General features: G+C 33.3%; 15 protein-coding genes, 2 long non-coding RNA genes, 1 other non-coding gene and 1 pseudogene across 23 annotated transcripts; 12 read left to right on the top strand and 7 right to left on the bottom strand.

Moving 5' to 3' along the window:
• Window positions 1-4,625: 4,625 nt before the first annotated feature.
• Window positions 4,626-6,067, bottom strand: LOC146944662 (uncharacterized). The gene has a single exon (XM_085743018.1). It carries the CDS (start codon window positions 5,814-5,816, stop codon window positions 4,776-4,778), a length of 1,041 nt encoding a protein of 346 aa, XP_085599144.1. The 5' UTR covers window positions 5,817-6,067; the 3' UTR covers window positions 4,626-4,775.
• Window positions 6,068-22,401: 16,334 nt separating this feature from the next.
• On the bottom strand, window positions 22,402-28,908 carry LOC146944663 (pyrophosphate--fructose 6-phosphate 1-phosphotransferase subunit beta-like). The gene is made up of 16 exons (XM_085743019.1): window positions 28,609-28,908; window positions 28,372-28,533; window positions 27,985-28,106; window positions 27,091-27,144; window positions 26,893-26,999; window positions 26,557-26,662; window positions 25,666-25,729; window positions 24,603-24,691; window positions 24,363-24,494; window positions 24,057-24,227; window positions 23,844-23,959; window positions 23,524-23,635; window positions 23,310-23,394; window positions 22,970-23,014; window positions 22,791-22,859; window positions 22,402-22,707 (listed from the first exon to the last, which is right to left on the bottom strand). Exons 1-16 carry the CDS (start codon window positions 28,790-28,792, stop codon window positions 22,631-22,633), a joined length of 1,695 nt encoding a protein of 564 aa, XP_085599145.1. The 5' UTR covers window positions 28,793-28,908; the 3' UTR covers window positions 22,402-22,630.
• Window positions 28,909-32,755: 3,847 nt separating this feature from the next.
• On the bottom strand, window positions 32,756-42,276 carry LOC146944664 (plastid-lipid-associated protein, chloroplastic-like; the record flags this gene model as incomplete). Its single annotated transcript, XM_085747976.1, has 5 exons — window positions 32,756-32,913; window positions 34,918-35,274; window positions 35,779-35,866; window positions 41,531-41,665; window positions 41,780-42,276. Coding segments are annotated over 4 exons (1,032 nt in total), but the record flags the coding sequence as incomplete, so codon positions are not given.
• A 4,263-nt stretch (window positions 42,277-46,539) lies between these two features.
• Window positions 46,540-47,940, top strand: LOC146944665 (uncharacterized). Its single transcript, XM_085743025.1, has 2 exons — window positions 46,540-47,031; window positions 47,323-47,940. The coding sequence occupies exon 2, from the start codon at window positions 47,342-47,344 to the stop codon at window positions 47,918-47,920; it is 579 nt and encodes a 192-aa protein (XP_085599151.1). The 5' UTR covers window positions 46,540-47,031; window positions 47,323-47,341; the 3' UTR covers window positions 47,921-47,940.
• LOC146944666 (uncharacterized) lies at window positions 47,903-79,113 on the top strand. Its single transcript, XM_085743026.1, has 2 exons — window positions 47,903-48,253; window positions 78,713-79,113. The coding sequence occupies exons 1-2, from the start codon at window positions 48,070-48,072 to the stop codon at window positions 79,111-79,113; spliced, it is 585 nt and encodes a 194-aa protein (XP_085599152.1). The 5' UTR covers window positions 47,903-48,069.
• Window positions 79,114-79,128: 15 nt separating this feature from the next.
• On the top strand, window positions 79,129-81,925 carry LOC146944667 (uncharacterized). The gene is made up of 4 exons (XM_085743024.1): window positions 79,129-79,917; window positions 80,006-80,487; window positions 80,755-81,450; window positions 81,502-81,925. The coding sequence occupies exons 1-2, from the start codon at window positions 79,129-79,131 to the stop codon at window positions 80,456-80,458; spliced, it is 1,242 nt and encodes a 413-aa protein (XP_085599150.1). The 3' UTR covers window positions 80,459-80,487; window positions 80,755-81,450; window positions 81,502-81,925.
• Window positions 81,926-84,143: 2,218 nt separating this feature from the next.
• Window positions 84,144-84,737, top strand: LOC146944668 (uncharacterized). Its single transcript, XM_085747977.1, has 2 exons — window positions 84,144-84,344; window positions 84,444-84,737. The coding sequence occupies exons 1-2, from the start codon at window positions 84,144-84,146 to the stop codon at window positions 84,735-84,737; spliced, it is 495 nt and encodes a 164-aa protein (XP_085604103.1).
• A 578-nt stretch (window positions 84,738-85,315) lies between these two features.
• Window positions 85,316-87,840, bottom strand: LOC146944669 (light-induced protein, chloroplastic-like). The gene is made up of 3 exons (XM_085743027.1): window positions 87,367-87,840; window positions 86,555-86,750; window positions 85,316-85,996 (listed from the first exon to the last, which is right to left on the bottom strand). Exons 1-3 carry the CDS (start codon window positions 87,807-87,809, stop codon window positions 85,682-85,684), a joined length of 954 nt encoding a protein of 317 aa, XP_085599153.1. The 5' UTR covers window positions 87,810-87,840; the 3' UTR covers window positions 85,316-85,681.
• On the top strand, window positions 87,084-87,156 carry TRNAA-AGC (transfer RNA alanine (anticodon AGC)). The gene has a single exon. It is a non-coding gene; the product is annotated as a tRNA-Ala (tRNA).
• Window positions 87,841-89,299: 1,459 nt separating the features above from the next.
• On the top strand, window positions 89,300-105,364 carry LOC146944671 (uncharacterized). 3 transcript variants are annotated; one of them, XR_015026040.1, is made up of 5 exons: window positions 89,625-89,865; window positions 90,131-90,217; window positions 90,339-90,602; window positions 104,552-104,599; window positions 104,759-105,364. It is a non-coding gene; the product is annotated as an uncharacterized LOC146944671 (long non-coding RNA). The 3 variants fall into 3 exon arrangements; XR_015026041.1 differs by lacking the exon at window positions 104,552-104,599 and adding an exon at window positions 90,937-91,076 and having other exon boundaries at window positions 89,727-89,865; XR_015026039.1 differs by lacking the exon at window positions 104,552-104,599 and having other exon boundaries at window positions 89,300-89,865.
• A 7,076-nt stretch (window positions 105,365-112,440) lies between these two features.
• LOC146944672 (uncharacterized) lies at window positions 112,441-115,021 on the bottom strand. The gene is made up of 3 exons (XM_085747978.1): window positions 114,954-115,021; window positions 114,778-114,868; window positions 112,441-113,339 (listed from the first exon to the last, which is right to left on the bottom strand). Exons 1-3 carry the CDS (start codon window positions 115,019-115,021, stop codon window positions 112,491-112,493), a joined length of 1,008 nt encoding a protein of 335 aa, XP_085604104.1. The 3' UTR covers window positions 112,441-112,490.
• A 224-nt stretch (window positions 115,022-115,245) lies between these two features.
• LOC146944673 (uncharacterized) lies at window positions 115,246-115,698 on the top strand. Its single transcript, XM_085747979.1, has one exon. It carries the CDS (start codon window positions 115,246-115,248, stop codon window positions 115,696-115,698), a length of 453 nt encoding a protein of 150 aa, XP_085604105.1.
• Window positions 115,699-121,350: 5,652 nt separating this feature from the next.
• Window positions 121,351-122,576, top strand: LOC146944674 (uncharacterized). The gene has a single exon (XM_085743020.1). The coding sequence runs from the start codon at window positions 121,760-121,762 to the stop codon at window positions 122,405-122,407; it is 648 nt and encodes a 215-aa protein (XP_085599146.1). The 5' UTR covers window positions 121,351-121,759; the 3' UTR covers window positions 122,408-122,576.
• A 22,525-nt stretch (window positions 122,577-145,101) lies between these two features.
• On the top strand, window positions 145,102-147,768 carry LOC146944675 (1-aminocyclopropane-1-carboxylate oxidase). Its single transcript, XM_085743028.1, has 4 exons — window positions 145,102-145,295; window positions 145,482-145,708; window positions 145,866-146,199; window positions 147,212-147,768. Exons 1-4 carry the CDS (start codon window positions 145,191-145,193, stop codon window positions 147,497-147,499), a joined length of 954 nt encoding a protein of 317 aa, XP_085599154.1. The 5' UTR covers window positions 145,102-145,190; the 3' UTR covers window positions 147,500-147,768.
• A 5,008-nt stretch (window positions 147,769-152,776) lies between these two features.
• On the bottom strand, window positions 152,777-154,819 carry LOC146944676 (protein CLMP1 pseudogene; annotated as a pseudogene).
• Window positions 154,820-156,099: 1,280 nt separating this feature from the next.
• IM (Alternative oxidase family protein) lies at window positions 156,100-160,960 on the bottom strand. The gene is made up of 8 exons (XM_085743021.1): window positions 160,384-160,960; window positions 160,205-160,298; window positions 158,488-158,603; window positions 158,024-158,132; window positions 157,651-157,719; window positions 157,099-157,170; window positions 156,965-157,012; window positions 156,100-156,596 (listed from the first exon to the last, which is right to left on the bottom strand). The coding sequence occupies exons 1-8, from the start codon at window positions 160,684-160,686 to the stop codon at window positions 156,379-156,381; spliced, it is 1,029 nt and encodes a 342-aa protein (XP_085599147.1). The 5' UTR covers window positions 160,687-160,960; the 3' UTR covers window positions 156,100-156,378.
• A 3,392-nt stretch (window positions 160,961-164,352) lies between these two features.
• On the top strand, window positions 164,353-181,729 carry LOC146944678 (uncharacterized). 3 transcript variants are annotated; one of them, XR_015026044.1, is made up of 8 exons: window positions 164,353-164,683; window positions 164,784-164,810; window positions 165,213-165,290; window positions 165,619-165,715; window positions 165,961-165,985; window positions 166,728-166,816; window positions 167,286-167,400; window positions 181,399-181,729. It is a non-coding gene; the product is annotated as an uncharacterized LOC146944678 (long non-coding RNA). The 3 variants fall into 3 exon arrangements; XR_015026043.1 differs by lacking the exon at window positions 181,399-181,729 and adding an exon at window positions 168,423-171,499 and having other exon boundaries at window positions 164,354-164,683; window positions 166,728-166,784; XR_015026042.1 differs by having other exon boundaries at window positions 164,363-164,683; window positions 166,728-166,784.
• A 3,369-nt stretch (window positions 181,730-185,098) lies between these two features.
• LOC146944679 (uncharacterized) lies at window positions 185,099-188,240 on the top strand. The gene is made up of 4 exons (XM_085743030.1): window positions 185,099-185,719; window positions 186,457-186,906; window positions 187,335-187,641; window positions 187,720-188,240. Exons 1-4 carry the CDS (start codon window positions 185,315-185,317, stop codon window positions 187,851-187,853), a joined length of 1,296 nt encoding a protein of 431 aa, XP_085599156.1. The 5' UTR covers window positions 185,099-185,314; the 3' UTR covers window positions 187,854-188,240.
• Window positions 188,241-189,133: 893 nt separating this feature from the next.
• Window positions 189,134-191,684, top strand: LOC146944680 (RPM1-interacting protein 4-like). 2 transcript variants are annotated; one of them, XM_085743031.1, is made up of 4 exons: window positions 189,134-189,442; window positions 190,287-190,748; window positions 191,042-191,248; window positions 191,350-191,684. In XM_085743031.1, the coding sequence occupies exons 1-4, from the start codon at window positions 189,437-189,439 to the stop codon at window positions 191,383-191,385; spliced, it is 711 nt and encodes a 236-aa protein (XP_085599157.1). In that variant the 5' UTR covers window positions 189,134-189,436; the 3' UTR covers window positions 191,386-191,684. The 2 variants fall into 2 exon arrangements, with proteins under 2 accessions (XP_085599157.1, XP_085599158.1); XM_085743032.1 differs by having other exon boundaries at window positions 189,143-189,442; window positions 190,290-190,748.
• Window positions 191,685-207,803: the final 16,119 nt, after the last annotated feature.

Here is a 207,803-nt window from a genome sequence, read left to right on the forward strand (position 1 = left end):
AAATTAAAAATAGTACATAACGTACAATACAACAACATAATCTTTGAGCTCTATCTCCGACTGAATTTGGACTGAATTAAAAACTATTGTGAATAAATATAAAAATAAAAAACTTTTCTATACATAAACACACACATCATTATTTGATTGATATCATAAATTGACAAAAGTAAGTTGTGTACAATACAAAGAATACAATCATGAGTTATCCCTATTGTGTCTTAGCCGGGTTGGGTTGATTAAAATGAAAATTAAATTTAGCCGGCTATCCAACCCAACCCAGTATTTGTGGGTAGGATTGAGCGGATTAAGTGAGTTGACCCAATTCATATACACACCCTCAGGTTTGGCCTAGTAGGAGAAAAATTAGTTTTCTCACATTCCAACCTTCTCGCACGCTCTATTTTAGATTCTAAAATCTAAAACATTGAGGATTTTTGAACTATTTTATGCTTTCGAAATGTATAATCTGAAATTCATCAGAGACGCGAAAAGCCAGCAAGATAAGATAAAAACAAATTCTCTTAGGAGAATTTGAACGGATTGGGCCTTGGCCTTTTGACGGGTTTTACCAAGTCCAGTCTAGAAAAATATTCTAAGGCCTTAGTTTAGTGATAAATCTGCTTATATGACATGTCTTCTTTTTAGGCATGGCAACAAAACCCATATCCGTGGTTACCCATCCGAACCAAACCTAATTTGACGGGTTTTCCCCGTTTTGACTGGGTTTGGATATGAGTTTGGGTTTTTCCCGATTTCAAAACACGGGTATGGGACGGGTAACAGGTATATAAGTACCCACCCCGAACCCATACCCAAACACGTCCAAAATGCAGAAAAGTATTTTATGTTGATATGTCATGTTATTTTGTTTGATAATTGCCGTGTTATAAAAACTACCATTGATATTTAAAGGAGCAACTAAATCAACCGGTTTAACAAATGTTAAAGTGAGCATATTGATGGATAATGTATTACAATATTTCTCTAGGGGTTGCAAAAAAACTTCAATTTTTTATTAAAAAAACATTCAATGCGGGGACGAGGATGGGGAGGGGATACCCGAATCCGTCGGAGATGAGGATGAGGTTCAAGTTCTCATCCCCGTTGGGTATGGATAGGGTAACGGGTAAGTATATGAGAATCGGGTATGGGGACGGGGAATGTAAAACCCGTCCCCACCCCGCCTCATTGCCATGCCTACTTCTTTTATATTGTGGTTTCTCTTAAATTATTCATCCCATGTTGCCAATTGGTATAAGAAAATCATCCCATAAATAAATGTCGTGGAGGAAATCAATTGATTTGTTCCCCATCTTAACTCATCAATGCGCCATTGAGCTATTCAGGGAACTTGTCCAAGTATGTTGACTCACAAGAAGGGTCAAATTGCTTGACCATAGAACTCGATCTTGACCCTGGAGGGTGCGTAACTCCTCAAGTTTCGGGTGTAATTGGTGAAAGTGCTCAAAAATAGAAATTGTATAATAGGAAAAAATAATCAAATTTCACATTACTTTATTTACAAGTCTGGAAATAAAATAATGTAAAATTTGATATTTTTTCCCATATAATAATAATATTAAATGATAAAATAGATTTTCCTTCAATGGTTGAGTTTGAAAAGGATCAAGGTGCTCCAACTTAAAACTCCTCTACAAACGTATAAGAGGGATGCTCAAAGCATAGAACTCGGTTAGGAGAGTAAAAAAAAGGCCCTTTTTCTTCATAAATCAATTTATCAGAAGTTACCATGTTCTATGCTGACATAAACAATCTAAGCATATGTCCTCGTGAACTTAGCTCAGTTGGTATGAACAATGTATAATATATGTAAGGTCCGGAGTTCGAACCGCGGCCACCACCAAAAAACAATCTAAGCATATATTTAGTTTAAATTTTGGAGTCAAAAGAGATTATAGAGGTTGTAGATTTGATTTTATCATGTTTGGGATGATTTTAAAGATAATTGATTTTGCTTGTAGAGTTGATTCCACTTGCAACTAGAATTTATAGTTTTTGCCTTCTATAATTGATTTTAGCCTTAAATTTACAACAAACTCCATTTTTACATAAATTCATCCAAACATAAACCACTTTACATTCAACTCAGTTTTACCCAAAATCAATTGTACAAAATCAATTCACATAAAACCCAATTTCTATCACATGAGAACCAAACATACACAAAAATGAAAGGCGTATTCTTGAAAATTAATTGATCCCTTCTTTATCTTAACTTATTTTAACTACTTAAATAATGTCCAAAGATACTTGTTAGCATTTTCTTTAGATTATTCATCTCATAAGTAAATGTCTTAGAGAGAAAATTAGAATATACTAATAACTAATAAAATAGGCATAATCCTTCAAGGGTTGAGTCTAAAAAGAATCAAGGTCCTCCAGCTTAAAAGCTCCTCTACAAACGTAAGCAGGATGCTAAAACCACACCAAAGGTTAGTACATTTCGCAATCCAATTTAAGCCACACCATGCATGACAGCACAGAAGCTAAAGTAGCCTCAGCAAAGAGCATTCATTTCTATCAGAAATCAACAACAACAATTATGGCCTTTAGTAAAAGCTTTCACAAGTCTGATCAAAGCTAACATTAAACTATCTTTTCTAAACAAAAAACAGTTTCCTTTCCTTGCAATACAATTAAAGGTTACAATGAATTGGAAGAGCACAAAAGTTTGATTGCCCGAGGAAGCATGTTAACAAACACCCCTTTTACACTTTTCACTCCCCCAATTCCCAAAAGTAAAACCTCTGTCCCTTACCCACGTCTCAAATAATTTAATAAGTACGTTCTGATAAAGCATTTCTTATTACTCGAGAGGTGCACAACATAAAGGGGAGTAACTACTACCTCCGTCCCGGTATAACTGACCTACTTTGGTTTTTCACACAGATTAAGAAAAGTGTATAAATAAAGGGGAAAGTGGAATATATTGTATTGGGAATGATAAAAGCAGTATTATTTAGTGTTATATTGTATTGGGAATGATGAAAGTTGTATTGAAAATTGAAATGAGTCAGTTTTTTTGGGACACTTTTTTTTAGAAAATGGGTCAGTTATTCCGGGACGGAGGGAGTAGTAACTACCATTCCAACAACCAGCTAGGACAATTCCCACTAAAGAGAATCTGTCAAGTTCCAACTCCTAAATCTTAACCGAAAGTCAGAAAGTATATACTTTCTATGTGCTATCCTCACCTCACATTAAATCATTTAAATGCATAGGAAAATGCTAATATGTGCCTACAACACACACGAAATACATGTTAATAAACCACATATAAGATCTCTAAAAAAAGAACTACGTATAAGAATTCTGTTTAAAAGCGTATATTAAATTCTTTAATATACACTAATTATTTTTTAATGTAAAATTTCTACCTTTGAGTTCTTTAACATGTGTTTTGGGGGATCTGGATTTGGTGCTGTACAAAAACACAAAATTTCACGTTGTAATTAATCTCAGTCGTTGATATTATATCAAGCGATCCAAATTATAACACAGTTGAACGATCTTTGCTATTGATCAAGATCGGACGGTCCTTAACTGATACAACGTCCTGCTGTGACAACATGAAATCCAAGTCCTAGCTTGGGGGTATAAGCTAGCAACATCCTAACTGTATATTTGGTATCAGAGTGACTTGAACAAAATCAAGGTAGTTACATTGCACATGTTTGTTAAGGCAGTCTTTCATTGCCACCGCGGTGTGGTAAGAAGCTAGAACATGTAGCATCTACTCAAAATGAATGCTCTTTAAGCCTTTAAAACAACGTTCAAGATATATCTTCCAAAGGGTTTATAACCACAAAAAAAAGTCATTCGAGAATCAAACTGTTTTGAGGGACCAAAAAGCAAAATTCACTACTCAAGAGTCACGAGGACACAAGAGTTTCAATATTTACCGTGCAACCAAACATTGATAGTGCAATTTTTGTAAAATGACGGTCATTCATCATGATTTTACCAAACTCATCGCGATATCAAACAAACACCAAGTCCGTTTAAAGGCATATACGCTTACAACATTTAAAGAAAATTATTGAACATTACAATGTATTAGAATGAAATGAATTTCATTTATAAATTTTCCATCTTAGATAGACTAAGATATACAACAAATAAAGATATTATAGAATAATATAATATAATCCATACATATTACTCCCTCCGTGTCCCGGAATATCTGACCCATTTTCTAAAAAAAAGTGTCCCAAAATAACTGAGTCATTTCAATTTTCAATACAACTTTCATCATTCCCAATACAATATAACTCTAATTAATACTACTTTCATCGTTCCCAATACACCGGTCACTAATATAAGCAAAAATCTACTTTCTAGGTTCATTCAATTAATGATGTATTTAGTCTTTATTATAGACTACATACATCATTAATTGAATGAACCTAAAAAGTGGATTTTTGCTTATATTAGCGACCGGAGGGTGTATATTCCACTTTCCCCTTTATTTATACATTTTTCTTAATCTGTGTGAAAAACCAAACTGACTCAGATAAAACGGGACGGAGGGAATAGTATTCTAAAATGATAAACAATGTGAGACAAACAAATAAGACTAACTTACAATACCAGGTGTATAACATTAAAAAGATAGATTAAAACCTTTCTATATAACAAAATAAAAAAGAACCCCAAAAAGGTTAATTTAAGGGAGCAAAAAAAGAAAAAAGAAAAAAGAAAAAGTGATAGTAAATAATTACATAACATGTAACATGGTTAAAAAAAGTAACCTAATGAGAAGTTACTATGTTTTTCTTGGTAAAAAGACTACGTAGATTAAAAAGGTTACCCCCACTTCCTTCATCATGATGATGACACTCACTACCACCGTCACCACCACCGCGGTTAACAGCGGCGCCACCACTCACACCAATAGCACTGTTCTCATCACTTCTACAACTCAAATGATGTCTATACCCAATACACATCGGAACATTCAAGCTCAAAACTTTAGCTTTTCCACCACCACCACCACCACCGGAAACCATCTTGCTCCGGCGACTCACGGTGGCTTCTTTCTTCAACTCTTTCTCTATGTTAGAACCTTGTTGCGTTTGTTGCTCTGAGTTTTTTCCACCACCACGACGAACCTGCCATACTGGGCTATTCCGACCGACATGAACACCGGCACGACCCGGACTACTTGGCCATTTTCTCGACTTTGACTCTCCGGCGGAGTTGCTACGAGAACAAGGTGCACTGTTAACTTTCCGGGTAACCGGAGCTCCGGTGAAAAATTTGGGTCGGGTTGTCGTGTTTCCGGCAGACCTGCTTCGTGAAAATGGCCATATATTGATATTCAACTCTGCAGCAGAATTTGCACCGTTACCGTTTTTTCTCTCTTTCTTCTTCTCCTTGTTCTTCTTTTCTTTCTCTTTCTCTTTATCTTCTGTGTTGTTGTTTTTCTCTCCTTTTCTGAAAATATCTTTCCAACGTTTTGAAGCTGAGAAAGTTGTTGAAGAAGAAGATTCTGTTATAGCAGGTGAAGATTCGGGTTGAGAAGAATCGGGTTCTGGGACTGATTCAGGAACCGGGTTATGAGGTGATGGGTTTGAGTTTAGCGTTTGGGGTGGTGGGTCGGTTTTATTAGTGGTGGGGAGGAGGTGGAGGGGAAGAATAACACCGTCGACGAAAAGTTCGTCGGCGGTGTGAAGATTTGGTTGTGGAAAAGATGGATTTCGGAGCATCCAAAATTCAAATTCGGGTGAATTACAATTAGAATTAGTTCTATTTGGTGATAAAGTTTGAGGCTTTTTTTGATTTGTGTCCATTGAGATTGGAGTGTTTGAGATAGAGAGAAGGGAAATGAGGGGGTTTAATGGATTTTCGGAAGTTGGGTGAGTGAAGAGAGAAAATGAAATGAAAATGAAAGGGACTTCACAATCACAAAGCAATAAATAAAAGGAGAATGAATAAAAAAGAAGAAAGGGATGGTATTGATTTTAAGAGAGGAAGTTGGGTAAGGATTGGGGGTCCATTAAGGCTCCACGAAGATGGAATAGGAAGGAGACCATGTGCCTTACAAATTGGGTAGTACTAGTACTAGACAAAAGATTATTTGTGGAGTTTTATTAGGAAAAAATAGTTGGGTGTTTTTTTTATTAAAAAAGTTTAATTGAGTTGTATTTTGAAGCATTGTCAAAATAGATAATTTGGATCCTCTCGTTTCAAATATATTTTTCCATATAGTCATATTCTCTATTTTTGCAATTTGTTTTTATCTTTAAAAGATTAAAGAGATAAACATAAATCATGGAATGAGAGATAATGAGAATATGAGTTGGTTAAGATACTAAAATAGATCATGTGTGATTTTTACATTTTCACATGAGAATGTAATGTCTAGAGAAATTATAATGGTATAATCATTTTGGAATAATATTTGAAACAATTTTATTTATGGCAGGCAAAAACAATAGAGAATACAATGAAAGTATAAGAGATAGTTGTTCTAAAGAGAATGTATAAATATCATTTCTCTAAAATTTAATACATTGTCATTGAAATTATTTCATCAAAGTTTCTTATATATTTTTTTTCATATTAAATGGTGAAAAATTATACTTTAAACAATTTATGTGAAAACTATGGAAATCGTTCCTCTCAATTTTTTTTCCTTTAATGTTTTCTAATTTTTTTTTCTTTTCAAATTTCAATGACATCTTTCCTTTATATTCACACATTATTTCCTTAGTTTTTGTCACTTGAAAGGATCCTAATTCAAATATTACATATGAAACATTCATTTTGAATTGACACAAACATTAGAAAATGAATCCTCTTATATAGCACGATGATATATTAAAATCTCCACCATTTCAAATGAGAATGATTTTTTTTTTCTTTCAAAAAGTGAATATTAATGATTGAGATCACACATGAGGAAACATGAGAAAAAATTGAGACAATCGTCTCCCCCAGACATCAAGCTTAGATAACCATAAAATCGGTTGTACCTGCAAAAAACACAATAGAGGATACTAGGGTTTAGTATTGTATTCTAGGGTTTAGACTGATTATTGGATGCCTTGAGAATGCTCTAAAGGGTTATATTTATAGTCTTCTATGGGTCTGATTTGTGGTTACTTAGGCAGCAAGTAACAAGGGTGTTTTGGGTATTTAGGCGCTCTGGGAGGGTTTAAAAGCCTTTTTGAAAGTCCTTTAAGCCTTTAGGAATATTATGACGGTTCATCGACCAATAAGATAAGAAGTGTTAGAAGTACTTTTTTTTTCAAGATATTTTCCAACATTCACTTTTTTATTGATAGAAATATGTATAAGCTTCATATCACTTCTTCGAATTAGATTCATACAAATCAAATTCACATTTTTTTTTTATAGAATACAAATCAACTACTCCCTCCGTCCCAATTTATCTGACCCCTTGACTCATTTCACACAGATTAAGAAAAATGTATAAATAAAGGGGAAAGTGGAATATATTGTATTGGGAATGATAAAAGTAGTATTATTTAGTGTTATATTGTATTGGGAATGATGAAAGTTGTATTGAAAATTGAAATGACTCAGTTATTTTGGGACACTTTTTTTTAGAAAATGGGTCAGATATTCCGGGACGGAGGGAGTAGTACTTATCAATTGCATCATCTTCCTTGATTAAAGTGGGCTATTTAATCTGTGTGTATAAGTATAAGTGTATGTCTGTATGACATGCATGATGTATAATCACCAAACTATGCAGCTTTATGTGTGGTACTATTCACCAATCACATCGTTAAAAACAAAAGATAATGGTGGATATGTGTGGGGTGCACATGCTGTAGGAGAGTTTCATCTGCTTGTTGTTATGAATTAATTAGGATTAGGTACTGTACTACAGATTTAAAAGCTAATTGTACGTGCAATAAAATATTCAGAAAAGCTCTGATCAAGAATTGGAGTGGCATCAGACAAAAGTTAATTACAATAGGAATGAATTAGTACTTTTTTGAGGCAAAATATTTTATACCACCTGGCATATACTAGTAGTATTTTTTATTTTTTTTAGGGAATATACCAGTAGTATTTGTGTATGTATGGAATCATGGTATGTATTATAGCGCTGACCCTACGGAAAAATGTCAATTGTGACTACTTCAAGTCTTCAACAACATCACCGTCTTCTTAGGCTGCCACTACAAAAACATTAATTTAGTGTGAACTTCAAAGGTTGACATTGACACATATCATTGCCCGCCTAGGATTGGTAATTGGGTGTTGGGTCATGCAAGGAGTTGAGCGACCGTCCACATCGAGGCATGAACAACGGCTGTCACGGTTGTACCCTTCGTTGAACCGAGGCTCTGATATCATTGTTGGGTCATGAGGGGAGCTCGGAGGACCGTCCACATCGAAGCTAGAACAACCACACTAGTGAGAGAGACGCCACACTCTTACCCAAAATATTAAGGCAATGAGTTTAAGGGTCCTCTCACTTATAAGGTGTTTAACCTTCACTTTTCTATCCGATGTGAGACATATTAGTCACACTTGCACACAACAATTAGTGTAGTGTATGTTATAATGAACGATTAATACTACTTTTTAAAGTTTACACATGCATTCAAGGATAAATTACAAATGATTATATTTAAGTATATCCAATAATTCCTTAAAATAATGAAATTTGTCAAAAAAAGAAGTATCGACCAACAACCAAACCTTACCTCACTCATAGGTTGATCTAAAACTAATTTTTTGATGTGATTATCCTTATAAACTTCTTTCATAGAATTTTTTTGGTGTGGCTATGCCATGAGTTGGATCCACCCATGATCCCACTAAATAGAGTTGGTAAAAAAAAATAAGAAGTGCAAATAGAGAATTTATTTATTTTAAAAGTTACTATACTCCTTTTCATTATATATTTTTTAAAAATGAATAAATTTCATCTATACAATTCTCTATCTTTTTTATTAATTAATTAATAGTAGATAAAAGTATAATTGATAAATTATTAATTACAATTATTTTAAAATGTTAAGATGACATATAGATAAATATCTTAAAAGTTGGCAGTTAAAAATGGGGTATGGTAATATAATTGATGATTCTTATGTTCAATATAATTTACATGACGATAGTCTAACTTTTAGGTGACAAAATCTTTTTTTTCCTCGAAAAAAAATAAAATCTTTTTTACACGTATTCTATGAAGTTTAAACTTTGATATCTATCATTTTTGAAACTTGGCGTTCTCTAGACTAAGTTTGACAATTAAATCAAATTGTGATCGACTTACATGTAACCTCAACCGAAAAACCTTTAGACTTGAATATTGGTCAAATTCGTCTGTGGTTATCTAATCGGATATTATTTAATATTATTGTACGTCATTCGGATACGCCTCTTTCTCCTCCTATTTATTAAATGACGTTAGTAAAGATAAATACTAATAAATATCTTCTAGATACTTTTTTCGGTATAAGTTTAAGAGTACATGTTAAAGAATCAAAACACTCTCTTACAAGTAGTATATTTAATTCATTTAAACTAAAAAAAAAAAACATCCATTGGGAAAAGTTTATGATTTCATCTTCATCATCTAAGAAGACTCTAGTTTCACATAATAATTCACCATACTAACAACCACTTTCTAATCCATTTCAAAAATGACAATGTAACATTATTGTCCCATTTTAGCACACATTGTATATGACTCAAAAGTTCCATCGGTCGAATTACAACCAACAAGGTTGCACAAAAACTTGTCATATATTTTCTAATCACGTCCTCCATAAGCTATCATCCCTTTCCCATCCTAAACGATATATCTAGTATCTAACCTTTACACAATTGATACGTGGAGGTTGCTCCTTCACATTAATATATCAGGTTTCAACTCCTCCAAGTATATACTCCCTCCGGTCACTATTATAAGTAAAAGTTGACATTTTAGGTTCACTCAATAAATGATGTATGTGGTCTACATATAGTGATATAGACTACATACATTATTTATTGAATGAATCTAAAAAGTGAATTTTTGCTTATAATAGTGACCGGATGAAGTATATAATTAGATGCAGGGACGATGCTTTATAAATGATCAAATTCACTTGACCACTCACATCACACTGTCGATAAAATTCAATAAATCTCAGATTTTATAACGAAAACTCATTGGTTCCTATAGTTCCACATATAGTGATGAATCATAAGAGCAAACCAGATAGGTCGTTGTTGTATACCTGTCTCAATTTAATTGATGATCGATAAATTAAAATTGAGCCACTCATGGCAAATCAAATTATATAGGTATAATTGTTTTATGACTATCAAGGAATGATGTGATGAGTCAAGTCCCAATTGAGTGAGAGTATAAATGAAAACTCAATGTAGTATTAATTAAGTTATAAAGATCTTCCACCTAATAATAGACTAAAATTTTGGGTTGAGCTCTTCTTAGGAGCTTAAGTCATAATATTAAAAACATATGCAAAACATATTAAAGCTGTTCATCACATTGAGGACATATGTTAACAAAAATGTAAAGACAATTTAACATGTATCTATTTCAGACCAACACATTGGAAGCCAAGTGGTTGGAGGTAATGAACTTAAGTTGAAGTTAAATTGAGCCACACTTTTCTAAGTTTGATTATTTATTTATGGGTCATGCTAACCAATGTTTTTGTGGTACTGATTAAGGAAGCCAAAAAAGACAATTTTAAGTTAAAAATGACATTTTTTAAACCGTTGAAACATTGACTACAAAACTTTTAATCTAATACTACTATATTTGATTTCTTAACCGGTATCATGGTTAACATTATCCTATATTTACAAAGCAACATATATTTATTTACCTCGGCCCAACTTTGGATTATCACAAAACATTTCCCCTAAAAACCAAAAAATCAAAAGAAAAAACCAACACCTTGCAAGTTGCGATACCAAATGAAATCTATTGTCGCTTTACCTAGGAACCTTGAAATAGACAATGATACGAATATGAATATTTTTTCCTTAGTTATAGGGATTTTGTTGATTTCATTTTTGCAATTATATTGAATCGATTATTTTCAAGAAAATAGAGAACGGGAAGAGCTGATTAACACTAATGAATTGCAAGTAGTATCTTATCTTATATAATCATTTCAGATCATCAATGGTCAATACCATGAATCCATATCATCGTACAATGAAAATTTGAAAATGAGGCTACATACATAATTGTTAATGTTGACATTCACCTCTATTATTACACATGATGCTCTGCTCAAAAGCTCTATTTCCATTTCCAATCTTAATCACATGGCATCAAGACTTTTGGCTTGTTGCTCTTTTTATGTCCCTCATTACTACCTTTTAAAAATGTCTCAATTACATAATAATCATCAACCACTAGCTAGCTAAATTTCCCCCTTTCCTACATGGAAAACAGATAACTTGTAGCTCAATAAGCCCTTAAGATAGGGTTTTCAAGTCTCACAGTAGTTTATTTTTTTTAAGGGAAATGCTAACTAGTGCTTTGGGACACTGGTTAAGGACCTTAAATAGTAACTTTTTATAAAAGATTGTGTAATTAGTGCATTGGAAATTGAAAACTTTTAAGTTTTGAAAGTATAATTAATTTATTTAGCATGCTTAAAGAGTGCCCCGGGGGCACTCGTTAACAACACCCTTATTTTTATTTGGGTTTGATTCCAAACATAAGCTTATTGTGTTATTTACGAGTTTTTTCTTATTTTTTTTAAGGGTTGTTAAGAAAAATAAATAAAATTTGTTATTTATAAGATTTCTAATTTATCACTTTTTTAATAGTAGTTTTTTGGCAAAATTATATTTTTAGTCCCTTAACTTAATTTCAGGCAACAATTTGGTCTTTTATCTTTTTTTAATTTCAATTTTATCCTTTTGATCTATTTTGATATGAATTTTCAACTTTCAAATCTAATATTCTTATGCAAAAATAGATGAAGAATATAGATTTGATGATTGACAAACCATAAGAATACAAGTCTTGTATACAAGTCTTTGATGATTTACAAGTCTTTTTAACTCCAAATGTTTTATATAGTTGTAAAAATACAAGTCTTGTATATAAAGATTTTGGGTTCGAGCTCTGTTAATGCTCTTGAAGAAAAGTAAATTAAATCTATTTGTAAACGTTTTGAGTTCTAAAGTCATCTATGTTGGACCGGGTATCATCCATCACCCTAAATTTAATTTATAAAAAGAAACTATATATATCCCAGTTAATTACGAACCACATAAAATAAGATTTGCACGCCCTCTCTTTTCTCCTTCTCAAACTCTAGCGGTCGTCATTTTTTCCCTTCCTTCTTCTAGATCTATCGAAGAGAGATGATTTATACTCAATTTTTGCTTAAAATCACCCTTACAAATTGTTTTTTTCTCGGTTTCTGTTATGTTAAATAAGTGATTATTATATATTTTTAGCCTCATTTTGTATGTTTTTATGATTGGCTTAATAGCAGTTTTGGCCCCCTATGTTTACAGAAGTTGCGATTTTGGCCCCCTATGTTTTGCCCCTTTGCACTTTTGGCCCCCTAGGCCAATTTTGACCAAGTCAATGTTGACGTGGCGCCACATGTGTAATTTTTTTATTTTTTATTTATATTTTTTTAATTAATTTTTTTTTAAAAAAGTATTTTTTTTAATTACAAAAATTTTAAAAAGTAATTTTTTTATTTTTTTAATAATTATAAAAAAATATAAAAAATTACACACGTGGCGCCACGTCAGCATTGACTTGGTCAAAATTGGCCTAGGGGGCCAAAAGTGCAAGGGGGCAAAACATCGGGGGCCAAAATCGAATTACTTTAGTAAGGGGGCCAAAATCGCAACTTCTTGAAACATAGGAGGCAAAAACTGCTATTAAGCCTTTATGATTTCATCATCTTAGCACAACATTATTTGTTTTGATTTTCCGTCTTGGTGTATAACAACTTTGATTCAATGTAGATTAAATCAATAACTATGGTGTCTTCAATGTTATAGATCTAGTGACATGTGTATTTCAAACTCTTGAATATAATCATATTTGTAGATTTATATACTTTGTCGTTTTATGATATTAATATAGACGTTGTGCGTTTGTTCGTTTATTTATTTTTTTATTTTTAGCGACTATGAGTTTATGTTGTGTCCATATACTCTATCAACTTAAATGATATTTATCATTTAATGACAGCTCTCAAAAAAAAATTATCATTTAATGACAAAAAAGTCATTATAGTTGGGGTATGATGAGAGAGTGGAACACAGTTGAAAGGAAAACACCAATTTCTGACGGGTATTACTGTTGTGTTTGAAGGTGAGAACAAGAGCCCAAGGGTAAGTGGGCTGAACCTGAGGCCCAGCAACCGGGAGGGCCCGGGCTAGTTGACAACGGAGGTGGGTCCCAAGGAAAGGACGTTACGTGCTAATGGCTATAGGGTATTGTGGCGTGTTCCTTGTGGGGACCTTGTAGCCTTAAAATTGAACATACAAAAATGAAATGAACGGAGTTAAGAATTGTTAATGGGGTTTGTTTGGAGGCAAACTGTTACATGCATGTGGGTCCAAATGAGACATTATTTTCATCAATGAATATGGCCCCACTTCATATCTACCCAATCTATTTATTTTTGTGCTCTTCCTCATTTTTTTAACCGAGTATCCTTCCCGTGTAACTGGGAAGATTAAGTTTTATACGACTCAAATAGACGGTAAGCTCTTCCTAAAAGTTCTAATCTTATTATATGTTTAAAACTGAATTTAAACCCAAAAGTTTGGTTAAGCTGAAAGAGCCCTATAACGTCTCATTTAAACGTTCATAGTATTCATCACTTGTTTGATTTTAGATGAAAAGTGATAATGGATAATTCATAAAGATTGTTAAGAAAAAACCAAGTTAGTTTTCGTTGTGTTATCCGAATATCCTTTTGTACGTAATTTTAAATATTAATCTTTTAAAAATTGCAATAAATAACAAAATTAACCCTAAATAGAATTTAACTCAAGGCTAGATTCACCTATAATTAGCTTAGCTAGTTGTTGCTAAAATTTAGCAAATATGTCCACACACCTAGCCTAATCGACCAATAATTGTTGCTCTTCTTTGACAATTTTAAAAATAAAATAAAATTATTATCACCATTAGAGTGTGGCCTATCTAGTTACTTACTAGTTAGTAGCAACAAAAAAGTCTAGCGACTTAGTTGGAGTGTGTCTGGTGTTGCCTATCACTCTTATAAGAAATTACTATATTTCCATAAAGTTATGAATAATGTGTAAACTCTTTTTTTTTGGTGGTGGCTATAATGTGTAAACTCTAACCTTACAAAAGTGGGTCATTAATCGGGGACGGAGAGAATATTTATTTATTTATTAATTATATGTTATAAATTTATCAGTTATATAATTTTTCACTATAATTTTAAAACAATGAAATAAAACAGTATAGGTATAGGTATATATATATATATATATATATATATATATATATATATAACAGTATAGGCATTTTTACTCCATTATATTTTATACAACTAATGTCACTCTACTTTATGAAGTTGTGCAATGTTGTCTTGAGTCCATAATTTTAGCAGCACAATAATAGTTTTGCATTCTTTTATTGACGTTAACCCGCTTATTCATAAGGGGAGAGTGTCCTTATAATCTAGAGTTCAGTTCTAAATAAATACAGTATGAAAAAATTATTTCGCATAAAAATTGAATTCAATTATATTTTATCATTAAGAATTTAATTAGGTATCTCATAATTTACAACACTTATAAATTATCCCAACCTAGGTGCGCTAGACCCGATGGTATGGGGGATCCCATTTTAAACATCTGGCCTAGCATGTTTTTCTCTCTCTCAATGGCATGTGAAATCCAGTTTTAAAAGGGAGGAAGATCCACCAAACCTTGTACTGACAACAAGCTTCACTCACGATAACTTGTTTGTTTCCTACAAATGCATTTTTATGAAAGAATAATTAATTGAAACTAATATGAGTATCTACATAAAAGGAAAGAAAAAGGAACTTAGAATTAAACAATGAGGGAAAAAGACAAGCTTCAAGTATGACACTTGTTGCCTATTTCCGTATAAACAAAAACAAGGGAAGAAGAATGAATATGGATGGTTTTGGGAGAGTTGGTAATATAATTCTTTTTGAAAAAGAATATGAGTTAATTTTTGAAGTTGATCCTTTGAAAGGTGGTTCACCTCCATGTAAAAAATTCATGGATGTTTTGATGCTGACATGTTAATTAGTACCTTAACGGGTCTAAATGACTTGAGACGAGAGGATACTTCAGACGTTTATTAGAGTCAAAACCCTTATTATCGTGGATTTGAAGGGGAAAAAAAATAGAGAAGAGGAGAATAGCGAAGATTGACATAAAATGGAGAAATACAAACAAAATGGAGAAAAATCAAGCAAAAGATAATGAGATAAGAGAGAAAACTATTGATATATAAAATCTAGATCTTAAGAACATTTTGTAAACTATTGATAGTCGATTTTTTGTGTGAGTCGAAGAGTTTAATGATAAAGTTCACACATGAAGTCAAAATAATTAAGGTATTACGAGTTCAAATTTGCATCGTGTAGTATGTCAAATGTCCTTGTAATATTTATCATTTGTGCTGCACTTACATGACAGTCTACTTTTTTTTTTTTGTGGTGGCCGGGATTCGAACCCCGGACCTTGCATATATTATGTATTGTTCTTACCAACTGAGCTAAACTCACGAGGACACATGACAGTCTACTTTATATTTACTCCTAATGGCGCTACATTTGGAAATAATTTTTCTCCCATAATTTTGCTTTTTCAATAAACACGGCACTTCAATTTCTCATTTATTAAAAGCTAAGTTTTTTTTAAAAGACCAAAATATGATATATTAAATGATTGAAAATGTAAAAGATTAAAAAAAAGCATCAAAATAAAAACGCTACCAAAAGATAATCAAGTAGACGGTAAAACCACCCCTAAACATTTTAGCGGTTGAATGCTCCATCGATAGAAATCATAAAAAAAACCCTTAATTTTAGATTTAATACATGATCATATCAATAGTTGAACCTTGTCAAGAAGGGAACCTCATATGTGTTCCTGACTACCGAAAACCACATGGTTACGTGGCATCCAAATTGTCGACATGCATGCCCACTAAATTAAATGAAGACATTTCTTTACTTGTTGTCCACGAGACATCAAACCTAAAAATTGCACCACATGACAAAAGCTTACAATTGATATCTAACCAAGATAGAACTACCGACCATAACGTACCAACAACAGGATATTAAAAAAAAATGTTTGAATGTTTTATTTAAATTACATTCTTCCACACACAAAGGTGATGCTATATTTTGCACCCCTCGGCGAATTCAATTAATATTTGTTGAAATCCGACCATTTAGTAATATCTACACAAACAACAAAATCTTCCATGAAAAATAGAAGATATCAACGCATAAGCTTTTTTTTTATGGAAAATAGATTATCGGTATTAAGGTTCCAGTTCCTTACATCTTTTGTGTTATCCTTCAACAGATAATGTTTTGTTTAATAAATATGATCCAATGTTATTAACAAAATAGGAAATGGGTAATAACATATTGTTTTGCTATGAACCATGGTTGGGTGAGGTTGTTTTAAAGAGTTGATTCAACGGGTTGTTTAATTTAGCATTAAATAAAAATGTGTCTGTCCTCGTGAGCTTAGCTCAGCTGGTTGGACAATGCATAAAATATGCAAGGTTCGGGGTTCAAACCCCGACCACTACAAAAAAAAAAGTGTCTGTAAAGGATATGGTGTCCAGTCTAGTTATAATTTTGAGGGAGGATGTTGAAGTTAAAGAAAAAACTTGTTTGTTTGGGAGATAGAGTTAGTGGAGGAATGTATGACTTTATTTTCTATCGTTAACTGAGTTTTGTTTTGAGGGAGGATGTTGAAGTTAAAGAAAAAACTTGTTTGTTTGGGAGATAGAGTTAGTGGAGGAATGTATGACTTTATTTTCTATCGTTAACTGAGTTTTGTGTTGACAAAGTCATTTTTTCAGTTAAGTGCACAAATTCATTTATGAAAGAAGAAAAACAAAAGACTGTGGTACATAAACCAAACCAAGTAGAATAATAAAGACAAGAAAAAAAAAGCAATTAAAAATCCTCACATAAAGATGTCATTCCTAATCGTCGACAATATAGTCATTCTCTGTCAAAGTATCACTCAAATCGTGACAATACACATGTCAGAAAATAGAAAATGTATTACCATGATACTCTATTAAAAACAATATACCTGACAAATGAAATTGATGAAGTTGGAATTCATTTTAAAACATTCTACTTGTAAATAAATTTTATACATATATTCAAATATTATTTTAGTAATATCTTTTTTTTAGAGGTAGTAATATCTTATTATAAGATAAATATATTTCAAAAAATGATATTTTTATAATACTCCCTCCGTTTCAAAATACATGTCCAAGTCAACTACTTCACATATGCCAATGCACAATTTTGACCGTTAATATCTTTAATTATCTAAAGTAAAAAATTATAAAAATTTAATATTTTGAAAATATTTGTCGAGAGAAATCAAACAACATCTTACATGCTAATATTTGTATTTATACATTAATTAAAAAGTATGGTCAAAGTAAGTCAAGTGAATAGTGCACATTACAAAAATTGGACATGTATTTTGAAACGGAGGGAGTATAAGACAACTAGATACCAGCGTAAAACTTATTTACTCCCTCCGTCCTATAATAACTGAGCCATTTGCAAAAAAATATTGTCTTAGAAAAATTGATCCATTTCACTTTTCAATACAATATTAATTACTTTTTTCCAATTATAACACTAATTAATACTACTTTCACCACTCTCAATTCAATATACTCCCTCCGTCGCATAATATAAGCAAAAAAAACTCATTTTCTTTGTCCCAAAATATAAGCAAAAAAGACAAACTTTTATCCTATTTAACCTTGTTTTTTAAAAAAATCTCTTTTTCAAGAAAAACTTTTGTTTATTCTCATAAAATTAAATGCAAATTACATTCAATTTTCTCTCTTTCATTTTTTCCATAACCAATAGCCAATGAAAATTGTTTTTACATCTTCCTATAAAACTTTTTCCAAAAAAAACACAAAAAACTATACTATAAATTCTTACACCCTCCAGTCACTATTATAAGCAAAAATCTACACCCTCCGGTCACTAATATAAGCAAAAATCCACTTTTTAGATATATTCAATTAATGATCTATGTGACATATAATAAAGACCACATACATCATTAATTGAATGTATCTAAAAAGTGGATTTTTGCTTATATTAGTGACCGGAGGGTGTACTTCTTAGGTTCATTTAATAAATGATGTATGTGGTCCATTAAATAGACCACATACATCATTTATTGAATGAATCTAAAAAGTGAAATTTTGCTTATAATAGTGACCGGAGAATGTATGTTTTAGTTTTCTTAATAAGGGTGATTTTTTTTTTTCTTATAATTTAAGACGGAAGGAGTATTCTACTTTGTATTTATGATAAAGAAGAATGCACCAAATAGTTTTTCTTAACAAGTGTGAGTGTAAAACTTGTTTAATAAAAAATAAAAGAGAGAGTTCTCCTTTTGGTAAAAGTAGTGTAAAATCATATTGGCCATGATTACACCTACTCCAGACAAGAAAAAAGGACAAGAAGAATTGGAATTTAGCTCCTGATACAAAGTAATTAAACATATCTTTCAGATTATTTCTTTTTCATAAAAAACATCATAACTAAACGAATAATCAAAGAAAATAAACAAATTGAATTTTAAATTGCTATTAGGCAGCCTGTCAGTCCGTGAGCAACACCTTTAATTTAAATAGATTTCATGTATGCAATCATATGATTCATATGTGGCTGAAGTTCTAATCACTTTCCTGTGTCCCCTTCCCTCCACACAATTAGGTACAGTGTAAGGAAAAAGAGAACAATGAAATAATTTATCACTTATCAAAATCACAACATGGATATTCTTGCAAGAGATTAGGATAATCCTATACTTTTGAGTGAAGTTTGTAGAGGTCTAAGGTGAGCAAATTAAGATAATCTAGTTCTAAGCTTTCGGGTTTTTAGTTGTTAAACCAAAATTAATAAATAATTCCACACGGTTATTTCCAAGAAGTTTGACCCCTTTGGAAATGAGTGTCTCTAAACCCTTTAGATGAATTTGGATTCTCAGCAAGAAGATTTTCTACAACCACACAATCACTCACATCCGTAGTAGTTGTTAGATCGAGATCGAACAATGTAGATTTTATACTTGATTTTTCAGTTTTATTATAAGGAAATAAAAATTTGCTTTAAATATACACTATTAGATATCATACCGTAGTCGCTCACATCGGTAGTTGTTAGATCGAGATGGGACGTTATAGATTTCAAACTCAGTTTTTTAGTTTTAAAAAGAAATAAAAAAATTTCTTGAAATATGCACTGATCGATCTCAATCCAAATACCAATCAGTTTTATTATAAGGAAATAAAAATTTGCTTTAAATATACACTATTAGATATCATACCGTAGTCGCTCACATCGGTAGTTGTTAGATCGAGATGGGACGTTATAGATTTCAAACTCAGTTTTTTAGTTTTAAAAAGAAATAAAAAAATTTCTTGAAATATGCACTAATCGATCTCAATCCAAATACCAATATTGTGGCTAATTGTGAGAAACCTCGTTTGTGCAAAATGAATAAGTAAGTCTAATAAGTAACGTATAGATAGCTTGGTTGTTGAGTTAAAGGACGTTGAAGAAGTTTGAATCTATTCTCCGGTAAACACGTTGATATTCCTAATTTTCCGCGAGACATTCCTTCGCACAAAATAGCAATGCTCATATATATACATGAGAAAAATATAATTCATCCAAGACATTGTGACCCTAAAGTATCTAATTAATTTTTTATAAAGACTCCTTTGTTGTAACTAAAATTTGGTTCAAAGGTATAGTGGTAAACTCTGCATCCTACCATTTCTCAGTTCAAAATTTGATTTTTGTGCGTCATTTACAAATTTATAGGTATGACAAGAACAAAGTGGTGGTGGTTAAGAAACAGATTATTACTGCATGGAGTTGTCATTGATGTTCCATAACGTGGTAAGTGGAACAGTCCAAAAAGGGCTTAAAAGCGTTGCATGTGAAGGAACAAGCTATGCATATCAAAAAGCAGATAAACCAATGCATGCTGTTTCTTCCACAGAAAAAAAGTGATTGTCCTTTTTGGTTCAGTATATTCAAAGCAAGAGTGGCAAAATTCACATCACTATTATGTCAATTTCGTGCAAAAGGAAAGAAAAATAAGTTAAGCAGAGAGATGAATTGAATGCTTGTGTATATTTTATTAGCTTCCAAAGTATCACGGCTAAGGTATCGTGTAGGACATAAACTATTCCCCCACGGAAATTTACAGTATTACATGGACACAGTTTAACACCATATTGGTGAGACATATAAATTTGGTCATGTTCATGGTTCAATAAATTCCACAACACATTTATTTGAGTCACAACCAAACCAAACTTCATTTACCTCTCGGTCGAACATCGAATTATCATGACTCCTTCCCTTGAAAATCGGAAGATTAATTTTTTTTTAAGGATGTCCTTATAAACGTGTGACAATTGTAATTGCAATTGCATTAGCCGCTTGTGATTGTAATTTTTCGCAAATGTTAAAAATTGTGACCTTTGCGACTTTGATTTAGAACCTTGATTTAAACTCACAAATCTTTCAAGTAACAACTTACAAACAAGACTTGATACATGCTTTCCATGTCATGCTATATGTCATATGCATTCTTTATAAGACCTCTGTTTGTATCTGTATGGAATTATGAATGAATGTTTATATTAGAGAAGGAAAGTGAAAGATGTGTTTTCATGTACTTGTAATCACGAACAAAATTTATAAAGTGTCTGGTTTATTTGTAACATACAAAGCAAGCAGCGAAAAATCCATAATCTTGATCTGACTCCAAGCCCCACCATGTATGACCATCAACGTCTCACAAGCAATAGTCACCTTAGGAAGCAGAAACCCAAGTATGACTGATCAACCATTGTTAAATGTAGAATTGAATGTATATAATTTGATTTTTTGGTGAAATAATGTATATAGTTTGATAACGGTCATAGTTTGTTGAATCTTATGGCTTCTCCATAAGTATGGCACTGACTTAGGCATATCGTTTAACTTCGATAAATGCAAATGTAGTAGCCAGAATATATCTCGATTTTTAGAGGAGAAATGAAAAGGGGGGAATTAGACAATTCATCTTAGAGTGAATTACATCGTCAAAATTGGAAGGGACATACAATTTAGCAATTTCAATACGGTGATGTTGGTTCGGACTTTGAAGCGTACTCCTCACAAACAACGGGGAACTCAAAGCAATGTAAAAAGAATATTTTGATTAAGAAATTAAATTGATTGACATTTTTTAAATTGAGAAAATAAAACTAAAAATTAAATTGATTGACATTTTTTAAATTGAGAAAATAAAACTAAATTATCATACTCAAGCAATTTTATTTATTTATTTATTTATTTTGGTCGTAGAAGAAGGAACAAATACTGAATAAAACTCACCAACAAATAAAAAAATCTCAATTCAAACCTATAACATATTTTGACATTTTGTTAGTTGAACTACGATTTATGGATGGCTATAGGTGGACTTAGTTAGGTTTCAATGTTTAATAAGTCCATAAGATCGGAAGAATGTTGTTTACACTTCATTCAAAGCTAGAAAACACCAGTAATTTACCAATATAACCTCATCGGCAGTTAACTGTCGATGGATTTTAACAGCAGCAGTCAACTGTCAATGAACATTTATGTCTTTTTTTGGTGTTTCAGCCTTGATTGAAGTGTAAACAACAATTTTCTATAGATAGAGAACCTCTAAAGCAAATTCCAATATGAAAAGAGAAAGATCCCATATCTCAGGGACGACAAAATTTAAAAATTTTAACGACTTACCTTCACCGATAATCATTACTGAAAAGGCCATTCATCTTTTTTTTTTTTTTTGGTGAATTGCATGGTTGGAATCTTCAAAATCCAGCAAGGGAATCAAAACCCTTTGTACTTTCTCCATAGCGTGGGATATGGAATTTTCTGAATTATTTTTTTACTTAAATTGGTATTTTAACCAGACATCTTTTTCCATGCCCACATTTCTTAAAAGAAAACCGCACTTAAAAAAACCACAATACAATGGCGAAAAACAGTTCTTTTAGAGGTATATATGTTTGAAGTGACTTTGGATGGTGGGAAAATTAGCTCCCGTTTAACCTAGTGTAAATCACCTCAGTAAACATTATCAAGCAAATAGGAACACATTACCTTAAACTACGAAATTATTGACAAGAACATAATTGCCGATATAAAATGCAACATCAGAGTTTTATTTCAAAACATCAACCCACTCATGAACCAGCTGGAAAATTTCAAAAGTAAACAGGAAAAAAAAAACCTAGCTAGTATCAGATAAAATAGATTCGCAAGATCCCACAAAAATGAATTGCCACCGTTAAATACGAGGACGACTAAACTTGAAATCCAGATTCCAAGAGTAGAGTGTGACTAACTGCATCAGATCCCGGTCCAGTAAATTGAATTGGACCTACAATGAAAACACCGTGACAAGTTGACAGCTGAACTTAATACATAATGTGGATGAAAGGTGAAAAACAAGCTAGTACAAACCTGGACTGGTGTAGCAATTCTTCAGGGCCCATTCATCCCGCAATGACGCAAACTTTTTGAAGGGTGCCCCTGAACAATCCAACATGTAATATAATTAGCATGAGAGAAAATTATAACTCACTACTTTAGTGGAGCTGGAGTACTATGCCTGAATCATTAAAGATTTAGAGAATATATACCTTCAAGCTCCACCATTGCCTTCTTGATCACAGGCTTGAATTTACCTGAAGAGAAAATTACATATTCATATACAGCCAAACAATGAAAAAAGCATTCACATAAAATTATAAATGCAACATACTAAAACTTTAAGCTTTTTAAAACAAGAACAATGTGAACATTGATTGTCTAAAAATATATAAAAGAAAATATTTATATAACCTAAAGGTGTATGATTAAGAATCAGTGTTATATAACCATAGATCCAAGTGTTTACAAAATCGTAGAAAAATATTATTGCATGGATTCTAATTCAGTGAATAACTAACAAAGCAAAGCTCATGTAGATAAAATGAGTACCATGTCTCCTCTCCACGTCCATCAGTGAGGTGAGTGCAGTTCCACCAACTGTCCACTCTTCTACTGGAGCACACAAATTCCCAACCTGATCAAAGTATCATAGCAAAATCAATAATATTGATGACTTCAGTATTTGAAACTAACATTTTGAGATCACAATTATATATATATCAATCTAGAAGAGAAAATTAAGTTGATAATGAAAAGCACAAACCGATGATATTAGTCCAGTCTTGCCGCTATGAAGGAGGGCTCCAGCACCATAACCAAGAGCATAGCAATAGTTAGCATCAAAATTTGTTGGCAAACCGCATCTCCCTTCATAACTGCAAACAAATCAAGGGTAACTACAAGCTCTGACAAAGGAAGTCAAACTGGCAAAGAACATACATACAATGCATATGAATAAAATAATTTTAAATCTAAGTTAATGGTGTTATAAAAAAACCCAAGTCTCTATAACCTCTTTTAGCATCGTATAAATGTTCAATGGAGTTTACAGCATATAGAATAATAATATAATAGATAGATTACCCGAAAAAGTGAGACTGCCCTTTAAATTCTCCATTATATTTTCCTTCTTGCTTTCTCTTCCCCAACTCAGTTTCAACCATTTCGATAAGCATTTTCTCTGTTTCTATTTTGGCAACCTGGATGTAAATATACCAATGTTAACAATGATATTGATTCTAACTTTATAAAGGAGACAAATAAACACAGATTATAGTGTTTTGAAACATTAGGTACCTGAACATTTCCATGTGGATCTCTTTCAAGCATCAATTGTTCTTGAATGGCTTGAGGTAAAAATTCAAAAAGCTCCAATGACTGATCAGTGAGTTTCTTCTTCCACAAACCACCCTCATCTACGGTTTCATGAGCCAGAATTTCATTGAGTTCTGCAATAAGATGCTGGACCTGCAAATAGAACAATGGCATGTACAAATGAGTATATAAATAAGTTTCATGTGACTGTAAAATGACAGAACCAACAATACATAATTGCAAGTCCATAAAGAGTAAACATTGTTAAGAAGAGAGTGATAGACGCACCTCGGGAATGAAATCAATTAGACCTTCAGGGATAAGAATGACCCCGTAGTTATAATTATCTTCAGCTCTTTTACAGATAACATCTACAATATAGTCTGTGACATTTTTCAATGTCAGCTTCTTTGCAGCAACCTGTAATGCATATTTACAGATCAAATTTTGATAAAGGGCTCTTGACCAATTAGCAAACTTCAATTAAAACATACACATCAAAGCATTTTGAATAGATTTATAACAAACCTCTTCTCCAATAATAGTTATGTTTGGATGGGTTTGTAGAGCACATTCCAGTGTAATGTGTGAAGCTGCACGCCCCATAAGCCGCACAACTGCAGACAGATGATCACATGTCATATTTTAAAATCCCAACCGCATACTCATGAACTCACAAAAATATGTGACTGTATATGAAAGACAGGCACAGAGAGGGAGAGGGGGCAATTAGATGGTGACAAATATGATGCCTGATGTCCGCCATATGAATTGAAAATCTGAAGCATCGTTTCTCTTGGCGTAAGTTACACATTATGAAGGAATTGAAATAGAAAGCTCTGACAATCACAACACCTTTTTCTATCAATCTAATTTAATCTAATTTTAAGGTGAGAGCATAGTAGATATTCATTTAAAGACTAGATAAAGTGCCAATAAATTAGATAAACCATTCAACAGCACAAACCATGAGTATTATTACAACTCAGAAGAGTAAATTCAGAAGTAGAAAAATAGCCTCCCAAGAGAAATAGTGTATGTACTACATTCATTAACAAATCATGAGGGACAGGATGATGTATGAGCAAGGCATTTCTCGCTGAACAGTAAAATGGCTGATATCATACAAGTCAAGGAGTGAACCGGTTAAGATGATGATATCCATAATAAGCATGTTGTCAATGTTTTGCTTTAACATAAGCAAAGGGGTAAAGAAAACGATAAATATTAGTAATTAGTAAATTGTTAAAAAAGGAGATAGCATGATCCTCATTTAGATATTGGAGTATGGTTCTGTTATCTCTGGCTGTATTGGCAATCTTAGACTAAAGAATAGAAAAGATGACCCCGGGCAGTCAGATGATACAATTAGAACACATTATAGCAGTAGTTCTGAGGGGTAAAATGTGTAAAAAGTAAAGCATTCCATGATGCAAGAAGCAACAAGCCAACAGAAGCCGTATAGATTATTGGATATTAACAGCAAGCAATGTCCATGGAGAAAAAGATGCATTAAGCATCAATATGTGCAACCTTGCAAAGTCTTAAACTTTTAATTGACAAAAAAAGCATCTCAAATTCCTGAACTCACAATGGTAATATTTTCCGGTTGATCGGGCATCTATCATAACATTTCCAATCATTTCTGCATATATCTGAATCAAATAAACATAAAAACAGGAAAATACGTCAGGTCATGATTTCATGTCAATATGCAACATTTAGCAGTTGGGAAAAATGCATTGGTAAATTAATATTTTGGAGTATTTCAGGGAGAACAAGTTTATTAATATCACAATGACACCGCAATAACTTATAAACCAAGCACAAGAAGAGTTGAAAAAGTCATGCCAATTGAGGTTTTTTTTGGTTGGAAAACTACATATTTGAAATAGATGATGATAGTGGAAGAACGAAATATTTCATGAAACTAGAATACACCCACCCCCAGTGCTCTCAAGAATCCTGATAATCTACTAGATAATCCATTTACCACGTGTAAAAGTGAAAAGCTGATTCTTACATTTATTCCTTTGGGGTGTGTTTGTTTCAAGTTATTTTTGTAGATTCCTGGGAATAAATTGATAGAAATACATATTCCTATGTTTGTTAAAGGATTAGTAAATTTTATTCCAGGGTAGAAAATGTTCCTGGGATAGGAATATTTCCCAAAGAAAAGGGTGGGAATAAAGTTCCCATGAAGATGGGAATAAATTTATGAATAACTACCTATTAACCTCCCTGTTATAAAGGTTCCCGGGAATATTAAATAAATATTATAATATTAACTAAGCATCTTTTTTAAAAATAGCTTGGAAAGTTATTCCTAGGAATAAATTTAGTAAACTTGAAACAAACAGCCCCTTGCAAATTACAGGTGATTAAAAGACAAAAATGAATATTTGAAATGTTTTAAGTATGGACAAGACTGATAAGAAGTTAAGCGTGCACTATGAAGTCTGCAATGTGGATCTCCATTCACCTTGCAAGCAGTATCAAACCCAAAGCTTGTGGGAACTTCTTTGCTTTTCAAATCACCATCAATGGTTTTAGGGCATCCAAGCACCTGTGTTTTCAAATTTTTGCTCCTGCACAAATTCAAATTAAAGTATGAACAAAAATAATAGAAACATAGGAAGAAACACATTACCTATTCATAAATAGAAAAAAACTCCATTCATATTATACCAACTAATTACATGATAGACAGAGTGGTCAAAACGTCAAAAGAACATAAATTAAAAATCAACATGAAAACATAATTTAATTAACAAAGCTTCCCGGCTTATGCCAAAAATAAAACTCTGATAAGACAAACCTGAAGTTCTCAGCAAGGAGGCATGCATTGGTGTTTGAGTCATCTCCACCAATAACAACAAGCCCATCCAAGTCTAGCTTTGTTGCTGTTTCTTCAGCTTGTTTAAACTATATCATGTAAATTAAAATTACATTTCAGGTAAAAAGTATATATGAGAGCTCAAATAATAAATATGTAGCCTCATGACATGACCCGTACCTGCTCTGGAGTTTCAATCTTGTCCCTCCCACTGCAAATCATGTCAAAACCACCCTGAAAGAAATCATTATCTTTATTATTAAATTAAATGTCAACATGTGGTGATCATTTTGCAAGGCCAAGATTTAAACACAAACACATCAAGAGTAAGAGAGAGCAATAACCGTTGAACGTGTTAAAATCTTGACAAGTATGAGCCAAGTTTAGAAACATGTAAATTCTCATAAGCGTCTCGCTTGCGCTTATTAATTATCAAAAGTCACAATATAAAGAAAACGTGGGGCTCAGTTGACTCCAAAATTATCTTCAAGATGAGTTGCTCCGCTTAATAACTCATTATAAGTAATGAATTTCACTAATCCAGCAGTTGATTATTGTCATAATATATTAATGATCAAACACATAAAGTTTTATATCAATTCGAAATTCGTAGCAATGTAGTCTAACCATAAATATTTACTCGTGTTTTTTAGAAGCTCATTAAAAGTTCATTTGAATTTACTTAATGAAGTATCAAATAGTTATAAAATTTAATAAAAAATTGTGCAGTTGATCTACTCAATAAGAACTTTCAATTTGACGTTTTTTGTCAAAAAAAAATAAATAATTGACGGTTGAATTGGTGAAATTCATTGTATATAATGAGTTATTATTTAGCAGACAAATATCAGATATCAAAGTTACTTCGGGAGTCAACAGATCCACCCTCATAAATAAAATATACAATTACCGCAACAGGTCAAATCTATTTGAAATATCCTCTTGCAAAAACAAAAGTTGATTTCACAAGTGCCAATGTTCAATCAAGTGAAGATACGAATGAAATTAAACAATAAAAGTCACCTAAATTTCAAAAAATTCAGCTAATCAAATACAATTACATTCCAAAAATACCTGATTTCTGTAAGGATAAATATAATCAGAGTTAAGTTCAACGTATTTGCCCTTCATAATACCAGCAGGACCACCTTTGAAACCATACAATGTGCTTCCACTTGCACTTTGTTGAAGGTAATCTAAAACACAAAAATCAAAACCAAATCAAAACCTACTAAAACAATACGTATTAATATCCATATCTATATATGATCTCCGTAGCATAGACACTTCTAATTGAAGGTGTATCCGGTGTTATACACATTTAATTATGTTATTTTCTAAATTATTATAGGTGTTGCCGTGTCAGTATCTTTATCGTGTCGGTGTAATGTCCGGAGTCTATAGTCTATATGTATAGATTGATTCACTATTTGATTGATTTGGATTGAAACTCCGCGTTACCGTAAATTCCAGAGATGACATTGTGTCCACCAGGAGCCTGACCACCGGATAAAACAACACCGATCTTCAACTTCCGATGAGGAAGTGCGGTGTTCTCACCAGCAGGCACTAAAGCAGCAGAAGGTTGTCCAAACAAATACGGAAACAGCTTCGCGATCTCATCTACATGCAAACATCAAGTTAGAAAACCAGATCAAGTACAGATCGAAGTGAATGAAATGAACGGCGAAGATTTACCTGGATTTCCAGCGGCGGAGGATTTAGGACCATCGACAATGGCGAACGGTGATTGGAGAACGGAGGGAAGACGGAGTTTGTGATCGACACGGCTGTTTTGGACTTCGCTGTAGACGGAGGCGAAGCGTGTTGTGACGGTGGGTGTGGCGGTTGTGCCGTTAGTTACGATTGCAGCTGGTGCCATTTTTTTGAGAGAGAGGGTGTAGTAGTTGAGTAGTGTTGAAAAGCGTGAATCTCTAGATTTGTTTTTGAAAGAAAGAGGGTGGTGAGTGAGAAAGTAGGTTTGAAAAGGGTACGACTAACTCTAATTAGATTGAGAAACAAGAAATATACTTTCCGAACCCGATTGAATATCCCCGACCCGCCGATTTCTTAGCCTTGCAGTCACTTTCAATATAAAAAAGACTCTGTTTTAGAATAAAAAAATTAATTGATGTTGATTGTATGAGAATAAAATCATTTTTATATGGAATTTACTTTTTACTTTTATATTGAGAATTGTTTTAAAAAATGCTTGCAAAATGGATAGTATTATATTGATGGTAATTTATATCCTTGATAATTTCTATAATTATTATATAAAGAAAAAAATAACTACAAATATTTATTTTCAATACATAAAATTACCTTTGTATTTATTAATGATTTTTTCTATCATAAATTTACTATTTATTAGTCTTTTCAATTCATTATATTCTTTTACGGTCATGTTAATATATGTTCTTATGACACATCTTAATGATTTCACAGCCAGGATTATGATAAAGCTTGGGCAAAAAAAATTACAACACATTTTTTTTCTCTGCAATTTTTGAGATGTAGGCCTCTTTCACTCTTTAGGTTTAGGATAAATTGTATTTGCAGCAAATAATCAATGGTCTGAGGGGTTTACATAAGAAATTGCAAGCAAATAATCAAAAATTCTAAAGAAATTGCGCAACAAAAAATATAGATAAGAAATTTATATGCATTTATATAAGAAATTTAGAGGGATTTACATAAAAAATTGCACAAGTTTTGGGCTAGATCCACCCATGCTAGCTGGGCTTTAGATCCACCCATTTCCACAACTAGTGTGTACTTATTGAGAAAAAATGATTTTCAAAATTTTGATAAATAAATAGGTACAATTTTTAATACATTAACACAGTTACTTGCTTAACAAATAACAAGTGAATTTTAACCAATCAAAAAGAATGTGTTGAAAAATGTATGTTAAAATGTGTGTTGCTAACTTTTCTTTTTTCAAAAATAATCTTAAGACAAAGTGATCATGTGTTTCAAGTTCATAGGGTAGGCAGCACCCTTTTACAGTTGGGTTAATTATGTTTTTGGTCCCTACAAAATTGCGACCTTGTAAGTTTAGTCCTTACTTAATTTTAATAGCATTTTTAATCCCTACGAAAAATTTCTGCACTCAATATTAGTTCTTACTCAATCCAAATTTGTTTAATTTATGCTTAAACTCTTAAGTTTTTCAATAATTTTTTACAGGCGTGTTAAGAGCGTTATTAAAAGGTCCTCCGAAAAAAATATCTCAAAAATTTGATTTCTACGTCCATATTTTTGTTACTTATATCTTTAACTTTTGTCGTTTTAAAAAATTCATATTTAATTTATTTCATGTTAAAAAATTATAGATTTTAGTAAATGAACATTTCATAGTGTTCTAAACTTGTATAAAAAGAATCGTTAAAAAATTTAAGAGTTTAAGGATAATTAAACAAAATTTATTTTAGCAGGGACTAAAATTATAAGTAAATTTTTTTTTGTAGGGATTAAAAATGCTATTAAAATTAAGTAAGGACTAAACTTACAAGGTCGCAATTTTGTAGGGACCAAAAACATAATTAACCTTTACGGTTTTACCAATTTCCAGAGCTCTCATAGAGCTTGATCAATTGGTAGGTGAAGCCATTTATCTTTCACCAAACACCAAGAAGCACAAGAAGTGTTAGGTGCACTTGTCATTTGTTAAACAAGTAACCGTGTCGATGAAATGTAAATGTTTTGGGTTTGTTGATGGATTTTAAAGTTTTTCGATCCAAATGATGTGAAAGCATCTTGATTAACACATTTCATTTTGTTTAATCACTTTTTTTAACGCGGTTTTGAGGGTTGTCGGTCTTTCGATCCCCAATCCTATAAGACCATCCACAATGGTAGGGTCTTAACTATTTAAGACCCGGTATCTAATAGGTACTTCCATTGTGGAGAAATTTTTTGGGGGTCTTCTAAGACCCAGGGTCTCACTTAAGACCTCAATGCTTAAGTGGGTCCCACATTACTTTTGCTTAAAATAATCAATGTCATTGTACTATTGCTTTTCAATTGCAATTTACCTTGATTTTTTAATGTTATTGGTGGGTCCTATTTAGACCTTTTGTTGGAGGATCTCCATTGTAGTGGTTGAGTACCTATTAGGTACTATTATTAAAAAATAATAAAAAAGTGATGTGTCAATGTGGGACCCATTTAAGACCTCAAAGTTGAGGGTCTCCATTGTGGATGCTCTAAGAAAAAGATGTGGATAATGATAAAGACACTGTTTCACACAAAAAAACAAGTTATATACATCCCATTTAATTTAATATGTAACAATAGTGATCGGTCACACTCGGATTTCTACTTTCTAAGACCATCTCCATTGGGAGAGTCTTAACTATTTAAGACCCGGTACTTATTGTGTATCTCCAATGGGGAGAATCTTTTTCAGGGTCTTATAAGACTCAGGGTCTTACTTAAGACCCCCACTTTTAAGCGGAACCCACACTCTTTTAATATTAAAAAATTGAAATATAATGATCTAAAGTTATGGGAAATGTTAACTTGTGCCCTCAAGGCACAAGTTAATGATTCAAATATAGAAAAAACTTATTGGAATGTGTGCATTGCATTTAATATTTAACTTTTTAATTATTTAAATGCACAAAATTTTATAGGAAGTTTCTTTTTTTAGGTTTCTTAACATGTGCCCTAAGAGCACAAGTTAACACTACCCTAAAGTTATTGATAGTTGATTTGTGAGTCTCATTTAAGAACTTTGTGTGAGATCTGGGTTGGAGTGATTGAATGCTTATTAGGTACTACTGTTAAAAAAATTATAAATGAGTGATGTGTACACGTGAGATCTATTTAAGAACAAAAAAAATGAGTGTCTCCATTGTGGATGCTCAAGGTGACTACAGCTCGTAAAACAGTGATGACCAGACGTGGTGGGGCTTGGAGTTACGTCAAGATGATAGATTTTTCGCTGCTAGCTTTGTATATATGTGACAAATAAACCAAACACTTGATAATTTTGTTCGTGATTACGTGTGCATGAAAACACATATTTCACTTTCCTTCTCTAATATAAAAACATTCATACATAATTCCATAGTCCATACACATACAGACAGAGGGCTTATAAGGAATGAATATGACACATAGCATGACTTGGGCAACATGCATAAGTCTTGTTGGATTGAGAGGTAAATAAAGTTTAATTAATAATTGTTTTAATTATGATTCAAATTCAAGATCTCCAAACAAAATTTATTAATCATTTGAGTCTAATAACTTGGTCAAGACATGAAAAACCTCTATGATGATGTGTCCATTAAAGTCACAATTTCTAATGTTTTTGGTTTGGTTGTGGCTGCAATAAATGTGTTGTAGAATTTATTGAACCATGCACATGACCTAATTTATATGTCTCAATATGGTATTAAATTGGGACCATGTAACACTGTAAGTTTCTGGGAGTGAATGGTTTATGTCCTACACGATGCCTTAGCCACTCTTGCTTTGAATATGCTGAACGAAAAATGGTTTATCCGCTTTTAAGCCCTTTTTGGACTGTTCCACTTACCACGTTATGGAACATCAATGACAATTGCATGCAGTAATGTATGTCTTTAATTTGCAATAAAGGACAAAAACCAAATTTTAGGCCTACAAATACATTGGACCGATCCTGATTTATAAAAAAATTATGTACCTCTACAAACCTTACTTTTCTTCTTATTTTCCTTTTTATTTGATTGATCATAACAATAATCAAACGCTCACACATCCTCAAGACATAATTCAAGTGGTTGAGCTGAACACCTAAAATAATTTGAAAATGAGGACCATAGTTCAAATGATGGTTACGAAACTAACATTTCATAAATTTAAAATGGTGACAATTATTTTGTATATAAATGCTCAAATGCAGAAATATACAGCTGATGATACATATATAAAATTGAGTCCCTATCCCAAACAGACAACAAATCATTTGCACAATTTGAACCTAATCCAGTCTTGCTTATTCATGAATATAACTTAGGCTTAATAGCACTTTTGGCCCCCTATGTTTGTCAAAATTGCGATTTCGGCCCCCTATCTTTGAAAACTACAAAACCGCCCCTTATGTTTCGGTTTCGTTGCACTTTTGGCCCCCATGGTCAATTTTGACCTGGTCCACGCTGACATGGCATCCACATCACTTATGTGGGGGGCCAAAATTGCAACTTTTGCAAACATAGGGGGCCAAAAGTGCTATTAAGAATATTTTTTATTTTTTTAATTCATTTTCTCCTTTTTTTCCATTTTTTTGTTTTGAAAAAATTTAAAAAAAGAGGGAAAATTAATAAAAATCGAAAATAATGAAAAAAATACTGAAAAAATTTTAAAAAATTTGGAAAAAATTAATAAGAATGAAAAAAAAATCTGGAAAAAAAATTTCGCATTTTTTTCATTTTTTTGTTTTGAAAAAATAAAAAAAAGAGGGAAAATTAATAAAAATCGAAAATAATGAAAAAAATACTGAAAAAATTTTAAAAAAATTGAAAAAATTAATAAGAATGAAAACAAAAATCTGGAAAAAAAATTTCGCATCACATGTGTGTATATACATACCAATTCATTAAATCATTTTAATAATAAAAAAAACATTAAAAACTGAAAATCTTTTAAAAATAACAAAAAATCCGATTATCTTTTTACAAAATAAAAGATTTATTTTTTTTAAAATTTTAAAAATAACAAAAAATCAGATTATTTTTTTCGAAAAATAAAAGAAAAAAGCAGAAAAGACATTTAGATTTTTTTTCGAAATTTAAAAAATTAGAAAAAAGTTCGGATTTTTTACAAAATTTAGAAGATATTTAAAAATACTGGAATTTAATTTTCAAATTAAAAAAAGTTTAGATTTTTTTGCGAAATAAAAAACTGGAAATCTGGATATATATTTTTTTTAAAATCCAATTACAATAGAAAAATTAAATTTTAAAAATCATATATTCTGAAGAAAAAAATTGATTTTAGTTTAATTAAAAATTCAGGAAACAAATCTGTGAAGCTTGAATTACATAGGAATATTTTTGTAAAAAGAATTATTAATGCGTGTAAAATTTTAAAAAGTGTCTTATTTAGGAGACATTAAAATTTAAAAAGTGAGTACCTCAAGTTGCTCTTCCAATCTCTTTTGAACTAAAATTGATTTTTTTTCTTCAGATTATATGATTTTTAAAATTTAATTTTCATATTGTAATTGGATTTTAAAAAATATATATCTAGATTTTTAAAATTTTAAATATTTTCCAGTTTTTTTATTCGCAAAAAATCTAAACTTTTATTTTTTATCCAGTTTTTTTATTCGCAAAAAAATCTAAACTTTTATTTTTTAAAAAGATAATCTGATTTTTTGTTATTTTTAAAAGATTTTCAGTTTTTAATGTTTTTTATTATTAAAATGATTTAATGATGTGGTATGTATATACACACATGTGATGCGAATTTTTTTTTCCAGATTTTTGTTTTCATTCTTATTAATTTTTCCAATTTTTTTAAATTTTTTCAGTATTTTTTACATTATTTTCGATTTTTATTAATTTTCCCCGTTTTTTTTAATTTTTTCAAAACAAAAAAATGAAAAAAATGCGAAATTTTTTTTACAGATTTTTTTTTATTCTTATTAATTTTTCCAATTTTTTTAAAAAATTTTCAGTATTTTTTTCATTATTTTCGATTTTTATTAATTTTCCCTCTTTTTTAAAATTTTTTCAAAACAAAAAAATGAAAAAAAAAGAGAAAATGAATTAAAAAAATAAAAAATATTCTTAATAGCACTTTTGGCCCCCTATGTTTGCAAAAGTTGCGATTTTGGCCCACCACATAAGTGATGTGGATGCCATGTCAACGTGGACCAGGTCAAAATTGACCATGGGGGCCAAAAGTGCAACGAAACCGAAACATAAGGGGCGGTTTTGTAGTTTTCAAAGATAGAGGGCCTTAATCGCAATTTTGGCAAACATAGGGGGCGAAAAGTGCTATTAAGCCTATAACTTATATAAGAACCATTGAAAGTAAACCAATGTAATTTCTTTAGTTTGTCAAGAGAGAACTTCCTTCCTTAATAAGAACAAACACACTGCCACCATCACCCCTTGCGACGCGTAGTTCTTCATCAAGGTATGTAGTATGCAACCATGATTGAGCATAGCTGTTGGAGATTGGGATCTTCAATGGAGGCTGATCGGAAATTGTTTCCACAACCGATGAGGCAGTGTTTTGGACAGAAGTAAATATGCCTTTGAAAGGTGATAGGTCAATCTCTTTCCCTAAAAATTCCACATTTTCTAGTATCTCTAATGAGTCTCTCAGCTGTGGAGTGCCTATGACACCTTCAAACTTGATCTGAATAGCATAACATAAAAGATGAGACCAATAGCTTGAATCATGATATGAATAAATTCACTTGTTTGTCTTAATCGAATTCTACACGATTAAGCCTTTAAAGTGAACAACTACTAACTTAATCTTCAAAAAATTTAAATGTCAGTTGATTAGTGTCTATAATACTAGTTTAACTGAAAATTAAAAATTCTTAAAAACAAATTAGTACATTTGATTTTGAAAATGCCAAATAAGTGTCGATCTTTTTTCTCAAGGATCAACTTGAATAATTTATTTAATAGAGCGTCTAATACCAACAATGACTTATTGCTAAACTCGAAAAGAAAAATAGGTGGTAAGCGCCATTGATTAATACACTTCAGTTAAGCTCAAATTATTTGGTAGAATGAGCTTGATCCTTGATTGGAATAATTTGTCGGACTTTCCTTACGTTTATATATCGATTTTTCACATAACTAGAGCGTCAAGGAAAAAAATAAGCGAAAAGGAGAACCACGGACAAACCTGCAAACGATTTGGACTTCGAACTTCAAATTTGGCATTGGTACTAATGGAGGAGGTAGTCAATGGATGTTGTTTTTGGATTTCCAAACTGTTAAATTTGAATTTCCAAATTCTATAATCTACCGAAGTTGTTACTAGGTTGAGTCACGACCAGGTCGCTCTCTTTAAGACGTTTCGTGGCACTACCCAAAGTTGTGCAAGGTAGACTATCAACCACGCCGCCTCCAGGATAAAACAAGCCCAGCTACAACTGTTCGATTAACTACTGCACAGTAGAAAAATCGTTCGAGAATTACACCCTCACAATATGGCTCAATCGTTTGATCGAAGCCACTCGATACGGTACGTAACCGCTCTATTCGAAACCGTTCAAATTAATATGGTATTATTACCATTCTATTATGGTGCTGAGACCACTCAAATATGGTGTTACCACCATTCTAACTTCTCCAAAACATGAATATGGCACTACGACCACTCAAATATGGTGATACCACCATTTCTCCTTAAAAAATAATATATATACTGTTAAGATCATTCTTTAATATGATCTTAATAGTACTCTATATTCCGAAGAATCATATATTATCGAAGGGAATATGAACTTAAGACCAAGGGACTATGGTCTTAAGAACACTCTTAATACCGAAGGGACAGAAAGGAGTAGAAGCAGAAGAACGATTTGTTAAAATCGAAAGGGAGAAGAGAGAAAACCGCACAGGAAGCATCAACTGTGAGATTTTGGTGTGTAGAATCAAATGGGGCGAGCTCTCCTTTTATAGGGAGAGTTTGTAACAAAAAACGAGTGACTTGGGGATTAAGTCTGCTTAATCCTTAAGCAAACGCGTTTTGTTTCTTAATTGGATATATCCGGAAGTTTCTGGATATGCTTTTGGATTGGGTCGGATCGTAACAAATTTATTTGTTACGCGTAGCGCTTACGGATAATGATTAATTAATTAATTAATTAATTTAACATTTTCAAGTGACAAAAAAAAAATATATAATTTTTTTTTAATTCACGACCCATATATAAACACTTACTAGTTGGGGTGACCCTCCAATGTGGGACATTTTTAAGTCACACCCACACACTAGTTCTTTCATAGTGTTTTTCTATCCAATTTTCTTCACTAGAATTAACTAGTGTTCCAACAATCCCCCACTTGACTTCAAAATGGTTTCGTAAACTTTTCAATAAGATTTGCTAATTTACAAAGGTGTCGCCAACAACTTGAACCTTTGCATAGTGGAAGGTATTCTGATTTAACAAGAGTTGCTTACAGCATTGAACTCTATCTCAGACATAGAATCCACACACAAACCTTTTCATAGGTGTATTCTAAAAGCCCGTGCGTTTTAAGGCCCTGCACGTGTATCCCGGTTTTAACGAATGCTCTAGGAATTCTGCCTCGAAATTCCATAGGACCGGCCTAAGTTCCACATTCGTATAGGTGAGTCTATCAAGGGTACTCCTGTAGCTGTGTACCCCACTCAACATAGAGTATAGATCTCATTAAGAGTTACTATTACCTCATCCTTCTTTCGCTGCAGGATCATGCTTTCTATATTCTTTATCTCATAGCATGTTCTACCACTTCATGACTTGTTATTACCCATTGAACCTATTTCTTGGGATCTCCAGTCATCTAGGTCGGGTTACCATCACTTGTGGGCTATAGGCATTAGTCCCATCCTACTGGATGTTTCTTGGTCTTTCTCTCTATTAAGTCCTTTCGTCAAAGGATCAGCTAAGTTTTCATTCGTACGTACAAAATCAACTCTAACCGCTCCATTTAGAGATACACTCTCTAATCGTGCTATGTTTTCGCCTTATCTGTCGTCTCTTACCATTGTAATAACGATTCTTAATCTTTGCAATAGCCGCGGTACTATCGCAATGAATTAACACAGCTGGCAACGGTTTATCCCATAAAGGGATTTCAGCTAGCAAGAATCTTAGCCAACTTGCTTCTTCACTAGTTTTCTCTAGTGTTCTCATCTCAGATTCATTCCATAGTGGACTGAGTCAAAATCATTTGTTTTAACAAACAACTCCTCTAGTGATGCTTAATGTGCAAACACTAGTCGCTAAATATTCATCTGATAGATGTTCTGTTTTATATCTTGTACCATTTAAGTACAATATGTTACTCCTAGTGAAGTAATCTTAGAGTCATAGTCTTCTTAAGACACCTCATGACTCTTTCTATAGCATGGCAATGCTTCTCATCCGTAAACTTGCACAAGAGTTTCACGACATCGACAATGTCGGATGTAATACATTCAGTGGCATACCTAAGTGCTGCCAATGATGCTCGTATATTCTGTTTTTCTAATTCCATCTCAAGGGTTCTTTCACTTGGATCATAATATGTGATTGCAAGTTTACATTTCTTTAAGATCTTCTCAACTTTGTGAGAATTATCAAAAAAGTTATCTTTTCTGATCTAGTAATCTTGAAACCAAGAATTACTTCAATTTTTTTTGTTTAGGTCTTTCTTATCAATGTTGTTGATAAACAATGATTTCACATAATTCATAACATGAATCTTTCAATATGAGCAAGTCGTCTTCATAGAGATATATGATCGTGCAAATATTATTTGTCACTTTCATTCACTTTATACTCATTCGATAACATTAGAATGTCAAATTTTTCATGCCATTCCTCAGGAGTTTATTTTAGACCATTCAAATAATTATCTAACTTACAGACCTTGTTTTCTTGTCCATGAATTGCAAAAATTTTCAGGTTGTTCCATATAGACTTGTTCTTCTAGTTCACCATAAAAAGACAACTTTCACATCCATTTGGAGTACTATCGAGTTATAAATGGCGGCTAAAGGGACTAGTACTCTTATGGATATGATTTTCGTGACTGGTGAATGAATGTCGAAGAAGTCTATATTTTTCTCTTTGTCTAAAACCTTTGACTACAAGGAAAGCCTTGTATTCATCAACCGTACCATCAGGTTTTAGTTCCTTTTTTTCAAAAATCCAAATACAACCGATTGGTTTTGCAACTATGAGACAAGTCAACTAAGTTTCATGTTTTGTTAGACTCTAGAAAATCCATTTCATCGTTTATTGTTTCTTGCCATAATTCAACATCCAATGAGGATATAGCTTCTTTAAGGCTTAATGGATCTTCTTCCAATGTATAAACCATAAGTTCATACTCTTTAGCAATTATAGCTTTCTTACCTCCTTGAGGTTCTATAACATCTCGTATGATGTTTTCCATAACTATTTCTGATAACTGAATGTGATCAGATTTAGTGCCCCCACTAGTTCTTAATTTTTTTTTTTTTAAAGGGAATTTATTTTGCCCCCACTAATGTCGTGCTCCCATTAGAGCCCCCACTAGTGCCCCCACTATTCTTTGGTTAAAGGGGTAAATATTTACATAGAATTCGACATCTTTTAAATTCTATGATCACTTTAACATTTAGGTCATAAAACCTATATGTTTCGTTATTTATCGCATACCCGATGAATACATATTCATAGGCTCTACTAGTGAGTTCAACTCTCTTGGGGTCTAGGATCTAAATATAGTCCAGATAATCCCAAGTTCAAAAATAAGACAAGTTGGATTGTCTTTTCTTCAAAAATTTCTTAATTAGAATTTTTGTTCTTAGACTTGGGTACTCTATAAATTTCAATTTCGTTATAAAAAATTGAACATTCAAGCATATCAATTTTATTTTCCAAAATTCACAGTCATCAATAAATATGATAAAAATATCATTTTATCATTTCTAATTTATGTGTCATCAAATTAACACATATCATAATTTATTATGTTTAGAGATTCAATTCTCTAAATTCTGATTTATATGAACTTTTGGTTCATATTTCTTGACTGCAATAAATAAAATTGTCTAATCATATAACGTTGGAATTAAGTCCAAGTTACTCAAGTTTAAAATTAAATGCTTGTTCACACAATAAATTTTGATATGTCAAATACAACTAATAAAATAGAAGGAGAGTTTAATTTTGAACATACCATCAAAGACGTAGTCTTTTTCACAAGAGTGCATGGAATACAAGTCATTAGACATGTTCTTATAGGATCAAAATCCTAACATAATTGAGTGTTCTAGTTTATATATATGTCTACCAAAAATTGGTGCTCAAGCTAATAGTTATAATCAAAACGTAAATATATGTTCAATAATGAAATTTACCAAAAGTAAATTAGTTAGTTTGATGTGCTGAGCAGAAGCAAATTTTGGTAGAGTAGGCACACAATGCTATGTTACACTCAATTTTCAATTAGAACCTTAACGTCCTTGTCATTGCACTGTACAAAAATTTCCAATACTTGACAGTTAATTATATCATGCCGATCAGTTATTTGTTACGCTAAATACTTGTCTTTTGTCAAGTGGAAATTAAAGCACGATGCATCAACCAAAGCAACACACGAGGTTCTATTCTTCAACTATTCACAGTCCGATTCTTATTTCGAAATTAAATTTCAAAGTCGTATATGTGAATTTCTTAGTGTTGTTGTTATAACAACAAACACTTCTTCGTTTCAATCGAAAGATGTATTTTTATAGCTTGATTTATCCTTAATTTATTTAGGGACAACTGAACCTCAATAAGTAACTTCTTCGGTAGACATAGCAAATCGAAACGTCTTAAAATTGTTGTTTTTGGATTTCCAAACTGTTAAATTTGAATTTCCAAATTCTATAATCTACCGAAGTTGTTACTAGGTTGAGTCACGACCAGGTCGCTCTCTTTAAGACGTTTCGTGGCACTACCCAAAGTTGTGCAAGGTAGACTATCAACCACGCCGCCTCCAGGATAAAACAAGCCCAGCTACAACTGTTCGATTAACTACTGCACAGTAGAAAAATCGTTCGAGAATTACACCCTCACAATATGGCTCAATCGTTTGATCGAAGCCACTCGATACGGTACGTAACCGCTCTATTCGAAACCGTTCAAATTAATATGGTATTATTACCATTCTATTATGGTGCTGAGACCACTCAAATATGGTGTTACCACCATTCTAACTTCTCCAAAACATGAATATGGCACTACGACCACTCAAATATGGTGATACCACCATTTCTCCTTAAAAAATAATATATATACTGTTAAGATCATTCTTTAATATGATCTTAATAGTACTCTATATTCCGAAGAATCATATATTATCGAAGGGAATATGAACTTAAGACCAAGGGACTATGGTCTTAAGAACACTCTTAATACCGAAGGGACAGAAAGGAGTAGAAGCAGAAGAACGATTTGTTAAAATCGAAAGGGAGAAGAGAGAAAACCGCACAGGAAGCATCAACTGTGAGATTTTGGTGTGTAGAATCAAATGGGGCGAGCTCTCCTTTTATAGGGAGAGTTTGTAACAAAAAACGAGTGACTTGGGGATTAAGTCTGCTTAATCCTTAAGCAAACGCGTTTTGTTTCTTAATTGGATATATCCGGAAGTTTCTGGATATGCTTTTGGATTGGGTCGGATCGTAACAAATTTATTTGTTACGCGTAGCGCTTACGGATAATGATTAATTAATTAATTAATTAATTTAACATTTTCAAGTGACAAAAAAAAAATATATAATTTTTTTTTAATTCACGACCCATATATAAACACTTACTAGTTGGGGTGACCCTCCAATGTGGGACATTTTTAAGTCACACCCACACACTAGTTCTTTCATAGTGTTTTTCTATCCAATTTTCTTCACTAGAATTAACTAGTGTTCCAACAATGGACCAGCAAACAGAACGGAGTTTTGGACACTTAAATTTTCGGAATCAATAGTCTGAGATAATTCTTCAACCTCGAGTAATGGCAGTAGCCCGCTTGACAGCAATGGAAATAAACCTGCATAGGATGTATACCTGCGGAATAAATCCAACCATGAGTTTGTTAGCTGCTGAACATAATAGAATCAAATCAAATAGTAAAACAACTTATTAACAAAAAATAAAAGATAGTAAAATGAATTTGCTTACGCGAGAATCCATTTTCCATCGAGCAAACTCAAAGCATCAGTGGAAGCAGGGGTAGGATTCTGAGACTCAAGCTGAGTAATAAGCTCATCAATCTCCGCTCTTGTTTCACTAGTTGCTTTCAATCCACGATCAATCCCGTAAAACCGACCAATCAAAACCTTCTTCAGCTTCTCCGTCTCACTTTCTGTCACTATCACCTCCGCAACTGCCACATCGGCAGAAGGCTCTGAACCCCACTCATCATCATTCGTATTATCTTGAACATACGCCATCCGCCTAAAACCATCGGCCAACACAATCGGTCTTCTGGCATGTTTGTTCAGAAAACCGAATGTGATGGTCGATGGAGAAATTGAAGGTGTGGAGTTGAGAGAGGTTACTGGAACTGGAAGTGTGTTTATGTGGAGAAGTTGGTTGAGGTTTGAGAGAGGCCATTTTCTTTGTTGAATTAAGAGAGAATGAAGATTGAAGAGAGGAAAAGAGAGCTTTATTGAGAATTATGAAGGAGTGAAACATGGATGTTGTGGATTTATTGAGATTTGATTGTGTCATAAGAAACAAAACGGTAGATATCTCTTTTGAGAATTAAGGATGTATACCTGCCGAACCATAAATCCAACCACGAATTTGTTAGCTGCGGACCATAGTTTTGTTAACTAGCATTGTCACAAGCTATATTCTTATGGAATTATTGTACGTGCTATTCCTATCACATGTGTTGCAATTAAAGTTAACATCTATAATAAGCGGTTTTTTCTAGATTACCCTCTCTTGTTTAGAGGGTATTTACCCCCTCATGATATCAACCAATCAAAATGTAATATACATTGACAACATTAAATGTCAATAAATGAGTAATTTTTTTTTTTTTATAAAAAAAAATCAATTTTAGGCAACTTTTAATACTTTTAATTTTTATTTAATTATAGACAAGATTACATTATAGGTCCTTTATCTTATTTATTTGTAACACTTTGGTCCTTTATCTTTATTTTTTTCCGTTTAGGTCTTTTATCTCTCATAAAAGCACATATACATCCTTTTTCTCATTTTTTTATTAAAAAAATACATAATTTTATTTTTTAAAATATTTTTATGAAAAATGAAAAAAAAAAATCCAGAAATATGATGAAGATGTACATCATCTCCATCTTCTTTCTTTGAATCTTCATCATCTTCATTGAATCAGAAAAAATTATACACAAATATATTTCCAAATATCATGAATTAATGTTATGTTCACCTCAAATCTTCTTTTAAACACAAAAATCAAAACCCTATAGAAAAGAGATTTAGTTTCATCACAAAAAAAAAATTAGTTATATAAATTGTCACACCGTATATTATTATTATTTTCTAACTCAATATTCAAACCCGACATAAAAATAACCTCAAAATTGAGAGCAGCTTTGCACATCAATTTTGTTGTTTCCAGAACAATCTTAACTTTTGTAAAGCCTAACCCTTCCGTCAGTGACTAAGCCTCCACTATCCTCCTTGCAACATTTGTGAAATTAAGGTTTTGATTTTTGTATTTAAAAGAAGATTTGAGGTGAATATAACATTAATTCACGATATTTGGAGATATATTTTAGTAGAATTTTTTTTATTTAAAGAAGATGATGAAGATTCAAAGGAAGAAGATGAAGATGATGAACATCTTCATCATATTTCTGGATTTTTTTTTTTCATTTTTAATGAAAATATATTTTTAAAAATAAAATTATGTATTTTTTAATAAAAAATGAGAAAAAAGATGTATATGTGCTTTTAAGAGAGATAAAGGACCTAAACGGGAAAAATAAAGATAAATTACCAAATTGTTACAAAAAAAAAAGATAAAGGACCCCTAATGTAATCTTGCCTTAATTATATTTAGGTGTTCAATCTTAATTAATTTACACTACAAGACTGGCTTAGAACAATTAAAATTTCACATCAAATTTCTTTCATTTGAATGTCCTTAAATTTATCGGTTACATTCATAAAATTTCTTCTTCCCATTTTGATTGTTCAATTTTGTTCTAAACTGCCGCATTTTTCAATTTTCGTGAGAATCGTCGTCGTTCGTTTGATTCCAAATATCGTGAGAATTACCGTTATTTCCAGAACCATGTCAGGTATGGTGAGTTGATTTTTCTTTTTGATTTGATTTTTCTTGGTTGTGAGGTAGTTAATTATAACAATTGAGTAAGTCATCTGTTATACTTTAAGGATTGCTAGCAGGTGTTGCCGCTGTGATGTTTTGGGAGTTTGCTAGCATCTTTTTCGGTTGCTGCTGAAATGGTTATGTCATGAGGCTTTTGTTCTTTTGTTTGGACTTAAAGGCTTTGGTTGATAGGCAGGTCTATGCGTGTTAGCATATTTTATTAGGTTGGCTGCTTAAATAAAAAAGTCACGATACCTGACGCGGTTCTAGAAACAACGACAATTCTCACTATAATTTGAAACTGCAGCAGTTTGGAATGACAAAATTGAACAATCAAAATGGGAAGATAATGGAAAAGAAACAAGAATTGATCAATAGGGAAGAATAAAGAAGAAATTTGAATGAAGGAGATGTTTTTGTTCTCACGTTCGGGGTTGTGGAATGGAAGAAATTTTATGAATGTAAGTGATGAATTTAAGGACATCCAGATGAAAGAAATTTGATGTAAAAATTTTATTTGTTATAAGTCTTGTAGTTTAAATTAATTAAGATTGAACACCTTAATATAATTAATAAAAGAGTAAATTACACTCTTCTCCCCTCAAAGATTCTTGAATTACACTCCCCTCCCCTCTTATGTTAAAATATACATTCCTCTCCCCCCTTATTCCAAACATATTAGAAAACATTTCATTCCTCTCCCTTAAGAGAAGCTTGAATTACATTTCTCTCTCTTCTTATGTTAAAATCTACACTTTACTTCCTCAATATTTTTTTTTAATAATCTAGCAAAAAAAATAAAATAATCTAACACACTTAAATAAAATAAAAAAGTACTGGGGGTCTATTTTAACATAATCAAAATTTGAATACATATTTTTCGCTATTTTTTATTCACAATTACATTAACATATAGTTTTAAACCCTATTATAAAATATGAAACAACCAAAAAATAAAATTACAATAATTACTAAATACAGTAAAATATGGTTATTTAAAAATTAGTTTTATACTATAAATTATAAACTTAATAGCAAAATATTTAAGTTTAATTACCATTGATATTTAAATTATAAAGAAATGAATTTATTTTTCTTAAATGGTGGTTCAAAATTAGTATATATCATAAAAATATTTATTTATGTTAAAATAGATTAAAGTGTAGTACATATTTAATTATTAAGGGAGAGGGTTGTAATTCAAGCATCTTATAGGGAGAGGAGTGTAGATTTTATTTTTAAAGGGAGGGAAGTGTATATTTTAACATAAGAGTGGAGGGGAGTGTAATTTACTCTAAATAAAAATTAAAAGTATTAAAAGTTACCTTATGATTAAGATTAACTTTTTTATTTTTAGAAAAAATTGATTTATTTATTTGACATTTAATGTTGTCTATGCATATTACATTTTGATTGGTTGATATCATGAGAGGGTAAATTACCCCTTAAACAAGAGAGGGTAACGTAGTTCTCACCATAATAAGCAGAACATCATAAGTTTCCATCGAAACACAAATCATTGTCAACAATAAATAGTTAATATTAATAATTAAATGAAAAAACCCATATTTATTACAAAATGGGAGGTATCTAACATCATAAGTTTCCATCGAAACACAAATCATTGTCAACAATAAATAGTTAATATTAATAATTAAATGAAAAAACCCATATTTATTACAAAATGGGAGGTATCTAACTCGTGAACAATTTCTATGTACTAAAGTACTAAACATGGGAAGTGGGAACTATTTACCAAATTAACCTACTTGTAAGATTTATGTAATAAGAGAAATGCTAAGGTCACACTCTCTTGGCCCCCCGGTGTATAGATATGTCACGGGATTTACGAGCTTGTGTTTATCGTTTCCAAGCTCCAATGGCTAACCAATTTCAAAGCGATCTTAACCGTTTTTGAGATATGTTAGAAATTAGTAATTCATGTAGTGAAGGTAAGGTAATAATAGATAGTATTCACAACGTTGAGTTTAGAAGGTTTTTACCAAAAATTAGTTAGTTGTAACTGTTTGTTATAAGAGCTAACTTGTAGCTCAAGCAACAATGTATTTAAAGTATAGCTCTCTTGATCACATCTTTCTTGTTCAGTTGTAATTTGAGACTTCCTAAAGTAAAAAATTGTCCTGGAACATGTTTTCAACTTCCATAAAGTTTTTCTTTGAGACTCTTGCAATTTGTTTTTACTGGTTTGACGTTGAATGCTGAAATGCGAAAACAGTTTTGGTGGAGTTTAAAGTTATAGAAGAAGAAAAGACAAATTCCACCAAATAATAATAAAAAAAAATGGTTACTCTCTATCATGAAACCGGTAACAAGTTAAGAGAAAATAGAAAGTTGGATAACTTAATTATTATTTCAGCGATGCTATACATCGCGGAGGAATTCCTCACGAGGCACTCACGAAATGTGTTTCTTAGTTATAATGGTTCAATGGAATAAAATGCAGAATTAGTGGAAATCAGGTGGCATTGATGCTATGTAATAGAAATATATACATTGGGATAAATTCGTGAATTTTAATTCGCTGTACGTAGCATTTTTCTTATTGTTGGGGTGTGTTAGTGGAGAGTGTTAGAGTGTGACTATAGTATTTCTCTATGTACCAAAATACCCTAGTTTGATTTTTTTTTTTTTTTTTACCTAACTATGCTATTTTTGAGTTCTCATTGGAGTACTCCAAATGAGATTTATTAACTATTTTTTTAGGCTTAATTGCATTTTTAGTCCTCTAACTATTTATTTAGTATCATTTTGGTCCTCTAACTAAAAAATGAATTATTTTGGTCCTCTAACTTTGTCACCGTTACCATATTTCGTCCTCTCCGTCAATTTAATTCAACTTCTGTTAGGGTTGGGCTTAGATGGCAATTAAGGGCTGATTTGGGAGATAATCTTATGATGACATGGCATATTATACATTGTAGAGAGATATATGGGATAACTTTAGAGAGAGAAACATAAAACCAGAAGTTGGAAAGGAAACGAACTCTTTCTGTTTCTGGGAGAAGAGGAAAACGAAGAAGAAAACGAAGGAAGAGGAAAATGAAGGACGTGTTCTTCACTGCGATTCACCGATCGAAACCAGGTTTAATCTCTATCTCTTTGTTTTGATTTCGTATTGCTGTTTGGGTTAAACGAAAATTTGGATTTTAGTGTTACTTTTTTTGGGTTAGGGTTTTTGAATCTGGTTTCTGGTTTTAGGGATTTTTGTTTCTGGTATCTGGTTTAGGGTTTTATGTTCGGTTTAGGGTTTTAAAAAGTGCAATTTTTTAACCTTTGTTGTATGCGGTTGGTGGTTTAGCGTTTTTCTTTTATACATAATATTAAATAGTGGTGGTCCTGTTGTGTTGATATTTGTGTATATTTGTTTTATTAGGATTTGTGGGTGAGTTGTGATGGAGGATAAGTTTGAGGTGGTGGTTCACCACCAGGGGTACTTTAAAGTGCTGAAGCATGATGAATACGAAGGTGATGAGATTACATGGTTATGTGATCCAGATTGCTGGTCCTATTTTGAAATAATGGGTAATCTTGAAGTTTTAGGTTATAAGGATGTGGACTCTATTTTGTATTATGACCCTTACATGGCTGAAGAGATGGTGTTGTTGAAGGAAGATGATACATGTTCTAGGAGGGTTCAAGCTATAGCACAATCTGAAGGAAAGGCACATATTTATGTGATTCACCCAGTCTCACAACCAGAAATTATTGAGGTATTGGAGTATAATGTAGGGCCCTCTATTGTTGAAGAACCAAATGATGTGGCAGGGGATAATGTTGGTGTGGGCCCCACTGAAGCTGGAGTGGAGACAGAAACATTTGGTCCCACTGAAAAAGTTGGGCAAACTATTGGTGAAGATAATGGGCCACATGTGGGTGAACAAGAAGCTGGGCCAACTGTCGGGCTAGATGACATTGACATTGGGCTGGATGAAAATGGTGCAAGTGACTTCATACAGCAAAAAAGAATTTAGAAGGGTGTAGTAAGGAAGTTCCTGGTGTTAGTAAGGTAAAAGACAAGGGCAAGGAGGCTGTTGTAGAAGAAGATGATTTTTGTGTTGAGTTGAATGAAGATAGTGATGACAGTGCTTATGACATTCATTTTGAAGGTGAGGATGAATTTATGCTCAATGACAACTTTGATGGTATTGATGAGGAGGGAGTTAATGGTAATAATGGTGATGAAGGAGTTGAGATTGGTGGTATTGGTGAAGAGGGAGTTAATGATGATAGAGGTGATGAAGGACATGAGGTTGGTGAGACAAATGTTGCAGACCCACCTTCTGCAGAGGCTTCTGTTACTAAAGGTATTAATTGCTGACTTTTCCACTTTACATACTTCTATGTGTATTAATATTTGTCCTTTTTTGTTTTAGATGTATTCATGATTGTACTTGAATCTTGTATGTGTATTAATAACTGTCTTTTTTTGGTTTATTGATAAGTGTTTAAAAGTGATATATTTCATATAGGAGTTTAGGCATTTTAGTGACTTGTTTTGCAAGATTCTCTATGGAAAACTCCAATTATTGTGTAAATATGTCATTTATGCTTTTGAGCCTTATTCTACCCTTTTTGTGCAGGAAAATACAAGCAAGGAGCAAGAAACGTCAAAGTTCAATGTCCTACGCTATTAGCGTGTCCTACGCTATTAGCGTGATGAAGAAATGGCCAAGGTCAGAGAGATACGCCATTAGCGTACCTGGGGCGTAGGTTTTGGAGAACTCTTGAAGAGTACGCTAATAGCGTATTCTGAGTTATTAGCGTACAAGCTCCGGAGAGCTACGCTATTGGCGCACCTGGAGCGTAGCTAGTCAAGAAGAACTACGCTATTGGCGTAATATACGCTATTAGCGTAAATACTCCAGAGAGCTACGCTATTGGCGTGGCTGGAGCGTAGCAGCAGGGCAAGGCCAACGTGGCACTCTCCTATTGGCCAGAAAATAGGCCGCCTTACCACGCTATTAGCGTGAGTTGCGCTATTAGCGCAGGTGTAAAAATGCAGGCCCATTTAAATAGCATTCTTCCCTCTCTCTACTATTATTCACTATTCCATTGAAACATTTTATACATTTCTAGAGAGAGGTTAGAGCTATTTCAAAGAGAGAAACACAAAGCAAGTGATTAAGGAGTAGATTCAACCCTAGATTCATTGAGACATCAAGGATCTTGGCATGGAATCTTCATCTTTCCTTCCTTCCTTGCATTAGTTTACATGTCTATATGTAACTATCACCTTCTATGTAGTATTGAGGTAACAATCAAGCTATCATGTAATCTTTTGATCTTTTAATATATAAGGTTCTAGCTTAATGATTCAATATTGTTGTTATTCTTGCTTTTAAAGCTTTCAAAGAGATTCAAGATGATTTGGACACAAACCCTTGAATCTAGAACTAGAATAACAATCTATCTTATGTTATATCACTCTTGACAAGTTTGTAAACCTTTGATAATTACTTTTAATCAAGCTTTTAATGCTTTCGGATACTTAATCAGGTTGGACACGGTCGATTAAGTTATCCGATCGACTTTGTTAGCGTTTAAGGAATTTGGACACGAATGTTTAAACGCTAACTTAGAAATAACGATGTCGCTTTGGACACGAAGGATGTTGTAGAAATGATTGTAATAATATTGGTTATAAAGCTAGAGTCTGTTAATCGATCGAGAGATTGCTGCTGTTATGCTTGCTCGTTATCTTATACCGCAAGCGAAATAGTTCGATCCCCTCTCGTTTTTACTTTAGTGTCAAATATGGATATAGTGTTACAAACAAACAAATTATATCCAAACCCTTAATGTGAACGATTGTGTAAATGCTTATGATGAAACGTAACTCCCTGTGGAAACGATCCTATATATACTCACGTGTACATAGTTATATGACGTGTAGGAAAAATCTTACATCAAAATGGCGCCGTTGCCGGGGAGTAACGGAAATTTTATTATAAGTATGGAAACAATTTTGTCATGTTAAGTCAATTTTGCACAAAATTCTTTCATGCATATACTTATACACATATATCATTCATTATTTTTATGCTAACCACTTGGTATAGTCTTGGTGAACTTTGTTTATGCGAGGTACCGTTGCTCACGAAGACCTACAATTTGATCCAGAGATTGAGAAAACTGCTAGGTTACTTAGAAAGCAAGCAAAGGAAGCTAGGAGATTAGCCAGGCTGGCTCAGCCGGAATCTTTACTTTTTATTCCTTCTCCGTCAGGTTCGGTGCATACTATTTCACTTGGTGATTCTTCACATTCTTCACCACATTCATCTCCGAAGAGTGAACCAGAAGTAGTCATGGCTCAGGAAAATGATAATGATGCTCTACCTATGTGGATTAGTCCTAGGAGGCTAGCAAATCTTGGCAATCGTAATGCCAAATCAATTGAGCTGAAGTCGGGGTTGATAAACTTGATAACTCATAACCAGTTTACCGGTATGGATCATGAGGATCCATATAAACACCTTACCAACTTCTATGTTACCGCCGGTACACTTGGTATGAAGGAAGATGAGGAAGAGGGTGTGTTTGTGCAATTGTTTCCTCATTCTTTGATCGGGAAGGCTAAGGAGTGGTATCTTGATCAACCAACTTCTTTGATGGAAAATTGGGGTGAGCTAGAGAAAGCATTTCAAGAAAGGTTCTTTCCGGAGGATAGGCATCTTGAGGCTAAAACTTCAATTACAACTTTTGCTCAAGGCCAAAGTGAGACTCTTTGTGAAGCTTGGGAGCGCTATAAATCATTGCTAAGGAATTGTCCAAAGCATGGTTTTGATAGCCAAATGCAACTATATCTTTTTCGTCAAGGGCTACAAGACATGTCCAAGACGATGCTAGATGCAAGTGCTGGAGGTTCTATTGCTTTGAAAAACCCAGCTGAAGCTGTCAAAATCATTAACCAAATGGCTCTCAACACAAGAAAATCCTCTCACAACCGGAATCCTAATCAAAGGAAAGTCAGTATTCTGGAACTAGAAGCAAATGATGCGGTCTTAGCTCAAAATAAGCTTCTCACTCAACAAATAGAAGCTATGCAAAAGGAGATGAGAGCTATGCCTAAACAAATTCTTGAATCTCTCAAGCAAGAAGGAGGAACCGCTCAAGTCAATACTTGTGGACTTTGTACGGGGGATCATCCAACCGGCTATTGTCCCGAACCCGGTTCTTTTGAAGAGGAAGAGGTCAACTATGTGGGAAACCAACAAAGGCCTAACCAACCACAACATGCCGGAACCTCACAACAATCCCAAAATCCGGGTACTTCCAATTCTCAAGGAAGATATCCGGCCAATCAAAACTTTCAGAGACCGTGGAGAGCACCTTACAACAATAACTACCAATATCCTCAATCAAATTTCTACCAACAACCTTTTCCCCAATTCCAACAACCCTTCAATAATCAATACCAATTCCCACCACCAAATAACCCCCAACAACCTAACAATTCCCAAAGCACCGAGGAGGTCTTGAAACAATTCATGCAAGTGTCCATGGCTAACCAGAAAAACACCGACGCGTCGATCAAAGGCCTTGAGACACAAGTTGGTCAGTTAGCACAACAAATGGCTCAAGGTCCTCCGCAATTGGGAGCTTTCACCGCTAACACTCAACCAAATCCTAAGGAGCACCACAAGGCATAGCAGTCAAAAGCTATAGCTACAAGGAGTGGGAGAGTAGTAGGTAAAGGGGTAGGTGATGATATTGTTGTTGAAGAGAAGGAAGATGAAGTTGTTAACGAGGAGGATATAGAGAAGTTCGAGGAGGATAGTGTAGAGATAGAGGAGGAAGTGTATATAAAGAATAAAGAAGCATTAGTTGAAAAAGAAAAAAATCAAAAAAGAGATCTTGAGGTACAAGTGGAGATGGAGAGGAAGAATAAAGATGTGGGGGAAGATAAAGGGAAGAAACAAGTAGTTGAGAAGCAAGTGGTGGCTCAACGCTTACCATACCCACATGCTCCATCGAAGAAAGACAAAGAGCGGCAATACGCAAGGTTTCTTGAACTCTTCAAGAAGTTGCAAATTGATATACCATTCTCAGAAGCCTTGGAGCAAATGCCGGTCTATGCGAAGTTCATGAAAGATATCCTTTCCAAGAAAAGAAGAATCAACGATGAAGAGACGATCCAAATCGATGCCAATTGTAGTGCTATTATTCAAAGAACAATGCCAAAGAAAGAGCAAGATCCGGGAAGAGTCACTCTACCGGTAGCTATTGGCACAACACATGTGGGTAAAGCACTACTTGATCTTGGATCAAGCATCAATCTCATGCCTTTGTCCGTTGCCAAAAGAGTTGGTGACCTTTGTATAAAGCGGACTAGGATGATGTTGCAATTGGCCGACAAATCCTTTGCAAAACCATTAGGTATGGCCGAAGATGTTCTTGTAAAAGTGGACAAATTTATTTTTCCGGCTGATTTTGTGGTTATGGATGTCGAAGAAGATGAGGATGTGCCTATCTTAATGGGAAGGAATTTCATGCAAACGGCTCGGATGATGATTGATCTTGATGATAATATCATGAAGATCAAGGTAAATGATGAAGAGGTTACCTTCAACATCCGAGAAGCTTTGAAGTACTCGAAAGACAAGGGTGCGTGTTTCAAAATGGATGCAACCGAAGAAGTCATCTTGACTACTCGGAAGCAAATGCACAATAGAACACCCCTTGAGAGTGCTTTGGTGGACGCACTCAATGCTATTGATGAAGACGAAGCAAGTGCCATTGAAGAGTGTTTGAAGGAGCTAGATTCCTTGAAGGAGGTTCTTCCTAATCAAGCCATACTTGAAGATTTGAAAGAAGAATCCAAGGAAGAAGCCAAAGTTGATGACACCAAGGTAGAATTAAATGTTTTACCATCTAATTTGAAATATGTTTTTCTTGAGAAAGATGGTACAAAACCGGTGATCATTAGTAGCTCCTTGTCCATCGATGAAGAAACAAAGTTGGTCGAGGTTCTCAAGGCCAACAAAGAAGCAATAGGGTGGAAGTTATCCGACTTGAAAGGGATAAGTCCATCTTATTGTATGCACAAGATTATGATGGAAGAAAACTTCAAGCCGGTAGCACAACCGCAACGCCGCTTGAATCCAAACATGAAAGAGGTGGTGCGAAAGGAAGTAGTGAAGTTGCTTGAAGCCGGCATGATCTATCCTATCTCGGATAGTGCTTGGGTAAGCCCGGTTCAAGTAGTTCCTAAGAAAGGAGGAATGACGGTGATCACTAATGATAAAGATGAGTTGATCCCAACTAGAACCGTCACCGGATGGAGGATGTGTATAGATTATAGAAGACTCAATCAAGCAACAAGGAAGGATCACTTTCCCTTGCCCTTCATGGATCAAATGCTTGAAAGACTCTCCGGTCAATCCTTTTATTGCTTCCTAGATGGTTACTCCGGTTACAATCAAATCGCCATGAATCCAGATGATCACGAGAAGACGGCTTTCACTTGCCCCTTTGGTATTTTTGCTTATCGAAGAATGCCATTTGGCTTGTGTAATGCACCCGCAACTTTTCAATGGTGTGTTCAAGCAATCTTCTCCAAACTTATTGGAAAATGCATGGAGGTGTTCATGGATGATTTCTCGGTTTTTGGTTCATCATTTGATACGTGTTTGAAGAGCTTGGATACCGTGCTGAAGCGGTGTATTGAAACTAGCTTGGTGCTCAATTGGGAGAAATGTCACTTCATGGTTACCGAGGGTATTGTCCTTGGTCATAAGATTTCTGCTAAGGGTATTGATGTAGACCAAGCAAAGGTCGATGTCATAGGAAAGCTTCCTCCACCGGTAAATGTCAAAGGTGTGCGGAGTTTTCTTGGTCATGCCGGTTTCTACCGGAGGTTCATCAAAGACTTCTCAAAGATTGCAAAGCCTATGAGCAACTTGCTCAACAAAGATAAGTCTTTTGTTTTTGATAATGAATGTCTTGATGCATTTGAATCTTTAAAAGAAAAGTTGACCACCGCACCAATAATCATTGCTCCTAATTGGGATTTAAATTTTGAATTAATGTGTGATGCAAGTGATTATGCTGTTGGTGCGGTCTTGGGTCAACGTAAGGATAAAATTTTTCATGCTAATCACTATGCAAGTAAGGTTTTGAATGAGGCACAAATCAATTATGCCACAACTGAAAAAGAGTTACTTGCAATAGTTTATGCAATGGAGAAATTTCGTTCTTACTTTGTGGGTTCCAAAATTGTTGTTTATACTGACCATGCAGCTATCAAGTATCTCCTTACTAAGTCCGACTCAAAGCCAAGGCTCATCCGTTGGATGTTGTTGCTTCAAGAGTTTGACTTAGAGATCAAGGATAAGAAAGGCACGGAGAATCTTGTAGCTGATCACCTTTCAAGGTTGACAAACAATGAGGTAACCAAGAATGAACCGGAGGTTCGTGAAGAATTTCCAGATGAACGGTTGCTAGCAATCAATGTGAGACCGTGGTTTGCCGACATGGTGAACTACAAAGCAACCGGGTTCATTCCGGAAGATTTTGAATGGCAACAACGCAAGAAGTTCCTCCATGATGCTAACTGATAGAATTCTGGCAAGTGCACCAAATACTATCGAAGTAGTAAAAATATCGATCCCACGAGGACTGTTTTTAACTTCAATAATTCAATTGCGTTATAAAAATAGGATGTATAAAGGTTTATTTTAGTTTGCCACTAGGCAGTAGATTTGGTTTGATTTTAAGAAATCAAATAAAAGAAATAGGTTTGATTAAGAAAATATGGAGAGAGATGAGATCAGGTCTTCGAATCCTCTATGTTTCCCCTAATTGGTTACTGCACCTATTATTACTAATGATTCTCTAGTTTTACGATAGTTAACAAATTAGCCCTAATCAATCCCTTGAGTTAGGACCCTCTTTTTAAACTACAGCCCCTAATTCCTTAGGTGGTCTAATAATCATCAAAGGTTTAAGCACGTTAACCTAATATCACTAACAAACGATTATCCATTCCTAGACTAACCATGTTTATTAGAACAATTCAATTAGGTCTAAGTCGAAAGCTATGGTCAGTAGTCATTCGATCTCACAAAATCATGTTTATATTTGATCAGGATATAAAAAGCAGTAAGAACAATTGAATTGAATGAAAACTAGAATATCATTAATAAGTAATAGAGTTTCACAGCAACATATGATCAATTAGGGTTACATAGGTTCATCTCCGACCTAATCTCTAAGAGATTTAGCTACTCATAATTGAGTTTACAAATAGCATAATCAATGAAAGAATTAAAACATACATAAACTGGGTTAGAGATGATGAAATCCTCTCCGCTGCAGCCTTCTGGGTGTTAAAATCGCACTTTCGTTCTCCAAAATCGTAACCCCTGTTCTTCAGATTGAGTGCAGTATTTATAGAAGTCATGGGCCTGACCCATCAAAATCGCGCCGCGCCTTGTTAATTGGCGTGCCGCGATTTCCCCTTTACAGGAAGTGTGTATTTTTGCTTCAAAAATCGCAGCACGGCTTGAAATTGGCGTGGCGCGATTTCCTTCGAACAGACTTCAAATTTTAAGCTTTTTGCACTCCAGAACAGTATAAATTGCATGAGAACTCTATCAAAATGTCACAATAAGTCCCTAATATTACGTAATGACAGAATGTCATCACAACCCCAAACTTAAACCATTCCTTGTCCTCAAGGAATTTGCTTGCAACAGTGACAAACGACAGTAAAATAACAGTTACCTGACAAAACGATAGTACCCAAAAGTTCATTCTCCTTCTAGCTAAAGATGAGCTAGTTTGACTTGTTCGCATCCACCAATTCACAACTCCACGCAACAATATGAAATAGGGTTCTACCAGTCGACATGCAGGTCTACATATTACCATACGCTTGAAAAATTTCTAGATATCAATCAAAGTCAATATCATTACACACTTTTGAGGTCTTTAGGGTTATAACGGGGCTTAGGTGAAAGGTGGGATATATTTGGATAAGTAGGCTACACAAAATTTGAGTTAGGCATTCCTACGTAAATTAAAGCACAAAATTCAATCCTTCGATCATTCACCTTTTGAAATAACAATCAATGCAAAGGTACTAGAGAATATTTTTAACATTTAGGGACAATCGAGTTTGAAGTTACTCGGATTTTCAATGTTTTGTCCCTTTTTCATCATTCAATTTCTTTTTTTTTTAATACACCATTTTTGTGTATATTTTGCATAACAATTTCATATTTCTTTTAATTTTTGTTCTCTTATTCTCTAGTACCCCCACCCCAAACTTAGTTGGTTGCAAATTCCAATAGCAACCCCAAACTTAATCTTTAGCAACATTCTACAATGCCTTAACTCAGAAAATACATTAAGGGACAAGTCCTAAAAGTCTCTAGGCTTGTAATGTAGTTTGTCACCGAACAAAAAGTTTTAATCCTACCGGCTCACAATTGGTTAAGAAAGGATAAATTCAACAAATTAAAACAGGGTAGGCTTCAAAAAGGCTCACAGGACCAAGCACTTTTGCCTCAGTGTGTAATTAACAAAGACCAATCAATAATAGAGAAACAATGCAAGTTCTAGAAATGTAGTTGCATGGAAAACTAATCTAAATATAAGTAAATTGAAAAACAAAATTTGGCAATGAACCTTATGGCTGAGATTTCTGGGAGTATGTGACTACCTAGCAACGCCGTACACTTCGCCTTTGAATCAAGTCACCCCTCCTTTAGAACTTTTGGAATACCGTTTCGTCAAACAACTGTTACTAAACTGGAATAGGTCACATGAAACAAAACAAATTCATTAATAAAACAAGTGCAGGAGCAATTACAATAGGGAAATAAGTTCAATGGACTTCGACATTAAAAAGAAAATAAAAAAAAAATACATCAAAAGAAAAATGACTGAAAATAAAATACAAAGCAGAAAATGCTAATCCATCAGTAGATCAGCCCATGTTCACATCATCATGGTAACATCTCAGCATAGGTAAGCATCCGGGACTTTTTCCAAGTCGATCCAGGCCTACACATCGTGGTAATGATGTCATCAAATGTATCCTCTGTCATACCAAATCTCTCCCTCCTCAGTTTCTCAACCCAACACTCCTCCGGTGGTTGAACATTCAGCCATTCATTAAGCGCTTCAGGGCTGAAATCAATGGTCTTGCCCCAAACAAAAGATTGAAAGGGTGTATCGGAAACCCGTGCATTTGCAAAGAATTCAACGATCACGGTTTTGTTGTTCGCTTCTTCGATCACCTCATTCAACTTCGTCCACCCTCTCCTTCGTAATTCAGCCTCAAAGAACGGATACTTAACAAGCCTTGTGAAGTCAAACTTTCTCTCCCCCACAACTTCAAAACTTTTCATGGATTGGTGGAACTCTTGGGCTTGGTCATTGCTGAAATGAATGGCGTTTTCGGGTGGTTCGGATGTGGCACGAGGGCGTTTGAATTTGCTTGTGGATGGTTTTGGGTTGGTGGTTTTCTTTGAGCGGGTGTTTCTTTGGTTGGAGGCCATTTGTGGTTTAGGAAGATGGTGAAAGGGAAGTTTTGTGAAGTTTGGGAAAGTTGGGAATGATGGTGGTTTGGTGGTGGTTTGGATTGATGAATTGATGATAGGATTGTGGGTAGATGATGTTTAGGAAGTGAAAAAGGAGATGAAGATTAGAAAAATTCGTGAATGGAATTTTAGGGAAGTTTTGGTAGAGAAAGGTAGGAAGAATGGAATGGGAAAAATGGTGGAAAAGCTGGGTTTTTATAGACTGGTAGGCAAAATCGCGGCACGCCATATAACAAGGCGCGGTGCGATTTTGATCAAACAGGGAGCATGCTTTGCTTCCTCAGGCCAAAAATTTTGTTTTCTTGAAAAATGCCTAAGTTCATTGAATTTTTGAAAAACTTTTGAGGAAAGAATCATGCAAGACATCAGTACCTTGCATGATTTTCTTTGCAGGAGGTATACTTGAACAAATTTTTTAAAACTTTCCTGCCTCGTATTTAAAAGAAAAGAAAAATATTTTTGTATTTTTGTATTTGAAAGCAATAAAATCATACCTGAAAAATAAATAGTGGGTTGCCTCCCACCAAGCGCTTTCTTTTACGTCATTGAGCTTGACGCTTCAACCACTGTTAGGGTGGCAAATATGTCAGAAAGAACACATCATCCTTCTTCTTCCTCTTGTTTGGTAGGAATTCCATGAATTTGTAACAAAGAAGTAGATGCTCCCATGCACTCACAGTTAAACCTTTGGAATTTAAGCTCTCCCACCTTAGAGAAGGACGTGCATCCATCTGCACACGAGTGATTTCCTCAACCTCCGTTGGTTCAGACTTCGGGAAAATGTCAACACTCCTTACTTTGGGATTTTCTTCCACAACAACCTTGTGACATTCAGTCTCCATCTGAACTAGCTTCCTCTGAGACTCATGTGCTTTCTCAACAAGATCACCACACTGAACATCAAACTTCTCAAATGAAACTTGATTTGACACCAAGAAATCATCTAAAATATTCTGAAGTTGAGTATTGTAATCGATGTTGATCACCTCTTTCTTCCCTTCACCATCACTACCTGGTTGATTCGCCTCATAACGACCACAATTCGAGATTTTGTTGTCCAAAATTTTGATCTTAAAAGATAGCATATATTTTTCATACTGCAACTTAGCAATCTCTTCTGTGTCATAGAGGAGTAACCTGTCTATCATAGCTGCAAACTTGGATAAACTTTTCAGTAGCACAGTACAATGAGAAGAAAACAAAGAGCATAATAATTTTTTTTTTTATAAATATATATACAAAAATATAAAAGACAGAAATCCTAAATAATAACGTAATTGCCAAATTGAAATGACTTAACAGTCCCCGGCAACGGCGCCAAAAACTTGATAGAATTCTGGCAAGTGCACCAAATACTATCGAAGTAGTAAAAATATCGATCCCACGAGGACTGTTTTTAACTTCAATAATTCAATTGCGTTATAAAAATAGGATGTATAAAGGTTTATTTTAGTTTGCCACTAGGCAGTAGATTTGGTTTGATTTTAAGAAATCAAATAAAAGAAATAGGTTTGATTAAGAAAATATGGAGAGAGATGAGATCAGGTCTTCGAATCCTCTATGTTTCCCCTAATTGGTTACTGCACCTATTATTACTAATGATTCTCTAGTTTTACGATAGTTAACAAATTAGCCCTAATCAATCCCTTGAGTTAGGACCCTCTTTTTAAACTACAGCCCCTAATTCCTTAGGTGGTCTAATAATCATCAAAGGTTTAAGCACGTTAACCTAATATCACTAACAAACGATTATCCATTCCTAGACTAACCATGTTTATTAGAACAATTCAATTAGGTCTAAGTCGAAAGCTATGGTCAGTAGTCATTCGATCTCACAAAATCATGTTTATATTTGATCAGGATATAAAAAGCAGTAAGAACAATTGAATTGAATGAAAACTAGAATATCATTAATAAGTAATAGAGTTTCACAGCAACATATGATCAATTAGGGTTACATAGGTTCATCTCCGACCTAATCTCTAAGAGATTTAGCTACTCATAATTGAGTTTACAAATAGCATAATCAATGAAAGAATTAAAACATACATAAACTGGGTTAGAGATGATGAAATCCTCTCCGCTGCAGCCTTCTGGGTGTTAAAATCGCACTTTCGTTCTCCAAAATCGTAACCCCTGTTCTTCAGATTGAGTGCAGTATTTATAGAAGTCATGGGCCTGACCCATCAAAATCGCGCCGCGCCTTGTTAATTGGCGTGCCGCGATTTCCCCTTTACAGGAAGTGTGTATTTTTGCTTCAAAAATCGCAGCACGGCTTGAAATTGGCGTGGCGCGATTTCCTTCGAACAGACTTCAAATTTTAAGCTTTTTGCACTCCAGAACAGTATAAATTGCATGAGAACTCTATCAAAATGTCACAATAAGTCCCTAATATTACGTAATGACAGAATGTCATCACTAACCACTTTGTGTGGGATGAGCCTTATTTGTTCAAAATTGGAGCGGACTGAAGGTGAGAAAAACACAAGAAGGGGGGTTGAATTGTGTTTTAGAAAAATTCTTCGTTTCTCCTAAAAACTGAACACACTGATCAGAAGCTAAGTGAGACAGCTTCTGAAGTGATAATCAGAATCTAAATGCAGCGGAATAAAACAGAGAGAGAGAGAGAAGAAGAACGACACAAAGCAATTATACTGGTTCCTTCCACAATCCGGAAGTAGTCCAGTCCCCCTTGCACTTCCAAGGAGATTTCACTATGAGTAATATCTGATTACAAATGCTCAAGCACACAAGCAAGAGACTTCCAATGCTCAAGCACACAAGCAAGAGACTTCCTTTGCTCAAGAACACAATCAAGAGACTTCCTGCTCAAGCACAACTGCAAGAGACTTCTTAACTAAACAAAATTACACAGAAAATTGTTTAAGGTTGAACACTTGATATACAATCAGAGGTGCTCACAATACAAATCAGATACAGACTCAATGGACTTAAGAATTTCTAAGATATGACTTGAGACACAGAAATTCTAAGTGAATGCAGAACAATTTCAGCAGAGGTTTGGTACTTGTGAAAATCTTGTGAGTCTTTCGTTCAGCGTTCTTGCATTACCAAATCTCTAGGTCTTCACTCCTTTATATAGAGGTGTGAGAGAGACGTTGTGAAATTGCCAGCGCACCAAAGAGTCGTTGTTGAAGCTTGATCTTTCACCAATGATATATTGCCTGATTTGGTTGTTGTCCTATGAAGAACAAATTTGAAATCCATTCCTTATCCAAAGGAACATCTATGCAGGCGAAACCGTATTCTGGAGCTGTTTTCTTGTCCTGTAGCGTGGACACAAAACAGAGTAGTGGAGAACGTGGTTGTACAATTCGTACAAAGTACAATGTCAACGCTTTCGTCCAAATTGCAAACACACGCCTTCAAACACCTTTGAAATGACCGTTGCAAACTCCACTAATCCTTTGTTTGTGTTTTCGAATCCAATAGACAGCTTTTGCATTGATAATTCTTCAATTCTTGATTCTTTGCAAATCCAGTTGATATTCAGCTTCTGGTGAAATGGCTTCTGATGAGGCAGCTTCTGATGATATGACTTCTGCAGCTTCTGATGACGCAGCTTCTGATGATGTGGCTTCTGGACCTCTTGTCTTCAGAAGCACTATTCTTCAGGAGCAGCTTACTTCAGGAGCGCTATTTCTTCAGGAGCAGCTTGACTTCAGGAGCGCTTTTTCTCTTCAGTAGCAAGTTGCCTTCAGGAGCGTCCAAGCTTCAAATTTTTGTTGTTTCCATAGCTCTTTATTTGCTCATTCAGAACCAATGATGATGTAACTTTATAATTATGGTCCTGTACACTTGAACAAATATTAGCTAGTCCAATTTACAATTTTTAATACCTTGTTATCATCAAAACCCTTTAAGGTTCATTGTTAAACACATTTTGTTCCAACAATCTCCCCCTTTTTGATGATGACAAACAAAAGTATTTAAAATTGATCAATTGTTGTTAATCTAATTAACAAGTTGACTTTGGGGTTCTGAGGTTTGTAAGCTCAGAATCTGAGGTTTGTAAGCTCAAACTCCCCCTGAGTCTGATAGTCTTTAAGGTGAGGTTTGTAAGCTCCCCCTAAGTTCTATCCAGGTTAATTAAATTCATTTTTCGCGCAATAAAATTATCAGAGCTTAAAAACAAAATTGAATCATTGAAAGAATTAACTTATAGATAAGAAGAATGGTTCAATTAATTTTACTTGAATTTTGATACTCCTTCATTCGTTCATAGCTTATACCAATAAGGTAAGAAAAAATGATAGAATTTTTTCAAAAATTTCAAATGCCATTAATGGGGCTCAGAGCCTTTAAATACTTGTCACATATACTCCCCCTTTTGTCATTATCAAAAAAAATAAAAAGATTTAAGCATAAAAGACAAAAAGATATGAGAAAAACTCAAACAGGAGAGAGTATAAAAGAAAGTGAACTAAATAAGTCAGAGCAAAATATATGAACATGTATATCAATTGTCAGAAGCAGCTAAACAGTCAGAATCAGTAAGCATTCAGAAGCAAAGAGAATTAAAACAGAATGGTTTCAGAAGCAAGGACTAGGAATTTAAAACAAACAACAAACAAAAAGAAAAACACAAGGGTGTGCAACTAAGGGTTGGTTTGATGTTGTTTCTTCATCTCCTCCATTTCTTCAATCTTCTTCTGCAACAGTTCTTCAAGCTGTTGTTGCCTCTGGAGAAGAGCCTGTTCCCTTTCCTTAGCTTCTTGCTGCTGCTGTGCCATCTGTTTCTTCAGAAGCTTACACAACCTGGCTTCTCTGGTCAAGTAGTCCGTTTCTGAGAAGAAAGGCTGGTTTGCCAGGAGCAGTGTAGAACTTCTTACTCTGAGACTCTGATTCAGATGCTCCATTAACTTCCTGACAGAAGCTTCCTTGCTTCTGATGCACTTAGCCCTTATGCTTTCAATTAGCTCAGTTGCCCGGTTCTGAAGAGATGCCCAGGAGTCATCATATGCACTTGTGAGATCAATTGTCCTTCGTTGATCCACAAGATTATGCAACTGACTCAGGATTGAGAGAAGCTCAGAATTAATATATCTAGATTCCAGGATGTTTGAGGGTGGTTGTTCAAGGATTTCAAGATCAGAATCACTGATTTCCAAATCTTGAACAGGGTTAGGAACTGGAATGGTAAAGTGTGTTTGTGTGTTTGAAGATGAAGGCTGGTCAGAGGCAATGTGAGTGGTAGAGGTTGAGGCTTGAACATTGACTAGAGAGATGTCAACATCCATGGGAGTTGGTTCTGGGGAGTGTTCAGGTAAAGGTTGAAATTCAGTTTCAGTTGGTGGTTGTTGTGGTGAAGATGATGTTTGAGTGTTGAGTTGGGGGTCAATGGTAGCTGTTGGTGATTGTGGAGGTGTTGTGGGTTTATGTGGTTCAGGTGTTTGTTGATGGGGGTTTTCTGAAACAACATTTTCAGAAGCAGCTGCTTCTGGAGTTGCTTCAGAGGCCTTTTCTGAAGTAAATTTGTCTATGGGTAACTCACCTGAGTAGTGGAGAGCAAGATTGTCTAAGACAGAAGTGTCTTCTATTGGTTCAGGTGCTGATGGTGAAAAGGGTGAAATGGGGAGAGAGGTGACTGGAATCTGAATTACCTGATCTGCAGGGCCAGCTTCAGAAGTGATCTTTTGTGGATCAGCAGCTTGAGGAACTACTTCTGAAGTTCCCTCTTCTGGAGCATTTTCAAAAATGAGCATCATATCGTCTTCCTCATTGTCTTCAGTAGGCTTACCAGCAATGGCTCTTACTTCAGCCAATTTATCTTTGTAGAACCTATCACAATCTTCCAATCCCAAGGCCTTGAGCTTTTCATCTCTTTGATGAATGTATTGTGCTTTTTGTTCCTTTCTGTCTGATATAAGATCAGAAGCACGTTCATCTGCCATCCTTTTCCTTATTGGAGTCATCTCAACCATAGGACTCACAAGTTGAAGGGGAGCCTTCTTCTTCTTCAGCTTGGGATCAGCCTCTTCTTTCTCCATTTCTTCAAGAGCTTCCTCCAGCTGCTCTTGGGTGATTACCAAATCTGCCTTACCTTTTCTTCTTTTCTGAGGAATAGAGGCAGCACCAACCTTCTGCATCTTTCCTTTTTCCTTGATAGAAACAGGTTTAACAGCTTCTGACTCAGTACTAGTTCTGGCCTTCTTTCCTTTAGTAGGAGCAGCATCAGATTCAGAACTAGTTCTGGCCCTTTTCCCTTTAGGTGCATCAGAAACAGCAGCTTCTGACACAGCAACTGCTTTGGCCTTCTTGCCTTTCCCTTTAGCAAGAGCAGCTTCCTCCTGAGACCTCGCATCTTCCTCCAAGACGTACTCAGCTACTAATCTAGCTAAGTGTTCAGGATTACTTTCCTTAACTATGGAAGGAAAGTCCCTGATAATCTCAGATTCTTCTGTGGTCAACTCCAACCATTTCTCATCTTTAGGAGCTGTCTTGAAAAAGTGCATTGAATGCAAAGTCTTGCTACTGATAGTCTTCTCTGCAGTAGAAACTTCGAAGCATTTATCAGAAGCATCCCTTGTTCTTCTCAACAAATCCAGCACCTTCCCTTGATAAAAGATCTCAGAGAGCAATCTTCCATAGGGCACTTGTTTCCTTCCTTTGACTGTGCTTTCATTAATAGCCCAGCAGAGATGATCCAATACATATCTTGGAAAGTTTATCTTTTCCAGATTGGTCATGAAGTAGATTGCTAGCTTCTGTTGGTTGTTGGGTTGATCAGACCCACCTGCTCTTTGAAAGAAGCAATCGTTGCTGAATTTCACCAACATTCTATTGTGAATCTCCATTTCAGAAGGCTTAGCATCTTTGTTACCACCCAGAAGAGTGTTGTAGTAGTTTTGCAGCAGGACATCATCCTTCTTAACAATTTCTTGAAACCTCCCTTCTGCATCCATTCTACAAGCTTTAGCAACAATCTCCTCTGTGATGATTACGGGAATACCCATCACTTCAGACCTTATCTCAAGGCTACTGAAGGAAGTGGGATTCAACTCAATCTCCTTCTTTCCTTTCTTCGACCCAGCTGGTTTATCTGCTGCCTTCACAGACTTTCTATTGACAATTTCAGCCCTTAACCAGAAATCTTTGACCAAGTTCACATATGTTGGCCCATTTAGCATGTTGAAGTAGCCAGACAGTTTCTGAGTTTCTACGTAGCCTTCCATGTCCACTTCGTACTTCTTGAGTGAAGTGAAGTCCACTGGTGATTCTACTTGGACGATTAAGGATTTCCATGGAATATCCATAGTCTTCTCTTTGTAGATGGACCCAGATTCTGATACGCTTTGCTTGTTTGATGTAGATTCTGAAACTTTTGAGCTTGATGATGCCATTTGATGATTGACGAAGATTTGAAGAAGATGAAGATTTTAGGGTTCTAAGGTTGAGAGAATGCGCTTACTTCGCAAGAGGTTTGAGAGCAAATGTGTTTGTTGTGAGTGAGTAGTGTGTGAATTGACAAAGTGTTAAAAGTAAAACGATTGCAATTCAAAAGAGACAAACAAACATAACATTAATGACAAAATTGGGGGCGCGTGAAAAGTACTTTCAAAGCTTTTAAATCATCATTGCCCTTTTAGTTATACACCAACACATACAGGCCACGTAAGAAGTTCACAGAGTAACTACCAAGTTAGTGGGCCAGAAGTTACTTTTTAAAAGGCAACTTCCAACGTTTCCACTAATTCAACTATTCAGAAGCAACAAATCCAGCTTCTGGACTTCAGATGCTGACGTCATCATCAGAAGCGAGTTTTCCTCAGAACCTCAATAAAGAGCTTCTGATGGACTACCGCTTCTGAACTAACTTCAGAACCTAAAATCCTATTCAGGAGCAAGCAAGCATTTAATCAGATACAAAGTGCATGTTCAAATTTTTCTTTATAAAATCAAATCTTTCAACAGTTAAAGGCTTAGTAAATATATCAGCCCATTAATTTTCAGTATCAATGAATTGTATATCTAAAATTCCTTTTTGAACATAATCTCTGATAAAATGGTGTTTGATTTCAATGTGCTTCGCTCTTGAATGCAAAATTGGATTTTTAGACAAACAAATAGCAGCAGTATTATCACAATAAATGGGAATACTGTTAGCAGTTATCTGATAATCTTCCAACTGATGTTTCATCCAAAGTAGTTGTGTACAACAACTTGCAGCTGAAATGTATTCTGCTTCTGCTGTAGACATAGCAATAGTTGTTTGTCTTTTGCTAGCCCAGGATATAAGATTATCACCCAGAAATTGACAATTGCCACTGGTTGACTTTCTTTCAATCCTATCACCAGCATAATCAGCATCACAGAATCCAATTAGCTTATAATCTAAGGATTTCCTATAAAGGAGTCCAAGATTGGTCGTTCCGTTCAAATACCTGAAGATTCTCTTGACAGCAGTCATATGAGATTCTCTAGGATCTTATTGGAATCTTGCACACAAGCATACACTGAATAAAATATCTGGCCTAGATGCAGTGAGGTATAACAAAGAACCAATCATACCTCTATACAGCTTCTGATCTACTTTAGCTCCTTCATCTTCTTTGCTTAAGGTGCACGTAGGGTGCATTGGAGTGTTCATCACTTTACAATCTTCAAGTTTGAACTTCTTCAGAAGCTCCTTTGTGTACTTTGATTGATGAACATAGACTCCATCTTTGCATTGATTGATTTGAATGCCCAGGAAGAACTTCAGCTCTCCCATCATGCTCATTTCAAATTCATCCTGCATTAACTTAGAAAATTCCTTGCAAAGAGATGCATTAGTAGAACCAAATATTATATCATCAACATATGTTTGCACAACAAGAATATCTTTCTCAAGGGTCCTTCTGAAGAGTGTAGTATCAACCTGTCCTCTTTTAAAATCATTTTTGATTAAGAAATTACTTAGTCTATCATACCAAGCTCTGGGAGCTTGTTTCAAGCCATATAGTGATTTCTTCAGTTTAAAAACATGGTCAGGATATTTAATATCCTCAAATCCAGGAGGTTGCTTGACATACACTTCTTCTTCTATGACACCATTTAGAAATGCACTCTTGACATCCATTTGATATAATATTATGCCATGATTAACTGCATAGGAAAGAAGTAACCTGATTGCTTCCAATCTTGCAACTGGAGCAAACGTTTCAGTGTAATCAATGCCTTCTTGTTGACTATACCCTTGTGCAACAAGTCTGGCTTTGTTTCTTGTTACTTCACCTTGCTCATTCAGCTTGTTTCTGAATACCCATTTTGTTCCAATAATGTTCTTGTGCTAAGGTTTGGGTACCAGATCCCACACATCATTTCTTTGAAATTGATTCAACTCTTCTTGCATAGCTAGGATCCATCCATCATCTGATAGTGCTTCATCAACTGTTGTAGGTTCAATCATTGAGATTAGTCCAATCATTGACTCTTCTTGTCTGAAATGTGATCTTGTTCTTCTTGGACTATCTTTGTTTCCAATGATTAGCTCTTCAGGATGTGAAGACTTGTGTTTGAATGTGTTTCTGGGAGGATCTGCTTGATGTGAGCCATCTTGTGCTTCATCAGAAGCAGCTTCATCTTGTGCTTCTGATGTGGGTTCAGCTTCTGAACTATCTTCAGATTCAGCTATCTGATCAGGTTCTGGAGTAGCTTTAGGAACCTGTATCTCTGCAGAACTTTCACCTTGCTTTGAAGTTTTATCTTCAAGCTCCTTGTCATCAAATTTAACGTGCATAGATTCTTCAACACAAAGTGTTTCTGAATTATACACTCTGTATGCTTTTGACCTTTCAGAGTAACCTAAAAAGATTCCTCTTTGGGCCTTGGCATCAAATTTCTTTAGGTAGAGCTTGTTGTTCAGAATGTAACATGTACATCCAAATTGATGAAAGTAAGAGATATTGGGTTTTCTTCCTTTAAAGAGTTCATATGCTGTTTTCTCCAAAATAGGTCTAATATAGATCCTGTTTTGAACATAGCATGCTGTATTCACTGCTTCTGCCCAAAAATGTTTTGGTAAATTGTTTTCATGAATCATGGTTCTGGCCATTTCTTGTAAGGTTCTATTCTTTCTCTCTACAACCCCATTTTGTTGTGGTGTTCTAGGAGAAGAGAACTCATGGAAAATTCCATGTTTTTCACAAAAAGCTTCAAATGGCTCATTTTCAAATTCTCCACCATGATCACTTCTGACTTTCAAAATTTTTGATTCTTTTTCAGATTGAATTTGAGTGCAGAAGCTACTGAATACATCACACGCAACATCTTTACTCTTTATGAATTTCACCCAAGTCCATCTGCTGTAATCATCAACAATGACTAATCCATATCTACTTCCATATAGGGATGCAGTACTCACTGGTCCAAATAAATCAATATGGAGTAATTCTAAAGGTCTTGAGGTTGAAACAATGTCTTTGGTTTTAAAAGATGATTTCACAATTTTCCCTCTCTGACATGCACCACAGAGTGCATCTGAATGATAGTCAATGTCTGGTAGCCCTTTCACAAGTTGTAACTTACTAAGCTTAGAGATTAACCTCCAGTTAGCATGTCCCAACCTTCTGTGCCACATCCATTTCTTATCATTCACTGATAGTAGGCACATCACCTTCTGATCAGCCAGTTCAGAAAAATTGATTATATAGACATTGTCAACTCTCTTTCCTTTGAACACAATGGATTTGTCTTCCTTGTTGATTACTGTACAGTTGGGTTTTTCAAAAAGCACATCATAACCATTATCACAAAATTGACTAATGCTCAAAAGGTTATGTTCAAGACCATCTACCAACCATACATTATTAATTGAGGTAGAGGAGTTACCAATAGTTCCTGTACCTATGATCTTGCCTGACTGGTTGCCTCCAAATTTCACATTTCCTCCCTCTTTCATTGTTAGGCTGAGGAACATGGACTTGTCTCCTGTCATGTGTCTTGAGCAACCACTGTCTAGGTACCATGATCTTTGCTTTGGCACTGCTCTTAGACATACCTGCATCATTGACATTTTTAGATTTAGGTACCCATTGTTCTATGGGTCCTGGAAGGTTAGTACTTAAGGCTTTACTCTTCACTTCTTGTACCTTGTGCTGTGAGTTGGGTTGCTTCTGATTAACCATCACCTTAGGTTTTGGTACTTCAGAAGCAGTAACTGTCTTCTTCTGAAACTTAGACTTCAGAACCCCAGATTTTGGTTTCACCAGACTCTGAGGAATAGGTTCTGATCTTTTCAGGATCCTAACCTTTAAAGTTTTGGAATCAGATTTGATCATAGCCTTTGACTTAGAGTTCTTTGGCTTTGAAGTAATCTTAGCCTTAGAACTAGAAGCTTCAGGTTCTGATTGAACAACAGTTTCCAACTCAGCCCCTTCTGGTACAAAGAATGTTTTCAGACCTTCCTTGATGCATTCACAACAAGACTTTAGATTGGTTTTCTCCAGTTTCACTTCTGGAAAGCCAATTCCTCTGCCATTGTTCTTGTAAATGCTATAAATCATAGAAGCCACTCTGCTTCTGTCAATGCCAGATATAATAAAATCTTCAAGAGCAATTTCATGGTTACTTAAAGGTTTTTCATTACACTTTTCTTGTAGCTTCTGACATAAGAACCTGAGCTGATCTTCATATGTTTTACACATGAAGTCAAAGCCCCTAAGTCCTTGTTCAGAAGCTTTCAGATCCAATAAAGTTGATTTTTGCTGTTGTACCAAATCAGCATATTTTTCTTTTAAATCCTTCAACTCATTGGTTCTTACTTCAAAATGTGTAAGAAGTTCTTTAAGTGACTCAACAAGTTCATCTCTGGGAATTTTGGAATATACCTCGTTTTCATCTTCTGAGTCTGAATCTGACCCAGCTTCTGAAGTTGCTGTTGCTACCAACCCAACAGCTACCTTTGCATCTTCATCAGCTTCCTCTTTATCAGATCCAGATTCACTACCCAAATCATCCCAGGTTGCCATTAAACTCTGCTTAATCTGCTTCTTGAATTTGCTTGGTTTGAATGTAGACCTCTTTGACTTGTCCTTTGACTTTTCTCTTTGAAGATCAGGGCATTCAGCAATGAAGTGACCTGGCTTCTTACAGTTGAAGCATCCCTTCTGATCTTCTTTCCTTGAGCTTCTGGAGTTACCCCTTCTGGAGAGAAACTTTCTGTTCTTCTTGGCCAGATATTGAAGTCTGTTTGAGAGCATGGCCATTTCTGCAGCATCTGGTTCAGAATCTGAACTTGACTGTTCTTCCTCTTCAGATTCAACCACTTTGAGAGCTTTTGATGACTTGCCTTTGGATGGAAGAGCTATTGATTTACTCTTCTTAGTAGACTCATGTTCATTAAGACTTAACTCATGAACTTTGAGAGAACTAACAAGATCTTCGACACTTAAAGTGTTTAAATCTTTAGCTTCCTCAATGGCAGTCACCTTCGGTCTCCATCTGGCAGGTAAGCTTCTGAGAATCTTTCTTACATGATCAGAAGCAACATAGCTCTTCTTTAGAATCTGTAGACCAGAAACTAAGGTTTGAAACCTTGAGTACATCTCCTCAATAGTTTCATCATCCTTCATTTTGAATAACTCATACTGATGTACAAGCAGGAGAGCCTTTGCTTCTTTGACCTTCTTGCTCCCTTCATAATTTGAACAGAGAGAAGCAAACATAGCTTTAGCAGTGGATTTGTCACTCATCTTCATGTATTCTGCTTTGGGTATGGCAGTGACAAGAGCTCCTCTGATAATATGATGCTTCTTGTAAAGTTTCCTCAGTTCTGGAGTATGTTTCTTTCTATCCACAGCAGCTCCTTCTTCATCAAGGACTAAATCACCAACACCATCTTCCAGAATATCCCATAATTCTTCATCTAGGCTCATGATGTAACTGTAAAAGTTGGTCTTCCACCAAGAGAACTCTTCAGCATCTCCATTGAACTTTGGAACTTTTCCAATACTGGTTTTCTTACTATCACTATAATCATGTGAAACATTTTTATAGCTAGTATCACTAGAACCAGAACCATTAGGAGGAGGAGTAGTCATGTTTTTCTCAGATCTTTGACTGTTGCATGGTTAAGTGTTACACAACAGACCAAGGCTCTAGATACCAATTGAAGGTGAGAAAAACACAAGAAGGGGGGTTGAATTGTGTTTTAGAAAAATTCTTCGTTTCTCCTAAAAACTGAACACACTGATCAGAAGCTAAGTGAGACAGCTTCTGAAGTGATAATCAGAATCTAAATGCAGCGGAATAAAACAGAGAGAGAGAAGAAGAACGACACAAAGCAATTATACTGGTTCCTTCCACAATCCGGAAGTAGTCCAGTCCCCCTTGCACTTCCAAGGAGATTTCACTATGAGTAATATCTGATTACAAATGCTCAAGCACACAAGCAAGAGACTTCCAATGCTCAAGCACACAAGCAAGAGACTTCCTTTGCTCAAGAACACAATCAAGAGACTTCCTGCTCAAGCACAACTGCAAGAGACTTCTTAACTAAACAAAATTACACAGAAAATTGTTTAAGGTTGAACACTTGATATACAATCAGAGGTGCTCACAATACAAATCAGATACAGACTCAATGGACTTAAGAATTTCTAAGATATGACTTGAGACACAGAAATTCTAAGTGAATGCAGAACAATTTCAGCAGAGGTTTGGTACTTGTGAAAATCTTGTGAGTCTTTCGTTCAGCGTTCTTGCATTACCAAATCTCTAGGTCTTCACTCCTTTATATAGAGGTGTGAGAGAGACGTTGTGAAATTGCCAGCGCACCAAAGAGTCGTTGTTGAAGCTTGATCTTTCACCAATGATATATTGCCTGATTTGGTTGTTGTCCTATGAAGAACAAATTTGAAATCCATTCCTTATCCAAAGGAACATCTATGCAGGCGAAACCGTATTCTGGAGCTGTTTTCTTGTCCTGTAGCGTGGACACAAAACAGAGTAGTGGAGAACGTGGTTGTACAATTCGTACAAAGTACAATGTCAACGCTTTCGTCCAAATTGCAAACACACGCCTTCAAACACCTTTGAAATGACCGTTGCAAACTCCACTAATCCTTTGTTTGTGTTTTCGAATCCAATAGACAGCTTTTGCATTGATAATTCTTCAATTCTTGATTCTTTGCAAATCCAGTTGATATTCAGCTTCTGGTGAAATGGCTTCTGATGAGGCAGCTTCTGATGATGCAGCTTCTGATGATATGACTTCTGCAGCTTCTGATGACGCAGCTTCTGATGATGTGGCTTCTGGACCTCTTGTCTTCAGAAGCACTATTCTTCAGGAGCAGCTTACTTCAGGAGCGCTATTTCTTCAGGAGCAGCTTGATTTCAGGAGCGCTTTTTCTCTTCAGTAGCAAGTTGCCTTCAGGAGCGTCCAAGCTTCAAATTTTTGTTGTTTCCATAGCTCTTTATTTGCTCATTCAGAACCAATGATGATGTAACTTTATAATTATGGTCCTGTACACTTGAACAAATATTAGCTAGTCCAATTTACAATTTTTAATACCTTGTTATCATCAAAACCCTTTAAGGTTCATTGTTAAACACATTTTGTTCCAACACGGACAATCTCTTGCGTAGGTGTGTGGATGATGAAGAGGCAAAGAAGATCCTATGGCAATGTCATAATTCGCCCTATGGAGGTCACTTCAACGGGGAGAGAACAGCCGCAAAGGTACTTCAATCCGGGTTCTATTGGCCAACTCTTTTCAAAGATGCCAATTTACATTGCAAGTATTGTGATGAATGCCAAAGAACCGGATCAATGTCAAAAAGAAATGAGATGCCTCTACAACTCATCCTTGAAGTGGAAGTGTTTGATTGTTGGGGTATAGATTTTGTTGGCCCTTTTCCTTCATCATATTCAAATGAGTACATCTTGGTAGCTGTTGATTATGTTTCAAAGTGGGTGGAAGCCGTAGCATCGCCTAAAGCCGATAGCAAGACGGTAGTGAAGTTCCTAAAAAAGAATATTTTCACCCGGTTTGGTACACCAAGAGTTCTCATTAGTGATGGAGGGTCACACTTTTGCAACACACAACTTGCCAAGGCCCTAGATCATTATGGAGTCAAGCACAAAGTAGCATCACCGTATCATCCACAAACGAATGGACAAGCTGAAGTTTCTAACCGGGAGGTCAAACGCATACTTGAGAAGACGGTCTCTACATCTCGGAAGGATTGGTCGGCTAAACTTGATGAAGCTTTGTGGGCATATAGGATTGCATACAAGTCTCCTATAGGCCTCACTCCTTTCCAAATGGTCTATGGCAAATCTTGTCACTTACCGGTCGAGCTCGAACATAAAGCCTTTTGGGCGTTGAAGTTCCTAAACTTTGATCAAGAGAAGGCCGGTGAAAGAAGAAAAGTTCAAATGCATGAGCTTGAAGAATTGCGAAATCAAGCTTATGAATCTTCAAAGCTCTACAAAGAAAGGACCAAGAAGTATCATGACAAGAAGATCATTCTGAGACAATTCATGCCGGGACAAATGGTATTACTTTTCAATTCAAGACTGAGGTTGTTTCCGGGCAAATTGAAGTCTAAGTGGTCCGGACCTTTCATGGTTAAAGAGGTCAAACCGTATGGAGCTGTTGAACTTGAGGACCCAGTCACCAAAGCCAACTGGACTGTTAATGGGCAAAGGCTTAAGCCCTACTTCGGTGGTGAAATTGATCGGTGTTTGACGACGATTTCACTAATCGAGCCATGATTTCTTCAAAATGCGTCAAGCTAAGGACGTAAAACAAGCTCTTGCTGGGAGGCACACCCAGTTTTGTAAGTATTTTTATGTTTATTGCATATAGTAGTAGTACATATACATTTACAAGCAGAAATGAAAGACTTTGAAAAACTGATCCTGAAGCCTCACGCCAATAGCGAAATTTGCGCTATTAGCGTGAGAGCTCCAGAGAGCCACGCTATTAGCGTGAGTTTGGCGTGAGGGAAAAATTTTTGTGGGCCCAAGGGGAGTAACTCCCCTTAACTGCCCACAACCCACTCCCCTTATTCCTTTTACGGTTTCATTCTTCCCTTTTTCACTCTCACACACAAAAACTTCTCTCACTCACACACTAACCCTAAAAATCAAAACCCTTTTCTTTTGGGTTGATTGGTTCCAAGCATTCATCTTTGCATCATTCATTCTATTGCTTGCATTCAATCACTGCACTAACAGGTTTGATTCTCTTTCCTTTCCTTGTCTTGAATTGAAAAATACATGTTTTGACATGATTAGCAATGGTTAGGGTTAGGGTTAGAATTTTGATTTGTGAATAGAGATTGTTCTTCATTGATAATAGTTGGAAAAGGAACAATAATCATAACCCACATGCAACAAACATTCATCTTTTGATTTTGACCCATTTTGTAAATTTGAAAAATAAGGGTTTTGAATGATTTGTGTACCAATGTTGTGATTCTGATTCCTTTTCATGATTCTATTGTGTTTTAGAGACATAGGATGAAACCTAGGGTTGAAATTTGCTGGTTGGTGTTGTGAAATTGCAGGAACAAAGATTTTGAAAATTTGAAAATTGCAGGTACGAAGAGCTACGCTAATAGCGAAATATACGCTAATAGCGCAACTTTTCCAGAAAAATTTCGCTAATAGCGTACCCTACGCTAATAGCGAAAGTTTCCCAGAAAAATTTCGCTATTAGCGTGGCAGGCGCTAATAGCGTAGATCTCCCTACTTGCCCAGATTTTCAAAATTTTTGATGTTTTTAATAACCAATTCTGCTTTGTGCTAATATTTTCTATGCAATATGTTGGTGTTTACTGGTTTTGTTGCAGATGGCACCGAAAAATGTTGAAAAAACTACCGGGACCAAACGTCCAAGAGGCAAAGGTGCCTCTACCTCTGCTGCACCTGCAATCCCAAACCGTTTCCCCACCCCTGCCCACTCTGCCAGGTTTAAGAAGATGGCACAGTACAAAACCTGGCACGAGAAAACCTTTGACATTCACCCTAGTGGTGAGCATGCTGATATGCTCCACATTTTCACTGGTCGCAAATGGACCAAACTCCTTGTGCCCGCAACTGAGATTAACACCGACCTAATTAGGGAGTTCTATTGTAACGCTGTCCCTGATGCCTCACCCGCTACCTTTGCTGAGACTTTCTCTTGGACTTCTTATGTCCGAGGAAAGCAAATCCCATTTGATAGGGATGCAATCAATGATTTCCTTGAAAATGCCCTAAACCTTGAGCCATCTGAGGACCCCACAATGCCCACCTTGTGTACCTATGCTAAGAGAAACGCTCAAGGCAATTGGAAATTTCAGCAAATTGAGCGTGATATCATGAACAAGGGTAGGTGCTTTGTAAAGAATGACAAGGGAGAAATTAGGCATGCACTTACCAAGGAGATGACCGCTACTGCCCGCTTAGTTTTCCAATTCCTTGTCCACAATGCCCTTCCTAGAGCCCATACATCCGATGCCCCAAAAGCCGTTCTACCACTCATCTGGTGTATATTGAAAGAAGTGCCTGTTGATATTGCTCGCATCATAGCCAATGAGATGAAGGCTGTGGCTTTGAAAGTTGCCACGGGTGCTAAGAAGGTGGCATTGTTCTACCCGGGTTTGATTATGGGATTGCTTAAGGCTTATGGAGTGCCCATTTCTGGACCCTATGATGAAGATATTGAAGGGGCCATTACTGACACTCATATTCGCACATGGGAGAAATCAGAGCAGAGGGCAGCCCAATACCATTTCTCTGATGATGAAGGTGGCCCATCTGAGGGTGCTGGTTCTTTTGACTTTTCAGGTTTGCAGACCTTTATGCTGGAGCAGCAGATGCATAACCAGTACGTGAGGGACCAGAACAGCTTTTTAATGGATCAGAATGAGGCAATTTGGAGGAGCAACATGGGCATACACCAGGACCTCTACAATGCTCACATGCATCCGGGAAATGCTGAGTACCCGGTTATGACTCCTGAGCAGTACCAGGCTTATGTTCATTGGCCTGAGGGCAGGCCAAGTCCTTATGTGGGGGTGGCTGATGCTGTTGATGATGAGGCGACACCTGATGATGCTGGAGTTGTGGGTGATGATGATGTGTACCAGGATCTTGATATGGATGATGCTGGAGAGGATGATCAGTGATCTGGGTTTTTAGTGATGTTTTTTCTTTCTGCTTTCTAACTCTATGTTTTTATTTCATGTTGGAACAGTTGTTTATTTGGTTGTATTTTGTACTCTTCAAGCACTGTGGTTTTAGTGCTTGATTTGTTACTTTGTTACTTTATATTTGGTTTAATAACTTAGCTTTTTGGTTTAATAATTTATGCTTTGGATGAAATTTTTGTTTACATCTTGCTTGTGTCTCTCAAAAGAAAATTGCTCATGAACAATAAATTTTAAAGTGCTCCATGGAGCCATGTTTGAGCAAAAGCAGGTGAGTGATAATGATATTACTTGTGATAAAGCGTAAGGCCAAGGTATTGGTTTCCTGTTATTCTAGGTTTTTAATAAGAATTTGAAACTTGTACTTTGCACAAAATATATATCATGTAAGTCTTTTCGTAAACATAAATATCTTTGAACCACTTAGTACTTAACCTAAATGTGAGGTAGCTTCAATCTGTTGTATATATGCTGGAGACCGATAATCATCGTCTAACTTGTTTTAGTTATGTTAAATCTGATAATTATTTTGAATTGTTTGAAAGCATGGAAAGGATCAAGGCATTTTTTGAATTGAGAGTAACCTACTTGACCACATAAAGCCTACCTGTGAGAAGAGCGAGTATCCGATACCCCAATCTGAGCCAAATGAATCAAGTCCTCAAACATGAACTGTCAATATTCATAAGCACAATGCTTGTTGAATTTGCCTGAAATTTTTCAAAAATCCAGTTCATGGTTGAATCTTATAGGACTTTGATAATTTTACTTTGTTGAACCCTTAACCTTTTTGTACTTTGTCCCTTGCCTTAGGATAGGGGAACATTCAATTAGAGTTTTGTTGTATTCAAGTTGGGGAGGAAAAGGAGGCATTATATGTTAAGTTATGGTGAAGTTGTAAAATAACCTGACAACATTGAATCAAAGAAAAAATTGTACATTTGAAAAAGAAAAGAAAAGAAAAGAAAAAGAAAGAGAAAAATCAAAAAGAGAATAAGTTGTCAAGGTTATAAGTTTGATTGTTAATCACCAAAGGTTTTAATTCTTGGTAGGGAAGTATATGGATTTCAAGTTGTGATACAAAAAAATGTTCCTCTTTGATAGGCTTTCTGATCAATTGTCCCACATATGACATTTCTTTTGTAGCCCGGCCAAGTTATAACCCTTGCAAGACCTTTTGATCCATGCTTTTATGCTTTTTGAGACGATATTTGGATGGACACCTAACTTAAATAGGATGTTAGCATGATTGTTGGATGTGTGTTCATTACCTCATTCATTGTTATCATTATATTGCATTTACTTTCAAAGAAGTGTGTTAGGTGTGGTTCATAGATAGATATGTTTATGTTTTGAAGTTTATGATGTATAGTTTGTGCTTAGGACATTTTTCGCATTCTTAGTTTGAACCTAGAGTAGCGGAGGACTTCATGCTTGTCCACGCGATCATATTTGAATCACCATTTGTTTATTTTTGTTTTGAATTGTTTGACACCATGTTGAAAACCTTGTCCAAAGCCTTGTTAGTTTCCTTTTCAATTGATTTGTTTGAGGACAAACAAAAAGCCAAGTTGGGGAGAGTTTGATAAGTGTTTAAAAGTGATATATTTCATATAGGAGTTTAGGCATTTTAGTGACTTGTTTTGCAAGATTCTCTATGGAAAACTCCAATTATTGTGTAAATATGTCATTTATGCTTTTGAGCCTTATTCTACCCTTTTTGTGCAGGAAAATACAAGCAAGGAGCAAGAAACGTCAAAGTTCAATGTCCTACGCTATTAGCGTGTCCTACGCTATTAGCGTGATGAAGAAATGGCCAAGGTCAGAGAGATACGCCATTAGCGTACCTGGGGCGTAGGTTTTGGAGAACTCTTGAAGAGTACGCTAATAGCGTATTCTGAGCTATTAGCGTACAAGCTCCAGAGAGCTACGCTATTGGCGCACCTGGAGCGTAGCTAGTCAAGAAGAACTACGCTATTGGCGTAAATACTCCAGAGAGCTACGCTATTGGCGTGGCTGGAGCGTAGCAGCAGGGCAAGGCCAACGTGGCACTCTCCTATTGGCCAGAAAATAGGCCGCCTTACCACGCTATTAGCGTGAGTTGCGCTATTAGCGCATGTGTAAAAATGCAGGCCCATTTAAATAGCATTCTTCCCTCTCTCTACTATTATTCACTATTCCATTGAAACATTTTATACATTTCTAGAGAGAGGTTAGAACTATTTCAAAGAGAGAAACACAAAGCAAGTGATTAAGGAGTAGATTCAACCCTAGATTCATTGAGACATCAAGGATCTTGGCATGGAATCTTCATCTTTCCTTCCTTCCTTGCATTAGTTTACATGTCTATATGTAACTATCACCTTCTATGTAGTATTGAGGTAACAATCAAGCTATCATGTAATCTTTTGATCTTTTAATATATAAGGTTCTACCTTAATGATTCAATATTGTTGTTATTCTTGCTTTTAATGCTTTCAAAGAGATTCAAGATGATTTGGACACAAACCCTTGAATCTAGAACTAGAATAACAATCTATCTTATGTAATATCACTCTTGAAAAGTTTGTAAACCTTTGATAATTACTTTTAATCAAGCTTTTAATGCTTTCGGATACTTAATCAGGCTGGACACGGTCGATTAAGTTATCCGATCGACTTTGTTAGCGTTTAAGGAATTTGGACACGAATGTTTAAACGCTAACTTAGAAATAACGATGTCGCTTTGGACACGAAGGATGTTGTAGAAATGATTGTAATAATATTGGTTATAAAGCTAGAGTCTGTTAATCGATCGAGAGATTGCTGCTGTTATGCTTGCTCGTTATCTTATACCGCAAGCGAAATAGTTCGATCCCCTCTCGTTTTTACTTTAGTGTCAAATATGGATATAGTGTTACAAACAAACAAATTATATCCAAACCCTTAATGTGAACGATTGTGTAAATGCTTATGATGAAACGTAACTCCCTGTGGAAACGATCCTATATATACTCACGTGTACATAGTTATATGACGTGTAGGAAAAATCTTACATCATTTATGTGTATTATGCATGGACTGTAGATGCAGGGACTGTAGATGCAGCTGATGCAGAGGTACATGTTACAGCTCCACCAAAGAGGAAGAGGGGCAGACCTAGGAAACAAATTGTCATTGAGGAAGAGAATGTTGAGCCATCTATAGCAAATAATAGTGTGGATGAAGAAGATGTTCCAACTGAAAGCAGTGTACCTGGATCTGTTGTGCATGATGATGATGATGAGCTGGATTGTAGGGTTGAAACTGGTCAAGCAAGCAAGGGACAAGAGAAAGGATTGAGTGACAGTGAAGAGTATAACTCAGATGACCTTGATAGTGGAAGTGAAAGTGAGGAAGAGAGGTCCAGTACGAAGAAGTTTCCAACTTTCAAATTACCAACCAAAATGTATGATTATAAGTGGGAGGTTGGTACATATTTTGGTACTAAATGAGAGTTTGTCCATGCAATGAGGACATATGGCATTCATTCTGGTAGGCAAATTAAGTTTGAGAAGAATGATAAAATCAGGGTGAGGGTTATTTGCAAAGGTAAGGGTAACTGTTTGTGGTACATTTTTTGTGGTAAGATACCAAATGAGGAAACTTGGCAGATAAGGAAAATTGGTCCCAAGCATTCATGTAGTAGGAGCTTCAAGGTGAAGATGCTGAGTTCTAAGTGGCTAAGTTCTAAACTTGAGCCTAATGTTAGAGACAATCCAAGTTTGAAAATTGATACCATAATCAACAAGACTAATGACAAGTGGAAGATCAAGATAACAAAGACAAAGGCATTGAGAGCAAGATCCATGGCATTTGATGCAGTAGATGGTTCATTCAGGGAGCAGTATGTCAGGATGCACGACCACTGTCATGAGCTGCTTAGGTCAAATCCAGAGTCAACAGTTAAGATAACTAGTACACCATATGTACCTAGTGAAGATGAGTTACAAGATCCAAATGCTAATCTGAATCCTTATTTCCAAAGGGTTTACATATGCTTTAAGGCATGCAAAGAAAGTTTCAAAGAGTGCAGACCTATAATTGGATTAGATGGTTGCTTCCTCAAAGGTTATTATGGTGGTCAACTGTTGACAGCTATTGGGACAGATCCAAATGATCAAATGCTCCCTATTGCATATGCTGTTGTGGAAGGAGAGACAAAAGAGACATGGGCTTGGTTTCTAGAACTGCTAGTGAATGATCTTGGTGGTCCAGTTAAGTGTGTAGGGTACACTTTCATTAGTGACCAACAAAAGGTATTACACAAGTACTTTTGTAATTTACATACTCATTTGTAGAATAACTTTATACATTTTTAATTCAAACCAAATAATGATTGTGCAGGGGCTGCTGCCAGCTATGGATGAGTTGTTGAAGGATGTTGATCATAGATTTTGTGTCAGACATTTGTACAACAATTTCAGAAAATATTACCCTGGAAAGAAACTGAAGGAACTGATGTGGAAAGCTGCCAAAGCTACATATCCAACAGCATGGATGGATGCTATGAAGGAAATAAAAGCAATCAATGGTGAAGCTTTCAAGTATCTCATTAAGATACCACCAAGGAGATGGAGCAGATCATATTTCAAGCCTGACCCTAAGTGTGACACATTGGTCAACAACATGTCAGAGTCTTTCAACTCTGTCATTGTGGGTCCTAGATCAAAACCTGTTGTGACCATGCTTGAGGAAATTAGAGTCTACATCATGGAAAGATGGGAGAAGAACAGACTTAAAATTCAAAACTATCCTGACAGTGTGTTGCCTAACATCAAGAAAAAGATGGAAAAATAAGCTTGTTTTACAAATAAGTGGCTACTAAGGTATGCTGGTGTTTACAATTTTGTTATGTAATTATGTAAAGTAGTATTAAAATGGTCATGTAATTATTTAAAGTAGTTTTAATATGGTCCTGTAACTTTATTTATTAGTTTCATTTTGGTCCTGTAACTTTAGTTATTAGTATCATTTAGGTCCTGTAACTTTATTTATTAGTTTCATTTTGGTCCTCTGCATTATTAAGGTGTTATGATTAAATAGTGACTGATATTATTAGTAACTGTTATCGTTCATATGTATGTGTGAAACAGGAGGTGTGGTGCAGATTTTTGAGGTTTGGCACATTTCTAATACTAGGGATCAAATGTCTGTGTGTCTTGGTAAGAAAGAGTGTTCATGTAGGAAGTGGCTACTGACTGGCCTACCATGTGTCCATGCTATTTGCTGTATTAGAGAAATGGAACTTGACATGTATGATTTTGTTCCTGATGAGTATAGGAAAGAAAAGCATGAAGCATGTTATAGGCATATCATATATCCTGTCAATGGTAGATCTTTGTGGGCAAGAACTAGTTACACTGACCTACAGCCCCCACCCATTAAAAGACAACCAGGTAGGCCTAAGAAAAAGAGAAACAAGGACCCATCTGAGTTGCTAAGAGATGATTCAGAGATGAAGAGAGCGAGGAATGGTATAAAGTGTAGCAGATGTAAACAATTTGGCCATAATAAGTCAACATGTAAGTTACCTCCACCACCACCCCCACCACCTACTGAAAATCAATCTGAGTCACAGTCTCAGACAACTAGTGTCAACCAACCTACTGCAACCCCCACTTCCACTCAACCACCTGTTACATAACCAATTGCTACTCAGACATCCACCATAGGTTCACATGCCTCAAATAGAACCACCAACACTCAATGTGCTGCTCAGACACAAGGTGGTAAGACACAAGGTGCTGCCCCACATGCTGCTGCCAAGACACAAGCTGCTGCAAAAACAGGTGGTGCCAAGAAATATGGTGCTGCTAAGACACCAGCTGCTGCAAAAACAGGTGGTGCCAAGACACAAGGTGCTGCTAAGACACCAGCTGCTGCAAAGACACTAGGTGCTGCCAAGAGACAAGTTGGAGCCAACTCAGAAGCAAGCAAAAACAAAGGTCCAACCACAACCACTACCAACATTAAAAGACAGAAGTTACCTGTCACAAGGGGTCAACAGAGTGCAACAAAACCACCTTCAGTTTGAAGAAGCTATCATGATGTTATTCACTGTTTATTTTCATATTTTGAGCTGATGTAATGATAATGGTTTGATATCATTTCTGTTGATGCTTTTATGTAATGAGAACCTATGGTGTTATGCCTTTTTGAGTTTGGTCTCATTTTTATGATGACAGAATATGTAACTGGGAACCTATGGTGTTATGCCTTTTGAATTGGTCTCATTTTTATGATGACAGAATATGTAACTGAGAACCTATGGTGTTATGCCTTTTGAATTGGTCTCATCTTTATGGTGACAAAATATGTAACTGAGAACCTATGGTGTTATGTCTTTTGAATTGGTCTCACCTTTATCATTCATTCATGTTTCTGTAATTGAGAACATGTTACAGTTTGTCTCAATCTATTAATCTATGTGACTCATTTCCATTGAAGTATAATTATATTTGGCAGCCATTATTTTTTTGTCATTCAGTAAGAAACTGGTAACCTTTTGAAAGTTTCTCACCTTTATCAGTCATGGTTATAACAAATTAAACATTTAGCAGGAACTACATTATTGAATTATGTTTCAGAAAATTAACCATTGCATTGACAAATTCAGGATAAACATTACATTAGAGCATGAACATTACATCAACAACATTCACTGCATACACATTTGACTCATCTTACTAAACCCTCATCATCCTACTCTAAACACATACTTAAACTACTTTAGATACATTGACAGCAACAATGTCATTTGCACAATGTTAAACCCAAAACATACAAACCCAAACATTATAGCAATCTTGCAACACCTCCTACTATTACACAACTCTTCCTTTAGGAAAGAAACTTCATTCTTCAACTTTCCATTTTTCTTCTTTTGCCTTGCAATCTTAATATCACGTTCATCAACATCATCACATTTATCATCATCATCATCATCAACAACAAATTGAAAATAGTTACAACCACTATCATTTCGGTTCCTCCAATTCCTACAACCCCAAAACTTCTTCCCATAGTTAGGGTTTGTAATTTCAGTAACAGTCTTCAGAACTACAAACTCACCACACTGACATTTTCGAATTTGTCTCCTAAACCCAGAACTTACAGATCCGGACATGGCCCTTCCACCTTCGTTGTTGCTTCTTCGGTTAAATCGAGATCCTGCACTGGACATGCTGAAGTGACGAAAATGAACAAGAAGAAGAAGAAGAAATTTGAATTGGAGGAAGATGAAGATGAAGAAGGATTTTGAATTGGAGGAAGATGAAGATGGAACCCTAATTTTTGGGGGAAAAAGGAACAAGAAGAACAAACCATTAAAGGGCCACAAGATTATGTAGTGCTGACTCACATATTGCCAAATCAGCCCTTAATTGCCATCTAAGCCCAACCCTAACAGAAGTTGAATTAAATTGACGGAGAGGACGAAATATGGTAACGGTGACAAAGTTAGAGGACCAAAATAATTCATTTTTTAGTTAGAGGACCAAAATGATACTAAATAAATAGTTAGAGGACTAAAAATGAAATTAAGCCATTTTTTTTATTACTAAGAGAGCCTAAATCCAAAAAAGAATAAATTACACACATATAAAGCGACCAACCGAGGGTAGCAGTCCCTAACGCATCAACTACCGATAAATTATTAAATTGAGACGAACAAAACTCAAGGAAAAACAAATTCGAATCCAAGGAGCAACTAAAATTAATCTAAGCATCTTAACATTTTGCCTAAAAAATCATTTACACTAAATGTTTTAGAAACCGAATTGGACATCCTAGTACCAATGCATAGCTCAACCACTCTAACTATTCGAAGCAACATAAAACTACCATTAATATATGTTTTTAAACTATGAATGAATTATAGGTTAGAGTCTTCTCTATATACGATATATCTCATATGGTTATGTACAGAAAGAACCACTTCATCCGAGTTATGTTTGGAGGAGCATTCTTCGAGCTAGGTTCATTATTCGTGGGGGTGCAAAACGGATTATTGGCACCGGTAATTCTATTCCAATTCTAGATGCACCGTGGTTGTTGAATGGTGAAAGTATAGACGGTAGCATAACGGGGGCACCCAATGTTCGTAATTTTACTGCCAGTAATTTGCTGGAAAGTAATTGCAAGCGGTGGAATGAGAATTTAATCCGGCATTGTTTTCAGCGATGACTTGGCTTCGTCTATTTTACGGACACCTCTGGTAGAGCAAGTTGATAATGACCAGATTATTTGGAAGGCCGAAAAGAATGGGAAGTACTCCATCGAAGTGCATATAGACTTTGTGTCGAAGAGCTTATTGACACGTCGCACCTCCATAAACCGGGCGACTGGTCAGCTATTTGGAAATTAAAGGTCCCTCCGAAGGTGAAAAACTTAGTTTCGCGCATGTGTCGTGGCTGTCTCCCAACTCGCATACCGTTGCAAGATAAAGGAGTCCATTGTGAGTTGTGATTCTGCTCATGAGGACATGGTTCATGTCATGTTTATTTGTCCTTTCGCGATACAGGCTTGGAACATGGCAGGGTTGGCACAGGAAGTCACTGCTGCTGTCCAAACTGCAGACACAGCAGCTGCTGTTGTTTTTCAATTGCTGAGCGTGCTGTCCGCAGATCACAAACAGCGAATGGCAGCGGTGTTTTGGAGCCTTTGGAAGTATCGGAATTTGAAGGTATGAGAGAGTAAGAATGAGTCGTGTGCTATGGTTGTGGATAGAGCTCGTGTGCTCATTGAATAATGGCAACACGCCAACCAATCTGTTTTGTTGCAGCAAGCTTCTGCTCATCATGAACAGGTCACTGTGCGAGATAATGATCTGTCTGCTACTCCCTCTATTGCTGTTTCCGTAACAGCACCTGCACCGGCGAAGGGACAGCGCCCCTCTCGCGGGAGACTCAAATGCAATATTGATGCAAGTTTTTCTCAGTCCCTAAACAGAACAGGAATCGGCATGTGTGTCAGAGATGACGAGGGAACTTTTGTGCTCGCCAAAGCCATGAATTTTGCAGCTGTTCATGCGGTTGATGTCGGAGAAGCCTTGGGCTTATATCATGCATTAGAGTGATTGAGTAGCAACTTGATAATGTCGACTTTGAAGTGGACTGTAGAACAACACAGATGGCTTTTTACGCGCGCAAGGATGATGTTTCTGAGTTCGGTAATATTATTAAAGCATGCCGCGACATTTTTTCCACAAGATTCACAAACTCTCGAGTGGAGTTTATTCGGAGACAAGCAAATGAGGTTGCTCATGTCTTGGCAGGAGATGCCAAATTATTAGCTAGTCCAACTATTTATTATCATGCACCCCTTTGTATTGACAATATTATCTTTAATGAAATGCTATAAGCAACCTTCTGTAATGGTACTAAAATTGATAGATAATGTTTCACTGTGAACACACAATGACAGAGTACAATTGTAGGAAATAAAATTGCAAGAAAATAAGGATAGTAAAATGAGAGAAGAGGTTAGGAGAAGAATGTTGACATCACACATATTCCATGCTTATTTCCTTGGCTTTTCTCATATTTATAAGGGTCCATATTCCTATTTCCCATAATGCCCCTTCTAACTCTAAGACTCATTACACCTTCCTTCAAAAAAATGTAAAAGAAAGAAAGAAAGAACCACTTAAAAAAGTTGTAAGAGCCACTTGAAATGACTCAATTTTAACTTTCCTTGTTTGGAAGTATAGAAAGAACCACTGAAAGTCTGAAACAACTTAGGTGTTTACTGGACTTGTTTGCACTACAAAATTTATGAGAATGTGTAAGTTGAAGAAGTAAATCAAATGTTTACTCATCAAACTAACATTTTTTATATCTAAAATGGTGACAATTATTTTGTATAGAAATTTTCAAATGTAAGAATATACAGCGGATGATACTACACATACAAAATTGTTACAGACAACAAGTTATTTGCACAATATGTATCTAATCCAGTGTTGCTTATTTATGAATATGCGAACAATTGAACACTTGGATATTATTACATATAATTTCTTTAGTTTGTCAAAAGAGAACTTCCTTCCTTGATAAGAACAAACACACTACCACCATCACCCCTTGAGACGCGTAGTTCTTCATCAAGGTATGTAGTAAGCAACCATGATTGAGCGTTGTCGTTGGAAATTGGGATCTTCAACGGAGGCTGATTGGAAATTGTTTGCACGACCGATGAGGCAGTGTTTTGGACAGAAGTAAGTATGCCTTTGAAAGGCGAGAGATCAATCTTTTGCCCCAAAAATTCCACGTTTTCTGGTATCTCTAACGAGTCTGTGAGTTGTGGAGTGCCTATGACACCTTCCTCAAACTTGATCTGAATAACATAAAAGATGAGACCAATAGCTTAAATCATGATAGGATTAAATTCACTTGTTTGTCTAAATTGAATTCTACACGATTAAGCTTTTAGAGTGAAGAACTACTATTCTAATCTTCAAAAATTACAAATGTTAGTCATGTAATGTCCATAATACTAACCTAACTGATATTTAAAATTTCTAAAAATCAAATTAATATATTTTTAGTTATATCATGAGACTGTCGTACTTAATAGACTAATCTTTAGTTTGATTCTCCTCATTATACTAATATTTGACATTATTAAAACTAAATTTTTAAAAACACTTCTAATACGTTAATACAATTGAAGACTTATTACTAAACTATAAAAGGAAAACAGGTGGCGAATGAAAGTGATTAATGTGTTTCAATCAAAGTCAAATTATTTGGTAGAATGAGTTCGATCCTTGATTGACATAGTTTATCAGACTTGACTTACGTCAATCGAACTTCGAAATACCGTAATCATTTCTCTCCTAACCGGAGGGTGAAGTATAAAAATACTAATAGAAAAGAAGGAGCAAGGGCAAACCTGCAAACGATTTGGACTTCGAACTTCAAATTTGGCATTGGTACTAATGGAGGTGGTAGACAATGGACCAGCAAACAGAACAGAGTTTTGGACAGTTAAACTTTCAGAGTCAATAGTCTGAGATATTTCTTCAACTGTAAGTAATGGTAGTAGTCCGCTCGAAAGCAATGGAAATAAACCGGCAAAGGATGTATACCTGCGGAACCACAAATCAAACCATGAGTTTATTAGCTGCAGAACAAGTACTACACACTGCCATTATTGTTAACTAGCACTGTCAGAAGCAGATTTATTCTGGTTGAAATAATTTGTTTGTACCTCTTGTTACCATTGGCCATCACATGTGATGCAATTTTAGAAATTCAAGTTAACATTAATAATAAGCATTAAACAAGACTCGTTACTTATGTTACCTTAGAAACACAAACCATTGCTAGCAATAAAAATATGAAAATTAAATGAAACATTTTATAAAAAAAAATACAGGAAACCAACTCATATTTGTTGAAACATGAAAGGCGTCAACAATGGGGATGTAGCTCAGATGGTAGAGCGCTCGCTTAGCATGCGAGAGGTACGGGGATCGATACCCCGCATCTCCATATTTTTTATTTATTTATTCTATCTGTATCTGTATTTTTTCGAGCTTCAAAATTCATTCAACATGATGGTTTAAAAATTAAATTGGACATAAATAGTTCAAATTTCAAACAGGCTGAATCACAACCATTACTATATTCATCTAACATGCTTCATAGCTAAAAACACACAAGAATCAAACCAAATATTAAAATTAAAATAATTTTACTTACGCAAGAATCCATTTTCCATTAAGCAAACTCAAGGCATCAGTAGAAGCGGGTGTGGGATTCTTAGCTTCAAGCTGAGTAATCAGCTCAACAATCTCAGCTCTCGTTTCACTCGTCGCTTTCAATCCACGATCAGTCCCATAAAACGAACCAACCAACGCCTTCTTCAGCTTCTCCCTCTCACTATCCGTCACTTTCTCAGTCTCTTTCACCTCCGCAACCGCGACGCCAGCAGAAGGCTCTGGACCCCACTCATCATCATTTGTATTAGCCCGAACATACACCGCCCGCCTCAAACCATCGGCCAACACAATCGGTCTTCTGACATGTTTGCTCAGAAAACCGAACGTGATGGTCGATGGAGAAGTTGAAGGTGTGGAGTTGAGAGAGGTTACTGGAAGGGTGTTTGTGTGGAGAAGTTGGTTGAGGTTTGAGAGAGAGGCCATTTTCTTTGTTGAATTGAGAGAGATTGAAGTTGAAGAGAGAAAAAAAAAAGAGAGAGAGATTTATAGAGAGATAAAGGAGTGAAATAGGGAAGCGGTGGGTTTAGAAGTCTCCAGCAAGACGCTATTACCAACGATTGAGATTGTTTGTGTCCTAAGAAACAAGACGGTTGAGATCTCTTTTTGGAAATTGAGAGGTGTACGAAAACGTTGGTGTGAAACGAGATTAATGTGTCCTTGAGATTGAAAGACAATATTGTCCTTTCATTTTCAATATAAATAGTTCTAAATTAAATGTTTATAATTTCTTTTTAAAAAATGCTAACATGTATCAAGTTAAGTTTTTTTTTAGGAAGTAATCAAGTTAAGTTTTTTTTTTCTTTTTTTAACTTGAAAAAAACATATTTTTCATGCTTTCATCTCGAATTATTTTCAATTTTCCAAACATATTCATATGTTGTATAAGTTGATATTTTTATTTTTTAAAGACAAAGAGAAAAAAATTTCAACTGAAATTTATGCTCGAATATTTTGCTAGTTATGAAAAGTTTTCCTTCCTTACTAGACGTTTCTCAAAGAGTAAGACATTGAGATATGTTACTTTTTTTTTTGTTTTGTTTCAGATTACATTATTCAGATTATTTTTATGAATTCATATCGAGTGGATAAGGGACTCAATGAGATGATTATGTCATGAGACTCTCATATCTAACAAACTAATATTTTATGTTTCATTCACCTCATAAGACTAATTTAACTAATATTTTTAAAATTAAGATTTTATTTTTCAAAGACTAAATAATGTCTTCTTTTTTCCTAAGGACCAAGTTAAATATTTTGTTTAATAAAACCTCTAATACACTAATACCATCAATGACTTATTATTAAACTCGAAAAGAAAAACCAGTGCTGAGAGCTCAAGTGATTAAGGCCATATTGTTTTGGAAGATATGTGTTCCATCCTTGATTTTTTGACAAAAATGCGTTCCATCCTTGATTGTAGTAATTTATAGACTTTTTTTTTTTTTTTTAACAAAAGTAATTTATAGACTTAACTTACTTACCTCTAATCAAATTATTTGGTACTATGCGAACCTCTTGGAGCTCATTCAGACGTATTTGGATAAGCAGTGGGATATTTCCATTCATCATATTTTTCGAGAAGGAAACTCTTGCGCGGATATACTTGCAAAAATAGGTGCTAATCAATCAGAGACTCTTGTGATGGTACATCAACCATTACCATGCCTATCCTCAGCCTTACTAGCTGATGCTATGGGAGTGTCCTTTATTAGGACGTAGTTTTTCTTTGCTTCTTTTTTCTTTTGTTTTTTTTCTTTCTTATCTCATGTAACCAAAAAAAAATTATTTGGTAGATATCAAATTATTTGGTAGAGTTATGAGTAAAAGTCGAAATTAGTTAGTCATTTTATTGACTAGAACATCTTCATCGGTAAAACAGTGAGCGGAATAGTTTTATTTCTTATCATATCATATCATACTTACTTTAAAAGCTAATTAGGTCAAGCAATTGCTTAACCCTAATTGCTATGCTAATTTCCCTCCTAATCACATGGCCAATCTTACACAACAAGCTAACATGCATCATTTAATTCGGTTGCTGACTTCGCCTAGAATACAGCGACCTAGGTTATAGTTCCAGTGTAAAATAGGGCAGCGGCCTATTTAACTAGCATTAATTGAAAAACGGTGACCGCATGAAGTGTGATGGTGCACAGGGCTCAACAATTGGATTGAATAGTCTCCAGTCTCCACTTTTCATTTTATATTTTCTTCACCTTTTGTTCTCTCCATTTCATACGCATCTTTCTCCCTCCTACTTTCAACCAAGATATCATCTTCCATTCTTTCTCTTATAAAGAACCAAACCCTTAGTTCAACTCCAACAACCACCGATTTAACAAGAGGAGAAATTGCTGGATTGTTCACTTCCTGAAATTAAACTTTTCATCCAATTTGTTCATCAGTTCATCCAGTCCAACTTCCAACACCATCCTGATACAAATATTCAACAAAGTGTCCAACATTCAAAAACTGGGTGAGTTTTTTTGGAGTTGATATTTCTGTTTGCTATTTCCTTTCGTTTTTGAGATTCTCTTGATCTTAATAACCTGTTTGCTTTCTCCTTTGTAGTACTGTCATCCTACTAAGTTGTAATTTGATTATTTGTTCAGATTCTGCGTATTTGCTTTGAATTAAGCTTATGTTTTTTTTTTTTTTTTTAAGGATTATGGTTAATAGTTATGCGTTTGTTAATTGATTTTTCCGTGTTTAAGTTTGATTGAGATTTTATTTTTCATCAGGAAGAATAAGGCTTTCACATTCATGATTCCAGGATTATGAGTCATCATCAATTGTTTTCAAGGTTTGAGACAAGGGAATCGGTGTTGGTAATATGTTTCATTCAAGTTTTGAAATGTCCATGTTACTTTTTTTTGCATTGAATTTTCGTTTTTTTCTATGGTTTTAATGCTAAATTTCTAAACCATTGTTTTTTTGTTCTGTCTGTAGCTTTAGTGGACTTCTCATTTTATTATATACAAATGCCTCTCAACATATATATCTTTGGAACCTTGACACAATGCTTCTAGATGATAAAGTCTTAAAAGAAACATAGTAGCTTTAGTCATCATGTTATTTTGAGAATAGACATGATAAAGTCTTCAAGCATGAAATTATTTTCACATAATGCAATGGAGTTTGTGCTATAACAACATCAGAATATGCATTATTGGGAAAGAGCTTGCAGTGGTATGGTGATGTCTCCTTACTCAGGTAACTATGATTTCTAAATGACTTGGCAAATACATATAATTAGATTGGATAGTGCAGAAGAGCGATGTAGTTGTTTTTGTGTTCTGTTTTTGGGTAGCCGAATTGGGGTTTTTATGTCATTGATGCTACGTCTTTTGATGATCATTGATTTGATAATTCTTCAACAATTCAAGCTATGTTCTTCAAATGTCTTCTTCTATTACATCTACAACTTTTTTTCCGTTTGAATTACATATGTATTTTGTATGATTATTTTAAAACAATTTATGTTTTTTTATTTGTGTTCGTGATTTGGATTTATCTATGTGTCGTTCATTTTTATTTGGTCATTCAGTTTGCAGTCAACGTACATGAGAAATTATGATCATTCTATCCGATTAAAGTGTTGATTATGTTGGAGTGTTTTGATTGTTGGGATTTAGATTGAGAGGCCCATCTATGCGAACGTCAACTTTTTTCTCTACTTTCCATTAGGTATTTTTCGACAACGATACAACTACTTTCCGTTATTTACTTTCCGGTGACGATACACCAAATACGTTGTTGTTGTTAAGTAACATGAATCTTATGTCTCTGGTACTCCAGTGACTATGTATTCCTCTATTCAAAATCATTGTTGTTCTATGATTAATTCACACTGTGCTCTAACTTATTTTGAACTTCTTATATGTATAAATTGTTATTAATACATATAGGCTCCAATGTGACTCATTTATTAATAAATTATGGCTACTGGCACATCTCATAGCTATTTTGAGTTTGTTGAGTGTAGGTGATCAAGTTTCATTCAATTTAAGCATATATATATATATATATATATATATATAGGGTGTATCAAGTGAGAGGACTTTTATTGTGAGAGATGAGAGGCTTAATTTATGACCTTTGGATTAATCAGTATCGTGGCATTTAATTTTAATGACTGCATCAGATCCTAATGTCCACCCTCATGCCTCATCTCCTTCTTCACCTTTTCGTTTCATCCATATCAAAAAATAAAGAATCCCCTTCTGCATACTCTCTCTCTAGTGTGTTCCTCCTGCAAGGCTTCAACTCTTATTTATTTTTATCATGAAAGAATCACTCAATTAGAAGAGAAATTGCATAAAGGGAAGTTATTCCAGATCTACTTAACTAGAAGTATTGTGAAATCATGAAAATTTAGAAGAATATGAAACGATCAACTGTTGAAACTCTATTGTTCTAGCGTACTTCCCATGGTTGTATATATAACCTTTGTGGGTTAATGAAGAAACATATACAGTGAAAGTGCAGATTTTCAACCAAGAAATTTAATCGGTTACAAAAAAAAAAAGCAAAATCGTTTATGCAATTATAAAAATTGTAAAGAAAAATTAAGTACAGATTTTAAACATGAAATTATTAAAATATTAAAGATGAAATTGAAGAGGAAAACGTATGCTTGGAACGTGTGAGAGAGGAAGCGGACGTTTCTAAGAGAAGAGGAAAAGTATTTCAGTTTAATCAAGTGTGCCGATCCTTTTTTAGTGGAATTTAATCATGACCATGTATTTTGATCCAATGGATAGTATTAGCTCCTCTCATCTCTCATTTAACTTACTCCTCTCACTTGATATGCCCTCATATATATATACTAGTATGGACACCCGTGCCAAGCACGGGCTAGAATTTCGTCATAGTTGAGGGAGACAATATTATGATGTATCTAGTGTCAGTTAAATTCAAACATGGGATAAAACAACGGAGGTTTATTAACTAATAAGAGGAAAAAAAACTAATATTTAAGCATGAAATTTTTGGATGAAGATGCAGTATCATTCCCACTTGTGTGGTTGTTCCTTCTCAAATGTGTCGATCGACCGGTGCTGGCTCCTCCAGAAAGTCCAACGATGGTATGTTATTTATGTTTAACATTGCGGGGGAGAAGTTCTTGGTGGTGGAACACATATATTGTGTCAAGTGTTAGTAAAAATTTCACTTTGTATGAAATAGTTTATGTTAAGAAACATATAAGTGAGGTAACCCATATATCTAATGTTTTAAGACTTCAGGAGAAGATGTGGTGTCAATTTCAGTTGTGTAGTTAGTCTTAGCCCAATGTGATGATACAATCAATTGTAGACTCCTGCATAAGTCCTAATAATATGATGATTTATTTTGTTAGTTTCTGAGTGGCTTTGAATTCTTTTGGCTTGAATTTTAGTCGTCATTCACTTTCATGCCAGTTTTTTTTTATTCAACCTCTGTTATTTCTAATTCCTTCACTTTAGGTTTTTGGTGAGATATGACAATGGAAAAATATAGATGTGTTATGCTGAGTTTACAAAATACATGTTTATTAGACATTTTAAATTGATGTTTTTTAATGAGACTAATACTTTGGTAACATAATTACTCAGTAATCTCTAACACCTTTTACAAATCTATATAATTACATGCAACTCACTCTATTTTCTATACCATCACGGATAAAACACGCACTCCTTAGTTTTTTCACTTATATTTTCTCTCGTGTTCAAATTCCTTTTTCATCTTATTTCTTTTTCTAATTTACTTTATATCTTCTCATGAAAAAAACAAACAAAAAAATTCATATATGTAACCGCCACCAACCCACATTTTTACCATGTTATGCCTCTGACCTCATTTGACTATCACACCAGATCAGATATACAGAGAGTCTTACATTTAAGGGAGAGATGTTAATGTACCATGTGTGAGTTAAAATTATAAATTGAATGAAATAGTATATATTGAACAACATATAAGTGGGAAGACTAATATATCTAATGTCTTAAGCTTTTAGGGTAAAGATATGGTGTCAATCTAACTTGTAGGATTTTTTTTCGTAGTCAAATATGATGCTCAAACCCATTATAGGCTCCCTCAGAACTTTGAACATTATAATGAACTTTTTTTAGTTTTTAATTGCTTATTTTTTTATATTAAATATAAGTTTTTGGATGTTGTTCCCTTTCATGCAATTTTTTTATCCAACCTCTACATTTCAAGTACTTTCACTTGTTTGGTTTCTTTTAATCTCACTTGTTTGGTTTCTTTTGGATGTCATTTGTTTAATTTTGGCTTAATTACAGTTTTGGTTCTTCTATTTTCACTCACTCACGGAAATTGTCCTTCCATTTCAAAATTACACAGTCTTGGTGCCTCTTTCAGATTTTTGAACTTAAAAATGGTGATATGTCATATTTAAATTAAAATTTTAAAGGAGTTTTCATGTAATTACATGGGTATTGATCATGCTACATCATCAGACTAAATGCAAGGTCATCTAAAATATGTCACATCATTGTTTTTTAGTCTAAAAATAGCAGAAAGGGACCAAAATACCACTAAAAAACAAAAATTAGTGAGGGATAACATGAAATCCCTCTCTAATTATGTTACTAAATTTTGTGACCAAGGAATTTATGAGGGATTTTATTTTTTCTATCACTAATTTTCCTCCCTAATTTTGCTTTTCCTAGCAGTGAAGCTGAGTGATTTTAAAATGAACGGACCAATTCATGAGTTGCTGAAAATATGGGACAAAATCTGCAATTAAGTCTTTAACTTTTCAATCTTAAAATTTAGTTTTTGAATGTCATTCTCTTTCTTGTGAATTTTTCATTCAACCTCAATTATTTCAAATTTATTTACTTTTGGCCTTTTGTGGCAAATGATAATGAAAAATTGCCAATGTGTTATGTTGGGTTGATAATTATATGCTTATTAGATATTTAAAAATATGTGGTGTTTTTTTAATTGAATCTAATTTTTTGGTAAAATAGTTGTCCAAAAAATCTCCAACTCCTTGAGTAAAATCATAGATTTATCATACAACTCACACTGTTTTCTATACCTTCACAAACAAAACACACAATGATTAGTTTTTTTCCCTTATCTTCTCTCATGTTCAAATCCTTTTTTCGTATCTTTTTTTTTTTACTTCTAATTTCCTTTCTCTCTTCTCATGTGAGAAAGGAACATAAACCTCCCTCAATGAAACCATCACCAACCAACCTTTTTAAACATATGGCGTCTTCATTTGATATTATTTGACTATGTCACGTAATTATGGACACAGAGAGTAGCAAACGTGAATAAGAGATGTTAATGTGTCAAGTATGAGTTAGAATTCTATAGTGGATAGAAGAGTAGATTTTGAATAACATATAAGTGAGATGACTCATATACATACTACTGGCTTAAGGTTTTCTGTGAATATGTGATATCAATCTCACTTGTATGGTATCTCTTAGTCTAATATGGTGGTAAAACTCAGTGTAAGATCCCTTGGAAGTCTCAAAGTTATGATGAATTGTTTTGTTAGCTTTTATATCTCATCTTTAAAAAAAAAATTATCCTAAATTTTGATTATTGAACTCCATTCGCTTCCATGCTATTTTTTTTATTCAACCTCCCTTATTTCAAATTCCTTCACTTTTGGTCTTTTGTAGAATCTAACAATGGAAAAATGCATATGTGTTCCACTGAGATGACAAAAACATACTTATTAAAAAAATTAAATTGATGTTGCGATTCTTTAATTGAGGCTAATTTGTCATAAAATAATTACCCCAAAACTCCTAATTCTTCAACAATCCCGCAAAATTACCAGCAACTCACATTGTTCCATACTCTCACGGTAAAAGCACGCATTCATTTTTTCCTTATCATTTCCCTCATGTTAAAATTCCTTTTTTATTTATTTCTTTTTCTGGTTCATTTTCTCTATACTCATGAAATAAATGAATATAACCACCTCTTCTTGAAACCCCCCATCAACCAACCTTTTCTACCATGTTGTGTCTCAATATTACTTTATTTGGTTATGTCACCTGATTACAGATGTAGAAAGTCTCACATTTAGGAGAGAGAAGTTAATTTGTCGTATGCGAGTTAAAGTTTCATATTGGATGCAAGAGTAGGTGGTCAAAAAAAAATATAAGTGAGATGACACAAATAACTAATGCCTTAAAATTTTGGATGAGGATGTGGTGTTAGTTTCACTTTTATGGGTGCTTTTACCCAAATGTGATTATCCAACTCAGTTTAGGCTCCCCCTGGAAGTCATAACATTACGATGAACTTTTTTGTTAGTTTTAGATGTCATTTGTTTAATTTTTTATCATGTTAAAATTTTAGTTTTCGAATGTCATTTGGTTTGACGCAATTTTTTTAGTCAACCTTTATTATTTTAAATTACTTCACTTTTGGTCTTTGGTGTGATCTGAAAATGGAAAAATGTAGATGTGTTATGCTGAGTTGGCAAAATACATGCTTATTAGACACTTCAGGTGAAGATGTGGTGTCAATCTCACTTGTGTGATTGCTCTTACCATAATATGATGTTCCGACCCAATGTAGGTTTCCTCCGTAGTCCCAACATTATGACGAACTAATTTACTGGTGTTTTAATTTCATTTGTTATTTTTTTTGTAGAGTTAATTAAGTAAATGGTCCCTATAAATATCCAGAATTTCATTTTTAGTCCATACAAAAATAAATCGCACTTTTTAGTTATTGTAAAAAAATTCGTCAGCAGTTTTAGTCTTTGTCAAGTTTTTTTATCAGCATTCTTAGTCCCTGTAAAATTTTCAGTCCGTGTTTTTGGTCCCTAAAAATGCCAAATAAAAATGTTACAACGATTAAAAAAATGCAATTTTTTTTCAAGAAACTAAAAAAAAAACTTTATATTTATAGGAAACATTTACTTAATTAACCGTTTTTTTCGGTAAAACTTCATTTGTGGATGTCAATCGCTTTCATTCTATTCTTCTATTCAACCTCTATTTTTTCAAACTCCTTCACATATGGTCTATGATGGGGTGTGACAATGGAAAATGCACATGTGCTATGATGAGTTTACAAAATACATGTTTATTAGAAATTTTAAAATGATACAACGTTTTTTTAATTAAGTCTAATTTTTTGGTAATAATTACCCAAAAATTTTCAACTCCTTCAACAAAACCACATAATTACCGATAATTCAATATATTTTATGTACTCTCACGGATAAAACACACAGTACATATTTTTCACCTTAATTTTTCTCTCATGTTAATTTTTTTCTTTGATATTTGTTTTATTTTTCTTTCTAGTTTCCTTTCTCTATTCTAATAGATGAAAGGAATATAAACCTTCCTTCATGAAATCACCATCATTCAACTTGTTTGAACATGTTGTGTCTAATTTTGACCTTATTTGACTACGTAACATAATTACGGACGTAGATAGATGCACAATTGATTAGGATATGTTAATGTGTCAAATGTGAGTTAACGTTATACATTGGATGGAAGAGTAGATTTTCAGCAACATATAAGTCAGATGACCAAAATGACTAATGTCTTAAGGTTTCATGTGAAGTTGTGGTGTCAATATCATTTGTATGGTTGCTATTGACCTAATACGATCATCCAACCCGGTAAAAAATCACCTTGAAATCCCAATATTATGATAATTTATTTTGTTAGTTTTTGGTTGTCAATTGTTTATTTTTTATTATCTTAAAATTTAGTTATTGGATGTTATTCTCTTTCATGCTATATTTTTTTATTCAACCTCAACTACTTCAAATTCCCTCACTTTTATTCTTTGGTGAATTTGACAAAGGAAATAAGCATATGCGTGTTGTTGAATTGACAAAATAAATGCTTATTAGAAATTTTAAAATAATGTTGTGTTTTTTTAGTTAGTCTAATTTTTTGGTTAAATATTTACTCAAAAATCTCCAACTCCTTAATGAAACCAGTAAAATTATAGGCAATTCACTCTATTCCTTACACGCTCATAGAAAAGCACACACTCCTTATTTTCCTTATCATTTCTCTCATGTTCAAATTATTTTTTTATCTTCTCTCCTTTTCTAATTTATTTCATAACTTCTCATGAAAGAAAGGAACATAAACGACCTCCATTAAATCACCACCAACCCACCTTCTTTACCAGGATATGCCTTCATCTAATTTTATTTGGCTTTGTTACCAAATCACAGAAGGGAAGAGTCTCACACTTAGAGGGAAAGATGTTAATATGTCTTATATGAGTTAAACTTTCAGATTGGATGCAAGAGAATAGAGTGACAAACATATAAGTGAGATGATCCATAAATCCAATGCCTTTAGGATTTGAATGAAGATGTGATGTTAATCTTGCTTGAGTAGTTTCTCTTAGTCTAATGTGATTATGCAACTCAGTTTACGCTCCCGCGAAAGTCGTTACATTATGATGAACTGTTTTCTTCGTTTTTGGATTTCATTTGCTTAATCCTTTGTTTCTCATGAAAGAAAGGGAAAAAAACCATTTGCATGAAACCGCCACCAACCTACCTTTTTTAGCATGTCGTGCATCCGTCTAACATTATATTGTTATTTCTCTATATCAGGGTCGTAAAGAGTCTCACAGTTAAAGGAGATATGATAATACATCAAATGTGAGTTAAAGTTCCACATTGGATGCAAAAGTAGATGTTAAACAACATATATGCCAGATGACCAATATACCTGATGACTTAGGGTGTGTTTGTTTCAAGGTTTGTAATATGATTCCCGGGAATGTGACATTGGAAATGCAACATTCACATGTTTGTTTCAAGTTTTGAAAATTTGTTCCCTGGAATGTTATTTGCCCATAACATTCTCATGAGAATAGAACTCAGCTTGCCATAACTTCCCACTACCACTCACATTTATTTTCATTTTTTATCGTTTTAACTAAATAATTTCTAAAACACTTCTATGAAATCTAAATTTTTAACAACACATGAGTTGGAATGCTATTCCTAGAAATATCATTCCTAGGAATATCATTTCAAGGAATGTAATTTCTTACCTTGAAACAAACACGCTTAGATTTTCGTTCATTATGTGGTGTCATTTTTTTAACTCCTTAAAAAAAACCATAAAATTACCAACAACTTTCGGACAATATGTTTGACCAAGAAATCCCAATTAGCATGAATGATTAAACCAACACATTCATTCAGTAAAAAAAAATCAAGATTAGAGATGGTTTAAGTATAAGGGATATTTCATTTTTCATGATTAATTTGAAACAAAAATTCATTTTCAAGTTCACGGCAATTTTCCAACTTAAGGGTTTAACCTAGCAGTAGAAGGACAAACTTTGAATTTCAAGATTCAGAGTTTCGAGCTCTGTTAGTATCCTTGGAGATAGGTAAATATATTTTTGAGTGCTCTTTTATCTCTAAGACTATCCACAATGGTGGGTACTTCATCTATTTAGCACCATACTAAATAAGCACCAAATTATGGAGCAAATAAATATGATGCTTGTAGAGAAGGGTGGCTATGGAAGCACCCTCTCTCTCTCTCTCTCTCTCTCTCTCTCTCTCTCTCTCTCTCTCTCTCTCTCTCTCTCTCTCTCTCTCTCTTCACTTTTTTGAGGCCCTACCTAAATAAATTGTATAAAAAAATTGTTGAAATTTAACGATTTAGAGTTATTGGTGTGACTAATTTGGTCATTTTTTTGTGAGGTGCTCGGTTGGCGAAATTGAGTGCTTATTCGGTTTTAATATTTAAAAATTGTAAAATTGATGATGTGTATATATATGACCCACTTAAGCACCTAAAATAGGTGCTCCATGTGGATGGTCTAAGGTCTTTCCTACATTGGACAAAATGAACACTCTCTCACCATAAATGTTGTACCCCAAGAATCATTATGGTGCAATGATCATTAGTGATATCTCGTTACATTTTTCTTTTTTAAAATTAGACGTAAATGTATTAAATAGTTTTTTTTTGTATTAAAACACATTTACGTGCATTTGTTATTAAAAGACATGACATAATTTAAAAAAAATTAAGATAAACATTATCGAAAATTCGTAAAATTGAATTTGAAAAATCACTGAATTATAGCTAAAATTTAATTTTTGATATCATTCAATTCTCCTTTTATATTGTGTTTGTTATTGTTATTTCTTTAAAAAAAGTTCATTTAGAATACGCCGAACAAACTTTAATTTTTCATAAAAAGATTGAGGCTTTTCAACGACTGCTATCGGAATCTACAATTTACAATTTAAACAAAATTGTGTTTTTTTTTATTATAAAATATTTAGGTGAGTTAGACTCTGGAGAACACATCAAGGTCAGGACATGTCTCATGACTCAATGAACACTTACAAAGTTACCTAGAGATCCCCTGTCAAAGAGATTATTACGCTAGTAGCGGGGATTGAATCCACACCCAAAAGATTGAGTCAACTCATTATTAGTTGAGTCAACCTTGATTAGGAATGTTATTATTAGTACTAATAGAAAAAATAGTGAATCAAAAGATGTTATCATATAATGATATCATTTAAATAACATTTTTTTTTATCTGATCCAATAAATGAGACATTTAATAGAATCATTTTAATTTAAATGACCACATTAATGACTCTTAATTTATTTTATCATGATTATACTTAATAAAATGAAAAAATTCACAAAAAAAGAAAATATTAAATATGTCAAATTATTCAAATTAAAGTATTTGAAATTTAGAGATTTGTTTTTTTTTGAAAATTTAATGATAATTTTTTCAAATACATGAAATATTCCCAAAAAACAAAAAATATTTTTATTTTTTGTTTATTTAAAAAAACTTAAAATATTCAATAGTTTTTTTCTAAGTAATCTCAATTATTTGAATTTCGATAGCACATCATTCTTTCTTTGCAATATAATTTAAATTTTTTATTTTGTTTAATTAATGGCTACAATTAAGGATATTATTTAAAGAACATTTTAATTTTTTGGTTGACCTCTTTAAAAAAAATGTCTGGCCTATTAAACGACACAATTTAATATTTATAGGATCAACCCAATTAAAATGACGCATAAAATATAATAATTATAAATTATAAAAATATAATATTTCAAAACTATTGACAAATTTTTTTGTTTGTAAATTAAATAGTACCTCAAAAGAAATGAATGTAAAACATTAATAAAAAAAAGTTAAAAGATTCAAATAATTCAGTTTTTTTATACGGATAGAAAAATTGAACTTTTTGAATTTTAAATATCTTTCATTTATTTGATATAATATACTTCAATATTTGTTTGTTTCCATCTTTTTTTGGTTTAGTTATTTCCTTTAATTAAGGGTTATAATTAACACTATTATTTAATTTGTTTTCTTTTTTCCTTCTCATCCATCAAATGAGGTATTTTCATTCTTAATAATTAAATGGGACGTTTTAACCTTTAAGAAATCATTCTAATTTAAATTAAATGACATATTAATTACTCTTAAATTGTTTTATCATTATTATCCTTAATAAAAGGAAAAAAAGAATATTTGTGAACTATATAAAATTATTAAGTATACAAATATATGAAACTTCCGTGTTAATATAATTCATTTTGACTTGTTAATAATACCAAATACGTGAAACTTAGAAAGAAAAAAAAGAAAACAAAAAGAAAAAAGACACGACATTGAGACAAAAGATTGAAAAGAATACAATTTTTTTTATTGAAATTGTGCGTGGAATTGCTTGCAAATGGAGGTTATTTATAATACAGTGTAGATAGCAAAATTAACAATATTTTTAATAGTCCCTGAAAAAAATTATTTAATAGTAACTATCTAATTGACAAATCAAAGGAGAAAAAAAGTCATATATTGATTGTCAAATAAATGAGATGAAATGACACTTAAAGGATCATGTCCTATATTGTCAAAAAAATAAAAAATAAACCATGATTATTGATCAATGGTTGATTGAAGCTTTTGATACATTCTATTGAAGAAACTATGTTAAGTGAAAATCCGTGCAAATGGAGGTTATTTATAATACAGTGTAGATAGCAAAATTTACAATATTTTTAATAGTCCCTGAAAAAAAATTATTTAATAGTAACTATCTAATTGACAAATCAAAGGAGAAAAAAAGTCATATATTGATTGTCAAATAAATGAGATGAAATGACAATTAAAGGATCATGTCCTATATTGTCAAAAAAATAAAAAATAAACCATGATTATTCATCAATGGTTGATTGAAGCTTTTGATACATTCTATTGAAGAAACTATGTTAAGTGAAAATCCGTCATAGTAAAACATGATGAAGTTTAGATGTCTTCTTATAAGAAAAGATTTGTCCAAATTAGATGATGTGAACCAATTGTATGCAACCTTTAGGATGATGTTTAACATATCTGGACATGTCTGGAGATGTGTTTAAAAGCATCAATTATGATTCATCAAATAAGAGTTCATGTGTAATATATCATTTGTGTAAGACAAAAGTTCATAAAATAATTATAGATAAAGACTAAATCAATTTATTGAGATTAGTTTTTCGACATATCAATTCATTAAAAATATTCAATCAACCTAAGGTATCTAAACTCTAACATCTTGATTCTATATCAAATACAAAACATTGTCTTGACTAAAAATTATATTGTTGATGTTGAACGTCTTGAAGTCGTAGAATGTAGACACATGCTCTCCAATGGACCCTGAGAAAGTAGCATCAACAATTAACAATTAGATACAAATAAAAAAGAAAATCAACCCTATAATCTACAACCAAATGGTTAAACTTCTATGCTTTTAAAACACATAAAATACTTGTTATTACAAAATAAAAATTATGGGGGAAGAGACACATGAAAATAATGAAAAACAAATTGTCAATATATAGGGAAAAAATCAAGGCATGATCAATTTTGATTGGTTGATGAAAACTAAATTAGTCATGGTTCATCTTGATTGGCTAATAAAAAAATGAATGAGTCATAATTCAATTTGATTGGATGATAACAAAGTATTAAATGAGATGAAGAATGTGAAGATGCCACATGTACTCTTCAAAAAAAATTAAGGCAAATGTATATAATAAAGATATATATATATATATAGGACATATCATATGAGAATGACTAATTTATATGAGAATGGTGAGAATGGTTATTAACCATTAGATCCAAAATGGATGATTGAGATTAAAAGAGACATTTAAAACAACACATGTTCCCCTCCTTATTCTATCAGTTTTCAAGAACCCATTCAACAACACACCTTCCATCCTGCATCTTCTTCCTCTCGCCCCATCCGTCGTATCCCTTCTCCCTCATAATTGGATCAAAATCAATTTCATAAACTGGGTTATTTTGGGTTTTGCAAATTGTTAATTTCAGCAAGTAAATTATGAAAAACACATATGCATGTCATCAATACGAGAGATGAAAAACCAAATTAATTCAAAAAAACCAAGAAAAATCAAATTAATTCAATTTTTTCCTCTTCATTCTCAATTTTCTTAAACATTTTGGTTCCTTTATCTTTTCGTTCATGGTTTATTTTTAATCAAGACCCAGAAAAGAGTTGTAATTGAATTTGTAAAAAAGGTTTGATTTTTACAATGGATTCTATGATTTCTGAAAGAATAAACAAAACCCAGAAAAGAAATTATGGATCCTACGAGAAAAAACAAGAATCCATTGAAAATTAGGACTATGCCGTCCAGAGGAACATGTTGATATTGCATCAATTCAACTAGGTTTATTTTCAATTGAACATTTCTTATGAACCAATTAATTTACAATAAAAAAGAAGAAAAAGTTTTTTTTTTTTTTTTGAAGAAAAGAGGAAAGAGTTATAGTCAATTAAAATACTTGAATCTCACTAATTAATGGTGATGAAGAGCAACGTGAACATTATTGGCGATGGGTGGACAGATGAAAGCATTGTTGTTGGAGAAGATGGAGAGTGGAATGGGTTCATTATTGGAGAGTAGAATGATAGAATGGGTTCAGATGAAACCATTTATTTTTGATCTAATGGTTGATGATCATTCTCACCATTCTCATATAAGATAGTCATTCTCATAATATGTATATCTTATGAGAATGACATCTTTATATGAGAATGATGAGAATGAATCTCAGCCATCAGATCAAAATAAATGGTTTAGATTAAAATACTTATTTTAAATAACAAGTATGTCTTTCCACATGCTATTCAACTTCTCATCTTCTCCAACCTTCGAAATCCTTGGTGTCTGGTATTTCTTTCTTCTTTTCATGAGATTCTAACTTCTCTGTACTACTTTTTTGCCGTCCAAACAATCAAAACATGCTTTGTCTCACTTAAAAAAAAAAAAACAAAAAGCTTCCTTTCACTGTCACATGAAAGGATCAAAATACAAGATCTATACTCATTTAATTTCAAAATTGAGATCTGGAATTATAAAATTGGAAACGATCACCGTATACATTCAGCAATAAAAAATGATTATCTTATGAGTACAAATAAAAAAACTCAATTGCTCTCTCTACATGCAATTTACGATCAGCAATTGAAATAACAATAAAAAAAATTCAGTACTCATGTTTTTCGATTGTTCATATGAAAAAAGAACCTGATTTATAAGCTTTGTAGATTTGTTAAAATAAAAGACAAGAATTCTTACGATATTGGAAAATCAATTTTTCCGAACAAGGTGAGGGAAGAAGAGAAGATGAAAGGTTCACAATTGATTGAGTGTGGTAAGATACATGTGTTAATTAAATTGTAACTTTTAATCTGGACCATATATTTTTGATCTAATGGTCGGTGATCATTTTCATCATTCTCATATAAGATAGGCATTCTCATAATATACATCCTCTATATATATATATATATATATATATTTGAACTGATACTATTAATTATATAAGAGAGAATGAGGATGTAAAGATACGGCAATGTTCTGATTTATAAGAGAATATTCTTATTTCCTTATAATGCTCATTTTGTGTTCTTTCCAAAGAAGTATAAGTGATGTTTCGCAATGTTCAATTATTTGTGTAGTTTTTAATGTCAAAGGTCAAGTGTGAAATCTGAAATATTGTATTTTATTTTATTTTTCAATTTGTATTTATCAATTGACCTCTTACTCTTAGTATAGCTTGCATATGATGATTGACCTCTTTGATTAACTTCATCACAGTTCGCACAAAGAAATTGATTATAATGAGCTATCTGACCTTCAAGCAAAGTAATGGGACTTCCAGACATTGTCCTGCTATCTTAAATTAAGCTTAGCTCAAGCATTGTTTCAAACATTGTCCTGCTATCTTGAATTAAGTTTCGCTGAAGCATTATGAATTTTGTGAGTTATTTATACTCATTTTAAGGCTATATTTTTATGTTCCAGGGATATGTTGGGGAATGGATGCACCCTTATGGACCAACCAAAGAAAGAATTGTATCAAATGTAAGTAGCACCGACAAGCTTGGTCAGTTATCTGTATCGAATGCCTCAAAGAGGCGGCTTGATGGTTATGAAAGATGTCGAAATCGTCCATCTCCCAAGGGAAGCTAACTAAGAGGCGGATTGTGTAGAAAACGAAGGATCGTCAACGTCAGGAAGGTTGGTGGTGGGGTTTCTGAACTAATTTTGATTGAAATGTGCAGGTGTGTTGGTGGTGTTATGTCTGTAGCCGTAATGTGATTCTATCTTGCAAAGTCTTGCATATTGTCATACATTGTCGTGTGCCAAGCAGTTTGGAAAAAGCCTGATTTTATGAGGCTTTAAAGTGTCTCATCTGTCTGGTCTTATCTTTGGTTCCTGGGATTGTTTTAGAATGTTAGCAGAATGTTTTTTCTGTGTTTTTAGGTGTTGTGTGGAGTTATGGTGTGCCTTTACTGTAGTTTCTAAGGCTTTACTTTCGTAGATATTTTTGGTAGAAATCTTTGTAGCCTGTACATTGTAAGCCTTTCCTGTAGTTTCGAATATATTGTTGATGCATTGCTTTGATTATTGGTGAATGAAAATGTGAAATGTATCATAAGATATAAATAGCCTATAATTTCTTATGATTTCAAGATTGACTTATAGAATTAGATAATTTCATTTTTGATTTGAGTGTAGAAAAGTAAATTGATTGTATTCCAAAACCATTTATCTCTCATATGGTTATTCTAAAACTAAAAACTTTCTCATAAAATGGTTTAAGTATAATGACCTTATGCAAAAATCAAATCAATCGAAGTGCAAAAATCAAATCAATGGAAGTACATGTGAAATATTATCACAAGTTAAAAGCAAAGTAAGTAAAGGAGTCTAAATACATGGTATGTCTAATATGAACCGTTAAAAAATAGTTCAAAAGCGTAGTTTATACGATTTTTATAACTATAGCGGAAAGACAGACATTAATGTGTAGTTTATATGACTTTTATAACTTGCGGAAAGACGAACATTAACGTTTTAATTTATCTGCTTTTCTGTTGCACTTAATTGTATATAGAAAGAGAATAAATTTATTTTTGAAAAATAAAATTAAACAAATTTTTTTAGAGTCCAATGTTTTTCTTATTGTTATTGATTGTTTCTACTATTGTTGTGAAATGTTTCTTTCTTAATGATATTTAACAAAATTATTGCTTCTGGTATCCCAAATCACTAACTCGGATTAAAGGTTGGGGTACCGGTGATGTTGTTAAGGAATATAGATCAAAGATCAGGCTTATGCAATGGTACAAGACTAATAATAACCATGATGGGTGAATTTGTGCTTGAAGGAAATGTCATATCTGGAAGTAATATAGGCGAGAAAGTTTTTATACCAAGATTATTCCTTGCACCTTCCGACGTCAGGACTCCTTTCAAATTTCAACGGAGACAGTTTCCGATAGCCGTTTCATTCGCAATGACTATTAACAAAAGTCAAGTACAATCTTTAAAGAATGTTGGGATATATCTGCCAAGTCCTATGTTTTCACACAGTCAGCTTTAAGTTGCAATTTTGAGAGTTACTTCCAGAAATGGGTTGAAGATGGTCAAGATACCGACGTGACTTTTGATGTCGTATATAGAGAAGTATTTCGTAACTTTTGATAGTTTGTCTTAAATATATGTTTAATACTTTATATTTATGTATTGTGTCAATTAGCTACTAAATACGTACTTACTGTGACCATCATGTGTTTAGTTTATCGCAATTTCACATTTTAATAACCATGAGGTGCATTCTTTAAACCGTAACTATTTGACCTATTCATATAAACGTATTATGTAATGTCTAACTTATTTGTGTATGTTTTAGCTGGTATGACCCGTGCGAAGCACGGGTCGATGGTCTAGTATACAAGAAAAAAAGGACGCTATAAATCCATACAATGATGCACATGGAGGATGGATGTCAACCGAAATAGAAGCCTAAAAAAACGACTGCCACCCAAGAAAAACAGAACAGAAAAGCAAAAGACACCCTCAACTAATAACACAAGTCACATATATAATACAGTACCTCTGTTCTCTCATTACTATTATATAAATAAAGGTTTTTTTTTTAAATTATTGAATAATTGATGTATCTGATTTATAATATAGATCAAATACATTAGTTATTCAATAAACCTAATAAATATTATTTATTTATAACAATGAACGAAGAGATTACAAATTCATTCGGTACTCCAATATACATGGATTTTTTTTTTGACAAGCAATATACATGGATTATAAGAGTATCGATTGATAAAAAATAGTACTGCAATTAATATTTTATTTTACTTTTTTTAGGGAAGAATTAATATTTTATTGAAAGTTTGAATCTGAAATAATGTGAGAAAAACAATTATTCCAATCGTAATAGTAGTTAATATCTTGTAAAAAAAAATAGTATAGTTAATATAAAATGGATAAAGATAACGAGTAAATAAAAGTATTGTTTCCCTCAAAACACAAAAAGTATTGTTACATTTTGAAGTATTTAGAAAAAGGTACTATTATTAGCAAAACGAAATTGCTAATAACAGCCATTGAGGTATACGACAATTGGATATATTTGAGGTTAAGATTATTACAATGGGAAAATAATAAGAAGGAAAAAACGAAAACGATGACTTGCCGACTTGAGAAACAAAAGTGTGAGGTCTGTGTGAAAGTGCATGAGATTTAAGCGTATGTTTCAAATATGAGATTTATATTAACTTAAGTAATAGAAAGAGAGAGTGTTAAAACATCTCCAATGCAATCTTTCGTGTGTTTGTTTCAAGTTTACCAAATTTATTTCTAGGAATAATAATATTCCTTTGGAACATAAAGATGGAAATTTTATTCTAAGGTATTTAAAAAAAAGATGTTTGGTTATAGAGAGGGAGTACGGCAGGTAGATGGTGTTGGTGTAAGCCCTAGAGGCCAATAATTTATGTTAAACTTATCTCATGTATCATGACTTTTATTATTGAATAATATATGGCACTCTTTATTATATTTATGTAATGTTAATAAAGTCCTTAGAATAGATAGTTCGTGTAATAATATAATTAAGTGTGACTTAATCATGAGATTACATTATCATAAAGAACGCTATTCTTAAATGCATCCGTAGTCAAAGCTTTAATACGAATAAAGGATAATAATAAAGCATCGAGACTATTATGTATGTAGACTGATGACCGCATCTCATGGGTCATAGATATGAGATATTAAGTCTATACATAGGTATAAGTATTAGGAGTAATATTTATACTGGATTGACCCACCGTGAGAATACTACATAGTATGTTATGATATTGTCATAAGATATTCTCACAATGATAATAATGTATATCGCTCTTAGACCTGAAACCACTATGATTCCTAGATGTGGACTCAAGTGCTTTGTTGCCATTCTAACGTTGTTTGTAACAGGATAACCATAACGTTGGTTGATGGGTACTTGATGAATCATGCTGAGGGACATGAGTGTCCTAGATGGGATTTGTCCCTCCTCATAAACAGGAGATATATCTTTAGGCCTCTTGATGAAATATGACTGTAAAACTGCATGGCCATGCTGAACTAAGTCAATATAAGATATTGGACTTATTCGTTATTCAGTATATTTTGGAATCAAGAAATATAAATATTGATCTATACAAGGGTGACAAAATATCTATGCCTTGGGATCAATGAAGATATCGAGACAAAGGAGTAATTATACACATGAGTATTATCATGGAAAGGTTTCGTCAGATCACTTGACATTCTTGTCACTTGGGTAGCAATGATGTGTTGCTATATACCGCTCATTGTTTATAGTATTAAATATTAGATTTAATATTATTGCCAACGTGACTAGAACCTATAGGGTCACACACAAAGAACAGTCAAAAGAGAAATATATAAGTATGACTTATATAAAGGGGTGCGTTTAGTAAATGACGCTAATTAGTTAGCAAAACTACTAAACTCGTTGTTGGGCTTAATGAAGCCCAATAGTGACTTCTGACTTGCAGAGCACACTAGAAGTTCTATAAATAGAACCCTAGTGCTGAAGTTTTTGGTTACACGTTTTGAAGCAACCCTCTTCTCTGCACTTCTGATTCCTTGGCTAGCACCGAGTTTTAGAGGAGCACTGTTCGTGTGGACTTGCTAGAGGCTTTGCTGCTTGCTGCTTGCTTGGCTGTGATCGAGATTCCAGTTTCCAGTTTTCAGCTTTCAGATTTCACACTTCGAGGTAACAATCGAATCACTGATTTATGTTTGAATTTCGTAATGATCCAAGGAAAGAAAATCAAAATTATTCCGCTACTTCTACTCCCTTCTGTTGTATTCGATTTTCCTTCAAATGGCGGGTGGTTGCTTGATAATATTACCTGTGAGGTAGGTAATGATATGACTTCCCTGTTTTGGTTAGATCCTTGGATTTAAGGGAAGCCCCTGAAAAGTTCTTTTGCTAGATTGTATGACTTAGTGGAGAACAAACTGACGACGATGGTAGAGATGTTTGCTTTGGGTTGGGGGGTGAATGGTGAGGCCTGGAAGTGGCGTAGGAGTTTGTTCGCGTGGGAGGAGGAGTTGTTGGGGGGAGTGTCTTGGTCATTTAACCGTAATTGTTTTGCATGATGCTAGAGATGATATACGAGTTTGGACTTTACATGCTTCTAATTGTTATACCGTCGGTTCGGTTTATTCTTACTTGACAGATGTGAATGATAATAATCACCGGAATGATGCACAATTCTTGTGGTTAAAAGCGGTTCCTCTTAAAGTCTCGATTTTTGCTTGACGTTTGTTTCTTAACTGGTTGGCTCAGTTTTTCAACGACTTTTCATGACTCACTTGTCAATCATCTTCACCAGTTTGGCGGGTTACAAAGTTTTTCGAAGAAGAATTAGTTATCTTTCAATATTATTTGGCTTTCTACGGTATGAATAATTTGGAAAGAGTGTAATAAGTGTATTTTCCAACCGAAGGAGGAAAGGTTGCAAGCGGTAAGTGAAAGGGTGAGGCTTCAATCTATCTGGTGGTTGAAATCGACTTACGTCACTTTCGATTTTGACTACCAATTATGGAGGCTAAATCCTTTGTTTTGTTTAGATGCAGTTTTGTAGTTTTTCTTCCTGTTTGTGTCGTTTAGCCGCTTGTGGCTTTTAACAGGTTGTAATTACTTTGTTCTTTTCCAGGTGTTTTGGCACATCTTGTGATGAAGCTTCTTGTTGTGGTTTATTATATACCTTTTTTTAGCCTTTTAAAAAAAATTAATATTCCCGAGAACTATAAATATAGGGATTATAATACGTAATTACACATGCATTTATTCCCTTCTTCATGGGAACTTTATTCCCACCCTTTTCTTTGGGAAAAATTTTCTATTCCTATGAAAATTTTATACCCGGGAATGAAATTTAGTAAACTTGTAATAAACATAGGCATGTATATTTCTATCATTTTATTTCCATAAATATACGAATATAACTTAAAACAAACACAAGTTTTTTGAATGGATCCCACATGACATATCATTTATAAGCAAAACACGTTTAACTCCAACGCAATGGTCCTTAAAATGAGTCTCTAAAATGACATTTTGTGTAATTTTGCATAAGTTTATCCCATTATTATTGTCATGTTCGAAAAATATTAAAATTATCAACAACTAGCAACAATAAATAAATTATAAACCATTTCTAATAATTAATTGATTCACATCAATCCATATAACAAATTGACTAAAATAAACAATCTATTAGTTTATCCATCCATATATCAAATACGTGTATATGGTTTTACAAAGTGAACGGAGTAATACTTTTTTCTATATGATTTATAATTTTTTTGCTTACTAGTTATATTATATTCATAAATATATAGGCACCATTTGATATGACAATGAGGTGGATGGAGGCGGATTTTGCCTTTCCGAACCATACCCTTACTCTCACCAAAATATTCTGCCCTTGCTCACCGATAGGTTAGGGAAATGGTACTCATCCCTAATTCTGATAATGTTTATGTTTCTATAAAAAGCCTCTTGATCCTAAAATTATACTCCCTCCGTCCTATATTACTTGACCTATTTAGAATATTTGCACTATTCATGTTGTTTTGACTGTATTTTTCTACTAATATATAAAAACAAAATATAACATATAAGATGTTGTTATATTCGTCTCGATTAATATTTTCAAAATATTAAATTTTCGTAATTTTTTTCTACTAGATTATTAAAGAAATTTAAGTTTAAAATTGTGCATTGGCATACGTGATAGAGTCAACTAGGTCAAGTAATATGGGACGGAGGGAGTAAGTATTAATTAAGATATAAATCATCTAACTAAATTGAATATGTCAAGCCCTTTGCATGGCTATGTTGCTCTTTTACAATAGTATCTTTTCATGTTGCTAGGTTACTGAGCTGCATCATATCCTTCGTGAAGATAATTAATGTGCTGAATTTCTTTTGCTAAGTTGGATCATTTTTAGCATGATTATTTGAAGATGGTGGTTTCTTCCCCTTAATCTTGCTGCTTTCTCTTCTTGCAAATGAGGGTTGCCTTCCCTAGAGAGTAGTTTTCATTTATCCATTTGTTTATCTTGTTTAATTTTTTTTTTTTTTTGATTCCTAGCCGGTATGGACGCAGAGAAATTGCATTTCACGTCCACATCAAACGCCATTTAATCATTGGTTGGACTTTCATTCACCAACCAACCAATGCCAATCCTTTATTCAATGGTCTGTACTATGAGGGATATACTTATATAATAATATACTCCCTCTGTCCCGGAATAACTGACCCATTTTTTAAAAAAAAGTGTCCCAAAATAACTGACCCATTTCAATTTTCAATACAACTTTCATCATTTTCAATGCAATATAACACTAAATAATATTACTTTTATCATTCTCAATACAATATATTCAACTTTCCCCTTTATTTATACATTTTTCTTAATATGTGTGAAAAACAAAATTGTGTCAATTAAATTGGGACGGAGGTAGTAATGTAATGTAAGCATGTACACCCTAACCTTTTTTGGGGGGGTGTATCAGGCTATCAGCTCCAATCAATATTTTTTGAGTAATGATATTTTGACATCTATTTAGTGACAACTTTGTTGACAACCTTGTTTTTCTCACTTCTTATTGGTCAAAAACAATGGAGAGAGAAAAAGGAAGAGAGAGGATAACAATATCATGTGAGTATGAGAGAGAAAGTTGTCCAAGAGTTGTCAAAATATCATTTCTCATTTTTTTTTTGGGGGGTTCAAACTTGAATTTTTTTTTTCGACCCTGTTCCCAAAAAAATTTCCAAATCTGACCCCCTTTGACAATTATATACAGAAATGACCCCCTTTCTGGTAATTTTTTTTATTTTGTCGTTTTCCTCATTACCGCAGTTTCAAATTGCGGTAATGAGCCACCTTTCTGACACACATGGCAGGCTCGGCAAAGGGGAGCAGGTTTTGTCTATTTTTTTTAAATTTTTTATTCATTACCGCAGTTTGGAATTGCGGTAATGAATTTTCATTTATTTTTCGTTTTTTATATTTTTTGCACAATATTTTTTTTTAAAATTAGATGCAAATAATAATAAATAAATATAAATGATAATTGTAAAAAATATAAATTTAAAAACACTAATTATATTATTCATTGTGTTACAAATAAAAACTACTTTCTCCGCGGTAACCATTTACGCCAACCTAAATTTAAATTATGACTTCCTGTAGCACATAATTTATCTTTTTTTCTTCGTACAGGTCGTTGGTCTTGCTCTTCCTCTTCCTCGGGCTCTTCCTCTTCCTCTTCCTCTTCCTCTTCCTCATCCACCTCCTCATTTTGAATTTCAGCATCATTAGTTTCCATATCCACCTCATTTTTCACATGTGGAACAGAGTTCGTCCAAATTCCATTAACGAAATCATCTTCGTTAAACCCTGCAGCCAGACTTTCTATGGTAGTATGTGGTTGTGACCATTGGGGTATGTAGTTTGTTTGAGGATAGTGTACATTTTGTGGAGGGGTTGGTAGGTTGAAAGAGGTGTATTGTGATTGGTCTGGGTAATTGGTTTCTAAAGCGTTTTGAGATGGATTAAAGTCATCAAAAGAATAGTTTGATATTTGGGAGCTTTCTCCATGATGACTATGTTGAGAGTAGGTTGGATATGGAATTGGGGAGTTTTGAAAGAATTGGTTTGTCGGTTGTGGTGGTGGTTGATAAGTTTGGTCGTAGTTGTAATTGGTGGATGGGTTAAAGCTTTGGTCAAAGTAAGGGGGCGGAGGTGTCATGAATAGGCTGTTAGGTGGATGTGTATCTGACCACATGTCTGCATCTGGCATCATATTGGTTTCTGGTGTTGCAGGATAGTTTGACGGTATATCTCCTAAAATTCTTCCACATCGTGCCATTGGGTTTGCCAATAGTGCTTCTCTAGAAAGATACATGCGTTCTCCAAAAAAGTTCCAATACCATTGAAAGTATTGATGATTGGGATAAACCTCATGGGTATTGATGGCATCCTGTCATTACGTAATATTAGGGACTTATTGTGACATTTTGATAGAGTTCTCATGCAATTTATACTGTTCTGGAGTGCAAAAAGCTTAAAATTTGAAGTCTGTTCGAAGGAAATCGCGCCACGCCAATTTCAAGCCGTGCTGCGATTTTTGAAGCAAAATTACACACTTCCTGTAAAGAGGAAATCGCGGCACGCCATTATACAAGGCGCGGCGCGATTTTGATGGGTCAGGCCCATGACTTCTATAAATACTGCACTCAATCTGAAGAACAAGGGTGACGATTTTGGAGAGCAAAATGCGATTTCGAGACATCAGAGACGGCTAGAAGGGCGATTTCTTCAACCTTTTACCAATTCATGTATGTTTTAATTATTTCATTGATTATGCTATTTGTAAACTCAATTATGAGTAGCTAAATCTCTTAGAGATTAGATCCGAGATGAATCTTTGTAACCCTAATTGACACATGTTGCTGTGAAACTCTATTTTGTTTATGAATTCAATTCTGGTTTATTCAATTCAATTGTTCTTAATGCTTTTTATATCTTGATCACATATAACTTGATTTCGTGAGAATGAATGACCACTGACCATGGCTTTCAACTCAGACCTAATTGAATTGTTCTAATAAACAGGGTTAGTCTAGGAATAGATAATCGTTTGTTAGTGATAATAGGTTAACGTTCGGTAAACCTTCAAGAATTATTCGACCACCTAAGGAATTAGGGGCTGTAGTTTAAGAAGAGGGTCCTAACTCAAGGGATTGATTAGGGCTATTTTGTTAATCATCGTAAATTAGAAAAGGATTCATAACAAATAGGTGCAGTAGACCAATTAGGGGAACTTAGAGGATTCGAAGGATCTGATCTCATCTTTCTCTCTTATTTTCTAACCAAATCTTTATTTTATGTTCATTTAATTTTTACGCAAATCAAATCTACTGCCTAGTGGCAAACTAAAAATAAACTTTACACATCCTAATTATATAACGAAATTGAATTATTGAAGTTAAAAACAGTCCTCGTGGGATCGATATTTTTACTACTTCGATAGTATTTGGTGCACTTGCCAAACGCCTATCAGGTATATCGGACTCCGTCTAGTTCCAATACCACTTGTGGACATGATACTGAAATTTATCTCCCCACGAGCTTTTTATTTTGTTTTTTCTGCAACAAATCTTGTGGAGATCTGTCAAATCATCTGGTATGGCAGGTGGATATTGAGGTAAGCCAAATTGAAGCATTACTCTATCTGTCTGATGTCTTTCAACTATCTCAAAACAGATGAGATATGTGTTTGCAGACCATATCTGGCTTTCTTCTTCGTTGGTGTAATGGAAGTGGAGATATGGCCTCCAGGAATACTGTTTAAAAGGAGAAAGGTTAGTCTTTTAATGTTGAGAAAAAGTATTCACGAAAATAAAAAAGTGTAATACCTGAACATATGTCATCTTGTCGATTTTTGAACGTGTCGAAATGAGATTATGCCGAGGATTTTCGGTAAATTTACTCCCACGTTCTAGCCATCTAAGTATTTTTAAATTGTTATAAATAATATACTTGATAATCATATTTAAAAATTAATAACAAATGACATATTTATTTAACTTACATATTTGCCAACGGAGGCTGTGTTCCAACTTGTGTTGGATCCCTGGGCACGAGAGCTAAGCATGACATTCTTGAATACGCCCATGGGCACGGGAGATATGTCATTCAATGTACCAATGAGGCATGTCAATTCAAGTTGAGGGCATCCTATAGAAAAAGAAGCGGCAAATGGAAAATTGGGACAATGATCAGTCCACATAGCTGCACATCTTCGAGATTATCACAAGATCATCGCACTTAAGGATGATCTTATAAAGTCCAACACACATCATGTCGAACAGTTTGACCGAGAGATGTATACCTTCTCTGTTCGTGAGACCATCAACTACAGGGAGGGAAGGCCAATGGGAACTTTCAAGGTTGACCTACAAGCGGGGTGGTGTGATTGTGGGAAATATCAAGCCTTGTATTTACCTTGTTCTCATGTCATAGCTGCGTGTTCTTCTTTTCACTATGACTACACAACCCTAATTCCAGACGTGTTCAAAAACGAGAATGTTTACGCCATCTACAACAAAGCATTCAAAGTAGTCCAGGACAAGAGTTATTGGCCCCCATACGAAGGTCCCGAGCTTTGTCATAATCCAGACATGCGAAGACTAAAGAAAGGTCGACCCAATAGTACTCGCATTAGGACTGAAATGGACGATGAGGTGGAAGAAATAACACCGACACCGAGACTGTGTGGGTTGTGTCGGCATCCTGGTCATATTAGGAGAAATTGTCCGACCATTCAAAATCGGTAGTTTATATAGTTATGTATTATGTGTTCAACCAATCTTTTATAAGTATTTATGACCTTTGTTTTTTTTACCTTTAATCAAATTTCGTCATTTAAAAAAATTAAGCAGTTTTGTGATTTTAATGTTTATTTTTACTATGCAAAAGAAGTAGAAATGTATGAAAAAATGATTGTCAATTTGGATGAATTTTACATTGTTTTTATAATGCCAAAAATATAAAAAACGGAAAATAAATGAAAATTCATTACCGCAATTCCAAACTGCGGTAATGAATAATTTTTTTTAAAAAGAATAGACAAAACCTGCTCCCCTCTGCCGAGCCTGCCATGTGTGTCAGAAAGGTGGCTCATTACCGCAATTTGAAACTGCGATAATGAGGAAAACGACAAAATAAAAAAAAAAAATTACCAGAGAGGGGGTCATTTCTGTATATAATTGTCAAAGGGGGTCAGATTTGGAAATTTTTTTGAGAACAGGGTCGGAAAAAAAAAATCGTTCAAACTTCCAATCAATTTTTATAAATGGTTAAGTTGTCTCAAATATTCCCTTAAATTTAAGTAAATAATCATTGCTCCAATCACGGAGGGATATAGCATGACATGATGACCAATTGACCATAACGTGGCTACTTTGATATAGGTCTCTGATAATACGATTGGAATCTCTCTACAAAATAATTGCTGCTACCGTGAGCTGCAAACTGAACTAACTCTTACCAAACTACAGTTTCGTTTATCACTTTGTTGTCTCCCTAACCTTTTTTTTAGACGTGTCTCCCTAACCTTTATTCTAACTAAATTTTCATTACAGTATTTTTGTTACTCATTTATTTGTACTCAAGGTCACTCTCCCTCATCATTCTCATAAACAAGCTGTTGGTTATGAAAATGTCTTAAAATTGTTAGTTTTGTAATTGAAAAATATACTTTAAAAATAATAAATGAATGGTCGCTCTCTTTAAGACTTAAAACGTTTTGTAGCACGGCCTAAAAAGTATACAAGAAAGAGTATCAACCGCCCGCACCGCCTCCAAAATAAAACAACACAATTCGTTGTGAGATTAACTATTGCAGTGTTGAAAATCGTTTGTATGTATACCACTCGAAACAAAAGGGATATAAAGCAAAGATGAAGAAGAGAATATCTCGTTAACACAAACTAAAAGAAGAGGAGAAGAAAAAGGTTGATAACTCAAAAGAACTACGCGAACTCTCCTTTTATAGGAAACTTCGCAACCACTTCGGAGAAACTTGGGGAACAAGATCTCCGCGGATCAAATCAAGTAACAAACGGATTAGATAAGTTTGGGCAAGAAGTTCGAGCTCGCAAGCGGATTAGAGTGGATAGTTAGTTGGATCAGATATACACGAAACCTATTCGTTAAGAAAGCACTATCATGTAATGATAAAATTAATTAATTAATAAAAAAAATTTGAGTCATAAAAAATATATATCTTTTAGCACAAGCTCAAGCTCAAGCCCAAGCCCGACGGTGGTGGCAACGGCGTCGCTCGTGATATATTCTCGTGAGTGCTCTCCAGGGACATATGCATGTTGTAGAGTTTGTAGGCTTGTGCGCACACAAAGTTTTTAGAAACAATTTTTTAGGTAGTATACTGTACTAATAGTTGACATTTTAATCACATGAACCACACTTATCACAAAGTATTTCTCTCTTGGTCCAAACTTATCATCATATATCGCAAACTATTATGAAAAATTGGATACGAAATCAAGTCGGGGATGACTGGTTAAATGATTGTTTAGTTATTTATACAGAGAATATTTTATTTGATATTGAAAATGAAAAAATCATTCAAAGTTTCCATAATATGAATAATCGTAGAGGACAATTACTAATGTTACAAATTTTTATATATAGCGCCCCTACTATTCAAAAATCCTGGATCCGTCATTGGTGCTCTCTCCCTCCGGTACTCATTGTATTTACATAGTTTAGAGATGAAATTAATGTAACAAAATGGTAATTTAGAGACAGTTTGATACATAATGATTTATTCAAAAAATAATTATTTGATCCTTAAACATATGAGACATAGTTTTAATTAAGACAATGGAGAAATCAAGTTAAAGTGAAGATGTGAGACACATTGAATAGACTCATAAGTGTAAACTTTTGTTTTTTCATTTCAAGCTATATGGGCTAATTTGTGTGCTACCCTCTTAAATAAAAAACTAATCTGTTTCTCAACTCTGTGATTTTACAAATGACATTGGTGCAACTAATTAGTGAAAAAGGGTGGCATCATGTCATCTTCGATCCCTTTCAAAAAAGAAAAAGATAAATGTTAACGAGTGTCATCGGATGAAGTGTTTTTTAAGATCTTTAAATTGTAACTTTTTATGAAACTTTGTATTAATCAATGCATTGAAAATTAAAATATTTGACTTTAATTTAAAATAATTTCTTATTTTAGAATCATTAAAGGGTGCTTTGGGGATACTCGTTAGAAAGACCTAAGGAATTTTTTTTTATCTTGGAACCTAATCTAGGTTTAGTTGGACATTAGGTACTATATGGGTTATGTGTTTGAGCTCTTTGGAGCACCGATCTCTCAGTTCTTAAAGAAACAATTTGTTTTAGCCCTATCTTCATGTGAAGTCGAATGCATTGCAGATAGTTATGCAACATGTAAAGCTATGTGGATCTATTCATTGTTGAATTAAATATAGCCATGACTAAGAGATGCATGCAGTGCCACTAATGGTGGACAATATATCAGCTATCAAACATATTGACATCAAATAAAGAGCAAAGACATTGAGATAAAAAAAACCATTTTCTTTGTGCCAAGTTAATAAATAAATAATTGAACCGGTGTTTTGTAGATTTGAGGATGAAATATGTGACATCATGACACAATCCTTGATGATAGAAAAATTCAAAGAGTTGAGAAGGTTCTCAAGTGTAGTTCCAGTGGTGGAGAAATTGAATTAAGAAAATTGTATTTTGATTTTTGTTTTGTTTGTTGGTAGTTAGTTATTAACTATCGGTGAAAATTATTAGAGTCGTGATCATTCATTTCTTACAACAAAACCTTCTCATTTCATATTCGAGCATTCCGATCTCTCTAAAAATGTGAGCGGATCATCATCATAATCACCATCATTCACATTTGTTCTAACAAGGAGATGGCGAGCCAAATATGAAACATATGAATTAAGTGCAATGTAACTTGTTCGGTCTCTAGGGAATCTTGATGGATAATCACAATTGGCTAAGAGCAACCACAAAAACATTTGTTGTAATGAGGAGATGGCGAGCCAAATATGAAACATGGGAGTTAGGTGCAAGCTAACATGTTGGCGTTGGGTGTCCAAGGAATCTTGACGTGGATAATCACAATTGGCTACGAGCAACCACATAGGTGAATGAGCCACCATATCTTCATCCAAAACCTCGAGATATGAAATATATGATTCTCATCACTTATATGTTGTTCAACATCAAATTTTCCATCCAATGTAAGACTCTTTAATCACACTTGATATACCAACAATCTCTCCCTTAAGTGCAAGTTCATCCATTCATCTGGATGCTCTCCCTTAGGCGAAAACTTTTTCATCCACATACAATTATGCCACCGTTGACAATCAACATCAACGGGATCCGCCGCTTAACCATCATTGTCAGGAAGACTTTTGATATAAGGAGTCAATCTCCTTTTCAAATCTTCCTCAAAAAAAATAAAAAATCTCCTTTATTCAAATCATCAACTCTAATACCACTATTGTATTTCAAGGGGAGCTTGGTGGATCAACCCATTAAGTTAAGAACAACCAGGCTAGTGAATTGAGCAACGCATCTTTCACCAAAATCTCAAGGTTTTAGATATATAAGTTTTGGTCACTTATATATTTCTCAACATCCATTTTTCATTACTTGATATATGAACTAAACTCGACCTATGCATAATTTAGATTATTTAGATTAGATGTGATCAAAGTTAAAGGTAATATATTTTCTTTATAGTTAATAATCCCTAAACATAGACTTGTAATGATAAAATGCTTGAAAAAATAAACCAAGATAACAAATCTATAATGATATTGTTAGTATTTGAGATCGTAAGAATTGAGTCAAGATCCCATATTCATTGTCATTTAAAAAGATCGTTACATTATTTAGAATTAAAGTTTGTTAATCAATTTCACTATTCTGAAAATTAATTCAATCTACGTTTTTGAAGAAAATGTATTTCAAAATATGAAAATACAGATTAACTAGAGTCCTAAATTTCTACCAAAAAATGAAAAGAACCCTAAGAGCATCTCCAATGAGAGAGTTTTCAACATTTAAGACCCGGTACCTATTAGGTACACATATTGGGGGTCTTAAAAATTGAAATGTGATGATATAAAGTTATTGATAGTCGATTAATATGACTCATTTAAGAAATTTATGTGAGATGCTGAGTTGGAAGAATTGAGTACTTATTAGGTGCTACTATTAAAAAATTATAAATGAGATATATGTATACATGAGACTCATTTAAATGGGAAATACTTGGGTGACATAGACCTTTGGTGCCATTGATTCATTTTAAATGAGAGAGAATGATGAATGAATTATTAAAATAAATTATTTAGATGAGAGAAAATAAATGGTTAAGAGAGAGATAAGGACAATGGTACCAATGGCACCAAAAGCCAATGACACCTTAGTGTTCCCCATTTGAATGCCTATAAATGGATGTTTCCATTGTAAATACTCTAAACAAACTAATACAAATTTAAGAAAATGTACTTCAACTTAACATCTCCTAAGACAACGAACCAATTCAACATTTTTTTTACTCTATTAAGTAACTAATTGAGTCCTAAACAAGCTGATACAAATTTAAGAAAATTTATTAATATATTTAGGACCAAGTTAAATGCATTCTTATAATTTCAAAATAAAAAATGACTATTTCCTCTTGGAGTTGGAGTATAATGCAACTAAAGTGAGATCAGAAAAAGATAAACCTAAACCTTTGCCGCAAGAGTGCAAAGCCATTTGGCCTAAACCTTGGTCGTTGTGCCGCCTTCAACGGCTTTTGACTTTGATAATGCCGGCAAAAAAACAAGGACACGTATATACAAACAAATTAGAAAAAATTAATAATTTTATACTCCTATTTTAATTACTCCATTCTTGCATGCCATAACAGGAAATAAAAATAACCCACATTTTTATGATAATAAGGAAAATACTAGAAATATGATATTAGAAGAGACCCGTGATAGGTTTAACCCATGATCTTGGTAAAGTTAGAAGTGACCTACACAATCTCATCTTAGAATAATATTTCTATTCTATGTTTTTTGATTTCTAATAAATTATCTCCATCAAAAACAATTCTATTGAAGATATTTTTTCCTCCATTTCAAATTATAAGTCGCTTTAGAGAAAAAATTTGTTTCAAATTTTAAGACGTTTTACAATACCAATAAAATATTAAATGCTAATTTTTTTTATATACCTTCTATTATTACTTTAACTTCTTTCAATTCTTTGATTTATCTTTCTTCTACCATTAATAAAACATTTCTCAATTTTTATGAAATAACCAAAACGGCATATAATTTATGACGGAGTAAGTATATGCATAGATACTTCTTGTGGTTGAATTCAAACATTGATTCCACATATTGTTGAGTTTAATTTTCATTTTGTTCTTTAAAGGAGAGTAGTACTAGTTAATAATGTTTGCACCAACTAAAAATAGTACTAGTATTTCTACCAAAAAAAAAAAAATAGTACTAGTAATAATGCAATAAAATATGCTTTGCTCCTTTACACAAACATAGAGATATATAAAGAAGAATCACACAATCAAAGAAACCGGTTCCTTCATCTTCTCCTTCCATTTTGTCTTTCTCTATTTTGTTTCTTTAATATTGAAGCTTGCAATGCGTGCCAAGTCCAAGTCTATTAATTAAACCCTCAATTCCAAGTCACTTTCACAACATATAACCCGTTTCGTTCCCTTCTTAAATGCTCCTTCCATTTCATTTTCTCTCTTGACTCACTTAACATAACCGCTTGAGAGAGAGAGAGATGAGTCAACTCGGTTTATTATTGCAAGAACCAGTTCAGTCTCAGACTCAGTCAACAACGATTCTCGGTTTGTTAAGGGAACAAATGGACGGTGTTGATGGAGTTCCTCGTCGGAGACGGAGTTTCAAGGAACGGTTTGGATTTATTGGATGCTGTGGGGCCAATTGGGGATTCCGTTCTTCTTCTTCTTCTTCTTCTGAATCACAACAGAATCAGCAACGAATTCTTGATACGGATCCGAGTGAAGATCCGAATATGTGTGTGGCTCCGGTGACTCAAACTGGTTCGAGTTCTTCGAGTATGAATCTTGCTGCGGCGTTGGCGGCGGAAAGACAACTCCGAGGACCAGCGGCAGAAACGAGTAGCAGAGAGGGGAGGATGCCAGGGACGCCGTGGAGAGTGTCGTTGATGCGGTTGTTGGAGGAAACGGAAAACGGTGATACGGTGGCGGTTAAGGCGGAGGAGAAGGTTGATGCTGTGGCGGGAAATGATTCAGTGTGTTGCGTTTGTATGGGGAGGAATAAAGGTGCGGCGTTTATTCCATGTGGACATACTTTTTGCAGGGTTTGTTCTAGGGAGCTGTGGTTGAATAGAGGCTCTTGTCCCCTTTGTAATCGTTCTATTGTCGAGATTCTTGACATTTTTTAGAAAATTTTACGGCCACGTGCATGTTTGGTATCAGATGAGTGAATTTGTCTGAATCACACTAATCCATCTATCATGATATCAAACATGCACGATGAGCTCGATTGAATGAATACTTTTCATCTCTAATATGATTGTTATGAATGTCATTTCATGCATGTGCAATTTGTTACTGCTCCAAATGTTCTACAAGTACAATCTTTTTTACGTAACGTATATACTATGAATATGAATATGATGATCATCCATTGGACAAAAAAGTCGGCTGAAGTATTGAGTTTTGATTTATTTTACTTTATGGTTGTGGATTTTTTTTTTTTTTTGGTTACTTATGGTTGTGGATTTAATTGAATATAAAATTAATTTGTGTTTAATCATACACTAATTTTATAATTGAGTGCCGCTAATGATGCTTCTTTGTTTATTGTCTTCAACACATACTCCCATCACAAAGTTGACCTTACCGACTTATCTTTTGTCTTCCTATCAAACAATCATTAGTAGAATGAGTAAATGTTGGTTAATTTTTGAAATAAGAGAACATCTAGTAATTTTTATGTGTTTGCTCAACAATTACAACTATTTTCATGACTGAATCCAGCACATTCATAGATTAACTAAAGGATAACTTGTTGGTTATCCTTTAGTTGTGTTCTTAAATTTAAATACCCTTATGTAGTGTTTGGTTTGGCGTTAGCTACTACATTATCGTGTCCCCAAGCCATTTCAACGTGGATTTTAAGAAGCTATAAAATCCAGCTTCTAGTAAACGTGCGGTGGGAGGGATATCCACCACAATTCCAAACACATATTTCGTGTGTCCAAGGAAGCTGCATAGCCAATTATCTCAGAGTACTATGATTTTTCATAACCAAATTTCCAACAACGGTCGCACTTTGGCCTCTTGCTACTTATTGTGTCTATCACAAATCTGATAACGTATAAAGGTAAGTCCTTCAAAATTAAGTTATATATGTCAATCTCGTTAATAAAGAATATTTTGTGAAATTCAAGTTTTGACAACAAACCAGTTTCGCAAGTGTGTGGCGATTTTATGTCAAATTGTCAATGAATTTTCGCTAACTGTCTCACGAGAAATCAACATACATATGACAAAATATTATCAATGATTTTCTTTAATGTCATCAATGTGACAAGAAATTAACTTGACAAAATGTTGTCAATAATTTTTCCGGCAAAAGAAACCCTAAATTAGATTCCTTGTGGTCCAATTCCGATCAATTCAATGAACTAATGTCGACTTCCTTCATATCTCTTTAATTCTACGATGAGGTGACATTTGAAAAGGATAACAACAATGGAGAATGAGATTTACTATCTCAATGAGTTCGCAAAAGGGGATTAAACACAATGGCCTGTTTTTTGTAAAATCTGTTAGTTAAATAAAACTTAATGATGAATAAAGCAACTATAAATCTGTAAGTTAAAACTTAGCGACGAATACAGAGCAACTAACAAACATAACTAACTTAACTAACTATTAACTAACGTATATCTAAAATCCCCCGCAAGCTAAAATGTATCAACATTTTCAGCTTGGAAATTACAATAAAAATGTAGAAAAATCATCGATAAAAGAAATATGAAATACCGAAAATACACCAACTCTTTTTATTATATAACCATCTTTTTTTAACAAAATCTAAAATGTTAATAAGGCTGGAAATAAGGAAAATGCTTAACTATCCATTTTCTTTATGGATAGAAGCCAAAATGACATTAAGCTAAAAGAAAAAGTTTTGCTTAGTCATCCATTTTCTTCATGAATAGAAACCAAAATGCCAGTGAGGCTAAAATAAAGAATTTTGCTTTACTACCCTTTAGTTCTTTATGGATAGAAGTTAAAATGTCAATGAGGCTAAAATAATGAATTTTGCTTAACTATCCTTTTTTTTTAGAGTTGGAGTTGAGTTTTTTCCTATACACTCTCTTATGCCCAACACTATAGGGTTTGATGCGTGTATATAAATCGTGGATAACTCGATTGATAGACTCTAATACCATATTACATTTTTATATCAAAGTATAACTTATCCTTACAAAATCGACTTATAAGATGAGGGGTGTCACTCTTTGTAAAGAGTCCTATCTTTTTAATACGGAACTTTAAATTTTTCCAATATATTGAATGAGTTTTTTACTGTTGGGAGTGTTAATAAGAGGTCATACAAGACCCCAAAGATGGCATGAATTCGTGTAGAACAGGTTTGTGTTCCTGTTGGCCTTGAGAACAAAATGCAGGTATTTAGCTTGAATTTCTTGTGTGTTTTTGGCTGGTTTTGATTAGACACTTCCAGGTGTACTTTTTAGCGACTTCAGTTTGGTATTCCCTTTGAAGTCGTTTTCTCATTTGTCTAATCTTTGATACACCATCCGGTAATTATTATAAACAAAAATCAACATTTTAAATTTATTCATTAAATAATGTATATGGTTTACAATAAAAACCACATACATCATTGATTGAATGAATGTAAAATGTAGATTTTTACTTATAATACTGACCGGGGGGTGTACATGCTATCTAAATTTTAGTGTTCTTGTCTTTTGTTATTTTGGGGGCGAAAAATTCTTGCATGGTCTCTCACCTAACACCTCATATTTAGTCTCAACCAATGAAAGTATGACACATCATTTAAATTTAATGGAGGTGCACTTTCAGTTGCATATCTTGGTAATGGAACCGCTTGAAAAAATGGTTGAACATGATCTAGAGAGACAACAAAAATATTTGATTTTTTAATTTGACAGTTTTTTAAATTTAAATGATGTGCCATATTTTCATTGGTTGAGACTAAATATGAGGTGTTAGGTGAGAGACCATGCAATAATTTCTCTTTCGGAGGCAAGAGAGTAGAATGGTAATATAGTGATTTCATTGATAATTGAAGAATTAAATTTGATTTGGAGCATTGGTGAATTGATAGGGGGCATTAATGTTTGTGTCACATATACGGTTCCTTCTCCGTTGAGTATTTCAATTTTGATTCCATATCGTTTCACAAGTTTTCAGTTTTTTAATTTTCTTCATCTTAAATACTATAAATTTTGGTATGCATGCCATGAAGTTGTATAAAAAATAAGTAGTTTTGTTATCGTTTTTACAGGGACTAGTACGATATTAAAACCGTTCAACAATTAATATTGTTCTAAGTAATGAAAAAAAGTTTTGTTTGTTAATATTCACACTCACAACACATATAAATTCAGGAAGAAATAATAGAGAGAAAAGTTATTGGTATTAAATATCGTTAACTACTCTTCTAATGCAATCTCTTGATCAATTATATATTTTCCAAATTTTTAATTATGCTTTCACCTATCACCTATCGCTCACATATGTTTCAGTGTATGGAGCACGACAAGAGTTCCATTTATACCTATTAACCCCCCATGTCTCAAGCAATTAATCAATATAACGACATTACGACCCGATAGTATGGTGACTACAAAATTAACAATATGTCTATCTATTAAGTTCCATAGATGAATTTATTTTAGATCCTTTAAGTAAAAAAGGCTATCTCTAGCACTTTCTAAATCTAAATATCAATTTCGGAGTTTTACTTCATAAAAGCATCAAGCACAAAAATAAATCATGATCATAAAACGAAATAGAGATTATATATAACCAGTCAGATTAAGAGTTTACAATAGAATCATAGCTAACTAAACCTAATCCCAATAATATAGAGAATTAGATACACATAAACATGATAACCTTAAAATATAATCCTAGAAGAGATGGAAAGATGATGAATTTTGGTTCCTCCTCTCCTCTTTGTCACTCTCTACCTCCAGGTCGTTTTGTCCTCTGTTTCTATTGTTTTTAGTGTTGTAAAAATGAATGCCCCCTCAAAAGTGAAGTCTGAGTAACCTTTATAAGTGGCAGAAAAGTGAACCCTCGCTCAGTCACGAAGCAGATCGTTTAGCCATATTGATTTCTTCACCCTGAAGTACTTTTCAGCTCACCTAAACTGCCTCAGCTCACTTAGCCACGAATTTCACGCTTAGCCACAGTGGCAACATCTGATTGTCTCATTTAACCACGAATTTCTCGCTTAGCCATGGTGACAACATATGATTTTCTTCACTTTATGACTTGCCTTCGCTTTGACCTCACTTTGACTTGGCTTACCGAGGTTGCTAACCTTCATATTCTTCCTTTCTAGTTCACAATTCATGACAAGTATAAATACCTACAAAAAGTTTTGGGATTAAGTATGAGAAGTAAAATTGGCTATTTTTCTACTCCCTCCGTTTCAAAATGAGTGTCGCTTTAGCCAAAAAAAATTGTTTCAAAATGAGTGTCGCTTTTAGTTTCCAATGCAATAATAACTTTTTCTTTTCAATTGTACCCTCCAATTAATACTCTGCACACTACTTCCAAAGTATTACTTTTAAAACTAACCAATAGTTAATAAGGATAATTTGGTAAAATAACCATTCTCTTTCTCTTAATCATTGCATTTCTTAATATGTGTGCAAACACCTAAAACGACACTCATTTTGAAACGGAGGGAGTAATAAAGAGCATGTAGGGGGAGGGGGGGGGGGGGGGGGGGGGTGCAAAATTTTGTTATGCTAGATAGGAATAAGGGGTTTTAAAAAAAATGGGGGAAGGGGGTTCAAGACTGAATAAGCCCAAAATACATTACGTAGTGTTAATTGCTAGCCCAAATTGATTGATAAATGGAAGTATGATCATTTTGTCAACACAATTTTGGATATTGCTCTTTACACTTCAAGAAATGCTCTCCCACATCGGAAAACGACTAAAACATACTTGTCGTTTGCTCTTAAGCTAAATGTTAAGAAAAGAACGACGGTGTTAATTGTCGTTGGGGTATTGAAGGTCTTTTTCATGTATGGGAGAGCAATTTTGTTGGTGAAAACTGAGATGTGGATATCGTAGAAAATTTTAATTTCACAAGCTAAATTGGTTGGAACTTTCAAACAATATTTATTGATACTTATATTTTATAAACTTTTTTCAAATTATAAAAAAGTATCTTTGGTCGAATTTTTAAATTATATACCTGTCTCTCACCAAGTATGCTAAAACGAATGATTTTTGATTGCATGCATAGCTATCCAATATCTTAAAAATAGAAGCTAAGATGATAATTAGGCAGAAGAAAAAGAATTTTGCCTAACCGTCCATTTTTTTATGGGTAGAAGCTAGAATGCCAATTAAGCTGAGAAAAATGAATTTTGATTGCTTAAACTATCCATTGCTATTATAAATAGAAGCTATAATGCCAATTAGGCCAAAAGAAAAAGAATTTTGCTTAACCAACCATTTTCTTTAATTTATGGATAGAAGTTGGAATGCAAATAAGGCTAAAAGAATGAATTTTTCCTTAACCATCCTTTTTTTATTTTTATGGATAGAAGCTAGAATGTCAGTCAGGTTAGAAAGAATGACTTTTGATTGCTTGACTATCTATTTTCTTTATGGATAGAAGCTAAATCTTCACTTAGACTAAAGAAGAAGAAAGAATTATATCACCATATTTTGGTGATCTTGAAAAACTTAAACAATTGTGGAAGATACCATATTACAATTCTTGATAGAACTCATAATTGAGAGAAATATATTGTTCATCAATCAAGTAGCACATTAAGATTTAGGTCATGCTAACAAATGCTCTAACGACCTTCTTATTAAGGATAGACTAGTAAATGTATTTTATGTTATATATGAAATCACAAAAATTGCAATCAATTACTAACTTTTACTCTTAATAAGTGAGACGGTAAGTATTTTTGCTTATAATTGAGTTTAGAAGGAGTAGTTAGGAAATGTATGATACATATTGGCTGTTTATGAAGAGTTTAGAATGAGAAGTTTAAGTCTTTTTTATACGCAAAATGCCTAAAAAATCATCAAATTAGTATGCCAAATTAGTGTTTCATTTTATTATCATGCAAAATATATTATATAAGTGTTGGAGTTTTATTCATGGCCCCATTTCTGCCGCCATTGCACACACATATTTATTGGGAACATATGCATAGGCACTATCATTGGATAAGCATGAAAGTGTGGAGAAGTATATGATTCCATTCCATTGTTGATTTCGAAAGTAGATGTATAATTGTATTCCCATTATGTGCAAAGAGTGCATGTACTTGAACGTGACACTCTTTGCTTATCTTGGTTATAACTATTTTATGAGTTAGTGGGGACATTTATCTGCATGTTGAATTCAATTTGAGAAAGATTTAAAGCACTAGGCACTTTGATCCAATCCAATTATGTGGTCACCACAATAACATGAAGGTCTCTTTCTCAATACTTATTTATGCCGGTTAATTTGCCATTTTCTGGTTATAGTTGGAATCTCAATCTGAACCTTTCCCATCAGATTAATTGGTGTCCTTATATATCAAGTCATTCATGATCTTACTTTGGTTAAGAGTTCCTAAACTTTTGGGAAATAAACTAAAGAGCATTTGGTTCTTTTCTCTATTTAGTCATAGTCACGGTGACTCATTCAGGACAAAACAGTACTCTCCTTTAACTTTCAAAATATGCTGCTCTTTGAAGCTTTTTGCTAAAAATGAAACATTCTTTGTATGGAAACAATTGTTGATAAAATCAGTTCAGTTTCTGTCGTTATTGAATGAAATGATCGATTAATTCATGACAGTCTTCTTTAGAATCTAGTACATGCATACATGCACAAGGACGAATTGTTTACATTCTTGTTTGATGTTAACCCTTCGGTTTTTAGGGGAAGAAACCTGGTAATCGGGAGTTCAACCGAGAGGTAAATAAAACCATATCAAGAATTGTTTTATCCAGAACTTTTGTTGTTAAAATTCTTTTTTAGGGGATCTTGTTGTTTAAATTCTTGATATCAAGCTTTTATTATCAAACATAATTATATATGTGGTTCTCATATATATGTGGATCAACAATAATAACTTCAGTCCTTCAAAAAAATAAAAATAATAATAACTTCAGCACTATCCAAATCAGTCTCTTTTTCTTTAGCCAAATCCAATACTTAAGCATATTTGCTTACCACTTCGACAAATAGTTTCCTGAATAACGATATTTTTGTTGCGATATATTTCTTCTTTCTATCATTCTTAATAGCAGTGTTAGATTCCTTATAGATTAGGTCTCCCTATCTTTATATTTTGTTGAATTTGTTTAGGGTTGCACCATCTTTTTGTTTTCTTTATTTCTTATCAAATGATATTTTTGGGGTGATGTATGTGATTGCTAATGTGTTAAGGTGGTAATATAGTTGAGATGAGCATGTCTGCTAATTTTGCTTTTGGAAAAAACAGCGTTATAGAAAAAAGTGTTAGAACACAATTCAATGAAGAATATATTATATATGTATCATACAATTGAAGTATGAAAAAGTGAGTGTCAAATACATGGTAGTAGTTTTTCATTTTTGACTAAAAAAAAATGATATTGATTCATAAAGACATGAAATCAACTAACGTCGCAGTCGTATCAAGATGAAAAACAAAACAATGTCGTAATAAGACAACCAAAATATGAAACAAAAACATAGATGTGTGAAAACCACTTAAAGTTGAAAGAGAGAAAAAAATGATTTCAAAAAAAAAAAATTATCCATAACCGTCCCTTAATAAAGAAAATGAAAGTGAAAACCTAGATAGAAAGAAAAAAAAATAAGGGAGAGACAACAAAGTAGTAGTTTTGTACTACCTCCGTCCTTAATTATAGGACCCTTTTGAGAAATTTTTTTGTCTCTTTTTATAAGACCCTTTTGGTATTTCCAAGTACATTAATTAATTCTTTACCAACATACCCCTATTTATTTATATCTTTTTCTTCAATGAACATTAAATATTACATTGAAAACATAAACTAACTCTCTCTTTTAAAGGATAAAATTGTAAAAACAATATTAATTACTAACAAATTTATTACACTTATCAATTTTCTTAATATGCGTTATTTTTTCAAAAGGGTCTTATAATTAGGGACGGAGGTAGTATAATAAAAGGCATTAACTAACCATTAGGCATCCTAATTAACTCATCCGCTGGAATAATACGGTTACAATAACAAAATCTTACTGAATCAAATCTGAAACATCACATCAAAACTGATTGTTCTTTTTTTTTTTTTGGATTAGAAACTGATTATTCTTGTTATTATACATACAAAGCAAAAAAATCTAATTCAACCTTGATGAAAATTTACATAGAATTTACGGTAGGTATATAAGTTGAAAGTCTAAATATCTATGCAAACTCGCAATGATACTGCAAGGCCATAATTTTTTTTTTTTTTTATATTTTTTATCTTCTTATAGATACAAAATTTTCACATTTGCTAAAAGGATTCAAATCTTTTAACACTTATATCATGAATTCATTGTTTAATTTTTTTTTTTACCAAAACAAAGTTAACAATTATCATTAATCAACTAATGTTCAATAGAAGAAGGATAAGAATAAATTCATTGTTTAAATTAGAAAGCAATTTTATGATGTTTATATTCCTAAAGAATAATCTTTACCATATTGGGTATATGATTATATTATTGAGTGGCCACTGTTTGATCGCTGCAAATCAAACAGGGTACATCTCGATGCTAAAGCAACTATTCAAGACAAAATGAATGGATGGGCTCGATTGGTTAAGACAAACAATTTACAAATTTTTAAGGCCAGAGTATATGATCATAATTGTAGTACCAATTTTATTGGCTATCACTTTAAAAAAAAATGAATATATTCTCTCTTAAAGCATTTTTTTTATTAAAGCATGCTTTTAATTGATTACGAATTATGCGTAATATTAGTTAGATTTCAACAAAATTAAAGCATGCTTTTAGCTTGATTACATATAATCTATAGTGATACGTATAATGTTTGTCAACAAAATCACATTTCTATTTTGATACATCTTTATCAATATAATATATTAAAAGCTTAACAGAATATCATAAAGCTCTTTGTCCTCGTGAGCATAACTCAGTTGGTAAGAACAATGCGTAGAATATGTAAGGTCTGAGGTTCAAATCCTGGCCACTAAAAAAATAAGCTCTTTCAAAAAAAAAACATAGTCCATCCACATTTAAATGCTAACTGGAAGAAGTGTTCTAATTCATATCTTAAAATATTTAGACCTCAGTGTTCTAATTCATATCTTAAAATATTTAGACCTCCTGAAAAAAAAATAGTATATCTTTAAATTTCTTAGAACCATTTATATTTTGGATTGATGATTTGAAAGAAACTAGTCCTTTACGTTTCTTTAGTGCACGTAACTTTAAAAGAAAAAAGTGTATGTTCCTGAAAATATTCATCGATTCGCTCTATAAGAGGAGGAAAAAACAATGACGTGCACTTCTATCTATCTATCTATCTATCTATCTATCTATATATCTATATATCTATATATATATATATATATATATATAAAACAAAAGATGGATTCTTAACATATATTCTAGTTAAATCCCAGCACAGCATACAGTATATGGGAATTGAGAAAAAGAAAGTGGTAATGGATATGGATATAAAAGGCTGAAATGAGCACCACATGTTTTGTTAAGAGTATTAAATTGGATGAGACAAGTTTTGAACGTGGGTTTGTTACAAGTCGATTTTGTAAAACTGAGTTAGAGTCAACTTAAATTCTAATATATACTCCCTCCGTTTTAAAATACATGTCCAATTTTTGCAATGTGCACTATTCACTTGACTTACTTTGACCATATTTTTTTAACTAATTTATAAATACAAATATTAGCATGTAAGATGTTGTTTGATTTGTCTCGACAAATATTTTCAAAATATTAAATTTTTATAATTTTTTACTCTAGATAATTAAAGATATTAACAGTCAAAATTGTGCATTGGCATATGTAAAGTGGTTGACTTGGACATGTATTTTGAAACGGAGGGAGTATTATCATCGTGCATACATGATTTGTTGAGCCACTTAGGTCATGATTCAGATTTCGACCCCAAGCGTAAAGAATGTGTTAAAGCTTTATTACATTCATAGTGCACGAAACTTGCACTCGTATTTTTTTTTTAAAGTTTTGAGCAATTAAATGAGATACTCCATCCGGTCCTATTTACAAGAGAAAGTTGACTTTTTAGATACATTGAATAATGTATGTATCTAGTCAAGAATCTAAACCAAATACATAAATTATTTAATGTATCTAAAAAGTAAATTGTTTCTTGTAAATATGACCGGAGGGAGTACATCTTATATGATTACTTTTTTAGGGAAATAAATGATATCTAACTTGAAATTTGATTTACATTGAGATGTTTGATCTAAATATATAATTCATTATTTACATTGAAAAATTCTTACACATATGTCAGATCGACCATGAATATTTGTTGGTGGATATGCCTGGTTGTCATCGTTGTTCATGATAACGGCACTATAAATTAATCGATCATTGGAGGATCAAGTATTCATAGAATTCTGAATAAGAAACAAAATTATATACGACATATGCAAATGGGTTTGTACGTGGCCATTTATTTTATCCTGTTTGCACGTGTACATGGTGTGTTCGTGCTCTTAATTTATCTCCTCATGCAATCGAGTTCAAATATAGCAAAAAAAAAATATATATTAAGAGATTTTTATTCTGTGTTTCTTAAGAAATCATCTCCTCATGTAACTATTGTTTTTATTTTTGGTAAAAGTGATTACTGGTTAGTACTACATGAATGTTTGATTCCTTTATATGGTAAAATGAATGTTTGATTACTTTATATAATTCACTAACAATCAATTACAACTAACTTCTAACTATCAATAAGTAATTTCGACTTAGATTTGGTTTTTCTTTCATTTTTTTATGTGATTTTGTCTTTTGAGCACGACGTTGTTTTGTTTGTCGTCTTGATACAATGTTGTGTTGTTTTCTGTCTTATTGTGATATTTGTTAATTTGGTTTGGATTGACAAATCAGCTTCAATTCATTGTAAATTCAATCAATAACTTAAGCATTAATGTTGCATATTCCAAAATATGTATTTTGCAATCAATTTGTATATATTTTGTAGATTCTTGGATCGGATACCGAGTTTAAAAAAAATTGAGTATTGTGAATTTGTTGGCAAATCAATCTTTTTTTTTTAAGTTTTAAAGAGGTTGAATCTATTTTGTTTTCGATGTATTTTATTAATTTAAATGATGAATATCATATTTAGTAAAAAAAAAAAGACAAAATTAACAACGAATTATGTATGTTTTTGACTAATGATTAAAAAATCCAAAAAATATAGTGACAGACTAACATTGCCTATGTTTTTTTCTGAAGTACCTACTACTTTGTACTCACTGATTTTGAATGAAATGCAGTAAATTTGCCTTTGCTAAAAAAAAAGACTAACTTCCTTTAAAAAAAAAAAAAAAAGACTAACATAGCCTAGTCATTTTCAAAGACTCTTCTGGATTCACATGAAGTTCACATTTAGAAAGGCATCCTCCTCTTCAAAATATGGATAAAGAATAGAATAAAATCAAGTTAAATCTTATCGTAAGAATGTGTCGAATACTATGATAGTCAATTCAATCTAAAGCTTGGATGGGAATTGATTTGTGATGTGATCAGTTTTAGTCTAATTCATTTTTACACGAAATGACCCACCTAGCTACACGTTATATTCTTTCTGTCAAAAAAAAAAAAAGCTACACGTTATATTCTTTCTAACTACTCTATTCTTTCTTTCAAAAAAAACAATCGCGTTACTTTTTTTTTTTTTGATGCAATGGAAAAAAAAAAAAAGGAAATAGAAAAAGAAACTAAGCTCGCACACAAGCAATGCCTACAATAAGTCATCAACACGAGACTGAATTGCCGAGGACAACTATTCCAAAGTTTTAAGGTATCATTGGAGGAAGCTTCAGTCTTTGCAAGCCAATCGGCACATTCATTTTTCTCTCTAAGAGTATGCTGAAATAAATATTCCAATTCTCTATATAAAAGTGATGAACTCAAAATCATTATTTTTTTATGTTAGTTGTCATGTTAATATTTTTTTACTTTATTAGTATTCGAATTCTAAACCTTATATTTTTGCCTCCTTTAATCTTTTAGCTTAACCAACTAAACTATTCATCACTTGAACAATCATTTTGTTGATATGACATTAGAAAATAAAGAGAGTGAGAGAATTAATTCAAGAATGCATGCATAGCTATATATGAATTAATCATAATTTCGAGCAACGGGTTGCTTATGCTATGACCTTTTATATTAAGGCGATTGAGGTAAAATAGGTGAGACATATATTACATCTAGGGGTAATTTATCTCTAATGACAAGTATGATTCAATTTTGAAATGAATGACATAGAGATCACATGTTGAATGTAGGAGATTGAAATTTTTTATGTACCTAAGATGAAAATGGTAAATTACTCTTAATTCATCAAAGTTTGACGTAAAAAAAAAAAAAAAAAAACTAGTAAAATATAGCTTACGTCGACAAGACTACATTTGTAGAAACCTCAAAATAATTTACATTATAGATGTAATTGCAAATGCGAACTACTCCCTTCGGTCCTTATTAGAAGAAAATTTTCAAAAAAAAAAAAATGGTCATATTTATAAGAAAATTAAAAGTCACAACTTTTAAGGTATAGTTATTGCTTAAAATAGTTTTTTACCCATATTTAATGTTTCTCTTTATAATATTAGTGGATGTATTTAATGTTTCACAATTTTTTATGAGTGTAAATTTGTAAAAATATTCAAAAAGTAACTTTAATTAATGAATGCATTGGTTTTATGTTTTTTTTGTTTTATTTCTTATAGGAAGGATCGGAGGAAGTAAAATTTTAAACCCTAGTCGCAATATAACGTTTTTAGAGATATCCTCAACGACGTTGCAACTTCATCAAGTGCATTTGTTTGCACTATAGCAGTGTTTAGGAAAAATGCATTGGTTAAAATATTAAAATTAGTAAGTATGCATCAAAAAATGATGTAATTAATTCTAAAACAAAAATAAAAACTTATATTTCCAAAAAAATTATATTAATAGATTTCTTAATCAATGCTATTAGACACTCGTTTTAATACCTGGTTCATCTTTTTAATTAAAAAAAAAGTACTCTAAATTGTCTTTGTTAACAGTTTAATTAACTTCCACTAATTATCTCTCTCCACTTCATGAGACACAATCTGGCGCAGGCACTATAGAAAGCAACACTGCATGTGATGTGAGTCAAGACCGAAAGCTGAATATGAATCTAATCCCCGTCAACTCTGCAAGCCCCATACACCTTTGTTTTAGCTAGTAGACAATAAACTATTACTCCCTCAGTCTCGTTTTATCTGAGCCAGTTTGATTTTTCACACAGATTAAGAAAAATGTATAAATAAAGGGGAAAGTGGAATATATTGTATTGAAAATGATGAAAGTAGTATTAATTAGAGTTATATTGTATTGGGAATGATGAAAGTTGTATTGAAAATTGAAATGACTCAATTATTTTGAAACACTTTTTTTTTAAAAATGGGTCAGATATTCCGGGACAGAGGGAGTCCTAAAAGTGTGAGTGTATATTTCCACATTGTTACTATTTAAGATTTATTTTCTGTTTCTTCATGGTTGTAGCTAGAAAGATACGACATTTTTTGGTCCAAAAAAAAAGAAGATAGCACATAGTTTAGCATGTACAAAAGCAAATTTAATTATAGCTAGATTGTCAGTGACTAGATATACTGATATAGTACAGGTAAACTAATTATTGGCAAGGTTCTTTGCTTGCTTGTATATTCAGCTCTGTCATGTAGTCACTAGTCACTTCTTGTGCAATTTTTGTTTTATTGTGTTTTATTTATTTATATAACTTTTAGGTTAAAATAATTTTTTTTACCCAAAATGTCTAATTGTGTTTTCTTTATTGCAGAGTTCTTGGTCAAATAAGAAAACTAAATGTGAATAAGTAAATTGAAAATCAATATTACAAATATTAATAAAAAAAATTTGATTTTTGCAAAGAACAAAATCAAGCTGGTCGTCTTAGACACTTTGAAGATTTGTTCTAATATTAAAACTTCGGTCACCAATAAAAAAAGTATAGACTTTTTAACGGTGGTAGTGGCGAAGCTCAAAAAAAAATTGGGTGGGCCACAAAAATAAACTATAATATATATACACAAATTATGTTTTAATAAGCACTAAACACAATTTTTTGAAGGAATGATGTTTATCACATTTCATTAATAAGAAAAGCATTAATACAAGATGGTGCTTCAAAATAAGTAGTGGAACTAGTTGTCAATGTAGTTATCCTTGCTAAAATATGAACGGCCCCATTTCCTTATCTCATATTAAACCCAACCCAAGAGTTTGTAGATTTAGAAGCGAAAGCGCTAAGCACAAAGTTGACGATAAAAAAATTAAATTACATGCCTAAAAATTCAAAATAACTATCTAGACATTTCAAGTGGCTTGAGAGTTTGATAGTAACACATACTTAGATGAAAAAGAGGGTGGGTAACAAAGTAATTTTATTTAAGGGTTTTGTTAACAAATATCCACGGAATACTCTATAAGCATTCTAAAATAAGTAATTATTCTTCAAAAAAAAATTACTTGTTGCTTGAATTGCCCATGGTCCACCCGAGCCCTAATATGGCTCTGCCGATGACAGTGGCAGAGACAGGAATCTAGACCAGAGGTGCAAAACAATTGTATATATATAAATGGAATTTTCTATAATACTCATAAATCCTAGAAGCAATCAAAATATTATTTCTATCGTATTCACAGGGACTAGTGTATGTTTTAAGCGTTCACTAAATTCTATAATTATAACTTAAGGGTTAGAAAATGTTTTGGTTGCATTAACAAAAAACAAAGAACCTTTGGAAATTTGAGAGATAAACAAACATGTTGAGATTAGATTTCATCTATTACTTTATTAGTGTATTCTTTTGATTGATTATATATTTTCATGCTTTCGAGTATATCTTCAATGCATTGTACCTTTTCGTTTCTGACAAACGACGAAAGATCTATTTTATCGATTAACTTTTGATTCCTCGTTCAGTTAACATGTACAATAGCATTACGAGCCGATAATGATTTTTTATTGTAGCGTAAGCCTATTCCTAACAACAAGTGATTCCCTTCAAGGGCTGGGGTGGGCCTTAGAAAAATTTAAAAATTAAAAATTATAGGATTATTTTGCGAGATTTTAAACAATTTTACAACATTTTAGTTTTTGGCAATTCTAAATCCCCGCAAATTGGTGTGGTGGCCCGTCCAAAAAAAATTAAAAATTTCAATCAAAGGTTCATTTTGCAAGATTAAAAAAAATCAGCGGTTTCAAAAGTGGTATACGTGATTTTTGTCATGCTAATACTTGGTTAGTTAGCGAAGATTTACAGACCTTCTAATTTACGAGGGTTTCAAACCTCCCATATATTTTCCTCTCAACTAAAATGTTTCCAATTAACTGTTGTACTATAAAAAATAAAAAAAAGACAATTTCATGATTTATAACAATTTCCCTAATCAATCTTCACAGATTATCCTCATACCAGCTACCCACCTCCAGGCCATTCCCACTACGAATTCGTGACAAATCCAGCCACCACACCGACCCTTGCCTCCCTCCCTCTCGCTATCTACCTTCATCCTCCAACATTATTTTCCTAATAAAGCAATATTAAACTCTCTCTCATCCGCCTGACCCCAACCCTCCATTCCCCTTATTCTAATTAACAAATATATTTTCAATTTAGCCACAAATTTTTCCTATTATCCTCACGTGAAATTTTTTCCCATTATCCTCCATTCTCCTTATTCTTACAACATTAATTACATTTCTTAATTTGTATGAAATGACCAAAATGCCATATAGTTTAAGACGAATGAAGTATTTCTTAACATGTGCTCTAAGGGAACAATATTAACATTTTTGTTCTTCTTTTATAAATATATAATAACAAATTCAATACTAGCAATAGTGGGGAGTCCGGGGTTCGAACCTCGGCCCCTGCATATATTATGCAACGTCCCCACCAACTGAGATAAGCTCACGGGGACTAACTAGCATATAATTTTAACACTCAACACATGAAATTTAAAATAAGAGTTAAATAAGTAAATGGTCCCCCTAAATATATCAACATTTGATTTTATTCCCCTAAAATATTTCTTAGGCTTTTGGTCCCTTCGAAATTTTTCATCCATGAAATTAGTCCCTACTTTTTAGTCAACTCATGGCTAGCCTTCTTATTTTTTTAATGCAATTTTCCAGAAATAGGTAGAAAATTAGAACAATGTTTTCCAAAAATAAAGATTATAATTTTTTAACAAAACATGAATTCAATATGAATTTTTTCGCACCAAAAACAAAAAATTTAATATGAATTATTTTTTAGGAAAATATATAATTTGTTGTATATATAATTTAAAAATAGATATATGTGTATATGATTTATATATTTCTCGTGAATATACAGAGACAACAAACTGAAAAATTCCTCTAAAAAAACAAAAACAGCCTGAAAAATTAAACACAAACCGTGAATGTTACGTAAAACTTGTAAATTAAACCATATATGGCTATCGGTTCTATTAATTTAGTCAACTTAGTACATGCATGATGCATAGTTCTTACATGGCAACTTCAATTAATGATAGAGAAAAATAGTTCTTACTTTCACTAGATTACCCTTCAGAATTGTTCTATTCACCGTTACTATAAATTAAAGTGAAACGTTAAACATGAATATTGTTTTGTGGTTGATTCAAGCACCATTAATCAGAGCGTGCACATTTTTTTACAAATGATCGGTCATCGTAGAACAAAGAGTATCATTCTATTCACAATTACAATAAATCAGCCTCTATTTACATGAGAAAAAGGTAATTCTTTTAAAAAAAAATATATTATACTTAGGAAGAGATATTGGGTGGGTCATGTATGTTGCTAAAGTATAATTAGATTATTATCATTTACAATTCATTTGAATTTGTATGATGATGTTGGCTTATAACATTAAAATGTACTCCCCTTAAAATTTCAAATTCAGTTTTCTTTGTGTCAATTTTAATAGGTTAATTTGATTTTTTTTTAAAAGAAAAAATTATCATCATTTAGTTGGAGAACATTTTCCGAGATCTCTCAATGCATGTCTTGTACACTTGATTACGAGTTGAGACACTTAATTAGTTGATCTCTTTATTGATTATGGCACCATAGACGGGTGAAATGGAGTAAGCAGCACCTTTTACTTGTACACGTTCGATATAATTAGCTCCTTTAATGGCATGCATGCCTTTTCTTTTTGGTTTCCCTTAGAGGTATGATAATGTTGTTCCCTTTCTCACACTACTTCTTTTTCTTCTTCTTTTTTTGGGTAATACTTATGTTATTTTATGGGTCTTAATTAGCTAACATATGGGCCCTTACCATGCTACAAATATTTGGAAATTGCTCTTTTAACGGTTTAGGGTATTTAGATAATTTTGGGTGCGTGAGAGAAAGTTTAGAAGCTTAATTAAAGAGCAATTTTTCAAATATTTTGGTTAGTTTAAAGGCAAAGAACATGTACTATAAAGTTTTAATTTTTATTTTATTTTTGAATGACAAATATTTGTAAAATGTTCATTTATGTTATTTTGTATATTTAAAATTTGTTACTACTTACTCATTCGTTTAGGTTTGAACTTAGAATTTTCAACTTATTTTCCTTTAACTCAAATCAGTTGTGCTGCTAATCTCCTAGTTTTAATATATAAAGAAGATATAACAAAAAATATTAATAGTCTCTTGGAGAGTTCGATGAAAAATGAAAGGGAACGTAGTGGGATTTTGGCTCTTTTTGATTACCATTAAAAAATATGGAGTATTTACCATAAAAAATAATTGATATTTGTTTTTACTTAAATATCAATACAATCTTTCTCACCAAACATCTCTAGTAATTAGCATCCCCTCAAAAAAAAAATCTCTAGTAATTAGCATTATTTACTTTACCGCATGTGGTCCAGACTCTTTAGGTAAAAATCTCGACAAGTGATAAACATTTCGACCACTCAACTATTTGTTTAGGTTGGATTCCTTATCGTTGCGTACAACAAAAAATGTTGAAAAAAAATCCCTTAATTAAATTTTATTATTCTCAATGGAGTTATTCTTTTGCTATTGTGCATGGAGGATAGCTTTAATTTAAAAAAAAAAAAATAAATCATTGCATTTGAACTAGTATCAATATAAAGTTTAGGGGTGGTGGAGTATCGGTTCAAAAGTACTTCGAACAGATAACCAATTAAAACACTCAAAATTATCACATCAAATTAATAAAAAAATAGAAAAAATTATGATATCATATAAGTGTCTTTTCTCACTTCTTAGTGTTTTATTGATAATCTGTGCAAAGTTATATTGAACCGACACCACTATTGTTAGATCGATAAAAATATTAGGAAAAAAAAGAACTATATTATCAAAAGGGCCGCCTCAAATCAATCCATGCATTCATTAGAGACGGCTATATTGTGCTGTGTTATTTTTTATCCCTCTTGCTAGATTATTCCTAATTTATATATTAGTGAATCCATCATAATGAGGTCATTGGTCAATATTTTCTTTGCATCTTAATAAGTTATACAAATTCATTTTGTTTTTGGTGTATGTTCAGTGTTTAATTACTTTCATTTTCTTTTGTTATAAGCCTCCTGCGACCACCAATTTTAAATCATAAGAATAATAAACAAAAAGGTAGCTTAAGTGCCCGTTTGGTTCAGCTTTGAATATAATCGATTCTGAGAGAATTGATTCTGATAGAATTGATTCTGACAGAATTGATTCTGAGAGAATTGATTTATGTTTGGATACAATTATGTATAATTGATTAAACAAAATGATTTATGTTTGGATGCAATTATGTAGAATTGCTTTTGAATGTATAATTACTAAAATAGACATAGCTAAAGGAGAATTGATAAAGAATGAGAATTGATAAAGGGCAATAAAGTAAAATAACATGTTGTAATAATAAAATATACAAACCTATACACGTTGTTCAAGGAGAATTGATTATAGAAAAGCTAGAAGCTAGGATTTGTAGCTTCATGGAGAATTGCTTTTGGAGGAGAAAAGCAATTCTGAAAAGCTGAACCAAACACGTTGTTTTTGGCTAGAATTGCTTTTGACACTGTAGAGAATTGATTTTGGACTAGAATTGCTTCTCAGAAGCCAAACCAAACAGGCCCTAAGCATCCTATAGTGCAGTATCATCATCAATTTAATACAAACGAACAATATCAACTATCAAAGACAAAGATTATGACATTATATTTTTCTATTTCATTATCCTATTATAATTTTTTTATGACCGAAAGTTTTAAGTGAGTTGCAAATAGTAAGTTTTGCATTGTTTGCATGCTTCATGTGCTTCGATATCTGCTTTGTTAATTCATTTTCATTTTCCAAAAAAAAAAAGTTCATTTTCCGCTGATTATATATTTATACTCATACCTTAACTATCGGGAGGTTAAATTTTAAAGACACTATCTTTTAAACATTCATTTTTTTTATAAAAATTCCACCATGCGAGGCTGGTTTTCAAAATATGAGACTCAAATTTATCTGACGACCCAATAAAAAACCGACGTTGTTGTTGAATTTTGCCTCTAGCTATTTGATATCAACTTACGAGGTCATGGTAGATAATTTATAGTTTATATGTTCACATAACCAACATCAACTTGTATGTAAAAAATCTTTTACAAGCTTATAATATTTTTTTACTGGCTTATAGTAGTGTTTTTTGATAAGCTATAAGTTACCCTTTAAAATAGGGAATAGAAGGAGTAATATGTATGGTTAAAAAAAAATTTAGGTATAAAAAGTGGAGTAAAAATGGGCATTTAATATAGATCTCTAAAAAATTATATAAGCATGAATCCTAATTATTTTTAGAAAAAAATAAATTTTATAATAATGTAAATAAAAACAAATATAACATTTTATTAAAATTAACTAAAAATAGTAAGGTTCATCTTGGAACTGAACCATATTAAAAATGTAATTGTTAGGCGATGTTCTATGTCATGATTTTGTCAAGTTAAAGATATATATAATTTATGAATTTGTTAGTGAAGACCATTGATTTTGGTATCAAAATGTCTAACATTTAGTTTTATGTATGTCATTTTGTTGAAGTATATCAAGTGTGGCTTAGAAATTCTATATTAATGTAGAGCAAATATATGTGAATGGGCTATTATCTATGGAAAATGTTATTTCTCTAGAAAAATAGCATCAAGAATTTTTTAAGACACAACTGACAAGTTTTAATTGCATGATTTATTTATTCACTTTCTATTTTTCAGCCACACCTCCTTGAATTGTGGCAAATAATGCATTGTGATTGACTGCTCTTTATTCTTGAAGAATTCTTGATGTTATTTTTCTAAAGATATAACATTGTTCATTATCTATTGTCTTAAAGTTTTGAATAACTTAAAGGAAGACCCATCCCTTTTACATCATGTTTAGTTGTTTACCAATGAGAAACTAGAAAATTGATCTTTTCCTCAGTTTCATTAACGTGTCCATGCTTCCTAAGAAGCAAAAAGACAAGTGAAATTAACAGATATAAAAATATATAAAATATGAAAAAAAAAAAAAAAAAAAAGAGAAAACTTGCAAATTCTTCAAAAAAAAAAAAAAAAAAAGAGAGAAAACTTGCAAAGAGACCTGATTGGATGATATAGCGCGTGTAAGAGAAAAGGTGGTAGCCACCTGTGACTGTGGAGTTGGGTCATTTTGTGAAGAAACCGAATAAGCATTCCCCACCAAATGAATAATATGGCCACATTCTGTGTGTGACAAAATATGGTATTTGGTAGGGGTCCATCAATATGTGTGTACACATACATTCTCCACGAGAGTTTCTGCTTACTCTTTTTAATTAGTGTTTATATATATATATATATATATATATATATATATATATATAAACACACACTTAGAATATTGATTTGTTTTTTAAAAATTTTAGTATTTACATTAGCATGAGATGAGATGTATTATATATGAATTTTTAAACATATCAATAGCTAAATAAAAAGTAACAAAAATCTATACTTATGAATAAACTTTTTTTTTTGAAGGGATACTTATGAATAAACTTTTGATTAGTTAATTTTTAATAAAAAATTGATATTTTGAAAGTATTCATCAAGATTAGTTAATTTTTAATAAAAAATTGATATTTTGAAAGTATTCATCAAGACAAATCCAATAACATTTATATACAACCATTTGTCTTTGTAATTTTGTATATTATATGAATATTGCAAATTTTTAAAGTATGTCATTTAAAATGGTACGGAGGGAGTAACAACTTACAACAATATCTAACAACTAACTAATAACTATCGACAACCATATATCTAACAACTAAATAATAACATTTTTAATTAAAAATATTTATTATTTTACCAAAAATGGTAACGGTCCACTTTGAACCGTTTTCCTGAGATCCATGTTTTTTTAGGAATTTTGAAGGCCCATGCCTCTTTATTATTAAACTATGTGTGACAAAATTGTTTTATTAAAGAATTTATTACAAAATGGGTGACATTTTTTTTAACATTTAGATTCTACAGGTTTCAGTTTTTTATTTACTATCTCTAATTTTAATTATAAAAATATCTCTTTATTCTTAATGATTTTAAATTTTTGTATAAAAAACATTGAAAATTAATTATTATTATTATTATTATTATTATTATTATTATTATTATTATTATTATTATTATTATTTGTATTTACAATTCCTTCCCAATCTTTAAAAATCGAAAGTGAATTAAAAATAGATGACTATCGATCATATGTGTGTAACGTCATCATATAAATAATATTAATTAAAAAGATGAGGTCTAATCGGTAAGATTTAGTTCACTTGACAATGTTGATATTGCTAGGCTTAATACATTATTTCGATTGGAATCTGCAACCTCGTAGTTATTTGTGAGTTTTAGTAGATGCTTGTTGCTTCATTTACATATCCAAGAAAGAGGTGAGACCTAGGTTGTCTTTAAAAAATAGTGTTTGAAATATGGATCGCTAGCGAGTTATAGATGTTTGAAATAGGAAATTAATTCGTCTTGTTAACAAAGGGCATAAACGAAGGAATTGAAGATTAAAAATTTAAAAATATAATCTTTATGACATGAACAGGATAACACGCGGACAACTACAAAGACTTTTCTCTTTAGCTAAGTCGGACTACATAGGTGGAAAAAATATTTGATATGATTAAATTATTACATGATATATTTTATAATAAAAAAACATTATTTGTTTCTTTATAATTGTTTTTATGAACAACAACAATTTTATATTTTGAAATGATAAAAATTACATAAAATAAATTAATATATGCAAAACTAAATCCAGTCATTTATAGGCCTCAAATATATGTAAGAATTATTTTATTTTATACTAAATCAATTAATTTGCATTTGTTATGTTTTGTATTACTATATTAGTCTATTAATTTGTAAGAATTATCCTCTTGATGCATATATATACACATTAGAATTTGTGACAATAATACAATACTTTTGTTAATTAAATAAATAGTTTTTCCATTCTTAACCATTCCTTCAAGTTGGATGCCTATAAATACATTACATTGCACCTCTAAGAATCGCACTCCTCACAGCATATACTCTCATTCACATATAGCTGAATATTGAAGTGAGAGAAAAGAAAGAAACAAAGAAAGTTAAAAAGAAGCAAAATGGAAAACTTTCCAGTTGTTGACATGGGGAAGCTTAACACAGAAGAAAGAAAAGCTACCATGGAGATGATCAAAGATGCTTGTGAGAACTGGGGCTTCTTTGAGGTACTGGTTTGTATACATCAAAATTTCTCTTTAATACAGACAGTGCATGTTTAGATTAACGGTGAACTTGACAGAATCAAGATGTGTCGTGTCACCTCGTTAAGTTCACTGATTCTAAACATGCATATATATGTTTTGTTGTTTAAAGGCTTTTGCTAATGTTATTTTTTGTATTGTTTTTTGAAGTGTGTGAACCATGGTATATCTATTGAGTTGATGGACAAAGTGGAGAAGCTCACAAAAGAACACTACAAGAAGTGTATGGAACAAAGGTTCAAAGAAATGGTAGCAAGCAAAGGTTTGGAGTGTGTTCAGTCAGAAATAAATGACTTGGATTGGGAAAGCACTTTCTTTTTGCGCCATCTTCCTTCTTCTAATATTTCAGAGATCCCAGATCTTGATGAAGATTACAGGTTACATATTTTAATGTTTTGTTAAAGTATATAATTTAGTATTTAATTCATATACACCGTCAGCGTAAAAAAAAAGTTACAATTATAATTATTTCTAAAGCCGCACATATAAAATCATATATTTAAACTCATATATTTATATCTTTGTGAATTTCAGGAAGACAATGAAGGAATTTGCAGAGAAATTGGAGAAACTGGCAGAGGAACTTCTTGACTTGTTGTGTGAGAATCTTGGACTTGAGAAAGGGTACTTGAAGAAGGTGTTTTATGGATCAAAGGGTCCAAATTTTGGGACAAAAGTTAGTAACTACCCTCCTTGTCCTAAGCCTGATCTCATCAAGGGACTAAGAGCACACACAGATGCTGGTGGCATCATCCTTCTCTTCCAAGATGACAAAGTCAGTGGACTTCAGCTCCTCAAAGATGACCAATGGATTGATGTCCCTCCAATGCCTCACTCTATTGTCATCAACCTTGGTGATCAACTTGAGGTAACAATTTAATATATAAATGTTCATAAGGTTTTAAATCACATTAACCATCGTGTCGCAATTGTGGTCAATTGCAGCTCCACTTGATGTGTTAGCTTAAGAGTTTAACTTTATAACTTTAAAGTGCTGCGAGTTTGCATTTCTTAAGTTAAATTGTAAAATGGTTATTAGTGTCACTTTAACGATAAAAAATTTCCCTTTTCCCAATTTTTAAAAATGTTCAAATGTAGCTAATGCACTCTAAATGGTACTCCCTCCGTTCCTTTTTAATTGTCACATTTTGAATTTTTACACAAACCAAGACAACAAATACTTTTACTACTTTTGATACAACAATTTATCCTTTTCCTATAATAACCTTAATCATTTAATACTTCATTTCATATATTTCTCTCTCTACAATAAATATCTAAGGGTAATATAGGTAAAACCATATTTAATGATACATTGGACTTTGAAAACGACAGTTAATTAGAAACAAAATTTTTATGTAAAAGTGACAATTATAAAGGAACGGAGGGAGTACCTTTTTACTTAAAACATGACATGTGCACATAGCCACATACTCTACTAGTCCAATGTTTTCTCCTTTGTCATTTTTCACTATATCAGTCATATTCTTATTTACTCTCTCCCTCCAAATATATAAAAAAATGTTCTAAAATAAATGTCATTTTACTTTTTTAAATATATAATATAATATTATTTTTTTTTTTCCAATTCTTCATTGAAATTAATTTTGTCAGCTCTAGTTTCAATTCATTACTGTATTTCACTATACATTTATTACAATGATTAACGAAAAAATAGTTAATAAAGATAATTTTGAAAAATTGCAACATTCTTTAATTTATTTCTCGTTTTTTCTTAATTTGTCTTGAAAAATATAGAACATCAATATTTTTGAAACTGGGGAGTAAAAAATATGTTCAAATTAATCAAAATGACACCAAAAATAGTATAGTATAAGTTTCTTGTTTAATTACATTTGGTACTTCTCTGTTAAAAACAGGTGATAACAAATGGGAAGTACAAGAGTGTGATGCACAGAGTAATTGCTCAAACAGATGGTGCTAGAATGTCCATAGCTTCATTCTACAATCCAGGGAATGATGCTGTAATCTCACCAGCTTCAACCTTATTGAAGGAAGATGAAACAAGTGAAATTTATCCAAAATTTATCTTTGATGATTACATGAAACTCTATATGGGACTCAAGTTCCAAGCTAAAGAGCCTAGATTTGAAGCTATGATGAAAGCCATGTCAAGTGTTGAAGTGGGACCCGTAGTGACCATATAAAAAAAATGCATATTAATTATTAGATTGATTATGTGTGGTTTTGTTAATAAGCTGAGATTATTAAGCGATTTAGTCTTTGGTGTTTATTTATTATATATAATTGGTATGGGAGGTTAAGATCGAAAATGTTATTAAAGTTTATAATAAAGTATGATTAGTTCGATCTTAGATTGTGTGTGATCACCGATCAGTGATGATTAACTGATATGTAATGTGATGCAGTGATATAGTAGTACTGTTTTTATAAAGCAAAACAAGGTGCTGTCTCATGATTCTTCTTTGGCTTATTGTGCTTTTGTAATAAAATATTATATTATTCTTCATGCATTAATAAATAGATATATAAGAGACAGAAATGTTCATTAAAATTAACGTAAAGGTGTAAAACACAATTACCTACTAGAATCTAACAAAAGTGAAGCCAAAAACACAGTTAAAGTTGTGGAATAGCCTCGTGAGCATCAAATAATTCATTCCCCTATTTTCACAAAGTGTTCATACTAGTAAAGATAAAGTGAGTGTTTGTTTCTGCGTCAAAAAAACTTATAAATATGCGTCTACCATAAAAAAGCTTAGTAGCGACTCAAATTCACCTCTAAATTAAACATTAGAACGTGGTTTCTAAAACGTGGATCCAAACACACTAAAAGAAATTGAACTAAGTGTGTTTGGTTCTATATCAGAGAGTATTAAAATTGATTTTACCTCGTGCCGAGTATGCGTTTTAGTGAAAATACTTGTCTAGTTTTTGTTAATATACCTTCAAATCTTAATTTGATAAAAAGTGAAAAATTTGCATTTGATTGAAGATTTTACACTAATGTCTACATCAAAGTATTTTAAAAGTATAAAGATCTAAATATAAATTATTTAACTTGTTCAAACTCAATTGCAACGAAATCAATCTAATTCATAGTTGCGTTCATCAAACATTCAATTAGGAAACGTAAGCTGCGAAAAAAAAAATATTTCTATTTTTTGTTTTCTTTCTTCATGAAATGAAATTGTTATTCTATTCTTATTGGGAAAATTTGTTAATTTGCCATTTGGATTTATTTTGGCAAGTTGGCTACTTAAACATCAATATCAGCATAATTTGTGTTTGTACACAATGATACTATTGTCGTGTTCTGTTCCAATCTCGATCGATGAGTACCATGTTCTTGGTTTTTGTTTTAGCTTTGCATAGATGATCTAAAGGCAAGGAATTTGTCATTGTTAAAAAAATTACGCATTTGTATGTAGATTTTTTAGTTTTTATCTTGGTCCTTGATACGATAGAGGACGATTAGGATTACACAATAACAAACTAATTTTGAAACAATCTCGACCGTTGTTTGAGATCAATCAGTGGAAATAAAAAATTGGGTGACACACCAAATTTGTATATGATGATATTCCTTTTTTATTAGGGTTGATCCGATAATCTTTAAAATCAAGTGAGGTATAAACCAAGTTTTAATATCAGTGATGTTATTCATCGCGAGGGAAAACATAGCGAAACAATCACGATGCATGTTTTATAATGACAATGGCTCGATGGCATAACTCCTTAATCAGTGGAAATCAAGTGGCCAATATCCATTCATGAAATATTTGTCGCTATACATAACATTATTGTTTTAATATACGTGGTCTTTTTTGTTTGCACATGAGGTCTTTTTGCTTATAAAATCTAACAAAAAATAATGATTTTTTTTATAAGCTTGAAGCAATTATCCTTGACCACCTTGATTATTAAATTTAATTTTATGGTGTTAACTTCATTCTTGGCGAATGAGTCCTAATAATCAGGCGTTCGACTGTGAGTAAGTATAGTCTGACAAAAAATTGTTCCATCCAACAGCACCGCTGATTGTTATCTTAAGATAGGCCATCCTTAAGAAAAAACTTTAAATACGCCACAAACTTGTATTTTAATTTGCATTGATATTATTCATGAAAGGTTTAGTTATTTATTCACAATATCTCAACTATTCTCTCTCCATTACATATTTTTTGAACAAGTGCTAGGCATCTTGTCTTTTTCTTTAAAAAATAGAATTTCAATTTCATGCTTGGTAATAATCAATGTCTCTCCAATCTATCATATCAGTTAACTTTCTAAAGAAGGAGATATCTATTTGATTGCTACTTGCTTTCTAAATTCTAAGTTTCTAATTTGAGGAATCAAAAGACACCTAATAATGACATATTATAATCTATGTTTGAGAGATAGCTACCAAACTAGAATTTTAATCATATTAACAAAACTAAAGTTTTTTTTGAAGGAATTAACAAAACCAAAGTTGGTAACAACCTTGGATATATGAAAACCAACTTAAACAAATACCAATAGCATAGGGAAATTAAATAATTAGAAAGAAGAAGAAAAAGTAGGGCGGTTTAAGGTTTGTAACTAAACTAAGTATTAGATAATAGTATTAATATTCACTCTGATTTATAAAACTTGTATGGAGAATTTCAACTTAATCATAATATGCTTGATTGGGACCACAAATACTACTTCACCGATCTGTGTCGAATAATGAATGGCTAATGTAATAACAACAAAACAAATTTTCATCATGTTACAAAATCTATTGGTGTTAAACTGAAAACAAGTTTGTGTTGTATTAGATTCATATGCATTCTCAGCCTCCAGACTCATTACATCCGGTGCACTAAAGCTCTCATATACGCATAGTTTAAAAAAGGTCTCACCATTTTAGTGTATTATGCATAGTCTTACCTTATTTTTTTTATACAAAAGCAATACAGAAATCGCGATTTTCTTTTATGAAATTGTGGTTTTAATTAATTCGCTACAAAAGTTAAAAGTTAATACAACATGCATTCGTGGATTTGTTGAAATCATGATGAACTAACTAGTCGAGATACCCGTGCTGAGCACGGGTAGTGCGGCTGCGCCGCGCGGCGAAACGTGTGTTGTTGTGCGATGAGGTGTATGTCGGAGAGAACAAAAACAATACTAAACAATGTTATAAAAAAATTATAATTATTTTCATCTTTATTCATTTGTCACTAATTTTAACTAATTATGTAGTGATAAAATTAGTATATTATAGTAGGTGAGTAATTTTGAGTCCCGTGTATCAATTATACTTTTTTTTGAGTAATTTTCGAAGTGGAAAAGTTGTATGGAGTATTTTTAAAAACTTTGATATAGTATTTCTATAAAATCTTAATTTATTTTATTAGCAAATATCAAAATTAATTTTGAAAACCGAGTTATAAAAGAAAGCTACAGTATTAGGCAAGGACAGTACAATAACTTTGGGTCCCGTGCATCAATTATACACACTTTGGATTATTGAGTTATCAAAACAAAGCAAAGTATTATGTTAGGACAATACAATAACTTTGGCAATCGTTAAGTTTCTTATGTATATCTATACATTAGATTATTGTTCAAATTAGGTCACGTGTATCATGAGGAACTAATGTAATTTTGTGAAAATACACGCGGCGGCTCATAGTGATTTTAACAAATTTAAGCGATGCCAAAAGCTACAGCCATATTTGCATTATCGAATAAATGTTGATCACTTTTTGGTCAAAGGACATCACCCTATACAATGGCAGTGCATAAACGTTGATGAAAGTGACCGGACAAGTTAAAAATACAGTCAGGTAAACTGATAGGTTAAGATAAATATCTGTATACTTTTCTGGATTGAGCTTTATTTAATATACAAGTATTTTCTTCTTATGACAAATTTTGTCTTTGTTCAAATGTAGTAGCATATATCGATACAGTTATTATTTGATAGTTGATGAACCTGTAACAAATATGTTAGTCGATTGTGAATGAGATTATTATGATTAAATTTACAGATAAAATTTAAATTTTACTAGTTTAAAAGTAAATAGTTGAACCAATTACATTGCAACCCATCAAAGTGGCAGGGATGTGTCTTAGTCCCAACTGTTTGTTGTAGAGGGAGAGGGCGACTGTTGTGCAGGGGGCCATAGCCCCCGCGATACAGTTCAAGGGTTTTATTGTTGAGTCGTAGTAATATATATTGCTCGTAAAACTAACATGGGTTTTAATGAGTTCCATCCATGATTCCATAAACAGGAAAGGCTAGACCTCAAATATGAACAAGTTCTTATTGAATAAAATACTTATTTGACGAGCAAAGATCAATTACGACAGAACCATGATGTTTCCCCTCGTAACGAAATAAACATGGAAGATGATTTTTCTTGTATACTTTTTTCTAAACAACATATATTTTTCTTATCTACTTAAATCCATGTGATGATAAATCAACAATCATGCATGGCTATTTTTTCACATTGCGACAAATTAACTAGTGTTCATCAATCATCATACTAAATGCTTCTCCACTCAACGAGAGAAACAATTCATTCCCATTTTGTTATCCTTTCCCATTTTTGCTTTTATACTTTTGCAAGGGCATTCATTCATTTTTGTTATCCTTTTCCATTTTCTTTTCTACTTTTGCTTTTACTTTGGGTAACACACTAGCTTTTGAGATGAGACAGCGATTCAGCACTAATGTACTCTACAATGGCTTGCTGTTGCATTTCTCCTGCTTAAGCTTTATCAGCATACAACACAACTTAAAATATCGGGAAAAACCCGCACACGCCAAACATTAGATGGAACACACGTGAGTACACCTAAAAGATATTAAAATAATGGACAAATTCAACGTGGTTCGGCACCTCATACCTACATCCATGAGAACATCTCGGCATAAAGTATGCACCGCCTCAAATAACACACTACAATAATTAGTTACCAACCCCAAATTAGTGTATCATTCTTGAGGATGATGCTTCAACTTTCGACATGATTGTCCAATACTCTTGAGGTGCTAACTAAGTGGTAAGAGTTTTAACACTCTGAGACAGACAGTTGTAAAATGGTCATTACTCCAATAATTGGACTACATCAACTCTCTATATGATCAACCAAGATTGAGGATACTTTACCTCTTCACATGTCTCTCTATTTATAAGAGAGGAAATTGAATTCCATAACCATTCATGAATATAACAAAGTGGATATTATAATTATCCCACACCTCGTTATGATTGTTGGATTCTCAAAGTATCAAGATACATTCATCCACGTCTTAGAATGTATCTCTTAAATTTGGATTCATGTGCCTTTATTTGAAATGTAAATTGATTTCCCAAAAATAAAACAACAAACCATGTCTACTAAACAAATAAATTCAATGCAACACATGAAGACCTTACTGTAAAATGGTCAATGCAAGCAGCATTTGATACAATAAATAATCAAACAAACCTTTTCAAGTTATCATGGGAGCAAAACATTGCAACAACATATTCATTTGATAGCAAGAGAACAAGAACAAAAGACTAATCTTTGATGTGTAAAATTGATTATTCGAAACGTGATTATAAAAATAATATTTAAAAATAATCTGCTTATGGTAGAATTTCATGGGAAAACAGCTGCAGAAGTTCATTTTCAATTTGAGAACTATCCAAAATTTTCAATTTGTGTTTAAAAGGATCCAGAACAGAAGTTCATTATGAGCTCAAATTATGAAGGGAATTCTGTCCATAGGCTTCATTGGAGACAAATCATTTTTTCATCTCAAATTCAACCACATTCATTCTTATCTATTTCATCGTTTTGATTACATTTTGTGTTCTCGGTGATCCCTTTATTTTTTCATCCCTTGCATTTCCATTGAAACAATGCTTCTTCAAAATCCCCGAAACATCAGCCTCAGAAGCCCCAGCAATCTTGAACCGTTCAACAGAAGCATCCAACTTTTTCTTCCAATCACTCATTCCCAATTTAAATTCCACTTGAGATCTTTCAAACAACATATTCCCCCAAAAAAGATGAATTTGTGATCTCATACCAACAATTCCTTGCTCACGAAGTTTTTCTTTTTCCAAGTTCTCCCACGCATCATTTGCCGCCGTCATCTTCTCCTCCGCAACATCAAAAAGCCGAAGCGTTTCTTTACCTAAATCCATCTTATTAGCCATCCCAAAAGACCAATTAAGCTTAGCCAATTCAAATTGTTGTTGTCCAATAGCTAATAATCCCTCATAAAAATCAGGTTTGATCACAACTGCTTGTTCATACTTTTCTCTAGCTAAATAGTATTTTTCCTGAACAAAATCAAATTCAGATTCGGTCATCACCAAAACCTCATTCTCATTTTCATCCATTCTAACAAATTTCCTAGCAGCACACATGTGAACATTTCCCCAATTGAAAAACGCCAAAGCAGCAACCTCTTGAAACTTAAATTCAGCTTTGTCAAGCAAATCTTGAGCTTCATCACTAGTCACAGTTTCTTCAAGCGCATCCGAACAAAACTCCGTTCCTAGATCATGAAAATCAATATATTTATCTGTACCAACACGTGACCGAAATAACTGAGCGAATTCGTATAACCAATCATCAATCTCTAGATTCTCTACTACTTTATTGCATTCGGTACACATTTTCTCATCCAAGACACAACCTACAGGTTTCTGTTTTTCATTGTTTTCTTCTTCTTTTTCTTCTTTCAACAAAGGTGGTTCATGTTCGGGACTAACTTCGACGATATATAGTTTCAGAATTCCAACTGAATCGGTTTTATACACGCAAGATTCGGCAAATCTGAGTTCTTCCGTGGAGGTTATAGTCACAAGATCATCGTCATTATCTTTGTACTTTATCAAAACTGATCTTGAGATTGGAAATTTTTCCTTTACTATATCTCTTAATAATCTGAAGCTGCAATTCATTGGCATTTGGGCTAGCCTTATGTCGTCATTGTAAACAAGCTTCAACTGCCTCCATGCAATCTTAACATCTTCCTTCTGGTTTTCTTTAAGGTGTTCATACGTTGGACCAGGCTTCGGCTCGCGAAGGCGACGTGAAATCTGATCGGACTTTTTTGGGCTAGGGTGAGGTTCGAATGCGATATTCGATGACGATGGGGAATTCGGTTGCGAAACGTTACCTTTTTTTCTTCTACTCCCAGATCTTCTCATTTTTAAAGTTATCTATTTGAATCGCTCAAACATGCATGCACGTATAGTTGGGGATACCTTTGATTGATTTGTGAATAAAATGTGGAAATGGACATGTAAATCTAAATCAATGCTGGTGGTAATTGCAATGAAGGAGATGCATACATGCGAGAGAGAAACTTACATGTGACAAGATGGTATCCATTGAATTTGGTGATCCTTTTTTTCATATTTTTCCAGTGATAATATAGAGAAAACTGTTCTCACCAACTATACAAGACCTTCTCTCATTTCTATACTTTTTAGAAAATGGCCATTTTTATTGATTATGACTATACCTATCAATTTTTTTGGGCAAGTTTGCACAATGAATATAATATTTATTTTGTTAATGATATTTTTATTTAATATTTAACGATATAAGTATGTACTTCTTAAAAAAAAAATGTATGTACTATTATTTTTAACTTTTCTATTTGAGGCGTGTCGGACACTAAATGTGGATGCATCTTTCAGTCGAGATTTAAATTTGGATTCATCACGTTATGGTAGTCTAACCCTTTTGTGGACTTAACATTCGTTGGTCTGTTATTTTATAACTTAAATTTAATTTTTCATTATTTTGTTTTCTAATTAAAAAAAGTATATCTCAATTATGGAAAGAAACATATCATAGAAAACAAAACAACCAACCTCGGAGAAAGTTTACCATAAAATTTGTGTATTTTCAAATTCAAGCTCAAATCGCAATTAATACGTGTAATAATAGATTTGTGTCCTACCTTAGAAACCAATCTATTATTATGGATGCTTTCGCCATTGTTAAACAATGGGTAGTGGTAAGGGTGAGGTAGGAAAATAAATAAATGATTTCTGAGTGAATAATCATTCATTACCGTGTGTGTGTGTGTGTGTGTATTTTCATAATATTTAATGTATCAAATCAAGGAACGGAAACATTTTTTCACTCAAGGAAATGAAACTTGAAAGGTTGGTGGTCTAAATATGATACTATAACTTGTTCATTCAGAAGCAGAGGAGCTACACTTTTTCAATACAGTAGCATTCATTCTTAAACAAACAGGTCAGCCGATCCAGCTGGTTTAGTGAAAACTAGACCTAGCCGATTCAACCGGTCTTCATCTAGAGATATATCTTTAAATCAATCTTCATACTAAAAATGTTTCTGCACATGACACAATGTCAACAACTAGATTCTAAACAGGTTTAAATTTTCTTCAAAAAAAAAAAAAAAAAAAAAAAAAAACAGGTTTAAATTAGCAAGCTCAGCAAAAAGTCTTTTAATAGCAGTTTGAATTCTCTACAGCAGTTAAACACTCGTTTGTATTAATCAAACAGCTCTAAAGTCACATCACTTGTGCCTCCACAATAGGGATGGGTGTTGAAGGTATTCAAAAATGATACACACTCTCATTAGAGCTTGAGCTTAAGTTAACCATTTGACAGAAACACTTTTTTGCATTGAATCATGAAAAATTACACAACATTCCCCTATTATTGCACTTTAGGGAGAAGAGGAATATAACTGATTTCTTGTTTAATTAATTCTAGCTGGGCTGAACAAGATCTGGATTGCCTATCTATGGTAGAAGTTTCATGAAAAAAATGCTCTTTAAATTATATTTATCTTTGAAGTATATAAAATACAAATATAGTCACTGATGCTTTAATTTAAAGCATACATAATCGAATAAATTTTGAAGAAAAAAAAAATTGCTCATACACCCTCATTGTAGAGGAATCTCATCCAAATTTCAACTATTTACTGACTGTAATCATTATTTCTATATCATACTGTAGAGGAATATACCTCGTATTCTATTTCTTTTCTTCACTTTTGAATGAATGTGTGATGTATTGTACTCCATGTCTTACTTCACCTTAGCTGGATTAGAAGTAACAGATTTCTTTATACAGTCTACAATTCCTTCACAGCCTGCTTCAATTGTACAGACTGATTCATCATCATCCTCTGCATCTGCATATGAATGAGGCGACCGGAGGTTCCCATAAGTTTGGCAAGCCCTCATTGTCTTACAATGTTCAGCTTCATCATCTCTGATGTTTAGAAATACATCGTACAGATTATCTAAAAGGGAAATAAAACATAACCAACGTGAGAAATTTTACTGCTTTAAAAAAATCATAGGCAATGAAGCATTTGATATGGTCCCCAGACAATTAACCTAATCCTGGTATTCTGACTAAAGTATACAAGCAAAGGGGTTTTTATTAGGGATAACTACACAGAAACGCTGCACCATATTCAAAAAAGATAAACAATGTTTAGGGGGTGATAAATGAGTAACCACTTAATTAAACATTTGAGTTTTATTCTTAAATTGGACTTTGTTTAGCAAAATGCCCTGCACCCCTTGCAATGAAAATAAAAATGGTTGTATCAGACACAACAAAGTCAGTATATAAATGAATGTTGAACCAGGTTTCAAGACATACCTATCGTAGGCCTTCTAGTATTTGGAACCCTGGAGGTTTGAAATTCATCTGAAGAAAATGATATTGGAAGTGTGAAATTCCAGTTTTTTTGCCTCGAGTGAAAAATCTAGGTAGAAATATAATGGAAAACTTACCAAATAAATACAAGTCACCTCCTGTATAATAATTCACAGCAACCTCAGGAGCCGGCATTTTTTTCAACTCCTCTACAAAAAAATTACCAAACCAGGTTAGTTACTTAATCACATGGAACAAAAACACTATACAATAAACGATGAATGTGAAGGAAATCTAAACAATTTTGGAACCTTCATTGATTATGATTATTAATATATCATGTATTTACTAAATGATCAATGCAGGACCATCTATTTGCTTTCATTTATTTTCTGTTATTGACAAAAGAACGTCATAACAGAACAAGATAGTTTAAAACAAAAAGCTGAGTCTCTACACGGCTAGAATAATCTTGGCTTGTCAATTATTCTGCCATACTTCAGCCTAACGGCTCCCCACAACTGATTTCATACCAAATAAATCATGATTCAGGAGCAAGATAATTATGATTCAATGGTTTTATGGCCAACACTTAATTATGAAAACATAAAACCAAACCTATAAACAGTTAACATGTACAATTGCTTTCTTACTAATACATAAAAGAAAAGAGAGAACATCCCAAATACCTCCTTGTTCCTTGATAAATTTGTCATAAGTTTCAAATGCATGACTCTCTACGCATTCTGAAAAGTGATCTGCATTTGCAATGAATCATAAACACATATCAGAAATTGAAGAGCCAAGCAGCAGGTTGGAATGCTAGGATGTGTAATTCAGTAAAACATGGTACTTTTGATTATTTAGCAAAAGCAAACTAGGTCAGTTTGTACAGGTCATCTCAGATACTTCCAAATAAGTGCCAATTTTTCATTTGGTCTCTTTGAAACTTATCATATGCTTGGAACTTCATGTCACTAAATTTTTATGATAACACAACCAAAAAATTGAAAGATGTAGCAGGGATAATAATGAAGCAAAAATTAAGTATTTAATACTTACATGCCATTCTTGGGCTTATTAAATACATTAAAGCTGTCATGAAGTAATAAAATATTGCAATATGTTGAGCAAGAAACCGGTCAAACCACCAAGCATTCCCTCCAAGTTCCTGCAACCATAGACCCAAACTTATTGCATGCAATAAAGTATGTGAATTTAGAGTTCATGTGCATGTCATTTCATACTGCAGAACTTGAGAAATACCACTCTGTGATTATTTTCCTAAACTACAAATCTGAACGTAGTTAGTGAAAGATACCCCTCAATATTTGTCTCTTTTCAGTGAAGTCTTATAAATTTATAATTCAACCCATGTGTTAATATTCACAGTATTTGCAATTACCGACTCTTCAAAAACAAATCTTATGGATAGACTGCTACTAAGATTTTGCAGGATGACATTTTTGAGTACTAAACAACAAGATACCAGCACATTAAAGGAAAAAAATTGCCAAAGATCTTACTTCCATAATGAGCAAATGATGCATTTCATTCCAGCTCTCGGCAAAATGCACTTTCAGATAATCCGCTCGTCTCCACCAACCAAAACTCTCATACATGTGGAGAATTGACATAAAGGCTGCCACAAATATATAACAATAGTTAATACTTATGCTGAAATGTCACAATCACACTGCACTGTGACTCCCTACATTTACAAGTAATTGGACAAATATTCGAGTGTGATACTAAATTAGTATAGTAATTTTCATGTACTACTAATGAATTTCAAGTTCACTATATTATAATGAATTTTAGAAGAAAACTAACAGCTGGTATACATATCCCTTTCTTTTCTGATATAAAAAGAAAAAAGGGTACAATCATGTGTAGCAGTGAGAAGTAGGTTGTCAAAGTCAATTGCATACGAAAACTCTTCGAATCCTCATAAACTGGATTAGTCAATTCATAGGAGCTTTTAATACCAAAAAAAATGAAAAAATAAAACATATCATAGTATCTTAACACAACTTACTACGTGCACACTTAATAAAATAAACTACATGGGTTGAAAGCTCCATCAGACCAGATGCCGCCAGACCATGTTAGACCAAACCAAAATACACAAACATGGCATCACAATCTAAAATTGATGGAAAAGTTCACAAATCACAGTATAGGTACGCCAATTAACACATAAAAGGAGCATACAAAGTTCAAAATCGATAGACAAATTGACAAGGCTCAAATTTACAACAGAGTGAAGAATGGCGGAACTAAGTTCCCCTCATTGAAGATGGATTTAGCACAGTAGAGCTAGATTGCAGGTCATGAAGGTTGAGTTGATCCACCTTGTTGGCCTGTCAAATTCATTGCAAACATGCGACGATGTGTTTGTTCATATTTTCTAGCTCAGGGCAGCGTTTGTGTTGGGAACTATGAGAATGAGACTGGAAAGAAAAAAAAAAAAAAAAAACACCGCACATCTCCTTTGGAAATGGGATATTACATACATCTATGGAGTCGAGTGCTATAACCGTTAAGTTAATGTTTTTGTCCACAGTGAAGCCTTCTGTTGCATTTTAGGTTTTTAACAAACACAGTAAATCTTGATTTTGGTCCCTAAATGTGTAAGGTTGTATCAATATAGTCTCTGAATGTATTGAACGGACAAAACATCAAGATTGTGTCTTTTGTTAGTAATTTCACAGACTAAGCTTACTAACGAAAGACACATTCGATGACCAAACTCACTTAAAAGATATGCATTCATGGATATATTTATAATTTTGATACCTTCAAGGACTGTAGTGACAAGTAGATAACGCTTGACAATTTTTATTTTATTTTTTTGAAAACTCGGTATCTGGTCCAAGGACTAACTAACCCAAAGGGTCAAATCCCACCGTCCACTTGGGGGGGGGATTTAAATTGAAACTGGGGGGAATCAAACCTAAACCTCGAGAGGAGCATACTCCAAGGTCCCAAGCCAACCCAAGTCGGTTTAACGCTTGACAATTCAAACAGCAAATAATTCATTTTAGGCAAAAAAATAATCATTATGTTGTAGACTCATTTGATCATTCTCAAAATCAGAATTCTACACAAAAAGCATGTGAATCTATCTATTTAACATTACACGAACCATTTTGTAAGCAATTTAACATTACAATTCTACACAAAGAGTTTAACAGATTAATATTTGAAAGGCGTAAGCATGATTTAAAAAATAGAAGTTACCAAAATAAGGGACTCTTGCAATAGTTTCAAGCACAAAAAACCTTGCATAATTTCTATCACGATAAAGAGCATCAAGTATCTTAATCACAGAATCCTGAAAATATCAATTGAAGCTGAAAATGAGTAATAAACAACAAAATGATAAATCCAATCGAATATCAAATAAGAAAAAGAATTACCGTGAGAAAGATATTAACGGATTGTTCAACTTTAATAACCCCTTTTTCCCAAGCACTAGTCGATGAAGTATCATCGTCATTAGTTGAATTTTCAGTAACGGAATCTAAAGGAGAGGTTTTAGAAGGGAAAGAGTCTTGTAAAACAACTTTATCTTCTTTATCTTGTAACAGAGATGCACGAATTGAAAGACGTAGAGGAAGACGATAACGGATTTGAGAGAATTTTGAAGAAGATGATGATGATGATTTGTTGAGGTGTGAGGTTGGAAAGAGCGAAGAAGAAAACATCGCCGTCGCCGCCATGATGTTTGGTGGTGGAAATGGTGGTGAGTTTTTTTCTTGTTTAGTGTTGGATATTATTTATTTGTTTAAGTGACTGGAAAGGGCAAAAGAAACGTTAGTTGTGTTTGGATTGTATGGTATGGTATTTGTCGTTTGGCGGGTTTTGTTGTAGTTTGGCATTTAGGACCATTCCGGCGACTATTAGTACTTGGTACGCATTAGCATATTCTGTGTGAATGATGGTCCGGCACGGTAGTGGATTTTTAGGACAAAGATATTTGTGTGTGTTGTAGATGAATAAACCCTGATTTTGTAAGACACCACTGATAAATCATAAAATTATGAACATTTCAAAAAGATTTTTTAGGAGTTAATAATCACTTTCGTCCTTCCTTTTTTAGGAAAGTCACTTTGGTCCTTGTGTAATGATTAATAATAATAATAGTCTTTAATGTACTAGAATTTTAAAATAGTTTCCATGCTAAAATAATCTTTCAATTTAAGCCTCACAATAACTCTTTTCATATAGGGATTGAAATGATAATAAGTAAATGCTTATAAAAACTCATATGACAACAAGTGTGTATATTGAAGGACTAAGAGCATCCACAATGGTAGTTCCTTAATAGAGACTCCTTAAATGAACCACACGTTACATATCACTTACTTAATATTTTAATAAAAGTACCTATTAAGGACTCAATGACTCCAATGGGAGTACAATACACTAATAAGGACTCCAATGAAAAGTATTTAAATAGGACCCACTAACTTTACATCATTAAACAAAAATAATTTATTTATTAAATTATAAATTACCTCATAATATTTAATTATAATCTTAAAAAAATTAAATTATAAAATATTTATTTATTCGTATGAACTTAAATTTCTACCACATTTGCTAATAATTTGAAAATGGAAAAATCAACATTACAAATTTTACATTCCTTCGTTAAAAAATAATAATAATAATTTACATGAATTACATTTTATTTAAAATGATGACAAATAGATAAAATAATATTTACAACAACTATTAATTATTTAAATATATCACTTCTTTTGTAAGTGGGACCAATGTCAACTTTTCTTCTATCATCTTTTCTCCCAAAGCACTAGAAGCATTAACAATGTCAGGAATGTTCATATGAAAGTCCTACATAGATTCGTCATCTTTCATCCTGAGATTTTCAAACTTGGTAGTGAGAAGCTGCAGTTTTGACATCCTCACTTAGATGTGCTTTCATGAGTAGTTCTGAGGATATTTCATGCATCATTGGCCACAATACAATTATTTACTAACCAGAACATATTCTTACCGACCCCATTAAACAAGGCATTTAAGGTTTTGGAGTTTTCAAGAGCAAGATCATCTTCTTCCTTAGACCACTCCTCTTTAGGTTTTAACTCAGCTGTGTTTTTTCATCCTTATCCTTTACCAATGGATGTTCCCAACCTTTGGGAACTGCTTTCCAAGTTTTACTGTCAATAGATTTAAGAAATGCCACCATGCACACTTTCTAGTAGTCATAGTTGGACCCATCCAGAACAGGTGGTATGTTAACAAGTCCTCCTTCCTTTTCCATAGTACCAGAAAATATCTTCCTTGGAGCTCACCCAGAAACAGAACAGGGTTCTCACTCTGTTGCTAATTGAAATTCTGTCACGCAGTAAAAGATGTTGAGCACGATGTCAAGACACGAGGAATGTCGAGTACAATGTCATGACATCGTGACAATACAAATAACAAACTAAAGATAAAAGTTGAAGGTAAATTGCACAAGTTATTTGTTAACCCAGTTCGGTGCAACGTCGCCTACATCTGGGGGCTACCGAGTCATGAAGGAAATCCACTATAATAATATTAATTTGAAGCATGCATAAACAACCTCCGGTTTACTAGCTTCGCACCTTATCACTGCCCATGATATTTCTATATAAGACACTCATAGATATGACATCCCCTTTCACTTCCCCTCAATCACTCACCAGTGATAACAACAAATACAATCAAAATGGAGACACACTCCGAGAAACATAATTCACTCTTACTTAAATTCTTACGAGTGATTCACAACTTACAACATAAATAACAGTACAACTCTAGCATCAAGGTGATACAAGGGTGACTCACAAATAACAATGGACTGACTAAAATCCTAAATGACACTTAGACAATTGCAGCTTCAGTAGTCTTCTTAGATTTAGAGTTTTCCTTTATTAGCATGAGAATAGCATGGGCTTGATGAACAATTCGGGCTAAATATTCCAACGATCCAATCCGGTCTTCGGCACAATATTCTAAAAGCAAATATATTGTTTCCTTAAATATTACAACATCACACTTAAGAAACACGCAAAGCATAACTGCCTTATGCAGCTTCTAGAAAACACACGCTTATTGGTCAACACTCCACGTGAATCACCAAGAAAGCGAAATTTAAAAGAAATTTAAACAAATCGACAGTTATGCTTAAAGTGTTCACGCTTCTAAAAGTCGACATGTACCGGTATTTGACTTTTATCAAAAGTGTCAATGAAATACAAATTTTTTTCGAAATTTTATTACTCATAATAGTGAATATTTTTTACGATAAAATTGTAAAAAGTTGGTACAATGTTTATAAACAATGAAACATTGTTTTTCTTATGAAATTATCTTTTCTAAAGTACAAAAGTTGATATTAAAAAAAGTTTGGTTAATTCATTGATTTTGAAAGAAAATGTATTGTTCAAAAGTATTATTCATCAAAAAAAATGTCATAATCGCTAAAATAGATGTATGTGATTGAAGTTTGAATCCCTGCTCTTTCTTATATGAATTTTGTTATTTATAGCAACAACAAAAGAAATTATCAAAATCCTTCAATTTTTAATTTTTTTAAGGACAAAATCCTTTAATTTGTTGATATATTTATAGACGGACTATTTAATACTCTCTCCGTTTCAAAATGAGTGTCGTTTTAGATGTTTACACACATATTGAAAAATGCAATGATTAAGAGAAAGAGAATGATTATTTTACCAAATTATCCTTATTAACTATTGGTTAGTTTTAAAAGTAATATTTTGGAAGTAGTGTGTAGAGTATTAATTGAAGGGTACAATTGAAAAGAAAATGTTATTATTGCATTGGAAACTGAAAGCGACACTCATTTTGAAAGGGAGAAAAAAAGAGACAAAAAATCTAAATTTAAAAAAATCACCAAGTTGCCAATAGATGAACGCCTCGTGAATCAAAAGGACACACAGGACACTTGGCATTCACGAAGGGTCTGCGTAAAGAACCGAAATGAACTAAATTATTCTGCGTTAAAAGGTAGCAACCAATATTGCCCACGTAAATTTATTAAAAAAATATTGCCCACGTAATATTTGGTAGGGTACTTAAATTAATTATATTGTTATTCATAAGCAAGTGCATGTAAAAAAAGTTTTAATTTATAAAAAAGAAAAATTTGGCAAAAGTTTTCTGATTATCTGATAGTGATTTCTCATCTTAATATTAGACTATTAGAAGACCAGTTTTAGGTATGTTTTGACAAGTGTCAATTTTTTAAGTCATCCACCTATACATCACAAAAACTACAAGGTACACTCTTTTTGCCAAATTTAGCTCTCATGGCTTAAGCGCCAAACTCATTCTTTTGAAATTCAAATCCCCACTAAAATACAAAGAAGATGCACTCAAATCCACAATTTTAGGAAAAATATCTATTCACTTCCTCAAAGACTCATACTGTCATACCTCATATACCCACTTTCTCACACTAACTGCAAATTTCTTTTTCTCTCTCATAATCTCAAACCCGCTTCTTCTCTCTTCGTTTTCTTTATTCTTCCCTTTCATTGTTTCTTCTTCTCCTTCTTTTTCAAACCCTTTTCCTCATCAACATAAACATAAACATGGAGTTCTTCTTTCACTATTGAGTTCTTCATTCTTTATTTTTCCTCAGATTTTTTGGTTCAACCATTGTACAACACGGATCTACAACACCAGATTTGATCTTTAAGGGTAAGTGACTCTCTCTCATTTTTTAATTTCGTTATTTTTTTATTGTTCAAATTATTGCTTGGGTTTTTCTCATTTTTCATATTTTGAATGTTTTTGACAGCAATGAACAATCAGTAGCTATGATAAGGTAAATTTGTTCATCTCCCTATAAGTTAAAAATGTGCTAAGAGTTTTCATCTTGCTTTCCATCTCTTATTTCATGAATTGATTCCATATTATTATTATTCTTTTGTTGAATGTTCAATTGTTTGTTCACATTCACGGTTGTTTTGATGCTTTTGCTGAAACCTCAATTTTTTCTTTTGATTTTGAACCAATACGAGAACTGAGTTGTTGTATTAGTTGGTGGTAGAATTTCCTCAAAAGAAACCCCAATTTCAGTTTCCATTAATTTGGATTATACTTTCAAGTAAAGTTCTTCATGTTATTTGGTTATCGAATTTTGGTAGTATTTATGCGATGAATCAAGATTTTAATTAGTTATTTCAATTTTTTAAATGCACTGCTGCTGATTTCTTCAACCCACAAGGTGTTTGTAAAAGTGTCTGAATGAAGGTTTCAAGATTATATGAGTGGGATGTGTTATGAGGGCTACTTACACATCCAGGTGAGCTTCTATTGTTTTTTGGTTTATTTTGTTGCATTTTGTTTCTTTGTAGATGATCTTAGGTGTGACTCTTTAATGATTTTAATGGTGTTTTTTACAATACTATATAACTTCATTTTACTAGCTCATTATGTATACAATATGCTGGTTCATTTATTTAGAGTCAAGCACAAGATTCATTTTTTTGTTCCCTAAAAATAATCTTTTTTTTATTGTTGTGTGCAGAATCTCCATTGTATATTTTCACATTATGCACTGATCTCTCTATGCTCTTTGTGTTTCCACCATTTCCACCATCTCACCTTATTTTATTTTATTTTATTTTCAGCACATCATGGAAGAAGAAATAAGAGCACAGTAGTAAAAGAATTCTCTTGTGGCCGAAAATGGTATCTCGGCTGTCCTTTAGAATTTTGCCATTCATGGTGAGGCCCAGCGAAAACTGTACTTTGTTGTAGTTTTAAAGGCTTTCTTCTTATTGTTCTCATATATTTTTTACGGTGTTTCTTATTTTACAAGTAGGTGTTTCTTAAGATTCACTGTTTGTAAACTTCTTATTTTACAAGTAGATGAACTAAGATGATTATAGTGATGATTCAACTTTCTTGGTTCTTTATTTGTTTGATTTGCTTCTGCTACCAATAATGCTATGTTGCTTTGTACTTTTTAGGTAGTTGATACCAATCCAACCAAAGGTATTTTTCCTCTAATCAATAGTGATACTCCTATTTTATTTTTGGCTCTATTCTAACTTAATTTAGATTCTTTTTAAAAAATCATTTTGCTGTCACTTTTGCTTAAATATGATTTTATAGTTTTGTTTGGAACTTACATTTTAGTGTATCCAAATGTGAAGTTAAGACTAAAACTTAACATGATTGTTTTGTGTTGTTCTGCATCTACTGCATTAGTTGGGGTAGGAGCGTATGCATATTGGAAGGATTTTGTTATTTTCTTTCCATAATTTAGATGTCAGAAATAGACTTCCTGAAAGATTTTTTTTGATGCCATTTATAGGTTAACACTTTTTAAAAAGAACCCTCTTTCTACAAAAAAAAAAGGGTTTTTAAACCCATCTGCAATATTCGGTTCTTATCTTCAAAGTCAAACCCAAGATGCTTTGTTGGTCCATGCGACATTAGTGTGAAATTTTTAACTTATTAGTGACTTTCTGTTGACATATTTTCTGTGTTAAAAAATTAATCACATATTTTAAACATATTTATGTCTTTTTAGTGTTGAATAATGTATGTGTTTCTAATTTGACATCGGAAGATTGTTTTTGTCGCATAATCATTTTGCTTGCTTGATAAGATTATAGTTTCTTCATTGTTGATATTTTTATTAGATTTTTATTAGCTATTATATTCTTCTACAAGTAATTTCATGAAAAGTCCATGTCTTTGTACTTATTGTTACCTGAAATATTTTGTACAGATTTACTCTTTGCCATTTTGAGTTAGTGGACCAGAAGAGTTATTTTTCTTCCAAGAGGTATATTTCTCATGAAAAGTCCCTCACTTAAGGTTTGTTTGATTCATTATCATTGTATGCTAGATGGTTTTATTAATTAATATATGAACAAGATGCAGTAAGGTTTGTATGAATTGCACATAAGTCATAAGATGTGCACTTTGCATGAGAAAACATCAGGTTAATCTAGAGGGTTCCACGGGGATATATGCTGGCCCTTTTTAAAAATTAAGTACTTTAAAGTTTAAGTATTGTTCATACTTTTAAATGTTGAGCCATTATATTATATTTCTTGGAGTAGAATAAACATGTAATTGTCATGTCAAAAGAAGTCAATTGTTTTAAACAAGAAAAACAAAAGAAGTCTGTAGTTCTTCAGTAGTTTAATAATACAATAATTCAACAAGTTATTCAGGTAGTAATGTTATGTCTGTTTTAATGGTGCTGCGTAAGTTTGAGTACACCTGTTCCACTCAGAGTTAATTAATATCAATGTTGTAATTTTATGTTCCGTATGTTTAGGGCCAATTGCAAGACAAAGCTGCTTCAGCTGCTCTATCCAATATACTTAAGAGATGATGCTGCTATAATCCAATGGTTAGAGATGATGCTACTGAAGCTTTTGGTTCCATTGCAGGTATTGCATTTAAAACTTCATATTAGGGAATTATGTGACCTCTCTTGTGTAGTCAATAGTATATGCTATTAATTGTGCTTTGTGATGTCATCCATGTATAAAAAGAGAAACGCAAGCAAATTGTGTATTGTATGGAATCCATTAATAGATAGTATAGTAGCAGACTAAGTAATGAGCAGTTCTTCTTGTGGTTTGTATTCATTTTTTGTTGATAATTTTAGGCCATGTTTACTATACCATTCTTGGCTTCATGAATTTTGACATTTTGTGATTGATCAGAATTAATCCTTTTTTGCAAGTTTGACCCCAATTTATTTGCTTACAACCCAAACTTTTTAACCCAATTTAGACACAAGTTGACTTAATCAGAAAGCATCTTCTCCATACATCCTATATTTGTGCTATTTTTTCAAGAATCTTATTCCACACTCCTTCAAAGCTTCTAATGTTACACAACTACAAAAGCAGGTTTTACTTTGCTGCAATTTATAGCCAAACTTAATTAAGTTCCCCACTCTGTCTACTTTTCAAAATTTGAATCTCTTAAGCCATATGTCTCTCCCATTTTGAATTTTTACCTTTTCAAACTTACTTAAGTTATTTGCTAATTGTTATATCATACTTTTTATGCAACATGTTTAAAATGTTTATTTAATCTAAACATGTGTCAGATTTTAAAGGCATCCACCTATTAACTCACAAAAATAATAAAGTAGACATTTTTAGCTACTGCTACTTTTATTCAGGAATCTTTCTCTATACACTCCTTCAAAGCTGTATGACAAAAACAGGTTGTATGGTTCCTGAACCTCATATACTTTTCCGTGAAAGATTCCTCACCCCCACAATTCAAATTCAAATCGGATCAAGTTCCCCCCTCTTTCTACTATTTTTTCTTGCCACACTCTTCTATTGACAGTTAACTACTCCTTTTATTCAATATTCACTATAATTGAAGTACATTTTGATCTATTGCCATATGTTGTTTTCTCCAATTTTATAAGGATTTTTTCCCCATGCAGTCTTCAACTATATGCATTTCAAATGAGCTTCCCATATATTCTAGCTTTCATATGAGCCAAACTAAATATAATTGAAACTATGAGCACTTCAAATCAGGCCCACAGACCTCTTAATGCATTGGAGGGCTAATCAAAATTCTTAAATAACTTTTACTTCTTTTGATGGCGATCAAGTTCTGAGTCACTATTTGGGCTTAAGGAAGAGTTATGTGCATCTGATGTAAGATTTTTCCTACATGTCATATAACTATGTACACGTGAGTATATATAGGATCGTTTCCACAGGGAGTTACGTTTAATCATAAGCATTTACACAATCGTTCACATTAAGGGTTTGGATATAATTTGTTTGTTTGTAACACTATATCCATATTTTACACTAAAGTAAAAACGAGAGGGGATCGAACTATTTCGCTTGCGGTATAAGATAACGAGCAAGCATAACAGCAGCAATCTCTCGATCGATTAACAGACTCTAGCTTTATAACCAATATTATTACAATCATTTCTACAATATCCTTCGTGTCCAAAGCGACATCGTTATTTCCAAGTTAGCGTTTAAACATTCGTGTCCAAATTCCTTAAACGATAACAAAGTCGATCGGATGACTTAATCGACCGTGTCCAGCCTGATTAAGTATCCGAAAGCATTAAAAGCTTGATTAAAAGTAATTATCAAAGGTTTACAAACTTGTCAAGAGTGATATAACATAAGATAGATTGTTATTCTAGTTCTAGATTCAAGGGTTTGTGTCCAAATCATCTTGAATCTCTTTGAAAGCATTAAAAGCAAGAATAACAACAATATTGAATCATTAAGCTAGAACCTTATATATTAAAAGATCAAAAGATTACATAATAGCTTGATTGTTACCTCAATACTACATAGAAGGTGATAGTTACATATAGACATGTAAACTAATGCAAGGAAGGAAGGAAAGATGAAGATTCCATGCCAAGATCCTTGATGTCTCAATGAATCTAGGGTTGAATCTACTCCTTAATCACTTGCTTTGTGTTTCTCTCTATGAAATAGCTCTAACCTCTCTCTAGAAATGTATAAAATGTTTCAATGGAATAGTGAATAATGTAGAGAGAGGGAAGAATGCTATTTAAATGGGCCTGCATTTTTACACCTGCGCTAATAGCGCAACTCACGCTAATAGCGTGGTAAGGCGGCCTATAATCTGGCCAATAGGAGAGTGCCACGTTGGCCTTGCCCTGCTGCTACGCTCCAGCCACGCCAATAGTGTATCTCTCTGGAGTATTTACGCTAATAGCGTAGTTTACGCCAATAGCGTAGTTCTTCTTGACTAGCTACGCTCCAGGTGCGCCAATAGCGTAGCTCTCTGGAGCTTGTACGCTAATAGCTCAGAATACGCTATTAGCGTACTCTTCTGACCTTGGCCATTTCTTCTCACGCTAATAGCGTAGGACACGCTAATAGCGTAGGACATTGAACTTTGACGTTTCTTGCTCCTTGCTTGTATTTTCCTGCACAAAAAGGGTAGAATAAGGCTCAAAAGCATAAATGACATATTTACACAATAATTGGAGTTTTCCATAGAGAATCTTGCAAAACAAGTCACTAAAATGCCTAAACTCCTATATGAAATATATCACTTTTAAACACTTATCAAACTCTCCCCAACTTGGCTTTTTGTTTGTCCTCAAACAAATCAATTGAAAAGGAAACTAACAAGGCTTTGGACAAGGTTTTCAACATGGTGTCAAACAATTCAAAACAAAAATAAACAAATGGTGATTCAAATATGATCGCGTGGATAAGCATGAGGTCCTCCGCTACTCTAGGTGCAAACTAAGAATGCGAAAAATGTCCTAAGCACAAACTATACATCATAAACTTCAAAACATAAACATATCTATCTATGAACCACACCTAACACACTTCTTTGAAAGTAAATGCAATATAATGATAACAATGAATGAGGTAATGAACACACATCCAACAATCATGCTAACATCCTATTTAAGTTAGGTGTCCATCCAAATATTGTCTCAAAAAGCATAAAAGCATGGATCAAAAGGTCTTGCAAGGGTTATAACTTGGCCGGGCTACAAAAGAAATGTCATATGTGGGGCAATTGATCAGAAAGCCTATCAAAGAGGAACATTTTTTTGTATCACAACTTGAAATCCATATACTTCCCTACCAAGAATTAAAACCTTTGGTGATTAACAATCAAACTTATAACCTTGACAACTTATTCTATTTTTGATTTTTCTCTTTCTTTTTCTTTTCTTTTCTTTTTCAAATGTACAATTTTTTTCTTTGATTCAATGTTGTCAGGTTATTTTACAACTTCACCATAACTTAACATATAATGCCTCCTTTTCCTCCCCAACTTGAATACAACAAAACTCTAATTGAATGTTCCCCTATCCTAAGGCAAGGGACAAAGTACAAAAAGGTTAAGGGTTCAACAAAGTAAAATTATCAAAGTCCTATAAGATTCAACCATGAACTGGATTTTTGAAAAATTTCAGGCAAATTCAACAAGCATTGTGCTTATGAATATTGACAGTTCATGTTTGAGGACTTGATTCATTTGGCTCAGATTGGGGTATCGGATACTCGCTCTTCTCACAGGTAGGCTTTATGTGGTCAAGTAGGTTATTCTCAATTCAAAAAGTGCCTTGATCCTTTCCATGCTTTCAAACAATTCAAAATAATTATCAGATTTAACATAACTAAAACAAGTTAGACGATGATTATCGGTCTCCAGCATATATACAACAGATTGAAGCTACCTCACATTTAGGTTAAGTACTAAGTGGTTCAAAGATATTTATGTTTATGAAAAGACTTACATGATATATATCTTGTGCAAAGTACAAGTTTCAAATTCTTATTAAAAACCTAGAATAACAGGAAACCAATACCTTGGCCTTACGCTTTCTCACAAGTAATATCATTATCACTCACCTGCTTTTGCTCAAACATGGCTCTATGGAGCACTTTAAAATTTATTGTTCATGAGCAATTTTCTTTTGAGAGACACAAGCAAGATGTAAACAAAAAATTTCATCCAAAGCATAAGTTATTAAACCAAAAAGCTAAGTTATTAAACTAAATATAAAGTAACAAAGTAACAAATCAAGCACTAAAACCACAGTGCTTGAAGAGTACAAAATACAACCAATTAAACAACTGTTCCAACATGAAATAAAAACATAGAGTTAGAAAGCAGAAAGAAAAACATCACTAAAAACCCAGATCACTGATCATCCTCTCCAGCATCATCCATATCAAGATCCTGGTACACATCATCATCACCCACAACTCCAGCATCATCAGGTGTCGCCTCATCATCAACAGCATCAGCCACCCCCACATAAGGATTTGGCCTGCCCTCGGGCCAATGAACATAAGCCTGGTACTGCTCAGGAGTCATAACCGGGTACTCAGCATTTCCCGGATGCATGTGAGCATTGTAAAGGTCCTGGTGTATGCCCATGTTGCTCCTCCAAATTGCCTCATTCTGATCCATTAAGAAGCTGTTCTGGTCCCTCACGTACTGGTTATGCATCTGCTGCTCCAGCATAAAGGTCTGCAAACCTGAAAAGTCAAAAGAACCAGCACCCTCAGATGGGCCACCTTCATCATCAGAGAAATGGTATTGGGCTGCCCTCTGTTCTGTTTTCTCCCAGGTGCGAATATGAGTGTCAGTAATGGCCCCTTCAATATCTTCATCATAGGGTCCAGAAATGGGCACTCCATAAGCCTTAAGCAATCCCATAATCAAACCCGGGTAGAACAATGCCACCTTCTTAGCACCCGTGGCAACTTTCAAAGCCACAGCCTTCATCTCATTGGCTATGATGCGAGCAATATCAACAGGCACTTCTTTCAATATGCACCAGATGAGTGGTAGAACGGCTTTTGGGGCATCGGATGTATGGGCTCTAGGAAGGGCATTGTGGACAAGGAATTGGAAAACTAAGCGGGCAGTAGCGGTCATCTCCTTGGTAAGTGCATGCCTAATCTCTCCCTTGTCATTCTTTACAAAGCACCTACCCTTGATCATGATATCACGCTCAATTTGCTGAAATTTCCAATTGCCTTGAGCGTTTCTCTTAGCATAGGTACACAAGGTGGGCATTGTGGGGTCCTCAGATGGTTCAAGGTTTAAGGCATTTTCAAGGAAATCATTGATTGCATCCCTATCAAATGGGATTTGCTTTCCTCGGACATAAGAAGTCCAAGAGAAAGTCTCAGCAAAGGTAGCGGGTGAGGCATCAGGGACAGCATTACAATAGAACTCCCTAATTAGATCGGTGTTAATCTCAGTTGCGGGCACAAGGAGTTTGGTCCATTTGCGACTAGTGAAAATGTGGAGCATATCAGCATGCTCACCACTAGGGTGAATGTCAAAGGTTTTCTCGTGCCAGGTTTTGTACTGTGCCATCTTCTTAAACCTGGCAGAGTGGGCAGGGGTGGGGAAACGGTTTGGGATTGCAGGTGCAGCAGAGGTAGAGGCACCTTTGCCTCTTGGACGTTTGGTCCCGGTAGTTTTTTCAACATTTTTCGGTGCCATCTGCAACAAAACCAGGAAACACCAACATATTGCATAGAAAATATTAGCACAAAGCAGAATTGGTTATTTAAAAACATCAAAAATTTTGAAAATCTGGGCAAGTATGAAGATCTACGCTATTAGCGCCAGCCACGCTAATAGCGAAATTTTTCTGGGAAACTTTCGCTATTAGCGTAGGGTACGCTATTAGCGAAATTTTTCTGGAAAAGTTGCGCTATTAGCGTATATTTCGCTATTAGCGTAGTTCTTCGTACCTGCAATTTTCAAATTTTCAAAATCTTTGTTCCTGCAATTTCACAACACCAACCAGCAAATTTCAACCCTAGGTTTCATCCTATGTCTCTAAAACACAATAGAATAATGAAAAGGAATCAGAATCACAACATTGGTACACAAATCATTCAAAACCCTTATTTTTCAAATTTACAAAATGGGTCAAAATCAAAAGATGAATGTTTGTTGCATGTGGGTTATGATTATTGTTCCTTTTCCAACTATTATCAATGAAGAACAATCTCTATTCACAAATCAAAACTCTAACCCTAACCTAACCATCTCTAATCATGTCAAAAACATGGATTTTTTAAATTCAAGAACAAAGATAGGAAGAGAAGATCAAACCTTGTTAATGCAGAGAGAAGCAACACAAATGCAAGAAGAAAAGATGCAAAAATGGATGCTTGAAACCAATTGAAACCTTGTTTGTGAATTAGGGTTATATGTGAGAGAGAAGTTGTTTTGTGTGTGAGAGTGAGAAAATGAAGGAGTGAAACCGTAAAAGGGGAAAAAGAGGGGTTGTGGGAAGTTATGGGGAGTTAATCCCCTGGGCCCACAAAATTTTTTTTCTCCCACGCCAAACTCACGCTAATAGCGTGGCTCTCTGGAGCTCTCACGCTAATAGCGCAAATTTCGCTATTGGCGTGAGGCTTCAGGATCAGTTTTTCAAAGTCTTTCATTTCTGCTTGTAAATGTATATGTACTACTCTTATATGCAAAAAACATAAAAATACTTACAAAACTGGGTGTGCCTCCCAGCAAGAGCTTGTTTTACGTCCTTAGCTTGACGCATTTTGAAGAAATCATGGCTCGATTAGTGAAATCGTCGTCAAACACCGATCAATTTCACCACCGAAGTAGGGCTTAAGCCTTTGCCCATTAACAGTCCAGTTGGCTTTGGTGACTGGGTCCTCAAGTTCCACAGCTCCATACGGTTTGACCTCTTTAACCATGAAAGGTCCGGACCACTTAGACTTCAATTTGCCCGGAAACAACCTCAGTCTTGAATTGAAAAGTAATACCATTTGTCCCGGCATGAATTGTCTCAGAATGATCTTCTTGTCATGATACTTCTTGGTCCTTTCTTTGTAGAGCTTTGAAGATTCATAAGCTTGATTTCGCAATTCTTCAAGCTCATGCATTTGAACTTTTCTTCTTTCACCGGCCTTCTCTTGATCAAAGTTGAGGAACTTCAATGCCCAAAATGCTTTATGTTCGAGCTCGACCGGTAAGTGACAAGATTTGCCATAAACCATTTGGAAAGGAGTGAGGCCTATAGGAGACTTGTATGCAGTCCTATATGCCCACAAAGCTTCATCAAGTTTAGCCGACCAATCCTTCCGAGATGTAGAGACCGTCTTCTCAAGTATGCGTTTGACCTCCCGGTTAGAAACTTCGGCTTGTCCATTCGTTTGCGGATGATACGGTGATGCTACTTTGTGCTTGACTCCATAATGATCAAGGGCCTTGGCAAGTTGTGTGTTGCAAAAGTGTGACCCTCCATCACTAATGAGAACTCTTGGTGTACCAAACTGGGTGAAAATATTCTTTTTTAGGAACTTCACTACCGTCTTGCTATCGGCTTTAGGCGATGCTACGGCTTCCACCCACTTTGAAACATAATCAACAGCTACCAAGATGTACTCATTTGAATATGATGAAGGAAAAGGGCCAACAAAATCTATACCCCAACAATCAAACACTTCCACTTCAAGGATGAGTTGTAGAGGCATCTCATTTCTTTTTGACATTGATCCGGTTCTTTGGCATTCATCACAATACTTGCAATGTAAATTGGCATCTTTGAATAAAGTTGGCCAATAGAACCCGGATTGAAGTACCTTTGCGGCTGTTCTCTCCCCGTTGAAGTGACCTCCATAGGGCAAATTATGACATTGCCATAGGATCTTCTTTGCCTCTTCATCATCCACACACCTACGCAAGAGATTGTCCGCTCCAATTTTGAACAAATAAGGCTCATCCCACACAAAGTGGTTAGCATCATGGAGGAACTTCTTGCGTTGTTGCCATTCAAAATCTTCCGGAATGAACCCGGTTGCTTTGTAGTTCACCATGTCGGCAAACCACGGTCTCACATTGATTGATAGCAACCGTTCATCTGGAAATTCTTCACGAACCTCCGGTTCATTCTTGGTTACCTCATTGTTTGTCAACCTTGAAAGGTGATCAGCTACAAGATTCTCCGTGCCTTTCTTATCCTTGATCTCTAAGTCAAACTCTTGAAGCAACAACATCCAACGGATGAGCCTTGGCTTTGAGTCGGACTTAGTAAGGAGATACTTGATAGCTGCATGGTCAGTGTAAACAACAATTTTGGAACCTACAAAGTAAGAACGAAATTTCTCCATTGCATAAACTATTGCAAGTAACTCTTTTTCAGTTGTGGCATAATTGATTTGTGCCTCATTCAAAACCTTACTTGCATAGTGAATAGCATGAAAAATTTTATCCTTACGTTGACCCAAGACCGCACCAACAGCATAATCACTTGCATCACACATTAATTCAAAATTTAAATCCCAATTAGGAGCAATGATTATTGGTGCGGTGGTCAACTTTTCTTTTAAAGATTCAAATGCATCAAGACATTCATTATCAAAAACAAAAGACTTATCTTTGTTGAGCAAGTTGCTCATAGGCTTTGCAATCTTTGAGAAGTCTTTGATGAACCTCCGGTAGAAACCGGCATGACCAAGAAAACTCCGCACACCTTTGACATTTACCGGTGGAGGAAGCTTTCCTATGACATCGACCTTTGCTTGGTCTACCTCAATACCCTTAGCAGAAATCTTATGACCAAGGACAATACCCTCGGTAACCATGAAGTGACATTTCTCCCAATTGAGCACCAAGCTAGTTTCAATACACCGCTTCAGCACGGTATCCAAGCTCTTCAAACACATATCAAATGATGAACCGAAAACCGAGAAATCATCCATGAACACCTCCATGCATTTTCCAATAAGTTTGGAGAAGATTGCTTGAACACACCGTTGAAAAGTTGCGGGTGCATTACACAAGCCAAATGGCATTCTTCGATAAGCAAAAATACCAAAGGGGCAAGTGAAAGCCGTCTTCTCGTGATCATCTGGGTTCATGGCGATTTGATTGTAACCGGAGTAACCATCTAGGAAGCAATAAAAGGATTGACCGGAGAGTCTTTCAAGCATTTGATCCATGAAGGGCAAGGGAAAGTGATCCTTCCTTGTTGCTTGATTGAGTCTTCTATAATCTATACACATCCTCCATCCGGTGACGGTTCTAGTTGGGATCAACTCATCTTTATCATTAGTGATCACCGTCATTCCTCCTTTCTTGGGAACTACTTGAACCGGGCTTACCCAAGCACTATCCGAGATAGGATAGATCATGCCGGCTTCAAGCAACTTCACTACTTCCTTTCGCACCACCTCTTTCATGTTTGGATTTAAGCGGCGTTGTGGTTGTGCTACCGGCTTGAAGTTTTCTTCCATCATAATCTTGTGCATACAATAAGATGGACTTATCCCTTTCAAGTCGGATAACTTCCACCCTATTGCTTCCTTGTTGGCCTTGAGAACCTCTACCAACTTGGTTTCATCATCGATGGACAAGGAGCTGCTAATGATCATCGGTTTTGTACCATCTTTCTCAAGAAAAACATACTTCAAATTAGATGGTAAAACATTTAATTCTACCTTGGTGTCATCAACTTTGGCTTCTTCCTTGGATTCTTCTTTCAAATCTTCAAGTATGGCTTGATTAGGAAGAACCTCCTTCAAGGAATCTAGCTCCTTCAAACACTCTTCAATGGCACTTGCTTCGTCTTCATCAATAGCATTGAGTGCGTCCACCAAAGCACTCTCAAGGGGTGTTCTATTGTGCATTTGCTTCCGAGTAGTCAAGATGACTTCTTCGGTTGCATCCATTTTGAAACACGCACCCTTGTCTTCCGAGTACTTCAAAGCTTCTCGGATGTTGAAGGTAACCTCTTCATCATTTACCTTGACCTTCATGATGTTATCATCAAGATCAATCATCATCCGAGCCGTTTGCATGAAATTCCTTCCCATTAAGATAGGCACATCCTCATCTTCTTCGACATCCATAACCACGAAATCAGCCGGAAAAATAAATTTGTCCACTTTAACAAGAACATCTTCGGCCATACCTAGTGGTTTTGCAAAGGATTTGTCGGCCAATTGCAACATCATCCTAGTCCGCTTTATACAAAGGTCGCCAACTCTTTTGGCAACGGACAAAGGCATGAGATTGATGCTTGATCCAAGATCAAGTAGTGCTTTACCTACATGTGTTGTGCCAATAGCTACCGGTAGAGTGACTCTTCCCGGATCTTGCTCTTTCTTTGGCATTGTTCTTTGAATAATAGCACTACAATTGGCATCGATTTGGATCGTCTCTTCATCGTTGATTCTTCTTTTCTTGGAAAGGATATCTTTCATGAACTTCGCATAGACAGGCATTTGCTCCAAGGCTTCTGAGAATGGTATATCAATTTGCAACTTCTTGAAGAGTTCAAGAAACCTTGCGTATTGCCGCTCTTTGTCTTTCTTCGATGGAGCATGTGGGTATGGTAAGTGTTGAGCCACCACTTGCTTCTCAACCACTTGTTTCTTCCCTTTATCTTTCCCCACATCTTTAGTCTTCCTCTCCATCTCCACTTGTACCTCAAGATCTCTTTTTTGATTTTTTTCTTTTTCAACTAATGCTTCTTTATTCTTTATATACACTTCCTCCTCTATCTCTACCCTATCCTCCTCGAACTTCTCTATGTCCTCCTTGTTAACAACTTCATCTTCCTTCTCTTCAACAACAATATCATCACCTACCCCTTTACCTACTACTCTCCCACTCCTTGTAGCTATAGCTTTTGACTGCTATGCCTTGTGGTGCTCCTTAGGATTTGGTTGAGTGTTAGCGGTGAAAGCTCCCAATTGCGGAGGACCTTGAGCCATTTGTTGTGCTAACTGACCAACTTGTGTCTCAAGGCCTTTGATCGACGCGTCGGTGTTTTTCTGGTTAGCCCTGGACACTTGCATGAATTGTTTCAAGACCTCCTCGGTGCTTTGGGAATTGTTAGGTTGTTGGGGGTTATTTGGTGGTGGGAATTGGTATTGATTATTGAAGGGTTGTTGGAATTGGGGGAAAGGTTGTTGGTAGAAATTTGATTGAGGATATTGGTAGTTATTGTTGTACGGTGTTCTCCAAGGTCTTTGTTGGTTTTGGTTGGCCGGATACCTTCCTTGGAAGTTGGAAGTACCCGGATTTTGTTGTGAGGTTCCGGCTTGTTGTGGTTGGTTAGGCCTTTGTTGGTTTCCCACATAGTTGACCTCTTCCTCTTCAAAAGAACCGGGTTCGGGACAATAGCCGGTTGGATGATCCCCCGTACAAAGCCCACAAGTATTGACTTGAGCGGTTCCTCCTTCTTGCTTGAGAGATTCAAGAATTTGTTTAGGCATAGCTCTCATCTCCTTTTGCATAGCTTCTAATTGTTGAGTGAGGAGCTTATTTTGAGCTAAGACCGCATCATTTGCTTCTAGTTCCAGAATACCGACTTTCCTTTGATTAGGATTCCGGTTGTGAGAGGATTTTCTTGTGTTGAGAGCCATTTGGTTAATGATTTTGACAGCTTCAGCTGGGTTTTTCAAAGCAATAGAACCTCCAGCACTTGCATCTAGCATCGTCTTGGACATGTCTTGAAGCCCTTGATGAAAAAGATATAGTTGCATTTGGCTATCAAAACCATGCTTTGGACAATTCCTTAGCAATGATTTATAACGCTCCCAAGCTTCGCAAAGAGTCTCACTTTGGCCTTGAGCAAAAGTTGTAATTGAAGTTTTGGCCTCAAGATGCCTATCCTCCGGAAAGAACCTTTCTTGAAATGCTTTCTCTAGCTCACCCCAATTTTCCATCAAAGAAGTTGGTTGATCAAGATACCACTCCTTAGCCTTCCCGATCAAAGAATGAGGAAACAATTGCACAAACACACCCTCTTCCTCATCTTCCTTCATACCAAGTGTACCGGCGGTAACATAGAAGTTGGTAAGATGTTTATATGGATCCTCATGATCCATACCGGTAAACTGGTTATGAGTTATCAAGTTTATCAACCCCGACTTCAGCTCAATTGATTTGGCATTACGATTGCCAAGATTAGCTAGCCTCCTCGGACTAATCCACATAGGTAGAGCATCATTATCATTTTCTTGAGCCATGACTACTTCTGGTTCACTCTTCGGAGATGAATGTGGTGAAGAATGTGAAGAATCACCAAGTGAAATAGTATGCACCGAACCTGACGGAGAAGGAATAAAAAGTAAAGATTCCGGCTGAGCCAGCCTGGCTAATCTCCTAGCTTCCTTTGCTTGCTTTCTAAGTAACCTAGCAGTTTTCTCAATCTCTGGATCAAATTGTAGGTCTTCGTGAGCAACGGTACCTCGCATAAACAAAGTTCACCAAGACTATACCAGGTGGTTAGCATATAAAATAATGAATGGTATATGTGTATATGTATATGCATGAAAGAATTTTGTGCAAAATTGACTTAACATGACAAAATTGTTTCAATACTTATGACAAAAATTTCCGTTACTCCCCGGCAACGGCGCCATTTTGATGTAAGATTTTTCCTACATGTCATATAACTATGTACACGTGAGTATATATAGGATCGTTTCCACAGGGAGTTACGTTTAATCATAAGCATTTACACAATCGTTCACATTAAGGGTTTGGATATAATTTGTTTGTTTGTAACACTATATCCATATTTTACACTAAAGTAAAAACGAGAGGGGATCGAACTATTTCGCTTGCGGTATAAGATAACGAGCAAGCATAACAGCAGCAATCTCTCGATCGATTAACAGACTCTAGCTTTATAACCAATATTATTACAATCATTTCTACAATATCCTTCGTGTCCAAAGCGACATCGTTATTTCCAAGTTAGCGTTTAAACATTCGTGTCCAAATTCCTTAAACGATAACAAAGTCGATCGGATGACTTAATCGACCGTGTCCAGCCTGATTAAGTATCCGAAAGCATTAAAAGCTTGATTAAAAGTAATTATCAAAGGTTTACAAACTTGTCAAGAGTGATATAACATAAGATAGATTGTTATTCTAGTTCTAGATTCAAGGGTTTGTGTCCAAATCATCTTGAATCTCTTTGAAAGCATTAAAAGCAAGAATAACAACAATATTGAATCATTAAGCTAGAACCTTATATATTAAAAGATCAAAAGATTACATAATAGCTGGATTGTTACCTCAATACTACATAGAAGGTGATAGTTACATATAGACATGTAAACTAATGCAAGGAAGGAAGGAAAGATGAAGATTCCATGCCAAGATCCTTGATGTCTCAATGAATCTAGGGTTGAATCTACTCCTTAATCACTTGCTTTGTGTTTCTCTCTATGAAATAGCTCTAACCTCTCTCTAGAAATGTATAAAATGTTTCAATGGAATAGTGAATAATGTAGAGAGAGGGAAGAATGCTATTTAAATGGGCCTGCATTTTTACACCTGCGCTAATAGCGCAACTCACGCTAATAGCGTGGTAAGGCGGCCTATAATCTGGCCAATAGGAGAGTGCCACGTTGGCCTTGCCCTGCTGCTACGCTCCAGCCACGCCAATAGCGTATCTCTCTGGAGTATTTACGCTAATAGCGTAGTTTACGCCAATAGCGTAGTTCTTCTTGACTAGCTACGCTCCAGGTGCGCCAATAGCGTAGCTCTCTGGAGCTTGTACGCTAATAGCTCAGAATACGCTATTAGCGTACTCTTCTGACCTTGGCCATTTCTTCTCACGCTAATAGCGTAGGACACGCTAATAGCGTAGGACATTGAACTTTGACGTTTCTTGCTCCTTGCTTGTATTTTCCTGCACAAAAAGGGTAGAATAAGGCTCAAAAGCATAAATGACATATTTACACAATAATTGGAGTTTTCCATAGAGAATCTTGCAAAACAAGTCACTAAAATGCCTAAACTCCTATATGAAATATATCACTTTTAAACACTTATCAGCATCTCATAGATTATGTTAATTTTCAATTTACTGCATATGATAAACGTACAATAGCGTTATGATTTATTGATAACTTCCACAGGCAAGGTTCAAACTACAATGGTAAGAAGGTTTTAGTGAGCTTCATTAGTGTTGGGATGGGTGGATTGTCACCAATTGATGGATTTTTCAAGGCACTTCAAGGCTTAAGAGTTAGCAGCAACTTTATCGTATCTTTGTTTGGTCTGCTGATGATTCTATGCCAATGGTTTTCGCTTTCAGAAGCAATCACAAGCGTTTTTGAAGATACATTACTAGCTTAAATATGACATTTGAATGATTTTAACGTGTATTTAGTATTACTCATGATGAGACTGTAACATATTTGTGAATGTATACATGTTTATATCTTAATAACAGACTAATTTAGCTCATACTTTTAGTAACAAATGCATGAAACTTCCTCAAACTATCCACTTATTAATCATAAAATCGTTAAAGTACAATTGTAGTCAAATTTAACTTTCACAATCATACAACAAAACACAAACCATACACCAACCAGGCCAAAATTATATTGTTTCTTCCTCCTAACACACAAGGCCATTTTGGCAAAAATGAAAGCAATTTTTTATAATTTGAATATGTGGTTGATCAGTTGGAATTATGCAAGATCTGGTGGTGGTTTTTTTAACTTTTTATACACAAGGAAAGTGGTGGTTTTTTTAACTTTTTATACACAAGGAAAGCAATGTACCTGATTTTTTTTTTCTTTTGTTATCTGGAGTTATGTTCTTATGTGGGCATGTATTGTACTTAAATCTACAAGTGCATCTCTAACTCTTGCCTTATGTTATTTGGTTATGTCGCATCATTCGATAACACTTTTGTTGCAATACTTGGTGTAAGCATGACGCTGATTCATTTTGCAATTGTTTTCAACTTCATTATTTCTTTATTATTTATATTGATGAATTTTAAATATTAAGCGTCTCATTTTTTAAACTTCAACCATTTGGTTGATTCACAACACTACATGATTTGACATGTAATCATATTCAACTTTTGAATTGCATTGGAGGTAGTTTAGCTACTTCAAGGGTAATGCTTTGATCGTAGAATTGGTAGTGTAGTATTTTTTTTTGGTTAGCGACTAGATAAGTAGATATAATACAAGTCAAATATTTACTAAATGAGCAGATATAATACATTATTTAAAAAAATAGATATAATACATATCAATCAAGTCAAATCTTTACACGTGGCTATTAAATTTATGGGGACTTTATAAAGAAAATACATGTGGTTAAGCGGAGGTCAGGAGGATATATCTTTAAGTGAACAATTATCTCATCAAAAATTAAGAGGATTTAGAAACAATTCATACACAACTCAATCCGCACTCCAAAAACACGGGGCCTGTAAGATATACTTATGGTTTGAAAATAAAATGAGTTAAAAATTTTGTTTGTTGGATTAACAAATAATAGTGAATTTTGAGATATACATATATGTTAATCAATATTAAATGTATTTCATTCTGTCAAAAAAAAATTAAATGTATTTCATATTAGGTATAACAAACTACAAGTATATAAAAATATGTATATTTATAATTAATCTTCTCATAATTAATTTTCTTTAATTAATTTTCTTCCCGTGCGTTGCACTGGTGTAAATACTAGTACAAATACAAATGAGGGTATTGAAATCCTAATTCCTAAGATTGAAGAACACAACCCGCCAAAAAAGAACAATCGTGAGTTGTCGATAGCTCTGATTTTACCGACCAAAACCGGAGAAACCTCCACCACTCATTTTACCGTTTTTCACGGGGTCGGCCCTCCTTTCTCGCCATTTTTCTTAAACAATCCGGTTCAATTAATCTTTGAAATATTTTGAATGTTGAGGATTTTGTCAGCACTTATAGATCCTCTCTTTTTTTATTTTTTGTTACTATAGATCCTCTCTTTATATGAGTGGAAGGTTAGGACATTATTTTTTCAAACACTTTATCTTAAATCTTACTCAATTTGTGTAAGATAAGTCCGGATACTCCAAATACAGAGACGTATGTGTATCGAATACCGATATTTTACGGATACTTGATATATATTTGTGAAGTATCAGAATTAATTATTTTAATTTCTAAAAAATATTTTATCGGATACTTATAAGATACTCTCTACTGATACACAAAGATACTTATAAAATACTTTATATATACGTATCATAGAAAAGTTGTAGAGTAAAAAAGTGAGGCAATGTTTTGGTATATATGATTCAAGTTTAGATATAAATCAGTAGAATTGTACTTAAAATTATACTTTTTGTGGATGAATGTAACGAGAGAGGAGATTCAATTAATCAACATTAAACAAAATTTGGGTTGAGTTCTTTTAATGATACTTCTCTAGATATCTTAAAACATGAATGAAAACATAATATGATTTATACCAAAACCTTACATCTTTTGTATTTTGATCACATATATTATTTTTTTTAAATTGCGACTTTTATAATAATATAATAATGAAAAGTAGTTGTTTATTTTTCTTAAAGTATTTTACATCCATATAAGTTTTAGTATAAAAATTTTGTTAACGTATCTTAATTGTATCGTATCCTAAATTTTTAAAATTTCTCACATCCGCGTACTTGTATCGTACCCACACTCGTACCACATATTCGGGCTTTATCATGTAAATAGTGTTTCTAGTACTCTTCATAATACAATACGCAGTTGATAAAGAGTTGACTCATCCACAAAAATTTTGGTTCAACCCCGTTGTCAATGTGATGACATCTTTGTTGGGTGATTTTTAAATACTTTTGTAAACATTCTTTAAGCTTTGAGGCTTTCAGAGTCCAACTTACCAAAACGTTTTAAATAGTTCCTTACTTTCTGTTTTGAAACCTCCGGAGACCGATGTTTAATGTAGACATCAGTCTCATTTACTCTCTAAATTATTGTTCCTCGATGGAGTACTTCATAGGTACCTTGTCTTAAATGAAGATATTAGGGATGGTCTTAGTTTAGCTGAGCTAAACACTCACTCATAAACCTCACAAATTGGTATCATAACTTTGACAAATATCCACATTTAGTATTTGATTCGTCTTTCATATGATTAGTTTCAATAGATGGAACCTATCGTTAAACGATAGGAAAATTCTTATGAATTTTGGAGCCCAATACTATGTGGGTAAAATTTATTCAAAATTTAAATTTGTTTTTACGTAAATTAATATAAAAGCATGATATGTCGTTGAATAATTGCATGATGAGTTCATACTCAATCAAACTTTATTTATTTTCATTAACCTGTTATTTCCCATTTTCAATTTTCTTTTTCTTTTTTGTTTTATTTAGTCGATTCCATTTAGATTAGAATAGCTTCAAAGACTTGACAAAATAAACAAATAAAAAAAAAATAGCTTCAGAGACAAACTTTTAGTTGAGAAAGTAGATAGATAAACTTGGAGACATTTGATAGATTGCTTTTGCTTTTGAGTGGGCGAACCCCCTATTACATTTGGGTAGATAACCAGGTTGTGGACGTGGCAAACTTTGATTAGAATTACCGTGACAATCATATAATTACAAAATGAGAACTACACTTATACTAATCTTGTCAACAAAATAAGACACACTATACTTTATACTAATGTTAAATTGTTACTAGTAGCATTATTTTTATTTTTTTGACAAAACTAGTAGCATTATTAAAAGGGTTGTCGTGTCGTGGCAACCATCAATCAATATCAAACTATATAATTTTGATGCAAAGGTTTAAAAAATCACAAGAAACACGACTGCATTTACATTTAGATCCAGAACCTGATAGTTAGAGACATTTGAAGCTTAATATAAACCGCAATATCAGCATTTTTTTCTATCTACATCAATATTACTAGCAAATTGTCACGTCTCCACCAATTATTCAAACTTTTTATGTGTTGATTTGGTTAATTGGTTGTGACAAAATTAAAAGAAAACACATAAAATTTTGAAGGCTATGGAAGAAGAAAGAGAGGTTAGTTTTTTGGCAATGAACAAAGAAAATTCTGGAATATATCATGATGGAAAAGAATTGAGGAGATTCAGAGCATATCTAAGATGGGTTTACGTGGACCAATCAAATTTATGCAAAGCTGGCATATCTTGGTCTGTGTTTTTCACTTTGGCTTACGTTGTACCTATTCTGTCTCACTTTTTACTTGATTGTTCGACAACGTGTGATGCTGATCATCGTAGACCGTACCATGTTCCTGTTCAGATTTCTCTTTCTGTCTTTGCTACTTTGTCTTTTATTAGTCTCTCCAAATGGGATCGTAAATATGGTTTTAGTAGGTTTCTTTTTCTTGATAAAGTTAGTGATGAGAGTCTCAAGATTCAACGTGGCTATGCTCAACAGATGAAGGTTTGTGTTTTTTTCTTTCTTCTATTTGGTGTTTTTTGTTTGAATTATATGAATAATTGTGAAGTATATACCGTTTAATTTTGATGCATGCTTAGAAACAAATTAGATGAACAATGAATTTTGTCATGGATGCCTTGTGTAATTGTGTTTGTCTTTTTTCTTGTGTCTATTTGATGAATAGTTATAGGAAATATTGCCACAATTCAACGTTTTTGCCCATATTGAAAAAGATTAGGATAATAATTGTATGGATTATATGGTTAATTTGATTGAAGGGGAGTCTTGATGCAACGGTAAAGTTGTTGTCGGGCTCAAGTCCTGGAAACAACATCTTGTGTAAAAATAGGATAAGGTTGCATACAATACATCAAATGGTGGGACCTCTTCTCGGACCCTAGAGCTTCGGATCACCCGAATCTTGTTCAACAGAAAAATAGGAGAAACCAGAAACAGAAGCAGCACAAGGAGAGTTATGTTTTAGGAACTAAGAATTGAGTTCCCTTAGTTGCATAATCTGCACACCAAAAAGAGAACACACTATTGATCTTTTGATAACTGTAGTTATAACTAATTTTCATTGGGTTGACAGATTTTGAACCATTGTCAAATAGTTACATAAGGTTAATATTCCATTATGTTTTTTGTTGCATCATTCAACAAGATACACCACTCTAACTGAAATAGAAATCATAACTTATTCTCTTGTTGAACAAAATAAATTTGTTTTTATTATGCAGAGAACCATGAAGCTCATCTTGCTTTGGGGACTTCCCTGCTTCATAGCTCAATGTGTCTACAAGATATGGTGGTATGTCTCCGGAGTATCCCAGATACCGTATTATGGTGAGATGTATGTGAGCAGCATCATTCTGTGCACATTGGAGCTATGTTCATGGTTTTATAGAACCTCAATTTTCTTCTTGGTATGCGTCCTCTTTCGACTCATTGGCTACCTTCAAATACAAAGACTGGATGAATTTGCTCCTGTTTTTCAAAAAGAAACAGAGGTAGGAACAATCTTGTTGGAGCACCTGAGAATAAGGAGGAACCTACGTGTCATTAGCCATCGTTTTCGAGCTTTCATTTTGTCGTCTCTGCTTTTGGTGACAGCAAGCCAGCTCATTTTTCTACTTATGGTTATAAAACCACATGCTGATGTTGATATCCTCAAGGGTGGAGAGCTTGGGGTAAATCTTCATTCTTTCCTTCATTTATGAAATATGAAATTCTCCCGTTCTTTTGCGTTTTTTTGCTCAAAATATTTGATTATGTCCAAACACTAGAAATGAGTAAATGATCATTTCGTTGCTCGAGAAACTTAGTCGCTCAATTTAGTCCTTCCAGTAAAATATATATTTAGTAAACATTCATCTAAACCTATGAAAACTTACGTATTGAGTTGAATAGTGTGTTGATGCATAGAGAAAAAACATTTGTGGTGCTAAACTTAGAAAAATGATTAAATTGATTGATATTATTCAATTTAAGGGACTAATTAGCTATTTTGCAAATTTGGTGGACTAAATTGACAGACCCTTACAATTTCAAGGTCTAAAATGCTGATTTAGCACAATAGAAATAGATTGTAATAGGTTGTGTATTTTCAATATTGCAGTTAGTCTCCATCACCTTGGTTAGTGGACTTTACATACTCTTACGAAGCGCAACGAAGATCACACATAAAGCACAATCCCTCACAGGTCTTGCTGCTAAGTGGCATATATGTGCTACCATAAACTCCTTTGACAATCTTGATGGTGAGACACCTACAGCACTGATAGCTTCAGCACAAGCTATGGCTGCCGATATTAGTTGGGGATCGTCTGAAGATGAATCAGGAGATGAAGAGGATGAGTTGAATAACACCAAAATGATGCCAATTCAAACGCATACTATTTCATTCCATAAGAGACAGGCCTTAGGTAAATGGAAATTTATTACTTGTATTTTATTTTTAATCAAATTTTGCTTTGTCCTGAATTACTTGCATTTTAATGCAGTGACATATATGGAGAACAACAGAGCTGGAATCACAGTTTATGGATTCATGCTTGACAGAACTTGGCTTCACTCCATTTTTGGAATTCAATTGGCTCTTTGCCTTTGGCTACTGAACAAGACTGTTGGTATTTAGAGACAGAAAGGAACTGCAATGATCCTCCTAGTCCTAGTCCTACCTTGTGCAATGTACAGTACATCTTTTGAACATTCATCTTTTTGTTTGAATCTCATTGTTCTGGTTATGACATACGAAATGTAAGTGACATGCGTTTTCTGCAAATAGTGTTGAGACTATTGTAAATGTGTCTGCGTGACTGCGTCTCCTACTACACAGCGGGGAATATCCTCATATCAGATGACACGCAAGACAGGCACATTGAAGTGAAGAGTCAGCAACAATTGTTTGTTGCTATGTATATGGCTGAAACCGCTATGAATAAAAAGTTTATGATATTGTTAGTCTTGTACTTTTCAAATATTATAATTAATTATCCAGGCATTTGTTTGCATGTTTGTTAAATTGTTATGGTAAATATGTTATGCATATAAAACTTCAATTTCCTTTGGCATAAATATCTAAAAACATCTTGAAAAGCATGACTTGAAATCCATCCGAACCTGAGGCTTTGTTGGATTTTACATTCGTTAGAGTCAAGGATTATGAGCGGGATCAGCAATGCCTTCCTTAGTGCAGAAAATACTCTTTAAGAATTTGACAGCTTAATCTTTCAAAATATCTGGATCACCGCACCATGCTGCCGAAGGCAACTTATCCGATTTTAAGCTCTAATCTATCAACCAACTTGTAACTTTTTTTCCAAAGAGAACCTTATTTGGTGCATATCTAAAGTTGTAAGAAACACGGTAAAAGGTAGAAAAAGTGGTATATTATAGTTTCATAGAAAAACAGTAGAGAACAGACCAAATCAAACTATTATATTCTATCCTATTCTAAGTGAAGTGTTAAGTGAACAACACCCAATAATACTCTCTTTCTGAACTCATTATGAATTTCAACTGATAGCATAAATAGTACTCAAAAAGTGTATTACTAACACTATAAATATAATCACTTTTCCCATATGATCAAATCAAGGGTTGAATGACATAGATAATAACACATGCCCACTAAACTTTAGTCAATAAGACAATAACACACAGTGTTGGAAAAAATGTGGAGAATATGTTTCTATTGACATATGATTAAGCCAGTAAAAACAAAATTTGACATCTGATCAAGAAATGGGGATGAATGGTATAACATAATTAAAACAATATTTCCATGTGGAGGCACCATAAAGCATATGGAATTTTTGGTAAATAAGATCCTGATTCCTGACAAGGGAAAATTGTTGCATAGAAGAGAACAAAACTCCCAAAGTTAAGACAGTTACATATTCCTTCCCTTCCTTTATAAAATTCAAACAAGAAGAAAGCGTGTTTTGGTGATCAACAAGCTTTGTAACTATCGATTAACTTATTTTGGCCATGTCCTCTTTGAACTTTGGGATCAAAGTTTCCCATCCCACATATCTGAGTCATTAATAATCATTTCCTCTTTAGCTTAGTACTACTCTCTGAACTACAAAGATTTTTGTTCTAGCAGAAACTCTCAAAGAATATCTTAGCCAATATCTAATATCAGAAGCTTAAAGAGAGGCCGGCCAAGATCCTTGTGTCCTGGATTCTGTACCATAAGAAACTATTCTATTAATAATGGCGGTAAGTTTTTACACAGACACACACACACATCTTATAACAGGAAATCAAACATGAAATTTGGTTTTAGTGCATGTTTGTAATGACGGCGAGTTTGACTAATTTTGTTGAAATTCTAATTAAGGTGTAGCTTTTATCAGAATAGCTCAATACACGGTGGTTTTGCCAAACTCATAGTTAATCCAAACATATACTTAATCAAATAACCTTTCCCTTCTTTTCTTTGTGGCTACAATTATGTCCTATTTATTTCAAGTTGGATGTATCTTCGCATTTTGCTAGTGAAATAATAGGCATCAGTCATTATTAGTCATGAAAATTTTATTGTGAATCATTTTATATATATGATGGTATCGTATATGGTTCAAAAATTTAACCATCCATAATCAAATTACCTATACTCACTGTGTCGCTGTCACCATAACTAGAATGCTTTTTCATTATTTTCATATATAATCTAGTAGTAAGATTTAATTTAACTGTAGTTCATGAAATATTTGATATGATCATCCATATATTGATTAAATTACCTAGACTAATTGTGCCACTGTCACCTTAACTTAACTTAAATGATTTTTCATTATATAAGGAACATTTATAATTTATCAGCATGTTGGCCTTCAAGTTGGATGAAAAATTAATCAATTCTAAATTTTTCAGAGAAAATATATGTTTATTTTGCCTAAACAACTCTTATTTAATTACAAAACTCATTTAATAACGTATTCTAGAGATCTTAGTAAGTACTCATTCATAAACAATTATGTGGATCTTGTTAAAATAAGCTGATAGTTCAAGCCTATATCAAATCCTGTTTGACAAATCTTTCCACAATGACTCATTTTAGCAGCATTCTCACGTTCCAAAGTTTGGCAACTGGGAAGCTGACAACATTCCATACAGTGCATGTTTTGAGAGTGCGCGCAGAGAAAAGGCCGGATTCATAATAAATCCGAATGATCCAATGGAAAATCCAGAGGCCTTCAACAAAAATATTAATGTCGATGAAGTGAAACCTTCTCATACTTACTCTCACAAAGCAAGTTCAACGGAGAAAGGAAGCCATGAAGCACCAAAAAACAATTCTACTCGCCATTTGCACCGCCGCAGGAGTAGGGGAAGTAAAGGTAGCTTCACATCAGAGTTTGGAAGCGAAAAAAGCCACATTGATCATTCTGTCATCAATAAAACTTCACAATCAGAACACAAAAGGAGTGTGTCCAAAGGAGTTGGTAGTAACATTGGTAGCTTCTCTTCATCAAATCACAGTAAACACAGGAGTGAAAGCCGTTCTTTTAATGACCATGGGGTAATATTCCTTATATGATCTTATAATATTTATTTTGTATAAATCCATATCTTCGAACACAACTCAGGAGACTAATCCTTCAAACCAGTTAAATCTATGTAGTCGGCTAAACCATTTATCTATGAGCCAAGATTTGAACTCGGATTCTTTTGAACGATCCGTTATTACCACTTGTACATGCTCATTAACCGCTAGCGATCTTTTATTAATTGTTTACAACATATATTTTTAATGTTTCTTTCATTTTGGTCTATCGAGGTGATTGAATTTTTGACATGCTTTGCATGGGACAGGACCATAGAGCAGCAGCAATACCTGAATTTGGTAAGTGGGATGTCACAGACCCCAAATCAGGAGAGGGTTACACTGTTATGTTCAGCAAAATAAAAGAAGAAAGAAAGCTTATGTCAAGCCAAATCTCCGGCACAAGGACTCCACCACATAACAACGGTTCAAATATTAAGAATCAATATGATGGATCTTCCTTCAATTTATCTAAGGTGATTTTAATTTGTTTGACAACTTCATCCATCTATGTATGTGAGGTGTGTATTTTCAATTCCACTGCTAATATCATGAATATGTTCATAATTTGGTGCAGTATTGTTGCTGTTTATCTACAAGCGAAAGCAAATGAACTCGGATTTGATGTTTACTCTGGCTCACAAGAGACTTGAATTTGGAATCTTATGAATAAATTTATAATCTTGTATGAACATGAATTAAGTCTCACATGTATATATGTTTTCATTCTTTCTTTTTAACATTGTGTTAAAATTGATACATGGATGAATCGAGTTCAAGTTATAGTTTCATTTTGCAGCTGCGTATAAGAGATGTGACACACATTGCTCATAATATCTTAAGGTTTCTAGTTGATGTGGGAGTAACGGATCACAATTGAATTCCAACATATATTATACTTCTACTTGCAAATTTATGACTTCACAAAATGTGAAATGTTTAAGAAAGATGTTGGTGAAAGAATAACACAATATAATTACATGTCAGATAATTACGATTAGGCATGAAGGAAAAAAAAATTAGCACATCATTGTATAAAATGATGTGTAAAAAATGGTTCAATCTTGTATAAGAGGAGTGTTATTTGAACAACCAATTTGGTGACAACTTATTTGACAACCATATTTTACAAAGAAAAAAGTGGTATTGGCACGGAAACCATAACAATAGAGAGATAAAGTAAAAAGTAACGTGAGTATGAGAGAGAAAGTTGTTGCAAAAGTTGTCACTAAATGGATGTTCAAATATCATTTTTCCTTATATAATGTGTCATACTTGTTAAAAAAAAAAAATGTGTCATACTTGTCGACTATCAACTCGTCCTAACTTACTTGGAACCACGTGTATAAAAAATGTCAGCAACACTCTTTTTTTTAATACTCACTCTCTCATTAGATGAAATCAATACGAATTCCACACTTTGAAAATTGATCCCACATAAAGTGGTATCCAATAATAGAGTGAGTATTAGAGACAATATTAAAAAAAGAGTGTTTCTAGCATTTTTCAAAATTTTATATGTAAAATGTGTATAATTTTTATAAACAAGTTCAAAGAGACGTGTAAGATTTTTATAAAAAAGAAAAGAATTATAAGATCAGTACAGTAAGGAAGTAGTTATGTTCCTCAATCATCAATTTTGTAAATAAAAGAGATGCAATAATGTAGCTTCTAAACCAACCAAAATTCAACCAAATTGGATTTTTTGGTGTACATTCAACCATATTGGATAATCCTTCCATAAAAAAAATCAAATTGGATAATTCTATTTTAACAAATATTTTATAAAAAAAAAAAAAAAAAAACATTGTTTTTCCGTAGAGTAATAACCAAGAAACGTGACCATGGACTTAACATCAAAATCACTCTTGGTCTCAAAGGGAGAAATCAATGTACATGATTAAAGTTAACATCATCATACTAACATGGATATGACATTTTTTTTTCTCTTTTAGACTTTGTATGGGAGTTTGGAGGGGATTGAAATGGAAGGTTTTGAAGGATTGAAAATATAGGGGAAAATGGTAAAATCTTTTATATTTTTTGAAAAAGTTATTTTTTAGAGAATGATAAAATAATGTTTATTATTAATATATTTTTAATTTTAAAAACATTATAACTACATAGATTAAATTTGAAAAAATATTGCAAACCCTCATCCAATAAAATTTTTTTAGTTCACCAAAATGAGGGAGATTTTGTATTACGAAGAAAAATGAACACCCAAAGTCTTCCCTCTCAATATCATTTATATCTTTTACTTGCTCATTGTTTTTTTTTTCAAACCCCTCTCCTCTCATCTCCTCCAAACTTGCAAACAAAACCTTACGGAAACATGGATAAGACATTTTATGTAGAGCACATACTTTGTTCACATATCCAATTGGCAAAATATGGTATATTTTACTTATAATTGGGTGCAAATGCCACTTACCAACAAAGGAGATATAAAATCATTATATCTTCAAGTGACTTCAAGAGCTTTGATATCTAAACCGGTAACAGACTCATGCACTTGTACGTGGTGACGTATAATATTGCGGTAATTATATAAAAAACAATTACATTGGTAATATTGTGAAATGTTTAATGACATTAAATAAAAATTATGAGTATTAATGTAATGTTTCTATTAAATATTTTTTTCATTTGCATACAAAAATTCATTAAATATTTGCACTGCGCCCATTGTAGATTTTATGTGTATATATTTGCGGAAACAAATTTTTATGTACCAATATTAGAAAGTCGATATGATAAAATTTTGAAAACTCATAATTATTTTTAAAATATCAACATTTAATGTAATGTTTCTATTAAATATATTTTTTATATGCAAAACACCGTTAAATATTTGAACCGCATTCTTTGAAGATTTTATGTGTTATATTCGCGTAAATAAATTTTTATGACTTGATATGAGAAAATCGATATAATAAAATTTTAAAAAGAAAACTATTTTTTATTCATAACCCCGTTTGATTTATAATAATTACAATTACAATTTTCTACTCATAATTTCCTTCATATTTCTTAATTACATCTTAAACCCATTTTTTTCTAATCTCTTGATTGCTCATTTCTTGTAATGCAAATGAATAAAGACCGCCCAACATAAAACAAATTTCTCATATAAACACCGATAACATTGTATGAATCGTATCCAAAATTGTAGATCCAATCACACTTTGGGCAAGAATAACCGAAAATTAGGTAACCAATTGCATGTTTGGAACCGTAAGCTTTTGATACGTCCCACAACACACAACACATAAACTATGGAAATAGAGTGCACGCTCTTTCGGTAAGTGTAAATCTCCTACAATAATAGAGAAGAAAGAAGAAAGAAACGTGGGTAGGAATAAAATATTAATTCATGTGTAACTTACTTGGTTGTAGTGAATCTTAAACTTGAGTTAACTAATTTGCACGTGTAAAACACAACTTAAATAAAAACATAACAACAATAATCAAAGCAAATAAGTGTCATTTATGATATTTAATTTTTCATTCATACAATTTTCTTTATCGATCATCTTTTGTTGTTGGCCAAACATAAACCGTTGTAATTTGATAATTCTGTGATTTGATAATTCCACAATTGATTTTTCTTACTGATGTTGTTAATGCTTTATATTAATTGACCGCTTGTAGAATGATTTCTGATTCGTAGTTTCAAATTGAAATTTATTATTAAAATGCTTTGATATTAACAATTCAAGTGTTTGGAGTCTAAAAATAAAAATAGATATAAATGCTTGAAGCTATTTAAGAATACTGTTAATGCTTAACTTTGATTTTAAATCAGCTAAGGAATTAGGGATTTATTAAGTTTAAAAGTGATGTCACTAAGGTATTAAGATTTCTCCTATTTCAATGAAACTCATTAGTTCTTTTTATTGATTGTGGTGGATAAGGAGAATGTTAAACCACCTCTGATTGAATAATTAGATACTTTAGTATAGGGGTGTTCGTGGGTGGGTTTGGGTTGGGTTTCGCCAAACCCAAAACCAAACCAAATAGGGTACTCTGGTTTGGATGAGGTAAAATAACCACCCGTTATACTATTGGGTGAGTTTGGGCAAACCCACTAATTTTTTACCCAACTTATTTTTCTATTTTTTTAATATTAAATGACTAAATGACATGTCCTCATAATTTTGTTTTGAAATAGTACTCTATTTTTTAATTTTCTTAAAATAAAATTTAACTTATTTTACTATAATTTTATGCATCATAGAATATCAAATAATAAACTCCATCATAAAATACTTGCAACAAACTAAAGTTGCATGACATAAAATTGCATTAGTATCAAAATAACCAAAAAGTGCAACATATTAATTTGTAACTCTAGTATGTTTTGATTTTCAATATATAGGGTACAATGTGTGTGTTTTGGAAATATAACTTTCTTTTACCCTATGAAAATAAAAATAAAAAATATTAACATTATTGGGTAAATGAGTTTTTTGGGTTTGGGTCTGGTTTTACCCAAAACCCATTTATTTGTATGGGTTTTACATTTTTAGAAACCATACCCACCCAATTACCCAAACTAAGTTTTGGATCATATTAATTCTATTGATTTTGTCTCTTACTGTCTTTTTCCTTATTTTTTTCCAGCAAACTAAGAAATTGACAATCACTACCCTATCCGAAGTGAATGGTTAGATATTTAACTTATTCTTGTATTCTTTAGTAAAAATTTGATTTGATTATTTTATTGATATTATGCAGTGACTTCCAAGCCCCAACCATTTCTACACTTCAAAATCTTGAAAGAAAGTGAGTCTCTTTTCTGTTCTCAAATATAGTACTCTTACTTGATTTTGATGAAACTTATGATTCTGAGTTGTAAGCTTTTTGTGGCTTTGAGGTGATTTTATTTCCATCTTGTTTAACAAGTTGTTTGTGTTGGCTATACATTAATTTTTAAATGACTTATTTTCGTTTTATTTAGAGCTCCTTCTGTAATTGAGATATCCGTGAAGCATATAAAGATTATGCTAGCTATAATAATTACCGAAATGAGTTTAAGATAAAGTAAACCACTTTTGATAGTTCACACTCAATGAATACATAAATTCACTTTCCTCTTTGCTGTTCTTCTGGATGAAGAGGATAAGATTACTGCCCACTTTTACACTGGCAATAATAAAGTGTTTAACTTTGAAATAAGGGAAAAGTTAACCACAATCACCTTAATTTTCCTTGGCAAATATATGTTCTAATTGATTTTTTTTTTTGTTAATGTGGTTGGTAAATGTTTCAGTTATGTACAATTTTCTATTATGAGGTAGTATTTCATCTCATGCACCTTATTTTGCCCTCCCATTTCCATTTCAATTTCCATTCATTGTTACATTGATGACTTGAATCACTTGCGCACACCAATATTTGAAAACACGTCTACATGGCGATCCTACTTAAAAACAATTTAGGTGTTTGTTGTGATTGATTTTAATTGTAATCAAATATAAGATATATTGCATACTCCTATATTCTTAATATTAATTTGTTGCATATATTCTAACTTAATAGTTTGTTTTTTCTTAGTTGCCTCCAAGTGCAGTTACATCAATAGTTGATGGCTTGAAAAGATTGTATACTCAGTGACTAAAGCCCTTGGAAGTTGCTTATAGATATAATGATTTTGTATCTCCGTTTTTGGTAAGTGGCATTTGCCCCTATTTTATAAGTAAAACATACCAAATTTCGTCAATTGCATGTGTAAGAATAGCACATGCTCGATTTAACACTTCTTATCCATGTAAATATGATGATGTTAACTGCTAGAATGTATTTATTTCTCCCTTTCAAACTAACAGTGTTTTTTATGCTAAACCCATGGTCATGCTTCTTGGTCAATACTCTACGGGAAAAACAACATTTATAAAACACTTGCTAAAATATTATTTATACAAATTGGTTGAATTTTTATTGATTCAGCAGCTACATTATTGCATATCCTTAATTTACAAAATTGATGATTGCGGGACATTATTGGGTTATTACTATACTGATCTTATATGTTCTCTTGAACTCAGGAGCACACATTGTACCAGAGCCTACAACAGATAGATTTGTTGTTGTCATGGCATGAAAATCTTTTTTTTCTTATATTGTCTGGAAATCAATAGATTACAATCAGAAAAACATGGTGTGGGATAAAAATCATAGTGTTATTGTTAGCATATTTATCTTCTATAGTTTGTGTTGTTATGTGCTCTAGTTATGTTGTTGGAGCTTGCCTCAAAACTCATTTATCTTTTAATTTATAGTCTGGTCCTGATGAGAGGAGTATTCTGGGAAACACTATAGTTGTTAATGTTGATATGCCTTTCAATGGCCTTACAACTTTTGGAGGTTCATTTCTATCAAAGTTCAAATGCTCTCAAATGCCACATACAATGAGTTTTATTTATTTATATATTCCAATTCAAATGACAGTCAATATGTGTGTTTAAAATTGAAATATTTGTGTCTTATAGCTATTGTGGATGAAGTAACAATTGTGGAAACTCCTGGTGTCCTATCCGGAGAGAAACAAAGGACACAAAGAAGCTATGATTTCCCTGGTGTTGTATCTTGGTTTATTGCCAAATGTGATGTCATTCTTCCCCTGTTTGATCCACATAAACTTGACATAAGTGATGAATTCAAACGTGTAATTCATCTTTACGTGGCAACGAGGACAAGATACGTGTGGTTTTGAATAAGTCAGACCAAGTTGATACTCAACAAGTATGACACATAAATAAGATTGAATTATTTTTTTTTACTCATAATTTATATAATGGTGTATACTGATCCACTTTACTATATGCTTACAACTTGTGAATACTTAACCATTTACTATCTTTTCTAGGTTTGCTATCTTTTCTAATATGTATACTGATCCACTTTACTATGTTTACAACTTTTGAGCACCTAACCATCATTTTACCAAAAATTAGGTAACCAATTGCATTTTTGGAACCGTAAACTTTTGATACGTCCCACAACACACAACACATAAACCATGGAAACAGAGTGTACGCTCTTTCGGTAAATGTAAATCTCCTATAATAATAGAGAAGAAGAGAGAAACATGGGTAGGAATAAAATATTTATTCATGTGTAGCTTACTTGGTTGTATTGAATCTTAAAATTGAGTTAACTAATTTGCACATATAAAACACAACTTAAATAAAAACATGACAACAATAATCAAAACAAATAAGTGTCATTTATGATATTGAATTTTTCATCCATACAATTTTCTTTATCAATCATCTTTTGTTGTTGGCCAAACATAAACCGTTGTAATTTGATAATTATGTGATTTGATAATTCCATAGTTGTTTTTTCTTATTGTTGTTGTTAATGTTTTATATTAATTGGCCGTTTGTAGAATAATTTCTGATTCGTAGTTTCAAATGGAAATTTATTATTAGAATGCTTTGATATTAACAATTCAAGTGTTTGGAGTCTAAAAATAGAAATAGATATAAATGCTTGAAACTATTTAAGAATACTGTTAATGCTTAACTTTGATTTTAAATTTGATAAGGAATTTGGGATTTTATTAAGTTTAAAAGTGATGTCACTAAGGTATTAAGATTTTTCTTGTTTCAATGAAACTCACTAATTCTTTTTATTGATTGTAATGGATAAATGTTAAACCACCTGTGATTGAAGGATTAAATACTTTAGTAGCAGTAAGCAACACTTTTCTATTTCTATCACACATTGAACTTAATTACTACTAAGATTTAGATTATATTGTCTTAATTTAACAAATATAACATAAATCCATATCTTTTTAATATCAACAACAATATAACATTAATATAGGAAAATTTGTTTTAGGGTATAATTAAAATTATAAAAAATTCAGCCCAAAATCATTATCTCCTTCATGTATATTATTGATAATATTGTTCCTAATGTAGTCAGATATTATCTATTTTAATGGGTTTTAATTTTTTTAATTAAAATTTAAAATAATATTATTAAAGGATAAAATAGTAAATAAAATAGTTTAAATAAAGGGTAAAATAGGTAATGAAAAAGTCAGTCCAAATTCATGTATTTTAAGCCTATTTTCTTTATATATAACTAGCGAAAAGACGGGCACTCACGTGCCCGTCTTTCCGCTCTTTTTATTGCGTTAACGTTTGAAAATTATGAATGTTATTTTTTTATGAAATTTTGATTTTGATTTAAACTAAAAGTATAAATGTTTGTTGCTTTCAAAATATAACAAACCAAACTAACCATAATTATCTATTTCAATGACACCAATAATATAACCAAAAACAATAATATAAATTCTTTTTTTTAATGACACCAACAACAATCTTTATTATAGAAAAAGTTGTTTAAGGGTATAATTGGGATAATAAAAAAGTAAGTATAAATATACTCATCTAGTTTGTTACACTTTTTAAATGATAAATGAAAAAAATCAGACACACACACACAGATATATATATATATATATATATATATATATATATATATATATATATATTCATATCGTGTTTGTTACATTTTGTTTAATATTTAAATTTATTCATATCAATTTGTTACATGAGTTATTTGTATTGAAAATTGAGGCAATTTTGGAAAGGAAAATCCAACCCAAAATAGCTGAAAGGGGTTGTTTTCTTTATATATAGTAAAGATGTAATTATTATTACTAGTGTTTAGACGAACACTCTATGCCGAGTGTTTCTTCTTCTCATTACGTTAATGCGTATAAATTACAAACAATAGTTATGATCAAATTTTGATTAAAATCATGTTGATTTAATTAAAATTATAAGTACAAATAGTGGATATTTTGCACTTTCATATTGTAAGAAACTATACTTATCTTTTTCAATGATACTAACAATATAAAAAATATAATATTTCAAAACAATATAACAAATATAATATATATTCTTATCTTTATGAATAACACCAACAAATTTGTTTAAGAATGTAATTAAAAATAGAAAAGTTAGTCCAAAAGAGTTATTTTCTTTATATATAGCTTAGATAGTGATAAACCGCAACAAAACTATTTGGATATACTTATTAAAGTAAAATGTACTTTAAAACTCATTCTTTTATATACTAATAAGTTTTTCTTTTTCTTTCAAAAAAGTTTTTCTTTTGTTTGGTCAAACTGTCAAAATAATAACTTCCACATACACTTTATTTAAGAAATTGCATATATTATACTGATCAACCACAACAAAAATAACTCTTCATAAAAAAAAACCACAACAAAAATAATGTAGTGCTCGTCTTTACGCTAATAATACATAAATGTAATAGATGTTAAAATTTACAATCAATTATATTTCTTAATTATGATATAATATTTATTATCACATGACATGCGTGGCTCCAATAGTCATATTTATTACATTCAATACATGCAAAATTAGGGAGAATAGATTCAAGAGTCATGTATGTAATTGATTTGTGTTTGATACTTTGATATGTATGTAAGTTGTTGTTGGTGTTCCATGGTGATTGATATGCATGACTCCAATAGTCATATTTAATATATGAGAATGTGAGAAAATCAAATGTGTATGATTTAACTAATAAAAAATAATTTAATTTAATGATATATATTGTTTGTCTTTTTATCATTTCTTTAATCAAAATTTGTAAAACTTAAGTTTTTAATTTTTTTTATTAAATTTAAATTTTTAAATCAATAGTAAAATTCTCATTTAGATATTACATTCAAAACTTAATTCTCAACGTATCTAAGTTTATCTCTAATTAGAATAATATTTGATAAATTTTACTTATCTTTGTATTGAATTTTAGATTTTAAGAGCTTCCTTCCTAATTGAATTTAAAAATAATAGCCTCATTCCAAGTTTTAAAGTAATATGTTACAAGAATATGTTACAAGAGAAGGAAAAGAAATAGCCTAAAAAGAAAAACAACAAAACACCTACCAACTAACTAAAACTAAAGTACAAACTCCTCATACAAATTAAATATCAATTCGTACCGTCAAAGACAAAAAAACTATGCAACCACAAAAACCCAAACACTCTCCAAATTAACAAAACATCTTACACTAAAATTCCACAAACATAACCGAGCATCACCTTCTAAGCTAAATTTAATCTGAAAAGTTGCAAAATTAGACCTGCACCAGAGTACAAAGACTGGGAAATTTGCACCAGAAAAATATAAGGAGATTCACCTTAAAACCGTATTGAAATTCACACCAGAAAATATAAGGAAATTCACCTCAAAACCGTATTGAAAAACTGAAATCACACAAGAGAAATCCACCACTTTTGAGTTCGAGAAAACTATCCTTTAGTGACAAAGCATGTCTGCAACAAACCAACATCGTGAATTAACACCAAAAGAATACAATCATGTAACAATAATATTGTTATGCTCAAGATAATAATTATATAGCATTGCCAACAAAATAATAATATCAATACCTTTTACTCAACCAAACTAAAAGCTTTAACATTAAAAATTGAAAGTTGAAAGTTGACCATTGATGATATCACACCTAAAAGACATTAGTTAGTCATTGAATCAACTTAACATGGTAAAATGAAAAATTCAAATCAATTGCATAATTACTTGTAACAAGTAGTTAAAAGATACCTTTCATGTTTTAAACTTGGACATTTATGTTTGTTATGACCTTTTACCTTGCAATTACTACAATTGATTGAACCTTTTTTGAGCAATTCCAAACTGCCTTTCATTCGTAAAGTGTGTGGACGGCCTTTAAGGACCGCACGTGGTCCGTGGAGGATCACACAAATTTATGGTCTGGTCGTCAGAGATTTTAGGCATAACTTCAAACGTTGAATTAACAAACTCTTCATTTGGCATCAAAATATGTTGGATCAAAAGTCACCACATCACCAAAATATTTGTAAGCCATTTTAGACCTTGAATCAACCCAAAAGCAATTTGCTAATTTACCTTCTATGTCCTCTTGAAATGGATATAAAAACCCAAGATTCTTCAACCGACAATTTTTGAAGTACGATAACATCAACTAACCATTTCTATTTTCTAATTGTTTTTGTCTCATCACGCTTAAATAATTAATAACATCTTGTTGTTTAAATATAACATTATCAACACCACCACTCTCAATACAGAACACTGATGCTATTTTACTAGGGCCTATACCACAATCATCAAACACATCAATAAGTTTTTTTTTTTTGCACTTTGGTTTAGCTCATGATTATGGTCTCTTATAGATCTAGAAACAATCCACTATGTTACTTTTTCTTGATATACAACATTGCCTTGCATCCTACCCTTGTTTGATCATGTACAATAAGACTACATTTTTTTGTGTGGATATGAACCCCTCCTTTGAACAAAGAATCTCTTGACTAATTACCCTACCATCCATTCTTGATTTAGTAACACAACCCATACGAAAGCTAAAACCTTTATTTCTTATGTATCTTACGTAGTAATTATTTACATCTTCAATTGATGTAAATCCATTCCTTCAAAGGACTCTAAGGGAAGCTCCAATGGTAGTCTATCATTGAGAGCATTTACATCACTTGCAAGTATATCATCTGAGCCAATCATGGTAGTATATTCATGTATATATGTCATTTCTTGATCTGTCGATGTAGCACTCACAATCCTGTTATGCTAAATAAAATTTCAATGAATTGACCGTGTATAGAAAAGCAAATTAATCGAGGGATAAAAATATGCACGGAGAGTTTAATTTTTGAACCATTGCCAAACATAAATCTTTAGAAGACCACAAAATGCGTAATTGAATTTTTCAAAAAATAAAAATTTGAAGAACTAAAGAAACCAAGTAATTGAAGACGTGGTTAATTCACCTGTTGATAATGTCTCAAACAAAAATTTCCATAATCTTCTTCCAAGACGGTTCTTGGGTCGTAACGACGGTTCAATGATTATTTATGAAGGTCGCGTTAGCCTCGTTTGCACGAACAAAAGAAAGTAGGTATTAAAGATATGATACCTTCGATTGAGAAAACAGAGAGAACCGATATATAGTTTTGTTGTATTGAGGGAGTGAAGGAATAGAGTTGCAGAGTGGGTGGTTGCGAGAACGTGATGAAGATACTTGCACAAATGTAACAGAACAAAATTTATTGGCTAAATTGTTCTTTTAACTATTTTTTTGGTATCGTTTTGATCCCATAATTAATTTTTGGTCTGTTTTAGTCCTTTAAATTCATCTCCGTTACACATTTTAGTCCATTATGTCAAATGGTTAACCACAAATGTTTAAAGTGGACCAACACTGTAGGTGGTCTACCAAAGACCTTAGTAATATTTTTAATCTCAGTCGTTTGATAATTTTTATTAATGAAACAACCATTAGATCATGCATGTCTATGAAATCTAACTATGTACCACCAACACTTAACTTTGTTTTTAGCTTGCTTCATCTTCCTCCTTCATTTTCCTCTTCACCTTCATCATCACCTACGTACATTCATCACAAAACTGAAACATATGCTGTCAACACCACTACCATTGCGACGACCAACATCACAACCCATCAAAAATCCAACACCACCACCATAATCCACAAAAATAATCCAGCACCATCACACCACAACTCAGAAAAAATACACCAACACCATCGTATCATCATCACCACATCACCATTGTCAACAACAACACCTGATCTCATCACCAAAAACATTCAAGTGCTAACCCATATCAAGATTCATTGATAAAATTGAATTTTTAGGTTAATCCAGAAAAACACAGCAACAACCCAGGAAACAAATTTCTTCATCTTCATCTCTACCATCAACACAAACAACACAACAATCACCATTAATTCCAATTAAACCCAGAAAAAAAAACAGCAATTATCTCCAAGAATCCAAGAACAAAATTTTGTTCTTGAAACATGACAACACAACAAAAATCTCAAAGTTCTCCCTTCATCCCTGCGTTATTGAAGATGAGATTAAATTTGTGACTTTTGTTATATAAGATTTAATTTGATGATTGTTGTGTTTTTGAGTTTTTCTTTGAATGTTCATGTCGTGTTCTTCATATTTTTCAGAAAGGAGATGAAGGATTGAATGGAAAAGATGAATGAAATAAATAAGTTTTCAACCAATGCCAAAATGACACGTGTCCATGAGTTAATGTTTTTTTATTAAAATTAACGGAAATGACCAAAATGTGTAACAAAGATGAACTTAAAGGACTAAAACAGACAAAAAAATAATTATGGACCAAAACGATAAAAAAAATAGTCAAAAGGCCAAAAGAACAATTTTGCCAAATTTATATTAGTTACTAGATTTTTGACCCGTGCTCCGCTCGGGTTTTTTGTAAAGAAATTGACATACGAATAATAAAATGCAATATATAATTGGTAACGGTAAAAAAATAACACGTGATAATCTATAATTGTAACACCCACACTAAACGTATCTAGAAAGTTTAGCGTGTGCATTAGTTTAGTACTGGATACATTAAAAATTTACAACATTAAAACTTCGAATGAATATATTATACAATAATGTGCGTTCGTACAATAGTGATACAACTCAACTTTTCTAAAGTATAGTAAATGTGTCCTTGCATATCCATATCATCCTGCAGCGGGTACGAACGAACACTTGCTGAAACATCCATTCGGCTACTAGCTTGCCATCCAACCTGTTTATCTGAAACAAATAAGGATTGGGATGAGACATAATGTCTCAGTGAGTTCTACCTAATCCTAGGCTATAGGTAACCTCAGGGGAAACCTACGGTCACCACGTGTCTACAATACAACCTGCCGGTTGATTATACGTGTGTGGGGACTTGCATACTTAGACGGTCATGCATACTAGGGCCGTCATTAGAATCTTCTTAACTTGTTATAGGCTTCACTTCTTATACGTGTCATGGCGGTCAAGGGGAAACTAAAACCGCATTGCCAAGAATACGCTCTACGTATCGAGGCCTAAGCATAACATAATCATGATACGATTCTAAACCGGATGATCAGGGGAAACCTAAAATCGTCATCGGCATAACTTTCTCTATTTGCTCTAAGCATACTTACATTGTGTCTATCAACATATCTTATCTTGCTATCATACTAGTTCTTGACGATCTACGTCAAGGCTCTATGACATAACATATAAATGTCTAATAAATATGCATAGTCAAATTCATTCATTAGGTTAGCGTTGAACAACAAACAATATCTGAGTTCATTTTACGGAGAGCCCCGGGGTGGAATAAACCCGAGCACAATCCCTTCTAACCAATGGAAACCTATCTAAGGTATAACCAACGACACTCCTGCAGTGACGCGCGGCTCCCTTACGGCTAAACCATTCCCCTTGGAGAACCCCTAGAGTCCAACCTAGTGTGGATCACAAGAGACACGACAACTACATCTTGCTTACTATGTGACATGCGGGTTCTTCACGGCTAACCCCGTTCCCATCATGAGAACCCCTTGCATCCAACCTTGGAAGGATTACAAGAGACATGACACCTTTAACTTTTAAAGTCTTGGTCTATGCATGCATGAAAATTACATCTATATATATGCTATCTCTTTTTACCTCGGATCCTTAAGCGATCCCACTAGAGGTAAACTATATGCTTGCTTAACTTACTATGTGAAGAGATATCTAATCAATTCACGTCTTGCCATACTCATATGGTCCCTCTAGCTCCTATGCGAAGAGAATACTCTATATCACTTCGCGTCTTATCAAGCATATTGCTCATGCGTAGCATTCTATTTCTTTACAAGCTATTCTAGTTCTTGACAAGCTATGTCAAGGCTCTATATTCATTTCCCCTTTTAGTTCATCGCTACCCGAGTAATTCGGCTTAAATTCTCTTGTGCCATTCTTGCCATATATCCTAAGATTACCATGAATTTCAATTCAAGAATCGTTTGATGCTATGTGCATTGTTTAGATGTTGTTTTGGGGGTTATAAAGTTGTGAAACGATGAAAGAAAAGCTTCGGAATGCACCACCGACCCCACAAAGAGCCAACGAGCCAAAAGCATGCTGGCTGGTCCAGAGGGTTTTGCTATTAGCGACCCTATAGTGACTTTCTTCTGGGCTTGGCTCAAGAATTTTGCTATTAGCGAAATTATTTCGCTAATAGCGAGTTTCTTCGAGTCTGTGGTGCAGATTTTGCAATTTTGACCCAAAACTCGTCCAAATCGATCCTACAATGCACTATGAACATCCAGAAACATATATTGACATTATTAAACATATTTCATGGCAATCTAACACATAATCAACAAGAATTGGCCAAAGGGCTTTAGGGTTCTAAAATCCCTAATTAACACAAATCCATGAATTCTAACAAAAGATAACACAACCCAAGGGTGGAAAACTAACTATAGAACTCACCGAAACAAGATTCTTGTGATTCTTCAAGCATCAAGCTCAAACCCTAGCTTTTTCTTCATCCATGATTCTAGACTTTTCAACCAAACCTTGCCTTAATCCTTTCCTTCAAGTGTTTCTTGCTTGCTAAACTACCATAATTCATGCTTGACTACCACTTGTTGATCATGGAAGAGTTTAAGTGGATTGGGAGAGGGAAAGGGCGGCCTCCTTAGAGAGAGAGAGAGAGAGGAGAGAATTCTTTCTCTCAAACCTAGAGAGAGAAAGAGAAGTGGAAATGAATAATTTTGGCCCCAAAAACACTTATATACTCTCTTGCGCGAACGTACGAGATTGCCCTTTGTTTTAAACGCGTTTATCCAACTCTGATACTTAACTCGTACCTGACTTATGACATTAATAAACATTTTCATTACCCTTACTTTCCATGAACTTCGTACTCTTGCACGTTTGACTGGTAATATTCCGATACTGACAAGCGGGATATTACAATAGTAGACAAAATAAAACACTTCATAAAATGTATGAAATCTGAAAATATTATAAAAGAAAATTAGGTTAAGTTGCTGCAGACTTAACAAAATTAATAAATAAGGATATTTGCTTAAAAAAAAAGGCAAGAGGATAGGAATAAAATTGGTGCGATGCATTTTTTTAGATGAAATTTGTTAGGTTAAATAATTGCAAACCTAATTTGCAATGAGCGGGAAAAAATTAGGTTAAGTTGCTGCAGACTTAACAAAATTAATAAATAAGGATTATTATTTTTTTTTTATAATTTAAATAACACATTTTAAAAGTAAATGATATGGCACAATACTATCTATTGGATGGTTTTGTAAACTGGCTTTATACATGCACCCCAATTAAACTAATATGTCATCACTATTAATTTTTCTCAGAAAAAAAAAATGTCATCACTATTAATTTATATTAATTTAATTTGTTATGATAATTTTTTTTTTTTAAGAAAATTTTGTTATGATAATTTTGGATGGCATTGTTCATGCGTGACAGATGTCATCACTATTAATTTAAGGGAAAATTATATTAACCTCCCTTAAGTTTTGATTAAATATCACAAACATCCCCTCTAGTTTTTAAATGATCATTGACCTCCCTTAAATTTTCATTAATTGTCACACACCTCCCATAAACACTAACGCCGTTTATGACTCCCTTAACAGTAGAAATAATTTGCATACGTCCCAAAATGATTATGAGACTACTCTCTTTCTCTATGGTTTTCATACTGAATCTTCCATCCCAATTAATGGTTAATTATTTTCTCATTATGTAATTCCACCTTGTGTCCATCCTCGTAAGTCGTGACCATATATTTCTGTCTAAGGGATGGTTAAATTAGAAGATCCAATTGATAATTTCCACCTTGTTTTATATGGGATCTGTTGTATTGAATAAAGAAAAATGTTGAAATAAGAAACACTAGAAACTGTGACACTTGTTATTATAGAGATGAGTATAATTGTCACTTGCTCAAACAGGTTGTTCAATAAAATTGCCACTTTTTTATTACATATATGTAGTACTTAATGGAATATTTCATCATCTTGTCAAGCCGATCTTTTAATAACTAAGGATTCATCAGAGTTAAGTACAAGAGAAAGGATTCTGAACACAA

The sequence above is a fragment of the Medicago sativa genome, chromosome 2 (assembly GCF_051527215.1).
Source record: "Medicago sativa cultivar Bolivia chromosome 2, Bolivia_mono, whole genome shotgun sequence".
In the NCBI taxonomy this organism is placed as follows: Eukaryota; Viridiplantae; Streptophyta; class Magnoliopsida; order Fabales; family Fabaceae; genus Medicago; species Medicago sativa.

Excerpts from the sequence above, each read along its gene's own strand:
- LOC146944662 (XM_085743018.1), bottom strand. The coding sequence starts at position 5,816 with ATGGACACAAATCAAAAAAAGCCTCAAACTTTATCACCAAATAGAACT.
- LOC146944663 (XM_085743019.1), bottom strand. The coding sequence starts at position 28,792 with ATGGCACCAGCTGCAATCGTAACTAACGGCACAACCGCCACACCCACC. Across the intron at positions 25,730-26,556 it reads GGTTTGATACTGCTTGCAAG|ATATATGCAGAAATGATTGG; the intron begins GTGAATGGAGAT and ends TATTTGATTCAG. Across the intron at positions 23,636-23,843 it reads GGGCAGTCTCACTTTTTCGG|TTATGAAGGGAGATGCGGTT; the intron begins GTAATCTATCTA and ends ATTTGTTTGCAG.
- LOC146944665 (XM_085743025.1), top strand. The coding sequence starts at position 47,342 with ATGGAGGATAAGTTTGAGGTGGTGGTTCACCACCAGGGGTACTTTAAA.
- LOC146944666 (XM_085743026.1), top strand. The coding sequence starts at position 48,070 with ATGCTCAATGACAACTTTGATGGTATTGATGAGGAGGGAGTTAATGGT. Across the intron at positions 48,254-78,712 it reads AGAGGCTTCTGTTACTAAAG|GGACTGTAGATGCAGCTGAT; the intron begins GTATTAATTGCT and ends CTGTAGATGCAG.
- LOC146944667 (XM_085743024.1), top strand. The coding sequence starts at position 79,129 with ATGAGGACATATGGCATTCATTCTGGTAGGCAAATTAAGTTTGAGAAG. Across the intron at positions 79,918-80,005 it reads TCATTAGTGACCAACAAAAG|GGGCTGCTGCCAGCTATGGA; the intron begins GTATTACACAAG and ends ATGATTGTGCAG.
- LOC146944668 (XM_085747977.1), top strand. The coding sequence starts at position 84,144 with ATGGTTCATGTCATGTTTATTTGTCCTTTCGCGATACAGGCTTGGAAC. Across the intron at positions 84,345-84,443 it reads GGAAGTATCGGAATTTGAAG|CAAGCTTCTGCTCATCATGA; the intron begins GTATGAGAGAGT and ends GTTTTGTTGCAG.
- LOC146944669 (XM_085743027.1), bottom strand. The coding sequence starts at position 87,809 with ATGGCCTCTCTCTCAAACCTCAACCAACTTCTCCACACAAACACCCTT. Across the intron at positions 86,751-87,366 it reads AATGGAAAATGGATTCTTGC|GTATACATCCTTTGCCGGTT; the intron begins GTAAGTAAAATT and ends GTGGTTCCGCAG. Across the intron at positions 85,997-86,554 it reads GAAGTCCAAATCGTTTGCAG|ATCAAGTTTGAGGAAGGTGT; the intron begins GTTTGCCCTTGC and ends TATGTTATTCAG.
- LOC146944672 (XM_085747978.1), bottom strand. The coding sequence starts at position 115,021 with ATGTCATGCTTAGCTCTCGTGCCCAGGGATCCAACACAAGTTGGAACA. Across the intron at positions 114,869-114,953 it reads CAGCCTCCGTTGGCAAATAT|ATGGCTAGAACGTGGGAGTA; the intron begins GTAAGTTAAATA and ends AAAAATACTTAG. Across the intron at positions 113,340-114,777 it reads ACAAGATGACATATGTTCAG|GATGCCATCAATACCCATGA; the intron begins GTATTACACTTT and ends ACGTAATGACAG.
- LOC146944673 (XM_085747979.1), top strand. The coding sequence starts at position 115,246 with ATGTATACCTTCTCTGTTCGTGAGACCATCAACTACAGGGAGGGAAGG.
- LOC146944674 (XM_085743020.1), top strand. The coding sequence starts at position 121,760 with ATGAGTCAACTCGGTTTATTATTGCAAGAACCAGTTCAGTCTCAGACT.
- LOC146944675 (XM_085743028.1), top strand. The coding sequence starts at position 145,191 with ATGGAAAACTTTCCAGTTGTTGACATGGGGAAGCTTAACACAGAAGAA. Across the intron at positions 145,296-145,481 it reads AGAACTGGGGCTTCTTTGAG|TGTGTGAACCATGGTATATC; the intron begins GTACTGGTTTGT and ends TGTTTTTTGAAG. Across the intron at positions 146,200-147,211 it reads ACCTTGGTGATCAACTTGAG|GTGATAACAAATGGGAAGTA; the intron begins GTAACAATTTAA and ends TGTTAAAAACAG.
- IM (XM_085743021.1), bottom strand. The coding sequence starts at position 160,686 with ATGGCGGCGACGGCGATGTTTTCTTCTTCGCTCTTTCCAACCTCACAC. Across the intron at positions 157,720-158,023 it reads AATAAGCCCAAGAATGGCAT|ATCACTTTTCAGAATGCGTA; the intron begins GTAAGTATTAAA and ends TTGCAAATGCAG. Across the intron at positions 156,597-156,964 it reads TACTAGAAGGCCTACGATAG|ATAATCTGTACGATGTATTT; the intron begins GTATGTCTTGAA and ends TTTCCCTTTTAG.
- LOC146944679 (XM_085743030.1), top strand. The coding sequence starts at position 185,315 with ATGGAAGAAGAAAGAGAGGTTAGTTTTTTGGCAATGAACAAAGAAAAT. Across the intron at positions 186,907-187,334 it reads TCAAGGGTGGAGAGCTTGGG|TTAGTCTCCATCACCTTGGT; the intron begins GTAAATCTTCAT and ends TCAATATTGCAG. Across the intron at positions 187,642-187,719 it reads CCATAAGAGACAGGCCTTAG|TGACATATATGGAGAACAAC; the intron begins GTAAATGGAAAT and ends ATTTTAATGCAG.
- LOC146944680 (XM_085743031.1), top strand. Across the intron at positions 190,749-191,041 it reads GTTCTTTTAATGACCATGGG|GACCATAGAGCAGCAGCAAT; the intron begins GTAATATTCCTT and ends TGCATGGGACAG. Across the intron at positions 191,249-191,349 it reads CTTCCTTCAATTTATCTAAG|TATTGTTGCTGTTTATCTAC; the intron begins GTGATTTTAATT and ends AATTTGGTGCAG.